At 44.6% G+C, this 288,358-nt stretch overlaps 2 protein-coding genes and 2 long non-coding RNA genes across 9 annotated transcripts; 2 read left to right on the forward strand and 2 right to left on the reverse strand.

Annotated features, from left to right (window-relative positions):
- Positions 1-552: 552 nt before the first annotated feature.
- On the forward strand, positions 553-51,935 carry MEGF9 (multiple EGF like domains 9). Its single transcript, XM_055819719.1, has 6 exons — positions 553-1,036; positions 28,209-28,410; positions 41,248-41,387; positions 44,946-45,089; positions 45,957-46,229; positions 50,174-51,935. Exons 1-6 carry the CDS (start codon positions 715-717, stop codon positions 50,626-50,628), a joined length of 1,536 nt encoding a protein of 511 aa, XP_055675694.1. The 5' UTR covers positions 553-714; the 3' UTR covers positions 50,629-51,935.
- A 6,718-nt stretch (positions 51,936-58,653) lies between these two features.
- CDK5RAP2 (CDK5 regulatory subunit associated protein 2) lies at positions 58,654-141,945 on the forward strand. Of its 6 annotated transcripts, XM_055809040.1 has the most exons (39): positions 58,655-58,829; positions 58,993-59,060; positions 61,049-61,116; positions 65,555-65,665; positions 67,106-67,182; positions 68,530-68,653; positions 71,058-71,209; positions 73,277-73,439; positions 74,858-74,911; positions 75,339-75,458; positions 76,075-76,167; positions 77,878-78,096; positions 83,714-83,884; positions 84,639-84,812; positions 91,233-91,330; positions 94,345-94,475; positions 96,080-96,195; positions 97,624-97,752; positions 102,401-102,496; positions 103,229-103,276; positions 103,911-104,098; positions 106,239-106,704; positions 109,905-110,172; positions 111,595-111,711; positions 113,900-114,500; positions 116,565-116,797; positions 119,517-119,565; positions 120,359-120,543; positions 121,669-121,794; positions 126,153-126,269; positions 128,148-128,337; positions 128,553-128,674; positions 130,058-130,306; positions 131,939-132,022; positions 132,148-132,407; positions 134,719-134,865; positions 136,854-136,992; positions 140,376-140,422; positions 141,300-141,945. In XM_055809040.1, the coding sequence occupies exons 1-39, from the start codon at positions 58,777-58,779 to the stop codon at positions 141,357-141,359; spliced, it is 5,913 nt and encodes a 1,970-aa protein (XP_055665015.1). In that variant the 5' UTR covers positions 58,655-58,776; the 3' UTR covers positions 141,360-141,945. The 6 variants fall into 6 exon arrangements, with proteins under 6 accessions (XP_055664970.1, XP_055665015.1, XP_055665174.1 ...); XM_055808995.1 differs by lacking the exons at positions 140,376-140,422; positions 141,300-141,945 and adding an exon at positions 139,523-140,369 and having other exon boundaries at positions 58,654-58,829; XM_055809258.1 differs by lacking the exons at positions 58,655-58,829; positions 58,993-59,060 and adding an exon at positions 59,510-59,528.
- On the reverse strand, positions 120,467-127,232 carry LOC129784839 (uncharacterized). Its single transcript, XR_008747975.1, has 3 exons — positions 126,725-127,232; positions 126,496-126,617; positions 120,467-120,570 (listed from the first exon to the last, which is right to left on the reverse strand). It is a non-coding gene; the product is annotated as an uncharacterized LOC129784839 (long non-coding RNA).
- Positions 141,946-142,829: 884 nt separating the features above from the next.
- Positions 142,830-146,695, reverse strand: LOC114010466 (uncharacterized). Its single transcript, XR_003551890.2, has 3 exons — positions 146,541-146,695; positions 143,910-144,063; positions 142,830-143,518 (listed from the first exon to the last, which is right to left on the reverse strand). It is a non-coding gene; the product is annotated as an uncharacterized LOC114010466 (long non-coding RNA).
- Positions 146,696-288,358: the final 141,663 nt, after the last annotated feature.

The following is a 288,358-nucleotide window of genomic DNA, read 5'->3' on the forward strand; positions in this document are numbered from 1 at the left end:
GGGGGCTGCCGGGGGGGTCGCGCCGCGGGGCGGTGACACCCCCCGACCTGCCGGGCCCCTGCACAGACTGCACCGGTGCGGGGAGGGAGCGTGACAGCCCCCTTTGTGTCCCGCTGCGCATCCCGGCGCCTTCCTCATTGTTTTGTGAAACTGGAGGGGGGGAGCGGAGGGGGGGGGCTTTAATATTTAAAATAAAAATAATAAAAATCATGAAAATAGAGAAATATTGAAAACGAGTGAGCAGGGCGGCAGCGGGCGCAGACAGACGAGGCGGCGCGGGTGCCCCTGCCTGCTTCCCCCGCGCTGCCGGGGCGCTGGGGGGCTCGGGGGAGCTGCCCCCCGCCCGCACAATGCCGCACCGCCCCGCCCCGCCGCCAGGGGCCGCCCCCACCGCGCCCCGCCCCGCCCCCCATCCCCGCGCCGCCCCGCCCCCGCCGGGCGCCGATTGGCCGCGCCGCGCCCCGAGAGTTACAAAGTTGCCGTCAGGTGGGGCGGGCGCGGCGCTGATTGGCCGCGGCGGGCGCAGGGCGGGGCGGGCGCGGCGCTGTCAGCCGGGGCGCGGCGGGAGCCGCCTGCGGGGCGCTCGGGGCGGCAGCGGCGCGGCATGGCCGGCTGAGGGGGCGGGAGCCGCCGCCGCCCGGCGCCGCTGCCCGGCCGCTCTAGCAGGGTGACGGAGCGCCGCGGTGGCTGAGGGACGGGAGCGGGGATGAATGAATGAATGGCGGAGCGCCGCGCCGCAGCATGAGGCGCCGGCCGAGGACCGCGCCCGGGCTCGCCCTGTTCTGCCTCGCCGCCCTCTTGGCCGCCGCCGCCGGGCTGCCCCCCAGCGCCGCGCCGCCCCCCGAGCCCGGCAGCGGCAGCGGCGGCCCCGCCGAGGGCGGCCCCGGCCCGGCGCCGCCCGCCCGGCCCCGCGGCTCCGCCGCGCCCGCCCGGGGCAGCCCCCCGCCGCCGCCCCCGGAGGAGGAGGAGGAGGCGGCGGCGGCGGTGGCGGCGGAGGAAGAGGAGGAGACGGCGGCCGCGGGTAGCGGCCCCACAGGTGAGAGGCCCACGCGTGTCCGGGACGGGGGTGGGGACGGGTGGGCAGCGGGGCCACGGGCTCTGGCGGGGGGCGGGACGGGTCTGCCCGCCCCCCCACCCCCCGCCGGGCGGACAATGGCAAGGAGAGGGGCACAGGGGGCGGCGGCTCCTCAGGACCCCCGAGCTGGACAGGGACCCCCCGCGGCATCCCACGCCGCGGGCCGGGGCCGGGTGGGCTGTGCGGGGGTGCCCAGGCCGTGCCCGCTCCGGGCCGGTGGCCTCACAGGCGTTACCGGCGGTTTTGGGGAGCAGCGGGGGGGCGGTGCTGGCCCTGGCCCCCCAGAGCATCCTTCAGCCAGCAGCCGCCCCCGGCGCTGGGTGCTGTCCACGGAGCAGTGACAGCCGCGGCCCTCCTGTCACCGTTGCATCGAGCATCCCGGGCGGTACCCGAGTGGTACCCGGCTCTGCAGGCACCGCAGCATCCCCCGCATCCCACCTCCGCGGGCCGGCAGCAGAAGGGGGCTGCTGCTGCCTGGGTGCTGCTGGAGCCCACGCCGGGACCTGCCCGTGACAGTGGGGTCGCAGCTCAGTGGGTGCTGGGGGACGCCCCCGCCAGCATGGAACCCCATGGGCATGCGGGAGCTGAGAGGAGCTCCGGGCTGTCTCTGCTCTGGGGTCCGTGCTCCCGGGCACAGCCTGCTCCAGGCCCGCTCCTGCCCCTGTTGTGGTCGGGGGGTTGTGCGGAGTTGAGGGGAGCGCTATGGCTGTGGGAATAAAGGGGATTGTTGAGGAAAAGCATGAGACGGTGAGGGATGGCCGGGGGGGCTGTGCTTCCAGGTGCAGCTCTTGCTGGCTGTAGCGCTGAGTGATGGAGCTGGTCACTGGCTGCACTGGGAGGTGAAAACACTGATGGTCTCCAAAGCGGAGACTCCGGTTTACTTATAGGTTAAGCAGACAACTGCTGGAGTCCATGGATGGAGCTTTGCCCACTTATTTTACCGGAGAACTCTGCTTCACTTGACTTTTCCGAAGCTTTATATTCAGAGACGTGCAAATGCTAGAGCGCCGATTCTTTCCTTTTTTTTTTGTATTTATTTTTTCTCCTGTCTGGAAGATGTTTGGTTTAAATGTGTTGAGCTTCCTCTGGAGTGAAAGGGATATATTCTGCTGTTCTGGTAGCTTTAGCAGTCTGAAGAAGTAGATTAATCAACCTGTTGTATTTGGCTAGAAATATAATCAGCTGAAGATCTGGAGTCTCTTGTTTTCAGACTTCAGTTCCTTTTTTTTTTTCCATTGAGGTTTCTGTCTTTACTTTCTCCGGAAGAGACAGAATGGTTTAAGATTAGGAATTGCTGATAAAGACAGGAGGGGTTGAGTTTTCTTAAAGCGAAAGCAATTTTCTGTCGGGCTGTGGTCGGATGCCCTCAGCTTGGCAGCTCAGTGGGCACGTGCAGCACGGTGTGACCCCTGGGCGCCGAGCAGGGGACACATGTACCCGCCCCCAGTTGCGTCCAGCACCTCTTTCCCTGTCTGACCTTGTGTGTTGTGGTTCTTTCTGTCTGTGTCAGAAAGCATCACCTTGCCCATCATGGGCTCCTGTGGTTTTACCAAGAGCATCCCCCTGGTACGGGCCAAGTGACAAGTGTCATGTGAGGGTATTGCAGGGCACGAGGTGACTGGTTCAGCCATGGCTTTGGGATGCTCTCAGATGCCTGTGCGTGATGCTCACATAACGTGATCTTTATACCTTCTGCCGCAGGAGGTGTCAGGGATGTGAGCTGAGAGGTTTTTGTCAAATCCCAGCGCTGCTGCCATCCCCCTGTGGGCTGTCCTCACCTCTACATTCCAGATCTCGCTTGGGAAATGGCAGCACTGACGATGAGAACTCCTCCTCACCGTCTCTGGGTGTGCTGAGTTTTTATTGCAGAGGCCAGCATCACCCTTTGAAGTTTTAAAGTGCTAATTATTAATGGCTACAGCCGCTTGATCTCAAAATTGCTCTCCGGTGCCTTTACGCTGTGGTGGTGGCCAGGGTAGGAATGCATGGGCAGGTTCTGCCTTCCCAAACGGAGGAATTAGTAATTCGTTAGCATGGCAGGTTGAGATTGACCCTGGCTGATGGAGGATTGGTGGCACGTTTGTGGGTCGGGTGGGTTTTGGGGCACCGGGGGTGTGTGTGTGAGGCGGCAGCAGGGGGAGGTGCTGGGCTGGGTAGCATCCCCCTGTGTGATGCAGGAGCTTGGGTGGGTGGTACGGCTGTGGCCTGCGTGGGAGCTGGTCTCTAGGTTTTGGGGGGGCTTTTCTGTGCTGCCCTGCCTGCCCGTGTTGCTGGAGTCCTGTGCAGAGGTTTGCTTTCAAAGTGTGTGGGGTACCGAAGGCACAGCAAAGCCAGTGGGCACCACGGGTTCAGCCAAAACCTGCCTTTTGCTTTAATGCAAGCATGTTTTCAGTGTTACTTTTTCAATTCAATAGGTAATTAATCCATTATATGCTTTACTGCATGAAACAAATGGGCCTCATCTCATGCACATTATTAGAAAGGGTTCCTTTAGTTCTGATGGCGTTCTTACTGGTAAGAAATTGATGTGAGAGTCCTTGCATTCAGCATTTGTTCAGTGCTACCAAGATTTAAAATCTGCAATGCATTTTTCTCATTCTGATTTAAGAAGCACTTCAGCTATCACCCAGCTGCCTGCTTGCTCCACTCTCGTTCTCTTCCCTTTCCTGGTTTCACGATGTTTATTTTTCTTTCCAAGCCTGTGATCATGTTAAAATCCCGGATTTTGTTTTTAAGAGAAGTAAATTGCTAATCCTCATGTTTGTGGAGACAAGCTTAGAAGTATCCCCTGCCTTATCACCAAAGCCTCTAACACCCGCCGTGGAGACTCTGCCTCTCCCTTTTATACGCAATAGTCTGTTTTAAAGCAAAAGCTGGGGCTTTGCTGGGGCAGCCGACTTGGGGACGCTGCTGGAGCAGACGCGGCTGCTGTGGCCGGTAGAGTCCGGGTTGGATTTTCCCTGCTGAAGGAACAAAACTCCTCTATTCCACCCATTTCTGCCTGGCCGTGTGGAACAGCGTGGGGCTCCTTGAAGGACACTTTGTTCTGACTCCGCCAGCCCCACGCATGGCGGGTGGGTGGGCTGCAGAGCCCCGACCTCCCTGCGTGCTGCAGCGGGGTGGGCAGCAGGGCTGCACCCAGACCCCGCGGACGGGCTTCTTTGGAGTGTATGAAGTGTTTCGGCACTTGAAAGCCGTTGCCCCTCTCCTGCCTGCAGTGCCCGTTGTGCTCCACCCGCCTTCCTGGGTCCCCAGCCTGTCCCTGGCTCTGGCTCCTCACCTGTGCACCTCCCGGGAGGGGACAACCAGCCTCTTCTGCTGCTGCCGCAGGGCAGGAAGCGCAGGTGGCCCGGCGGCTCAAGCAGTTAGCCACAGGAAGGTGGCCATGCCGCTGCGGAAATGAGCCACGGCTGAGTCAGAGCGTGCAGTGATGCTGCTGGGTCCCCAGCCTCCGGCACGGGGCCATCTCTCACTGGGATGCTCCCAGCCCAGGTGGAGGAGCCCCGGCAGGTGGTGGCTGGCATTAGCTGGTGGGTTTTGCTTGTGAAGAGGAGCCTGGCAATTCCCTGGGGGCAGTGAGGGGCACCCTGGCTAATTGGCTGGGCGAGGGGAGGCAGCGGGGTGAGGAGCAGACCTGGTTGTGAGTGCTGGCTTCACTTCATCCCCCAGCTGGGAAGGCGAAGGGTTTTGCTTTTGCACAGGGTGCGTTGGAGAAAGGTCCGTGCACCCTGTGCGTGCAAGAGGCACTGTGGGGGCAGGTCCCGCGGGGGGTCCCTAGAGCTCCATCAGTATTGTCGTAGGGAAAGACTTTGGTCCAAGCCACGGAACCATCAACAGCCAGATGCTGCCACGCTGGGGCTGTGCTCTTTGAGGGGCTGGGAGCTCTCAAATCCCCAGCACAACAGAAATGGCCAAGTTGCCAAAGGCAGTTTCAGGACATCTTGCCAGTGCTGGCCCCTTCTGCAGCTCTGGTGATTCCTTCACTCTTCCCATCCAGCCACAGCACCCTTCGGTGGAGGTCTTCCCACCCAAGTTTGCCCTGTGATCAGCGTGACACTTTCAGGGGTGCATGTAAATGTTCAGTGCCCGTGCAGCTGGTTGGGTTTCCAAGGCTGGGGCTGAGCAGTAGGTGAGACTAAATGTTTGCAGTGGCCTTTGGCAGCCTTAAGAATCTCCATCTCCTCAGGTGCAAGCGCAGGTCCTGCCCTTGGGCGCTGGGCTCGTACGCAGGTACCTGCCCCCATGCCCTGCTCTGCCTCTGACCCGACGGGGGGGAGCCAGGGCTGTCCTGCTGCTCATCGCTTGGGAAGGCAGCTTAAGCTTTCCTTGTTGGAGGGCTCAGGGTTGTGTTCAATGTGGTTACTGAGATAGCTTGCTTTCAATATGTCGGCAGGATTTAATTATTTTTTTTTAAAGAAATGGAAATTAAGTTACAGGCGTGAAGGCTGAGAATAAGGAAGATGGTCTTGTTACTTGGGATCAGTACGGGAGCAGCTGGGGCAGAGTGCTTTTTTTTCAATCAAGTAATAAATTGTGGGGTTTGCATCTTTGAGCTTGAAATAAAAGGATGTTGCCCACAGCAGAAAATGTCACTCCCTTGCCTTCCTCCCTGCCTCCACGCTCCCATCTGAGTCATTCTTGAATCAGATGCATCCAACTGTCCTGACTCAAGATTTTGAGATTTTTGGACTTAGCGATGCTCATGAAAATCAGGATATTTCTGGGAAGATATACAGAGCATCCGAGGTCTCATTTCTTAGCTTTCCTCTGCAGGGAACAGTGCTGGGATTTTGCTTTCTTCCTTTGAAATGATAGCAAACATCACATCACTAAGCCGCCACTTGGAAAATACCATATGTAAAACAGGACCGCTACTGTGGGGTGTGTTGAAGTTATTTATCTGGCTGCTCTTGGTGGTAATACCCAAACAGCAGCCTGTGGGGAGGCGAAGCTGCTGAAACGCTGAATGAAGTGGTTTGCCTGAAGCTGTGCGGTGGGCACGATGTGTCCTGGCCCCATCTGCCGATGCCAGTGGTCCTTGGAAGCGCCGCAGGGGTGGCTGCGGTCCCAGGGCTGGGGCAGCACCCAGCAGTGGGGGTGCCGGCATGTGGCCGGGGGGAGCCGTGTGACACAGGCTGGGGTTTGCCCGGGGTACAGATGTGGTGCCTCTGCAAACAGCTGGGAGATGGAAGGGTGGGCTTCCTGGCCAGGGGCTGCTTTGGCCCCGGAGCATCCTTAGTGCTGCCTGCAGGTGCCTGAAGGGCAGGTGCCCGGTGACAGGACAAGGGGCAACGGGCACAAACTGCAGCACAGGAGGTTCCATCTCAGTATGAGGAAAAAAACATCAAAAATTTCCTCAATATGAGGAAAAATGGGCTATGCCGAGGTGTAACCTCAGGGGGAGAAAAACCCCATCCCAGAGGGGACCGTGGTCCTCGTGCTGCTCCAGTGCAGCCCTAGAGATGGCTGCAGCACCTTGGGGGTGTACCCGGACGGGTGGTGGGGAGGGTGGGTACCCCACCTGTCCCTGAGGCCGTCCCCATGGGTGAGCGCCATGAGGACAGGGACGTGCAGGGCTTCCCGTGGCTGCGGGCAGGGAAGCACAGAACAAGCCGTCCCCGAGGAACAGAGGCCCCGGACACGAGTCTGCTGAAGTCAGGGGAAAGATTTCAGAGGTTTTTTGACAAGAGCCTGTGGCCTATAAATACACAGGGCTAAGTCATTGTGCCGCTGCTAATGCTTGCGGAGCTAACGCCAGCTGACTGTCAGGAAGCGCTGCTGCAGATCCGAGGTGCTGGCTGGTGCTTCCAAGAAGCAGCCAAGATCCCAGCAGTGGTGTGATGCATCTGCTATCACTAGAAATAAACTCGTGCCTGTGCTGGGTGCTGAAGGCAGGAATTTCTTTTGCAGCCGTCTGGCTGGAAGTGAAGGCTCCTGTACCTCTGACAAGCATAAAATAAAAGAACAAAAAGACCAAAAAAGAAGTGAAGGAGCTGGATTGCTGTGCAAGCAGCTAGACAGCACCTGAGACTCTGCTGAGCTCTTAAATGAGGTTGCAGAAGGGGCTTGGACTTGCTTCAGAGGTGCTGGAAACCCACTGGCTCCGCTGCCCCGGCTCATGCTGCGTGGCTGCGCTCACCAGGGCTGCCTTGTGCAGCGAGGCATCGCGGGCTGCGAGCAGGGGGGGTGGGGGGGCACAGTCTGGCACTTTATAATTGGTTGGGGATATTAATGTGTTTTATGAGCTACAGGCTAGATTGCAATCTAGCCATCTGCCCTGCCTTGGGGGGTCGTGTGTTTCCACCACCCCAGGAGAACAGAACCAGTTGCAATTCAGTCTCATTAAACTGGCTGAAAACCAGGATTTCTGGTTCACAGGAAATTATTTGCTTTTTTTTAATTTGACTTTTGGGTTGGTCAGACTGAACTGAAATAGTTGTTCTTGCTTTGCTTCTGCTTCCAGTAAGCTTGAGGGTCCTGCGCCTTGTGGCTGCCCCATCAGAGCGATGTCCTTGCTGGGCTTGGAGCTAAACCCGTCCCCAGCATGGAGCTGGGGCTGACGGGTCCCTGCCGGGGGAAACTCTTCCGAAACTCCGACAGGGCTTGTCTGGAAGGGTCTTTTATTGGCTTAAAGCTTGTCAGTCTGGAAGCATTTTGAACAAGACATTCTGGACTTGGAATAATTGAACCTCATTTGTTTGGAAGGGACTTTTCCCCCCTAATTCAGTCAGAAGCTTCCCGACAGTGCCGGTCCTGGCTCCTCCGCCACCGCCTCTCCTGGAGGAGCCGTGGAGGATGTCACCTCTTTTTGTGGGGTCACTTGCTCCCCCCATGGCTCCCCTCCCTGCTTCTTCACAGCCAGGGATGCTGGGAAAGTGGTCCAGCTTCTCCTACATCCCAGCCCGCTGGGGTCCCGCAGCTGAGCGGTGCGGGGCAGCCTGGCTGTCTCCCTTTGTTTTCATCATCTATTTCATAAAGGCACGGAATACGGGGGGATGCTTGGCTCACGTGGTCTCTCTGGATTGCGCCTAGCTGCCTGCGAAGAATAGGCCGTCTAAACACGCTGCCGGAGCGTTAATCGGCTGGGGATGGTTTGAGCTGCCCAAAGCGGCTCTTTTGTTGGAGGCTGAATTCCTCCTTTGGCTGATGCTCCATCCGGATCTTCCCATGCAAAATTCCTATCGCCCTTCGTCACACAAAATGCAGCAGGGTTGGGATGCTGGACAGCCTGCCAGCCCTCGTGTTTGGCAATAGCTTTGCTCAACCTCCTTCAGGACTGTCATTCCCCCTTTCTGGAAAATATTTTTGGGGTCTTTGCTCACCCTTCATACGCACACAGGTCCTATTTCAGTAAGTGGGGAGCTTCCCCAGAGCTATGTGGACTGATGTGAAGCCTTAGTTTGGCTTTGTGCTGCTTAAAGTATGATATTTTTTTTTTTCCTGAACACCTGCTGTATGAATTAAAATTTGCCTTGTAAATGTAACCGATTCAGAGTCTGAGCATGAGAGATGGGCGTTTGCTTATTGCCTGGAAAAAGAAAAAAGCAAAACCTCGAAGGTTTTTCTCTCCAGGCAGCTCGGCCTTGAAACCAGAGAGAATCCCAAGTCATGCTCTTTACTATTTTGAATTTGGTTGCCCCTTGTCCTTATAAATAAGCCACCAGAAACATGACAAGGCAAGCATCTCTGCTATTTATAGCTCGTACTGTTCCACATGCCTGTTTTAAAAATCAGCCAGCTAAATGGCTCTGCAGCCTTTCAGCGAAAGGCTTAATGCCCCAGGCGCCCTCCCGGCGTGGATAGATGTGTGTATGGGCTGCTGGAGCGGAGCCCTCGCCCTGCGCGGGCAGGATGGTTTCTTCAGCAGGGATATTTCTCCCAGGCAAGGGGAGCCCACCCGATGCTGCCTGACTCTGGGGAATGGGCTGGTTCAGCCTAGAGCCCCCCTGGTTTGCCCCCGAGCCAGCCATTTGTCCCCCAGCCCTGGCGTGGGACTGGTGCCACTGGGGATGCTCCCAGCCGGGCTGGTCCTCCCACACTTCCGCCGCACCTTGGCTTTTCAGGGGGTTCAGCACTAGACTAGATAGATGTTGATATTCCCCAAGCTTTTTTTCTAAAAAAATAAAATAAATTTTGAAGCTGTGTTAACCCTTTACTTATTTTCTTTGTGGCATCACCTCTGTGTAATTAAGAGGCTGCCAGTAGCCTTTACCTGTTTAACTGGTCATGCCACTTCTCAGATGAATCTTTCTTCCTGGCAGATCATACGGCCAGTTTTCAGGCAGCTTTACTCTATTTTGACTGACTGGCTGACGGTATTACTGATAGTGCTGCTTGGGCTTCTTTGATCCTGTATTATTTATGGAAATGATGGCATATAACTCTGTGTAGCTGATTAATGCTGCATGTATTTTTAATGTGCTAGTTCTACTGTTTGATCTGTGCTAAATGATTATTCTCTGATGTGTTCCTGGGTTCGTTTTGGTTCCTTATGAAAAGGATAGTGAAATGGGCTGTTTGTTTTGTTGTCTTTTATTTTTTTTCCCAGTGGTATCATCTTGTGCTGGCTTTTAAGCTTTCACAGATCGTTTTCCCAAGCATGGCTCTGCCGCTATCACGTGGGGCATTTACACTTCATTGCTATTAATTTGAGAGTTTCATTGGTGATATTACTCTAAATTCATGGCTCCGTGTGCAGTAGTTTGAAGTTTCGGGAAGATACAAGGTGGCAAAACAGCCGTTTAGGTCACGCACAATCCTTCAACTGCTGAACCCCAGCTTGGCTGTGACTCGGGTCCAGCAACACCTGAATGAGAAAGAAACCCATCTAAATTGGAGGGGGTATAATTAATATTTTTCTGTGGCCTGTCACAGGATGGTTGGGACTGGTTGATATTAAGAAAATGATGTTAATTGCCAGGGAGGTGTGTGCTCTACCCGCAGCTTCCTCCTGGGTGGCGTGAACTGTGGCTGTGGCTGGGGAGGGACCGGTGGGCGAAGGCGATGTTTCATCTCGGGAAATACCCACTGCATCCCGTGGTGCAGCCCGTGGCATGCACGGCATGTGCAGTGCTCCTGGTGCTGCCACTGGGGAGGGAGCCTGATGTCCTTCATCCCTCCTCCAAAATCCTTCCCCATCACTAGACAGCGGGGTGGAGACCAGGAGGTCATTCCAGGAGGACCATCTGTGAGCTGGAGGATCAGCATTTCCCCTCCCCAGGGGCAAAGTGGATTTTTTAAAATTTTTTTTTATTATTTTTTTTCCCCCTGCCTTTTAGAACACCTGCTGGTTTTCATGGTACAGGCAAGGGCTGTCTCCTAAGCCCCTGCCGGCACCCAGCGCCTGGCCAGACACCTTCTCCCTGGGCGCACCGTGCTCCAGCAGTAGCAGGTTTGCGAGGAAGCTTTCACGAATGGTGCTGTAAAGATGCAAAGCAATGCTAGCTGAAAACCTTTACAGGAAGGCTTTTTTCCCCTCCTCTGAACAGGGCTTTCTGTCAAAATCAGCAAAATGCGCATCCTTCTGCAAAGATCCATTTTCCTTTAATGGGCTTTTCCATTGAAAACAGTTTAAACTTGACATTTTGTTCCTTCCCTCCAAATATTTCAAAGGTCCTTGGTCTATGAAAAAACTTCAATAATTCTGTTTTCCTCCTGCCCTCTATTTCAACAGAGATATATAAATATATATATATATATAAATACACATATTATAATATATATCATTTTAGTATATATATATTTATGGTATGTGTGTACTTTTTTACACTCTAGGCTATAACTCTTGCCTCTTGTAACCAGCATCAAAACAAATGTTCTAGCCTGTTTTTTCTGGTGTTCTTCCCCTGCCCCAGAATGGAGCCGTGCCAGCCTGAGCATTGCAAGGAACTGGTGGTTTGGGGGAAAATCAGGTGGGATGCAGTGCATCAGGCACCTAGGGAGCAGGCAGGATTTTTGGATATGGCTCCTACATGCTGATAGCTTCCCTGAAACACATCTTGATTGCAGAGGCATGAGTAATGGGGCAGAGGCGTCCCCACCTTCGCCGTGCCGGGTGTTTATGTGCTTGGCTGGATGGGGAAAGAGGGCATGGTGCCTTGCGCGACACCCGGGCAGAGGCTGCAGGGGGCATCTCCGGGCGCCCCTTCCTACCCCGGACCGCAGCCTGAGGGGTGTGTGGAGCTGGGCTGGGATGCAGTTGGGACCCCAGGATATCCAGAGAAGGTGGACAGTCTGCTCCAGGTTGTTCAGCAAACCAAAAGAGTTATTGGAATCGGAGTGGAGCACGCCAACCTGTCGGCTCTTGCCTGGGCTGGGTGTTTGCTTGCTTTGTGCCAGCACTGGAGATGTCTTCGCTGGAGCCTTCCCAGCTCACGCTCTGCCCTTCTCTGCTGTGGCCAGTTGGGTTTCTTCCCAGTCCCAGAGCTTGAGGAAGGATCGGGGGGGTTTTGCCTTGGTTTTAAGCTCCATGGGTGACCTGGACACAAGCGCAGCCCCCCCATAGCCCAGCACTCCCCTCTCCACGGAAGACGGCATGGTGTCACGGTCTGCCTTGCAGGGTTTTCCAGCAACACCCCGGCTCCCGGGCAGGCCCGGGGGTCCCCCCGTTTGGGGCAGGGGAGCCGCTGGGCGCGTGGCATTGCTGTGTCTTGCAGAGCATCCCCTCCGCTGTGGGGCCAGCTGGCGCGGGGAGCAGATGGGGAGGTGGAGCCGGGCTGCTCGGCCGGGTTTCAGGCTACGATAAAGCGAAGTGACGTAGAAAACTAAATACCTGTTATCGGAGAAAAGCAAACAGAGCCTCCACCTGCCTGCAGCCTTTCTCCCTTCAAGGGCAGGCTGCACGCCTGGCATGTAGCTCCCTATAAAAGATGTTTTATTATTAATGTGCTTGCTTTGGCTTGGCTGTGTGGTTGAGAAATCCAAGTTTGACTCCAGATAATGAATGACGAACATTTGTCTGGACTTAACTATTTTATTCTGAGCATTTTTTTTTCCTCCTGGAAGTTTACAGTAAGTTGTCGACAGCGTGCCCGCTGACATGGATTAGTGCTGACGCCTCGCAGTTGGATCTTCCCATCCTCTTCACATCTTGGTTGTTTCTTTTCTAGGGAGGCTTTTGTGCATGTCTAATCCATTTAAAATGAAAAGTAAACAAGAAATGGACTGATCTCTGTAGGGGCAGTCTGGTACAAGGACAGTGCTGGCTTCCCTGCAGAAGGCACGAGCCTAGGGGTGGGATGGGGGGAGTGACGGTCCTGCTGTGCCCAGCACCCCAGTTTGGTGTCACCAATTTTTGGTTTACAGACCCCTTAAAAGCTTTCCAGCAGGTGTGTAGATGGTGAGATCAAGCTTATGGGCTGGGGAATCGATGCCTGCTTCTCCCTGCTCCACCACCCATCGCTTTGTGACCCCTCTTGGGGACCTTCCTCGTGTCCCCTGTCAGGTACATGCGTGAGTGAGATGGCGCTCGCCTCAGCGCTGGTCCCGTTCCCACCTGTGTGGTGTGATGCCAGGTACACACCGAACGGTGTGCGGCGTGGGGCACGGGGAGCGAAGCCCCCGCTTGTGCTGGGGTTGTCGGGCACCTGCCGCTCCCTGCGCTCGGGGGGACTGTGGGTGCCTCTTTGCAGGTGGGGCTGGGTGCTCTTTGCGCAGGGTTTCTCTTTGGCAGCAGAGCTGGGGGAATAGGAGGCATCGCTCCAGCTCCTGCGCTGCCAAACCAGGCATTACAAAGCCCCCAAAACCCGGGAAATGGTGGGCATAGACATGCCAAGAAGCCTCTCCTAGTGGACCTGCTGGCTGCGGAGGGAGCTCTGTGGCTTTGAGCATCGGTTTGACTTGGGGTCAGGCTTGTTTTTGCCTCTGCTGTGCTGCCTCTGCCGAGGTGATGCTGTCCCGGCCGCGAGTGGTGCGGTGCTCTGACCCTGCACGGCGGTGGTTGGGTTCAGCATCTTGGCTCAGACTTGGGTTTAACTTGGTGGCTAAGCTGTGGGTGAGAAGAGAGAGCTGCACAGGGTGCCTGGAAGCCTTGTGCCTGGCTGCCTCCAGCCTTCCTGTCACGCTTTTAAGGGTTTTGCCTATTTGAAGAGGATTTGGCTGTTGTGTGGGGCAGGGCTGTTACCTGCTGCACTCCACCGGGTGGCCGGTATTTGTTGTGGAGGTTTTGGAGAACTGGTTTAGACTTTAAGCCACCGTTTGTTCGTGGCTGCTGAACTTGTGCTGTTTAATGGAAACATTTTCCTTTTGAAGGTGAGTTATTGCTGGAAATAAATCCAGGCAATATCTCGTGGCTGAGGCAGGAGCCAGGACCGGACGGAGCTGCAGCGTCCGTCAGTGTGGGCAGCAGCGCGGTGACTAAAGAGGGAGAAATGAAAAGCCAACGTGCAGCCCTGGCTGAAGTCAGTAACCTGCTGCGGGGCTGGGGGGGGTTAAAGCAAAGGTGAGCGGGAGGGGGGGTGGCAGCTGCCCAGAAAACCCCCTGTGGGTGGGCTCTGCCCCGGCTCTGTGTGCGTGGGGGGGAGTTACGTGCCGTCGCTGCAGTTGGTGGGGAAGGGTTTAGGGTAGAGCTGAGATGCACCCAGATGTCCTGTGCCACTCTCTGCTCCTGCTCAGCAGGTCTCCCACTGATGACAGCAGATCTGCTGCAGTTCCCTGGTTCCAGTGATAAGCGACGACTTCCTCCGCCCAGGTGTCTTTCCATGACGTGCCCTGGCCCGTATCAGTTCCCTCTTTGAAAGCTCAACTTCTCCTTCGTGGATTTGCCAGCAAATTTTGTCTCGTTGTGCTATCTGCAACCCGGTTCAGCTGGTGCTGGGTGAAAGCAAATTGAAACAAGTTCTCAGAGTGGGAATTGAAGTCACTGGGTGCGAGCTGGAGATAAACGCGTCACTGTGTCCCATGCGAAGTGCAGCAGGGCAAGCACAAGGCTGCATTAGAAAATAAGGGAATAAAACTTAGAGCAGGAAACCTCTTTCTAGCTTGGAAGGCATTTTCCTTGCTCTGTCCCAGCAGCTCTCCCTGCTTGCAGCACGCTGTAACTTACAACTCCCTGTCTGGCAGGAGTTACGGTAACTCCAAGTTAGCCCGTAGCACTATGTCATCATAACCTGGAAACAAGACCCAAACGGCAAAACCTGCCCGAAACCAGTTGTGATTACTCATGCTTCGTGCTATCCCTCTGCCCCGCTGGAGTTTCTGCTATGGTAATTCCCCTTGTTAAGCAAGGAGACAAAACACCTATTAAACTTGGAACCAAGCTCGGAAGCGATGAGGGAACCGGGACTCGCTGGCTTCAGACTATGGAAAGGGTTTTCTTCTCTTCAAGCCCCCTCTCCTTTCCCCTGCGCAGCCTTTAAAGTGAATGGCAGAGGAAGAAAGGTATTTTGCTGTTTGTGATGAAAAAAGTCTGCCTTTAAATATGCTTGTTTAGAGTATGGGAAAATAAAATAGGTGTATTGGGAATGAATCCTGTGATGCTTGGGCTTTACTTCACCTCCAAGCTTGAAAATGCAATGAGCCGAGATGGACTGGGGTCTTAGCTCAGGCCCTGTAAAGCTTCTTTTTATTAACATTTTCAGTGAGCATTTATTAGCTCTGTGGCTTGCAGAAGCCTTTGGTAATGGGTCTGTCCCTTTGCTCCTCCAGCGGAGGAGCTGGATCTTAAAAGGAGCTGCCCAGGGCACCTGCTGCCGTCACTGGCGAGAGTTTTCATTCCAGATTTTCTCCACAGGCTTAAATACAAAGTAGCCTGAAACCCTCCAAAGCAAGTCTGCCGCCTCTTTCTCCTTAAGAAAAGCAAAAAAAGTTGTAAAGATGCCTCATGCTGCCTGCACACAGGGCTGCGTGCAGTGGGCCCCCTGCCCCGTGTCTGCAGAGAGCATCACCTCGTGCTGAAAAGCTGAGGAGGCGTGCGCGGCCCCTTTGGCAATGTTGTCGTGAAGGGATTGCAAGGGGGCTGCAGCTCCCCTCGTCGCCGGCTTCTGTTCATATTAACTGCCCTGGGCAGGGGGGCTCGCCCATGCATTACCCAGTGACACGGGGGGGGAGACAAGTCTGCCCGGTCCTGTGGTCCGTGGGGTGCATTGGAGGAGCAGGTCCTGCCCCGAGGTGGGGCTCAGGGTCTGACCTTGCCGCTTCTCTTGCACTTGGTCCATCGTCCTCTGCTTGTGGATGTCCCAGCTCCCTTGGAATGCCCCTCGTCTTGGGAGATAACTAGAGCATGTGAAAAACCCTCCTGTTGGCTCCGAGAGTGGCTCGGGCATGAGACGTGCGCTGCCTCGAAGGGTGAGGACCGTCCCCAGAGGCTGTGTGCCCCAGAGCTGCCCGGTGGCCTGGCAGCTGCCCTGGGAACATTTGCTGTGCCCAGGAGATGCACAGTGGTCCTCTGCCCCCCACCGCGCCGGGGAGCCTGCGCTTCCTGGCATTTCTGTATGGAATTATGGATTGGTTGTACACCTGTGCTGTTGCTGGTGGTGTCTCCGCACTCTTCTTCTGTCTTGCCTCCTGGTGTACAAGTGACTGCTTCAAGAGGGCAGGAAGGAAAGCATGGCTTCTTACCACATCCACCCTGCGCCGGGCCGAGCTTGGGTAACTGCCCCACATCATGGTGAGGGGAAGCTGCAGCTCCTGTACGCTGACGGAACTCCCACTTACACCATGGTTACACCTGGTGTAATGAAATTGGGTTATGTCTTCACTACCAAAAAAAAGGATGCATTTTGCAGTGAGATCGGCCATGTGTGTTTTCCACCTCACCAGGAAACCTCCCAAGAGGTCCAAGCTCAGGAGCTTGTACCGTGATGGACGTGCGTGAAGGGATGCAGGCTGGCATAGTCACCGGCAGCTCCCTGCCCGGCACAGGTTTCAGCCGCAGCAGCTGATGGCGCCGAGGCAGCTGTGTTAGCAGCTATTCTATGATTTCTGTGCTAAGTGAAAAATGGCTTTAGAGCAGCCTGAACTTGGCCATTCCCCTTTCTTCTGAAAGGCAGCATGAGCCCACCCGTGGACCTGGGGCAGCGGTGGCCTGGGACACCAAACCCTGCTTGCCTGCACCCCAAAAGCTCTTGGGGTGGGTGGTTCAGCGGGTGCTCAGCACTGAGCTGGGTTTGGGGTGGTCTGGAAGGAGGAGGTTGGAGGTTGCATCTGTTCCTGCCAAAGCTGAATCTGACCCTGAGGAGTTAATTGTGGTGACTGAGAAGTGGAGTTACTGCATCTGCGGCACTGTCAGCCCGCAAGGTCCGCAGGGGAAAAGGCTCTGGAAGGCTGCACGCCTTGCAGCAGTGTATTTTGTTTTTAAGTAACTTAATTGTGTCAGACAAACGTGCATGCAGGAGGCAGCTCCTGTGGTGGGGCAGACTGGTTCCTTGCAAGCTGGACAAAGTCCCTGCTTTGCAGCCGGTGCAGCTTCCCTGGGAGCAGAGCCCGGGCAGCCCGGCATGGGATGAACAAGCAACAACCCCAGTTTGTGTAAAAAAGCTCTCGGATAAGGAGGGGGAGGCCAGCCCCGGCTTTGGTCGTGGTGCAGATGTAGATCGCTGCTCAGATGTTCAAAACTCGTGTATTTTGGGTCCTGCATGGCTACCTGTGTGAAGGTTTGCCTTCATGGATGGCACTTGGCAGTAAGAAGGTCCCCTCCTCTACTGGAGTCATCTAGAGCAAGGACAGCGGTGGTGGTGTAAGGAGCTACCACTGCCTCTTCTCCATCCTCTGCTGGGGGGCCCTGCCTCACTGCAGGATGCCTGTTCGGTGCTTGGGGTAGCTGCGGCCACCATCCTGGCTGGCAGCTGATGGATGGGAACTCGTTAAGATGCTTTTAATGAGGTGGAGCCCTTGGGAGCCTCGGCTGAGGACACCCGAGTGCTTTGCGCTGGTTTGTACCAGCATCCACAAGCAGCTGCGTCGGTGACAACCAATGAATGCCAGGAGGCAGCGGCTGGAGGGTGAAGCTCTCCTGCACAGCCTGGCACCGGTGCCGTCAGGGCCCCAGCAGCCAGCGTGGTGGGCGCCGGGGCTGCGTGGCGTGCCAGGCGCTGGGCTGAGCCTTCCGCAGTGCTTGGCCGGCCAGCGGGCAGGCGGCTCCAGGCAGGGTTGTCTTCGCAGGGGTGGAAGATGGGTGTCGCAGCACTGCTTTCCCTTTCATCCCTCCCACCAGCTGGCTGGCTTTTGCTTTTGCATTTTATATCCTGCTCTTTGCTTTTATATTCTGTCATCGTTAGCTTTGCTGTGTTCAGCTGCTCTATTCCCTGCCACTTGCCTTCCAGCAGCACCAGTTGCAATGCTGGAGGAGCCACCCAGTAGCCCCAGCGTAGCACCCTGTTGCTGTTACCCCTTTGTAGCAGTGTGTGTGTCGGGTGCCGCTTGGGGCCCTGCAGACTCAGTGAGCTGGGTCTACTAGTCCCTAGGAAAAGGGGTGGAGGGGAGCTCTGAAGCTCCACACCTGGCTGTTACTGCTGGGGAGCCTGGGCAAGGTGTTAGGGGCGTGCTGATGCTGTCGGGGTGCAAGCTGCTCAGGAGAGACATCTGCAGCAGCTTATCTAGGGAGCAGCAGGAGGAGGAGGAGGAGGGTGACGGTGCAGGCAGTGCTGGCTGTTGGAGCATCTGCTCGCAGCCAGGCAGCCGCAGGGGCAGGTGTGCCGCTGCCCACCAGCTGTCCGGCCACAGCGGAGCGAGTGGGTGCTCCCGCGTGCATCAGGAGCAGAAAGACTTTGCAACAAGTCTGAGCAGCAGTCCCGACTGTTATTTAACAAGGGGTTTTGCCGTGCCCTCCCTGAGGTGGCACCTGGAGGAGCCTGCAGCTTGTTGCTGAGCGAGGGGGATGCACGAGTCCCTTTGCTTCACTTCGCTTGGGGTGGCGCGGTGTTCCCCCCCAGGATGTCACAGCATGTCAGCACATCCCGGGGCTGTACGGAGGCATCTTGTGAAAGGTTTGGACATTCAGTGCAGAGAAGCATCTAAAAATTTCTGGCTTTTGAAAACTGAGGAGGGAATCGGGTACGTCCCTGGGGCCAGGGCGACCCTCCTCCTGCACAGCTCTGAGCCTGGGCTGCTGTCACCTGCCCGTTTGTCTCGGCGTGGGCGCCGTGTGGGGCTCTAACTGATTTATACCTGTGTTGAGGGAAAGGAGAAAGATCAGTTCTTTAAATATGGAAAGTTTCAGGCTTAACAAGGCCCTTACTAGCCTTCTGTTTAAAGATCTATAGTCACAGTAGTGTCTTGGCTTGGGCATTGCTGCTCTACGTGAAATGCAAATGTAGCTGGGCAGTTTCCCCCTTCTCTTGCTCCAGCTACATCTGGGCCAAAACTTACGGAGCGAGGGACTTGTCCCGGGCAGGGCGGTTGATCCCTGGGCTCCCCGGCGGAGCAGGGTCCGTGACCAGGAGGGCTTGGCTCCCCCATTTCTCTGGGCTGTAGAAGCAGGAGTAAATGCCCCGAAGCAAGGAGCGGTGTCGCTGCCACCTCCGGGTGGGTGGCTGTGGTGGCCTGGGAGATGCTCCCCTGGATGCCCTTGCAGAGCCCTGGCTTCCCAGACCGCTGAGTGGCGAGGGCAGAGCTTCCCCATCGTAGCTGCCCAATGCACCCCAGCCCTGCCCAGCAGGGTCCCCCCGGGGGGTCCTGCATTGTGGCTGTGCTTCTGCAATAGGAAAGCAGCAGCAGCGAAGGCAAAGGGACCCGGGGTTTCACGTATGTGTAAGCCTGTGCAGGAGCCTGGAGCTGGGCTGGAGGAGCCAGCCCGAGCTACAACCCACCACCTTCCCTCGCCCGGGCAAGTACCAGCCCTGGTGCATGCGGGGAGCTGTGCCGGGGGGGGGGGGGAGGGGGGGGGCGCGACAGAAGGGGGCTTCATCCGAGCTCACCCTCCAGCTCACCTCCTAACCTCCGCTTTCTTGTTCGTTGTTCATGCAACGCAACTTTATAGCCCAAACACAAACGGTTGAAAGGACGATTCTTGCACAGGGTTTTTCTCCATAGCGCCTTTAAAGCTCTTCTATAAATCAATGCGTTCGTTCATTAGCTGCAATTACCCAAAGCACTGAGCAAAGTTTGTGATTTTAATTACTTTTTGCAGGGATCTGAGGGCACGGAGTCTTCAACAGATGATTATATTTTATATTATTCATGCAGCTTTTTTTAATCCCTCTCTCTGCTAGGACATGGTTGATAGATACTAAAATTGAAGTCTGCTAATAAATTCCCAGCCCTGTCCCATGTGAGGTGTCTTGATCTCTGAACGAAAGCATTTTGCTGACAAAACGATTAAATTTCCTGAGAGGTGCCGCAGAAAGTATGGCCGTAAGGAGGGTCTGAGCTGCCAGGGCTGCTGTGTGCTGTTGCAGAGGTTTTTGCCAAAGTTAGATTTCACCCTGTTTATCTCTAAAGCCCGAGCTGGGCTGGCTGTGTCACACGCTGGGTGGTAAAAAATACGGAGATTTTCAAACAGAAATGTGGAATATTTATATGGTTGCAGATGTTTGTGGAAATATTAGTGGGAAAATCTAACCAGCTAAAGCAAAATGCAAACAAAACTATTTTCAAATTAATTAAAAGGCTTGGGTCCATTTTTTAACTGTTGAGATTTTAATCCTCAAGCATTTATTTGGTCTATTTGAAGTTACCGTAGCTTCTTGTATGATAAACATTTTAAGGTCAATTCTTCATTGAACACGGTCTGCTTAGTAAGAGACCCGGAGGGTTTGCATGTGTATGGAAATTTATTGTGGTATCGGGGTAATTCTTTAGCTGCAGCTGTGTAATCCCTCCTGTGCAGCCTGCTGCATTATAACCTGGTTCTTAATAACTCCTGGACCACTCCTGCTTCTCCTGACATCTTCTGGCCTCAGCGATGGGAGCTCCTCAGGGGCTTTGCCTGGCTGTCAGCCCTGGTGATGCCATGAGCTGGGGATCTCCCAGTGCAGGAGGAAGATGAGGTTAATGAGAATCCATATCTTGCTGTTGGGGTTTTTTTGCTTATGTTTACAGGGTTTGATCCGTCTCAAGACAGCTTTACACCTGTGAGTCTGACTTCTTTGATGCATGTTTACTGGAGAATGAGCTGGTTCAAAGCTCACTGCGCAGGTTGCTCACTCATTTAGCTTCAAAAAGGAAGGGAAAGCAATGAACTTGGATTGCACGGAGGAGCTTTCAGGAACTTCTCAGAAACCAAATGCCTGTATGTTTGATTGCAGGTGCAGGGAAGGAATAAAAATAACTAATCCCAGGGAGTAAGCAGCCTTTGCATTTGTTTAAGAGAGTCCCGGCTGTGGGTTAGCTGAAGGAGCAGAGCAGTCGTGTTGCTCGTGGCTGGCAAACTGAAGTGGGGAGTGATGCTGCGTCTTTTTGAAAACGCAGAGGGGTGACACGGTCAGGGCTGAGCTGGAGTTTGGCCAAAACCCCAAGTCTGCCTGCTTCATGCAGATGAAGAGTGGTTGTGTGGCTGCTGGCGACCCCGAGAGCTGGGACCTTGGCTTTGTACTTCTTTCCAAGTGATGAGAGAGATTTAATCTGGTTTAATTTTCCTCAATAAATATGTTTAATCTTTTAATGATATTACAAGTGTTGTATAAGCATTGAGAAATCATTGTTTTTTTCCCCCCTCTTGACCCATACAATCCTTTTATGGAACAACACAAGTGTGTAAAGCTCTTAACAGCATTAATGTGAACGATGCTGTTCTCTTCGCCGGCAGCATGCCTGACGCTGCGGTGCCCCAAGCTTGATGGAGTCCGTAAGTACCTTGGATCTGATGCACTCGGTAATAAAGCGAATGCAAAATAACAGAAGACACTTTTATATGTATATAATTTTGTTGGGGGTAGGCAGAGGTTCTCTTCCTATCACTCTGGTGTTGCATTGTAGCCTCAAGTGAGAGTGAAGCACAGGTCTGAGCCCCTTAATGCATCTTCGTGATGCGAGAGTTGAGTGTTATTTTATGCCAAGTGCCATCTAGATGCGAATGAATCCTAGGACTTGGCAGCACACCTCTGTTTAAGAAGTTACAGTGCATCAGCTCATCTCTGATCCTGTTCTCGCAGGAGCTCGTAGCCCGCGGCGGCGGCTCCTCGGCTCCCTGTGGGGGAGCTCAGCCAGCCTGTCCCCCCTCGTGCCACAAGCCGTGGGCTGAACCAGGGTAACAGCTCCCGCACGCACGGCATCACCTCGCTTGCACCCCAGTGCCCCAGTGAGGAGTGATGGAGTTGAAAGCAAAAGCCAGTCTGGGCCAAGCGCAACCACACTGAGACGGTGGCGTCAGAGACGTGGAAGGGACGGGCTGGAGCTGGCGGGGTTTCACAAGGGCTGGGAGAAATGGGACCTTCTCTTTCAGCAGACAGCAGCCTGCGGCGAGGCTCACAGGTGCTCTCATCCTGCATCCTGTGCTGGGATGGTGCTGTCCTGACCTTCGTCCCATCACTGGGGGAGGTTTAGAGCACCGGTGGATTGTACCGAGGGGTTGAAACCTCTCGTCGGGGGGTAAGAGAAAGAGCCTGTTGAGAGGCAAGGGGGAAGGAGCAGTGGTGCAGCACAGCTGTGCCTTTGCCTGTAATAAGAAAGAATTCCCAGTGGAAATAGCCATGTCTAACTCTTTAAGGGGGATTTGTGTGTTTGGGGGGAGGGCTGGAGCTGCAGCCATCCCTGAGCAGTGGAAACGAGGAAAGAGTAAGAATTGTCAGGCTGGGTCAGAGCAAAGCTTCACCTGCCCGAGGCTTCTTCCAAGAAGAAGATGCCAAGGCAACAGGGCACAGTCCTGACATTTTGCAGCCAGCGTTTTGGGGACTTTCCCATCAGGATGCTTCTTCAGCTCTGTTTAACAGCTACCAGCAAGCCTGTCCTCTGTGAGCTTATCCAGCCCTCCTTTGAAGCCATAGTAGGTATTTCTGGCTCCAGAACATCCCCTGACAATGAGTTCCACAATTTAATTACAAGGGGAAAGGAAACGGCCTTGGATAGATTTTTAAACCTGCTGCCTGATCCCTTCATTCCTGTGTTGTCAGAAATGGTGCCTGGAGAGGGATTGAGAAGGGGAAATGAGGGAGAAGGGAGAGGAGGTGGAGCTTGAATTTTTGGAATAAAGTATGGGAGTGGGAGGAAACTGCAGAATTAATACCAAAGCGGAGTCTTTCCAGGGACGGGATGCTGTCGCAGGCAGTGAGTACACGAGCTTCACCCTTGCTGTGCAGATGGATGGGATACTGAGTTGGTGCTGCTTTAATGTTTGGGAGGTCAGTGGTGTGGAGTGAGGTTACGTTGGTATAAACCCAGTGTAACCATGCTACAAGCATTTGCAATCAAGGAGTGAGTGCCTTCAGCCTTGGAGTGGCTGGGCTTGCGGTGGCTCACCCTGAGCCGTGGGTAATGGAGGGAGGAGGTGAGGACACCTGGCTTTGCCTCTACCAGCAAATGGCCGGCGATGCCCCAGCCTGGCATCATTACTGCTGTTTTAAATCCGGCAGGATGGCTGTCGGGGCGCTGGGGAGGTGGGGTACCCGCGGCGCTGTGTGTTTGCATGGTTCATGCCAGGCTGTTGGCTTCAGCCCTGCAGCACCGCGCTGGGACCGCACCTCTGGCTGCCGGGGCAGCACGAGCACCCAGACACCCAGCAGTACCTCCAGGTTATGTGTGTGTATATATTTATTTTCCTTCGTCACGTCCAGAGAATAGAAAATGGCTGCCTCCCTGGGGATGTTTTTGAAGCAGGACAATAAATAGCATCCCTGGACTTCACAGCTTGCTCTTTCCGCTGCATGTTCTTCTAACAAAACATGTGCATCTTGGATTTTCCGTATTGGGTGCCAGTGAGCAGCTGACATTGATCGGGATTTGCGCTGTTTCGGGATGTCCCCAGCAGATATAGTTTCATATAGACATCTTTGTGTGTTTCGTAGTGTTTTCTTCTTTTTCTGTTTGTAAATAGTTCACCCATGTTTAAATTATTCATTCATTAAGTGGCTTGGATGGGAGAAGGAATCATGCTTAAGATACATGCAAAGATCTTAAAACACTGCAGGTCTGAAAGGATGTAAAATAATTTTTCCACCAGAACGAGCCCTATGTGAGCACTGGGAGGGAATGGGAGAGGAAGGGATGTGTTGTCACGCCAGCCCTGGCTCGGGCTGGGATGTCGCTGGGGTTCGCAGGATCGGGCTCTGCATCGGGGTGGGATGTGGAGGATGAGACCCCTGCTGGGGGCAGGCTGGGGGGCTGGTGCTGAGCACTGTGGGGCTGGGGCTGGCAGCTGCGCTCCCGGGGCTCTTCAGGCCTGGCAGGCGCGTGGTTGTGTTGGTGCAGCTCGCAGCCACGGCAAGTACCCAGTGCAGTGACAAACAGAAATAACTGTCCTCCAGTTTGTTAGTAACCTCTGACTTTGGCATAATAATTAATCAATTCAGGGGTGCAGCTAATTGAAATTGCATATTAAATCTGTCTCTCCCATACAGCAGCATGTCCCTTGCTGTAGCAAACTGTAAACCTCTTCTTTTGCACCACTTGCCTCTGAATGTGAAAAGCGAAGTTTAAAGTGCTGCTCGTGAGGGGAGCGGGGTTTGGGTTGGGGTTTTTGTTGTTTTGGTTTTGTTTTTTTTTGCTTGAAGGAGTAACGTGGCAGTGGTATGCGCTGTCATAGTGCCTCTGTTCTGGGATCTCAAAACATTATCAGGCTGTTGATTAATTAAAGCCTGTCAACAGCTTCGCCAGCGAGGGTGGTGGTTGTTAGCAGTGATGCCCAAGTGCACGGTGCTCTCTGGGGCAGGAGGGAGACTGCGATGCTTTAGAAATGGGAAAATGAGGCAGAAACGGGCAGGGTTCAGGAGCCTTGGAGGGGGTGGACACCCTGCGGATGGGGAAGCTGAGGCAGAGTGAGGGCGAGCAACTATAGCAAGCTGGGGAGAGCTGTGAGCTGGAGCTCGGACCAGTGCCCTGTCCCTGAGAGGTCTGTGCGCTCGGCTGCCGGTGCTATCCCAGCCTCAGCACGGTACCTCCAGCCGCGGCTGCACAGCCCAGTGCGGCGCGGCTCTGGGGTTCATCCACCCTGTTTGTTCCTTTGTGTTTGCAAAAGCTCTGGGTAAGGTGTTTTTGAAGGTTACCTTCAAAAGCAAAACATTTGCTTGAGAAAACTGAATAAAGGCTCCAAAAACCCAGGCTCTGGCCAGGAGCCAGGATAATGTTCCCTAATCTTCTTCTGTGGCGCTCATCATCTTTGCTGTGTTCCCAGAGCCTAAGAGACGTTCATTATTGCTCTTCCTTTTCTGGATTATTCTCACCTTCTTGAACCCGGCTGCCATGGGGACAACAAAGTGCCTTTTAAATTAAGCCCGGGGTTTTCATAGTCTGGTACATCATCGTGTCAGACCTTGACGCTGCGCTAGGCAATGGATTTTAATGCTGCTGTCTGCTTCCCCTCTGCACCGCCCCCCCCCCCCCCCCGAGGGGCTTTAGGGCATTTCTGGGTTGCAGTAGCCAGGCGGGCGCACGAGCCCAGCTGGCTGCAATACGGGTGCTTTGGGGGTGGGTAGGGGGGACCACGTGTGATGCTGCTCCCTGCGGTGGGTCGCCGTCCCTCCCCACATATCTCCGGGGTGGTTTGGGGGAGGCAAGGCCAGTGAGGAAACCACTCTTTTGGGTGATTTCTTCTGTGCTTGCCCTGTTGTGCCTCATCGCACATTTGGGGGGCGATTTTGCAGCTTCCCGGCAGCTTCCGCAGCAGACGGGCTCAGCTCCGCGCCCCCCGGCAGCAGAACCAGCCTCCCCCGGTGCTGCCAAGGCAGCTGGAGCCGGCACTCCACCAGCCTGTGAACAAAAAGCTGCTTTTTGCCTGTGTTATTTTGGATTATTGCAGCATTTCTCTCTCTCCCAGGGAACCGGCGTATGCAGAGCTGGCAGTGTCTGCGTCGCTGCTGAGTTCAGCTGCTGAGGCTGAGTCGCCTCCGGGTTTTGACCCAACTTTGTGCAATTTTGATGGGCAAAGACCTGTGGGGGGAAAAAAAAAGGCATCGGGAAGTGTCTATGTGTGTGTTTTTGGAAAGCTTACGTCTTTCCAAAAGCATCTCAGTGCATGAAGAGCCCTGCTGTTGGAAGGAAAAGCCAGTTTGGTAGCTGGTGCCGTTGCCAAGATCAACCCAAAGTCAGCTGCTTCTTCCAGCAAGGCTGTTAGTGTTTGCATCCCTCAGATAAGGCAGCGGGGCCCAGCCGGATCCTGCCTTTGCCCCCCGCTGCTGCCTGGGGCAGGGGGGGGGCTTCTGTAGTAGTGGTGACATTCCCAAGGGGCTGCACCGTGGTCTGGCAACGGATGGACCCTTTTGATGGATGGTTGAGGTCCCTTGATAAAAAGAGCAAAAGAAATGTGAGGCTTTTGCCAATATACGCAGCTCCTCTTCTCTGACTTCTGGGTTTTCTTATTTTTGCCATGGCTGGTTTTCTGGGCGGCTGATACGCTGTCAGCGCCCGTTCTCCCCCTTCCTGTCAGTATAATACACTTGGGGACAGCCCTCCTTTTTCCCCTAGTGCGAGCATGGCCACAAAACCAAGTTCATAAAGGGGCTACAGCACAGCCCTGTCTCACTAAGGGCCTTTCGGGCTCTCGCAGTGGACGAGGCTAGCTGTTTTTTACAGCAGCGTGCCCAGGTACCGGCTGTGCCCCCGTGTCCTTTTGGGCTCCGGCGGCTCCCAGCAAGCCACGTCCATTGGTGCTGGCTTGCATCGTGTACGGGCGGTCCCCATCGGCATGGAGGAACTCTTCCCATCACATGCACGGTGGCAGGGTGGCAGCATTTGGGTGGGAATTTGACTTGTAGCACCCGTCGCTTTCCAGCCAAAACAGCCGAGTGCTCAGCTGGTGCTGCGGGAGCATTGGCATGGCCTGGGCGTGCGGCCGGGGGCGGCTCTGCCTGCGATGCTCCTGCAGCGCCGAGGGGGTCTCCATGCGGAGCAGCTCGGCGCTGCTGTGCTGGCCCTGCCCTCTCAGCACCCCACATCACCGTTAGAATTGCTACAACGCTGCTCCTCTTTTTCTAGTCAATTCTAGCAGGTCTAACGGCACTGCGTGTAATGGGCTTTGAAAGGTGAGTTTGTTTTGATGCATGTTTGACAAACTCCAGAGTGCTTTTGCTCACCAAGTTTTCGCAGCTCCCCTTGGCTGGGAGAAGCCCAAGTGCCCCAATAATGAGGTTCCGCTTGGGTAATTGAGAGGGGAATTTAGTTCGTTACATGAAGTGGCTGCTGAAGTGGATAATCGCAGATCTTGAGGTGTTTGTCCTATTTGCTAGTTTAGATTGAAGAAAATTTAGGTGTGATTTCATAGGTGTATAAGTACAAAATGGCTTCTGTGGGGATGCTGTGCATGTGCTGGTAGAGTAACAAAGCTGCGTTTGTGTGTTGGAAGGAAACAGATGAAAATTAAAAGCGCGGGGGGCTATGAGCAGCGCGGTGGTGCAGCCTGGAGAGGTCCCACAGCTTCTGCATTTCCCTTTTCGGGGAGAGGGGCACCCTTCCTCCCACTTGGCTGGGAGCATCCCTTGAGATGGCAACCTGTTGTTGTGGTTTTGTGTTCATTTAACGTGTTTGGCCAGCTGCTGGTTAAGCTGCCTTCCCATCCCGTGGCCCCCCCGGCGAGCGTGCCTGGGGCGAGGGCTGCTCCCCAGGAAGGGCCAACACTGCGGAGCCTTTACAGGGCCGCGGTGATGCAGGAGACCTTATGGTTTGTGTTTCCAAAGGTACTCTGAGGTCTTCAGTGTGGTCCGATTCCAGCAGGTTACTGATGTATTCATAAATAATTTATTCCGTCCCTGGGTTTTAAGTGTGGCTCAATCCAGGCACCTGCCAGGGGCCTTTCCATGGGCTTGGGGCACAAGGGTGCAGTAGGGATGTTAAATAATCTGAATACTCGTGCTGACATGGAGCATTAGTCTTCTTGACATGGTTCGAGCTTTAAGTCAAGTTTTCTTGGGATGGGGGCCTGGCCTCTCCCCTCTCCATGAAGCGCACTGAACACTGGCATTTCTTAGGGAATAACAAATACCAGTGGTTGTGTAAAGCCCCCGATGCTTTATGCACTATTTGTGCAAATAATCCTTGTTTATAATTCACTCTTGGCAGGAAAAGACTTTAAATTATTAAGGCACTAAATATTTTGCAATGAAGGAACGGAGATAAAGCTCTTGGCGAAACAAATTGCTGGGGAGAGGTTGTTCTCTTCAGTGTGTTTGGTGCTTTAAAGTATTACGAGAAATAATGTGCGGGGGGACTGGGAATTCATCATTTGATCAAAAGATTTGCTTCTCTTAAAAAAGCGGCTGCTGGGTGGATGCTTTCCATAACCCCTGTAAATAAGGAGTGTCCCCAAAGCGCATGTGGGGGTCCCCTGAGCCGCCCCTTCTCACTGTGGGGTGGCCTGTTGTGGCTGAGGTGGTGAAGGGCAGCAGCTGGGAGGTCTCCATCCTGCTCCCAGCTCCAGCACCCTGGTTTTTAACACCGTTTTCCCATGCTCAGCACTCCCCCGAGGGCGGATTTTCAGGGGAGCTTGGGTGGCTGCAGTGGGGACCCCTGCCCTGGGCCCAAGCACCCAGAGCTCTCCTGGCCCCCGGCTGGGGCACCTGGATCTGCTCTTTGGGGGTGGGAGATGCTGGTGCCAGTTCCTCGTGTCGTAGTGTGAACGTCAAGGTCATCCCACTGGTGAATTGGGGGTGTTCCACTGGGGTGAAGTGGAGGCTCTTCTAGTTAAGTGATTTTGGCCACCTGCTGCTGATTTTATGCTGGTATTACAACAGCCAGTACTTGTCAGCTCCTGGGGTCAGGTACCAGACAGCCGTGAGTGTGCGCACGTGTGTGCGCGTGCATATACATCCAGCCCTTCTATACAGCTACATATATATGTATTTAAGTAGTTATAATCTCCTAGCTCTTTTTGAGAGAGATTTGAAACACGAACCATGGGGGTTCGAACCACAGGGTGCTCCCAGCATTTATTTATTTATTTATTTTTAACATCTCAACATTTTAAAGCAAATACCATCCTTACGGTGACGATGATTCCACCCTGGGGTGAGCTGGCGGAGGGCAGCCGTGGCGGCAGTGACGCTGGCCCTGCTGGGGCTCTTGCTGGGCGACGTGCCCCCCGCACAGCGGTTTCAGCTTCTCTTTCCCCTTGCAGGAGACCTGTGCAACTGCAGCGCCGTGGGGAGCGCCAGCGCGGCCGAATGCAACGGCACGACGGGGCAGTGCCCCTGCCTCGAAGGCTACGCGGGGCTGCGGTGCGAGAGCTGCGCCCATGGGTTCTACCTGGAGCCAAGGAGCCAGCGGTGCCATCCCTGCGGCTGCAGCCCCGCCGGCTCCAGCAGTGCCCAGTGTGACCAGTGAGTAAGGCACCGTTTGGCTGGGCCTGCCGGGGGGGGGGGGGCTGCGTGCGCGGCTTTGGAGTCTGGGGGTGTTTTGGGATTTGGGGTGTGGATCAAGCAAGGATGGATCTTGTCACCTGGTGCTAGTATTTAAAAAAAAAAAAAAAAAAAAAAACCAAAAACCAAAAAAACCAAAAACAAAAACGCAGGAAGGAAGCTGGCCTTATAAAAATTCATGAAGCATATTCTTCCTCTCAAGACCTGGATTATAAAAATACCCGTAGCTGTGGCAAAAGCCCCGGCAGCCCGCAGGGGAGTTAACTCGCATTTCTGAGTTGTAGGAAGCAGAACCTCTCCCTCAATGGCTTGTGCATCCATCAGTCCCTATCAGGCGGGACTGCCTTGAGCCAGGAAGGGGAGCGGAGGCTGGGGTGGAGCACAGGGGCTTCGGAGAGGTTTATTTTCTAAAGGGATATCCATTACACCAGTGGCGGGCGAAGCTCTGTGCTCTGCCGTTGCTGAGCATCTGAGGGAAGCAGCAGCCCAGCTGCAGTGTCGGCTCCTGCCTTGCCTGGCGTTTAACCCTGCCGCCTCCTCTCCTTTGCTGTGTTCAGAAAGTTGCCGTAGCTGATGCTTCGAGCTCTTGTATAATGAATGGGTTCCTCTTCATTTCACCTTACCCACCCTGGCATCTTGCCTTTTAAAAGCCAGCACGCAATTTATTTATTTTTTCCCCAGCCAGCGATCCATCAGTTGTTAAGAGATCTGTTGCTGAGCCGGGGGTCTCTGCTTCTGCAAAGAACAGCCCGAGCTGCAGCCTGGCCATTGGGTGCCCCGCTTGTGGGTCCCCTGCCCCTGCTCCTTGGGGGAGACCCCTAACAAATCACCCTGCAGCGACTTCCAGCCTTCCCGGGCTCCCATCACCTGCTGCCGCAAGAAATCGGCAGCGAAGACGATCCCAGAGCCCCCAGCCCTCTCCAGGGCACTGCAAGGGACACAAGACCTGTGCACGGGTGCAATGGGCTTCTGCTGCACCCATTGCCTTGCGCTGGCATCAGCCTTGTTGTCTTTTAGGGTTTGGTCCTAAACCTAGGCTCAGCGTGTGCTGAACACCTGCACGTTCCTGCCAGGGCTGGGGCTGAGTCAGAATCGAAACGTTCTGCAGAGACTTGCTGTTTGTAATTATTTTATACATTTACTTTGTTTCCAAACACTGCTGACGTCCTTCCTTTTTGTTTCACTGCTGCATTTTCTGCTTGCATAAGCTCTGAAAAATCAAAACGTAAAAGTAATGCTCCAGTTGACTAGAGTGACCTTCTTACTAAAAAAGGTGATTCTTGGGGGTGGAAAGCGTAGTGTTTCACTTGGTTTTTTAAGTGGTTGTTTTAGATATGGCAAGATGTGCCTGGAAGCATAAAGCTTTGCCACAGATTAGAAAATTGGAATTTGCTCAGTTCTAATGTAAAGGCAAATTGGGCAGAAAGGCAGATGCTTGTATTTGAGGGCTGGGAGAGGAGGGAGGTACTGCTGGAGCAACTGGGTTAACTGGGAGGGAGTGTTCTCGCCCCGACTCTGAGTCACCAGGCAGCGGGCAAAGCATGGAGTGGGTGACGTCTCCCCATGTCTCACTGCATGGAGTGAGCCAAGTAATGCCCTTGGGAACCTCAGGTGAGATGCTCTGAGTCGGAAAGGAGGATGAGCTGGAATTCGAGCACGTACTGAACCATCACACCCAACCCCAACACGTATGGGCCCAGAAATGGCAGTGGACCTCCCTGCCTTCTCCCCTTCAGCATCGTTTTACAGCCCTGAGGGGTGTGGGAGATGTGGATCCTCAGCCATTTAGAACAGGGCAAAATGTGGAGGAAGCCTTGGGGAGGAGGATGATGTTAACAGAGATCACTCTGTGTTTCTGTTCCCTGCTCAGCGGGGCTTGCTGCAGATGGAGATCACCTCTGGGTGTTTAAAAAGAGGAAAATTAGGTCAGTTGTCTGTGTTGTAGGGCTGGGGGTGTCAGTATGGCTGCAAGATGGGCAGCCTCGTGCATAGCGATGTGGTTGGGAAAATGAAGCAGGATGCAAAATCCAGCTGGGCAAATGCACCCATCGTGTCTGTGGTGCTAAGGCAGGGCGGCCGCAGGCGGCAGCGGTGCAGGGCCAGGCACAACTGCTGCTGCCCTGGGGCTGGGATGGATGGGGGGAGGCATCTGGGATGGGGTACCAGCATGCATCCCTGCAGTGGGGTCTGTCCTGGCGGGTGGGGCAGCCTTTTCTGCATGGCCAGGAGATGTGTGTGTGAGCCCAAAATTAGATTTTTTTTGCTCTTATGCTGGAAGCGCTGGGTCCAGAGACAGAGGTTTGGTGTGTACCTGCGGCTGAGTCTCTGGAGGAGTGGTGCATGTCCCTCCATGCCTCTGGGCAATCCCTGTTTGGGATGAGGCACACAAACATTGCCCAACACCAGCAACCGGCTTCTGTTTTGTTGACGCTAAAAATACAGTATCTATTTATTTATTTATTTAAGCACCAGCCCAACTCTAACTTGCACAAGTTAATTCCGGTGCAGTGGCTTAAGAAAAAAGGGACCGCTGTTCGGATCAGCCTCTGAGTAAAACAGGAGGTAATTTTGGACTCTGACCCTTTCTGCCAGAGGCTGGTTGGAGAGGCAGGCTGCCTGAGGCTGAGCGCTCGGGGCACACAAAACATGCCTGATAGGTTTCAATCAGCTTGCCCAGGCTTTTGTAAAACTGCCTTTTAAAGCACCACCATATGATGATGATGATTATTATTTCTAGGCATGCTCTATGTCCGGCCAGATGGCACACCCACGTACACTGTTTATTAAGTAGACCTCAAATGCAGACCATCAAATAAAAATAAAAAAAAAAACCTTTCCCCAGGCAGGCAGTTGATTTTGGGAGTGAACATTGACCTGACATGCTGTCGCTATGAATGGGCTCCATGGCTGCTAATCAAAGCTCTGTTTTGGTGGTGTTTTAAATTTGATTATCTGGGGAGATCTACACAGATCCCCCTCTGGGATGGCAGATGATTTCAGTGCTTTGGTTTGGGTGATTTTTTTGTTAGATGAAAAGCTGTGTGTAGTTGAAGCCGGAGCTTGCTGTGGCGCTGGATGCGATCCTGGGCTGCTCGGAGAGGGCTGACACATCTTGGAGAGGGGGAGTGTGTTGTCCCTGTTGCGGTAACGCCTAGAAACCTCAGATAAAACCACATTTCACTGGGTTGGATGCTGTGTAGATACTTGCTAAAGATAGCTGTGTCCTGGAAGTGTTCATAGTCCATAGAGGAAGGGTGGAGAAGGAGCTGAAGTTTCAATGGCCATGGTCAAGGTCACAGAGTAGTGGAGGATGAGGCTGGTGACTCATGTGGGTGCCCAGGCTGAGCTGGAGGGACTGCGCTGCCACTGCAAAGCCCCAGGGACGGTGCCTGGGCCGGGAGGGTGCAGGTGGTGGCCCCAGCACATGGCCACGTGGCCCCAGCCAGGGGCTGCCCCCCACAAGCTGCATCTCTCACCATCTTTTGGGCACCTTGAGTTCAAAGCTGTGTTGTCTGTCTGTCATCCGAGGAAGGAAGAACATCCCCATCTGGTGGGAGAGGCAAAGGTGAAGGTGATGCTGCTGGAGAAGGTCACCGCGTCCAGGCTGGCCAGCCCACACCTCCCAGGCTTGCACCCCTGTGCGTTTATTTTTCTTTTTTCTTTATGTGAGCAGAGTCCTGTGCCTGGACTCTGATCTCCTGCTGCCGAAGGCTGGGCAAGGAGCCAAGCCAGAGTGAAGGCAGTCCAGGGGGGTGGTGGTCTCCAGCCCCATCAGCTGGGACAGCGGTGGGAGCGCTGGGGCTCCTCGCAGTGTTTCTGCAGTGCCTAGCACACTCCTGCCCTCCATGTCCTGCCCTGTGGCTTGGCCCAAAAAGCCACTTGTGTCCCCAGGTGACCCGTGGCACAGGGAGCTGGCACAGCAGCTGCTCCCCACGGCAGCCCTGGGATGCGCTGCGGCTCGGCGCGGGCAGGGGGTTGGGGTTGGGGAAGCCTTTCCCTGCTGCAGGGCTTCAGTCGTGCACCGGCATGAGGGGCTGTGCGGGCGCAGCTGTTTAAATGCAGGCGGAAATAATTTTCCTGTGCAAACCTGTCCTCTGGCTGAGTCATTTAAAGGAGCAGGACTGCAGTCGGGAAGAGGCCAGCCTGGGAGAGGCAGTGTGTGGTACCCTCCTGGCGAGCAGGAGGTTCCAGATGACTCTGCATTTTTATTTATGTATGCATTTTTACCTTGCTAGCAGCAGTGGCTGTCCGCACACTGCAAACACAGGTGACACCTGGCCAAGGGCCAGCCCCGTGCGAGCCAGCGCCCCGGGGCCCGGCGGCTCGTCTGCTGTGCCCTGTGCCCAGTGCGGGGCGGGAGAGCTGGCGCTGCCCCCATTTACCTCTTGCGAGGCCCTTGTCCCAGGCTTTCCGAGCCCACCACGTAGGCTTTTGTGGCTTTTCTCCAAAGCGCGGCCCTGCAGCCGCAGGGGCAGCTTGTTTAGCCCACCAGCAACTGTCCCCACGTGGGTGCTTTTGTACCCCGCGCTGTGGGATGCGAAGGTGCTGTGAGACACCGCTGCCCAGCTGAAGGGTTCAGCCCTCGATTCCCCTGTTCCCTGGGAGGTTTTGTGTTTTAAACGAACTCGCCCTGGTTCTAGGGAAGGCAGGGTGATGCACCCTTCGGCTTGTGCTGCACCGTGACGTGCGTCAGTGAACGAGAGCAGAGCTGTGGGTGCTGTGGCGTGTTTAAGGATTGCAGTATGGTTTAGCTAAACCGGGGTTAGCCATCTAAACCTGGCTAGGTTTTTCCAGTTCCCTTAAAAAGCTCTAAACACACATAATATGCTATCATTGTCCCTAGTGAAAACAGATGCATGTTAAATTGGGGTCTGTGAATCGGTTTAAGCTGCTCCCTCTGTCTGTGCCTCAGTTTCCCCACAGGCAGGAGTGCAATGGGAAGCAGCAGCTCTGACGCGCTGCTTGGGGGTGATGCTCGCTGTGGTTCGTGGCTGGTGCTGTAACACGCTGCCCAAGCGTGCAGCGCTCAGCTCCTTTGCGAACTGAGCAGTGTTTGCTCGCGGCGGGCTGGGGAGGTGGCTCTGCAGTGTGCGGTCCTGGCTGTGCACGGTTCATGCGGCAGGCTCAGCGTAAGGCATGTTAGAGAGACCTCCTGTCACTTGTTTCAGTTTTTTAAAAAAAATTAAAAAATACAAAGCATGCATATAAATGCCAAAGTGTTAATTCAGAGATGTTTTGCCTCCTCGAAGGGTTCTCATTTTATGTTCATATTAAAACGAACAAAAACAGAGCGTCCCTGATTTACGCATGGCTGTCCCCCGGAGCAGGGGTGCTGCGAGGCTGAAAGGGGGGTGCTGTTAGCTGGGCACTCTCCATCCCTCTGTGCTGCCTTTGTGGTGGGTTTCTCTTTGGAGAGACTGATCTATGTGACCCTTACTCATGTGGATTTGCAAGAGCATTGCTGGTGAGAGTAAGGTCAGCAGCACTGGACAGTGTTCTTTGTTAAGGTCTTTGAATGAGGGCTGGGGTTTCTGGAGGAGCGTGGGGAGCTGGGCAGGGGTTGCTGCACGCCACGTTCACAGAGCTGGTGTGATGTGGCAAGGCGCAGAGACCACGGAGGGAAAAGTGATAAGGAACATCGGCCCTGATGGCAGTGGGAAGGACCCGGGTGGGTCGCAGGCAAGGTGCACCTTGGGCATCATGCAGTGTGAAGCCATGTGGGGCAGAATTTGGGGGTTTTTTTGGTTAAGTCAGAAAATGCAAAAGAGCTGATGAAATTCAAGGTTTTTGTGGAGCTTCACCAGCCTGCGCAGAAAGGGTGCTCGTGGCCATGGTCTGAGATGAGAGACCTCATGTTCCCAGGGTCTCTGCCCGTCCTAACCACAGGAGGTTATCTGGGGGAAGGCAGTGGAGTTCTCATTTTGCATAGAGAAATATCTTCATTTTTTGTCTTTAGTGGTGTGTCATCACACTTCTGAAATGTCTTTTCTTTGCGTGGGAACTCTATTTCCATTCTACTGTGTTTTAGCAGTCCAGTAAACCACATTGGGCACCGCTCCTCTTTGGAGATAAGACCTTGGGAGCCCAACTCCTCAATGACTTATTTAAAAAAAACCAAAACCAAACAAAACCCAAACAGAACCACCCCACTTTTTCTCTGTTTTAGAAAGACTGCTCTCCCTTTCATAGATTTGCTGAGCACAAACGGTGGCTCATTATCTCCCAGTAATGCCTTGTCAGCATCCCTCTGCGGAGAAGAGATTTTTTTTTTTTAGTGGAAATTGTTACATGTGGACACCATAAAAGCGGAAGAATACCCTGTTAGAGCATATTTTTCTGTGTGCTTTAATTATCTAAGTCTCTCTCCTAGTACAGACTTCTATCCTTCTATCCAGTCGGTTCTCCTCTCTTCCCCCACAAGCAGGTAGAAACTGCACCTGCACCTGTTTTTATTCGGTTGCAGACAGGGATGGGGAGTGAGTGACTGGACACAGCAGCAGGGAAAGGTGGATGGTTATCATCTCTCCTACAGTAATTGTGGCTTCTCAGAAATCCTGTCATTTTGTTCATTTTCCAGCAGGCTTTGCTGTTCCAGTGTTGTCTGTTGCAGACTTGATGCTCTGGTAAACATTGACCACCCTCAAAACCAATACTGGCTCAACTTTTTAAGCTCTTGTGGCTAAATTCTGGTTTGGGGGAGGTGGTGCCCAGCCTGGCTTCAGGCAGTGCTTGCTGCCCGTGCCTTTTTCTGCTGCTGAGAGGAGGCATCAGTAGAGATGTGGGGGATGGAGGGACGATGTTGGCCAAAGCTGATGTGTCCAACGGGGACCAGCCCTGTCTCCCTGCATTCCCCACTGATGCATCCTACGCTGTGTTAAGGTTGCCTGTCCCGTCCCCATATTGCCGTGATCTCCAGGGGATGCTCTGGGAAGCTGGGACACACTATTTGGGGTTCAGACTGTGTAGTTAGTTAGGCTTTTGCTGCTTCTCCTCATGCCAAACCATAGAGGACTCCATCCAACCTTCCAAGGCCATGGTGGGCTTCCCATTGCTTCCTCCCTCCCTGGGCACCAGGGTCCTGGGGGGTGGTGCTGGAGGGCACCCCGAGGAGACAGCACAGCCCCGGACTGGAGATCCCCGGCTTTCCCAGCAGCAGGGGGCATCCTTGGTGGGGGAGACGGGGCTGCGGAGGCGGCAGTGACCAGACAAGGTGGCCCTTTGACATTTACAGAATGGCCTTTCAGAGCTGTGAAGTGTCCCCGCTCCGTCAAGGGCTGCCATATAAACAGATGCCGTCCCCCAGCACAAAGCGAGGAATGCGGCGCACAATGGCCCAATGTTTGCCGCAATAAAGCCCCGCTTCTTCTGCCCTCCACAAAGGCAGCTCTGAGCAGGGCGGCAGGCGCGGGGCTCGGCCGCGGTCGCACTAACCCTTCCACCATTCCCTAAAAGCGTTTTGGCTGCCAGTGGCTTTGGTTTGAGCCGAGGGAGTGGGGAGGTGAGACCCAACGTGAAGCTTCTGGCTGCTCTCTGCTTCCCCACGTGCTGGTATTCAAAGGAACTGACCTAAAGGAAAATCAACACGTGGGTTACGAGGGTTCTCGGTTTGCTTGGGGTGGCTGTTAACAGCGCTGGTTTTCCATGGAAGTGTCTTGGAGGGTTTAGCTTTCAAATGTTAGCTTTTCTACGTTGCCCAGAGAAATGTGAGAGAGATTTCTCTCCTGGCTGCTGTCAGACATCACAGAAAATCAGCACAAAACGAGCCAGGCTCACTGGAGAAACGCACCATTTTTAGCGGTATCTCTTCTGAATCTTCCTAATCTTGCACAGCATCCTTTTGTCTTATTCCATCAAAGTGTGATAAAGCCTTTTCATGAGGGTTGTTTTACAGATGCTTGTAGTTCAGCAGTGTGGTTTTCCTCATTCATAGGGAGCACTGCCGCTGCTGTTAATGGCACACGCTGCCGGCGTGCCACCGGGCGCTGCTGGGGTGAGGGATGGGCATATCTGCAACCAGAGGTTCGCAAGGCAGCGCCTGGGAGGGACGGGGCAGCAGGCGATGCTGGAGGTGCCACCAGCTCGGGGTGGGGGCTGCCTGTAGCCCTTGTGTTCCTCTTTCTCAGGGCAGCCTGGCCCCTCACCGGCTCTTCTGGGGATGGTGCTGGCAGGTGATGTGGCCCTGGGAGGTGCTGTGGTGCGGGGGGTGCATATACATGTGCTCTGTGCTTCACGATGAAAACGGTAAATCTGTTTGGCAAACCTCTCCAAAGCCAGCCACTCCAAAGTGTGTGTGTGGGGGGTTTGCATGGCTCATCCACATGGTATGCCTGGGTTTGAGACCCATGGGTGCTCCTGCCTTCTCTGACTGCCCCAAAATCCTACCAGGCTCATGTATTTTAGAAAATCCAGGCACAGAAGCTTGGTGCTGTACTGTTTTGGCTGGCTCTGACATGGTCAGGCCGTCCCTGGGCTCTCAACAGCAGCTGGGCATCCAGGTTTTTCTGGCATCTGGGAAAACATTCAAAACTAATTTCTCCCTTCCCTCCTCCTTGGGGGAAAAAAAAAAAAAGAAAAAAGAAAAAAAAAAGGAAAAAAAAGAAAATAAACGATTAGAGCTTGCTAAGGGTTTTCTGTTACACCATTAAACCATGCACAGCATGTCTCCGATCAGCCCTTGAGGCTATGGTCCTCGTCTTCCCATCCATCTTGTGTCTGTCACGTCCCTGCTAACTTCAGGATGTTTCTGTGGAGGAGGAGTGGAGACCCATTACAGACACAACTGCACATTGCGATCTGCCTCAGATCACAGATATTGTAATGCTTTTTTTTTTTTCTTTCCTTGTGGTGAGGCCGTGAGTTCCCATGCTGCCCTGTGCTGCGTGGTGCAAGGTTGGGGATTGCCCAGCCTCCCTGGTGGAGCCCGTCCCGTCAGCGCGTCCTTCCCCCGCCATCAGACCTGGCCGAAAATCATCTGCAGGATGCTCTGCGGCTTCAGGCCAGGCAGGAGACAGGATTTTGGAGGTGTTACATGTTCTCCACGCTCAGCTTCTAGGATACTTCCAAGCGGAGTCAAAGCTATCTGCAGTCACCCTCTTTAACAGGAGCCAGAGCAATACATGGAGCTGGGGGGGTCACTGTGGTGTCCCCTGAACTTCTGTAGCTGTGGAGCTGTGGTCCTGTAACACCCCACCGTGGGGAACGTTTTGTTGCCACTAGTGGCCTGGGTTACTTGGCGAGTGATGGGATCTCCTGTGTCCTGTGGCTGTTTGCCCTTGAGTGGAGTGGCAGGGGGCTTGGTGGGGCCAGAAATTAAATCAGACTGGATTTTGAGGACATATTTTGGGGTGTAGGCTGTTCCCTCTGCCCAGTATTTTGCTTTTACTTACCACTCCCTCCCCAGTGCCTGCTGGCACGCTGCTACCCTGGGTGGCCGCATCCTGCCAGTGGGTGCTGTGCTGCCCCAGGCTGCCACCCCGCAGGCACCAAGACAGCAGCTTCCAAGGCATAACATGAAGCCCCAGGGCTGAGGGTGATGAGATGCACGAGCTCCTGCCTTGGGGGGGTCCCAAACCTGGCATGTAGCCCTCACCCCCACAGGGTCCGATTGCCTGGGGTTGGATCCGAGCCTTGCACGTGGTCTGCCCCTGTCCTGGCTGGCTGGCCATCACTGCCTGCTCCTTCTGCCAGGATCTCTTGTGCTGGTGATGTTTTTAATCATTAGGAAATGTATATAAAGTTGATGGATGATGTGATGGTGATATATATTACCTACATGGTCTTTAAAGTAAGTATATTAATGAAAACTTAGTAGAAACCAAGGCTAGCAGGAGACTTTTTGTTACTGGAACTCTCTTTTTATCCCAACACATCCTTCCATTGATTCTTTTGAGGGCTAAAAATTGGCTGGCTGCAGTGGAGTTAATAATCATCTGAAATGGAGTTGAGCAATTGATGTTGCTGCATCAAAATGTTTCCCTCTTCCCTTCCCCCTCCTTCCCCCCCACTTCCCCCCAAAAAGAAATTCCTGGCTGATACTCAAAATCCAGTTCAGTTCTCACCGTGCAAGTATTAAACTGTGGGTCTTTTCTTTCAAGTTTCTGGATTCTTATGGGCACAATCGGTCTGTTAACAGGAGGCTGGGGGTTTGGTTTTTTTTTTTGTGGTTTTAATGCATTTATGTCATTGACCTTTGCTTTAAAAAGTGTCTGACAGTCTTTACTGGACTGGATCTATAAAAAGGAGTGTTGTAAGGGGGCTTTATTGTATGGAAGCAATGACCACAGGCAAAGCTTTATATTTGCTGAGTGATTTAATTCTTGCACATGCAGAACTTGGCTCGGTGCCATGTGTAACATGTTGAGAAAAGGTCTCCTTGAGAGGCATTAAAACCAAACTTTCCAAAACCATCTTTTTTTTTTTTTTTTTTTTTTTTTTTAAATAGCTTGCTTTCCTGTTATTTTTAAGCTAACGAGTAAAACCAAGGGACGCTGCCCCAAAATGCTGCATTGAGCTCTAGCAGAGTCGTTGGGGAAATAAGCCTCCTTTCAAGAACTGGAGTGGGAGTCTGGGTGGAAGGGTGCCAGCCGGGGGAAGAGGCGGCTGTCACTGAGATAAAGGCTTGATCGAGGGACAAGAGAGAGTAAAAGGGAGCGCCCTGGGCTCCAGGAGGAAGCCTGGGAGGCTGAGGATTATACAGCTCTAGTGCTGGGTCCCGTGAAGCCCTACTCATAGCACACATCCCCAGAAGATGAGTTTTCAGGCTAAATATTGGATCCCCCACAAATTAATTGCTTCTCCCTGCTTGGCTCTGCCAGTCCCCTGCTCGCTTATAAGAATATCTGTCTAGTAGTGGTCAGAAGCAAATAAAAACAAACTGTTTTTTGTTTGCTTTTATTTTAAACACTGTGACAACATTTGGATTAATGTGAGGTCTTGCAAAAAGCTCTTTAAAAGTCAAACATACTGAGCTGCTTAACAGCATCCCTTTGAATTCTGCATCTGCCTGCTGCAATTCCAGATAATGGTCTGGAGAGCAAGGAAACATCCTATTTCTTTTTCCTTCTTGTAATCAGTCCATTAAATATGCCTAAAGTTTCATTTTCTGGAACTACTTAATTGTGCAGCCACTTGGGCAGAGTTCCGTATTTTGGTGTGCCTTTGAGTATTTCCTCTTCCTTTGGCAAACAGACGAACAACAGAAATACTAAATTATGTTAATTTCTAACAGAAGCAATGTCTTCCCCCAAACATTGCAATCTACTGCATTTTAATTAAAAACAACACATCAACGGTGCATCAAGCCATTTGGAGCCTCAGCTTCTATTAGTTTTAATCAGCAGATTTTTCTAGGGGCTTTTAGGAGCAAATTGTGCATTTCTCACTCTTCCCCAGGAGGAGCGAGGGAGAACAATAGGTTATCTTTGTGCAGGCACACCAAACCCTGAAATGGTGAATTAAAAAAGTGTATGAGTAGGGTGGGGGCTATACAAGGGAGAGCCAAGAGGAGGGCGCATCCAGTGGTGTGCTGGGGGTGCTCCGTGGATGGCACTGGCTTTGTCCACTGCAGCTGCAAATAAACCCCTCTCCTGGAGGGAACCGAATGACGTTTATTTGGCTTGCTGTCCTGGCCTCCCCGTGCAGCACACAGGGCTGAGGTTTCCTGCAGGTCACCCCAGGGCTGTTGGAGATGCGGAGGGGCACTTCTGTGCTCCCCATCCTCGGCTGGGGCGGTTGTGGTTCCCAGGTGTGTGGGCGGGATGAGCCATAGCCAGCAGTCACCGTGTCGGCGGGGTGATGGGAAAGAACATTTCATCCATTCCTGTGATGTCTCTGAGAGCTGAGCCTCAATGCTGCTAGTATATAAAGTCACTTATGAAAGCAATAGGTTTGAAGCCTCTACATGGAGAGACTGGCATGCAGAGCCAGAGGAATGAGGGTAACCTTTGCTTTTTATAGCCTCTTGGTATTTGCTCATGCCAGCTCACAGCAATGCCCTCTGTTTTAACTGTGCAGAACTCCACCCTCCGTGCAGCCAGAGAGGGTGCCCGGGTAAACAGGCTCCTGCCTGGGATTCGCTCTAGTGGGAACTGCCGGGAAGGGAAAACCCTCTCTTGTCTTGCCCTGGAGAAGTCGACTGGGGAGAGGAGCTTGTCCGGTGGCCCTGAGAATGCTGTGTGGAAGGGATAAATAGGACTGTGGAGGAGAAGCTGAGGGAGGGCAGGAGGCTGACGCCTGCCTGGGCTGAAACCCCAGCGAGACACCTGAGCTGCTGCGCTGGCTCTCAGGGGAGCTGGGAAAGCAGGTGGTGAGCAGGGAATTGTCCGCTCGCCCCAAAATCCAGGAGGTGCCGCTTGGCACCAATGCAGAAGGGAGATGATTATCCACGTGGGTGCTCTTTTGTGGTTCAGGTGTGGTGATCACGGGTGTCCCAGTGTCCTGCAGGACCCAGGGCCAGTGCAGGTGCTTGATGAAGCTTGGGCCGGAGCGGGGCTGTCGGAGCATCAGCTGGGGGCTGACGCATGGGCATGGCTTTGGGCCAAGGCTTTCCAGAATGAGCGATGAATTCTAGTGCCCAGCTGGAAATTGCTGTCAGGGCAACTGGTTTTGCAGAGATTCAGCCTTCCCAGAACTCCCCATCACTTCTTGGAAATTGTTGCCCATGGGTTTCATGTCCTGGTTCCAGCAGGCATTCCTGCACAGAGTTCCCCACTCTGGAAAGGGAGCCCAAAACACTGACCACAGGTTTGTCCTTTGGATGCCTCCCAGCACATCCACATTTCACTGTTTCTGTCTGTGCAGCTTTGGGAAATGCCAGTGTAAAGTCGGTGTCACGGACCTGAAGTGTGACCGGTGCAGCGATGGATACTACCGGTTTAACGAAACCACCTGCGAGCCATGCCAGTGCAACAACCACTCCAAAACCTGTGACAGCTTAACAGGTAACTATCCTCTTGCGACCATGGTGGACAGACTTCACCTGTCTCCTCTGTCTCTGGATTTTGCCATTTTTGGTCAGCAGACCTCTGCTCCCATCCTCTTCATCTGCATCTTTATGCCTTGAGTACCCAGGATCTTTACCTTAAAATGCAGGGTGAGGTTGGAGCTAGTCCTTTTCTCCAGGAAGGCCATCAAGGCTGCGTTATGTACCTCATGCTGCAGTGCAGAGCCTTCATTCTGCAGCCTCTGTCAGAAATCAGTGCTCTGTTGTTCTCTGCACTAGCACAAATACACAACATGGGCTTTTAAGGAGCTTTTCTTTAACTGTTGTTTACCTGGAAACATATAGTACTGGTACTGACATAAGGTGACTGTTATGGCAACAGATAACACGATTAGTGCTAGAAAAAACTGTCACCACCTAATTAATATTGCCCACTTTTTATAAATTTACCTCGTTCGTTTTCCTTGATCGTTTCTTTGACTGTCTCTCACTCATACAGATGTTGCTGGAGTGCAAATGTTGAGACACCTGTGTTTGAATAGCTTATGGGAGGGCAGTGGGGAATGTAATTGCTTTCCCATCTCCACCAAAAGGAGTGATCCCGGAGGAGCTATGTTCTGTGACTGCCTGCGCAATCCCCACTTTAGCAACAAAACTCACACTTCAAATCCCAAATTCTCATCAAAACTTCCAAGATGGGATGCAGTTCTGCAATATTTATCCAGGAGCTTAGAAAGGAGTAATAATTTAAAAAATGTTGCAGCATTTTTGCATAGCTGTCAGGGAGGCAGAGCTCATCCAATAAGGTGTTTCTGGGCAATTTCTGCACCATTGTCCGTTTCCTCATGGCCTGTGTGTTTGCAGGGGAGGAACGGGCAGGCGCAGTGCTGGCGGTGCCCAGCTGATGCCCTGCTCCTGCTTGGCGTTCGGGGGGAGCGGCAGGTGCTAGGTCTGCACTCCCTGGGGGTGAATTACTGCAATTGTTCCTATACTGGACTTCATGTGCTTATGTCCTACCGATATTGAAGCATGTAAGATTGTACCTAAAGCTGTGTGCACATCAGCTGTGTTACTGATTTGGAGCTGGGTGTGTGGGTTTTGTGAGGGAGTGAGATAATCTGCTCTCCCTTTTTCTCCCTCAATGTTCCCCCTACTCTTGATTTAAAAAAACAAAACAAAACAAACCAAACCCCAGCACAGATCTTGCCTCCAGGACGGGGCTGTGCAGGCATCCCTTCTGCTGAGGCTGTCCAGCTCTGACCACAGCATTGCAAAGAAAAACCCTCTCTTTCGTTAATGACCTATTGTTGATTTGACAAAAATCCATTTTTAAAATTTTCCTCCATCTGCTCTATTTGCTGCTGGGGGTGGAGGAACCCAACAAAACCAGAACAGAGAACAGTCGATTAAAAATTAGATCTGACGTCTAATAAGTAACACAGCACACTCAGCCTGCTCTAGAGACTGCACTTTGTGTGACCTCCCCAGCTTTACATCAACTGTGTGTAGTCTTTGTCAAATTTTCGAGGTTTCTTTCGCATGAATTCTGTACTTGGGGCTCCCTCTGCCGGCTCCGCTGCCAGCGCCGCAAGCCTCGCTGGGTTTGCTCTGGCCAGGAGGAAGATTTAAAATTACTGGGCTGGAAATTGGGCAGCCAGAGCTCCCCAGGCGCCAGCGCTTCCTTCGACACGAGCCTTGTGCCCCGTGTTGTGTCTGTGCAATGAGTTTGGTTGCTTCTTCCCAGCTGGGGTGCTGTGTGGTCTAATCCTTCCTGAGGGCATTATCAGGATGGGAAGTGCTATTAATTATTAAGGCTTTCCACAGTGATACCTGATTGCAAGCCCATGCGTGCTTTGCACGGCTGAGCAACTTGCTGACTCATCGGAAACACAGCCATTTTGCAGGGTCCGTGTCGATAAATGTGAGTAATTTCAGCCGGTGGGAAAGACATTGGTCCTGCAATGACCGAGCCTGTACAGAAAACGCAGGTGTGATCCCAGATTTATGCCCCCACTAATGCCTGCAGAGCACAGTTCAAGGCACCCTTGCTGCTGATCAGGCAAATTAACCTTCCACAAGCTGGTCAGTCCCAGGCAGACAGTTCTTTTTAGTGCTGAAGCAGCTGATTGAGGTTTGCAACTGGAGAAGCCAAGCCCAGCAGATCATTTTCTGCTTTAACCCTGACATCTCTCCCACAAAAGCCACTGGCTCGTGTCTGACAAGCTGTTGGGTGAAGAGCAAACAGTGTGTGGGAGCTGACGCCGAGCAAGTGTCCTTAGTCACCGGGGTGCCGCCAGCCCCACTGTGCGGGTGAATCAACCGCTTCCCAACAGTGGGAGCTGCTGCCAGGGTTTGCTTCCTGCCCTTGGCACGAGGGTCAGCTGCAAGGACACGCCAGGCTGGCTCGGGGATGCTTGGCTGCGGAGTCACCGCTGTGGAGAGAAGAGTAGGAGCCGTGCAGCGTGCAGGGCTTGCAAGGGAGCCAAACCCTTCCCATGTTAATAAGAAAATCTGCTGTGTTTTTTTTAACAGTCAGCATTAACGTAACTCAGGATTTTTTCTGTAGTTAATGTTGGTATGAGATTTTTAACATAGCCCTGCAGCACTGCTAGATTAGCTCAGTGAATCTCCTGTCTGTGCTCATATGTGCAGTGAATAAACTGCTCTGTGCCGCCCTGGTTTGTGAGGTGGTGGTGGTTGCCTTTTCAGAGTCTTGTACACGGGATTTAATCATATCAGCTTCCCTCAGGTCACTGCCGCCTCGATGAGGAGCCTGCTGAATTAGAGGATGTTCCTGTTGATGAATGGGCTTTTGATGGAGGCTGTGTTTTTATAGCTAGGGAGATTTTTCTTTCTCCGGTCACAACAGTATCAAAATGTAATTTAGAGGGCCATTAGGACACAGCCTTTGCTAAGGCACAGCACGTCGATTTTCTGATTCAGGGGCTTGCCCAGGAAGGGGAGGTGGCTCCTGCAAACCCCCAGTTCTCCTCTGGTTCTCTGGGAAGGTCAGTAATTGCTGCTGCCGGGTGCCTGTGACGGGATAGAGAAGCTGAGCTGTCCTGGGGGGCTGAAGTCATCTGCCCCCAGAGCAGGACGGTGGCACTACCTTCCCCTGACCACCAGCGCTCGGTGTGGGAAGAGGCTGCACATAGAGAAGGGCAAAGGCATAAACTGGGGGGACCCCTTGTGGGAGTGGGGGATTTGAAGCATCAAGATTCCATCTCTGCAGCACAAATGCAAACTGAAACTCCTTTCCTTGGGGACCATTTAATATTGATGGCATGTGCTTACCTGCACTGACCTTTTAGAGCGAGGAGCTGCAGGCCTCTCTGCTGGGGCCACCTACTTTTTCATGTTATGTGTATATGTGTGTGGAGGGGGGGAACGACCATCAGCAGGTTATGAGAGGCCAGGATCATGTTTTGGCCAGAGGGCATCCAGAATCACCTGTGAGCTCTGATAATTGAGAGCACTCCACATGGATTCTTGCTCCAAATATTCTGCTCCAGTTCCTGCCACGGAATGGTTGCTTGTGCTCCTGTCCCTTCCCCAGGCACCTGCTTGCATTGCCAGGAAAACACCGAGGGAAACCACTGCGAGCTCTGCAAGGAGGGCTTCTACAGAAGCGCCCACCCTGCCCACACCTGCCATCGCTGCCCATGCTCCACCGTGGCATCGACTGGCACCTGCCGAATACGTAAGGCTTTTGTTTTGGTCTAATTCCTCAGATAATGAATGCAGCTCTTTTCAATTAAATTGCCGCTCGGAGCGCATCAGCCTAGCGAGGCATTTTATAGCCCATGAATCTCATGTTTGTGAGAACTGGGGCACCTTGCTGGAAGCGGCACCTGCCACGCTGCACCCTTGGTGCTTGTGTTGCCTCTTGTGAGAGCAGCTGTGCAGTGGAGGGCATCAGAAGTGTGTGGCTACAGGCTGCAGCATGCTCTGAAGCACCTGCAACGTGTGTCAGAGAGAAACTGCTGAGCTTGTGGCAGGCAGGAGAGGTACAGGAGACGCCCACCAGTGCCATGTCCATACCTCTGTGAGCCCTCTTCTGAACATCTCCACAGGACTCCAAGCAGAGATTCCCCAATCTTCCTGTTCTATTTTCATGTAACCGAGAGAAGTCATAGTTGTAATAGACATATATAAGACTTTTTTTGATATTTCCTTAATCAGTTTTGCAATCAAGCCACCTCTGGCTTTATGTAGGCCAGAAAGTTCCTGTGGGTTGCAGGCATCCCTGATACAGTTCCAGCTGTTTTCTGAAATCGGCTGTTTGAGACGGAAATGTTCAGTTTGCTTGGCAACTGCTGAGTGTGCTCTGTGATGCTGGTACAACGCATCAGAAATGCCCAAACCATTTTTTTCTCCAAGGAACAGTGAAGCTGCTGGAGCTCAAAAGTGGTATTTTCAGTGTAAAAATTGAGATTTATTAATGCTCAGTGTCTGCTGGGTTTTGTCATAATGACTCGTGGTCAGGTCCCACAGAACAAATCCCACAGTGGGTGTTTCTCTGCAGGGGGCTGTGGCACATACCTGGTTTGCTTTCTGTATTCTTTAGAGCCTGGTGAATCTGCCCCAAGGTGTGACAAATGCAAAACTGGGTACATTGGCCTGAACTGCAACCAGTGCGACAACGGCTACTACAATTCTGACAGCATCTGTGTAAGGTGTAAATGCAATGGGAATGTGGACCCAGCGCGGTCCCCCCGCATGTGCAAGCCCGACAGCGGGGAGTGCATCGACTGCCTGTACCACACTGCTGGGTTTCACTGCGAGGAGTGTGAGGACGGCTATGTCCGAGACCCCGAGGGGACCAACTGCACCAAGAAAGGTAAAACAAACTCTCCTCAAATCAGTGTCAAAGCTGTGCGGCTCGGGTGGGCACAAGCTGCCTGACAGCTGGGGAAGGAATGCTGGTAGTTGTTCAGATTGATTCAGATTCACCTGGCCTGTGGTACAGGGAAGAAACCCAGACCTTTAGAACACGTTGGTACCTGCTGGCCTTGAAATCTGTGGTTTAGAGTTAACTCTGTAACCACCCCGATTCCCAGAGTGTGGCAGGCACCTCCAGTGAACAGGCTGGCAAACCCCCCCGCTGTCTGCAGTGTATTTAAATGTAGGTTTTCAGATTTCCATTGCTTGATATACCTGATCTCTAAGTGCCCAGTGAATGGTCCATATTGACTAGTCCATTCAATAGCTCTGTCTAGTTCTTCTAGTTTTCCAGTTGCTTAGAAAGGGTGTTTATAATAAATTTTGTCACTCCTCACACTCTGCAAACAGTAGCTATTTGGATCAAGTTTAGATACTTTTTTTTTTCTTTTTTCTCTTCCTAAATGGAGAAGCCAAAGCTCAGAGAGGTGAGATCCAAACTTGCAGAGCGAGTCCAACACCAGAATTTACTGGTATGTGCTCTGGTGGTCTCTTGTCAGTCTTAAATCCACATCCAAGATGCTGCATACAGTATCTCAGACACAAACTAGCTCTGGTATTTAGGGAGGCTACTGTGCAGCATGAGAGAAAATGGTTCTTAAGTTGCTTCTTCAGTGGTGATCAGGTGGTTGGTCCACAAGGTGGATCTCCAGCTCCATGCATGGAAGCATTACCGGTGTTATGTATTAGATAAGAGAACCCAGATTTCAGGAAAGTGTCTGGATCAAAATTCATCCTTGTCACCAACAGAGATTTAATTCAGATCTTCCAGTAGGAGTTCATGTGGTTTTCACTCCCATGCTGGGAGATGTAATCACGGAGTCCTCCTCTGTGCAGGGAGGTGATCAATACAAACAAGTTGAATACTCATTAGCTGTAACAGTATCATTACAGGGCTGGAAATGACACTTTTGCATCAGGTCATCCATTATCTCCCCCTGCACAGCTCTGTCTTTGTGCAAAGAGCTGCATGACCTTGCTCCATTAAAATCCATGTGTATGGCTTTGCTTGCATACTGGCAGTTTTCACCATTCAGTTTTATTTTAATGGCATTATTAAAGCTGATTCCTGATATGGGGACAGACTGGCCCCTTTCAGAGGGACTGGGTCATGCTCTTCTAGCTTTGTTTTTTCCTTGACACCTGGTTTTTTTCCCTTTCTTATTAAGCAATTAAGAAGGCATACATTTTTTTTAAAGCAAGTTGTATAAAAATTGACACGTTGAGGTACTGTGCATTAAGGAGTTTTAGGTTAAGATTTTCATAAACCACTAGTGCATTCGAGTGGCCTAGTTTTGAGTGGCTTCTAGAGTGAAATCATCACCCAGACTCTATTTAAGTGGTCGCAGTTGGAATAATACAGCATGTTTTGTACAGCCTGGGCAAAGCTAAACCCAACCTTGCATATCCACAGGGGCGGTTCAGAGTCTCACACCTGACCAAGATTTTGATGCTTTCAAGGCTGATGGAGAGAACATTTAAAGGGCATGTGGGATGACCAAAGTCAGTGGGTTTGACCCCTGGGTGGATGGTGTTGCTGCTGCGATGATGAGGCACAGCAGCAAGGACTTAGTGATGCAGCGTGGCCCTGTGCCACCCAGCCGAGCATCGCCACCTTCGCCGAGAGCTGGCGTGTGGGCTGCTGGCACGGCCCCGGCTCCTGCCGGTGCTCGTTCATTGCAGGAGGTAGCAGAAGCTTTGCAGAGACTGCATTTCAATCAAGCAGCTGGATATGACACTCACGTCAAAGCTGCCAAAGCAGCCCATTCACTGAACAGCTGCTGCTCTCAAGGAGCTGCTTTAGGACATCTGGAGGGCTGGCACGGCCCTGGTGAGCGGAAACAGGCATCGCTGTGTTGCAGCCCAAAGGTGACAGCCCGCGGTCACAGCACGGCCCTCTTTCACCATGATGTTAGCGCCAGTTGTAGGAAATGTTTTCACCCATGTCTCACTTGCCAGCACTTAGCTGATGCTGACTCACAAATAAAGCCCAGAAAAGTCCTGTTTCCTCGCTAGTGAATCAGCCATTGTTTCGATCCTGGGTTTTTTCTAATTATAGCTGCTTGGCAGGGTTTGCTAAGAATTGAGTGTTGATGAAGGAATTTGGAAAGAATGACTGAATTCCTCGTGCCCTTCTCCCAGAGCTGTATCCAGGAACTCTTGCTCCTGTCATTTTGCTTCCTCCTGCCTGTTACCCCATAGAGAAATGCCTTCTGGCATTCAGCATCCTCAGTATTCTTATCACCCTAAGGCAGGACCTGCAGAGAGTAGAGGAGCTGCTGCAGGAAGGGGACTCTGAGCAGGAGCCTAAATTAGGTGTGTGATCCCCCCTCCAAGGGTTTCTTTCTCCATTACCTGAACTGGGAACATGAGAGCCCAGAGTTAACTCCCGGGACTTCCCTGAGGGCTCGTGGCAGGAGACATGCTGAATATTTCCAGCTCCTGTTGCTATTGGAGATGCAACTTAGTGCACAATTAGTCCTTTGGAAGTGACTCTCCTCCTCAGTCATAATTAGTAGACGTTCTCTTCAGGAGAGCTGGATCAATACAGCACAGCACCTTCAGCTGTAATTGCTGCAGCTGTAAGTGGTTTAAAATGAAGTTGCATTTCTGGCAGCAGAAAGAGAAATTGAAGGGAGTGGGGAAGTGGGTGCAGAGTCGGGTGGAGCAATAGGTATAGAGAACGTGTTGGTTGAGGCTTCAGCTTCTGGAGGCTTCCTGCTGCCTGGATTTGAGAATCTAAAGTTGATGAGGTTATTCCTCTGAAGAAAACACTTTATTATTTTACATTTGGGAGACTAATACTCAGGTCTTATGGTGCTTTTTGAGGCCTATAGCTCAACTGGTTTGAAGGTGGCATAATGAATTTGCATCCCACTTTCAAGATCTCCAGTGTTCCCCTGTCACTGACTCCTAGGTCTGTGAAGGGCGTTATCCCATGTCTGCTGGAAGCAAGGCAGGTCCTTGGCTATTTTGTGCCTGGGAACAGGCTGCAGAAGAAGACGGAGCTTGTGGCACAGTTTAGTAGTTGCCATGTTCTCATCCTTCATATGTAGACAAAACAGGATCCAATCTGGTTTCTGCTTTGTTTGAAGGCTTCAAACAACATCTACAGATTATTTTTTTTTTTTCCTTGTGATTTGGTTACCTTCTGCTTCCGGTTGTGCAGGCTGGGGGTTTCCGTGAGACTTGTGTATGACTTCTTCATTCAAAAGCAGAACTGGGATTATTTTGCCCTTTTACATAAAGTGGTGTAAATACTGAAACCTGTTGCTAAACACTATGATGGCAGAATACTTATGGTTCATTTTTTCATTTTTTATCATCTTTTACAGGTAAAGCAGGAATAATAATATTGTGAACATGTCCCTACATCTAGCATACTAACTGTAACAGGTTTAACTCCTGGAGTTGCTGTGTCCTCCCAGCCTTATTGTGCAGCCCACGCAGACAACAAGCAAAACTCTGCCTTCGTTAGGGTCCAAGTCCAAACTCTTGCTCAGCTTGATAGAGCCGCGTTTTCATGGGCTGGACGTGAGCTAGGCTGGGTGGCTTGCTTTCATCACGAGCTCACGCAGCTGATGCCGAGTCTTGGCTACTGTGTGTATCCATCACCAGATTTTTCATAGGAATGCTGCACTCAGTGAGCACTTAGCAGACAGAATTACTTACAAAAACTAAACCCAACTTTGGCTAATCATTTTTGTAAACTATTTTGAAAAAATACCAGCTTTAACAGTGTAGACTTAATTGCCATAATAGCTGTGATATGTCAAATCTCTTGTGTTTGTGTTTGATTCAAGATTAACGTATTTTATTGATGTTTTTTAATTTGTTTTGTAGAAGCCACTCTTGGCCCAGAAACAAGGGAGTTTACAACTTCTGCTCCAAATGCCAGCAAGGCAACATCATTTTCAACGGCAGTGATAAACAGTACGTTGTCACCAACAACTATACACACTATATTTCCTATGAGCTCCTCTGACAATAGTACCTCTGCTTTTGCAGATGTTTCATGGACTCAGTTTAACATAATTATTTTGACAGTTATCATAATTGTTGTGGTCCTACTAATGGGCTTTGTGGGTGCTGTCTACATGTACCGTGAGTATCAAAACAGAAAACTTAATGCTCCTTTTTGGACCATTGAACTCAAAGAGGACAACATCAGTTTTAGCAGCTACCACGACAGCATACCCAACGCTGATGTTTCAGGGCTGTTGGAAGATGATGGGAATGAAGTTGCACCAAATGGACAGCTAACGCTGACGACTCCCATGCATAATTATAAAGCTTAGAAGAAGTGATCCAGCTATTCCCGAGTAGGCTTTAAAAAGTTACAGAGCTTGTTGAAGGGGTATCAGGATCCATGCCAAGGCTCCACACAGGAATTTGCTCTTCAGGTACTCTTACGCTGGGCATGCTGTAGCTTGCAGGTGAACAGAAAAAAAGCGTAGTACATCCAAATTTCAGGTAATACGGTGAAATGCATTCAGTGTCCTATCCTCCATAAAGATCCATAGAATTCACTGTTGTTACAGACCTGATTATGCTGATCTGAAAATATTTTTTTTGTGAAGAGGTGGTGGGGTGGAGAAAGCAGTACCCCATGATTAATCAGAAGCCACTTGATTTTCAGCCAGCCTAACACTTATGTCTGCATCCTTCAGTTTGAAAAGTAGCTAATGAATTAACAGTGGATTTTCAGGAAATAGACATTTGTGAAGGCTAATGTATTAGTTCCTGATATAAACTGGTTTGAAAAGGAGGAGAAAAAAGGGAAATAACTGTTCACTGTAATACCAAAAGGCAAGTAGAGGAGTGAGTTGCACACTTGGAAAAAAGTCACCGTTACTAGTTTCCACTAATCAGGGAAACGGGAAAATGTAATGAAAAATATTTGACTTAGGGAAGAGACTAAGCTTTTCCTTTTCTGAGTATTTATACAGGGTGATGATGCTATTAAAACATAGCAATCCATTTTTTTTTTCTAGGAGGAGTTAATGAACTTGTATAGTTTCTGTGCAAGGGAAGACGACAAGACATCTCAGGGTTGCCGTGTAAAAATAAAAGCTAGGCTTAATACCCTACCCTGATAGAAATGGTGTGTTCTGTATATAAAATGTAATATATCTTCTTGGAATTGTATTTGTAATTATTTGTAAAAAAGACAACCAACCGACCAACCAAAAAAACCCCAACAACAAAACCATGAACCCCCCTAACCTCCCCTATTCCCCAAGTCATATTTTAACACCTAGATTTTAATTGTACAGCGGTTAGTGGCGTTGTTTAAAAAGAAAAAAAAAAAAAGAGGATTGTTTAAAATACTGTAAATTAGATGGCAATATTGTTGGAGCTGGGACTCTGGCAAACACTGACTGCTTAAAGCTTTTCTTCTAGTGTCACTGAATAACTTTCTTTTTTAGAGAAAATGTGAGTGCTCCCTACTTGCATCTGTCAAATTTTCCCATTTCTTTAAATATAGAGTGAATTCCAGTGTCACCATGACTAGGGCCTAGTAGGTGTCCAAAAATCGGATGTACCATTCTGTTACTTGCTTTTAAGTCTTTATACAAAAAGCAAATACACTGTCATGAATGCATTGAGAGCCTGATCACAATAGCTGAGCTTTTCCAAAGTGGCTGCTCATCACGTTAGCAGATCTCATTTCCATCTCTCCCGTGCTGACATAGTGATGGGGGAGACTTGCTGGAAGGCTGAGCGCAGCCTATGGAAGGCAAAAGCAGAAATCTCCTGGATTTGGGTGGAAATGGCTTTCAACCAACAAGCTTGCAGGAGACGATCTGCGCTTCTTGGCTTAAAAGCTAAAAGTGCATGGATGCTTTCAGGAAATGTATGTAGCACAAGGTGGTGGTAGGGAATCAGCAGTCAAAAAAACACCTGCAGGTTTCACAGATTCCCTCGATTTTTGTGGGAGGCTGGCGGACAGTTAGCAGAGGGAGGACAACTAATGGGCAGCACAGCACAGGGAGGTTGCACCAGAGAGTTCCTCGCTTGGTACCCACAGTGTGCCTGCATGCCTTGAGGCAGGCACTGTCCCCTCCCTGTGTGGGGGAGCTGCCAGGTCTGACCCGTGAAAATCAATACCATTACATTTAACAGGGTGTGAAACAAATATTTCACCTAACTCATGACCAACCTCAGAACTAAAGCTGCATTTCTGTGTGCGTTGGTGCTTTGCAAGCGATGGATGCTGAGGATAAATGAAGTACCTGCTAAAGGTCAGCAGGAGCTGACTGATGCATCCTCAGAGCCAGGCAAAAGTAAATATTTCTCAAGATAAGAAATGATAGGAAGAATGAGGTGATTATTTATTCGCTTTCTGGTGCTTCATGGAGGCTTTTCTTATCATTGAAGACTTTGGGAGAGGGGGGAATAGGTGTTTTAAACACATGCACAAAGATGCCACTTCTGCCTCAGAAACTTGCTGCCTGATTTAAAGATGAGGCACAGCAAGTAAGGAGGAAAACAGTTGAGGATGACCAAGGGAAATGGTGAGGGCAGAATGTGATACTGGTTATGGGCCTGAGCCGATGGAAAAGTTCCTGGTGCCTCCTGTGGGCCTGGATGAGGTCCCATAGTTTAGGTAATAAATTTGGTTGATGTCATTCAGAGCAATGTTAACTTTTATAAAATGGGGAGGACTGGAAGAGAACATCTGGATATTGCTAATCCTGGAGTTACTCATCGAACTTTCAAAGAGCAGACTGGTGACAAAATAGAAAACTTCCTAAAAATTCTAATTATTTAGCAGTGCTGATTTAGTGATACACTTGCACTTGGTCACTTAGCAGTGTGGGGAAAGGTAATTTACGAAGCATTAGCTTCTGGGACTAATGCTGGCAGGCAAAGTGAAGGACAGATTGTTCACTTTAATGTTTCCAAAATATTTTAGTAGATCTTTCCATCTTTGCTACAAAAACACCTCTTCCTCAAATTTTGGTATGACTGTAGTCTACTTTGTAAAAGGAATAGGCTTTTATTTTTTTCTCTCACTGTAGAAATAATGACCATCTGCAAAACCAGGGCGTGTTCGGATGCTGAGCTCTCCTAGTCCTTGCCTACCACAGCACAGGAGGTGTTTGCATCTGGGCTGCTTCTGACCTCCAAATTAAATGCTTTGTGTTTGAGCCTCAGGTTTGAAAGGAGGAGGTCATGCTGCCTTACAGTTGGTCTGTGAGGGAGGGTGGTACAGCCGTGCTGTTGTCTGTGGCTCCCACATCTGGGTGAAGGGTTCTAGACAGCCCCCACAGATGTGACAGGAGGCTGGGTTGGGCAGGGGGGACCTGGCTGCCCAGGTTCAGACAGCAGAAAAAGCACAGGATGCTCTTTAGCGAGGACTGGAGCACAGCAAGGATGTGGCACAGGGACAGTGCTTGTCAGATGGCAGAATGACTCGGCAGGAAAATGCCAGCCATCTCCAGCCAACCAGACCCTGGGCGTAGAGGAACAACATTTATGAAAGGAGATTGATGCCTCTGCAAAGAAAGAATGAACAGCTTTGTGTTTGACTTTGGTGATGTGAGATTAGATCCTCCTCGCTCTCTCCATCAATCACGCAGCTTGTCCCCTGGGTGCCACAGGAGGTGAGGAAGAAGCTGAGCCAGATGTATCTCCAGTCAGCTTCGGCTGGCATTGTATTTTGAGGGGGTGCAGAGCTAAGACACCTGTGCCAGGGTACTAAAGGCCACCAGGACCCACCGACCTGCCATGTGTTATAACTTGCCATGAAGCTTCCCAGATGTTGAAGTTTGCTCAGGCCACACTGGGATATGGGCAGGTAGACCAGAAATGGATTTGGAGGGCTGCGCTGAGGCCCGACCTAGGAGTCAGCAAGATAAGGGGAAGGCATCTAGGCAACTTCTAGGGCCGACGTGGCAATAGAGATCCACGCAGCATTCCTGAAGGGCCACCATGCATCACCTTTTAGCTGGGCATGCTGCTGTCTGGCTGCAGTGGTGTGGCTGTCACGGAGAAAGGCAGTCGACGGCATGGTACGGTAGCTGTAGAGAATAGAGAAGGTACGATAAGGCAGGTGAGGGCTGGGTGGATGTGGGAAACCAGCTCTCAAGGTGTGACCCTCAGGGTTGTGAGGGCCCTGTGGACCCAGCTGGTCTGGATGGGGTGCGTTCAGTTCCACAGTCAAGTGACCAAAGGCAAGAGGCTATAGTGGAGCAGATAAAGGGCAAAAAGCAATGATGTGTCAAAGGCATGGGGCAACCTGGATGGGTCACAACTTAGGAGAGAGCATTTGATAAGCACAGGGTGCAACAGACATGCAAAAAAGTGATTGGGTTAATGTGAATAGATAATCTTAAATCTTACGAACCACTGTAGCTAGAAATAACTGCGTGGAGCGCCAGCCCTGGGGAGTTGTCGGGAGATGTCATCCATTGGAATGATAATTCCCTTGGACCAGGCTGAGCAAACTTAGCACGCTGGAAGCCATTTATGAAAGAGGAGGGGCTATATTCAGCATCCTCCAGGTATCCTGGGCCAGTTAACCACTGCTATGGGGCATCTTTATCTTAAATGTTACATGCAATGTAAATGTGGCAGAAAGTTTGCACAGTCTCCTTTAAATAAAGGATATAAAAATATGTTTCTCTTTAAAGTGAAATTTTAAAATGAGCTCCCACAGGACTCTGCTCTTGATGTGTCAGAGGAATGGATTAAAATAAGAAAAATGTGGGCCTTAAAAGTTGTACTTGCTCCCAACTGAAACCCATCAGTCTTACTACACATCCAAATAAGACGTCTCCTAAGCATATGCTATGCTTACAAATGCATTTCTAAAAAAAAAAAAGTTATGATTTGAATATATGTCAGAATTTATACAGAAGAATGTTATTTAAAATGAATAAAAATAAATGTATATAATTTGTATCTATGCCACTTGGATCTTTGCATTTGTTTTTTGTTCATTAAAGTTCAGCAGGAGTCTTTCCACCGATAGTGACCAGAGCTGGATTGAAACCTACAGGAATGAATCTGATCTCATCCCAGTAATGACATTTATTCTAAGAGAATTATTCCTTCATAATACCCCTGTATGTGAGATCAGAACCATGGCACAAAAATGTTTTTTAACATCAGATATTCATAAGTACAGTTGACATTGTGTCAGATAAACCATCTAAAAAATGAGCCCTAGGATCTCATGTCTGCCTATTAACCATTCCAGCTTTCAGCTGCTTACGTTAATGTGTTTGGTAGCTAGAAAGTCAATGTGTATTTCCCCATTATTGTCTGTAATACTCACTTAGACATATTTTATCAGAGATGTATGCAGTCACTAAAAATGAAACCTACAAAGCAAAGCTAGAAATTGGAAGAGGATATTGTATCAGATTTTTCTTCATGACCACAATGGATCTTTCAAAGGAAATTTATGTTACCAGATACTCTGAAATCCACATCTGTGGTGTCAGTAGTTTTGAGCAGTTCTGGTAGTGTCTGCAAAAGGAGCTATGGAGAACTTGCATTTCTGTCTCACTTGTCAGTGTTAGGGAATTGATTTTTTTGGTGTAGAAGAAAATATAAATGCTAAAGGCTAGTCTTTTCTGCTGAATGCTATGTCTAACTCTTTGGTCCTTATTAAGTAAAGAACTTGAAGAGAGGTAAGTCAGCATAAATTAAGCGAGCACTTTAAATGTTTATTCAAATGTTTTACTGAGCCAGAGCTATGTAAGGGCCACACTGGTGATATTCCAGGGAGTTCATTGAGACCTGATTTGCATTAGCAGAACAGTTTGATTGTGTATGACTTGGCTTAGGAGGAATTTTGCTCTGAACAGTAACAGGGGGAGGAATAACTGAATTCTGAACCAGATCCCCAGAGAAGGGACTTGAAAACAGGATGGCTGGCGGTGACATCCGTTCTGCTTGTGCCACCATTGCACTTCAGCCACAGTGCTCTGAGCAGCAGGCTTTCACCCTGCTCCATGGGCATTTGTGGTCAGCTCATCCCTACCATTACACTCACCAGAGGCATTGCTTTCCTAGACCCCCTTTAGTGCTTTGTTTCTGAGGTGGTAAGGATCTCAGGCTGCCTTGTAAGGTAGGAAAGTGTAGTTCCAATACAGCTTCCTGGTTTGAGGATTTAGCATAATCTCCCCAAATGTACTGCTAATTAAGACAAGGTTAAACAACATTAAGCAGATTATCAGAAGACAAGTTGTTAGCTGCTTCTGAACAACACATTTCTCAGCCCCTTCTGCCCCTCGCAGCTTCTTGGTGACTGACATGTTGGGCAGTGCAGTAACCCAGGGGAACTTTCCATCATGTCTGTGTGTATATACATGTATATGTATCTATACGCTTTTTTCCATCAGACAACCATTTCATGAAGTGATAAAACTTAACAAGGAGGGCCCAGCTGATTTCCTTTTGCAAGATAGTATGCTGGGACATGAACCATGACTCTGCAGGCAGAGGTGCTGTGCCAGCACATAGCATGCAAGCAGTGCACGGTTTGCACTGTACTTGTGGCTGATGGATGCTGATTTAATGGCATGCATCAAATATGTAACACCTTCCTGTGACCTTAAACACGAGCAAATTGGTATCATCCTTTCAGTAAGCGGTCTCATTCATTTAATGAAGATCTCCTCTGTAAACAAGTGAAGCCACATTTCGGACTGGCTGAGCAGATCCTAGTGCCATATGGCAAACCCGATTTTACAAACTTAACTTCAGCTTGGCAGAAGGTGAGGCCACTGCAAAAGGGGACCCAGTCATATAAGGTGACAAATGTCTCTCAAGGGCCATGGGGGAGTCGAAGGGACCAAACATCTCTCAGGGTCATCAGACCTCAAATGCAAAGCATGAGGCATGTCCAGTTGGATAGGATAAGAGATTAAGAGCTTTGTTGTGCTAAGTAGTGTCTGGCATTTCCTGGCAGTTTGGAGCACTAACAGATGCACCATCATGGACTTGTACACATTAAATTGAAAGACACATTAGGGCTGGGAAGCCCACCATGACTATACACATCCAAGGGTTGCAATGGCCACTGCCATTTTTTCTGTGATGAACTTTGATCTGTGCTGAACAGCAAATAGAGCTGGTGCAGGTACATGGAGAAAATGGAGCCAACAGGGCACCATGATGATTTGGATGAATAAACCCACAGCTGCCCATGGCCCCTGGTCAGCCCTTATCCATGGCCTATTTCCTGGGTAGGTGAGAAGCTCCTTGAGACAGCCCAGATGACAGCAAGGGGCACCTGACACACTAGGTGCTGAGGAGGATCCAAACCTAACGCCAAAGCACGTGGCTACCTACTCCCGTGGACAAGAGCCAGGCCAGCGCCTCGGCATGGGGCCTCCTCGTGGGACAGGTAATGCTGACAGTTAAGTGCTCACACTGTGCCCCAGCTGGGGCTGTAAATAGTGCAGGGAAGTATTCCAATCCCACACACAGGTTTCCAATAAGGAATTAAAAAAGGGAGCAAAGAGAGTGAGGAGCAAGGCAAGGTTTGGAGCTCCCTGCTCCCTCCACGGCTGCCCCAGGGGCCGTGGTGCTGGGGGGGGGGGGGGGGGGGAAGGGAATGATGGCAGTATTTAATTCAGCTTAGCATTTCCAGCCCTGAATCCTTCAACATAATTGTATTTTCTTCCTGAAAAAGCGGGAGAGCTGCAATGCTCAGCTTTACAAAAAAACCCCAATTGTTTCAGAATCAGCCTGCCTCAGTGCAGGGCAGCTGGTGACAGCTGGCTTCCCAGGTCACCACCTCTGCCAGTTACAACGAACAGTGACTAGAATTTGAAACTGAAGCGTAGTTATTTCTCTCCCCACGTCTGATGGCGGTTTGGCGCCATGGAGGACATGGAAACAATTAGCGGCAGGGGCACTGCGAGGGGCCCGGCACACCCCTGAAGAAGCCGCTTCCACACGCGTCTTTCTTGGAGCTGGGCCCGGAGGCACCGGGGGGCCACTCGTCACCGCCCGGCCGCGCCTGCAGCACTGCTCCCGCCCAGGCGCTCCAGGCACATCGCCCCACACGCCAAGGGCGAGCACGACTTCCCTCACTAAAGATCGCGGCGTCTCGCCGCCTATTTTCCTTTGAAAAAAGATGGCGGCTAGTGGACGTCACTGTTGCTTCCCTCACTCAAGATGGCGCCCGACGGCCTTCTCCCCCTTGCCCTGTTGGCAGTCTCCACCATACCCCGCCCCGCTCTGCCCTCAGCCAATATGGTGCCTGCCCACCCGATTCAGCCACCGCCCGCAATAAATATGGCGGCTTCCCTTCCATTTCCATTGCGCCCGCCCCGTACGCTCTTCCGCGGTGGCTTCAGCGGCTTCACCTCCGTCGACGCAAAGATGGCGGAAGCGATTGCGCCCGTTTGAATTCCAGCGAAGCCGCCAAAGCCGCGCACAAAGGCGCTGCGGCTCTGGCTGCCGGCGGGACCGGCCGCGCCATGGACTCGTTGTCGGGGGAGGACCTGACGCTGCCGGTGGTGTTCGAGGGCAGGTAGGCGGGCGGGGGCTGGCCTCACGGCAGGCGTCGGGCTTGCCGCCCCCGCGGGTGCATGTGGCGGGGCTGGGCCTGTCGGCCCCGGGCGGGTGCTAGGCGGCAGTGGCACCCCCTCGGCTTTCGGCTGCTCAGCGGTGTCCTTCTCCTCCTTCTTCCTCAGCGTCAGAGTCTCCCAGCTGCCGGACATCTCCCGCGGGGACCCCCAGCCCGGCCTGGCCGGAGGCGACGGTAAGGCTGGATCGCGGGCGGGAGCTCCCCGCGGCTCTGCCGGGGGCACGGGGCTTCGTGCGGCCCCCAAAACCTAAGGGGAAACGCCTCACGCCTGAGGCAAAAAGCCAGGAGATGTCTTTAAGGGATGCAACTTTTTGTAAGCGACTGTCTCTTTAAGGCTATGAAACGCCAGCCGCCGCCGCCGCAGTTGCTGTGGCCGCGTTGCCTGCGGCCGGTGTGGCGCCGAGCCTTACGTAAGGTGCTCAGCCGTCCTGTGGAGCGTGTATTTAACGTGCCTGGAATATCCCGCCGGGCCGCGCTGCGCCTCCGGGGCCTGCTGAGCCGCAGGGAAGTTGCCTGCTTGGAGCATCAGGTTTTCCAGCCCAGCTGCTGCCGCCCAGGGACCCCCTCTGGGCCCAGCGGTTTCCCGGTCAGGCTGCGGGGTGGCCTCCTGCCTGTGCCCTGCTGAGCAGGAGCCAGCATTCAGTACGTTTTTCTATACGTTGGCCATGAAATCATAGAACCCCTTAGGCTGGAAAAGACATTTAAGGTCATCGAGTCTAACTGTTAACTGTCAAGCCCACCACTAAACAGTGTCCCCCAGTGCCACACCTACACACCTTTCAGATAGTCCAGGGGATGGTGGCCCCACCGCCTCCCTGGGCAGCCTGTGCCAGTGCCTGACCACCTTGTCAGTGAAGACTTTTCCCAGTATCTGATCTAAACCTCCCCTGGCACAACTTGAGGTCATTTCGTCTCATCCTGTTGCTTACTGGGAGAAGAGACCGACCCCCACCTTGCTGCAACCTCCTGTCATGCAGGTGTAGAGAGCGGTAAGGGCTCCCCTGAGCCTCCTTTTCCTCAGGCTAAACACCCCCACTTCTCTCGGGAGACTTGCTTGAAACGCTTATTTTAAAGCAAAATGGCTGAGTAGTACTATTTTGAAACTTTCTGTCTGTGGTGTTAACTGTTGCGTGTTCTGTTATGTAAATTTGAGGTGTATGCTTTTGATGTCTCTTTATGCATGCATGTATCCAGCAACGTAACTTGGCCGACCTCATTGTATAGGTGAGGTAGGTAACTGAAACTATGGCAAATTGGATGGTTTACCAGGAAGAGCTATTTGCTCATGAAAAGAAGCAAATCTAAGAAACTTGTAAATGTGGCAAAGTAATGTTACTGTATTCTGCATGTGCTCCAGGAGAACTGTCCTGTGAGATTAATTAGAATGTCAAGATTTGAAAACCACTGGCTGGTATTCTTTGGGCTATTTTCAAGACTCCTCATAGTTGCCTCACAACTTTGGAAGTACTTTAAATAAAATATTTTCTTCTAGTTAGTGTGAGTCCTCAGGTAACTCTTTATATTAAAGATGATGCAAGTGCTGAATGTTTTATACAATGTCATTATTCTAATTAAAAGTTTACTCGCGGATTTGAGTGGAAACAAGTTTTGTGGTGCTGTTAAATGTGGCTGATACAGAACGTGTGTGCAAACAGAAGTTTAGGTACATATAGATTCAGGAGGGACTACAGTTTAGCAATACAGATACTGGCCGTTTCCTCTGTGGTTTCACTGAGTCTAAGGTGGAGGCCTGTCCTGTGACCAGTTAGATACTGAAAGATTTGAACTGCTTTCTAGTAGTTTTAAAAGGACTTGATTCTGGTATGGGAGTCTTCTGTATAGTTGCTGTGAGGACTTGTTCTTGAAAGTGCACCTCACGTAGCTTAATTTCAGTGTACGTCTTGATTTAAATGGGTGATGTTGGAATTTGAGAGCTTTATGCGATAGACAACTTAGGGTGACCAGGAAGAAATCTAGATACTAACAACATGGTAGCAGTAACGTATAACATAAACAAGGGGCAAAAAAATTGCTTCCTTCACTTCCCAAAAGGTGTTGTACTTTTATTGTGTTTAGATGGTGTAGGCCTTTGCTGTTTTCAAATTGAAGCCTAGCTTAGAGATTCAGCTGTCTGAACTTGTTCTGTCTTCCTGAATGTCTAGTGTTACCAGATGTGGCAGAAGATACAGTCTCACCAACTAGAGCTCGGACCATGAAGGACTATGAAAATGTAAGCAGACTTTTAATATAAGACTTGGCAACGGATTTATGGCCAAGATATTTCTGACATGCTGGCTAAAGTGTTGACTCTCTGGGTCAGGTTCTTAGTTTGTGTCAATCAACAACAGATCTGTTGGAGATGTGACCAGCTGGCTGTGCTTTGGACCTCCGTTTCTTCAGTATTGCTTTAAAAACAAGAGGCAAAAATTTTTTGAGACTAGCCAACTGCTGCTCTTTAGTTGTGAAACAAAAATGGGCACCCTCTGCTCAAAAGTTCACGCAAACACCATAAACATGGGAACATGATTTGCAAGTCTGCAGTTGATTTATTTTAGTGAAGCATCAAGTTTATTTTCATTTAGGCTAGTACAGGATTTGGCCTTTTATTTCATTGCCTGCCGTATAATACCTTTTAACTTCATAATTATGTCTGAGCGTGCTTGGAATACTTTTGTTGAAAAGGTCTAGTAGCATTGTGACAATGCATTTAATAGAATGTAAAGGAAAACATTAGATTTTTAAAAATATGATAATTGTGTTGTTTATTTAAATTGAATAAGCCAATTGTTTATAATTGCTGAATGATGATTTCATTGGGGTATAGCTGTGTTGCAGGACAACTCCCCTGTAAAAAGTTTTAAGTCATTTAACTCAAGTCCTTGTGATTGCTTTCTCTTCTACAGTTTCTTCACACAATCAAAAAATCTGAGATGACTGCTACTGATAAAGGCGGTGGCTTGCTATTTTCAGTTCAAGTGTCTGCAGTTTTTAATGTGCTTCTGTAGCTGCTGCTACTGTTTGTAGCATTGCTGTGTTTGAGTGTTTCATCTAAACTCTTTTGAGTTTCTTGTGGCCTTATATCCCTCTGAGGAGAAAGCTGTGCTCTTTGCTCAGAATTTAAAGCTTGTTTTGGAAAGCCTTTGAAGGATTTTTTTTTTTTAACAATCTATTTCACTTTCTCTTTTGTTTTTGTGTATTGGCTGTCTTGGCATTAGTATGTGCTTGAAATCTTTTACTGTGATAGGTGCCAAAGATCTCAGTCTGGAATATACTTTCTGCAAGTGGTTTATTATCTGCAGTGTTTGTTTGAAAAGGGGAAAAAGTTGCAGTATTTGTTGTTTTTTGTTGGTTGTTCTGTGTAATGTAAAGGAGAAAGGGTCTCTCCACAGGTTTCTGGCTTCCTGGTATGTACAGACTTCTTAAGTTAAACTGAGTTGTAAAACTTCTTGTAGGCTTTTGTGGACATTTACTTTCTGTCCTTTTACTATATACCGAGCATCCAGTAGTAGCTGTCGTTAAGGTGTGCTTTTGGACTGACATGGTAAGGCTGTTATCCCACCTTAAACCAAATCGGAATTAACAGGTAAAGTTCCTGCTATCTCCTGCCTGGTGATGGTTTGTGTGTGTAATTTTTTTATTTGTATCTATCTGCTTGAATTTGCTGATTTTGAAGCTATATTATTTATACAGGCTATGAGAAGGAAGTGATTAAAAGAGTGGGCTCCTTGTCTTGCACCTCAGAGAGAACCAGGCGGATGTAATGGGCTAAAGGGTGGATCCATGTAGATAAGGTCCTTTGATGTTTAGACCTGGAGAAGATGCTGAGCTAGATTAATATTAGAGGTGTATTATTTTTTTGGTGGTGTTTATAGTCTGTCCCACTTTCTTGCAATATGGTGGGGAACCACCTTGTGATAGAAAATGTGATTACATGGGCAAAGTGAAAGGCATCTCTAATTAAGGGCCACATTATGGTTTATTAGATGTTCATGAATAGAAAGGCTGATTGGTATCAAGTTAGGGAACTAACTAATAACATGTGTGGGTTTTTTCTTGTCTCCCCAAACACACTTAGAGCTTTGCTGTCTTGTAAAATGGCCTCTGCTGGCAAAAACTGTGCTGCATTGTGAAACTGCAGCCTCTGCTGACAGATGCCATTTTGCATAAAAGTGGCTCTATGCAGACTTGGAAAGGAGCTGAACAGAGCTAGGCAGGTGTTATTTGCCACTCTGCTCTCTGTGGTGTGGAATATTCTGTGTAGAGTGTATTGCATTGTCGTTTTTTCAACAATTGTCTGCTATTTCTCTTCCTTCATTCCTTTTTTAAATACAGAAATCAAAATGCATAAGGGATTAAGACAGAGTCTTTAAATGTGTAGGTCTAGAGCATTGCCATTAAAATCCTTTTGCAGTGTGAACTTGTTCACATTTTATACATTGCTTTTTATTAAGCTATAACTTTTTAATTGTAGTCTGCGTGAATTAACTTTCCTGTGAGAAACTGAATGTCAGAGACAACATTTGTTTCACTTCTTGGTTTATGATTGCATAATTTTTGTTTGCCTTTTGAAAGAAGTACCCTTAAGCTCTTTGGTTTAATTCTATTGCCACTGAAATACATAAGAGTAGAATTAAGGTATGCCGTGTTCTTCACAAATTGTTTTTCCTTTTGACTCGGAAACGTATTGTATGTTTGAAGACTAAACCAGAAGTTCAGCTGATACAATTTCAGAGTGTCTTTGGCGCTTGAACTTTTTCTGAATGAATGGAGACTGTTAGGAATGATCTACTGACAGCTTAAACACCCCAGCCCCCCACCCCCTCCACCCCAAAAAACCCAACCAAACCTGACAAGAAAAGACCCTACAAACCAAACCAAACACTACAAGGTCTGCTCTCACTAGTTGAAGATTAGTGCTAAACTTGCCAGCAAGACATGCAAGATCTAGCACAGTTCTGTAGCCCTGCTTTGTTTAAGAAATTTTTAATTTGTTTGATTACTCTGAATAAGGATTTCAGTTTTGAGCAATGTTCTGCATTGGGATCTGTGACTTGAAGTTCAAAGTTGCATTGTTTTTGAGTTTACATCTATTTGAATGCTGCAAAAGAGACGTTCCAGTTACTCGAGACACCTCATGAGAGTCTTGAGGTGTCATGCTTTAAGCAGCTACAACTTGCATAGTTCAAGTTTATATCCACTACTGTTTGTGATCATCCAATTGGAACTGTAGGGAAACAAAGATAAAGTTAAATATATGTGTTGTTACTGCTTCTAAAGACAGGCTTCTTCAGGATGTGTGAATGGGCCACAAAGTTTATGTAGTCAAGCGTATTTTCAGTTGCTTGGGTGATATTTACTTGTGTGAATAATGACGAGGCACCTTGCTGGGGAAAGATTATTAAACTGAAGAATTGTTTGCAGATGCAGGTTCTGAGTGCAGTTGCAGAAAATAATCTTGGGTTTCACAAGCCAAATATTTGAAGAATTGTATCGCTAATAATTTTTACAAATGGTACTATACTGTTCTGGAAAAGTGTACATAAATATTTTATTAGTAGCTCTATAACATATTAGACTTCCTTTTGCTGAAAGCCTCTGGCACGGGACAGTCTTATTTGAATGAATGTTTTATGCTTAGCCTCTTAAAAAAATTTAGAGTCTCTTTTCTTTAATGAAACCATCAACTATGTTACTGCTTCTACTAGGAAGGTTAAAAATCATAAGCAATTTTTTTTCCCAAAGAATTACACTATGAAATATGGGATGGGATAAAGGTTTTATTGGTGTTTGATTGGGCTCACATGCCTTGTGTGCTTGTGGCTTTTCTTCCCGTGAATAAGGCTACTATCCCAAGCTTTTGCAAAGGAAATACTTCTGTTTCAACATGACATCTCATGCTTTGTTCAAGTTCTGTTCTGTAGAAGAAAGAACTACTTAATATTTTTAGATTGAAAAAACTCTTTTGGTTTCTTTTTGTGTAAAGTCAGACAATGTTTTAGGACTTAAGGAATATTCTAAAGAGCACTGTCTGCACAACAGCATGTATTATATATATTTTTTAAAAAAATGTTATAATTGTTATTTGCCTAAGTGCTAGTGTCTCAGAGTTTTGCAGGGCTAAAAATAAACACAAGCTAAACTATAACATCTTACCCAAACACACAAAGTTTGTGGGTACCAATGTGTCTATATATCTTAAACCCAAAACAAAACAGAAAAGCAAACCCCAAAACATTCAGAAGGGGTAAGCTGGGGTGGGATTTCTTCTTGTTCAGGTGAGGAATGGAGATGGTGGAAAAAAATACAGATGGGGTGGGTTGGTGGGAGAAAAATATGTTCTGTGATATGTGCTGAAGCTGTAGAAGGTAGAAATCTGTTGGAGCACTTGGAGTATTTTCTGCTCACTGGGTGACACTCTCTTGGAGTGATGGGTGTTTCATTTTGACTTGGGTGTCATACACTTTTATCAACACTTCCACAATTCGAATATGTATATATGTGTGTGTGTATATCACCCACACATATGTATGCGTTCAACTCTGTCCAGTGGGTTGAATTCTAATCTTGCACTGTGGCGAGCAAACCCAAATCATACCAGTTCTTAGTCTTTATTTTACTTGGTTTGAAACACATGACATAACTTGCTCATTTTCTTTCTTAATTCACAGCAAATCACTGACCTGAAAAAAGAGAACTTCAACCTGAAGCTTCGTATATACTTTCTGGAGGAGCGAATGCAGCAGAAGTTTGATGGTCCCACAGAAGAAATATACAAAATCGTATGCATTTAGAATAATCTAATAGAACTAGATATCTTTTTGAAGAGTTTGTTTTGTGGGGAGATTGTTTTACCTAACTTTTCAGTTGTCTTTTCTTGTTGGAAATTTTGTTAACTCTTTTATTACAGAAAAGGATTAGGCCAAAATAACTAAATCAAAATGACCATTATAAGTTGTGGAAAAATTTGTTTCAAATGTGTGTGTGTGTAATGAAGGGACAGACTAAGAAATGTTATGTGTTTCCAGTAGTAAGTGGTTGTGAAAATTTGATAGTTGTGCTACTGAAGTCATATACTGCATGGGGAATAAAAGAAGCAGTATGCTTCTCCTGGATTTGGTGTGTAGTTATTCTGCTTTTTACTACCTGGCAGCTCAGTTTGCCCCTCTATTCTTTCCTGGGTTTAGCAGATGTCAGTACAGCTGCTTGAAGGTTGTTGGGGCTCTCCAGCTCGGAGTTGCTTCCTGTGAAGCATGTAGGTGAAGTTGTATTAGGGTTGTGTATAGCTTCCACTTCTACTGCTGTAAATTGAAAGAGTGTGTATTTGTATAGGATTCAGGAAACCTGTTAGGTTCCTTTGTTGGTTTGTAGAAGAAACCGGTACCTTTCTAAGTTGAAAGAAGGATTTCAGTTGAGTGGCATGTCTTGCATCTTTATGATCTTTATTAGGTCATGGTTGCGGCCGGTGGTAACAATTTCTTAGACCCTTTGGTGGTGCCTGCATTCTAGAAGGGAAAAGGAGTCATTTTGGTTACACAGTAGCATGTTATTTAAAACAGATGCTTCCATCAGGTCTCTTTTCTGTAATAATATGGAAACTTAAGTCTCCCTTGATGCTTGTTGCAGTAGTGCAGTACATGAATTAATGTTTAGCTATGTCATGGTTTCAGCTGAATATTTCTAATTGGTCTTCTGTCCTGGTCTCCTGCACAGGTGTTGGTCTTGTAATTGCTAATGTATTTAAATGGTATCTGTCAGCTTGCAGGCCAAGTGTCTTTTGTGCGATGTGTGCTTATGTCATGAGTAGTTTTCTCAGGCTATAACAAAATGATTTTAAGATTATTAAAAGCATCAATAGTTGATGGAATCAGTTTTTTAAAAGAAAAAGAAAAGTATGTCATAGCTCAAAGAAAAACCATGCATGGAAGCCCTAGAAACTCCCAAGTTTATGTGCAGTACTCCCTGTTACAGTAAAGTGTGTGTGCACGTGTGTGTAGGGGATGTGTATTGCTTGGATACAATGGTCCTAAATGTGTTTCAGATTTTTGAAAGTCTTGAACCTTGCATAATATGTCTGTTGAGTTAAAATGTCTCTATGCTATTCTTAGCCCAATGATACTTTATATTAGGTGGTCCAAATAAAAGTATCTACACATTGCTAATAACTTTTGGGTTGGGTGACCTTTGCATTCTCTCCAGACACTTACATTCTTTTGTCCTAGAACATTGAGCTGAAAGTTGAGATAGAAAGTCTGAAGCATGATCTGCAGGAGAGAGAGAAACTACTCATCAAAGCCTCGTAAGTACCAACATATTTCTTAATGTCTGTTACTTAGGATTTCAAAGATTTTGCTTCTATTTTTTTTTCCTAATGTTTTAGGAATGTCACGATCCCAAAGTAGTATTTTAAGGGCATTATCTAGAAATTGCTTCATTCATTACAGAAATGGTATGTATGCACAATGATGTTAATGTACTTGCACTGTCCAGTGTAACTTTGATATTATCCTTCAATCTTCTGTATTTTTCAGGTAAATAAATTACTGTAATTGGGAATGGTTTAGCATTCCTATTGTAGAAGTTTAGTTAAGAGCTTAATTGTCTCAAGAGGTGAAGAGGTGGACTTTTTTTTTACAGCACTGGATTGAGATGATGTGGCACAAAACATTTCTTGGTAGGGCTGAAGAAGCAGTTCAGAATGAACCTAGACTGAATCTTGTGTTTTTCATGATATAAAAATGAATATACTTTAAATTTCTGCTTTCCTGTTAGAACCTCTTTTCTAAATCACTGTTACTTATTTTGAAATTACATAGTGCTACATTGTTTTATGGTATGGGCAAGATGGAGTATGCTTTGCGGAGGGAATGGAATGACTGTAGGGCTGGCAGTAGCCTGTTAAACTGCTTCCTTTTAGGTGTCTGGTTCAGAACTAACCCAGGCTGGCAATGAATGACAGTTACTGACTGCTACATGGCCTCAGTTTCAATGGCATTTTGTGTGGCATACACACATGGCACTGAATTGTTACCAGTTAGCCTTCTCTCAGTAATTCAGAGGCCTAGGTTCAGGTAGATTCTGAGAACCAGATTAATTTTTGTTTGGTCTCTCCAGGTAGCCATCATAGAGTATTGCTGGACTTTGAATGGACCCTTGTGCAAGTTCATAATACAAAGCAAAATCTGGGGGGAAATCATAAACAATGGTCATCCTTTGTTTAGTAAGGAAACGCTAGCTGTTCTTTTCTTACAAGGTATTGACAATTACTGAAAAGGCAATGGGAGAGATCTCAGCAGTTGCGTATCTTCATTTTGTTCTCCACTGTTGCTTTCTTTAGAAAATACAACTCTACCAAAGGCTTGATACTATATTTGGAAGCTTTAAAAATATGAAGGCTATATTACACTTTTTCATCATACGTATGATGTGCTTGCTTATCCGCTGTGACAAGGCTTTGTGGAACTCTCAGACTATACCACTGCAATTGCTATATAGTGTGTAGATGTTCTTATTTAACCTTAAAGTGACAAGCAGGTACAGATAATGTGGAAGACACTTGTTTGTACTTAATCTGTCAGCTACTAGCACTTTTAGTTTTTGCACTTTGATATGCAATGGGATTTCTGTCTATATTATGGTCTTTCAGTAAGGCAGTTGAAAGCCTGGCCCAGGGTGGTGATGCTGAAATACAGAGGGTAAAAGAAGAGGCACAAAAGAAGATGCAAGAAATGGAAGAAATCCTGACTGGCAGAATTAACTTTCTGGAAGAGGTGAGTGGCTGAAACTGAAGGAATAGTTAGAAATCAGTACTGTCTTTGTACTGTTGTCTGAGATTTGATACTGTGGTCTACCTGTATCTACCTGATGCTTACATGTGAAAATTGTAGAAAACAATTTTCAAACTTGTTTAACCTTTCCTGAAAAGTAGCCAGTACAAAACCAGAAAAAAATCCCAAAACACAACCCCCCAAAAACCAATGGAAAGGAAGGTGTTTTTAGCTGCTTTTGAAGTGTCAAATATGAGGGTAGCAGTTCTTCAGGAAATTTGTACCTGTTGGTGCTGTTTAGGTACATTCAGAACAAACCTTTGATTCCTGAATTCCAGTGTGAGGAGGCTACATTTTCGGAACTGCAGTGTTTGTTTAGAGGAAGAGGGGCTGGATTTTGAATGCTTTTACTGATAAGGTCTCAGCTTCATAAGTAGCTGAAACCACTCTGTGAGTGCTTCTGTCATTTCCATCTTTATATGGGACCTCAGTATTGTGGTATAAATCTGAGATTCTGTGGCTTTCTGTGTCTCCACTCGAGTGTGTTCATTACAGGCTGAGAGAGGTCACCTCCTTCTGGGCAGGTGAACCAGTGGGCACTTCCCTCCCTTCTGCCTGCATGCCTTATGCTCTGTGGTTAGACTGACCTTTATCTGCCAAGTATTGTTGGCTTCTGCTGTCACTATATCACCTTTTTATGTAACGTTCTTCTGTTCCACAGGGTTATTCTTAACAATCTTTTTTTTTAATGCCTTGCTGTTTGTGGTTGAGACAGTTTATTCCTGTATTTATTGTTGAGCCATTGCTGATACCTTTACAGGGGAATTGTTTCACGTTCTCCTCATTTTGTAGTGTAAAGGCAAAAACATAAATTTCTTTGTATGAATAACATGCTTCCTCAGAAGCAAGAAATTCAGTTTCTTGTAAAGAACAAATTTGATATTGAATGGTCTGTGCTGGAAATGCTTGTGTCAGATTCTAGAGATACATAAGCTGATGATTGTTTAGCATTGTTGACTGCATACACTTACCTGGAGGTGTGGGATTTTGTAGCTGTGTTTGTGAGGGGGATAAACATCTGGTGCTCTTCCTGTAAGTAAATAGAAACAGCACAGGTGTGTATATTCCAATATTTGCTTTCCCATCCCTAAAGAGTGAATTGGTCATAGAAAGTATTGGTAGCAATCTCCCCATGGTATTTTCTATCAGGATGATTTAGCAGTATTCACAAAGCAGTGAGCTCCTTCAGGAGGGAGGAGGGGGGTAATCTCCATGACCTTTTTTCAGTTTAGTGGAACTGAATTTCTCAAAGTGTTCTTCGTGCTATTGGATTGGTAGGGAAGTTCTGAAATCACTTGCTCTGTACCAAAACAGCCAGTCAGACTGGTGTTTCCCAGATCTCACAGGCAGAAGGGTAAATATTCTAATCTACTGGTGATACAGCATTTTCTGTAGCCTGAAGACAGTGTTGGCCTCTGCTAATTTTATTATTCTGATGAATGTAAACACTGCAGAGTAGTAGTAGTCACTCGTTTACATAGCACTGTTATAATTGTATAGATCCAGGTAATGTTAACAACAATTAATTTCCTTCACAGTTTTTGAATGAAAGATGAATGCTGGCAGAACTGCTCTTCAGGTCAGGAGTTGAGTGGAGAAGGACCTTTTCCTCACCCTCCCCCAAAGAGATGTGCTTTTTAGTATAGACTGGGAGGAGAGAGGGGAATTAATTGTTATACTGCAAGGATGCTTTTATTTTGTAGAAATAAAAATTCAGTGAGCACAGCAGGGAGGCTTACAACATAAAAATAAAGATCTGAAACAAATCTGATATAGTGTATGACAGATGTAGCTTTTTTATCTTGGTGTTCCCCATCTTCATGAGTTGAGTCTCATAGAGGAAGTTGCCTGTAATTGCTGGGCGTTGTCTCTGTTTCTGTTGCTGTTCAAGGGAAAAATATCTGGTTCATACTTCATCAATTCTTGCAAAATATTACAAATTATGTTGGGAAGAGTTCCAGTTACAACAAGCCTGTGAATATTAATTTCATCTCTGAATAAAAAAGCCTTTTAACCTATTCAATTTAAGACAGTGGGACAAAGCCAAATTATCATAGCTAAGGCTAAAGCCATAGCATGGGGGCACTTTCATTTCCAGTTCTGCTGTTGCTTAGGGTATTTGTTTTATTTCTTTGAAACTGTCCTCCTTTATGCACCACAGAAAATGGATTAATCTTGAAAATGCGGACACAGAGTTTGGAAGCATCTGCAAAGCGCTTGAACTACTTGGTAAAAGTTGCTAAATTAAGCATACCAACATATGTTTGTTAGAAGAAACTTCAATACATGAAAAATGTTGTGAGTATTTTGTTCTTATAGGCATCAGGATTGTGTGTTTTAATTGCAGAATCTTAAAGCTGTCCAAGATGAAGTGGAAAAAGCCACTGCAATGACAGAGAGGGAGAAAGCTCTGAGAATAGCTGCTGAGCAGAAACTTTCTTCAATTATGAATGGCCCTGGAAAGGATGTGGATATGATTACAGAAGCTGAGAAAGACAGGTCAGAACTCTTGGCAGTGATGTTTCGAACTACTGGAATTCTTTATTGTTGAAGTGTGAAGAGCTGGAATGGATAGAGGTCTTAACAGTTTGATCCTACCCTCAGGTACATGAGAGCATTACTGGCCGTCTTACCTATTCAGCTCTTAAATGAATAGCAACACAGCAACCAATTTATGTGCTCCATGATAGCAAAATCATCTTTAAAAGTTGTCTGAAAAGTATGCATGTGACATGAGCACATCCTACCTTACAGCATCTGTAACTTTGCTGTTTTACCCCCTGCTTGCTGCTGTCTCGAACCATTGCTGAATAGAGCTGGTCTCTGCCATCTGTGTTCACTTACTGCTTTCATGGCATCTACGTGCTCTTCAGTCCCAGTGACGTATCTCTTGAGGTTGGTAAATCTAATGGGAAGAGAAACTGTGTTTTGACTTCATGGTTTTGATTGTGCTTTGCAAAGCACTGGCTTTGCTTTTTTTGGCAGGTAATGGGAAAGGTGTGTGGGTTGTTCAGTAACTAGGTGGGGAAAATGTATAAACTCAAATCTTAATACTTTGGGGTGCGCTTTTTTTTTCCCTGATATGTAGGGTAAAATACACGCCTGGCAAGCCTTCTAGTAAAGCATAGTTAGTTTGGGGATGTGAGTCTGGAGAGGAGATCAAAAGATTGTTATGATTCCTTATGCTTTGGATTATCCTTTCCTGTCCATCTGTGACTGAACCCTGCAGGCAGCTACGCTGTAACTGCATAATTGCCAGCCTGGTAACAGAAAGTTCTGTTGGCTGGAGGCTTTCATCTCATGGGTTTTGTGTTATGGTAGGACCAAAGCAAGGTTTACAGTGTTTTCCAGACAGTTTTTGTAAAAGCATACAGATTGAAAACTGCAAATCTGAAATCTACAGTGGCATAAAATTAGGAAACTGTGTTAATAAGTTTTGCTACAGCACTTTATGTGCCATGATAGTAATTATAACCTGGCTCTCGTGTTCTCTCTCTCCTTTCCCCTTTCCCGTTTCTCTTTCCTGCCTTCCTCTTTCTGTTAGTCATCTGTTAGTTAGAACACAGTTGCTCTCCTGAGTGACTTGAGCTGGGAAGGAGTTATAAAACCAGTTTCTTTCAGAGGTACTTTAGCAGTCACCTCTATAGCTTGTGTGAAAAGAGTTCCTAAAGTGCTGAAACAAATTGTCAGGATTGGACCACTGAAGGGAAAGCTGTGTGGAGTGTGATGAAGAATGTCTTCCCCCCTCCCTGCTTCTTTGCCCTTCCTCTTGGGATCCAGTGTTAGCAGGATCTTCTATAATTACATGCTGGTAGATCAGTGTAAGTGTTCACAGGACCAGAAAAACATAGTGCTAATGGAAGAAGAAAGTAATATTTGATTTACTTTAAGAAGTCAAATAATGTGCAATGTTTTAAACTTGTCTGGGAGTAGCACATCTGGAATTTATAGTGTATTAAAAAATACTTTTGCCATCTAGGCTACAAAATACTAAGAGAATCACAGCTGGCATCTTATGCCAGAAATTCTTCATATATAACACTTACGTATGTCAGAAAACTCAAGCGCTGTTTTTTTTTTTTATCAGTTGGAATACTGAAAGTGTCAAGATGTGTATTGACCAAGTGCTGACCCAACTTTTTGCTTGTGTGAAATGGGAACCAGCTGAGGTACAAATATAAATGAAACTAGGTACTTGAGGGACACTTAGTGATGGCACGCTATAGTGTTATACGTGCTAAGAAGTGGAATAGATTGATAAGCTTTTTGTGTGTGCTGTGAAGGACAAAATATTGAGGTTTAAGTGCTGACATTTGAAATGGTACTGGAGGAAAATAAGAATGAGCACTTTGCAGATAGCTCAATGCTGTTTGTTGTTTGCTTTAAAGATACAACACCTTTTCTGGTTTCTCTGGAGGGAGAAGTGGTTGTGAAAGTGTTCCCCTAAATTTTACAGTTATTGCCTGGAGTCTTCACCTAGGAAAGTTGTCTGCAACATTTACTACAATGACTGGAGAACTGGTGGTAGATGATGCAAGATTAATATTAAAAATCTTATAATTTTAGACTTATAGAGCAACTGAATCTGTCATTGAAAAGTAAAGAAGCTATAATCCAACACCTTGAAGAGGAAAAGTCTCAGAGTGGATCTTATGATGGGAACTTATCAGCAGAAAAAATCAGAGAACTTACCATTGCTTTGAGGCATGAAAAAGATAGTGAGATAGAGGTGAGGAAACTGACTGAACAGTTGTATGTATAAATCTCATGTGGCGTAGGATTGTAAAGGTTTTGTGCATGACAGTTATGTGAGTGACAAGCCAATGTTTTAAAAATATTTTTCTCCACATTTATTCCTTCTCTCCCTCTCTCCTCCATTTCTTAACATTCATTGGTTTTATTGTGGCTTGGTGGTCAATATTCATCCTTATTATCCATGCTTACCATTCATTCAATGAGAGGTTGTGTTTCTCCTTGACTTTATGCCTGTATTACATATATATATATACTTCAGTACAGCAATTGCATAATCTCTATAAGAAATGCTAGGTGTTAACAGATCCCTCGATAGTTGACATAACTTCTGTAGAAGTTAAGAATGAGACTTGAGAGTTTGTTTTTGGGAAGTATTTTTACTGTCAAAGTCTGGAGAAAAAGCTAGAGTAAGGAAGGTAGACATAAAAAAATACCGCATGAAGTAAAGTGCAAGTATACCCTTTGGCTTTACAAAAGGTGCTAAGGGTGAGTCTTTTATGTCACTTGGTTCTTAAATAGGAAGACGGATACCTGAAAGTTGAAATATAGAAACAGGTCTTAAGGCTTGTCTTCCCCCCTAAATTAAAGCTGGCAGAACTAAGAGAGTAATTATAGAAGCTGGCATACTTCTGAGAAATTTTCTTCCCTTTTTGTTTTGGAACTGAATATTGTTCAAGTACCTACACATTTCTTTTGTTTTTGTCAAGAATAGACAAGAGAACCTTCTGTGATTGGACTGAGTGGAATTAAAAGTTTTCAGTTCTGCATGGTCTTGCAATTGAATCTGTATGTGTCAGGAAAAATCACCCTGGTTTCACAATAGTACTTGTGTGTTAAGGTTAAAACAGGGTCATCTTTATTCATTTCATAGGAGGTGGACAGGACAGACTGTAGGATCGTTGCAAGATGGAGTATTGGAGAAAAAAATATCTGATGAATAACTTTGCACAAGTCTGTTTCTATATATGATTACTGATTAAAAAAAAAATCTGTAACCTCCCCAAGACAAAGTGCTAATTAAAGCATCTTTCTGACATAGATAAATGTCGTATAAAAATGCATTTTTATTAACTCAGCAAGTACAGTTGTCCTGTCTCATGGAAAAACATGTTGTATGGGATAGCTTTTTTGTTTGTTCATTTTTCTTTTTTTTTTTTTTTTTTTCTTCCCCTTCTTAATTTGGACAGGCTCATACTGTGCCTGGATAGATTTGCAGAGTTCCAGGAAGTAACTGGTTCAATATATTCCTGCCAAAAGGCATATGCTAAGTTGTTTCTTTCCCCGTCTCCTGCAAGGTTTTTAAGCTTATTTTGCTTCACTTTAATGTTTAATGAGTTACATTTGTGTTTAGAATGAATTTACTTGAACGTAACAGCTGTTTTGTTTTTATAGGCTATTAGAATGGAGCTTAATAATGAGAGAAATTCCTTTGAAAAAAATATTCAGGTGAGTTCTAGTTTTGTTTCCGTTTCCTTGACTGCTTACAGTACATGTAGGGAACCCTTCTGTTACGCATTCGTAGATACAGAGAGGCCTTGACTCCAAAAGTAGCAAGGCAAGTCCTCTGGTAAATACTCTCTTATGTTAGATAACAGGAAGCCTCGCTTTGTTTTTGAAGCAATTTTCAGTAAGGCTCGTAAAGGCACACTCATCCTATATTGAAGCTGGTGCTCATGGCTAGCCCATGAGATTATGCTTCTTATACTATATTCCAGACACATCTTTAAGATGATGACTTGCATTTTGGGTCTATATTTTATGTTAGTAATCTAAGTAATAAGACGCAAGAACTCTGAGAGATTGTGCTTATGAATGTGCAGTTACAGTATCTCTTAGTGGGAAGTTAATGCAACTTTCGCATAATCTAATTTAGTCACTTCAAGAAGAGCTACAAGAGCGAGAAAATGAGCTTGCTGCTGAAAAGAAGAATGGTTTGAAAAGGGATAAAACTATTCAAGGGCTAACTGTTGCATTAAAAGCAAAGGAAAAAGAGGTATGATGATTATGATCTTGCTTGTTTGTTAACTGTTATTGGGAGGGGAATGTGTGTGTTGTGTATGTGGCAGGGGTTGACTGATGTCACTGTAACCATTAGGAGGCTTCTGGTGGGTCCTTCATCACTGCTGTCATATCTGTAAGCAGTTCTGTTTATCTAGAGTTGGGGGTTTTGAACTGGAGGAGAGAGGAACAAGGTACTTTAACTGATACTTTCTCCCTTAAGAACTTTGAGGGGAAAATGTTTTCAGTTGCACACTGATGGTTTTTTTTTTTTGTCAGTTCTGAGCACCACTTTAAAAGGTATGAGAAGTGTTGTATGTTGTTGAGTAAGTGGAGCTGTTGTAAGACACCAAAAATAGAAGAGGTCAATGTCAGCTCAAACCCAGATTTTGTGGAAGAATGTGAAATATTTAACTTGAGTGACAGGCAGTCTAGTGAGTGTTGTATGAGAATAAGAATTTCTTGATAGAAATTCTATTATGATATATTTGGTGTTTTCTTTAAAGTACTTGTTTTGTGTAGTTGGATGATGAGATGGGGTAGTTATTATTGAATCACCATCCCTTGGAAATAACTCTTTCTACATAGTATTCATTTTACTTTACTTAAAGAATGAGGAGCTTGGTTCTGAAATTGAAGATCTAAGAGCTTCATTGGCTAAGGCAAGAGAGGCAACTCACAAAGCACACATCCAAAAATTCAAGGTAAGAAGTGAGCAATTAGTGTGGTTTCCCCTATCTGTGCTCCCCCTTCCCCATAATTCCACATAGTGGTAGTGCTTTATGTCTTTCTAAGTAGAGGAATGGAAAGCAGTTGAAAATATTGTTGAAAATGTTTAATTTTTCTTACTTCAACAAAATTCCTAAATCAAATTATTTAAATGATAGCTTTAAGTAATCTGACATTTTTTTTCTTGTTTCTTGAGGTTTTTCTTCTATAACAATGGAGGATTATTAAGGGAGAAATGTGTAAAAGTAAAGTGAGTTAAAAATAAAGACACAAATAGTTGTGGAGCTACGATGATATCTACCTTTCTTTGACCTAAGAATGTTTTGGTTTTTCTTCCAAAAGTATGGTAGCAGCACAGGCTTGGTGTTAGCAGAGTTGAGCTGGATATGAGACATTTGTTTGGATTTATTTGTGTAATAAATGAAAGTGAAACCACTATTTATAAAATAGTGGAATGTTGATTGTGAAAATGTGATTTAGTCATGCCTTCGTGTGTGGAGGAGAGAGGACTTTATGATGGTAACATGCATTATAAAGGTCTTAAAATGTAAAATGGGAGAAAGTAAGAATTTGATACTAAAATAGATGATGTCTTGTCATTATTTCAAACTCATCTAAAACTAAGTCTGGTAAAACTAATACTGATCAGAGGCAGTGATGAATCTTCCATTATGATGCTTGTTCATCCACTTGGTCTCTTAGCTCAGCAGGAATGGAAGAGGTTGATACACTTGCCTCCGACGTACATGCAGCTGAAACTTCTGTAACAAACTCTACTGGTTTTTGGTTATGGAGTCTAATAGAGTAGTAATGTTTAGTTCTCACAGAGCACCTCCATTTCTTCAAAAGCCATTTATTTCACTTAAGCCTAAATTTTAAGTGTGCTCTATTGAGAAAAGTATATCCTATTTCTTCTTTAGGTCATTTTGGCCTGTGTGTGAATCTGTGGCTTATGTTTGCTTTTTCATACTGTGAAAGTCCTGCTTTTAAATATTACTCTAATTGTAACCCTTTCATTTTAATAAAAGCTTGATTATTTTTGAAAAGGTCAAGGTTTAAAAAGTGTGCAACTAATCCCTCCTGTCCACAGAATCCATATTGCATGGTGGGTGACAGAGCAAGCCCTTCTCCTCATTACTCTGCTACTTAGCTACAAACTTGAGTTGAAGGCAGTTCTGTGTGAGTAGATCATGCTGCATAGCCCACTACTCCTTTCATCTGTTGTGAACTTGAAGGCCAGTTGTAACAGTATGTGATGGGGAAGAACACAAATCAGACTTGGTATTTCATATAAAAAATATGCCTGTGACTTGGTAACTACTTGACCTACTCTGGATTCAGACTGACACAAAAGTAGAATATAGTAAGAGCTCTGGGAACCAATAATAATACTACTATGATCTCATTTGCACTATGGACTCCTTTGCAGTCTAACTTTTTGTCTAATTCTTGGGCATCTAAGACTGTTACCCTGCACTGGATGTCATTGAAAGTTGTGTTACATTACACTGAAAATTCTCAGCTAATGTTCTCCCTGTTGCAAGTAACTTGTGACTTCACTGTAATTTTGCACATTTTGAAGTACTGGAAAGAAGTGCGGGGGACTGGGTTTGGATGCAACAGCAATAAAGACTTCCAGTCCCTACAAAATACGCTTATAGAACTTGAACGCTGCTTTGTTTCAGGGTGCTGCGGATTATCAAGCTCTCTTGATGGAAAAAGAGACCCTCTTAGCAGAGCTGCGTTCAGAAAACCTTACAAAGGATGCTGAGAATCGTAAACTACAAAGGAGGATTAAAAGGACCGATCAAGAGCTAAATGATTTGAATTTAGAAAGAGAGAAAATGGAGAAGGAGCTGGATGAAGCACAACTACAGAAGAGCAGAAGTGACAAAACCATTAATGTTATTATCGCTTCTTTATTTCATTAAGTTTAACAATAGTTTAGCACTTCTAGCATGTCCTTCTCTAACAAATTTAGTTTTTTAATTAAAATAACTTTTGGAAAGGTAAATACATTTGCCTAAAGCCAGTGTTCAAAATGATGTGGACAAGACAATTGAGGAAAATTCTGGCACGTGGTCTGCACAGAAAAATATTTTAGAAGAAATATAATTTTGATACTTACTTAGGTCCTAGAAAGAATCATTAACCTTTATAAGTAATGGTTACTGTTGGTTTCAGTTTTTCTGATGAGAGAACCTAAACATGCACAACAATGTACGTTTTATATTTCTGCTGTATTTGTCTTGTTACAGGTCTATACAGTATCTTAAATTGCATTAATTATACTTTTTTCTAAGTTCTAATGCGGAACAGGAGTAAGTAGACAGTTGTTGCAACGTTAAGCCAAACTTCAGCTTGCTTTTAGCTGTCATAGCAGGGTCACTGTAAAGGCTGTAAATTTAATACTTTCTGCTTGTAAAATTACCAAAGCACAGCATTAGTTGATCACAAATTAACATAAAAATGATATGCTGTATCTGTTCATTAATTTTGCTTGCTTCATACTCTGTTTAGGGTTTTTTACCTTGCTGTAGGTGTTTTGATAAGCACTTCTGCTCCCAGCATACACAGCTCATGCAACAAAGTGAATGATTAGGTTTCTTCTTTTTCTTTTTTCCTTTGAAAAAAAGATGCACCTTCTGCTGAGTGTTTGTCATAAAACATAATTCTCAACGTATGTATGTCTTGTCATACGGATTTTTCTGAAGTCGTCTTACCATTGCATTAGGGCAGTATTTGCATAACAGGAGTCTTGCCTGCATGCAGAGTCTGGTCCTTTTTCATTAGGGATTAGCCTCCTGCTATATTAAATTACATAAAAGACTAAATGAGCTTGTCTTTATTCAGTGGATGTTTTAGTTCAATTATTAAATAAGGATCTTAATAAAGCAGGTGTACATGGGCAATGCTGCTCCTGCAATATTGCTGAAAACCAGGAGAGGGCTGTCTTTACCTACAAACAAATAAGTTCTCCCCTTCTGCCCTCAATTTAACTTGCATTTTTAGTTGATTGTCAACTGTGGTTAGACTGCCATCACAAAGTCTCTATCTTTGGTGTGCTTTGAAATTTCTTCAGGGTGTTGAGGTTAAGGAGAGAAAACACAGATTGCTCCTGTCAGTAAAACAGCCACAAAGAACGTATTTTATTGATTTAAAGTGTTTCATAGTGAACTGTCTTCTCTATTCAGAAGTTTTTTCATCTTTCAGGGGAGCTAGAATATAATTCTGTGTAGGAAAGACAAGAAAAATAGGACTGAGTAGGGAGTTGCCAGGGTATTCAAAGTTACTTGTATTACAGAAGCCTATTTGACTCCATTATGTCCAAGTTTTTCATGTAAATGACTAGGTCCTTGGGGAAAAGCATTCCTGCCAAAAGATGAGCAGTCTTATAAAAATTATATCCCTAACCTATTTCCTACTCCTTGCAGAACAGCTGCTTCAATTTCAGAGTTGCTAGTACATTTGGATATAGCAACATCGCCTGTGAAATGTTGCCCATTAAGTAGTAGATATGTGGGAGTAAAAAATATGCTGTGATATTTTGCTCTTTGACAAATAGAAAATCACTTCAGTGATCTGTTACAAACTTTTTATGAGACAACCTTAAAAATTCTTTTCTATTTATGCTCCAAGATACCTATTTATCAGTGGGTCTATTTTGTTAGAATAAAACCAGCAAGAATATGTGTAAACTGTAGAAAATGCCCTAAACATCAGTAATGTACTGCTGTCTTAGCTCTTAACTTGGTTACGGGGAAATTTTCAAATGCTTTTCATAAACTAATTGGGATAATCCAAATTCTTGCATATATCAGTTTTCTAAAAAACCTTCGAGATCCAGGAAAAGTACTTCTGCCCTGTTGTAAACCCAGTTTATCTGGATGTGATCTGGGCATTGCTGTCCTGGCATGGAAGAAGGTTAAACTAATTAAGACTGCTACATGTGAGCTGATTGTCCACGTTGCAGACTGTTCCTAGTATTAGGAGTCTTCTGGGGCAATATGTGTAGATGTTCTTGAACAATGTCCCTGCCTCTAGGGTGGGCAGGTGCCCTGGCGTTTTACTAAGTCAGCTTTAAAAGCAAGAACTCTTTCAGTTCTGTACTTTCCAGAAGCTGCTGTTAAGCAGTAGTTCAGCATCATTTTAAGCTCTTTGAAACAAGAATCTGGAAGCATATATTCTTACATACAACTGACAAGGAATAAACATCAACTCTTCCTTAAGATTGCTTGTGTCCACCATGGTACTGTGTCTATTAACAGATTCAGTGCTGCTTGATCGAAGAGTTTGTTCAAATTTACATGATTAAACACTTCAAGTATCCATTCTCTCTCCAGACCTAATGTAGACAATTAGAGTCTATTTACTAGGTATTCATATTTGATCAGTTGGTTGGGGAAATGCAGAGTAACTCATTACACATAATTTATTATTTAGTTTTTCTACCTGTAGTTTAGCCTAAGAGGGAGGTTTTGGAGCTTCACAACTTAATTATTCACCTACCTGTTTCCTGTCTGACAGGGAGGGGGAGGCATCTGCTCTGGTCTTCTATATTGTAGTGTTTCACATTCATTTTTCTTAGTTCAGCTGTCATTAATCATAGGAAAGTCTCTTGGGGAAAAAGGTTGGCAGAGGGAATTGCAAAGTTTATGCTCTGAGAGCTGTAGGGTACTATATTATCCTTGCAACTCGATGTATAGAAACCAATAGATTTTCTCCCAGACAATTTGAGTGGTCAATGAGTTCAAGCAAGCTGCTATAGTGATGGATAGTTTTGTGTTTTACAGAATTCTAGCTCATGCAAAGAAGATAATTTTCAGTCTCAACTCTAGCTTGTTTTGGGAAGGATTTAGGGAACCCTGCAGGCAGAAATAGTAGAGGCAGGGTATCTGCAAATTGCAAGTCTCTTGCAGGCTTTTTTTCTTTTTTCACAATTGTATGCCTTGTCAGTCCACCCCTTTCCATAAACCCAGCTGTAACATATTTTTTGCTGCTTTAAAGGCTGAGGCATGGTTTCTGTACCTGACAAGTCAAGACAACTGAGATTAGATAACAGGGGGTGTAGCACTGTTATTGCGGCAGCATCTTTTCTATCTGTGCGTGCCTGTAATCTTCTTAAAGCCGTTTATGGTTTTCATAAAGAGAAGCCACAGAGTATTGGTCACTTGAAGTTATAGGACAGGTCACAAATGTTCTTTTGAGGTTTAGTTATCTAAACTGCTAGCTATCTGGCAGGTCACATATTCACTTAAAGCCTCTCAGTGATGTGATGATATAAAACCAATATAAGAATAGAGAGCTGGGGAGTGAACTTTGCAATGCAGTGAAAATCGTAACACTGCAGGTGATCCTTTGCTTCCACTTTGCATGTTGTATATGAATGGGCTTAAAGTGACCCACTTGAAGAGCTCCATAACTCGAAGCCAAAAGACTTTGCAGTTATCAGACCTTACACTCCTGAAAGAGCTGTGCTACACTGCAGTTTCTATTTCTTCCTAATTATTAACTATAAATATAAACATATTTGAGAACTTGTGTATATAGGCAAAACTTGGACCTGATTCTGCAGTTCTTCAGTGTTCTTAGTCAAGCAAGTAGTTCTTTTGGTCCTGAAAAAAATGTGTTTTATTAGTTTGCAGAACTGAAGGTCTAAACTTAATCATTCTTTGAAACTGAGTAACATTTGAGGGTTTTGGGGAGCTATTAGGGATTTCTTAGCAGAATCCTGGTAATGAAGCTAAAATTAAGCAAGTAAACCAAAAGGCATTGTAAATGACAATTTGTATTTAATGTGCAAAATAAACAGAAGTAAAACACTGAAGCAGTAAAATGATGTTAAGGATTTGATGTGAACCTGCATGAAGCAAGGTAATTAAGTCAAGGAAAGGACATAAAACAGTTTGTAAAGAGATTGCAATTAAAGTGTCACTAGTACTATTTCTTTGTACTTAGAATAAGAAACAACTATTGAATTTTAAATCCCAGTGGAGGTAAATGTAAAGTTTATAGGTGACTACCATATGTGTAAAACTATTTAAAGGGCTTATGATACTTCACAAATGGCCCTTTTTGGGAATAAATGGAAAACATTTGTTTTAAGATGTAGGCTGTGTTACCCGGTTCTTTAGGTCTGAGGAGAAGTTTAGATAGTATAAAGTCTTCTGTAAGTTTTAATTGTTTCATTTTAGATGGCAGTTCCTTTGTTACACTTTTTTACTTCTCTTTTTCCACACAATCCATGCAGTAAATGCTCTGGATCTTCTTGCAGAGTAAAAGCTTATAAAATGAGGCTAGTGTATATGCAGACTATGCCTCCTTCGGTTGGTGGTATTGAAACTTCTGACAAATCAGCAGAAAGGTTTGAAGTGACACAAAAGTGGTGGTGGGAAAGAAGGTGGAAGGACAGAGAAGCCACGTCATGGATTTTTCTACTGCCCTGTGTTCTTGCTTTTTTTCCAGTCTGTAACTGGGAAGTGACTATTAATTACATGTTAATAATTTCATACCTATTTCCATCGATTTAGTGATGGTCCCAGTTCGTAGCAAGATGTAAGGAATAGGAATCGTTTGATGCTATTGCTGGGAACCCAAGGCTATATCAGGTGGTCAGACTTTGAAACCCCATAGATAGCTACATTTTCCAATGGTGGATTTAATGAAGTGGAACAAGATCTGTAGGAATGCAGAGGAAAAATCTGTAATTGTTGTGTGCATTAAGTGTGTGACCTGCAGACTAGGAGATACTGGTTTACGTTGCAGTAGTCCATGTTGGTCATAAGAAATCTTGGAGTCCTTGGACTTGCTACTGCATGAGGCTATTGAAAGAGATTGTTCCTGTGTTTTAGAAGCAAAATGGACAAGAAGTATATGTTTCTCTGATGGAGAACTAAGATGTGGAGGTGATGCAACTAATGTTAGAGCTGTAGGAAGTAACGAATAGAGCCAGAATCAAGATTGAGTTCTGTTCATGACTTCTAATCATGAGACTGACCTGATTGGCCATTTGAAGTTTGTGCTTTTGTCAAAAGAAAATGTTTTAACATTTCTGACCTTTTGTTTGATGCAAAAGTAACTAATAAGACAACGTTAGTGCAAGAATTTTCATGGTGTGATGAGAAAAAGAGCAAATAACAAACTGAATCACCCGTAACCAATTTTCTCCTATTTCTAGCAAGGGAGTAAATTGACTCAGAAGTGAGTGCTCATTCTGACAGCGACAGCGTCTACATGCATGATATTCCAACTGTTTTGGAGTCCAGTCGTTCTCTATGAAAAGCATTTAAACAGTAACAACCTAGATTTTTAGAAGGCAATGCTGACACCTCATCTAAAAGTTTTCTTTCTTTGTGTTCATTGATGCCAAGAGAAAGATACTGGCTTAAATACATTCTCCAGACTATTCAGTGATACGAGTAATTTAAAGCGAGGGAGAGTTAAGCTAATAATGTGGGTTGTTAGTCTGAAAGTTTTATTAAAGTTGACTTGCTAAATATTCAGTTTTGGTCTTTTTTCCAGGACCTTAGAAATCAACTAGAGAAATTACATGGTGAAATGACCGAGAAAGAAAAAGCAGTTGAACATCATTATAATATTCTTTTGAGTGAAAGCAATCAGAAGTTTCAGAGCCAAGAACTAGTTATCAAACGACTAACAGACAATGTCAATCAAAAGGATCTGCAGGTTCAGGTGAGTAGACTTCAGGTGAAGTGAAAAATGGAAAATTATAATTCGATTTTGTATGAGGTATTATTACAAAATCTCATTTGTGTTTAGAACTACTGTTGATTTTGATGATAATCCTTCACTTTTTATAATACTGTGTTTGCAGAACAGACATATAATTATAGTGTGTGAGACATTCAAGATTTCTTGTTAGGGTTTTATGAAGTGTGTGGACAGAGGGAGACGACAGGTTTACTAATACTTCTGTAGAATTTTCACTGTTGTGGTAAGATACTTTAAAAGCTCTGAAGTGCTTATGATTTTCAGTTTATTGTACAGAAACCAGAAGCTGAGGAATAGGTATAGGTACTGAAATATTTTATCTTCTTTTTTTGGATCCCATTCAAAATGACTTATATGAGAAGGGAGCTGCCTGAATGTTAACAGACCCCTGCTCAGTTTTTTTACACCTGGAGGTATAACCCTGAAAAGTACTGATGGTATTCAACCAAAGACTGTTAGGTGAGGTTGCTCTATACCTGGAGACCAAGGTGCATGCCTTGGCTTATTTTTTAATAGTTAAAAGACTGGATAGCTGGGAAAGCTTCTGTTCCGTCTTTTTTTTGCTTCTGTTATGTTAAAGTGAGCTCTTTTGTGAGGTATGTAAAGAACATGTGCTGGATCATCCTTGGATATTCTCCTGCATTTTATTTGTCTGTTTTGCAATATAAAACCAGAGTAATTTTTTAAAAACTGTTTCATTATTTTCTTTTGTTAGAAACTTGATGGAACAGTTAAAGAAAAGGATGCAGAATTGCAGGAGCTCCTGAATAAGTACAAGAACCTTCTAAGAGCCAATGAAGAACTTGAACTGAAAAATGAGGGCTTAGTAAAGGAAAGATGTGCTGCACAGTCTCAACAGTCAATCATCGAGATAGTCAGGGAGTTAGAGGTGAGTTTTTCATAACTCTGATCATTTGCAGATAAATACCTCCACTTCAGAGTGAAGAGAATTTTGGCTTTGGCTCAAAGTGTGTGGACTCATACATGTCATAATTCACCCACATAGCAAGGGCTTGTTTTTCCTTCATAATAGTACCATGTCAAAATGTTCTGTATCATTAAAAGATAACAGTCTATTTATTAATAATACTGTCCTATGATTTGTATGATTGCAGTGGTATAGATCTGGCATCGTAAGAGTTTATAGTATTGTGCTCTGATACTTTTATATGGTGTCGCTAAACTCTTTACTCTCAGAAAGTGTGTAAAATGTTTTGCCTGCTGTAAAGAGGTAAGAGTTCTGTGGTAATTAGGGCAGATGCGTTTCCCTGAGTGGAGGGTGTCTGTGCTTCTGAAGAGAGGTGCAGAGGAGGGTTTGTGTGCTTCTGATAGGTAAGGGGAAAGATCGCATAGATCTAGTGACCACAGGAGATAACTAGAGTGTGAGGATAAAAAATATAGGTAGGAGTGAAGATATGTCTAGGGCAAGAGGAAAACTACTTTAAAGCAAGGAAGAAAGGAAGTGGTACTGTATGTGCGTGTGTATGTACATATGTATTAAAAAGGGTGGACGACACTACGTGCGCATTATCTTACCTGATGCTACAAATTGAAAAGACTTGTTAGTACCTGCAATCAGAAGTCAAAATTCAAAGTCTTAAGATAAGTCTTAGTTCCTTCCCCCTTTACCACCCACTTCCATTCTAGCAAAAAAAAGTCAGGTATTGTTAAGAAATTTTTGCATCACTTGCTGACTATCAGTGCATTTTTTATTATTGTGTACAGATTATTAAACAAGTAAGCTGCTTTTGAAGATAATATTTCTTGTCTTTTTTTTGCGCTGTTTTCAGCCTAGTCTGTTAAGGTTTGCAAAAGCATCAGGCAAAGTAAAAAGGGTTAGATTAGTACATACTAGTGATGGAGAAAGCTATTTCGTTTCTTTAATAATGTATCAGTCATTAGTGAGGTTTTCTCAAGGAAATTTAAAGTAAAGTGAGCCAACGGCAAAGGAAAAATAAGTGCTATGTCTTGCGTCACATTCTGAAAACACTGGCGAGGACATGCTTAATATGTTAGGGGCACTGTTATTAAACAAGGTCGATGCAAGGATGTGTTGAGTCATAGGTTATATGACAAGCTCAAAGTAAAGGAGCTGCATCACTGCCCAGGGTACCAGTGCCGAGTATGTCAAAGTACATATGAATATACATGCAGAGAAAATAAAGTCTGTGAAAGGTTGAGTAGAAATTCTACCTCTGTAAAACAAACTGCAGTGCACACATGTAACTTCTGTCACAAAGGGACCCAAGAGTGATGGAAAATGATACAGAACTAATGAAAATCAAACACTAACTCGTCGCTGTACGCCCCGCTTCTGATGCCGGTGTATAACCAGGAGAGAGGACAGTGACAGGCGAAGCCGTGCATGGTAATGACCCAGTACCCACCTTCTAATCACAGTCTATTCTCTAGTGCTGGTTCACTTAGTGATTGTGAACAATACCTAATCACAACCCATTGTCCTCTCAGCTCAACCTCTGAGTAAGATAGCTCCTGAAAGAGCCTAGTTCGGCATATTAATCATAAGTTTTTGAACAGAGATTATCCAGAGCTCTGCTCTCATTGGCTGCCGTGGACTCTTTGATGACTTTACAGTGCTGCACCAACTCTCAACAAACGCACAGCTGGATCCTCCCCACCAGAGAGAACAGAAACCAAACTCTTCTAGCCTCGCTGATCTTTAAAGTTGAAGAAACTGAACTGAGAGATGCAGAACTTTAGAACTTTCTCTCTTTCATCATACCTCTTTATTTTAATGTAATGATAAATTTTAAAGCAACCAACATCCAAAGCTCTGCTGGGTGCCTTGGCCAGGCCAGGGAAGATAAATTACAGTTTCTAATTAGAGTTTGGATTCTTGAGCCACTGTCATGGGCTAGAGAGAGAGAGAGTGTGAGGGCACTGATAATCAGGGTAGTCATGCAACTGCTTACTCTGGTATCTATGAAGTTTTAGAATGAAATACGTTTTACAGCCAAGGAATTTAGAAATGCAACAGAGTCAATGTAATTTTTTGGAAACTTTAGTTGGTTTTGTGCTTACTGTGCATACTCCTGTACTGACAAAGCTTTTTTTGTGGGAGCATTTGTTAGGTAAGTATATTTCTAACACAGATTTTTAGACTTTTGTGATTCGTTTTATTACTGAGAAAAACAGCAAAATTGAGAAAAGTGGCTATTGCTTAGTCCTTGAGCTGTGCTTCTGGGTTCTGTTGTGTTGGATGTGTAATCTTGCACACAGTGTCTGCTGCACTAAGGGGACACAGTGACAGGAGTTTTAATTCTGAAGTAATTTCTCTCAATGTAAAAAAAAATTCTTTGGTTTGCTGTTATGTAGCCTCTCTGTGGTGTCAGGTTTTGGGTGGGGGAGGTTATATACCACTTGAGGTGAAGTAGGAAATGGTTAGCTGATACACTGCAAGGAGATCTGGTGTTTCTGCAGACACAAGTCACTTCCTAATTCCTGTATGATCCACACATTATTTGACTCTGGTTATAATTACTCCTGTATTTAGGGAGTTAATACTATGCAATCAGGGAACTGAAGAATACTGTGTGCATACAGTTGTGATGTAATTTGCTGCAGCTGAGAAATTATAGTCGATGCATGGAAGTTCCTGTAGGCAGAGCACTGCAGTTGGTGGGTGTTGTGAGAATGGGAATTAGAGTAATTGTTGCAGTGCTGCAGATATGTCTTAGCTGCTGAAATGGATGCAGTGTGCACATTGTTGCTGAGTTGTCGGGATGTAGTTGACTTTTTTTTTTAATACAAATGTCCTGTCTATTAAATAGTGATCAGTGCATTGTAGTTGTTGCTTTCAGTCTCTTGAAGTTGATGTTGTGGACACATAAACAGGGTGATAGTTCAATTTCTGATTTGATGAGATTAGCTTATAGCTGAAAACAACAATCTTTTTGGCAATATCTATGTCTTCACACACTTTAAACACGATGCTTTACCTGTGACACTGAGCATGGCCTAGCAATGGGAATGGATGTGGCTGGTGTGTCTCACCATTTCTATATTAGCAGAAATTTCATCGTAAAGGAGTCAACCTGATGGAGTGATATTTGGCGATCTGTGTATAGTCCAGTAGTCTTGCCTCACATATTGCCAAGGGAGGCCATAAGTTCCTTGGAGCCAACAGCTTCGTGACATTTTCTGCGGTAGAGATGACATCTTCTAAAAGTCACCAACAAAGTCTTTTCCTGTAGTAATTTTTGTCTTTAGATACATGACTCAATGGCCTGTAACAATTTTAATCTTATTAGTGATTGTTTCATTTACAGTAGGCCATACATAAAGTTTACTGCGGTCTTAGAAGAAATTACCTAATTCTGGAACTGGTGGATGGATGGATGAACCAGTGATGAAGTGCAGGTTATGGCCTTCTCTCAGTCATTCATCCTCCAACCTTCAGAGATTTTGAAATGATCCTGATGGTTGTAAGCAAGAGAGTATTCAGTGAGGCAACTGGATATTCTTGTGATGTTGCCAATAAGTTATTTATTGTGGAGGTATAAACCTTTTACTTTCATGGCTTACAATCTGAGAAACCTTTAATGAAAATAAGTTATGTTTTCCACCACTGCTGCTTAGCAATAGTATTTCAGACTTAAATATAGACTTTAATGTATTAGATTGCCTCCTTTCATGGGAATATAAATCTTTCACTGCAATATGGTCCTGGATGTCTTGCAGCTATCTCCTCTAACACATTTTCCCTCACACCATGTGTCAAGAGGTTTAATGTTTCATTAACTCCCACAGCATTACGGTCTATTTAAGTTACAGAGCTGCCTTATGTTTTGTGTACCGTTGGGGAGTTGATTGGAATAATTCACTCCTACGCTTTATTTAGAAATGACAGTAATATTGAAAAAAAAAAAAAAGTTCATGCTGTATCTTCTTGCCCTTATTATTCATGGAAGATTGTGAAAAATCAAGAACACTCCTCCATGATTTTGCTAACCTCTACCCAGCTAGTTGAATTTGTAATTTAATAATTTGTGTATAGTCTGTGACATTTGGAATTAAGAAACAGCTCATGTCTCCTGTTATGCTGGAAAAAAAGAGAGCTGGGAGGATTTCATGAGCTTACTGAGATTTTCATGCAAATGTAGAACTAAATTAACATGTGAATTCTAAAAGAAGCATAGGAAACCAGAGCATGGTTCTGTGTATAATATTGCTTTGTTAATACAGCAGTCATAGACCTTGAACAATTGTTGACAACTGTTATCTAATTTGTGTACTGTAAACTCTTCAGAGTGACGTTACTTTGCCAGTGCTTCAAAAAGAGCTTTTAATTAGGGTATAGTTTTGTAGTGTCTTCAGTAATAATTGCAAGGCTTTATCAGACATATGGAAGAGTTCACTAGAACTTTTAACAGACTGTTAACCAACTAAATTAAGTCAAAAGATTTATTTCTTCCTGTTGCTTTCTACGTCATTGATCAGTGTCATTGTGATCAAACTTTTTCCGAGTTAAATTGCAATCTGTGTATTTTATGTTTAGTGACTCTTCTTGAAAGGCTGAGATTCCAACACATTGATAAGACTCCTTAATTCAGACTGTAAGATGGACTTTCTTACTTGGGGCTTTTTTGTGAGATTTTTTTATTAATGGACTCTGATGCCTTTGTGTTTCTCAATACTCGGTCAGCAGAAGCCACTGCTGTGTGTTTCTCCTCTGCTCATCTAGATAATAAACTTGATAAGCAGCCCAGTATTTTGCGTTTCACATACAGAGTAGTATTTAATGTATAAATTGCACTAGAACCTGGAAACATTTGTTGGAATACAGGTGCCTTTAGGAATGATGGTAGCTCAACATGATGCACGTGTACAAAGGCAAGGTCACTGCTTCAAAAATCTGTACGATAGGTGGTAGAAGCTACTCTGTCTGCAGTAGGATCTAACATGCAGATTACCTTAACGGGAGTAATTTCATCAAAACTTGATTACACTTGCAAAATATTATTTAACATATTTGCTAGCATACTGTGAAGTATGAGTGTAAATAATTAAAAGTAAACAACACTTGTCCTTGCTTTTGTACTGTTTACTTTGCAGAATACTGAATTTTTCAAATTAACAGAGTCTTTTTATCATTAGTGGGAATTAACGAGATTCTACTGTAGCTGAATTTTTGTTGCTATCCCTTCCTTAGGAATTGCAATTGGAGTAATAACAGCTGCTTAAAACTCCTGGGTGTACATTTCTTCCTTGTTAATGATCTGTTCACTAATGATTTAGTATCTCATGAGAGTTCCCTTAGCTGAGATTCCCCCTTAGCTGTGGCATTTTTGTTCTTCCTTTCAGTTTTCAGTCGAAAAACAAAATTGAGAGAAGCAACAAGGCTTACTATTGTTCTCAAACAGAGGCAGAATATATGTGCCTGACATTAATACTTCTAAATTTGCTATAGATATCCCAGTTGTTTTCTCTTCTAGAGATGGCTGATATCTTAGATATTTTTATGTAATAAGGGCAAGCAAGTAGTCCTTTAAATAGCTGCATTTTTTGCCTCCTGCTGAAAAAGCGGCTGTATGGTTGTTCTGGAGTGAAAAAAGTCTTGAGAAATTAGTGGATCCTTACTGAGAATGTAGCATAAGAGCCTGGATTTATGCTGATAATAATAGTATACTCTCTGTGAGCAAGACTGCAAGCAAACGATTTTCTTTGCATGAGTAAAGCAGCAGCTTGTAGTGACCCAGCTGATTGTGCAGAAAGCTGACTGGACGAGTGTGCATCTGCCATGGCCGTCCTTTATTTGTGGGCTTGATATGGTCCTTTTTGTTCAGAATGGAACAGAATTTACAGAAACCCCTTCTCCAAAGAAAGGTAGTTTTGTCCAGAAGATAGAGAGGACTATTAGGACAATGTTCTAAACTGTGCGCTTGGAGCTTGGGTTTTGCCCACTTTCCCTTCCCTCCCTCCGTCCTCTGCCACAGCTGCCTGCCAGGTTTTTCCTGGCTTATTGAGTTGTAAACTTTGGAAGTGAGGATACTTGGGTTGAGGGGAAAGCTTTTCAGACTGTGATAAAAATGATGAACCACGGGTTAGGTATGTGACTGACAGCAGGTAAACAGTGAAGCGATGTTTGCCTCCTTTAATAATAGCTGGGTCTAAGTATGGTGAATAGTTTCCTGATCCATGTCGGGCTTTGGAGGTGGGCAGTCCCGTTCAGCAAATTTAGATTTCTGTTTCTTTCACATCGTCTTCAGGACACAGTTATACATGTAACTGTAGACATGCAGACTTAAAAACTACATTGTAATCTTATTATGTTCTTGTTTTAATTTAGGAAAATAAAGAAGCTGAATATGAAAAGCTGATCCTTGCTTTAAAAAAAGAACAAAGTATTTATTCAACGCTGGTGAAGACGTTCAAAGAATCAGATAGGTAAGTATTTTTTCTCTTTTGGCAGATAATCTAAACTCAAAGGGCAGGAATCAGAAGTTGTGAAAAATGGTGCGGCTTAACTTGAGTGATGATTATTTTATACCAGCCAGTTGTTCATAAGGCATGAACTGGGTGTAGTAGTCTCCTTAAAGGAGAAATATTTTTATAAGTGAGGTTATATTATCTAAATTACTTAAATGTTTCTCAAAATATTTTTGTTTGGATTGGAATCTCAGATGAGCCAGACTTCCCTTTAGGTACCAAAGTAAGCAGCTAGATTTTCAGGAGTTAGGTGTCCTGTGCTGGAATGTAGACGAAAAATCAAACCATAGTGAACTTTTGGGCGTTGGATGATTTGCCGTGGGTTAGTCCTAAAACCACAGATAATGGCTATCTTAAAAGTGACACTGAGAATTCTGGTGATTACATAAGCCAATAAGATTTTGGGGAAGGTTAAACAAAACAGAATAATTGATGTTTGCATAGTATGTTTTCAATGTAAAGCATTCAGGAGCATGGCAGGAGCAAATGTTTTTTAACCTTTTAAAATCAAAGAACACAACAGTTTAGAAAGAAATCAGTGGCTTGCTTTGTATCTTGTTATTGCTTGGCAGTTGAGAAGGAGATGTTATGATAAACTAAAGAAAAGTCTTAGCCTGTAGGTAAAATAAATTTAAATGTTTTATAAAAAAATTACTGTTATAATTACAAATGTCTTAATTAGGTATTGACAGCATTTGGGAGCTAGCTCCTGACTCTTCCTGCCTGAAGGCAATGGCTTATACTGCCAACTTTGTGGGAATGTGTGTTTGTATTTTGCAGTTGGTTTATAGACACCACTATAGTTTGGCAACTGTAAAGTGAATAGCACTAGGGTAGGTGAGCCCAGGTATTTGAATTAAGCACATTAGTGGTAATGCCATCTTGTGCTTGGCCACAGCTCAGGAGGTGTTTAGAAATAGTGGTAGAAGTCAGATTATGGGGATTATCTCTGGGAAAAGGCCAACGTCTTTTGTGACTTTGCTGTTGAACTATCACCAAATGAAGAAGCCAGTTTTTTTAAATATTTCATATGGAGGGTATGACCTGACATTGAAACACGTTCTGTGGGTAAGGTGATTGTCAATGCTCTGCATAATAATGACTACAAAGTAACATAGCTCTGATACTGTTTTTTCTTAAAATATCTTTCAAATGAGGAAAATTGTAACTGTAGTTATAATCAGTAGGGTAATAGGAGTTTTGCAATTAATTTCTGCAGGATCAGGATGGTTAGTTCTGTTTTCTTGATAGGGAGTTACAGGATGCAGACAGCAGTGAATGTTACGCAGTGATTCGAAGAGGATGCACAGTGAATTAACAGTAGAGTTGGATGTTGGAGGCAGGTGGTCTTAGTTCCCCTCCTCATAATTTTGTGGGCTGAGATGTGCTGTAAATCTCATCAAGGAAGGTTTGAACCCCCAAAGTTCTGGGGAGCAGAGAAACAAGCCCTGTGGATAAATTCAGCTTCCTCATTTGTGTAATTGCCATCAGCAGTGACATGGATTTTAGGCAAACATCTGTTTCCTTGCTGACATCTTCTTTTAGGCATTATATATTTTAAGCAACCTGGATGTTTATTTTTCAGAATAAGCTACCGGATGTCAGGACCAAGACATTTCTTGTCTCTCCAAGCAGAGAATCAATGCTTTTTCTTATAAAACCTTTAACTCATGAGAAGGAAAAAATGTGCTCACTTAGCTTCTACTAATGTGTTGGTTTGTTTTTATTCTTAATTTTTTTACTGAGCATTTAAGAGAGCTCTCTCTTCAAAGATACTCTTGAACAAGGGAGAATTGGTTGAAGCAGTAGTTTCTTGTGCAGGAAACACTTGACAACAGTACGCTTGTCAGCTGACAGACTGGGAGTCTTTTCAGACACGCTGCCTTTTAATTAATATGTTTCTACAATATGCTGTTATTCTCATGCAAGTATAATGTACTGTATGTAGCTGTATAGTCTCCTGTAAGAGGGACTTAAATTTTTTTTAAAGATTTCTGAATTTTCTGGCATTTAGTGCAATCGATTTGGGAATTCTACAGCAGTGTAATTTATCTCAGAACACTGAGGTTCTGAGTGACGTGAATATGGAAATAAATAAAGCAATCGGTTCAGTAACACCTTGTTATTTGCTATTAAATCCAATTTATTTAATTTTATTACAATTTCAGTTCTTAGTGTACTTTTTACGGATTGATCAGAACTGTCCTGTTGATGTTGAAGGGTGTGGGGAAGATCTAGCAAGGGACAGCTGGAGGTGCTGACACCGTGAGGCCTTGAGGGGCAGGGATTGATGCTAAAGTAAAAGCTTCAGTGCCACCTCGGAAGAAAGCTGCTTAAAGAATTAATTCACCCTGACAAATTAAAATTTGTAAGTTTTGGCATTTACACACCCCATTGAGATAATCGAGACAATTTAGACCTTAAAAGGTCTTTTTACAGACTGTCGGATAAATGGAGAAATAAAACAGTTAATTGTGTCTGAATCATACTTTCAATGAAACACAATTTAATTTTTTTTTTTAAGTGGAGCATTAGATTATGTAGTATAGTTCTGTAGCAAGGGAACAAAGTTTCCATGGTCACTGTACAATGGAGTACGCAGAGCCATCAGTATTATGTGATAATGATATTTTTCTGGCATACTTTTCAGAAGTTAGTAATTCTGATTTTCCTTAAAAAACATTACAGAGAAGTTGGCTGGTAGAATGTATCTGTCATGTTTAAGCTGATTTACAAGCAGCACAGCTCGAAACAGCAAGTAAAGGCTGTATATGTAAACGGTTAGTCTTGTCTTTCTCTGTAGGGATTTGTTTGTGCTTATGCATCAAAATGATGTAACTGTGTGATGAAAAATGGTGATGGCTAATGTGAGATGGGCTCTTGGTGGAAGCCCGGATGTCTAAAAGATGCTGAGGTACGCAATATAATGTTTTGATTTGAATCTTGAAGGTTGTTTTTTCTTCTTTTTTTAGTATTAATAGCTTGCAAATGGAGCTAAACAACATTTTCATGTTGCGAAAACAACTAGAAGAAGGCATTTTAGGTAATCGGAATCTACAGAAGGTCTTAGAAGATCAGATTAAGGACATTAAAAAACGACAAGGTCTGTATGCGTGTGTAGCCCATCCCTTTTCTTGATCTTGCACAAAAGAAAACTGGTTTTATTACAGTCAGTTTGCTGTGGTGGAGAAGAAACTTTTGAGAGTAGAAAAAGGTGTGAAAAGACTTCTTTTCAGCTTTCTGCACTGAAAATTATTCAGGGGATTGGTAACAGAATGTCTGTGAGCAATCAGGAGGGCATATACAGAGGGACAGCTTTTCTTTTTCCATGCAGCAAATGTTAGTAATTCAGTGGCAATTCTACTGCAGTGATCATTTCAAGCTGCCTACAATTTTGTACCCATAGAATTTACTGTTTTCTGCAGAAGTCAGAGATTCCTGGCTTTGAATAAATCTGTGGCCATGGGATCACTTTTTGACAATGGAGTGTAATTATTTCACAATACTTTGGTAAAGAGCTTGTGTCTCAGGAAATGGCTAGACTCTTCCTAACAGAAGAAATATTTGCAGGGAAAGAAAGAAATAGCCAGAGGTTTTGTTATTTTGTAATTCAGAAATAGAAGAGCTTTTAAATATAACTTATCCTCTAGCTTTTTTATTGTACTTCTTTGGAGCTGTTTCTAGTATGTACTTAGATATAGAAAAGAATAACGTAAGTGGACATTGTTAAATATAGTTTATTGCATATATACAGATCTCTCTGGTTTATTCCATAGGGGATATATAAATAATGATAAAGCCTTTTCACTTACCCCTTTCAACCTAGATTTTCAATGTTAGCACCACTCCCTTGACAGCTATGATAAGTGACAAAAGGTAAGCTTCTGCCATTTCAGAGTTTCCAACCTCAAAAGCACAGAGATGGTGAACAGCCGGGGTAGACCAATGGGTCTTGTGGATATTCCTGGGTTGTCAAGAGCAGTTGTGTTGAGGGTGAGGCTGCTAGGGATGAAGGTTCTGAGAATTAGTGATTATTTGTGAAACTTTGGCTCCTTGCAGCAGCCACGAGATCAGTGTCAGAGCTGGGAGTAGGATTTGAATGACTCTTTCTCCTACTTTAGATAGGGAGAAAGCATATATCATGAGAAGTATTTATAGAATTAACTATCACCTATATTGTAAATGAACAGGTGTTTGTTGAAACATAACAAATCATCCCTGCAGTTATAGAGGAAATGAATAAGTAGCTATCTTCAATTCAATTAATGCAATCTTTTGACCCCAAAGCAAGATAAATTCAATAACTTTGTCTAACCTGGCTTTTCGCTTTGAGATCTTGAGCTCATGTTCATAAAAATTTAGTTAAAACATAATAACTATTCCTGCCTTACTTATCCTTCCTAAAAATTATATCTAATTGTAATGCTAAATATGCAAATTACAATTCAGAATTGCATTCACAACTCATGCTGATAATCACAGAAAATACAGCCACAGAGAATACAGCATGTCAGAAGCACAAAGAAATACGAGGACAGAATGTGTTCAAATAAACAGAAAGCTTATTTTTGGGGGTGAAACATTTTAACTGGCCTCCCACAGACTTACTAATAGGTTCTTACTCAAAAAGTCCTGTCTTTGCATTTTATGCTGTGTTTTCCTGCAAATAGTTTCTGAAATAATTCCTGTCCTTGGTTATTTTGACAGATGAAACACTATCTTTCTGTGGAGATCAAACATCTTATATGAGTATCTGTTTAGGAGAGCAAGATCATTTAAGCCTGCAGGTAGACCATCTGTCTCTTGAAGAACTTAAGAAAAAGGTATTGATCTTTTTTATTATTTACTGTTTCTAATGGCTTAATTCTGCTTTGTTTATGGTTTCTGTATTTCTCACAAAAAGGTTTATTTAGGTGTAGTTGAGTAGTTCTGAAAGGATTTGAAGTTCTCGCCTCTGTGGTTTGAGATCCACCTTTTATGAACTATTTAGTCTTTGTTACACTTCATTGAGCTTCAGAATCAGCTGAAACATAGCTTGCTGCAAAGGTTTTATGATAGACACCTGGATTCAGGTTTCAGACTCAATGCCATATTTAAGTCATCGTGAAGTATACCCAACTCCAAAGAAAAGTTTTTGCATTAAGTATCATATGACATGTATTTCCGGCACCTGTATTAATCTTGATGATGGCAGTGGTGTCTATAATTTATGTGCCTGTATAGCACACTCCATCTCAGGACTTGCAAATCTTCTGGTAAATATAGCATGTTTTGAAATAGCCTTGAGGTAAGTTAATGTTGTCTCCGTTCTTCGTAAGGAGAACTGAAATTCACAGAGATTAAATGTGCAGACCATTGTCATACAGTAAATCAGCACTGGATACTTGTTCTTCTGACTCCTTATCCTGCGCAGTGACCTGTGATCCATGCACCAGTTTTTAATAAGGAATTATTTTGAAAATGGTCATTTGGGACTGAACATAAGTGGATTTTTATATTTCTCATGGCCAGCTGAATTGTAGGCAGGTGTTCACAATCTGGAGGTGGGTAGTCTGAAGGAAAAAAAGTTTGCCTTACACTGAACGGGTGTCAATAAAAAAAGCCCCAGATTGTGTTCCAGTCCCATTCTGGGGTTGTACCACTTTTATCTTGGAACGTATTCCCTTCAGTAGGTTCAGGGACACTCGTTAGCAAAAGACGTTTATAAATCATTTCTCACTTGAAAAAGGGGTTTTATGCCTTCACTTTCTGCAAACATTACCTTCTTGATACACTACGTGGGTCTGTGATAGTAATGTCTGTTCAAGAGTTTTGAACGTGATTGTCCATTCAGATTTTGTATTTGTGAGACTACTCAGAAAGATAGTGGCTTATAAAGAGTGTTTGAGATAGGAGAAGAGGTTGTTTCTGAATGCTGCTATTTCCCTGCAATGCTGGTTTCCCTTGAACTAAAATGTTTCTTAAATCAGCCTGTTGGTGTGAGGTGCCCTCAGGTTTTTTGTTGCTACTGAGTTGTGAAACTTGATAGCTCAACTTAATAGCATGGCTGGAAACTACAGTCTTGCAGTTTAAGAGTTCTTGAACACTAACTCACAAATATATAATCATGTTTTTGATTGCCTCATGAACAGATGCAGAAAACCAGGTTTTCCAACTCTGCTGTTTAGATTTAGCTGGAGATTTATATAGCATCATTTGTTTTCATACTAGTATGGATGTTACCAGTTTTACTTCTTCCTTTGTTTTTTTAGGTTACTGACCTTCTCTTGATGGTTAAGGATCTGCAGTCAATCAATCAAGAACTTAAGAAAAAACAGCTTGGACTTTGTACGACAGATTCTCAAGGGAAGGAAGCACTAAAAATATTAAACCACAGTGAGGTAGGTTTTCTGTATTAAAGTAGTGAATCTGACTCTTACATCTAATATACCTTGTGGAGCCATTTACATTAGTGCAGAATGAGTGTAAAACCCTCGGGGCTTAGGTTGCTAATTCCTTCTAATAACTTTTTAAATTAATGATGTAAACAACTTTAAGATGTTAGCACAACACAGAATCAGCTCAATGCAAGTGTTCAGTGATGTGTCAAGTTGATTTTAAGGAAACAACATACATGTTAAAATATTAATTGGGTCTGTGATCTATTTGTTTTGTCAATTGAAAAGGGAGGAAATAGTTAATTTTACAAAGAATGCAATATCTTATATAACAGTTATTATAGGAAGTGTGCTTGTCTCCTGTTCAAGAGTCATTGTCACACTGTTTCTAATTCTGTAGGAGCTTAGTTTGTATCTCTGCATCTGCAAAACAGCCAGGGTTCACTGTAGCCAAAAAAGAGAGAATAGCACTTCAGGTCACTTAAATGCATGGCTGTTCCTTCATGCAGAATATAGAGGTATATGAAGAAGTGGCCAGCCTTGTGGTAGATTGTGAGAGGTGCGAGGAAGTAGTTGTTGCTGGGTGTTTATTGTTTTGCCCAAAGCTAAGGCTGTTTTTAGCTGTGGGAAGAAGAGTTCTTGGCAAAATACTTCCACTGAGAAGGATTTTGGGTGCTGTGTCCCCACGTATCTTACTATGTGTGGATGATGAAGGACGTTCAGGAGGCTCTGGTAGATTATAGTGAACCTTCTAGCTTGTTATAAAGTATTACATGAAATGTTGCTGTAGTACTTTTCTTTATATTCTGTTGTGGTTTTTGCTTTCAGTTACATTGTTGTTGTGCACAACATACTGAATAGGAAGGAAAAAATGTACAAGGGATAATGATGCCGCTAGTATTTTGTGTCTTGTATTTCTGAATTAAACTCAAGAGAACAGAAAATTAGGAATAGTTCGAAACAGTTATGTGTGGATTGTCTAATTTGAGGTCCGGGACTGAGTTTTCTGCAGGACAGTTTATTCCTCAACACCCTGGAAAAAGGGTCATGTCTTTTACCATATGTGCTGCACATGCACAGGGAGAAGTAATCAAAGGTCATGAAATATTCTTGCTTATTCAGTTTTAGGGCATACTCATGGTATCTTTAATTGAAATATGTTTTAAATTATAGATTGACCTTTAAGGGTGCCATAGCTTTTATTAAAATAATGAATATACATGTTACTGTAATAGGTTTGCATGAAAAGCGTGTGGGCAATCTGTTTCCGAGTGTGTGCAGTTTCTATAGATTAATATTTTAGTCACCCTGCAGAGGGTGCTGCACCCCCACTGATGCTGTAGTTGTACCAAAGGAATTAATGTCCTGTGCTAAGATCATCGTGACAAGATACTGTGTGATTCTGCATTTGTCTTGGCATGAAAAGTGCATACAGGAATACTTAAGCCGTCTTTGTGAAAATAGATGTAGAATGACAGAGAGTGAAGCTTGTAAAATATAAATAGACCTCAACATTCTGGTAAAGGATATAGGAATGTAAAATATGATATATTAACCTGTGCTAGAATGATAATACTATGGAGCTCAAAAGTGAAAGGATGCAAAATTGAAATTTTTTAGTTTAAAAGGTACCATTTTATCAATCTTGACAATAAATGGCAACCGGGATTTCAGGTTATGGTTTGTGACATCAATGTGTTTTGCATATTAATAACCATTGTAAAAAAATGCAAAGTTCTATTTCTTGTGTGTATTTTGGGCTAGAATTTGTTGGCAGGTAGTGCTGAGATGACACTGACATATGTGCTATAAGAAGAATTTGGACAGACACAGGAAGATGTAGCCTTCTCAGGTTCTTAAAACATATACATCCTTCTTTTCCTTCACAAAGCCGGAGCACAGATCCGATGAGTCTGCGTGCTGGTGCCTCTGCAGGGCATCTCCCAGTGGTCTGACAGGCCCTAGTACTCTATTTCTTGGCTTCATGTTTGTGTTGGGAGGGAGGCAGAGGAGAGAAAAAGGTTGTTTTTGTCCTGTCCTCTGAACATCTGCTTTCTCTGAGAGAAGCAGTCTCAGTGATTTCAGCCTTCAGGGCTCCAGGGATCTTTGCAAACCAAGCATATCAGTGGTTCATTTAGGAAAAACATTCTCAAGGTTTTCAGTCTCCAAGGAAATACTTTAAACAGGCAGCTTATTCTTGGTAGACTTTTTTTTCTGGCCTTAAGACACTTATTTTCTTTTTAATATTTTGTTGAACATTAGTTTGTATTCCTTGGAGCACAGAAAGTTTCTTTTCAGCCTCTCAGATACAGGACCATAGGACCAGGCTCAAACTGCAGTCATTTGTTGTAATAGTGTGCTATATCCTGTTGGTCTTATGTCGTAGTTTCTAAGAATCTAGACTTCTAAGAATCATCACTTACCAAAAAAAATATTGGCCTGGGAAAAGCATATACTAAAAATGTTGAGTCATAACAGGTAGTTGCATTGAGTGGATAAATTATGTGTGCAAGTGTATTTTGAATAGACAAATTCAGGGTTTGTCCTGAATCTACACATGGAAGATTAAAGCTTAACAGTTTTTTTATTTTTGTAATAGTTAGTGTTATCGGACTTTTGGCATCCCATGATTACAATGGAAAGATCATTTTAAAATGCATGCCCACGCTATATACCACAATTTTGTCTGTGTCTTCCTTCGGTTTTCAGATTGTCTTTACGTTGTGTTGTCCTAGAAAACCAAGTCTGAGTGAGAAATACAAAAATAATTCAAATGTGACTTGGAAGTTAGTTTTCAATATAGATTTCTAATAGTAAAAGGCAAATACATTAATATGCTGCACCATCCAGTTTCTGCCTTTAAAATTCATATTTAAAACCATTAGAGCTGCTTATACTGCTAGGGTTTGGAAGATAAAAAGGTTTTTCTCATTTATTTCACATATATATACACACACACACGCACACATGCACCCATCTTCTATGCATACTTAATTTAAAAAAATCAAAACCCACACATGCATTCAAGTCCCAGTGTTCTTAGGAAGCAAAAATAATGCTCCTTGCAGAATCCTGTTTGTCTGCGGCTGGGCTGACATGCTGTGAGCCAAGACTTTCCAGCATGTGATACTGGGGAAGCAGGTTTCTCTTTTCATGCCGTAAGTTTCAGCACTGTGCTGTATATCCATCGAAGCTATAAATATCACATCCATGACCCCTAGACACCAGTTTCTTTCATTCCAGTCCATCATCTGAGTCTCTGTACCTATAATCCCAATTTTCTGTAACTATGCTCAAGATTCATCTTTTCTTGTCTTAAGGTAATTTTTCTTTAGGCCAAGTCACACCAAAATATAACTGTTATACACACCGTGCTGTATTATTGCCACAGGGGCTTTAAGGCTAAAATTTTTATCCCATGCAGGTTTGGATCCTCTGTGTCAGTGCTGTATCCTACCTACAGTTTAGCTGTAGCATCGTTGATATTTACTGATGCTTTTGCACATTTCCACTATTTAATGAGATGTTAGCAGCAAAGGTCTTAAATAACTGTCTTTTTCTATTAGATTGGGAAATGTGACTATGAACCAAGATGATAGAAATGTCCAGTCTGGTCTTCTCTCAGGGGAGTGGTGGAGCATGGTAACTGCAGGTCACTCGTGGTGGATCCCAAAATGGGACGTAGGACCAGCCTTGTACTCGGGTTGTCTGACAGGCTGTACCAGAACGTGGCTACTGAATATAATAATTCTTTGTAAATAAGCAGTTTTATGATGATCAACATTAAACTGACATAGGCAAGGCTAAATTCTGTCCTCGCCTCCAGAGCAAGCTGAGTAAAGGAGGTGAGTTGTAAGCAAAGAGAAGACGTTCCCTGTGAACCATGTATAAATGAAGCTCGCGCAGTTGTGGTCGTTGCTGCTGCTGAGAGAGGAGCAACGTGCACACCTCGTCCCTTGCCCACGGGTCTGTTGCTGGGATGTAACATCCAGCAAACCAAAGGGATTCTGGTCTTACTGTCAGTAATGCTGGTGACAGGACTTCCTCCTCCTCCTCCTTGCTCAGGAAGTATTAGTGATGGGAGGTGGATTAGGTTCTGTGGAAAATTGGGAGAAAAAGATGATTTGGCACCGTTTGCTACAAATGGGCAAATCTAGGCAAGACACAGCAGATTGTAACCTTCAGTGTTACAGTAAATCTTTTTAGTGTACAGCAAGCTACATGTGCTTTGTTTTGAAAGCATCTATTTCTTGGATGCTGGAGAAGAGCCTAAATTGTGTAGCAAATGAAAATAAATTCTGGAAATTGGAAAATAGAATAGGCACAATGAGAACATGACTGAAGATACAGAGGTCCTTTGCCGGAAAAGGTTGTGATTTTTACATTTTTTGTAAATTCTGAGGAGAAAGGGTTAAATAAAAATGAAGGAATGTGTAAGATACAGTTTCACTGTATTTAATATGAGTAATTCCTGGGTTTTAGATTAATTTTCTTTGATCTTGTTTAAGAAATCTAATTCTGTGTTTGTTACTTTGTATTACAGGCTTTTTTTATTTTTCTTTTAAGACATGTCACTGACTTATTTATGCATGTTTCATATCACAGTATTTTTTTTGTGCTACATTTTCATGTCATTCCATACTTTGTGTAGTGTCTTGAAATAACAGAGGAGCCTGTGATGCAGATGGAAGATGGTGACAATGACAGGAAGATGCAGAACAGTCAATTTTCTGAGAGGGTCAGTCAGGTAGGACTCTGCTCTGGGTGCATTATGTTACAATACTTTCTTCTCTGCATGCCTTTAAAAGTTTATATTTTCTTAGAACACAAAGTCTTTTACAAACAAAATATACTTTTCTTGGTATCTGATTTCGCTTTCAACTAATAGTTATCCTGAAGAGTTTCTGAAAGCTTATTCCTGTATTTTTCTGCTGCTAGGGTTTTGCAGTGAAGATAGCTTTCGTTCTGGTCCTTGTTTTCTCTTGTTCAAGGACTCATAATCTGCCTTAATAGAGATGACATAAAGTCCCTTGGAACTATGTTTCTTTACACACACACACACACGCCCCCCCCCCCCCCCCCCCCAATCTTCAGCTTTGATTGCAGCCAGGCCTATAGTACAAATTGTCTCAGATCAACTCACTGCTATGATTGAGGAAAAAATGCTGTATATTCAGGGTTGAAATACTTGATGTGTTGGTAGCTTGTTACCTGTGTTTTCATATGTACAGGAATCTGCTGTCCTTTTCCTCTATCATTCAAAAGCAATGTAATATAAAGCGTCATGGAATCATAACATAATTCACATTGCAAGGGACCTAGAGGATCATAGAGTGCAATTAAAGTTGAACCTTTCTGGTTTAAAAATTATAACTTCCTCAAATATGACACAAAAAGGGGCATTTTGGTTAGTAATGTTGAAGAATAATGATGTTCTGTTCTTCAAAATTTGTAATTTCTGTGTTTCTCTGTTTACTAGGTATGCCTTCAAGTTTCCTTGGATTTTCCTTGTGAGGTGGATAAACAGGTAAGTGATGTATTGTAAAGGTACTCCTGACTTTTAAACATCTGAACCCCTCGCTGCTGATGTCTGCTGATGGAAATTGTGTCCAAATGGGCCTAGTCTGAACTCTCATGTAATTGATACGGAAGACTTCCATTGATATAAATGGGGGTTGAATTACTGGAGAGGTCCCCTATGGAAATTTCCTAGGACACTTCTATAGTGTTGCATACAAAAAGTTGGCAGTTTGTAAATACTTCAGGTTGCATCCTGTCCTGGCCATCAGGGCTTGCGTCTGGGGATCCCAGGACAGAATTTTGTACTGTAAAGACAGATGATTCAAAGGTGAACTAATAAAAAGTTACCTGCAATCTGCAGGCAACGTTCCAGAAGTTTCATAGCTCTTCATAGATAAAGACCTTCAGGGAAATCTACTTACTACTTACTAAACAACTGATCACTATGAATTAATCATATGAAATAGATGTTAATTAGTTTTTCTATTAATAAATAGCAAGTGAAATGTCTGTGGATGCTTCTTAATGTAGATAAAGAGCATCAGGAATTACAAAACCTGATTACAAAAAGATTACAGCCCTGAATTTAATAGAACATTGCATACCTGTGTAATAAGAAAATGTGTGCAATTTTTTAACAGGTAACTCCAGCAGGCCATTCAGAGAGTTTCTGCAAAGACAGACATTACAGGAGTCCAAATAACTCTCAGTTTGAACACGATACAACTGGCAAACTCTTTGGCAGAATAGGAATGAGTGAACATGAAACAGAAGAGAACTTGCTCACATCTCTTTTAAGAGAAAATAGAACATCTGTACTGGAATCTACGTAAGTATGAGGGATGTGCGCTGCTTTTGACAGTATTTCTATTTGAGAAGAGAATAAAGTAATTTTGCTAAAGTGAATTTAGATAATGGCACTGTCTAATTTACCTGAGAGATTGGCAAGGCGCCTTCAGAGCCATTTTAGTCTATCATGCAATTAAGTAATTAGGAAACATACTATCAGTAGAAATCCTTACGAAAAACCCATTACAAGAAAAAAACCTCTCCAAAGTTACTGATATACGAAGCTTTACTATAGGGACTGGTTGTTTTCAGGATGGAATCTAGCAGTGTTAAAGGGATCAGATGGTAACAGGTGGTACTTTTATCTGAGAGCACAGGCCGGTGAAAGGCAGTGTGGTGAAGGGGATGGCACTGTACTGCTTTAAAAATTGTAAGTTTACGGAAATGAGGATGGAGGAATTGGAGGTACAATGACTGTTTTACAGGGTTAATTTTGAATGGACATTGCTGTGTGCTTTGCAGCCTTTGTCGTTTCATCTGAACTGCTCGGGCAGAGGTTTGCTCTCTGTCAGCCGCTCTGGGAATCTGGGCCCATGTCCTGCAGCTAGCTGGTTATTCCACTGTAACCACTCCTAGGACTGTGCTGAGATGAACCATGTTTTAAGTACTGAGGTCACTTGCTATGCAGGAGAAAATATATGTGTGTGTGTGTGTGTTGCATTATGGTTTGATCAGTTCCCATCTGAAATGCTCATGTCCATAGCAACTGGACAATACCAAGCAATAGGCTGTATAGAAAAACTACCCCCTGACTAGTTTTGCTTTCCTCCAATTTCATGCTTACACCACTTAATCTCCTGGTTGAAAACTGAATTAGAGCTTTGGTGGGGATCCTTCTCATTTTCCTTTCCTAGTTCTCTCCATGCTCTAATGACTATGCACGTTACTGCGTGACATTTTGCAGCGCCTGCCTGAGCTGTTCTGCCAGCCAGCCGCAGTGCTTTCCGGAGAGTAATGGGATTGACCTTCCATATCCATTCTGCTCGGCCGTGGTGGGCGCAGAATATCCTGTGGGGTTCCACATGTCAGATCCTGGGTTTGGTCTTCAGGCGTGTCCTGCACTTGACTTTACTCAAGCAATTCTTTATTTTTACATTATTACTGTTTAAAACTCTGCAACAGGCTTAAATGGTCTTAGTTGTCAAAGCACTAGTTAATGGTAAATGAGGAGATGCTACTCCATTAGAAGACTAATAGGTAACATTGTTTTATTTGTTAACTTTACACAGAAGTCTGCTGATGACTGATTCTTTACCACTCTAGTGTGTCATCTTTTCTATGTTCACATACAAATGACCAGATTGACTGGTGATGAGCCTGTACGTTGCACAACTGAATTCTCACTAATGACATTAGATGCCAGAGAAAGATATAAAAAGCCTAGTTAGCTTCTACCATTTCAAACGCTAGCCATACAAATGCAGTTGTTTTAAATGCTGGTTTTTATGTTTAGTGGCACAAACAGCTCTCTATTGGACGCATGAAATCGTCTGTAGAATTTGAGGGCTTGCTTAGGCTTTAAATGTCTCTTATTTGGCTTCAGTTTCTCTTAAAACATTGCTTTCCAAACTATTGTCCATGGACCATGAGGTATCTGTGGGGCAGTTTGATGGTCTGTATTGAGCTGTTTTTGCAGGCTTTTGGCTGCTTTCTTAGGTTCCATCTTTCCTGTTATATTAGAAATAGATTAAGGGATAGATTTTCAGAAAAGCTCGACATCTAGCATCTCCTGTATTTTTGGCAGAATTTTCTTCTTAAGGTAGTTAAATTGGAGTGTAAACTCTTTTGAATATCGATTCATATTTCTTATACTGCTGTGGTAGGTAAGCAATCGATTTATGTACCAGATGCTAAGTACCTGTTCATGAATGGGGAGAGGGGTGGTAGAGCGTATATGGTCATAAACGGGAGAAAAGCACTGATGAGGTAACTTCCCATATAACTCATGTTGTGAAAAGGCTTCAGAAATTCTGTTTGTTAGTGAGTGATTCATTAGCAAGTAAAACGGAATCCCCTGGGAATTTCAAATATGTCAAGATACTGCAAAAGAGTTTCTTAGAAGGTGTTCTTGTTTGCTTAAATAAAAATCAAAATTCATGCCTTCTCTTTCCCGAGTACAGCAGACAAGAACAAATGAAAATTGTAAATGAACTGTTAGATCATCTGAACACAACTGACGAAGAATGTTCAAGTGAAGATATAGAGAAAAAGGATGAAAAAGATCTTAGGCAAATGATTATTCAACTAAGAGCTGAACTCAAGCACTTCAAGCAGGTCAATAAATTCTTAAAGCAGCAAGTAGAATTGAAATCAACTTTTGATGGGAAAGAGAAGCCTTATCCAGATGCAATGCCACAGATTAATAAGGATATTGAGTTGTTGAAAGTGGAATTGAAAGATGCAGCTACACAAACAATGACTTTAGAGAGTAATGTCATGAGAGTCAAACATGAAGGCAAAACAGGAGCCTCAGAAGAAAACCCAGAATATTCAAGATTAAATGCAGAAAGAGAACATCAGCAAGAAAACATGTGTAAGAAGGGTGAAAAGCAAGAAAGACTTCTCTTTACAAGGAGAACAAATGAAGTAAGTTTATTTAAGATTCTCTTTTTGATACTTAGGGAATAGATGTATAAAAGGGAAAAATATGTTTCATTTCTAATACTAAATCTTGCTTTTGTGTAATTTTTAAAATTAGAAAAAGAGATGTAAGCCAAATTATTTTAGATAATTGTTCTTAATGTTCAGAGCTTTTCATCACATACTTCAGTGTGCTTTAGAACGTTAATTAATTGAATTTCAATCCTCACTGGGACCAGATACTAGTAAATATAGCTTTTGGAAAAAGAGAGAGTTCGTAGCATAATGGCTTGGTTCTGTACTACCTTGCATCTCTGCATAGATGTTCGTAATGTGCGGACCCGGAGCATTCTGAACTGATAGCTTATTAAGTTTGAATGGCAAATGCAGTCTAGAAAATTGAAGGCTTACATAATGTCTGAGAGCATGCTGGTGAAGAGTTAATGGTAGATTTCAACAAACTCAACTCTTAATTTTAGTGTTGTATTAACATCTTATCATTGTGTCTTGCTTTTGGACAAGTGTGACCAGTAGTACTCTATAAAACTGTGGGGGCAGTTCTTCATATTTGTTTGGAGCCTAGGTGCGGTCTGCTCTGTGAGTACAGATGTAACTTGCTTGTGCCAGGTAAGTTTTCAAGCCTTTTGTATGCAGGCAGTCTGTGATCCCAAACAAAGAGGTGGGAAAAGTGTCTACTAAAGAGTTCACGTGTATTGTTTCAGTAGCTGTTACAGAAGTAAAGTTGAAAACTCTTTGAAGATCTTAGCGGAGCAGACAAAAGAGAGAATTGCTTTTGATTTTGTGGACTGCTAATAGAGAATGTTGTAGCACCTTCTGCAAAGAATGGTATCCATGACTTCAGTGATCAAGAGATTTCTGTGAGCTAGCAACTGGGAACAGTTCATTTTTATTCTGGCCTGTTCTTGTTGGGTTCATTGTTCTGAAGGGGCTTGTAAACCAAGAGATGTTGATAGGACTTTGTTCTGTACAAGTGTAAGTGTCTCAGTATAGTTCGAGATTTTAAGGAAAAGATTCTGGTATGCACAGTTGGTCCGTGGCAGACACCCTAGAAAATTCATGCCAGTTTTAAGCAGTAGATTATGATACTCCTGAAACATCAAAACCTAACTCACAAAAGTTATGTCTTGTTTCACCAAATGATTTACACGTAATCAAAACCTATCTCAGTATCTTCAGGTGCATTCTTGGTCTTTTAAGGTTTCATTCCTGCAAGTAAATTTTCTACCTTTAAAAAAAAAAATGTTTGGGGAGGAAAGAGGGTAATAATAGAAATGCTCTTGGGCCGTTTTTAATGTTCTTAGTCTATTTGGTCTTTGGTCATTCATGGTTGGCAGGTTGGCTGCAGCGATAGCTGTCCCTGCATCTTTGGGATGCCTTGGCTAGTCTGGACAAGAAGGAGTGGATGAGCTTTGCCATCGGTTCGTGTCGGCGCTGTTCAGGGCAGTGCTCCAGAGACACACATGCGAAGAGATGAGGGCAGGTGGAAGTCAGTCTTAGAGTAAGGGTGGGTAGCAGAGGGAGAAGGGGTTTGGGGACCTAGCTGGTCTCTTAGTGAAGATTTGCTTTTGATGCCTTGCTTAAGAACACTAACGATGTCTTTGAGCTGCTGGTCTGTCTTCTCGGGAATGAAGGACGGTCTGTGAAGGCAGCGAGTAAAGGCTTCTCTACCCCCCACAGGGAACAGCTAGAGTTCTTTCTGCAATTCTCTTTTTTCTCAAGTTCCTGTTTTCACTGAGTTTTGAAATACTGTTTTGATTCATCATTTTCCAGATTCCTCTCCAGTTTAATCAGTCGCAACCTCAATGCAATCCCTGAGTCAGTTGCTTTAAAAGCTTTGTTTGGACTAATGCAGTGTCTCTTTTGCTTCTGAATGGCTTTTGTAAATAATTTCATGTAGCCAGCTGAACTGGACTTTGGGTAATCTGGGTGACGTATATGTCTGTACAACAACCCTGAGACAGCTGGAAATTGCTTGACGTTATTAGTGCAGTTTAGTAAAACTAGCAGGAAGTTCATCCTGCCCGGATTTATTTTTCAGTCTCCAAATGATATTGTAGTCATGTATGTACAAAAAGAATTGAGTATGTCATTAGGAAAATGGAACTTGCTTTTTATTATTTTAAATTGTGTAAAGACTATAATTGCTAAGAAATGAATGTGGAAAGGTATTTCAGAATACATTGGGTGGTAAAAGAAATTACGGGATTTACGCCATTGGTGAAGCAAATGAACAGCAAAAAACTATACTAAATCTATCTGAAAATTCCATTATTGATTTTTATTATTATTACACACAATTCCATAACTCTCATCAACATATAGCATGTTTTTATCTTTTTGGAGATAGCACTATTTTATGCTCTGTGGTTTAAGCAAGGACACGTTCATTTTATGCAGAGACTTCAAAAGGTGAGAGGCTAAAATGTAATGACTTAAGAAATTTAACTTTTCCCCCAATCTCCAGTGATGGAATGTCTGTTACAGTAGGAAATGGGAATCCTGCAGAAGCAATGTGTGAAGAAGCTATTTTTGTTCGTAAAGAATTTCTCTGGCAGAATAGATTTCCTCTGTGGCAGATGCAAACCTATGTTGATTTTCTCAGTGGCAGGAAAGTGGGCTGGTATGTAGTAGGGCCTGTTGGGTGGAGACAAAAAGAAGAAAGGAAAATATGTTCAGGAATTTGTGAAAAATTAGGAGTATCCTCAATTAACAACAACAAAAAAAGGATTTAAGGTTTAAGGGAAACAGTTACTGGGCTGTCAGACATTTATGATATAGACAAGGAGAGTGGGAAGTAGCAGTTAGAGAGAGGTCAGTTTGGTTGAGAAAGTATTTTCCTAGGGCATAAACAAATTCAAAGTTAACTCATATGCCTACTGATTAAAAGCCTTTGCTAGTCAATGGTGTATTTGATGTCTTGCTTCATGAACTGGAAGTCATTCGCTGTGTGGCTGTGGTTGCGTAAGTAGCAGGTACTTACAGGAAATCGAACCAGTGGGATAGGGTTTTTTCTCTCTGAATGTTTGTTTTTCATGTTGCAAGGGTGTTGCGATCTTATTTTCAAAACTAACATGACAGCTGACTGCTCTGACAAGAAAATTTCCTGGAATGTTTGTTTATGTTTCCGTTACTTGACTGTTACATGTGAGCTACTGCCTTCCCATTTTGTTCCACGCCTTTTTCAGACTGATTCTGCTTACCTGCCCAAGAAGTCCCGTCTGCCCGTTCTCTTAAGATCAGCCAAACCATTAGGAAACGTGCCTTTGAACTCCTCTGTGCAGAAGTCAGATTCAAAACTACAGTGTTGTACCAGGGCGCCTTGTGAGGGTCTGAAAGCACGTGAAGAACAAAACAATCAATCTCAGCCACAGACAAATGGAGAGTTATTATTGAACCAGTCTGTAACTGCAAACCTTCAGGAAGAGCCTGCACAGGAAAGCACATCAGTGAGAGGTAAATAAAGAGCAGACATAATGACTTGTAATTCTGCTTAAAATACCAGCTTCTTTTCTTGTAGTAAAAAGTAAAACCAGATCATTTTTACATATGTACAATGCTGCTTAATCTTAAGATTTTTGTGGGTAGTCAAATATGTATAGACCTTGAAAACCACCTTTTTTTTCTTTTATCTTTGTTGCTAGAATTTTAAACAGCTTCATATAGAATAGAAAGTACTGTGTATACATCACGTAAAGATTATAATAAATGAGAGTTTCACAGGGTGCCCACACATACACATATATATGTCAATGTTTAGGTGAATGAAAAATTTCCTTTATAGGATGCCAAGTCTAATGAAACTGTCTGTAATGGAGACAGGAGAGTATAAAACTACTGTATTTGTTTATGCTGCATAAATAAGTTTTTCCAATATTCCACTGATCTGTCAAGTCATCTGTGTCTGTTTCCAGTGTGGCTGGGTTAATTTAAAGTCACTTGTTGACAAAGTATCTGGATCGGGAAAGTATGACAAATTGTAAGGCAGAGAACAATGGGTATTATATAAAGTTTTGGAGTGGTAAGAGAAATAAAAATGCGCTTAGCAGTATAGATTAAAAATTGAATAGAGATGTAGAGGATAGGTGAGGGAGAGATGAAGTGTAAATATAAGAAATAAGATTCAATCAAGTAGCAAGTGAGCCACTGTCAAGCACAGAGGTTGCAGAGACTTTGTTGTTAATGGTAACGTTATTGTGGTAGGGGATAGATATGGCACAACTTTACTGGAAATACTTTAAGGTGATGGGACCACAGCAATTAATTCGGTAGGTGCAAAAATCCATGAAGAATTCTGAGAAGGGCAGTACTTTTGAACTGGATCCTGAAATTAATCAGAGCCTGTTAGGACTGCAGTCCTGTGATTGCCTTTCTGCGCTGATTTCTTTACCCTGGGTAACAATTATTTTGCACGCTTAGTAATTCTGGGACTTGATGCAGTGGGAGATTGCAGGAGATTAGTTTATGATCAATGCTCATATTGGCAAAACTTTTTAGCCTTTTCTCTAAGCTTAATGTAAAACATTTAAAAATGCACTAAAAATCGATTAACTGTTACGTTACAAAGGGAACTTGCAAATGTCTGTCTTCATTTGCTGGTAGGAAGCTTTTGCAATTCACGTTCTTAGTACTTAGCCTTATAATTTTAAAGACACGTGCAAATGCTCTCTCATATGACCAGTAGTGTTTGTATTACATTTTCAATAGTAGTTCTTCCTTAGATAATTTTCCCGTTTCAAATTCTAAGAGGGCCAGATTTGGGTTTGTGGGTGTGGGGTTTTTTGGGGTTTTTTTTGTTTATTTTTGGCTTAACTATCCCCACTTAATTTTTTTTCAGCCACTTACTGATAATCTGTTTTACCTTCCCCCACTATTCAGTTGACTCATTGCTCAAATTGGATAATAGGGAGGTCCAGGTGGAATTGCAAGGTGTTGATCTGGATACAGGGGGCAAGAATGAATATGCGATGGACAGAGATCAGCAAAACTATCAAGGTATAGCATTTATATGGTGTAGTATAAAAAAAAAAGAAGAAATTTTAAAACTCTAGTTCCTTCTGAAATGTGCAAAATTGTAAATTACTGCAGGTAATTGTCTCCCTTGCCATTTTTTGTGGGTTTTAAATCTAATTTTCTTAGCTCGTATGGATTAATTGCTCTAAGAATTCAAGCTGGTCTTTTATAAGGGTTATGCTTTCAGAAGGGCCACAGGGATTTATGAGTCCGCTTTCCAGTAAAAATAATGAGTTGTATGCCTAACTCTGATCTCTGTTGCTAATGTCCTCACTTCTGAACTCTTCTCTGAATTAAATGTTTGTTACTTACTGCTTCTGCATCTAGTTCTGAACTATTGGAATGAAGCAACTGAATGATAGAATTTTGCTTATCTGAATTATCTGAAGGCATTCAACTAGGTTGAAACCTAATGGAATCGTTTAATGAAAATGTAAATAGGCTTAACACTGTGTATTACGTGTTTCTGTATCATCCATTAGTCTTCTTCAGGAGGGCTTGAATAACCTGGTTAGCATGTTGTGTATAGAGTACAGAGGATGTGACCAATTTTGTAATCCTTTGTCACATCATTAATTTTATTTGGATAAGTAGCTTCGTTGAAGCCAGTGAGTTGGTTAGCAGGATCGTGCTCTGTGTGTGCCCTTTGTGTGCGCGGACACATATATATGCACAGAGAGCTGGCTAGTTGTCCTTTCATTAAAGGGCAGTGTCTCATTAAAACCATAACCAGTATTCTAATCAGAAATATTTCTTCCCTAACATCTGGTTTTATTTCCTCTTTTTGTTATCTGGAACATTTGCATGAAATCAGGATTGCAGATTTTAAGAGTTCATCTAGTATCTGTTTTTTTTCCATCTCAGTCTGCAACCTTCTTTGACATCTGTGTTACTGCAGCAGCCAACTGGTAGAGGAGGAGCAGAAGCTGATGAACTTAAGTGTTGCCTTCCCTTATTCAGTGTGTCTTCTTGAATTCATACACGGACATTTTCTTGGAAGCATTTCTGTCCTGTGATTCTGTCACCTTTTGAATGACATACATAATGGTGTGCAGCAGGCTGTGTACTGCAGAGAACATCATGTAGCCTTAATTTCAAATATGTTGATATCCCAGCGTTGCAGCTTCATTTTTCTCCAGCTCTTGGGTTATATTTGGTTTTATTCTCTTGTGCTTGGGCTTGAGTTGGGCCTTCATATACAGCTCCTCCACCCCCTGCTGCCCCCCAAAATTTTGTGCTAATTTAGAGCTTGAACCTGGGCATCCGAATTCTCCATGGAAACCAATTTGAAAGTATTAAGACCTGTGCAAGATCAATCATTAACTCCCAGAAGGGAGGTTCTAATTCATAGCGATCTTTTGCAGAACTAATAGAAGGAGAAAATTTAATTTAGTGGTAACCAGAAAATAACTGTTTTCCCAGGTGCTTACACATACAGCCCTCAACGTACCCAGAACTATAAACATAGAATATACATAGGACTATATAGCTTTTATTGGTCTGATGAATCTGGGGTGATTAGCATTACTTGTGAATTGCAAAGTCAACTAAGGGATGTGATGTGCATGCCAAGTGAGTGTCAGTAAAACCTTTAACACTGAACAGTTTTATGGATTTTGTTTAGAACACATGTTAAAAAGAAGCCATTAAAGCCCCTTTTTTCAAATTTTACTATTTTGTTGGTAATCTTTTTAAAATTCCACTGACTTTATGTTCCAGTTGGTTTTGTATAGATTCTTGAAGTGAGGAGAAAAAGAAGGTTTAATTAGAAGTTTTAGGAAGAACAATTTAAAGTCATAGAGTCTACTTTTAAATCTCAGTGCCTTATGTTTGAGGTTATCTTTGGGGCTGGATAGGTCTGGGCTTCGTCGGTGGTGATTCAGGACTCCATATGGCAAAAGTAATTTTCAGTCATTTGGGAAGTGAGTGTATTTTGAGTATTGTTTATTTGAAAGGTGATAAGGGTTTTGAAATATCTGATGTGCAAGTTGTATTAATGGGCAAATCATAGAAAGAGGTCAAAAGTTCAAAACTAATATTGTATAGTTGTAATTATTCTGCGTTTTTATTCTGTTATTATAGAAGTAAATGAATTCATTCTAGTGCTGTTAAGAACAGAATGTCAGATAAAGAAATATTAATATTCACATGCAAACCTCCTGTTTTTCAGAAATGCAAAATCATCATAACATTAGCAACATGAATATCCAGCGTTCATTAAAAGAGATAGATGGAGAGTTTTTTTCCATGGAACATGAGGACATTGACTCAGCCACTGCATATTCAGGTTCCAAGTGCCTGCGTTCTCTCAAATTGAGTGTAACAAATACAGATGCACTTGATGACTGTGAAGTCATAGATGATATAGAAGAACTGAAACAAAAAATTAAGAATATGCAGTCTGAGCTTGAGAAGTACAAAATGTTAGTGTTTCGTTTACAGACCTCTGACCAGCTTTTATCAAGTGGTATTTCCAATCTAGTTTTGAGTGACACAGCCTTGCCTGTGGAAGGACACGTTACACAAGTGCAAGATACAACTATGCAAGAAATCAAGACATTTTCTAGTGCCCATCAGCTGATGGATTATGAGATCCACACTGAAAATAGGAATTCAGAGTCTTCAAAAGCACCTGATACCTGGACAGCTGAAAACCTTAAGGAACTACTATCAGCAAATGAGGCAGAACTTGAAAAAGAGCAGATTGCAAATATGCATCTTGATGAAGTGTATGATCTTCAGAACAAACTGAGAGAAGCATCACCATCCAAGTGAGTAAAGCTGTTACTGTTTCAGGTTCCTTTTTGTAAACAGCAATACCAATAACACAGGAAAGTAATATGAAGATAATTTTATTCACACATATACAACAGGAGTGTGTTGTTAGAGTAAAGGCTAAATTTCGCTAACATTAACATAAAGCAACGGAAACATTTAGTTAAAAGATGCCTTGAAGTACTAAACAATATTTCTCTTACAACATAACTGCTCCTGTTAAGCTCCTATCACTGTAATGATTCTGTGCCAGGCACCTGCATGTCTCCCTGCGCGTTGGGTCCACAACTCTCTTTGCTCCAAGACATCCTCTCTTGAGCAAAGTGAGATGTCCTCAGGTTACTCTTTGATTACAGAGGTCAGCCGTCCTCAAAGAATTACAGTTTTACATGACTCAGATTTTTTTCAGGTGACAAGTGTAAGAAAATGAAACATCGTATTTTGAATGGAAATGTTTCCGTGGGCAGTTAGCTGGCAGATTCATACTAGCCCTTCTGTTTGTGTGACCAGACTGTGTAAAACAAAAATTTTACACTCTAGCTGTAATTTATTTTCAGTTGAGTGCTGTAATGCCTTCCTTTGAATGATGTAAAAGTATATAGAATATACTTAATATATTTATGTATATTTTATTTATATATATATATATATATATATATATATATATAAATTTATGCATGAAATTTTCTAGCATAAGCTGGAAAATCATTTATGGGAGACTGGAAAGTATCCGTCTTGGGTTTTGTATGGTAAGAAGGTCGGCATTTTGGCTAGCATATCTACAAATCAGAGACATAGAATGGGGTCCCATAAGACCAAAACTTTTCAGCACCCGTCCCCCCCTTTTTTTTTTTCCTCCTGTACTATTGTCATTATCCTGAGGGCCTACAGAATGGCAGAAGTATAACAAAAGTATTCAGCCTTTTGGCTTTCTTCAGAATGCTTGAGTAGAAATGTTTGGAGACACTGAGCAACCACCAACATGGACTATTGTATATCTTTTAGTATTACTATCATAAAATACAATTGTCCTACACAGTACATACAAATTTACATACCCTGAAAATATACCTCATCCATTTTACAAAGGAAGATCTAACTGTAAGTTAAGGGATGAGACAGTATGGATCGCTGTAAAGTTTTTATGGCCACTGTCTAGGACACCTGCATGAGTCACAAGTGACAGACCCAAAAATGAGTTATGCATCTCTTCCTATACAAATGACAATAAAAATTCTATAACAACTCACAACATCATAGATTTTGTTTATGCCCCATATTTTGTTTGATTCCCTGCATCTTTTCAGATCCTCTCCCTTTTTCTCTCCACTAATGTATGAGCCTGTAGAAAGAAGTTCGTAATGCAGACAGTTGGTGGTATAAAAGAGATGTTGTATCTGCAAGTGCAGAATAAATTAAATTGATCTGAGTTGAAATTTATATCTTGGCTTGTGGAGTACAAGAGTTTGGACACTACAGTGGTTGTCATGGCCATGTCTCTGGTAATAAACATGCAGAGATGTGCAGAATTTTCAGACTCTGTGAAAGCATCAGCTCAGAAAGTTCAATGTTGTGCTCCTGGTGGGAAATACATACAGTTTCAGAAGAAGGGATAGCTCTATCTGTTCTTCCATAGTGAATGAAACTCCAGCCTGCCCCACTCCTCCCCACAAAAAAACCCAGCAAAATATGAGCCAGTCAAGAAAAATATGTGTATTCTTAAAAATTCTGATGTGTTTACTCTTACTTACTTTAATTTGGCATCTTTGCATACCATCGGGTTATTTCCAAGAGGACAAACAAGTTGTCACCTTATTTTTTGCCCATCTTATAAATGAAGCAGTTAAGCGAAGGATAATAACCCACAAATTATGTCCATAAATACAAAACTCAACAGTTAGAGAAAATATATTTCTCATTGTGGCTGTAAAAACACGTTAAAATGAAATTGAGGGACATAAAATTATAGCTTAGGAATATAAGTTTAATTCACTTTTAATTTACATTTAAATGTTATTTATGGTCAGAAAATTACTTTAAAGATAATTTCATTTTCTCAGATATGATTCATTAGTTCATCCACAAGCCCAAGAACTCTCCTTTCAAAGCCAACAAATTAAAGAGATCCGCAGTGGTTGTGTCGCTTACCACCACCATCTGACAAGCCTTATTAAAGCTTTTGAGGAACTGCTTCAAGCCAGTGATGTAGATTATTATGTTGCTGAAGGCTTCCGTGAACAACTGAATCAAACGGTACTATTGTTTGAGAAACTAGAAAGGAAATCCCTGTATGGTAAGTAGCAGTATTTTGTGCTTATTGTCTAAGATATATTAATGTTCTCAAAATTTGAAGGTTTTGTTGTTGGTTGGTGGTTTTTTTCCTTTTTAGTGAAAAGGAAACCTTAATTCCTCTTAGTTGCTTTTAAATGATTTATAGGGAAGACTGTCTTGGAAGGTAAAATTTTAGTGCCCCAGCAAGACTGGATTTTACTTTTGTAGTTGTCCTCTGTATTGACACCTTCTGTTTTGAGTTGTTTGTCTTAGCACATGCATATTTTAACTGTTCAAAATATAGTGGTCATAGCTTAGTTACAAGTTGGTTTCAGGAAGCAGCCCAGCTGACTTTGTTGTGCCTGAGCACCAGGTATCTCCATTGAAGGGCTCTCATGGGCATGGTTCACAGTTGGTTTTTAACACAATATATGTTTATACTAAAATAAAAAGTTACAGGTTCCTGAAGCTTGTCCCCCTAAAGCGCAGTTGCTTGCAGGACGGGTAAATGCAGTGCAGAGATCTGCTCTGTGCTTTTAGAGTAAAAGAAGAAATTATATAATAGTCCATCTAATCAATTTTCTATGGCCAGAGCCTTTAAAGGAACTGCAAGGAATCCTGCATTGGACTATTGGAAGATAATACCATGGTGATTTGCACATTATTGATATTCCTGTAGAAATAACACGTGTTAAATTGTATGCAGGTGTAAAATCCTCTGTCACTGGATACACCAAGAAAAAGAGCCATAGACTTTATGGAGAAACCCACACAAGTGGTGCACATAGAAAATTAAAACAGGGGGGAGAAAGGTAAAATCTGTTTGGTTAGAAGGCAGATAATTCCTTTCAGAATTTTGAGTAGCTCATGAATTTAAGAGGCTGTGGTATTGCAAATCAGTGTGTGTTTGAGGGTTTCTTTAGGGCATAATAGTAGAACAAGAGCCTCCTGAGCAGGGAACTCGAAGTTGGCCAGAGAAGTGTTGTCCTGGTGGTAGAGAAAGCCAAGTGCTGAATGGAGTGTATACCCAGGGAAAAACATTGTAATGTGTATGGTAAGCAAAGCCCTTTAATTATCAGTGAGGTAATAACTGCCATATTGTCTGAAAAAATGGGAACTTACAGACCTAAAAATACTCTTGTCCTTGGTTTATCCCAGTTTCCCTACCTATTGTTTGGCAAGTCATTACGTAGGAAAGGCAAAGCCTTAAACATCTAGAAGTGGGACCGTATCAGGAGATGTATTACTCTGATCTTTTCTAATTATTTTCCTGAGAGACCTGTATCTTGCTGCCACGTAGTCTAGCTGGTTAAGAAGAGCTCACTCTCTTTCATAGTAGCAACCGTGTTTTGTAAAATGAGCATCAAAATCGACAGTTGTCACCTGAAGGCAGTGTATATCAGGCATATGGCCTTCAGTCCATAGTCTGAAGAAAGTTAGTAGCAAAGTGATGGGAAAGGGATGCTAAGATGAGTGAAATTCAGCAAGAAAGAGCTTTTCCTGTTGTTGCAAGTGTTGCTCTTTCTGACCCAAACAACTATCAATACTTCCACAGATGTCAGCTGCAAAACTGCCGTCTTCAGCAAAACGCTTGAGGTGGCCTCAGATAGGGACCCTGACCCTCATGTCTTCCTGAAATTGGCTCTAAGTGATCACTTTGTTCAGAAACATTCAGGACCCAGCCATACAGTGATCTGTATTCTGCCTTTCATTAAAGATAGTGGCAGCATGTTGCAGTTTCGATTGCTCATATAAAGGAATTGTATATGAGAAAAAGGTATTACGGCTAGTGTGTCATAGCAGTGTAATAAAAGATTGAGTGTATTCAATGATTTCAGTGGCTACAGAGATTCCTTGCATTACAAATGAGAAGACTGTGTAGTGAATAAACATTAAATGCCTTTAAACCAACAGATGGTATCCTATATACTATGAAAAGTCACTGACAACAGAGACAATTCAATATATCTAACACAATGGTGTTGCACTGAATCACACATTAAAATAAAATGATGTTTGTAGGGTTATAAAGAACATCCAGTGTACTAAGAATTGACTGTAAAGAAGAAGCATAAACAACCGTCTGTCTCTGCATTTCCATCCTGACCTTCAGTTCATTCCCCTGAAATTTCAGCTGTGCAACTCTTGCCTGCCACTTTTGCTTAATTGCACAAGAATTTTAAAATATGGTGAGCCAAGGTGACACCACGGAACTCTTTATTTCCTTATTCAAATTAGTGCCTGAGTCCAGGTCTCTTGCACTGAATTGTGCTTGTGCTCACACGCTATACCACTGAGAATATTGCAGGCAGTATCTTGTGTATGCCCCTTTATTAAGGATAACTGGTTAGCCTGACTCTGCGTGGACAAAATCCAAGTGCGATGGAATTGTTTTAAAATAATTTTTATTGAAGAAGTAATGGCATGTACCTCTAATCCTTTTGCCATATAACACAGTATTTTACATCTGTACGCTAACTAAAACACCAAAGCTGTAAAATCCGGCATCTGTGGTACCTAGTAATTTTTTTTGCACTCAGAGAAAGCTATTGCTTTGTTCCTGGGCTATAAATAGTTTTACTCATGTACAGCATTTGACACTAACACACAGTGTGTTGAGTTTCTGTTGACTTCTCTAATTTCTCTTTGATTTACCATTCTGTATTTAAATAGTTTAAGATGGAGGGGGAAAATGTATAATTCTCAATGTCTGCTTTTAATCGGTTATTTCTGCTTTGCAGGAGAATCAATAGGTACGGAAGTTACTATACTTAATGAATTAGCTCAAAGGTAAGAGTGCGATTGCATGTTTATCAAATGTAGGGTTGTTTGATAAGTTGATAAGGATGCTCCATGTTTTGTAGCACTACTTCCACCATTTTGCTTTTGGGGAGGGCTTTGCTTATGTTGCCTGTTTCATTAATACCCATTTTGTTAATAAAATATTCACAGAAAACAAATGAAGGGTTTTTTCCCCGCTTCTCCTCAAACAGCTGAGATACTGAGAGGCAGCGTGATGCTGCCCGGATTGTGCCTTTCATGAACAAATAAAACATGTGCCATAATACACTGTTGTGTAATGTTCAGATATTATCCTAATTGCAGCTGCTAGGGGGGATAGTCAGCTGCCTTTCTGCTTCTGTGACCTTGGGGGCTGGCTCAGCATCACTGGAGTACAGTGCTGTTGGAGTTCATTCTCAAAACACCCTTATGCTGAAGGTGAAGAGAGCAGGTGTTGTTATGCTGCATGTGTTGGTTTTATGCCAGCCTGGGATTCTTCTGCACTACAGAAATGCTCAGCTGCCTGTTCGCGGCAGCCTGAGGTCCCCTTAACGCGGAGGTGACTGCCTGGCACTGGAACACCACACTAGGCTGGGGTCCATTGATCATTCCTGCTGACTTCAGTGAGGTCTGCATTTCAGTCGTGATATATACCTCTGATGTGTAGTCGTTTGTCATGTTCTGTCGCATAAATTCCCTCGCTTTGCCTGTGTCCTGTAAATTTGACACCATGCTCTCTGTTCATGCTTCCAAAGTGATACAATAATTTTTATATTTCAAAATGTTTTGTTTGGCACAAAAGGGATAATGAGAAGAACACCACAATGTACCAGCAACTGAAGGATGACTCACCTGTACCATCTGCTCTTCATAGCTTGTCTGACTTTGATTTGTCAGAAAAGTCATCTCCTGGATCACCTGAGCACAGGCATGACCTAGAGGGACAGCATGGCACACTGGCGCTTCTGCCAAACAAGTTTCCCCCAGGTAATTTTTTTTCCCACTGAAGATTCGCTAGATATTGGGAAAATGTGATAAATAAGACACAAGGGAACTAATTAAGAAATAATGAAGAATGTTTGTCTGCTTCAGCTTTCCAGTATCTTGCATAATCATTGCAATTTCAGTAATAAGCCATACAGAGATGACAACGATTTGAGCTACCTCCTGTTTGAAACAAAATTAACTATGATATTTTGTGTCTTTGTTGTTTTAGACTATCATCTTTTACAGTACTCCAGACAGTCTTTAAATAGACAAGTTATAAGGAGAAAACAGACAATTGTCAAGAGATTATTACATTGAAAAAGAGAGATTTTCTAATTTTATAAAAGCCAGTGTTGTGTTTTCTTGAGAATTGTAAGTGCTGCATAATTAATAAGTGGTGTCATGTTTGACCTGGATAGTTTCGCTAAGCACAAGTGATGCTTGCGGTACTTTGTTATAGGCAGTGATGAAAATTTAATAGCTGAGATAGCACGTACTGTTCAGGAGAAAAATATTGCAGAGTAAACCAGGAGTGTATGACATGGATAAACTGACAAATAAGATAGTGACAGTTAGAACAGATAAGTTCCTGAGCAAAGCTGAAACTTACAGCCAATGGAAGAAAAATTGTAGAATGGCAAAGCAAGAAGGAAAAGGTACGGTAATGAAACTTGATAGAACAGATTTATTTATTATGGTGCGCATTGTGTAAGTCAAAGTCAAATTTATGTCTGAGGTGCTTTGGTAAGCTTCATATTGTTATACGGAAAAATGTATACTATTGGTGCGTCAAGCCTGAGTGTGGAGCTGCATTGCAGAACTTTGGATTCATTTCCCAGTATGGGGAATGTTTTGACTAGATAAAATTGTTATCTACTACAGTTTGTAGGAAGAAGAAATGTAAAGAGCATTAAAACTGGACCATTGTTTTAAGGAAAAATGTAGAGTTGGAGTTTTCACTAAATGCACGGTTTGCAGATTATATGGAAGAGAGACTGTTGGGGGATCAGCTATTTAATGTCTGCCATTTTGAGCAGCTTTGTATTATTTTTTAGTATTAACAGGCATTAGATTTGACAGGAGTACATATTCTTTAAATAACAAGTGGTCTCTTGGTTTATTTAGAGTTATTAATGGAGCATCTGCAAGAAATTAGAATTCTGAGACAACATTTAGAATACTCCATAAAAACTAATGAGAGACTGAGGAAGCAGCTTGAGAGACAAGTAACAGACAAGGAACTAGATCAAGGTAAGAATCTATTTCATGAAAAATTAAATCCACCTTTCATGCTTAAAGCCTGAGGGATCAAATGCTGCTGGAAATGTTTTGTATGCTTTTTTGAATAACCCCCACCCCTTTACAGTTGGAAAATGATGTGCCTTTCTCTGAGTAGTGCTGCATCTTGAGCTCCAGCAGCAGCCATGGCTTTTCCATGCTGCCTGTAGAGTGGCATAAATACAGATCGAATGTGCCTCTGCCCTGAGTCCATGGCTTGGAGCGTGTCCAGTACCGATGCACAAATCTTTTATGGGCTACAGGTACATCACATGGCCTCAAACCTACAGTTGCACACATTGCTAAAAGAACAGGACTATCAGGTAGTTTTACAACATTTGATGATGCCATGGTTGAATTTCATACAGAGAACTGAAACACCCTTCTAGTTCTATTATCAGCAAACAGCCTGCTTTTTTTTTTTTTGCTTTTTTTTTTTTTCTTCTTTTTTTCTTCCCCCTTCTGCCTTTGGGATATCATTATTGTTGTAATGGTCTTGGATTTTAGGATGTCATCTTCTTTGAATTCTTTGCCAAGTCCAGCCAGGGGCAGCTGCAGGAGACAAAGCCCATTTTATCAACTTCATTTCACTGGGCCTAGGCCCAGTATGAATATAGGAGGTGCTTTGCTCTAAATTACATTGCTGCTATTGATCCAAAGTAGGGATTTTGTGGAATTAGCTTTCCTGTGCCTACTCTGTGTATACCTAGGGTGGTCAGTACAGCACCACGGCTAACTGGGCTGTTAGAGACGCCTTCTCTGGAATTTTGTGACTGCTTTAAAGCCAGCTTCTGTTTGCACACAGGGACAAAACATCTGTAAGGCAGAGCCTAGGCCATGGTGTTCAGCTTGTCATTTCAGTCGATTGGTGTGACAAATGTGTTCTGGACAAAATGACATTGTAAGTTTTTAATGAGAAATACCTGACAGAAACTGATGGAAATTTTAACATAGAGGTGGTTTTCATTCTAAACTCTAATATAAAGCAGTGGATGAAAAATACTAAAAATAGGTATGCAAATTCAGAGTCACTGTGCTCTGCCTCTAGTGTTCAGCATCTTTGAAAGCCAAGCTCTGTGGTAGGTTTAAGACTTTTCAGAAGAAGGTAGCCAGGCTTTCACTGAGGGTGCTTTTGTAGCACCTGTTCAAGCACACCATACCAGGCATACTTTCCTACACTTTGTTCTTGCTCTCCTTCCCACATTTCCCCCCATAGGACAGTTGATTAATATACAATATTACTCAGACTGGAAGCAGGCAATAAATACATACATGCTTTCCTTTTACTCAGTTTCACTAATATTGACATTGGATTCATTATGTTTTACATCATCCCCATGATCCATTTCTGTTGTTTAAATGGAGACTACCTGCAAATGGCAGCTTGCTTTCAGGAATAATTTACAGTGATGGAAAGGTGTATAAAAAGCATCCATTTCATTCATGAAGTATTTACGTTGCTGGAAAGGCATGCTGTTCTTGTGAAATAACCACACTGAAACACTTCCAACTCTTTTACAGCTTCATAAAGATTCTGGCAAGGGCATCCATTAATGCAGTGAAAGTATATTTTCTTTATAAACTGTCTTATGCCTTCCATCTGTCTTCTTGTTGTCTTAGCACATCTAGCAATGCATGGAGGAGAAATTTGGAAAAGAAAGGAAAAAAGCAGCTACCTGTTAGAACAGCTTCTTTTTGTTACTGTGTTCTTTCAGTGCTTCCTGTTTCCCTGTCGTGTTAATCAGATATGCATATTCTCTCTTCTCGTAACAATACTACTTTTTTTCCTGATAGATGGGCTTTTTTTGACTTGCAGTATAAAAAGAAGTTCTTAAGTGAAGCTGAAGCGGATTTTAGCTTTGGGACGTAATAATATGAAACAACTTTTTTACTTTCAACTTATTATCCTTAGTTTGTTTTCCTTTAAAAAACAAAACCAAGTAGTAACATACTTAATTGTTGATGAGAGCCTGTTAAATCCATCTGATATTGTGTTGGTTGTTCAACCGAAGTTAATGCGTAGAATTATTCTTGTCTGATAAATATTATATGGAAGTAGATACACGCTTATGCCCACTGTTTTTGCCATGCTATTTTTAATATTCAGATTCTCTGAGTATTTAAATGCCTTTGGGCTTCTAGTATTCTATAAATGACTCAAGTGCTGGTAATGACTATGTCGTTACTAGAGAGCTGAGGTTTGCAGTGCAAGTAGAACTAAAATAATTTCTTCAATCATTTCAAATGTTAGGCTTCAAAATAAAATCACGGGTTTAATTTTGAGTTTCCTAGGTTTCAAATGTTATTAACAGCAGTTAACATTAAAAGTGGGTTTGGTTGGCTTTTTTTAACCCATAAGTAACTAACTACTCAGACTTATCTTCAGCATTGGTATGCCTTTATTTTGCTTTACCTGGGAATGAATATTTCCCTCCTCTTGGGTGTGATTTTCAATAGTGCCTGTCTTTCAGCCAGCGTTTCCTTTGAAACCTTCAAGGTACACTTCCTTAGCACTCCCTCTTTCAGCACAAAACATAATGGAAACTCAAGTGTATCGCAATTGTAGGCCCTGATGCTCCACTTTACTCTAGTTAGATGGACCTTTGCATGTGTGGAGAGCGTAATTGATGTCAGCAGGGCTCTGCACAGAAGTAGTAGTCTCAGTAGTGGGTCAAATTGCAGGATTGTGGCCTTATTACCACTGGCTCTCCATTATCCCTTATTATGTAAGATAACTAATAGTTATATTCTAAAGCCTTTCAGTAGAACTGTGATAGCATAACTTTCAAATAGGATGAAGCTGGGTGATGGGCAATAAATTAAATTAGAATCAAGATGAGACCATCAAGCCTTGCCACTTCAAGTTGAATAGCTTTGTTAAAATCTGAAAGGAAAAAGGCTTTTGAGTTCACATAGCTGCCTCAACTCTTTAACATATAGATAGTAAAATGCCATTAGTGCCAGGCTTCTAGAGCCTTTGAGTCTTTCAGTAACGACAAGAGGTGCATATCATGGCACACTACATCCCAGTTAGGTAGTGGGTAAAAGCTTCAATTGGGATTACAATAAAATGAGATTACTCAGGGGAAGTGCAGCACATCAAGTTGAATTGAACTGCCAGAGCTGAAAGGTATCCTCCTCATACATTCCACTAATTTTTTTGCCAGCTAGTTATTTCTCTATTAAGCAAATAGTTGACACTCATGTAGTTACCTCAAGTTGTACAGCATAGGAGATACTGGGATAACCAATCAACTGAAAAATACTTTTAATAGTAATGTTAATTCCGGTGGGTCCTGAATTGTTTTACTGACTATAAGCAGGTTCTAAAGGGCGATAGCAATTACTTGACTTGCATTTCAGAGGCAGCCACCCTGAGAGTGGAATGTGGCACTTTTCAGACCGTACTGTAACATTTCACATCGCTGTGGGAGGAATAGCATAAATACAGTACATTATGAGGATTACCTAGGCTGGAATTTGACTGACTGGGTACAGGATTTAACACCTATATTCATACAACTAGCACAATAAAAATCCTCACGGTAGGATTCATCACCCTTAAGTTTCTAAATGTTAGACCTCTAAATCTGTGCCGGTTGCCCAGAGCTTCTCATGGAGGCACAGGAGAGAAGTACGTCTCTTCGGAGGATAGGGCATCTCATCTGCAGGGAGGTGTGTAGAGGGTACATCGGATGAGTCGCTCTCTGGAGGTGCCTGGTTGATCAACACTGGCTCAGTTATCTTAAGTTTTAGATACCTGAATTTAAGAGGGATGAATCTTCATCCCTGTGATCCCAAATGGGTTCTCAGTTTGTAATCAGAGCCTAAGACAGTGACTCCAGCCTTATGCTCTAGGCTGGCGTGGCAGCAAATCTGTTCGCTATAGACTGTTTACGTTCCTTCCTACATTGACCACCGTGGATTAGCTGGTAGAATGTAGTGGTCCTCTGCAGTGCTGTCACTGAATACAACAGAGTATGCACAGGGAAAGACGGAAATATATGGTAAACCTTCCTACAGTTTGCATTATTTTCAAAGAATAGCAATGTCACAAAATACTCCTGTTGGTATTGGCTGATAGGTAATTTTGCAATTTTGGTAATAGTCGCCCAGCAATGAGAGGTACTTGTGATTCAGGGCTTTGCATTACTTGGCATTAACCTGAACTGCCTTTTATTCTGTAGGGATAACCTTCAAAACATATAGGGGAGAAATATCTTTCAGAACATGTTTTTCCTGCTATTTTTTAAATTGTTCTTGTCTGGAAAGTTTAATCTTTAATGACCTAGAGATGACTCATAAATCATCTTTTATGTATATATTTATAGGTTCTGCAAACATTTTTATCCATGGCTCAGAGCAGCATAATTCCCTGACTTCTGAAATACATTTCCTGAGGAAGCAAAATCAAGTTCTGAATGCAATGCTAGCAAAAGGATCGAGAGGTAAAAATGTGAAACTGTGCTTTACAGAAGTGTGCTGCAATTTGTTCCAGATCAGAAAACAATAAAATATTAACAGTCCACTCATTAAACTGACTTAACCATTCTTCCCACCACTGAAATTCCATGCTCAACTATAAGCATTCAAACTGGGGTTAACTATGATAAAGGAGTAGCAGTAGTGCTCTTTCTTTCTGTTTATTTGTAGCATTTTCCATTTGATACTCACTTTCATTACTCCATTCTTCTTTTTGCACACCTTTCTTTTTACACATTCTTTTTCCTCTTCCCCCTGTGCCTTTTATTACTATTTCTCTTCCTCCTTTTTCTCCATGCTTCCATTCTGAAGCCCTTTAAAAGAGAAAGAGAGAGAGAGAGAGAAAGCCATAGAATAGCGTTATTGTTGAAAATGAAGCCATTCGGTACGGAAGAGTTGCAAAGGGAAGCAAACTACTTACACTTAGGTTCCGAAGGCTGCTACAGAGGCTTGACTGGACAGGCCAAGTCACCTTTCTGGAAGCACTTTAGAAGAGAACAGAACTGAGGGATTCCATTTGGAAGTATTTGTAATCTCAGATTAATTTTAAACTTCTCTCATTTTCAGACCTGTGAACAGAGACGATTAAAGTCTTCCCTCTTCTTTCCCCCCAAGAAAACCAGCAACTTGCCAACTAGGTTCTTAAAAGCAGCTTAAGCCACAATTAGGTTGTAGGTCTCCATTTTTTCAGATTCTTTGTGTAAAAGAACTGGTGCTTCTACCAGAGTCAGGTATTCTCTCATCTGTTCTGGTGCATCTTGGTGCTTGTCAGTTTGTTCAGGTTCTACTATTTTAATTAATATATCCCTGCTTTTGTTTGTTTCCACGGTTGATGATATGATCTGATAATGCCAGCGTTTCTTTTTTATCAGAACCATGATGAACAGGGTGTTGTCTCCCTTGTGTTTTAAAATAATGTTGGTATCTCTGGAGTTTGTGAGCTTCTTTTCCTTTTATTCCTGGATGCACTAGAGAAAGAAAAGGCTCCTAGGTACCTCCTGCATGTTTTGGTCTTAGGTGCTTTCTGTCTCTAGTCTTAGCTTAGCCCTTCAGTAGTGAAAGGCTGGTGATGCACATTTCTAAGAGCACGTGGACATGACCATTTTCATATGCTTTCAACAAGACTATTGAAGATGAGGGAGTGATTTTCTAACTGTTGGGAGATGAAACGATTCCTCCCTGCTGTTTCTTTGCTAAGATTGCCACCTTCTTTTCCAATGCTAAACACAGGTCACAAAAAACTTGGGGTCCCGATAAGCCTCTGTGATTGCAGCTCTCAAAATGTTCAGTTGCCTCTATCAGCAATTCTTGTTAGAACCAGTTTGGGGAAGTAGCTTGTGCCAAGGAAAGGAGGACTGATATGATACATTGGGTGGATGAATAGGGCTGGGAAGGAGAGGACAGGGGGATTTCTGTGAGGCAAAGACGAACATGGATGCAACATGCCCTAGAACAATCCTGCTAAGTTCTTTTCTTCTTAAAGAGAAGTCAAATCCATTATTTTATGAGGATTGGCAAAGTCAGTGTGCCTGCTTTGGGATCGTGCTGCCACTAGTTGTTGAATACTATCCTTCTGACCAAATTCCAAGAGGTGTTGGGGCATTTGGCACATAAGGCTGTACACAGGTTTTTGTTGAGCCTTTGTGAGTCCTGGGAGTTAAATGTTGCACATTACAGTAAATGCATCTAGCAAAATTAATTAGAAAATTGAAATACTGTGATCCTAAAACTCACAAGAGCAGCTGTTATTTTCTGACAGTCTCTGAAAAAGCTGGTTTTGTTAAAAAGCGTACCTTTAGTAGATCATGGGCATTGCCGATACCTTGTGTCTCTTCTTGTTTCAGATAAGCAAAAGGAAAATGAAAAGTTAAGAGAATCTCTTTCTAAAAAGAATGCAATCATTGAGCATCTTCATGAGGATTATGAATGCATCAAGAAAGAAAATGAAAGGTTGCAAAAACAAATTGGCCAAAAGGAAGATGAAATCAGATATCTGACATGTCAAATTTACAGCAGTCGTAATGAATTAAACAGGTATTGATTCTGTCCACATTTAGATGTTCATTTAGAGAAGAAATTGTCAGTGTGACAAGCACGTGTTTAGCTGTAGCCATTAACATTAATGAGGTGCATAGATAGATTCAAAATGCAAGAGAAGAATTATGGAGGAAAGGGGAATGGATTTTAGATTTTGAAACAAAATACAGTAATTTAACATTTAACTTAGCTGTTTTATTCGGACTTAACAGGCTACAAACAGAAATTAATGTAAAGGAACATCAGGTCTCTGAGAATGAGAAGTTACTGCAGTCACTCCGAACTGAGATCAAGGTTTATGAAAAGCTGGAAGAAGCAAGAAGGAAGAGGACAGGTATAAGTGCACAATTGTTTCTACACCCTTAGCCCTTGAAACCCTTCTCTCTGAATATGATCTCGTCAAGGGACAGTAGGGCTAGGTTGCTGTTTGTTTCTACTTGTGTCTACTATGCAAAGTAGAGTTGACAACTTGATGATCAAATGCTGCTTTTTACTTAGCAGTGTAACTGCGAAGTTGAGATGTGTGATATGTTCTGACTAGTCACACTCAGGTTCCCTTTATCTTTTCAGCTAAGCTAAAAACAAATATTGGAGATTCAGTGGCTCAGGCTGGATAAGCTTTGTGGGGATCTTAGATATTTACTTGTCATCTAAATACATGCTGCTGCATCCTCACAGGTGGTGCTTACTTAGGTAGCTTGTGCTGTCTCTTGTCTGAGTACGAGGGTAGTGTCTTCTCCCTAGGGCTGGGGAGAAGTGCTGGCACTGCTTTCTGAATGAGACATTTAATAATTTCCTTTCTGCATTTCTGTCGCTAAAGGTGAGGAGTAGGAATGAGACAGAAGAATTATTCCTACCCCTTTTAAGGAAGCTTACCACCACATAGCTGTTGGTATGGTTGGGCAAAAGAGTGGAATGCTGTTCATTGCTGCAAACCCATTACAGGATCCAGCAAATTTCCCACGGGAAGTTCTTGTAAAAGTTGATTATTTTTTCTTCCTGCTACTTTAAGTAATATGCCCTACCATCACTGTATTTCATGCCTAGCTGCAGCAGAAGAGTCCTGTTGGCATAAGGTTTAAGCCAAAGTTGGCTCAGGGATGGAAGTAAGTCTCCTTGCAGAACTGGTAATGTAATGAGAGAGCAGCAACACCCTCCTCGTGCAGTTGAACCCCTTCCTGCTCTGGAGAACAGTTTGATTTCAGCTTGAAGGAATAAATGGGATTGTTTGTGTACTGACCTTCTTTTATAAGAAGACGAACACAGCTCTTGTTTTTTTCAGGTTCAGATTTGGTCCTCTGGTTGCCAGGTGATCTCTATTTTCTTTTTTTTCTGTGTATAAAATTAACTCCCAGTTCTACTCCATCCCTCCTCCGCACTCCGAGATTACCCATGCCTTTTTCTTTCCCCAGACTGTGCATTAATGCACTTCGAATTTTGTAAATCCTATTCATTCTCCTTTTATTGTACTTTTTTTGCTTTTGGCATGAGACTTATTAGCTTTTATGGACAAAGTGAAAAATAATTTTTGACTCTTTAAGAGGGCAGAAGCAATTAAGACATGTTTTTTTTGTCAAACCATTATCTTAATGCTGTTTGTAGTTAATTCTTAATATTGAGGATAACACTGGCTATAATTTACTTGCTCAGCATTCTGGTAATGGCTAATATTATTTTAATTGCTAAAGATGTTGTGTTTCTTTTGAAATTGTCTCAGATCCCAGATGTGATGCATCAGACGAATTCCGAAAAGATCAGAATAATCCACTTGACTTACATGAACTATTGACTGAAATACAGAGTTTGCGAGTGCAGCTTGAAAGAAGCATAGAGACAAACAAGTCTTTGCATGAAAAATTAGAGGAACAGCTTGCAAAAGAAAAGACAGAGGAAGTGGGATCAGTGCCAGCTGTAAATATCAACTGTCTTTTCAAACAAGAATCTCAGCATCATGCAGGACTGAATGGTACTGTGCCGTACGTGCTTTTGTTATGCTGCAGAACCTGTGCCTTGTTCTTTACAGATGCTCTTAAAGCCTTATACAACATCAGCTGTATGTTTGGGAGCTGCCTTTCAGATCCCTTTCCTGTTAGAGCTATTAGTGCATGGGGAGGCGGAATGCACACTGCACTGTCATATAGCCTCCAGCTGCCACTCCCTTCGCATGCAGGAAAAGCATCTGCAGACGGTCCCTGGGGTGGAAGGGTACCTACATTAAATTGCCATAGGTTCTCTTTTTAATACAGAGCTATATAGCATTTGCTAAGCGTGAGTACGTTTTACTCGAATGATCAATAAGTGCACTAAATGGTCTTTGTATAAATTAGTTGTCCCCTTTTTGCCCTTGAAGAATATTTTACCTTTATTTCAATCACCGTTAAGTGATGCTGTTTTAGCAAATCAAGGAGAATATAGTGTTTACACCCGGGGTTAGATTATTGTCCCAGTATAGATGTACATGGGATACAGAGGACACTGGAACGTCTTCCTTACTGCTAAAGTACTCTGCATAGTGACAGCTTTCTGTACTTCCAGTATCAGGCCACTCTTCTACTGCCTGTGCAGGTATGCATTTTGTTCTGGGAACCAGTAGTAACGGGGCTTTGTAGGTCCATATGCTTCACCTGAACATGCCTACCTCTGTTGTGCGCACCACACAGAGCAAGCAGCACCAGCCAGAGGATTAGTGTGAGAGCCTGTGAGACATAACAGGGGGTTTTACCACCGCATTTCTTTTGTGGGTCCATCATGTCCAATCGGAATCACACTTCAGATGCAATACATAATGAGCATAGCTCTGCGCTACTCTGTACAAGTAAGAAAGATGCTGAATGTAGCAAATAACTTTTACAGGTTGGTACTGTTCTCTGTGCACTTTATACTTCAACAGTAAATGACAGTTGTGTGCTCCTTAGGGCCAGTCATGATCGAGTGAGTGTGGAACAGCTCTTGTGGGGAAGCTGTGCCACCAGTATCCCCAAATTGCATTTATTCCTGGTTAGTTTCTAGATAGAATCCTAGATGTTACTTTTGACCTGCATCAGGTAGTGTAGGTAGGAGCTGGAGAAGCTCGTTCTTTCTTCTAAGAAAATGGTGAGTAGAGTTATAATAGCCTGGCATGATACGGACCAGAAAAACTCCTTGGAATGTCAACAGCTGAATTTATTACCTTTTGAGATGTATTGTGATTAGTCTTTAATCATAGGTATGTAGGGACTTTGGAAGGTCTGAAGAGGGGGAGTATAGATAAGATCTTTAGCGTGGTGTATGGCTGTGGAGAGCATCATACGTTCTGTGGAGTTAACGGGAAGCCTATGTTTGTTAAATAAAATGTCTTCATTGAAAGTATTGTAGACTTCCTGACTATGACTTATTTTTGAAGATACCTGAAACTCTGGGTAGATGCTAAAAAGATAAATGTAGGTAAATACTGGAAGATACATGGTGTGGTACTAGAAAATTAGCTGTGTTTCCCTGCTTCCACAGTCCAAGTGGAGCATCAGCAAGAAAAAGGAACAGAAGTAGAGCTAGGAAGTTTTTTTAATGCCCGTTGCCTTCTAATGATATACTCTTCCTTGTCCTGTCTTAATATATACAGAAAATCTTTGCAAATGCCCTGCTGCCAGCAGAAACAATTGTGAGCTGCAGAAGCATGGACATTGCATTTCGCTGCTGAAAACAGGTACATCCCAAAGTATCTTAAACGTGCATGTTATCAGTGTCCCAGACTTGCTACTTAAGAGAAGTCTAGTGTCAATTAGTACTACATATAAAGATAAAAAAAAATAAACTATTTTTCTGTCCCAGGTACGCACTTGGCCTCTAAAGACGATTTGGACAGCACTTCACACTGCAGTAGCACTTCATCGTCCAGTACAGCATGTACCCCTCGCCTTGTACCTGGACATCGCATGTGGGCAGACAAAAATGGGCGCCACGTTCTGGGCTTGATTGAAGATTATAATGCCCTACGGAAACAGATTGCAGAAGGGCAACAAGTTTTAGCAGAAATGGAGGTTTCTTTACACGAGGTCACTGGTACGAAACTGCAGGAGCCTGGAATAAAGGTAAATAGTGAAAGCTGTTAAAGGATGGTGAATTTTACCTAGAGGTGCAAAACGTATGGGTTGCAAAAGCACAGAACTAGGTTAATGGTGCAGCAGGCACCATTAACTGAATAACTCTGCCAGGACATCTCAGCCTTGACAGTCCGAGTCTCATCTAGATGCAGGCACCTATTTGTGATTCTGGGTTAATGAGGCTACGGATAAATTAGTTAATTCTGGTCCTTTAATAAGCAATCGTACTTATACTTGCAACTTGAAATGAGGTGAAACTACTTGCTTTTACTGTGGAAGTTGGTGGTTGTTATACTGGAAATGATAGAAAAGGTAAACAAAAACAACAACAAAAAGAACCCAGATAAAACTCTCAAATGCTTTAGGAAGGGCTTAAACCAGGGGTATGTATCAGTAGCCTAAGGATAAAAATAATTAAGGAGATTTTCCTGTAATGAAGGTTTGGAATAAACCCAGGAAATATGAGACAAATGAAAGAAACCTGATACACAGCTGATGAAGTTCTCACTTGGTCGTATTCAGCCCTTTAGTAACATCAGGTTAGAACTGTACATTAATGATTGATGTATGCTAATGAGGGTTATTTCATACTAGGAAAGCTTTTTTATGTTTTTCCACTTCCTGGTAGTAGTTGAACACTTTAGCTATATCAGTAGCTAGTTTAGAAACTTAAATATCTCATTAATGATCAAATACTGTCTTCTAAGACAGTGCTTCATCTTTTCTGCTTCATGTGTGACACAGTGATACCAAGTCATGGTGCTGTTGCTATAGTCTTAATAATTAAACCAATAAAATGTTTGCCTTGTATTGAATAGTGTCAGTCCTTTTCCTCTAGAATCAGGAGAACAACTAGTGTTTCCTTATGGTAATTTTTTCTTATTTAATATTGATGATTTCTGGATACAGTTAATGATAGCATACTTGGGGTGGATTGAGTAAGACAAATCTATCTACCAGCTCCAACAAAAGGGAAGGAACCATATATGTGTCCATGGCAGCTTGTAAGGAAGTAAAAAAAACTTAAATCACAACAGGAAAGCCATGGATCAAGCATTTAAAACAACATACTAGTGGTAAAAATAATGAAACACTGGAATCAAGGGTGCTTAGAAATGCTGTTACTGGAGGCGCTTTTAAGAACAGATTATGTAAATGTAAAAATTACATTTATTGCTTTCCTGCCTTGGAGTGGGAAAGTAAACTAGGTGACTAATGAAGGTCCTTTTCACCTCTATGATTTTATGATAATATAAATGTTGTAAAAAACATGTTCACTGCTCTTCAAAAACCAGAAGTTCTTAACTACTAAGTAAATTCACGCTACTTATGTTTCTAGTTATAATTAGTAAAGCTATTGAAGATGCAGTCATCAACAATTCTGAAATTCTTTTTGTGGTATCACATGTGTGCTCACACAGTAAAATGATGTCTGAATGACACTTAAGACTCTCTGAAGTATCATATATTTTCAAATGACCTAGTTAAGATACTGATAATGACTGAAAAAGTAATCTCTCTGTAAGTTTTTAACTTGTTTTGTTGGTGTAAAGATAAAAGCCGTAAGTTTCAAAATTTGCAGTTTCCTATCAAGCTTTACATCACTGAAGTTTCAGACTACTTAGCAAATGGGATATTTTATGTGACAGGAGGATTCTGGTTAGATAACAATGCTGAATAAGTATTCAAATGATGCGCTGCATGGGGCAAGAGCTGTGAATGCTTTTCTTTCATTACCCTTCCCCCTTCTGTATCGCCATTGCTTTGGTAATTCATTTGCTCCCCTTGCATTCTTTGCCTCCTTTATTTCACATTTATGCAATTTCTTCAATTTGGTTTTCTCATCTGTCAGCAGAGGAAAACATTTTATGTGTGTCCTGATAGTTATTTTAGCATTAAATGGAACAGTTTAAAGGGTCTGCTAAGGAAGAAACATCTATATTGCTTCAATTGATGTCTGTAATCATTTGACTTTCAAATAACATGACACAAAATGCAAATGGAGAACGAAGAGAGTTGCCAGCTATTACCATGTGGCATAGCAAATCTAGTAAATATAATCTATTATTAATCATGGTTATTGATTAGGATAAATCCCCTCCCTCTCTGAAATTCTCACATAATGCATAATTCAGCAGTCTTTGTAAACTAACAAATTAGCTTCTGTGGCGCACACAATAGCTGTGTACGTCATCTTAAATATGAAATCATACCAGCTGGATTTAAGCCATTAATTAAGATTATATTTTCGTAATGTTTTAAGCATAAAAAATAACATGTCTCTAATCCTATGGTACAGGTACTGGACCAGGCATCGCTGCATAGCTTTTCTGCAAATGTTCACACGGTACAGCAGATTTTAGAGGAGGCTGCACGTTTACTGAAACTTCTCTGGAGGGTTTCCCTTCCACTGAAAGCTGTACACGGTACTGCTCATGGCACTCAGGTACTATTATGTTTCATTTTGGGGTTTTGAGGTTTGTTTTTTTGGCCTTTTCTGAACTGCTGTAATGTATCGAGGAAGATGCACCAGTTAGGAAAGTGTCATTTGGGAAAATCTTTTGAAAATCATGGACCCAGGATGCCCAGTCTCTGGACACATGGATTTAGTCAGCTCTCATCACCGAAGGCTGAGGCTGAACGTGTGCTGGCTCTCTATCCTGATCGTATTGTATACCGAAGTGTTTATTTACAAAATACTTTATATTAAAGATGTAATCTGCAACCCTGTTACATGATAGTCAGGAAACCTAGGCAGGTGGCAAACGCTCCGTTTCAACAAGAAAAGGTTTGGACTCCCTGTTACAGAACAAAATTCAATTTGATTATGTATATACTGGTAACAACAGAAACTTCAGCAACTTTGATGTAATCTGAGCTACATTTTTCTTTTACGTTTTTTGATGCCTAAGCTGTAAAATAGGATGCTTTTTTAAAAGTGTGACAAAATGCCAAGACAAGTTTTATAACATTTTCACTAAAAAGGATTGCACTATGCAAATGAATGAAAGTAAACTGAATGAGGAATGAATTATCCATACTGTCATAATACACCACTCAGTAATGAAACTGTTTCAAACAATCTAAAGTGTTTTCACTGAGGTTTTTGTGTGTGTTTCTTAAGGGAAGCAGGATATTGCTAAAACCCTCTCCCAAACTTTAGGAAAGTAAACATTTTACATAAAATTTTCATAACATTTTTTAATGTTATTTTCTAGCATCCTTAAATGTGTAAAATCACAGAAGCAGTAAGAATGAACTGTGTCGTCTAATTTATTCACTGATGTTTCAGCTCCATATTTGGGATGTCTTGACAAATGTGTATACTTACATTTTTATCCTTATGTGTATAATCTATACACACAGCTATATGTTGGCCTGGATTGCAGTATCTGAACATATCTCACACCCCACCCCCCCCGAGGGCTTTCAGTATGTGGGTGATGCATCTAATGCTTTACTGTCACGCTGATCTAAACCTTCCTGATCTGGATCAGTCACTTCTGAAAATCAGACCTTAATGTGTGTGGGATCTGAGTTCCCAGGACTGCACCTAATTACAGCCTAACAGAATCGATTCTGGAGTTTCTTCTCTTCTTCTCCGACATTCTGAGATCTTCAGGATATTAGATTGCTTCTGATGTCTTAAATGCAGTATTTGAAAGGATGTCTCTTGAAGCTTGATTCTAAAAGATACTGAGCATTCACTGCCTTCTCTGCAGCCCCACAGGAGTTGTGAGTAATCAGTTCTTCTGAAGAGCTAAATGCCAGGGGCGAATTCCAGAAGATACTATTATTTAACAAGTGGCACAACAAGAGAAAAAATATGTACAAGCTTAAGTTTGCATGAGGATCCAGATCAGTGATACTATCAGACTATGTCAGTACTACTCATAGTCCTGTTTTACAAGATACTAACCGTAACTTGGTTGGAATTGGTGTTGAAAACTGAACCTTAAATAATGATACTGCCAAATAATTTTGCAATAAAACTGTCTTGGTCATTTGTACAATGCCTTTTAGCCCTCTTATAAAGGCAGCATGAACCATTAATGGAATACTGGAGAAGGAGGCTGGAGGTTCTGAACCTGGCAGAAGGATACCTGCTGATCCCACAGCACTGGCCTGCCTTATATTTTCTAGTTGAGGGGAATGGAAGTTTAAAACCAAAAATAAGCACTGGTGTTAAGAATTTTCTCAGACTAGCATAAAAATTAATTGCACTAAAAGCCAGCTATGCATTGTCTCTTGGCAGATGTCATGGAATCGTGTGTCATCAGGGATGTGAATATGGAAGGAGAGGCACTCAATGTTGTTTCACTTGAGTTGTTCATACTCTAAGGAAACTTGAGGTGTCTTGTACAAAAGTATTTAGTAATTCACGGTGTACAAACCACTTATATAATACTTTAATATTTTCTTCTCTCAAATTAGGATGAAGGAATGAAAGCAGAAATACTTAGATTACGTAAGAAACTGTCTGAGCAAGAGAAGAAGTTACATAGCACAGTGAAACGCTTGCACTCCACAAACCAGCTGAAGGAAAACATGGAGAAAGTCATCATTGACCAGTGTAAGTGTATGCTTTATTATAGGTTCTTATTTTATTTTTGTTGTCTGTGCCTATCTCTAAAATTGGAGAAGAAACAAAATTAATATAGGTGCTCATTCTTCTGCAATTGCTCTGACTGGTGCTTTCCTGTGCCCTGTCAGTTTTTAGTGACAAAACAATTCATGAGGTTCTGACTGTACAGAACTGATGGCACCTCATTCAAATGGGAAGAAGTTGCCCAACTGCAAAAGACTGCACAGAGTATCATGAGAAGCAGTTTGTGATTTTACACAACCCACAGATAATGTGTCAGTCTATGCAGCTGCCACTAATTGCTGCTGATTTCTTGAGTTATTCCATTTCAGATAATGCCATTCCCAAGTTGTACTATCCTACAGCAGTGCCAGACAGAGGCAAAGTTACTGTTGCTGTAGACCATTCCAGCCAAAGTTTTTGACGTTGTCCTTGTCAAAATGGCGATTTTGCCTCAGTCTTGATAAATGTGGAATTAGGCTTTTAGAGTTTCTGAGGTGTCTGTCTGTTGCATGTGTCACACTAGATAGCTGAATGCTGGGAAAAGGCAACGCAGCAGCAAAGGAGATTTGTCAGTGTTCTACACCAGACTGAGAAGTGCAAGAGAACAGAAGGCTCAGAACAAGGGAAACAGAAGCTTACTATGAGTCATTTTGTAAAGAAAAATTAGGATGTGCTGTGAAATGATATTTTACCCTTAGCAGCTGTATCTAGAAAATATCTGGAAACAGGAAGACAAGTGGGATATGGACTGTTTTGTAGCTGTGTTAAGCCAGGTGTCTGAAGAGGTGCATCTCTTCTGCTTTAGAGTTTAATCACTCATCAGAAGAGATTTGAATGGAGCTAACCTCTTTTCTACCTTCATGCTATGGTAATATGTGTATTGCAGGAGGAGGGTTTAATTTTCTTCTTAAAAAAAATAATTATCCTTCTCTTAGGAGGTGGGACTAAGTGACTCATTAGTCTGTGCTGGAATGGCACTTGTGTTATCAGTTATCTAGACTGTAAAATGTTACACATCATACAAAGTTATGAAAATGGCCACAATACTGTAAGTGACTCAAGTCATTTAAATGCAGTGTAGAGGAATAAATGTTATTTTGCTCCATAGCCTGTAGCTTTTCTAAGGTACATGTCTCTTCTGCCTGCAGATTATTATTTTTTTTGTTTAAAGCATTTGTGGGCTGGATTTTGGTCACTTCTTCCAGAATTTTTGTATTAACTGATGTACAAGTTACTTATTTTAAATCCAAAACTATGTTTTGTTCAGGTTTTACAGTTAAATAGCTCAGTTTGGGGTTGTCATATAAGAATCAAAGCTATTCTGTTCTGTCTGTCCAAATTCTGTCCCTGGGGCAGATGTGCTAGTTTAGTTTGGTCAGTTCCTGGTTCCAGTGACAGCGCAGACGTGCTGGGTAGTTTCAGTAGGGCTGGGCAGGGTATATATCAACAGAGATTTTACCCTTATGGCCACACGTTACCCCTGCACACAGCCACTTCACCCGCCCATACGTTCAGAAAGAAATGGCACATCTCCCCCTTACTTTGCTCGCTCCTTTTCAGGGCATTAAGCCTCATCCAAACTAGGTCCTAATAGAACGAAGCCTGCATTTTCTGAGATCTCCTTAATGCAAAGTGCTGCCTGGCTAGCAGCAGCTTTGATGTTAGTGTCATAGCCTCTAAATTATTTTCATGTACTGAATTTAATATTTTTGATTTAGAAAAATCTAGTTTGCCAGGTGAAATGAATTTACTAGCAGAGTTCTTTATGAGCAGAGAGCACTCTGCTGCACAGAAAAACCGAGATACGATTTTCTGTAAGTTTCATTGATTATGGAGATTATGGATGTCAAGTTACCTTTGCCTTAAAGAGCAATTTCAGAAATGTTTCTAAATTGTGTCTGTACACAAATTCCTGACCAAGCATAAAACAAAACTGGTGGATCATCTGAAGCTGCTGGACTTTGTTAGGTTGTTTACGGTTATTTTTGATATTTCTTCTTTTCTCCTTTTGCTAGTAAGAAAGCAAAGGCATCACAGCAGGTGACCTTGCCTGCCTTCATTCTCCAAACATCCTGTTAGCTGGCCACTCCACTGAGGATATGCAGGTTCCCTCTGTTATTTAGTTGAGCATTCCTAAATATAGTTGGAGGCAGAGACTGGAACATTATTGCGGCTCAGAGTCTTCTGTGTGCTTTCTCTGGCAAGAGAACTCACTGCTTATAAACCTCATCTGAACCTCTGAACATGTAACAATGCAGTGCCAAATTGCAGTAATCTGCCAAGGGTATAATTATCTCATGACAGCTATACCCTTGGAGTTGTTGGGTTCTTATTATTGTAATGAAAAATCTTTATTATGGCTAAATTGTGTATTTTTGAGACTGGAATATTAAATTGGTACTTGTGAATGGTATTTTTCAGCAGATATGGAGCTGACATAGATTAGAGAATCACATATTTAACCTGACATTTCTAAATATCAGTTTTGTTTAGAAGCATCCCGTCCTCCTCACAGGTCTTGCGCTGTCCCCACAGAGGCAGACTAGCTGGATGAATAGAGAAAACTTGGAACCCTTCAGAGCGAGCCACTGGCATGATTTCCCCTACGCGTATATCGGTTGCTTTGTCCTTGAACTGCTGGAGGATTTGGCTGACTTCTTTTGCCATCTGTCCTCTTCCCAGCCCATCATCCCCCATAACCTCTCCACTGTGCAGTTTTTCTCCCCCTCCTGCTAACTGCTCCCCCCAGCACAAGTAGGCTGCCTAATAGATCAAATTATAGTTAGATCATGCACCATCTCCCCTTAAAAATTAACAGAAAGTCTTCCTTTGATGACTTAGGTCAAGGGAACCAGGTCATCAGTATCGCAGGGCACTGTTTGTATCGGTGATGTTAAATGCAGTGATGAGCTGTGCTTGTTTTCAGTAGCATTCTTGGTATGGTGGGAAAAACTTTAAAAACACTTCCCTGATGTTTAGATTTGAAAAGCAGACGGTGTGCTAGATGGAACATGGGCTGCAGGTAGGAAGTGGCATTCAGGTGGTGACACTGCTTGGGACCTGCCCTGTGGTCCTGAGTGCCCCCCAGCCCCCTGTGCTGTCTGCTTGTCCAGCATCGCCCCTTAACCTTCTGGTGGTGCAGCTGGAGGTTTGTACATCAGCCTGAGTTTCTGAACAGGGAGTAACCATTTCGCATTTTGGTGAGTAAGAAAGTTGAAGTGGTGGGGGGAGCTGTGTGAGATTGCCTGGTCTCTGCCCATCACACAGATGTGAGTTCATACATTTTTTAATATTTGGTCATAAGACTTGAATACAGGGAATATAGAAAGACTGTGCAGTATTGTTTGTAATCTCCTGTTTGTTTCCAGTGGTTTTAACTCATGATGTCTTGAAGAAGGCTAGAGGAAACCTGGAAGTAAGTAAAATTCTTGCTTGCTTTTAATTCTTTGGTATATACTCATTAGAAATACGCATTGCTGTGTCAGTAGTACTTTGCAGAATTAGTCTTATTTGCTTTAGATTTGCTACCTAATCAAGTCTGGGTGACAGCATTTTACTATGATAAACATTCTGCAATGTTTGATGTTTGAATTAGAGTTTTATGACTGACCACGTAAACAGCTAAACCCTCTCCTCTCTGATGCTTTCCCTAGATTAATATACATGTCTGTCTTCTTCTTCCAGGAGTTTATTTTCAGCACATCACAATCCAATAACCTGTCTACTGAAAAAGTTCACAGAAGTCACCCTTATTTAAAGCCTGTGTATGTGTTAATAACTGGTGGTGCTTTTTTAAAAAAATATAGACCCAACAGGCAAAGCTTTTGCAAACAGCCTTTTGCTAATGCAGTGTATTAAATTAGTTTGAGTGTTCAAGTAATCACTGTTTGGATTTGATTTCTCCCAGAAGGTTCAGACTTCAGTCCCAGAAGGATGTAATGCACCTCTTGACTCCTAAATCCCATCCTTCTCACACACTCCCCTCTGAATGACATTTCTCAGCCCCCTCCTTAAATTTTCCTCTAACCTTTTCCGTGAATCTCTTCTCCCTTATCCTCATCAGCAGTGTCTTCTTGAACACTTCCCTGTGCAGCGGCTGTACTGTTGTCTCAGCCCTACCTGAGTTAGAAAGTGATGACATAAACCAGTCTTTCTGCTTACAGAAGTCTTACCGCTTTAATTTGAAGATCTGCTGAACACAGAAGCTCCTATTTGCAGCATTATGGCCCAGGGACAAATTGTGTGCATTTGAAGTACTGTAAAATAGTAATAATTATTGCTTTTCTAACCAGGTCCCACCAGCTGAGAATCAAAAATCACCTTTCTGTACCAGCAAAAAAAGGATTCTCTGAAGGAGAAGGTTCCACTTACAAAGACTGGTCCTGTGATTGTTGTTTGCTTCTTTATGCCTTACTATTTATTGATGTAAAAATGTTCAGCTCTTTTAATGGCATCAGCCTTTGACCAAAAAAAAACAGACAAAAAAAGACATCTTTTGGTAAATAACTTATTTAACATTTTCTGTAATGTAATGATGGTTTTTAATATTTATTACAGAAGCAAGGTACTGGAGGTATTGAAGAAAAGCCAGTTGTTTTTTTTAAAGTTGGCTAATTTGAAATTTTATATTTGTACTTGTTATGTTATAAAACTATTTGTTGTTATAGTCAAACAGGTCTTGAAAGCGTGATCCACTTTCCCACCTGTTTCTCTACCGCTAAAAGAATGTAGGTTAAAAAAAATATATTGTTGTCAGTTGTCATTGTTTTGTAGCCATCTGAGAAACGTTCAATATTTTAAAGCATTTTAAACATATCTGGAAGGTTCTTCTGGAAGCTGCCTAACGCTGAGCTTTCTTATTGCTCTGCTAAAAACTGAGATGATGTTATGTCTGAAAATGTTACTTAAAAAGCAGACAATTAAAATGAAAAATAATCACTAATGTGTTTGTGTTAGTTCGTTTAAACCACCAGACTTTGAGCTCATACTAAACAAAGAAGCCTCCTCATTACCATGCTCATTTCCCGGAGTTCTGCCCGAGGAATCCAGCCCTTACGGCAGCGTCTGTAAGGTATGGCAGAAGCGCTGGTCTGGCAAGGTGGGAGTGCTGGGAACGTGCATTCAGGGAGCTGTGATCAGAGGGTGTCCTCCTGCTGACAGAACGTCCCTGTCACCCCCTGCCTCCTCGAGACCTGTACAGAGAGGACGGAAGGCCACATGAGGGACACAGCCAAACAGTTTTGAAAATAAGTCTTTTACTAGGGATTTTTATGTCCCACATCGGTATGTATAGTAGCGATATTTTGGCAGGGCCAGAGAACTGCAGCATTAAACATGCCTGGTTGTGCTCTGCTCGTCCTGCCTGCTGCCTTTTCAATGTTCCCTCTGGTTTGAGCTGCCCGAGCAGCCAGTTTCAGAGCAGAGCTGACTGCTTGCAGTGGCAAAGTGAACTGGGAAAAGAGTTTAGTTGAAGTTACGGTCTTGGTAGGGTAAAGTGATTTTTTTGGTTACAAAAGTAGGCTTTATGGTGCAATCATGACTTGATTGAACTAAATAAATTTCACACACTGTGTGATTTTTTTTTATGTTTTCCAAGTTTGTGATGTCCCCATTATGCAAGATAACTTGCCTCCGTCATGTAAGAAGGTTAGCACCAGGCCTGGGAAATCTCTGCACAGGACTGGGGTTATATTGGGTCCTTGGCTATTGCACCCCAGAACATAACCGATGTGTACGAGGCTTCCACAGAAGATGAGTTTGTGCTCACTGGAACACGGCTGTGGCGACAGCCTGCGGTTACAGCTCTGAGCTGGCCAGGTAGTTCTGCCTGGTCTGGTAGGTCATGCACAGCACACAGAGGCTCAGACAAGTCAGAATCGGTCCCCTCCTCCCCCTGAAGCTTTGGTTTGCTTGGAGTAGTTTCCCAGCAGTTTGATGATACTCAGCTAACTCTGAATACCACAAAGATGCTTTAAATCCCATTGCTTCTAAATTGCAGATTCATATTAAATGGTCAGAGCTGTTGCATCCTCCCGTTGGGCAGGCCTACACGCCTAAGTTCTGGGCGGTTACCAGTGTGATAGCTTGGTGCCACACAGGTCACATCGGCACTGGTTAGCGGGATGGCTGGTCATATACCATACTCCCACAAGCCATTGTGCATGTGAGCTTGTAATAAAGAGAAACAACATAAAGCCATGTGCTTTCAGGGTGGCCGTTCCGGTAGTCCCTGGTATGACCTGCTTTTTGCAAGCTCACAGCAATGGACCTTCTCTAAAGTACAAAAATGGATTTAATGGGGAGGTTCCACAGCCTGCCTGGAGGTGTCGTGCTCTGAGAAACGTTCTGTGCCTTGGAGATCCCAACCGGCAGTCCTTACCTGAGCCAGCCTGAGCCTCTGCCTCAAGTCTTGGCTGCTGAGTACTTGCACTCCTGGTCCATCAAGGGAAATGACAACTCAATAGCAAAACGGTGTCTTTAGCTGGCAGCAGGGGGAGGCAAACTCATTTGTCTGGATTAGAGGAAAGATGCCAGAAAAACTGGAAAAGTTAAAAATAAACTTTGCAAATTGAAAAAGGGGGAGGTAAGGGAAGAGCATGCAGTCAAACTTGTTCTTCAGTCTCTTCACACGTTATTGTCCTCACAGCTCACTAAAAACGTCAAGTTAATTTTACTAAGTAGCTAAATTATAGACACTCAGATGTAATCAGAATCTGCTATACATTTCAACTTTCAAAATTAATCATCCTACATTTTTGAGTTATAACACCTGAAGGAAACAGCTGTACATCTATATATAGTACACCCATGCTCCTGGTCGTCTTGCAGCCTCCCCCCCGATATGTACTTAAATAAATAAATAAATAAAAATCTTTCCTTTCCTGAGATGATTTGCCACTTACTTCTTGCTAGCCCCTGCTGTGCCCTCCTGGAGCGCTTCTCCTGACCCCTTTTTCCTTCTGATCGGCTCCGATGGCTGCATCGAGTTCACAGCAGAGCGTGCGCCTGCGCTGGGCAGGGAAGGGGACATCACACCCACTGCTGACAGTGGGTTAACTAGGGGGAAAAATGTAGCATATCATTTTTACCTCTTTAAAAACAGATGATCCTACGAGATCAAAGTATTTCATCTTAATGAGACGTGCCTCAAACACACACAATTTATTGGGCTGGTTTAAAAATAATTAAAAAAAAACCCGCAAAAAAAGCTTACCAGATGGAGGGCTATAGAAGACAAAGCTTATGGAGTGTTAAACTTTGTTCCCATTAAACAAAATTAAATTTTCCTTTAAAAATAATTATGCAGGAGAAAAATAAGCAGCATAAGCAAATGGAATTAAAAGAGGAGCTCATTTGCTTAGTGAGTTCCTGCCTGTACTTTCATTATATGTGCAAGGTGAATTGAAACATTGCTGAGAGAGTGGTTCAGGAGTGAGCGTTTGAGTACATGAAGGGAGGCTTGTGGGTCTGTTGGCTCTACCTGTGACCTTGAACCTTTCCGCTCTGTTCCCAGGCTTGCAGACCAGTTGAGGCTAGGAAAAGAAGAAAGAAAAATAAATAAAAAGGAAAGGAAAGAAAAATAAAAAGGAAAGGGCACGGCTGGGAGGCTGCGGTCACAGCTTAAGAACAGCGTTGTAATTACCTCTGCCAAAGAGAACAAATAGAAATAATATTCAAAAATCACAGGTGGTTGGTTGTATTAAAAATAAATCAATGCTAATGCATTCAAGCGTTTAAAAACAAAAGCGCAGCAGATCCGTGTGGTGTTTTAATCTTGACAAAAGCTGCCAGTTCCATTTTTTGCAAGGGAGCCGGTGAGGTTTTGCGGGATGCCGGGGCACAGGGAGGGGACCGGGGCTCCTGGCAGGGGACAGAGGTGCCGGTGGAGGGGGCAGAGCACTCGCCACAGCTGTGCCCCGAAAGGCTGAGCAGAGGGGAACACGCCCTCTTTACATTTTGGGTTTATTTTGAACACTCCTGAACCTAGACGGAAAGCAAATCCTGTCATCACTTCGAAATTCAACAGAAATGACAATATGGGAAGAAAAACATAAAAAGAAAGTGACAACACTCTTTGGAATTCTGTTGACACCAAAAATCCCAATTTACAAGCAGCCAAAGCCTGACCCCTGGTCACCTGCAGACAGGAGCTGCTGGAAGCGGTGGGTGCCCAGAGCTTTTCCAGCCTGGAAGCAGGCGCAGGGCTTTGCTGTGAGCGAGACGGAGGGTGAACCACTGTGGTGCAAACCAGTACTGAGGCCCTTTGGTGCCCCAGCAACCACGTCTAGGTGGCCGTGCACAGGGACCCGTACCTCCAGGCGTGGGGGCTGCTGCTGGCAGAGGCCGTTTGGCCTCTGGATGTTGCAGACACGCTGGACAGGCTGAGACCCTCCAGCAGGAGCCTTCCCGTGCCCGCAGTGCGCTCCGCAAAACCCGGCACGCCGGTCTCGATTGCGGGTCTGTAACAACTTGGAAAAAAGCCGTTTGAATAGCCCAGGTACACACTCCCCATTTCTACGCCCTGCTTTCCCTTCCCGACCTGGTCCATCCCTGGAGGCGTTTAAAACCCGCTTAGCAGCGGCGCTCGGGGTTAGCGGTGGGCTTGGCAGTGCTGGGTGAGTGGTTGGGCTTGATGATGCTAAAGGTCTTTTCCAAGCTACGTGAGGTGATCCCTCCCTTGGCTACCCTGGTCCGTTTCTGGGCCTTTCCGGGACAGCCACTAGATGGCAAAAGCACGTTGTGCCGGCCGGGAACCGGCCGCAGCTTCGGGAGCCGCTGTGGGACGAAGCTGCGGAGCCCGCAGGTACCTGCGGCCGCGGATCCCCCAGGCTCCTGCTCCTGCCTGGGAACCTGCGATAAACCCAGGCACACCTTGCCTGGTCCGGCCTGGGCTCGGTGGTGCGAATGACATTAAAAAGCTGAGCACTGGACTCCGTGCTTACCGACTTACCAGTCACCCCCCACCCCACCCCACCCCCAGACCAACAAAACCCCAACCAAAACCCAACGCAATCCCAAAGAGTCCCAAACTGCCCTGCATTGAGTCGTAGTGACCCAGAGGCCACCGGCGTTACCACCAAGGTGCTGTTACCGGCACGTCTGGTGCTTGCTGATGTTTTGGTGCTGCCCTTTGCAGTGCTGCACCCCTCCAGGCCCCCCACCCCCCCATGGCCCCTTCAACAGGCTTTGCCTTCCAGGGCACACGGCGCTCAAGGGTGCCCGATGCTCGGCTGGGTGCTGCAGGCAGCTCAGCACCAAAACACTGACCCCTGCTGCAACTGCAGCCCCGCTGGGTGGGCGCCCAGCCCCTCGCCCTCCGGGTGAAGCAAGGGCAGACCAAAGCCCGGCTGCCCCTACAAAGGCATTTTTCTCCACCGCAGGCTCGGCAGCAGACCACCAGGGTCACCCACCAGGCTGCAGGGGGGAGCCCCGGCGAGGGGCAGCGGGCTGCCGCGCCTGCCACCCAGCACCACGTCATTCGGATTTAGCCGGGATGAAGTGTGCGTGCACAGGGAAGGGGCTCGGTCGCTTACATGGTGCAGCTGTAGCATCCATCTGCAGAAAACACCCCTTGCAGGGAGGGCAGGCTGTGTCCTCCAGCTTCTCCGTGCTGCCAAGGTGGGGCAAGCCAACGCTGCTACCCAGCTGGGGGCACCAAGGAATCAAGGAAGATTTCAAGTCACTTTAGTGGCCCATTCCCACCTTTCTATCCCCCTACCCACCATCCTCCCACACATTAAAATCTGTATTTTGCACAGCTCACTCCTGGCTCCAGAGAAGCAGCACCAAACCTGGCTCCGGGCATCAGTGCAGACTTGCAACACATCTTTGCAAACCAGCAAATTGAAAGCGCTAAATGAACCAACACGCATGCCGTTTTCCTACCTATCTGCCCAGGAATCCACTCTGACAAGTTCCCAACACCACCAGATTGCCCCTCGCACACCGGCACAGGCAGCCCTGGGCTCCCCCCACCCACCTGCGGGCTGTGGGACCCGCTGCCACCCCTGCCCCGTCCTGGCTTCAGACCTGCTGCTCCGCACTCGGCAACCACATTGTCTTTATCATTATTTTTTTATTTTCATTGACCCTCCTGCAAAAAAGCTCTGGGTGCCTATTTTTTTTAATGTGTTTACTGTGTCATTTCTTTAGAAAGATACTTGTTACAATATTTTTTTTTCCCTCTGTCCCCCCAGCCCCATTGGAGGAATCTGCTTGGGTAATTTGTTGAAGCGGGTTGCTGGGGCATACATTATGCATGAGATGCAATCTTTATTTTTGCACTCCACTGTGTGCATTCTGAAACAGGAATGGCATCGCGTGCCTGCACACAAAATGAACATTAGCAGCTCAGGAAAAAAAAAAAAAAGAAAGAAAAAAAGAAAATGCCCATTTATTTAAAGGAAGGCAAAAAAAAACCCCTCCGCTCTTTCAAGCTGTTCTAGCTGGGATTGCTCAGAGCAGCTAAGCAGCAAGAGCAGTCAAGTTGTTCACACTTACACCCCAGTATTGAGTACACTGGCTCAGAGCTGCCACGTTTGGTGCGACCGAGCCCGGGGGGGCTCACCCCACAGCCCCAAACACACCCGCAGCAATGGGGCTCGGGTGGCATGTACCCCCTCCCAGAGAAGGCTCGCTCTCTATATCACTGATGGTATTAGATGTATAGATACACACGTATGTGCACGTACACTGGCATTTTTGAGCCCATGCTTCCTTGCTGCTAGCGATAAATGAAGCCTGCAGTCGCCACCCCTGCTGACACATTCCGTGCTGCAGCAGCTTTCGGAGTGTGTCACGGGGCCAGACCTGGGCAAAACCCCAAAGGCCACGTTCACCACGGCTTTCAGTCTCTTTGCCAGACCTGCCTCTCCCCAGCACCCCCCCTCCCCCCACCTCCTTTTACCTTCTCCTGCCCAGGGGCTGGGGGCCCATCTCCTTGGCCAGTTACACTGGGAGCAGATGGTTTGCTGTGCAGTGAGGGTACGGTAGGAGCCGGTGACACTGGAAGGTCAAATGACTGAGGAGACAACGCTGCTGGGCGTTGTGGGAGAAACCTTCGGGTTAAAGATAGAAAGATGCAGAAAGTTCATAGGCCACCACAACCACCCAGCCCCCTGCGCCACGGTATGTCATGCTTGGAGATCACCTACTATTATTTAGTGCAGTAAGATGTGTAGCTTTTTTAAAAGTCCATTAAAACCCAGCTGCAACACTGGTGTCCTCACCAACCTCCACTGCAGCGCAGCCCTCAGCACCTCCATCACCTCTTTCGCCCAGCAGCCATGGTGGGCAGGGGGCTTCCCCTCCAGCCCCCCGGTGGGCTACGGCCAGCGCTGGGGCACCCTGCGCCGGGAGGGGGGCGAAGCCTCCTGCTCTGCCACTCATGGGCACGGCAGCTGGAAACGGCTGGAGGAGAAAACGAAGGACAAGAAACCAGGTCTGTTAATCCCAAGAAGAGCATGAGAACTGGAAGAGAATCAGAAAGTGGCCCCTGAGAAGGAATAAAGGAAAAAAAAAAGATGTCAGAGAATGAATAAGAGGGAGAGAAAGAGGACATGTGGAAAGGAAAAAGGAACCAGATAAAATGGGGACCAAGATATAAAGCCAATTATTTTTGATTCTTTGGCTTAGGGGCTAATTTATTACAGCAGTAAATCATGCTTAGGATAGGTAATACAGCGGTCAGAGCCTGGACGTTATTTAGACAGTGTAATCATTATATTAATGCTCAGAAAAGTGGAAAATTTTAACTGCCTATAGGCCATGTCTTACTCTTTACAGTCTCCCCTTCTGCTCAGCAAAAGAAACGTGGCACGTTCCCAGAGCCACGGGGCTTTGTGTGGGGGCAGAAAGGTTTCGTGGGGAGGCACAGGGTTGGGTTTCCTTCTCTTGACATCCCACCCCCGAGCTGGGCTCAGGCTGAGATGCCATATTTTCCTCTCTCCCTGCCCCTGCATGCTGGTGCTGGGGACGTGCCCACCCACCATTAACCCCAGCAGCTGCTTGGGCAGATATAAAGATGTTAAAAAAGAAAGAAATATATGTGTATATGCTAGCTGGTGTATGCCCCATGCATCCCGGTGAAGGGGAAGGTGGGGATATGAGAGCTTCAGCCGTGACTTCTGGGGTGGAGACCAGCTGTATAAATTAACTAGGTGAGCCTGAGCCCTTCATCACACCTCCACAGCATATCTTTGTTGACAGGAAAAAATCTTTACGCTATATAAAGATGCTGTATATATAGAAATAAACTTTCTAGGGGTTAGAAGAGGCCAGGTGGTTCATCACAGACACCAGGAAGCGTGGGAGCAGCCCCATCCCTGCAGCCTCCTCCACCCGCTCATGGCGCAGCAGGGGGAAGCGCATCGAAGCAGCAGTTCGTTAAGGGTTCGTTAAGATATCTGTGCTGCACAGGGCTGGAGCGACTCAGAGAAATCACACCCTGACATTTTGCCTGGCTCTGCATCCATCTTGAGGGTGCCATGCCCATCCCACACCCCCCTCCTGCCCCGGCTGCAGCCTGGCCTGGCACAAGCACCCCACAGCTCCTGCAGGATGCGGCCAGGGCATGGGCAGGTATCCCAGAGCTCAGCTCTGAGCCATGGTAGCCTTCAAGGCAGCAAGTGATGTTGGCAGCCTTGAAAAATGATGTCAAAGATGTGAAAAACCAACCTGCTTTGCCTCAAGTCGTCAGAGCAAATTATGCATTCTCCAGCAGTCATGTAATATGAAATTAAATAACTCCATTGTGCGCCCATCTTGCTTGAGAGGCGAGTTAGCCGCTTCCCCCGAGCATAATTTGAGCCCATTTGCTTGTGATTTCCCTTCAGTGTCACTTGCCGTGACATCCACATTGTGATCCCAAGGTACTACTTGGCAAACGGGTACCACAGCATCCCCTCGCAGCTAAACGTCAAACTCACTGTCCCGCAGCCCTCCCCATGTCCTCCTGCCCTCAAGGCATGAAAAAAGACGGAGAAAGAGATTGCAGCATCCCACCAACCCATACCAGTCTTGCCTATGGTACACACTGGTGCTCTGACAGTCTCCACCAGTATTCTGCTTGCCTGGAGCCATGGCAGGATATTTTTTTTTTTTGTAGACAGGAATATATTTAAAAAATGTGTTTACTTACATCCCGTAAAAGCACAATAAACTTATCTCCAGACACTGCATTAGAGAAATGCTGTGATTTTAAAAGTTACTTTGTTCTAAAACTCCTCCAGGCAGAAAAGATAATAAAAAATAGCAATCCACCAGTGGTTAAGGAAGAAAAAGAACCATGCAGTTATAATTTCATTCAACGGCCTATCCCTAACAAAGCAACACAGAAAATGCACATGTGGGATAATAAGTTAAAATATCTTGGCGAAAGCTATTAAGTTATAACAATGGTAAATAAGGGTTGATGGGGACAGCGGAGGTGTTTTAAAGCGCGGTTTGTGTTACTGAGTCCACCAGATGTCACATTGGCACTTAAAAGCCTAAGGTGGTTTGAAATGCAGTACAGATTGTCTCGCGTTTGATCTTCTAAACCTGTCTCCATCCATCATCGTCAGCAACTGTCAAGATAGCAGGGGACAAGGCTTGATTGGAGCCTGATTGTTTTTTGTTGGTGTAAAGGCAGAGATGCATATGGTCCAGAAACCTGACATTTTTACCTCTTCTGTTGGAAAAGTGTGACTTTAAGCAGAAATGGGGCTAACTTCCACCCCCAAACCAATTTGTGTGATTGAATTCAGCCTGCAGAACAGGAAGGATTTTGTGTTTATGTCTGCTTGAATGCAGGCTTGCATGCACCCGCTCTCTGATTGTTTTTAGTTACATCTGATGATAATGCAGAAGGAAAGATCAATATGAAGCGAGTTGGCCTGGCAGCCTCCGCAACAGTGTGGAATTTACACCGGGACTTGACATCGGGAAACTGGGAAACAGCACGGGAATTTTATGCACCTGGAGAAGCTATGACCTGCTCCCTACAGACCCTCAAGGTCTCTTGCATTGTGCTGGTTTTCCTTCCGGGCTCCACTTTTCAGGAGCGATGTTGCAGCTCCTGCCGGCATTGCCAGCAATGCGCTACCTGCCGACACGGCCCCGTGAGACCCGGCAGCAGCAGCCGCGGCGAGGCAGGAGCGGGGTCTCACCAGCCACCTCCACTGCATGCAGAGCCAAACCCTGGAACTTTTGTCATCTAACCCCTCCTCTGCCCTTCAGCAGTGGGCTGGGCCACCCTACGCCGCAGGCAGTGGCCACCTTGCCATGGCACGGCCTGCGCCCTTGCCACAGCCCCTCTGCCAGAGCCTGCAGCCTGCTTGGCTTGGTACTTCTACAGAAGCCACACGCTTTGCTCCAACGCAGAGAGCAGAGCCACCACCCCTTGGAAGCGAGGAAGGCCGTATTGCAGCCTGGGGGAACCGGCACGTCACACTGCACCAGCTGCGGGCGGGGGGACCCGCTGAGCCCCTGTGCTCGCACCCGCTGCCGCGTGGCCGTGGCAGCCTCCCGGGCCCTTGGCTCAGCTCCATCCCCAGGGAGCCCCACCAGCTCCTGGGCGATCTGGCACACCAGTGGTGGCAGCAGGATTTGGCTCAAGGCACCACAGTAATATGGTGCCGATTAAAGTTTTTATTAGCACGAGCATGGGGGGGGTGGGGGTTGCATTGCTCACAACTGCCAGTAAAACACTTACACCACACTACTAACCAGCCTATATATGTTACATCACTCTTCTGTAAAATACTTCATAAAGTGTTCTAAATTTTTCTGTCGTCTTTTTTCCTTGTACCTCTTGGCTATAAACCCAGGCTGGGTTTAACAGCTGAAAGCTTGGCTGAACAGAGCTTGCCAGGAGGGGGAAGCCACCTTCACTTTTTCACTTATTCCATGGTCTTAAAAAATTTTTTAGCTGTGAAAGCATGAAATGGAGTAAAATTACGCAATGTGATCTCCTATGTAAAAATATGCAATCCACAGTGATCCTGCAATTCCTCATGAGGTAAAAGTCTAGGCGGACTATGGCCGGTGTTTTGGTAAGCCTTCGCCTTCACTGATTTCACACAGCGAGGCAGAGGATGCCCTTGGAAAACTTGGATTTTGAGTCTATTTCTACTGAAGACTCCAAAGGACTGATCCGAACACGCGTGCATGCAGAAACAGGAGGGCTCCCCTCCAGCAGCGATGGGAACTATTTAAAAAGCATCAGGGAAATAGACCAAAAGAACCACCCCTGAAAAGAAGCCAAATGCTGAGGCACACACAACCCAGCGGACCTCATCTTCATCAGATGAGCACTACATTTTTGTAGAATCTAGGAACGAAAACCCCAAAACCCAACCTAAGGTCAGTCAAAGCAATCTGGCTTGTTCCGGAGAGCCAATGAAAGAATTAACATTAGGATAAAATATGTTGTCTTTAGCATAAACCACAGCCAGGATGTTTTTCTGTTGACATGTGAAAAAAAAATCAGCATGTGGTCACTCCAAAACTGTCCAAAAAAGGGAAGCCTGACAGCGCTGGCAACGAGGATAATGCAGCTGTGCAACAGGCAGCCCCTGTTATTCCCAGGACCACCTCTATGGCGGTGGTGACATTAACACCTGCCCTGCCCCCCCAGCCCCCACTTTGCCTGCAGGCGTTGGGTTGACGGAGGGCCGAGGAGGGACACAGACCTCCCCACAAAGCTTTTGAACATGCGGGTCAAGGACTAGAGTCAAACAGGCTCAGTGCTCGGGTGAGGTTTCTGGTCAGGACAGGCACACGGGCACCAACCACGCCCACGGCACGGCCAGGGCTGCCCTGAGCATCATGTGCTGAGGCAAGTGATGAGGTGTCTTGCACCAAGCCTGTGCCCCTCAACATCTGCATCCTCCCTGGTCGTCTTGCCCAAAGTTGAGTCATATCTTTTCCAAAGAGCCAATTTCAAAACACTTCCTTGTTCTAACCTTAGACTACTGCTCCTAGTGTGTTGCTTTAACTATTTTATTATTTAATTTTTTTTGTCCCTTCAGGAACTGACACAGTTGAGAGAGCAGAGAAATTGAACTGTGCAGGATTGCCTTCTGCATTGATAGACTCAGATTCTTATTCACACAAAGACTTAAGGAAAAAAAAAAAATCATTAGTATCTCTCTTTGCTCAGAAATCTGTATTCCATTAACTCTGGCATAAGGCACAATGCAAACCAAAAGAAAGAGAAACTCACACCAGTGGGTAGCTAGAAAAGAGAGGCAGGGTAAATTAGCATACTCAGTGTGCAAAGCGAACAGAGGACTTTGACTCATACAAAATGATTCTGACGGGAGGAACAGTCAATCCCTCCTCAGAGCTGCAATAAAAGCCTATGGCCAAGAGGGTCCATGCGAATTTGGTAGCAGAGATAAGACAGAGCCAAACTCCAGTGAGCATCACTTTCTTGCAATTGATTAGCTGCTCTGCTTGAAGCTGGAAAACGTGCACCACACTTGGAAAAGAGGAGTTGAGAGCACCCTGACAGAAAACCACCACACACTGACATCTGAAGAGATGCTGGTAAACAAGAAAGTGACAATAATCCCATTATGCAGCGACAAAAAGTTTGTATCTGTCCCTCGGAGGAAAGACCTCAGCGCAAAGCAGAGGAGGGTCTGCCCAGACCTGGCGGGATGGCAGCTCCCAGGCAGCCCCAGTTAGGGGGGCTGGAAAGCTCAGCACCAGGAGGGGCTGCAGGAGCCACCCCGAGGCATGAGCGTGACAAACCCTGCTCAGTGGCAATTATCAACTTCCCTGGCACCAGCTCCCGAGAGCTGCCGGGCATCATGCCCAGCCGTGGGCACGCAGCACCCCTGCGATGGGGGAGTTAAGCCGTGGCTCTCCAGCTCCTCCAGACATGGCACGAGCAGTGTGCAAAATCCTTCATGCAGCAAGTGGAGCGCAGCGCTTCCCAGGGAGGACTTTTGGCAGAGCTGAATGGACGCCCCCTCCTAGTTCCATCCAGGAACGAGAGCCTGTGCCCTCCGGATGCTGAGGATGAGCGCGATCAGAGAATAACGGGCAGGCAGGTGGCAAACTGGGACAATCGCTGATGATTTGGCTGTGCACAGCTACCGGTCGTGCACACAGCCAGCCCACCCGAAAGCCTGCAGCAGCAAAGGGCCCCCTCTGCCCCTCGCATTTCTCCACCTGCTAGTCGGTGTTGGTACAAGCATTCGCGCAGAGGAGGACAGTGCTTATCTTCACATGGCTCCGCATGGTGCTTGGCGCGCCAGGAGCTCAGCGTCGCTCAGGTCTCTGGCACGGCCAGTGGATAATGACAAGTTCTCCTGCTGCAGCAGTGGGTGGGAGGTAAAGCTAGGACCACAGGCAGGTCTTGGTCCCTCCTCACCAGACCAGCGACTTGTGGGCCCCAGCTGACGTTTACCTTACCAAATACTCCTTATTTTCTCAACATGATGCTCTAGGCTGAAAGTATCACCCTGTAGCACCAACACTAACCAAGGACCATCTCCCATGGATTTGTGTCTTAGGGCAAACTGCAAGATCCGATTGAAGCTTTTCCTACAGCTAGGACATTCATAAATACCTCTCCCACACAGACACATTGGGATCTAACAAGCGGCTGAGCATGTGGGCCTGCGCTTTCTGCAGCTGAGGCATGAATACTACACCTTTCCGTGGCATCACTCTGTTTCCACAAGCATCGACGGAGTATAGCGATATGCGATGTTCACAGGCACTCAGGAAGGTGGAGGTTGCAGCAGTAGGGAGGGGGAGAAAAGGGAAGTGTAAGGAGCTGGAAGAGCATCATGGGGGACCCTGTGCTGGATTCTAGTCTTAAGTAATTTTTGAAGCTAAGGCAAGGTACCGGTTTGCAGAAGTGCACCATGATTTGTTCACATACATTAATGAAAACGCATTTGGAACATCTCTACCAAACAGAGTTGAAATCCAGAAAAGCAAGTAAGATGTGAGTACAGTGGAGACTTATCATGTCAGCCTGTTTCCTAATGACATCTGGCTGTAGAAGATATTTAAAAACAAAAAAAGTATTCCCCCAGGGTGTTGCAGAGTACACCTTCCCTGTTAACAAGTTCCCTTCCTGCGCAGCATGTAAAGCTTATAGTACTTCAGTGAAGCTGTGCAGAGGGGTGAATCTCACCAGAAGAGAAAGGAGGAGGGAAATACTGCAAATCCCAGAAAGACTCTCGCAGCCCCAGCAGCCCTTGTGGGAGCCCTGTCAGAGACCAGCCAGGATGTAAGATGGGCACGCAAGCCAAATGGCACAGTTTCTAGTGGTCCACACAGGCAGAGGTGATTATGTGATGCATACATGGATCTTTCCAGCTGGAGGTATTTTAAACACATAGGAAATAATGTCAGAATCATAGGACTGCAATCTTTAAATTATATTCAAAAAAGATGCTCAAAGCATATATCATTGAATTATGAACAGCTTTGGCAGCTTTATTGATGATGCTGAATCTGGTTGACAGATGCATTTACACTGCATAAGCATTTGAGATGCTAGAGTAATTGCTTATTAGTCTTGTTGTGAGGCAAAACACCAGATTGAAATAAATAGGAGCTCATGAACACAGAATTTTTCTGCCTCTCTGATTATTTTTTCAAGCTAACCATCTGCTAAGCATCTGGGATTCTTAGAATCCAAGATCCATACCACACACAGGTGGGAATTAAAAAATACAAATAGAAGGAGCTTAAGAACCCAAACAAACTATAATATAAAATTGTCCAAAATGACTAAGGAGTTTCTTTCTTAACTTGCATACAAATTTAAGAAGCCAGGTTCTCACCGGATGCCCTACATGGCGAGCAGATGACAGCCAGGCAATTCCCGGCCAGTGCTCCTTGGCGCATGCCAGGGCCAAGCAGCGGCTGGCAGCATACCCCCGGGGGGGCACGGAGGGGCTGCAGGGAGGCAGCTGGGCAGGGTACCCAGCAGCAGCAGTCCCCACGAATGAGACTTACTAGGAGAACCCAAAATCCCCTGAGGTCACCAGGAAGACTTCCAGGACTCTAGGGCTTTGCTTGCAAGAATTTTGGTAGACATTGTAAGACTTCAGGTTATGTCTCTGTCCCTTGCCGATATATTTTTAAACCTTCTACCAAGCTTTATGCATGTTTGACGGGAAAAAAGTAAAAAAAATTAAAACCCAAACAAAATTCCTCCCATACTGAGGGAGAGGCTGGAGTGTCTGCTCAATTCTTTGCTCAGGCTGGTCCTCTCGTCCATCACCCATTGCGATGGAGACCCAGCCTTTTACACCAGCTGCCGTTCCCTGGCCCCCAGGCCTTGGACACCCCCTGCCCCTGTCCTTGCCGTGGCTCCCCATCAGCACTGCTGCCCAGCAGAGAACAGGAACGCCGGCAGCCGAGCACTTGCCCCTCACAGCCTTCCCTGTCGGGCTGGAAGACGCAGGCGAGGAACCACTTGGGCCATGGGGGCTGCAGCATCAGCTGAGGCGTTCCAGTCACCACCACAAACATAATGATCTGAAATATTAAACTCAAGCAGGACAAATTCAGGAGTCAGAATGAAGTTTGCCTCCCGGTTTATTGCAGCCTGTGGGATGGCAGCTTTGATAAGAACATAAAATTGATATTTGGATTTTCCCCAGCTGCCATTGCACTTGATGCTGAGAACACGAGTTAATAAAAACAGCCAGTTAAATAACTGTCAAACTCTAGCAAATACCCATAAAGCAAATGTTCTTTTAAAAAAGCAAATTAGACACACATTTTTCTCCATGAAGAAGTGCAATTAGAGAAGCTTTATAACTAATATTTGTTTTTGGTTCTAAAATACTGAGGATCTTTCCTAACACAGCACAGTAAAAGGTTTCAATTAATCTCCTTTGAACACACACATTCAGGTGTTTGAAAAGGAAAAAGAAGAAAGAATGATTTGAGCATCATGATCTGTCATCTCCAAGAAGCTGTAAACAGTATCTTAGAGAGCAGAGTTTGTGTGACAAATTTGAGATTAGGCGGATTCCGATCTAAAAATTAAATTGCTTATCAGAGAAATAATATTAGAGTAAAATAAATTAGAATCTCTACTGAAGACTCTAAAAGTAATTTTTAAAATTAATTAGAATCAAAAAGATGGATCTCAAAGGATAGGACAACTCTAATTTAGACAGACGGTAATTAATTTCTTATTTCAGAAATTCATTAACAGGCTGTAAGAGCAAATCATTCCTTTGCTGGAGTTAAGCTCCAGAGGGAAAGATTCATCTGGAAAGGGGAGACGAGAAGTCCCCCGCCACCGGCAGGCAGGGACGGCGCCCGGGTGCAGGTGGGGGCAGCAGCTGGCTGAGGGGGGTGGCAGTGATTTACCCTGGGTGGGGACGAGTGCCGGGACCCCCGGGCGAGCAGGGTTTGGGCCTGCAGCTCCTGGCGGGGTGGGAAGGGGCTGCAAGCGCAGGGGCTAGGCTGAACCACGGCCCCTGCGAGGATTTGAGGGTGGAGCAAATAACTAACACACAAAACGTGGCTCATTTCTGATGAACAGCAACACCCTGGCTGGGCAGCTGCTTCCCCGATCTTGTTCCAGCCTTCCCCGAGCTCAGACAGCCCGGCCCGACCTGCCGCGGCCCCTCAGGCCCCAGTGCAGACACCAGAATCCGGAGATTTGGGGGAGTTTTGCCATAAGACTTCACCTTGTGGAGCAGGGAACCGAGCTCGGAGGGGGCATCGCCACCCTCCTCCTCTGCTCACACCGAAAGTGACGGACACTTTTCACAGCTCTGCAGAAGAGCCACCCCCACTCAGCCACAGTGCAACGGCTGTGGTGGAAATACCCTGCACGCCTGCCCAGGCTGAGCACGCTTACCCTGCCGATGGTTGATGGCTGCCAGCCCAGTCCCCTGCCAGTCTCCCTGGAGCGGTTCCACCACCGCCGCTCCGAATCCTTGGGAGAGGCCGAAGCACAGCGTTGGTCCGTGCCAGCAAGCACACTCTGCTAGCTGGCGCCTGGATCCCTTTGATAACTAGTTCAGCTTGGAGCTTATCCTCTGAGCTGGAGCGTTTGTTGAGGGGAGGATAAGCAACGCATGAATCCGTTGCCTGTACCCAACTGGAGAGAAGCCCAAACCTAAAGCCTTAGCTGAAAAACCTGAGCTCTGGATCTGAGGAGCATCCTGCTGACCTTCCCAGCTGCAGCCCAAGCCCTGGCTCTGCAGCGTGGTGGGAGGCAGATCCAGGAATATGAATTTAACCCTCCAGCCCGAACCCTCCGGGTGCCACGCGGCGGCTGCGGCCCCGGCTGCTTGGCCCACCCGCAGAAGGATGCGGCGGACCTTGGTGCAGGGCAGCATCCCCATGGCCTGTGCGGTGAGTGGATGGGCAGCTGTCACGCTCTCATCCAGGCACCCGAGAAAGGAGATAGAAATCAACGGGATTAGCCAGCACCAGCTGCAAAATAACCTCCCTCTGTACCATGGGCCTCAGGCCCTAATGGGAGAAATGCTTCCCGAGGGAGCGGGACAGGTCGCCTGCAGCTGGACTTCACCACCCGGCACCAAGGAGCCCCACCGCACGACATGTGCAGCAAAGCATGCTTTTGGTACAAGACCCTGTGTTTTGCTCGTGCTTCTCTGCCACAGGCCTAAGGGGCAGTTTGCTCCCCCTGGCCACGGTTCGTTTAACCCCAGGTTTGTTTTTGCAGGGGCAGGGGGGGCTGAACCCAGCTTCCCTGCTGCACTCGTGCCTGTAGTTTCCTTTCCCCACGTCACCAGTCGGCCTAAACCGACTTCGGTGGACAATACAGCTGCTTCCAGCTGCAGAGCACTCAGCTCAGCACTGTGCCCCAGAGTCTAGAAAATAAAGACAATTAGTGGTTACCTCTGAAAAAATTAATTTAAGTGACAGACTGTGAAGCTGCCAAGAGCTAACAAGCATATGAAAACTGACTTTAAAAAAAAAAAAGATTATAGTGGTAGCAGTCTATTTTTCTTTTTTTCCTTTCAGAGAGCCATTGCTCCCTTAACAGTCCTTGCTCAAACTGAAAAAAAAAAAAAAAAAAAAAAAAAGAAAGAGAGGAATACTAGAGTTACTAGGTTAAACAGCTGATTAAAAAGGAAGGTAAAGTAAGGCTCTCTCTTCTCTCATGGTTTTTCTCTGAAGTTTTCTGGGATGCTTTAGCTGGAGGCAGTCACATTGGCACAGACCGGCAGGGGGGAAGATTGACACAAAGCACTAAAAAGAAGTTTTGGGCATAGGTGGCACAGCCTCATCTGCATTGCATACATGTTTAAAGAAGGTTCACCTGCTGGATAGCTTTTTTTCCTTTCCCTCAGTAGTGTTAGCAGGTTAAAAAAGCAGTATGAGCTTCCTCACAAGCCTTCTCTCATTCCTGCCTTTCGAGAGCCACAGCTACAGGAATTGGGCTGCTTTAACCCTAGACATGCTTCTGGGTGAGGTCACTCCGAGGAGAGGGGAGTTGGCCTGGCCCGCAGGTCTCTGCTGGGATCCTCACAAGCCCAGGCTGCTGCTGCTGTGACCAGGGTCCTCTCACAGCTCCTGGGAGGAGAGGAGACCCATGGAAGGTGCTGGGTTTGGCAGAGGTGGGTGCAACAGCCGGTGCGACTCCTTGGTGGAGAGTCATAGAAGAGCTGAGAGGAATTAGATACCTGCTCTTGTTAAGTGTCCCTGGGACTGCATAGCCAATATCCTCAGTTTCTTTGAGGAGGGGAAAAAAAAAAAAAAAAAAAAAAATCAATCAATAAATATTTAATCCAAATTACTGCTTTTAGCCACTGCCAGCAGTTCCTATTTCACTGCTATGTGCAAGACAGGAGGGAAGAGCAGTTTGCTGCTCTGAGCCTGTGAAGGCGCTTTGATGGGGCTTTGCTCCAGCTGTGCCTTGACACAGAAGCAGGAGCCGCAGCCAAGCAGTCCTGCCAGCCCTGCACCCCGCCCAGCCTGCACAGGGTGCCCTTGCCCGCATTTGGGGATGCCGCCCGGTGAGGGCAGCACGGCAGGCAGGCTACCTCCCAGGGCCCGCTGCTGGCCCATGGCTGCTCCCGCACCCGGCAAGCGCCAGGACTGATGCAGGGAGCAGCGGCTGCAGCAGGAGGGCTAGTGCCAGATGTTCCAGATGTCGCATGCCACTGGCGCAGGTGCTGCCTTAGAGGTCACCCCTCCAGTGACTGCAGAAAGCCGTTTTACCTACCACACACTGCCAGCCTCCAGCTGCAGTAGCCTATTTTAGACTTGACTTGTGCCACAGATTTAATGTTTAGATACATTTGACTTTTAACCTCCTCCAGTGCCCACCCAGCCCCTGCGGCACCTCACGCACTGAGCAATGTCGGGGTTTGCCACGGCACTCTCCTCCTCCTGCCTCCGGCTGCTTCCCTCCATTTCTTCCCAAGGAGCACTTGAACGTGGTGTTGCGGGCAGCTGCCTTCACAGCTCAGCAAATCGGATGTTCTGCCTGCCGCCACATTGTCTCTTTCATTTACTGTGTGAAAAATGCCTGGAAATTGTCATCATAACCCAAAGATATTAAATTTACATCAACCCAATGATGAGAGCATGGCTAAGGAAACGTAACATTGCCTCCAGAGTGAGGAAGGGACAGACATCCCTCTGCATGCATGGCGCGGGTCTGGATTTCTGCTTTTCCTCCTGCCTCATCGCCGTTGTCCAGGCTGAGCACCGACAGCTCGATTCCCCCTGGAGAAAAGACCCTGGGGTCTGGCCGGAGCAGGAGGTGGCAGAAGGGATGCTGCTGGAAATGCCTCCATTGCAAATATCTTTCAAGCCCTGCATGCCCTGAGGCCGAAGGCACTGTCCCCTGGCCAGCACCCTGCCATGTGTCAGTGACCAAAGGCACAGCTGGCACCTGCCACCACGTTTGCTTTCCTATAGCCGTGACCCACTGGCTGGTTCCCCACCCACAGCCTGTGGGGAAACACCTGCCCCAGCCCCGAGCTGCAGGTCACTGCCCACTGCAGCCACATACGTTCCAGAGCTGTTGCACATCACGAGCCACCTTGTTCCCTTCACAAATCCCCAAGTAGCTGCTCAGCTGCCTCCTAATCAGCAGGTGGCCTCTGGATCACCAGCAATCGATACCAAAAAGCATTTCCACTTCAGCATAAGCTCCTTATCTCACCAAAGAGCGCACTCAACATCTCTTATCCCATTACCGAATACGAAGAATTCCCATTCTTCCACCTACCAGAAAAATATTTTTTTGGATCTGCTTACAGCTTTGTTACCCAAATATCTGCCTCCCACCCAGCTTTCCCTGATTGACAATAAACATGGAAATCCATTCCCTTCTCACAAGAGGGACAGGGGAACTTCTATCCTTGCCCAATAAATAGTAATAAGCTTCTTATCCTCTTGCCAATAACGGAGAGCATTGCAAATCCTGTATCACACGCACTAGGGTTAGGGTTGTTTGCATTACGTGAAGAGATTTTATAAAGTGGCAAATAGAAGATGTATCATTTTTGTTCTTTTATCTGAAACTTCCTTCCAGGAGGGAAGGCAGAGTTGTTTAGAAGTACATTTAATTGGGTATTATTCAGTATCAGGTTGAGGCAAGTTCTCCTGTCTCCCACAAAGAACTTCTACACTAATTTGTTCCTACTTGTGGATGAAAGGTCATTGTGCTGACTAGGAAGTTAAGTAAACAAAATTAGCATCTGATTTAAGAGACTTCTAATTCCCTCTGGTGTAAATTAGTGTAAAAATTAGCAAGACTTTCAGTTGCTTCTGTTTTCTGCATTTGAAATGCATCAGTTCCCTGAATTTAATGGTGTGGAGGCTTATTATTTCTTTCTTTATGCAATTGCATACATATGGATGGTGAGATGGAAGGGACCGAGCATCTCAGCCTCAGAAGCGAAGGTCGTTCAAGGTTAGAAGAAGCAGGACAGAAGAGCTCACAGCAGCACTGACAACCGGGTACTGAAAGAGTAACAACTCTACTCACAGATGGGAAAACATTTCAGAAATGCAACGTGGACTTCAGCTGTGAAATTCAGTGCTGTGCGATAGGCTGGGGCAAAGCAAACCCACCTTTCCTGCAAAGGCTTACGGGGCGCTTCATTCAGAGGTTTGATTTTATGGTTTGGGTTTTTTAAATTGAAATAAGAAGTAGTCTTTCAGGTGTTCATCTCACATTCAAATCAGTGAGTACTTTCCAGAGATATGGGGGGGGGGGGGGGGGGGGGGGGAGGGGAACCCCAAAACCAGCCACTGCTTGGGGTTAAGGTAGAGAATGCTGACAAATATGTACAGAAACAGGCTCTTGATAAGTTGCTCATTAAAACCCTTTAAACTTCTTCCAAATCATCTATTATTGATTATTGCTGTCCACTCTAATAAATAACCTGATGTTGCTGCAGCTTTTCCTGATGAGCTTAACTTTGTACTGCATTCTTGCAAAGAACTCCATACAGAGACAGAGGGCTGAAATACATAAACACGTTAGAAAATAACCTCAAAGAAGGAAGGCAATAGAGACCTGTTTTTCTGTCCTGCTGTGTAGAACAGCCTTCCAAAGAGGCCATCGTCCCTGGGGAGGGAGGAGGAGCTGAGCCAGCAGTAGAGGAGCACCTGATCCCTGGTATCTTCCAACATAAGTGTGGGAGAGATTTTTTGAATCGCCACTTCATTGGTTTAAAGAATGTTCCCAGCATGTCATACATCACATTTCAGCAGCAGATAGGAGGCATGAAGGTACCTATTAAATTGGAAGGATGGAAAGAAAGCCCAGAAGTGGATTTTTTTGGGAATGCTTCTGGCAGAACCTTCAGCTACTCCGTAACAAAGCCAGGAGCTGGACCTTTGGATGTTCCAGAGCTGTGGGACATCTCTCCCAAGACATTCTTGCTTGGAAAAGGCATATCAACCATGCAAAACCAGGATTGTCTACAGATATTGGCAAGAGGTGCTGGAGGTTTGCTACATCTGCCCACCTGCACCTGACCCTCTGCCAAGACCCACTGCGGCCCCAGTGCCCAGACCCTATAGAAGAGTTTCTCCTCCAGAGCTATACTGGCTGCAGCCCTGCCCAGGAATGATGCTCCATCCCCGCAGAGCCATGAGCTTCCCCAAGGACAAACATTATGCAAATGAAACAAACCTGGGACCCCCACTCAGTCCCGTGGAGGTGCAGGTACACTCTCTCCAGTGAGGCCCTCCTACTGTAGTATTTTTAATCTTACATGCTACTAATTTGGATGTTGATTTTTCCACTGTGCAGTTCAAACATATTTCCACTTTAATTGGTAAAACTCAGTCCCCAGACCCCCAAAGAGAGGTGCAGTGTTTTCAACCAAGCTCATCATTTTGGGTCTGCAATTGCTTGTTAAACCAAAAGATGTAGAACTGAGAGCAATATGTTAAGCTTAATAACATGAATATTAATTCCCTGAAGAGTTAGTGAATACATCTCTTCTACCAGCTAGAGTAAAGGTAACAGTCCTCTAGCCCCGTAAGAGAAGGGCAGGCACTGAAGTAATAGTTTGCATTTCTTACTGACTCAGTTTGGAACGGGAGCAGAAGCACTGGCTTCCTAGTTAAGAGGAGAGCAGCTATTGCCGTTACTGTGGATGGCTTGCTCCAGGAGAGGCGTGAGACCTCCCAGGTTCAGCTAGTCAGGCGGGGGGGGGGGAGCACCACCGATCCCTAACTTCAGAGCAGAGTGGGGAGACAGCCCATGTGCTGGAATGAGGGTATTCCCACCGTCAGAGCTGTCAGAAATCAGACAGCTACTGGCAAAACCTTGGGGCTGAGCGCCCAGGTCTGGTTTGTGTGCCACCAGGTCCTTTTCTGTCCCAGCAAAAGGAATCCTGGGCTTCTTCCTTGCACCAGGACACTCCCAGGAAAGCCACACTGTGAGCTTTCTCCTCTGACCACAGAGACAGCATTGTGTGAGAATACCAATTTTTCCCAGTCTTGTTATGCATGTGATAAAAATGCCAGCCTCCTCATAGGCTTAAATAATGAAGGCTTCATTTCTGGATACAATTGGGTGTAGAGATAGAATAAGCACAGAAGTATTTATCTTCCAAAAGAGATCTCTGGAAACACCTGGGCCCCAAGCCAAGGGGCTCAGGCAGCCCCAGGCACAGGCTGAACAGGGCAACTGCCTTGAGAGAATGGTGCCCGAGGTCCCCCCCAGTCACCCCTGAAGGGCACGGCTTCCCACGGGATGTCCTGCGTCCACCAGCACCACACAAATCATTTCAGGTGCTAGAAGATGCAGTTTAAAACAAACCCAGATTTGCCTTCTCCCATGGGGACAGCAGGAACCCCTCAGCTGGCTCTGGAGTAGCTGAAATATTTTCTCCTGTTGCCTAGATCATGTCTGGATCTAGCAGCCCCCTCTAATAGAGCTGGTCAAGGTGGATCAAGGCCAGACCCGAGCCAGGACTTCTTGTAGCCATTTTCCTCGCTAGAGCAGTTCATCAGCCAAAAGTAGCGCTACAGGGGGGGGCAGGAGTTCAGAGCCTGTAGCAAAAGGGACCTCTTACAAAAAGGTCAGTAGAGCTTGCAGGGAAGAGAGTTTGTGACTGCTGCGGCCACAACATTTTACAAAAACAGAGATTAAAACCACAGCTAAAACGTGGAGTAGAAAAGCCATTAAGCATATGTTGGGTACAAGCTAATAAACATGTAAACAACAACAACTGCTAGTTAACCACAGGCGAGAACTTTCTACAAGCCGCAGGTATGAGGCACAAATTGACAATAATCAGGCTTAATGGGTTTGGTTTACAGGCTCACTGGTTTGCATGTTTTATTCTTTTCTGCAATATTAGCCAGTAAAATAAAGTCTCTCTGTACTTGCAAACCTGTTGGGGTGGGAGAGTCCCAGATGTTGGAAGAGCCACAGTCAATAGAGATCCCCCGGGACTGGGAACTGTTGTTCTGTTACGATGCTGAGGCCTCGGGCAGAGCACAAGGAGCGCAGTATCAAGGGTGAAATCTGGATCCAAACCAGAAGTGATAACTAACAGACATCCTTAAGTTCAAGGGAATAAGCTCAAACTTTGATTTCCATTCAGACAGCAAGCCCTTTGCACTGGAAAAATGCAAGAGGTTCCATACAGAGGGATGTTTAAAACACAGCAACTGCATTCTCAGTGTAGAAGTTGATGCTCTGCTTTGAATGAAGCAGAGATAGAAACAAATGAAACCCATCTGGTGAAAAACACGGCAAGGTTTTAGCTCAGACTTTGGAAGAGGCTGCCCAGACCAAGACAAGCTCTAGCCGAGATCTCCAGAGCAGATGTGTGTATTTGCAGCTTTCCTCCAGGTTCACACCCAGATCAGCCAGCACAGCTCTACCCGCTCCCGAGGGGGAACAAAATCCTCATTCCCCTCCCCGTGCGCCCAGCAGAACTGCTTTCCAGGGAAGGACCCGGTATCGCTGTGGGGGCACACACACATGCACAGCTCTTGGCCATCACTACACAGGGGAGGCGCCCCGCCGCCTGCGGCACAGGGAAGCTGGCATTCGCTGCCATCAAAGCTTGGGGAAGGCACCGTAAGAACAGGAGTCAATGTCACAGGCATCGTTACTGCCCTGAGACAGTTCCATAGCACCACGGGTTTAGCCTGCGTTTTGCAAGCACGATCAGAGACTTCGTCTGACCCAGAGAGGCTCTAGTCAATCACGGGCAGAGCACACAAGCAAACCAAAGTACGGGCACAAGAGCAGGAGGGAAAGGGACTCGGGAGGAGAGAGAATAGGGAGTACTGGGTACTCAGCAAGCCCGACTGAGTGAAAGCTTTCACATTATTTACTTGCTTCATCAGTGTCTGTCGCACAGCATTGCTAACTGGGAGCACGTGAATACCTTCGACCCGGTGATGAGGAAGCAGAAAGCAATGACGTGACTCACCCGTTTCCATGATCCCAGGGCAGGTTTTGGGCAGGTTCTTGCTCCAGGCCACCCACAACACCCACGACAGGGGGGAGACTTGCCACAGGCAGCCTCTCACCCCCAGCAGAACAACTTTCCCCACTTTCCCCCGCAGCTGATTTGCCCTTTGCTTCCTGATTGGCCCCAAGAACCTCACTCCCAGTGTGTGGGGAATTAATTACATCCTCCTTAAAGACTCGTGATTAACATTTCCATCACATGCTAACGAGACACTTCCTGGCTTCAATCTGCTTGCTTTCATTATAGCTTTCTGGAGACAAACTTTATACATTTATGAGAAACATTAAATGCACAATCGTCTAACTACGATTTATAGCCGTCCTGGCTCTGTGGAGTTTGCATAAAGACTCTGTATATTTTAGTATGAATCCTGGAATGGGCTCCTTAGAGCTACAGCTCCATCCACAGCTGTTTCTCAGGTCACTTTGGAGGTTGCCATCACTGTAAAAAACAGCAACTGAGCCCAGAAACGTCGATTAATAAAGCAAACCTGAGCCTGCAGCAAACGGAGGGGAATGTCCACCTCAAAGAACTTCAGCAAAGCGATACCTCCAGGACTGCCAGCAAAACCACGCAGTGATCCCGCTGGTAAATGTACCCCCCAGAGAGAGACATTACTGGGGGGTGGGGGAGTTAGGATTGTCATTTTGGGCAACAGACTAAAAAAATGAGAGAGAGAAATAAGAAACCAAGATGACTGAGCAATACATACAAAGATGGGAATAAAGGTGGGCACCTGGAATATTTCTTGCATTTAATCAAGGAAAGGGTTCCAAGGTTTGAATAAAATGGCTTGACTCCTATAGAGGGTTTTGCAGTTATACTCACTGTAATGCTTATGAGCCCTTGCATTTAGCACATCGATTCAGCATCCAGAGTCTCACTCCCATACATAATACAATAAATACACAAGAAGCTTATTGTAATAAATACAACACCACTGCAAATGAAATAGTAATTAGAAGCATAATTCAGACAGGTTTTAGTTAATACCTATTTACTAGGAGGTGCTAATCTCACAAATAAATATCCTATGTATACAAAACATACTTCCATGCTCCCAATTTCCCTCTGTCAAAAAACGTTCACCTGATAATTGGAATTTTAAAAATTGCCCCATTTTTTGGAGTATGTTGGCAGCAGCTATGCCAGCTTTTGGAAACTAAACGCTGCTGAGTTGAACAGTTTAGCACCTCACTTGTGAAAGCTGTTGTGAGCAAAGCAGCGCATCCCCCTCACCCTGCTCCAGCCGGGTGGGGATCCATCACACCAATACTCCCACTAATGGCAGTCCCTATGGCTAAAAAATGCTGGCAAACCTGTTTCATCCCTCCCTGGCTGATTCCCAGCGTGTGCTCTCCCCCAGCCAGCACATTAGTTGCCTGCAAGGCCAGGGAACCAGGGAAGGTGCAGGGGGACTTGCAGGCTGGAGGGGACCAGGGTGACACCAGGCCAGCACATCCCTGCCTGCGGGGTGGATGGGCAGCTGGGGGAACAGGGGCTCCTCTGCTCCTTCCCTGCACTGAGACCCTTGCCAGCGTGCTGCATTTCTGCTGCGGCTCTGGGGCGGCTCAACCTTCATGCCGGAGCTTTGTTGAGCATCTAAGAATTATTCACAAATGTGGAGGAACAGGCAGTAGAGGGGTAAATTGTTTGTTCATACTGGAGTGGAGCCCAGAGATGCCCAGCAGTGCTCAGGGCTCGCCGCTCCCACCGCTGCAGACACGCAGAGCCCAGGGCAGCGCCGCTCTGTCCTGCACCCAGGCTGGGCAAAGGCAAGAAACAGATGTTCACTTGCCTCCACTTGCAGAAGGCGAAGGGAATTGAGCCTGGGAGACTTGCCTAGCTACACAGATAGCCTGTGGCAGGCAGGGAAGCAGCTCTTCCAAGTCCCAGCACAGTATTCACACCTCCAAATTATTCAAGTCCTCAGTGAAGCAGTGCTGAGCCAACAAAAACGAGTTGCAACCCTTCTCCAGGACTTGACCCTTGTTCTCCAGTGAAAAGATTAAAATGAGTAATGAAAGTTTAACTTTTTCTTACCCTTGGCACATGGCTGCAGTGGCTCTGGAGCCCTGCCCTAGCTGGGGTGGGCACGCGGGGGCTGCTGTGGCCAGAGGAAGGCTGAGCTTGCAGAGGTGCCTCCTCTCCAGTGGGGAGAGGAGAGGAGACCCTAGGAGAGCTCACCAAAGCTCCCAGCCGATGCAGCTCCGACCCCTCCAGGGAGCAGTCTGCTCAGGGAAAAAGTCCGTCGGTCCTATCTCCCACTCCCAATACCTGGAAATCCCCCAGGACACTCAGGCTGGAGGCAGAGCAGGCTGTGCTGCAGAGAAAGTCTTCAGACTCATGGACATGGTTGCACCAGCAATTGTCACCGCTGCTCAAGCTGGACCCAGAAGTGTCTGTCAGCCCCTGATGAAGTAAAGCACAAACTGCCATCAGCTGTGACAGCCCAGGGACTGATCTGGCCCTGAGGAGACAGCAAGGGGGGAGAAGTGGAGAGCATTAGCCTACACAGACTATAACTCTGCAGCCCCAGGCTGTGCATCCATTGCTGTCTTTCCTCCTTCCATTGCCAGGATCGTGTGCAGTAAGGAATTTCACCCTGCAGGGCTGCCAGCCTTTTAATCCAAGCGGTTCATTTTCTCCTTGGAATTCATCTTCTGGACCAGGACGCACCAACTACGAGCCTGCATTTGTGATAAAGACTGCGAGACATAAATATTTTACGCTGGTAATGAGATATTTAGCATTGATATACAGCTCAAAGCCCAGTGCAATTCCAGCTTTGTTAATTATAATGAACTATTGTAGGACTCGACTTCATCTGCTCCTTGTAAATCTTGCAATGCTGGTGTGATATGCTGGTGGCTTCTTTCCAGGGTGAGGCTGGAGCTCAGCCTGGTGCATGTTTAATCAGATGTTCAGGCCCACTGTGAGAGCGCTGTGATGGTGTGGGCGGTTGTGCGATGCTGTTGCCTGGCTCCCTTTTGCAGTTGAAGATACAGTCCTGTGCGTAGGGCTGGAGTATGGCTCTGTTGTAAATCCACCGTTTTTCTCCTTATAGGTCTCAAGCAGGGACTGAGGCTGCTGACCACGAGGACTGTCTTCTGCTGCCTGAGCTGCCGTGACTAGTAGGAGTGAGCCAGCTTTGCTCCTGCAGACCTCTGGAAGAGGATACGGACCTTAGCCATCGTTACCTGAAGTCCTTTGGACACCTCCTGTCAGCTGCTCGCTCTTCATGGGGTGATGAAGTGTTACGGTCTCGTCACTCTTCCCAAAGCCTATGAGGAACAGCAACTGTGTTCCCATCCCTGAGCCCTGCACCTGGCACATCCCAGCTCAGTTTTGGGGAGCTTAAAGCTCACACTCACTGACAATGTGTAAATAGTGCAGATGTACCACGTGGTGGGGTAAAGAATGGACGTTCAAAGCAAAGCTCACCTAACTCTGCCTGGATTTAGGCTGATACCAGGCCAAGGCTAGGAGGCAAGAGCATCTCCCCTCGCTGCGAAGGGACTGTCCTCCCACATTCTCCTGTCATTGCCTACCGAGGGGGATGGGTCTGGTAAGACACAATGCTTCTCACACTGAGTAACATCCCTGAAGGGGGGGTAACTGTTGTATACCCCCCTTCTTCCTTCCCAAAATGCCTGGGAATACCCAACAGTTCCTTTGCTTCTCCCTCTGCTTCCCAGTGGTCCAGCCTGGGCCATCACCTGGCAGGAGCTGCTCTGCTCCCCCGGGCAAAACGGCTGCAGAGCTCCTTCTGCTGAGCCGCATTGAGCCTTTCGAGCTGTGTTTGTGTGCCCAGAGTCACCCAGGGGTGGGCCTTTTGCCCTGAAACCTGCAGGACATGGGAGGTGTGGAGGACAACACACTTTTCAGTTGATTTGATGCTGCAGAATCACATACCTCTGTCCAAAGAGGCGAGCCAGCATGGATCAGGCTCTGAATAAATCCTGCCTCTGCTGAAGCGCCTGGAAATGGAAGATATCAATGGCAGGAACAGCATCAAGTTAAAAATGTGATGGAGTGTGAAGCTGGCGTTGGGAACTGCCATAGAGGAATGGCAAGGTTCTGCCTTTATTTAGAATTAGTGGATACTTGAAAAAGTAGCTTAACATTTTGTCAGATGCTAAGCATAAATCTGGATAATAATTCACGCTACACTAGACTCTTTATAACAGTAGTTTGCTAAAACAAATTGAATTCAAACCTATATTCATTTACTAACTTAATGCATGGCATATCTGTGAGTAATTTTACATAGTCCAAAAAAATTCTAGGCACAGGCTTAGCTGGAAAAGGGCCAGCAAATCTAAAATTAATGTACATTAAAGCATAACTGGTGCTCTAAGTGCGTTTGTTATATGCAACAATAACTGCCTTAAGCCTTTTTTTTTTTTTTTCTGAGAAAGAGATTATTGTGTAATAGCTAAAGAAGTTTAGATCTGAAAATCCTGGGGTAGAATGACAAATCAGAGCTTCTTCTATTTCAAACTGAGGTTGTGTAAATTTGGGAGGAGGGAAAAACCCAAGCAATTTAGCACTTAGAAGATGCAGTGTTATTAATGGAAAAACTTAAAGAAAAAGTTTGCCTTCTGCTTTTTTAAATGGTTTCTGGGGGTGGAGGGAATGAAACTTGCTTTTGCTTTTGAAGATGTGCTGAAACATCTCCACTCCCTCCCCGTATCTCCCTTGCTTGAAAGCATGTGGTACTTAGGGACATGGTTTAGTGGTGGACTTGGCAGTACTAGGTTTGCAGTTGGACTCAATGATCTTAAAAGTCTTTTCTGACCTAAACAATTCTGTGACTTAAGAAAATGATTATGTGACTTATGAAAGGAAAAAAAAACCAAACCAAATTATTCCACTTCTACACATTGCATTCCAAAACAGAAGGGATTCAATTTTTTTTTTTTTCTTCTTTTGAGGGGTAGTAGGGAAAAAAGTGCTAAGTTCTGCAAAAGTGAGGACCCACTTCTACACCACCTCTGCACAAAAATAATCATTGCAGTCCTACAAACCCAAATCCAGACAAGGTTTGACAGCCATCCGTTTGCTTAGCAAGCAAAAGCGTGACCCTCAATGTGACCTGCTGCACAGACAGGACCATTTGGACAAGAGCAGTGTGATTTATCAGGGCCACCTAGAGCATGAAGGATGGAAGACACTCAGCAATATCTTGTGTTTTATGTTACTACCTCCTACGAAGATTCATATTTCAGAAAGCAGGAGCAGTCACTGCACACCATCCAAAGGCTGCCTTACATTTCACCTCTGTGTCATCCCCTCCAGTGCACATTAATATTAATTTCTTCTTCCTCTCCCATCCCAACAATTGTTTACTTTGCAAAGTATTTACTGTGACACTTCAGCTGAAGGCAATGTGTATAAGCCCCACTCCTGCTGTACAAGAATTAATTTTTAGCATTCTTAATTTATTACCAATTAATTTCTTCTAAATTATAGGAGAGGCGACCTGCTGTAGATAACTGTTTCTTTCTAATGCCTTCCTAGAAAATCTCTCATTAATGAGCCCATTAATTTAATGGTGGCAGGGGCAAATCATCCAGAGAGAACCTTTCAGTTGCAATCTGTATGTCCCGCCTCAGATTCTTGAGAACATGGTAGGAAGAAAGCTGGCTTTGTTTGCAATAAATGCTGGAATAAAATATGCCTGTATATGTATGTATGCAAATAGCCTGATCTAACATCATTAAACCTCTTAAGGAAATATGAAGTTTTGAAGCCATTTCCCACTTTAGAGCTCAGGCAATGACTGGAGCATCTGCATTAAATGTTTAATGTTCAGCGGAAGTGCAAATCACCATTTAATTAACTTCTTCCATAAAATATGATAGTTTAGTGGAGTGAACACAGATGAATTATCATTATTCAGGAGGATGCTGAATGTGTTGGTGAATACCAGACTTTGCAAAGCTGACAACAGTGGATCAGGGGGTTCCTGGTATCTAAAACAGAGTGGGTTTTTTTTTTTAAGGGACCATTTATTTTTCATGAAATTGCATTTTTCCACCAGACCCAGGCACGTGAATGCACAATTTAAGGCAAAATAACTACTGCCAACAGCTGGCAAAAAAATAACTTCCTTGAGCAACCATTCATTAGCTTCTGAGCTGAAGCCTCTGCAAAGCCACTGTTTGATGCTAAAAATCAGTGTCACTGTAATTGTCTCATGAGGGGAGGTCAGTGTTTGTAGAGATCATTCTATACAGGTCACTGCAGTACGATGTGGGACAAGCCATCCTTGCCTTCCCTCTGAAGGGCACTGGGGCAGCCTCTCCAAGAGGGACCTGCTGGAGAAGGAGCACTAGAAGCCACTAGACAGAAGGCTGAGCATAATGCCCTCTTGATGCCTGCAAAAAATTGTGTTGCTGCATCAGGCAGAGCATACACTGCAAACTCCCATCCTCTGTGTAGAATCCATGGACAAACTCTTTGGGTGGTGGTGAGCCTTGATATTCAAAAGGAAACGAGGAGCTTTGCTGCTGGATGTTTTGGTGCTGGTGCACTAGCAGTCTCCTGTGAGAGCTGAGCTGTCCCAGCCTGTGCTCAGGCTTCGTGGAGGGTCAGAGATGGTTCCTGCCCTCGGAGGCACTGTAAAGACCCCCTGGCATTGCTTTGCTGGAAGTGCCCCTGCTCCTACATGTTCGCTAAAGCTAAAGAGTGTTCAACAGTCTCACTGATTTCTTGCTCAAACTTGAGGTTTGTGCACTTCTGTTCATCCCCCAAGCAATCTGGAAAGGATTAGCCACTTTGAATGGATTAATTTAATCTGATTATTGCCATCTAGCACTATGCCACTCATCTATGCTCCTCTATAATCCATGGAGATTAGAACAAGTCCATTGAACACTTATCTTAGACCTATCTCATGGTGAGTCACCCCCTTGAAGTATCTTTCCCTTTCTCTGTTGATTATAGATGGAGTCTAGCTGCTCATTTTTTGTGGAAGAGTTATTTGTGGGTTGGGGTTTTTTTTGTTGTTTTTTTGGTTTTTTTTAAATACTACTGTATACTGCCAAAGAGCCAGGCCAGGCAGGGTTAGCCCTTACTGCCGAGGAGTTGAGGAGTGGAGCACCTTTCCCATGGCACGTCCGTTTACAAGGCAGTACAAGCATGAGCTTGTACAGAGAGTGCCCTGCGGAATAATGCTCAAAACTGGGGGAAAAAACCTGTGTGAAGATGACCTGAGGCACTTCTGGATAGTTTGAGAAATGAAGAGTAATGAAGCCAAATGTTTCAAAGTTGGAGTTCTTCCATTTTATTTTCACTCTTCCACTAACAATGATGCTGCACTTCATCTCTCTGGTTCTGATCTAACGGTGCTTCTGCTTGCCGAAATCTTGTTTTCCCTTTTGATAGATGTTTCCTTGAAACAACCCTTCTCAATATAACAACACATTCCATTTGAGCAGTCACTAAAACTGTCTTAACATCTCCACTCTTCACTTGAAGAAAAACCCCAGCCCCAGCGAGGTGATTCTCTGCTTACATAGAGGTAAATACATCTGTATCAAAACCAGCTTAATTTAATGTCACTTCAGCAATCATTTAACTCGGGTTGGCTCTCAGAAACTATCTCCTTTGCCTTGTATACTTGCCATTAGCTTCCGATTGATAACTCCCTAATCTGTAGCAATCCTGTGCTTTTTCTCCCTGCTCCTGTTGCCAGCCCTCCCCGGTCCCTTCTCCTGCTCTTGGTGGTGCCCACCGTGGCGGAGTCACAGTTTACAGCTGAGAAACGCCACTGATCCTGCAAGGTAATTCTTTATCGGGTGTGCTGCTGACATGCTCCCACATGCACACACAGCTTCTTGCTGGCCGATATGTCACTGAGTTGCCCTTTGCCATCTTTAGCTGGGTCAGGTCTGAAGTCAGAGATGGTTCCTGTTGCAAAAAGACAGGCAGCTGGCATACATGGCAGTACAAAATGCTGGTTTGTTTTTTTTTTTTCAGTTTGGAGACAAGGACAGATGGAAACACAGTTCTACCTCCAGAAAATAAAGCATTACAAGTGTGTTTTGCAGTGCTTAGGGATGAGTGTCCAAGAGAATCCCAGATGAATTTTCTAGAGGCACGCAGGGCACAAGGACAGGAGCTGCTTGCAAAAGGGATTTACGAGACCCAGCGTGCCAACCCAGCTTCCTGCTGCCCAAAGTGCCAGAATTCAGCCAAGTGCAAGTCAAGGATATCACGACACCGCAAGTCCACCCTGATCGTGACCATGAGAACAAGGGATGTGAATTTGCTACAAACATGGAGCAGAACAGCATGTTTTTCAGTAGCCACCAGCTTCAGAGAAGCTCTGAAGATACCATGAAAGCAGTCGCCTGGAAAAAGCATGAGAGTATTTATGCAGGTGGCAGTTTATCAATCGATCATCGCTTTCATCAACAGCTTTTCATTCCTTGTTCCCATCAATAGGGACATCTCTGAAGGTTCGTTCCGATCAGGACAGACTAATTGGTACTAGAAAGTTCAGTGTTTGAAGATTGTATGATTAGGGAAATGTACAAATTCAATTTCTTTCAACCAGATTCAATTCTAATCTAATCAGAGAGATAGAAAACTCCAGTGTAATAATGACAAAGAAAATGACTTTGTTTCAGGCCGTTTAAATGTCCCTTACTGCAAACGCTCCAACAGAAGAGGCTGTGTTTAGAGTCAGAGGCAGGGTATTTGCTCTGAATTCAACAGCAAATGGGCCATTTTTTGTGTCTAAATTAACATTCTCTTTTGAGAGAGAGAGAGAGAAACCATCTAAGTCAAATGAGCATTTGTGACATCTAATAAGGCAATTATATCTAAAGGCTAGGGGCTTGAGATAGAATAGACTGGCTAATGTTGTCTCAGGAAAGTCTCTCGATATGCTTCTCTGCAGGCTTCCGATGACCTTGAACAGAGTAAAATTGGTAGTGGAGAGCATCTTCCATCAGCACTATTTAAGTCAAACCCAGATCTGAACAAAAGCAGGTTATTATGTGTTCCTGGGTAGGTATTTCAAAAGAACCCAAAGGCCTGAGGAGCACTGTTGGCTCACAGGCTCTGAAGTGCCTGACAGATGGCCAGCCACCCCGGAGTGGCTGCCTGACCTCTTGGCTTGGCACTGGCTGTGTCAGAGGTGGCTTTTATACCTTGACCTGAGATCTGAGCTGTGCTGCTAAACTGCTGCAGACATCTGAGCTAGCAGCTGGTTTAAAATGGGCTTAGGTCTATCTACATAAGTTCTGTTTGCTCCTTTGACTTTCTTGATAACTCAGTCCTAACACCAAACAGGTCAAGAAGTTCCAAGGTGGGCATTCAAAGCATACCGAACTTTTTGGAAATGTTACTGCTGGTATTACAGTAATGCCTGGAGCTTCTGCACAGGGATCAGGGGTCTTGGAGCCACACAAACATGAGGATCTATCTGGAGGTAAAATTTCACAAAAGAAACCTGTTTGGTCTAGCTGTTCTCCAGGCAAGAAATTCCCACCCAGCACCATGTCAGCAGGGCAGCATCTATGTTGAGAGCTGTTGGAATGTCTCACCAGGTACTTGTGCTTGACTCAACAACAATAAAAATCAAGGAGGGGCCAGATTAGAAGATCACGTTTGAGGGACTCAAGACTTAAGTGACTCAAAATTGGCTGATGAATCAGTGGCACTGCTGGAAATAAGCTCCAGGAGCCATGGCTGTAGCACTGCTCCTTCTTTGATGTGACATCTCTTACTGTTAGAGCTGTAAAGTTCCTTTTGCTGGCATCAGAAACAGCAGCTCATTTCCTCGTGGCACATTCAGCCCAAATGGGCTGGTACCGCTTCAGAGCAGTCTCATCACCGCACACCTTGGCGTCGGCTGGAAATGCTGCCACGCTCATAACGATATGCATTGTCTTGCGCCGGTGTGCAGCCACGGTCAGCAGAGCATTTCTTTCTCTTTATACATTTTTAAATAGAATTTTCAGCTTGTGAGAGGTTCTTGATTGACAGGCCTGGAGACTGAAATCCCTAATTTAGCAGGAAAACAGGGGCAGAATGGTTACAATATGAGCTTTAGTTCTGTTCTAGTGTTTGTTGGGCCTCAAATTTGTGCTGAATGGACCAATGTTAAGTATAAGAGAAGTTTTCCTTTAATTCCTAGCTATTCCACTTGCCAGAAGGGTGGCTAATAGGGAGCTTTCTGTTTCTATGGGTGACACAGGTTTGTTTTCAATCTAGTTGTTATATCAGCTGAGGCTTTAGTGACAAGCATCTGTTCTTGTACTTTCTTTTTCCAGCTGTTAAAAACCCCTGGCCAACAATAGTGACTCAGCTGTGAGCAGTTCAGTGCTTTTTCTCTGCTCCTACAAAACAAAGCCTGCTGCCTGCTTCTCTCACTCTAGCTTTGCTCACGGCAGATGCTCAACAAGCACGAAGGCTGGGGAGCCTCAACAGGGAAGGTCATTTTGCTCAGACCGTTGCAAGGATGAAGGGATGAAGCCATCGTGCCTGTGTGATGATAGCCAGGTTGAAGTGTTTAGGTGACTCAGTCAATGAGAACCTTGTCCTTGCATAAAAATGTCCTTTTGGCAATTAGCAGCTAGACTCTAAAACTGACAAAAGGGGACAAAACCAAGAATTCAGACATTTCAGAGAAACCGCCCCAGATTTATCCTATGTCACCACAGAGTCCATGTAGGCATGTGTGATTATAAGTGACAATGACCGATAGACCAACACCAGGCAGCCCCCACGTAAGGTGCTGTGCAAGCACACAGAAGTGTTGTCCTGGTCATTAGCAACCTCCATTTGAACTCAAAACCTTGGCAAAAAAGGCTGTCCCTGGGTGGCCTTGTTCCTTGTTCGATGACCCACAGTTTAATCCTGCAGACCCTCACGAGCCTGTCTCAGTCTGTGAATCCCACCGGCCTGTGGGTACCACGCTCAGCATCTGAGACCCTTTGGTACCTTGAAAGAGCCTGAGTCCTTCCTAAAGTCGTCCAGAAATGAGCCTCCAGCTGTGTGAGATTTTTAGCAGCTTCAGTTTGTGGTAAAGGAGCGAATGCTGTTCCCATTGAATTGAACAGGACATTTCTTTTAAAATATCCTGATTCAGTGCCATGAAACAGCACCTTCCAATCAGAGAGCAATTTAAATCAATAAATATTACCATCATTTAATGACACTAAAAAATAATTTCAGAAGAGGAGGTGAACCAACACTAGCAGTCTTTTAAATTTAATGACCTACGGATGAAACCAGATAATATGTGCTTTTGACGTAACCATCTCTGGTTTATTCCATTCAATTATTTGTTAATAAACACAGGCACCGCTATTGTAATTTAATACTCCCAAATTACAGATGAAGGTAGGGGCTACCTGTCTTTTGTGTCATTAAATTATCGAGTTTTGTTTATATTCCCCCAATAATACCATTTTCAGGAGAGGTTTTCATAAGCTTCATTTGCATGTTGATTTTTTATAGTAATTATCAGTAAAAGGTCAAATATTTGCCTTATCTATATAATTCAATTTTAGAAATGCCTTTGGGATTCAAATTAACTCCCTTGTAATATCTTCATTGAGAAAGAAGATTAATTATGCTTACAAGAAACCTAATTTGGCTTATCAGACCTTTAATGTTACAGGGATCGTTAATGCATTTAAATTTAGGATTAGTAGAGTGATCTGGTTCCATTATTTTGGTGACTTTAATATTTGTCATTATTTTTATGCATACAGTTTCTTTTCCCTAAAGTGAAATTATAATGTCTATTATAAAGGAAATAAACATTATATATTGACCTTAGTAATTATGCTTCTGGTTTTTAAGAGTGCATAAAAAGATGTATTTGTGACTCACATATAAATTCAGCATTCACACATTAAGCGGACTCTGGGTGGTGACTGCCGACCTCCAGCCCAGGAGGACTGGGGGGTGCCAGCAGGGCAGGGAGCAGGCTCTGTGTAGTACCGCAGCAGGGACCCCTGGGAGGGAGAACTGAGCCCCAGCCCCCCGCACCCCTCCGTCCCCCCCGCACCCATCCCCCCCCCGCACCCATCCCTCCCCCGCACCCATCCGTTCCCCGCACCCATCCGTCCCCCCCCCCCCCCCGCCTGCATCTCAGGGAGCAGCGCTGGTGCTCCTGGGCTGCTGGGAGCACCCGGAGGATGCTCGGCTCTGGTGTGGCGGCTCTCGCACTAGTCTGGGAGTTGCACTGGCGGTGCTGGGAGCAGAATTAGAGAACCAGGGAGTGCTTTTGAGAACACTGGCTGCAGGCCTAGGTTCTTTCTGCCTGCTTAAAAGTACCCCAAACCCACCTCATTTCCTCCACTGTTTTTCACCCCTCCAGAAATGCTGTGTGCACAGCCCACAAATCTCATTTTGTGGCTGGCTGCAGGCATCAACTGGCTGCATGGGGGAGAACTGGGAGCACTCCAAAGCTGATACTGCTGTATAAACCTCTGACTGTATTAATAAACACATATCAGTGCTCTTCTACCTGTCTTCTTTCTGCCTTAGCTCTGTTGTGGTTGTTGGCATGGGATATGATTATTCATGCCATGCTGATGGCCGGGATTTTGGGTTATTTATGCCGGGCTAATTGCTGTGGTATCGCAGTGTTCATGCTAAGCTAATCACCATGGTATTGGATTATTTATACTGAGCTCACTGCTGTGGTATTTGGTTATTTATGTTGAGCTCATTGCTAGTGTATTGTGTTATTCATGCCATGCTCGTAGCTGTGGTATCGGGTTATTTATCTTGTGCTTATCCCTGTGATATCTGATTATACTGATAAAACCAGTTGCTGCTTTTGGTAGGCTACTCCACTGTCTGATCTAGTATCAGAAAGGAAAATCATCCCTTCTCTGCTCTTCAGACCAGGTTCACGTTAATGTGTTCTTTTGGTTGACTCTCTGAAACCTCCTGGCAGCGTAACTCCACCAGAGAAATTGGATGGAGTCTCTAGGTGGCTGCACAAGCAGCGGAGATGCGTTAGTGCCGTCAGGGCTGCCCGGTCTTGTACCAGCTCCATCTCTGACCTGGCATTTCTAAGGCAGCATGGTGGAGGTTATGAGCTTGGTCTCACTGGTGCTGGGACAAAGAGCTCTGACCACTTTCTTGAGTCCTGCATCAGGTTTGCCTTTGTTCTGCAGGATTCCTGCAAGCCGTTCTCCTCTTAGAAATTTATGTATATGCTATGTAAAGTATATGCTATGTATTTTGGCAATTTACTTGCTGCCAGCTCCAAATCCATGGCATTGTTGGCTTCTGCAGTTGGTTTACTCATTTGGTAGAGTCCAATGAGTAAACAAACCACTCCTGGAGCTTGCTGGTGAGGCTTTTGGCGACTCGTATGGTGCATAGCACAGAATCAGACCTGTTACCCTTGTAGGGCTTGAATCTGATAGTTGCTAAGAATTGGGATAATTTCAAGTAGCAGGACATCTACATGCAACTGAGGTATGTGATGCATTAACACCTTCAGTACTGGAAAAGAAAATATGGTCAGAACTTTTCACTCCCTCATTTACCAGGTGTCTTACATCCCATACTGCCTACTTAGATTGCATACTAGAGACAAGATATTTAATCTGAGTGAGTCCAGCTGTAACGTGCACATTGTCACATGAATTTGCAGTGCCTGAGTGTCCAATGCAGCTGGGGGACAGATGCTTATACCCTTTTAGGGCCAGATCTACCATGTTCTCAGCCTTCAGACACCCTATTCCTTGAGTAATGATTGCATTTTTGTAATGTAAGTGTTGATCCTTTGGAAGCCTCTCTGAGAGTGACCAAATAGTTACATGCTGGTGTAAGTAGGGGCATCTGACATGGTCATTTTTCTCCCCCAGCTCTGCAAACGCAGCAGTAAGAGGGAATACATTGTCATTTGCAGTTCCAGGAACAAGGGATGCTCTCTTGGCAAAAGGACTTTTATTTGCTTGTGGGACTGCAACTGTAGTGGGGCTGCTGCCGAGCAGCCATTGTTTGGGCCTGGCTGATGCCTTTAGATGCACCCACAGGTGAGTGCTGGCCCAAACCACCTCATCTAACCTCTGCCACCGACAGCACCAAAACACTCCTGGAAGGCGCTGCTCTCCGCCGTGCTGTCCTCGCCTTGGCTTGATCAGTCTCAGCTGGATGCCTGACTTTGGGAAGAGATGAATTTCATCCCTGATCGATGTGTCCAAGGTCAGACAGAAGGATTCAAACCCTGCTACTCTCAGTCTCCCCCCAGACCCCTACATTTCTGTCCATTGCTCCAGCCTGAGCTGCAACTGCTGTTCCTCTATTTACACACAAATAAAAATGATCAGCGTAGTGGTGCCAGCTTTTCTTTAAATTGTTTCCAGGATTTTTTTGTGCATCAGTGACTCAGTACTATCTATGTTTCAATACTGCAAACTTTAAAGGTGATTAATACATCACAAAAAATAAATCATTGCAAGAAATAAGCACTGATGCTAGCTTAGGAGAAAATCTTTTAAAGTGGTTTTGTTTTGCTAACAGAATGCTGCTATGTATTATTCATTACAGCATCTGAGATTTAATTATTATTAGTGCTACTGATGATTGCTAGAAAAATAAACTGTAGCAGAAGGTGTCCGTCATTGTGTGAAGGGCATATATATGTTGTATAACTTAGTATACCTATTTGCATTAATCTCATTAGTTGCTCACAATGCAACTCCTGAAACTCTCCTTGCTGGGGAACAGGCAGAGCGCAGCAGCGAAGGGACATGTCTGCCCTGCCTGCCCTGCCTGCCTTGCCCTTTGTGCCCGGCCCCCACGCACCTTCCTGGACTTTGTGTTGGATAACGTGGGTGAGATAATTCATTCCATCTCTGCCTTCCTGCCTACACTTGGTTTGTACCTGGCGTTCCTCTTGTGGGACTGCTGGACCACCTTCAGCCCACCCCGGCAGCCCTTCCCATCCCATACAATGCTGCCTGTGGGACTGAGGCATTTGCAGCAGGAGGGTGAGGGCATTCTGTCAGGAACAGCCCTGACACCTGCCCGCTGGCTTGAGGCAGATGTAGGAAAGCTGATGGAGAGAGTTAGAGAGGAAATCTCAAATCAGCAACAAGCAGTGCCTTTCAGCGTGTTCTAAACTAGAGGCACAACCTCACAGGCAGAGCATGCAGAGGCTCTGCCATGCCACGCTCTCCCCCAGCCTCAGACATTGAGATTCACAGACGATGGGAATTTTCCTCACTCAACTTCAGCAGAACATGATCCAACGTAAGTCAGTTCAGCCCTGCATAGTACACCACTCGTTATCACACCAGCCACACAAACAGCGTCTTGCATCGTTCCCTGGGATTAAACAGCACAGGGATGCAGATGCTTGTGCCAGGAGCTGTGGTGCTGGGGGCGGGGGTAGCGCACCTTTCGCCCCTCCCTGCTGTGGTGCACTTCTGCCACCACCATTCTCACTCACCTCAAGCCCTCTATGAAGCTTGAAGCTGCTCTGCTGGCACCTAATTTACCCAGTGACTTGAAAGTCTCATTAACTGCCTGCTAGATCTTGCCTGCTCTCTCTCAGAGGTGCTGGAACTACGTGTGATCTCTGTGCAAGGGTTTGGACAAAATCCTGCAGGTACAGAGCCTTTCTGTTTAGTAGCTGACACCCCTGGCTCCACGCTGGGGGTTCTCATTAGAGTCCAGAGAGAGGAGAAGAACGTGAGTTCTTTAGACTTAAACTCGATCTCTGCCCTTTCTGGCTTCCATGACCTCGTTAAAGCCCTTGATCTTTTGAAGATTCCACTTCTTCATCTGCTCCACAGGAGCGAGGGAGCCAGTCATGCCAGGCTGAGTGCACTGGAGCTTGTGAGCTACTTGGGCAGGGGCAGGGTGCAGGATCGAATAAAGGTGGGGACAGTGTGACCATGTCCTTCGATTGTCTGCAGGCACACAGGGCAGCACTACGATGGATCAAGTCTCTGGGCTTGCCGTTTCCTACTACATAGCATTTCTTGCTTGGCCCTCTTAAGCCTCCTAGACGTCTCAAGAGACTTGGTCTCTCAGCTGGTCCCATGCCTGTGTGAGATCTGTTGCCTCCTCTTTAATCCCCGTTTCTTCTCCCTTCCTAAAAACACCCCTTTCTAGGTGAACAAAATGAAGGCTGGAAAAACAGCCAGGAGGCTGTAATGAATCGGGACATAGGCTGTGAAACACGTCCCCCACCATGGGCAGGTAGATGATAATGGGTCCAAGCACGTGCAGTCTCTAACCACAGAGGCTGAACAATATTCAGTGAAATCTAGAGGTCTACAAGGCTCTAAAGAAGGGAAGTGTGTTCTAGTAACTTGCTTTTCCACTCCAGCTCCTATTGTCAGCTGAATGCATTAACTGCATGGAAGCACATCAAAAGAGAAAAAGCAAGAGCTGAATCTTTCAGAAAAGACAACAAAAAAGCTATCGCAGGACAGCAAGGCTGAATTGAACCAGGTATCCACTGAGGAGGTGGGGTATGGAAAGGGTGCGATGTCCTTGATTTGCAAGAGACAACTGGAGCACAAAGACACAGATTGAAATCTCAGCCAGTTCAGTGTACCTCATACAAAGCAGACACAAAGTTTGATACTATTTTATGTGATTATAGAGATGAAGCCTCTATGTATCCTGTCTCCTACATGTAGATATGGAGGACACTGACCGTCCTTCTCCTGCGTTGGCTCAAATATTTGGATCCAGTTTTCCCCTCTCTATATTTTATGTAGGTTGCTGCCCTGCCTGCTTTTTTTAGCCTCCCCCATGGCAGCGTAAAGTCTTGACTGGATTTTACATTACACTTATGCACGCAAAGCAACTGCTGTCCTCAGCAAAGACTGAATGAAGATCTCAGGGTTCGGCCCAGCCTTTCTAACCTGCCTCTGGGACCCTTTACAGCAAGAGGCAGCAGATAAACGCAGGATGGTTGGCTGAGTGGAGCACAGGCGGGTGGGTTGCTACAGGTCATAACTCAGCACTTCGCTATTGCAGCGAGTAGCCCACTCTGTCCTTGGAGCCACAACGCCGAACGCTTTTATTGGGACTTGCGTGTTTAAAGGCTGGAGCTAATCTCATAAAATGGACGTGTAAAGTGCTGGATATTTACACTTGGATTGTTGAAAGCATATGGTCATGGGGCCACAGAGGGTGTTTCTCCAATTCTAACACAGAAATATGCATTACATCTAAATTGACACTGAAAACTGACTTGAGCCTGGTATTAGAGAAGATTAAATTAACCCCCAGCAATAGTGCCATATTACAAAAATGGTTAGATCTTAATAAATTGAAAATGATAACAGCGGCAAAAGCTGTACATTTTCCCTCATGTTCCTTTATTGCTGTAACACTTCTTTCCAGTTTGTTGCTTCCGTGGGTTTTATTAGCACATTTCAGTGGAGTTGATTTGCTCTGAAGTGATAAAAGCGGACTGTAATCAGAAAGCTTTATGTTATCTGCAGCAAACAATGGTAAATGCCACCTGAGAAGGGCTCTGTTCAATGCCTTCATTACTGTGATTAGTCTAAGACGCCAGAAGATAGCAACAAACTTCAAACTTGCTGATAACAGACTTTGTTAAGAACACAATAAACATTGAACACCCTGTACTTCAACCTGGTAAAGAGACAACTGCACTCCAAGTGCACCCAGGGCTGATCGATACAGGCAGCCCTGGCAGTATGCGCTGTGTAACAAGGTCTTCTCCTCTGCCCTCACAGGGAATCCACCCAGGGCAGTAAAAGCTGCGTTCCACGGCAGAAAGAAGAGATGCTGTGATTCAGCAACGCACTTGCTTCAATGCAACTGAAGCATGTGCATGGAGCACAGCACGGCTGCCTGCCCTCCCTGCCGCACAGGGTGGAAAGGGATTTAGCAGTTGCAGGAACCTAATTCTGATCCTCTGCAAGACAGGGGATGTCGCTCCTGGCCATTGCCTTTGAAATCAAGCATGATGTGCAACTGTGCCATACTAATAAATGTTTCTTCTTCCTTTGTACAATTTTTTTTTAAATTTTATTTTTAATGTCCACATTGATACAGAAAGGTTTTCTGGTGGTTTTTGGAATTTTTTTGGTGTATTTCTTATTGTTTGTTTTTTTGGTTTGGTTTGGGTTGGGTTTTTTGGCTGCAAGCCACAATCATTCCAGGTAGAAGTGTTGCTATAGTGGTTTATGGCAAGTGTGGTTTGGCTCTGGAGGAAAACAGCAACCACCAAAAGAAAAAGCTTTCTGGATGATGGGCAACCAGAGTTACAGGACCCCCCCGGTGCTGCGTGCCTGGAGGGAGGGCACCTGGGCTCCAGCATCGCCAGTGTGGAAGCCGAGGCTTAGCTGGGGAGCCCTGCTGCCGACGGGAAAGGTAACAGAAGCCAGCTGGGCTATGACTTTGCTTGGCACTGCAAAAGCATTTCAGAATAAAAATACTCTAATTTCCAGCAAGAAAAAATTGATTTGGGGCCTGATTTGTAAATACAAAATTAATATTTCCATAGCGCAGATAAATCTCATTGAAATCCCCCTTAGAAAAACAACGGTCAAAGCTTTTTGGAGAAAAGTCAGTTCCGACAGACATGTTCTGCTCAGGCTTGGCTGCAAGCTGCTAACAAGTGTTTGCCTCAGCCCAGGAGCCAGCACCGGGCTCTCCAGCCCGTGCCGCCTGCGTGGTGGAGCTTGGGCACTTGCTGCAGGTAGGCAGGGGGCTGTGCTTATGTGTTAAGAATGGCACGTTCCCCTTATTGAAATACACTTGCTCCCTAGCTCTGTTGACAAATGCAAAAGGCAGAAATCTTAAATAGATCCGGGAAGAGCAATCCTGCTGCCAAAAGGTTAGTTTTGAAGTGTTTGACATTTTCTACCAGAGCTGAGCAAATCATTTATCTGATTAATTTAGTTTCCTCTCTGTTCACAAGTTGTCCAGTAGCTGTTGCTGGGATTTGCTCAAATTCATTTGTTATCTGAAGTTCCTGCCCTGCTCTGCAGCTTGTTCTTAGCAGTAAAAAAAATCCAAGCTGTGTTGCCTGGGCTTGGTTGGGTATGCATGGAGGGGTGTTGTTTTACCTTGCTGATCAGCTGATCTAATTCTTTGAATTAGATTTCTGCTGTGAATGCAAGAGAAATTTGTTTCCTACAAATAGTCTTTGCTGTTTGCCTATGGGTCGCTGCAGCTGTGGGCACTTTGCGGGTGCCCAGAGCCGCTGTTAAGGCTGCAGAGGGCTTTGGCAGCCCAGTCCCACCCAAGCAGCGCAGACCGCAGGGACACCTTCGCTAGCTCGGCAGCAACACCGAAACTCCAACGAGCCATTTCTTAAAAAAAGTCCCTTCCTGGATTCGAAGACTGTGAACTGATGGAGAACACAGTATATTCTATTACCCGATCTGACAGCGGCAACCAGGGCCCTGGAAATAATCATATTTTGGATTTTAAAATACTAAAGCAGATGGAGAAATACTTAAATAAAAAAAAAATCACATGCCTTTTGAGAGGGAGAATATATTTCTCTATCTTAGTCTTCTGCCACATTTTCACAACATAAATGTCCTACTAATTGACAGGTTAAATTTCTACCCCAAAAATAGTTTTCCATAATGAACTAAAAAGTAATGCCACGTGACAGGAGGAATTACAGCAATATACTTGTGTGCATATGACATCAAAGTGGGAATAATGGATCCAGGGTTTGCATAATTGAGATGTTATATACTGGGGCTGGAGGGCTCATCTCATTGTTCAACACTCAGCAAATAATTTTATAAAATTACATCCATATTTTTCTGCTTTGTAAGAATAATTTGAGTAACTTTGTTTATCCTTTCAGTAGCTCTTGGCACGTCTTGCTGATCTATGCATTCCCACAGACTTGGAGCCCGAGCGTTTGGGTGTAGGGGGGTGTAGGCTGAATTGCTCTGTAATAGAGGCAGAAAGGAGTGGGAATTTCTGGTCTGTGGAAAATTCTGACATTTTGAAATAAGTAACTATCACAAAGCGTGATGAACAGTCACACTCATGAAGTTTTCTGCCAACAGTTTTGTCAGGAGTCTTGGTTCAGTGCCATCAAGACATGTTTTTTCAATAATGTCCAATCACTTTAGTTTGGTAATGCTAAACCAAAATGAACAAAGTCCAAGTGAAAGCTGCGGACCTTTTAATTAAGATATGATAGATTATATAAACCTGCTACACTTACTGCATTGCAATGAGCATGCAAGCAGAAGCTAAAAGAGTGGCAACAGATTAAAACCAGAAATGCTGTCCCTTCTAAGAAGTGAGTAGAAATCAAGACGATGCCCCGGCGTGTCTGGGGCTGCATGTGCTGCCAGTGGGAGAAGCAACGCCTGGGACACGGTCATACTCGGCACTTGGCTCTCCTAAAACCCATGCTGGCGCTCCGAACAGAAAGGTTGCCTCTACCTTACATGGCAGCATTGCGTGGAGGTAAATTTTACCCCAAGTGACACTGTTTATGCATTTCTAGCTTCAGTCAGAAATTGTGGATCCCTGGAGCTTCACAGAGAACCATTGTTAGAAGGTAAATTAAATCTTTTTCTTCCTTTTTTTGTCTTCCTTTTTTTAAAGATCCCATGTCTTTGCTTCACTAACTGACATTTTTCAAGCATTCCCAAGGAAATAATACACCACAGGCATTAAAACTTGGCAGCTTCCAAAGATGTTCACAAGTACCTCCCTTTTACAACATTCAATGGGACTTCATCCAGCCACGGGGCCTTTCCAGTGCAGCTGGTTGCACGCCCAGAGTGAAAGAGGAGGTGTTTTGGGATGCTTTAGCCATATGGGGAGGATTTATGTGAAAAGTCGCAGCTGGACTGACCTTATTGCAATAACAAAAACTGCCTGTTGAACAAAAAAATCCCGGTAAGCATGCAGTATATTACATATGCAGTGTCTCTCCATCTGCTACGCATTACTCTTCTGCTCTGTGATATTATTAATATTGAGAAATCTCATACGAAATTTTTTATTGCTTGTGTAATACCAGTGGGGGAAAAAAATCCCTTGAAGACTGTTAGAAGTGGATCAGAGTCTTTGGCAAAACCAAAATCACTATGTGTTTAGATAGTTTGGCACGTATCTTAATTTGTATCCACAAAAGGTTATAGAGTGGAGTGGCACTTGTACCTGTTGGAATTGCTTGACACCTCTCATTACAAAACCACTGTTGTCAGCTGATTATAATTTTGCTGAATTTCAGAAAAATCTGGGCTGAAATTTTCTTCGCTGTCAGTGTTCCTGAGACAGGCTTGTACCTGATTGCTTTGCTTTAAAATTACTGAAAATACACTTCCTATATCTAAACTAAGGAAATATACCTCCACTTCTGCCACCAGAGCAAGGAAATTCGGGGGTTTCCTTGTGTGTGTGGACTTCTGTGTCAGGCATACGTGCACCTCGGGGGGGCCGTACGCTAACAGTGGGGCAGACCCCCAGAGCCCAAGCCACAGAGCGGGGTCCCACCGCAACAGGCAGCATCTCAACACAACGCAGTGGCACTTGCTTCAGCTGAATGATGGCCTAAGCAGGGCATGCAAAATGAGCAGGATTTTTAAAAACGCGTGTGTCCTGGGAGCCCAAGTGCTAGGTTACGTGACTCTGAGTCAAAACAAGATCTTGTTGGTGTGGTGGGGTGTGAGATAGTGAGTGATACGCTGCCTCTGCCTCTTATTTCTCATCACACCTAGGGTATGTAGGAGGGTACAGAGCAAATACCATGAAGAACCTGGGAGGCTGTTTAGGAAATCAAACTCTTCAATGCAATTTTAATTTAAAATTTGGCCTAAGTTTAAAGAATGGTTGGAATGAAGGACTTATAGGTTAAATAAAGTTAAACAACCCAAACTGTTTTGTTTCACTTCATTTGAATATTTTGGGTGGAAATATTTTTATCTTGCTTTACAAAAAAGCAACAATGAAAAAAAAAACATCCCAGAGCACTGCCTTCCTTTCTCTTGTTCTCCTTTCTCCTTTCAGGTCCCCTTGCCTGTCTGACTCCCCCCTGCTCGTTTCTAGAGTGGCTTTATCAATCTCTTCCTCTTGTCTTTGAAGTCCTCATTGCCTCCTTGTTGAGCGCACTTTGAACAATAGTTCTCTAATTGCTCTTCAGAGAAAACTTGTGAACAACCTGGAAGGGCCCTCTAGCTGTTTCAGGGGAAAGGGACTTTTTTTTCAGAAAAGGTTGTCTTTTAAAACTGAAGCTGAACTGTTTTTCTAATATTCAGACTGGGAGCTATTTGTGTCAGCGACAGCCTTTTTATTCTGCGGACGTACAGCTCCTAGCACAACAAACGCGGAGACGCTGCGGCTAGAGATTGCCAGAGAAAAAGATGCCACATTTTCCTTCACTTGATCTTGGGATTGTTAAATTAAGGCACTCTGGAGAGTATCTTGGGCATACTACATAGTTCTTTTTCTTTGATCAGGACATCAAAGGACACAAAGTCAAGTGGCGCTGCTCTAATATCTGATCGGGGCAATCAATCATTCACACGGAGATTGAGAAGTGCCACTCTGTTGTTTGATCACCTTTGTCTGACCTTGAAAAACTCCTACTCAGTGCTGAGAGAAAATGTCACATAGCAGCTATCATTAGAGTTTCTTGATTAGGTGACCAAACCAAAAAAGAAGAGGTTTTCTCACAGGAAAACTGAAATTAACCATCTTTAAAAATTCTCTGCAATGGAAAAGTGGAGGAAAAATTGCTCCTCAGTCAATTAAAAACCCCTCAAGCTGATTGATTTTGGGAAGCTCTATTTAATACCTGCATATTCAAGTTTAAATTTGATGAGGCTAGACTTAGACTGGGAACGTTACTCCAGACAAATCCCCTTACAGTATTTTAATATATTTATCCTAAGTATACAGTAATCTGCAATAAATTCCCTAATCCCCATACGAATTTGATGGCCTCATAAAGCTCTGAAACAAGGCAAGTTTTGGCTTCAGAGGGCTGTGAAGAAGCCTCTGCCATTGGAGTGTTTCTTCAAATTCCACTGGAGGTCAGTGCAGCATTGCGGTTCTGCTCGGAGCAAGATGTCCTTTTCGCTCTGATCTAGTGCTACAGCTGAACACAAACCCCTGTAGAGCTGTTTTTAAACTAGATTTGTATAGTAATAAATATGGGCTTAAGAACTGTGTTTTGTGGTTATATTTGGAACATCCTAGCAGGGATGTGAGAATCTAAACTCGTTTGGGTGTTATTATTTTTTTTTTCTTTTCCTTTTTTGTTGTTGTTGTGGCGGTTGTTTTTCAAGAGCTTAGGGTGGGTTTTTTTCTTGCGAAGTAAAATTACTTGGCCTACAACAGCAGCAGATTTTGTGACAAGTTTTCATAGCTCCAGAGAAAAACATATCTTCCAGTTCCTAGCCCACTAAAGGAGCAGAGATAAGTGCGGTCCAGCAATGCCCCATGTGCTGGGGGGCTCCAGACCACACCATCTTTTATACTGATATTAATGTGAACTTGCTCGAATTGATTCTTTCCTCTCTTTGCCTCCCTTATCTTTCTCCCCTTTCCGGTTGTAGGGCATCCCCACTGTGCTCACTTCTCTTAGCTGCGGCTTGCGTAGGAAGGGGCAGAGATACCCGAGTGAGCGCCCAGTCACCCCCTGGGGGTTATGGCCCTTAGCACTGGTGGGGTGAAACAACCCAAAAAGGTGCTGGCAAACCCCAGCTAAGTGATTTAAAGTTATCTGCAGCAGTGACTGGGGCTGCAGGTGAGCCCGCCGAACCGGCGGCATGTCCAGCTTTCTGGGTGCAAGCATGGGGTGCCATGCACACCGTGGGTCTCATGCCTCCCTGCGCAGCTGCAGAACAACAGGTCCTTGAGCCCACAGCCCTGTCTGCTGGGCACGATGGACAGACCCTCTAAAATAAAAGAGCAGAGAAGAGCAAAGAAGGGAAATCTGGGTCCCAGACACTACTAGAAATGTTTTGTCCAAATGCTTGATGCATGTGGGATGCATTGCAGAAGCAAGGGTAGCAACACCAAGTAGATGCCATCACAGTAAAGGCAACTGTTAGCTGGGACTGTGGGGTGCCAGCGGTATAACCCACAGCAGCCAGCGAGCCAAGGCACAGCCCACGGGCTTGCTGCAAACACAGCACACAGAGTGCAGAATGTTTCTGCCCTTGGGGTCCTCAGGCAGGTCCCCAGTCCCAGGTTCCACTGTGTCTGTTCCAGGCACTATGTGTCTGTTCCAGGCACTATGTTCCCGCCCATTGGTTTATTTTTCAGTGCTATTGGCCAGAGAGCTCATTAGGAGAAGGGGTTGCTAACATCAGCTCTCCCCCCACCCTCTGTTAAAAGGAATGCTTCAAATCTTTGGGTTTGCATCCTTCCTTCCCTCCCTGAAGGGAGATGGAGGTAGAAGCTTGCTCTGGCTGAACTGGTCATAAAGGACACCATGCCCAGGATTTTTAGGTTTCAGTTTAATCCAGGGTACAGTTAGCTGAGTCAAAGCCATGTTGGCAGAGCGCTAGATTAGACAGGCTCAGCCTTCTTTATACACTGAAACACAGATATTTCAAACCATGCTGTTTAGACCATGGAGGATTTCTTGTGTTGGAGCAATCTCATAAAAGAAACGCTGACAGCTGTATCTACTGGTTAATTTAAAACCCAGCTGGAACAAGGCCTGGGCAAAATATTATTGGGAAGTGGCTCTCATTCACTGTTGTTCCATTACTGAAGCAACAAGTTTTACCACGGGCTGCCCGCCTTGTGTCCTTGTACCCTGACTTAATTTCCCTCTTGGTTCCTGCAGTAATATACTTCTGCTCCAGAACACCGTATCACTGCTCCCCCTCCTGCTCCAAGCCTGCTCTGCTTGGCCCATTTTGCACACCCAGACCCTTGTGGTCCCTCACGCCTGCCTTCTGGAGGGCTGTGCTGTGCGTCAGGAAGGTTTCTTCTACTCCGCTTTGGCTGGTGATTTTGCAGCTCCTCCATCCCCGTCCTCCCAGCTCTCGGCAGGCTGCAAACAGGCGTGCTGGGCTGTGCTGCCGCCTCGCTGGCGCTTTCCTGCCCGGCCAGTGAGGCTTGGCTGGCTCTGCTCACTTTGCAGCTGGGTTTAGGGCTCTTTGGGGAACGATCCAGTGGGTCGCCAACCCATTCTTTACCCTTCCATTCGCTGTCTGCCTGGAACCATCCCTATCTACCGGTGTCATAGTTCCCCCCAAATAAAGGAACCCTGGGCAATGGAAGCAGATCATCTCTCCTAGTCTTACAGGTCTCTGCAACAGCTGATTAACGTAACAGTGTTTTCTGTTCTAAATCCTGTGATTCCTATGTCTTTCTCATGCTTTCATTCAGCATAAAGCTCCTTATAGGCCAGAATTAGGAAAGCTGGAAGCTTTTGCTTTGTGTTCAGAATTAGCGAGTCTTTCTCCGAAGTAATTTTGTACAATATATGTTTTATGTTTCTCTACCTCTTTCCATGACTTATTTTATGCTAATAGTTCCCTAAGTATTATTAATTACATTTTTTTAAGTAAGAGAAAGTTCTTGAAAGTTAATTAAAAGTTGCACACAGTAATTGTGCAAAAGTAGCTTTTCCATTCCAGAAATTAAACCTTTATAATTAAAATCCAATATTCATTTAAAGATTCAAATGGGGTGTTTATTACTCATTTATTATTATTTATTTTTTTGCCACTTTGGAAGTGCAATTGCTCCAGCAGAGGGAAATCAATCCAGTCCCAGTTCTGAGTGCCCCCTCCCTCCTGTCTCCTCTCTGGGAAGTGGGACATTTCCATCACCCCGGCTATGTCACCCTGCTGGGGGAAGCAATTGAATCCTGAGTGGAGGAACAGGGACACGTGCTTGCACATATCTTGATCTCCTCCCCTAACAGCCTGTCACTTGTTTTTTTTCCCCCCAGGATGTACAAAATTTGTTGCCTTGTTATGTCAAGGATGGAATATAGATTTCAGAAGCTATCAGCATCTCATATTTGCCAGCAAGAGGCTACTTACTGTACATTCAAATAACACCGAGGTTGCAAATCAAAACAGATACCAGCTCGGCAGAGCCAAAGTCAAAGAATCATTCAGAGGAGGGTTTGTATACTGTGTAAATCCTGAGTGCCTCCATCCACCAAAGTGTACCTGCCAGGGGCATGTCTGCGGGGCTCCGGGTGGTCCCCATGTCCCCAGTGCTCTGAACGGATTGGGGGGAAGCAGCTGCACTAAAGCCAGACAACCCTGACGGCTGAGGCTGCGCTCCCAGTGCTGAAGCGTTCAAAGGGACATGCGAGAAGATGGGTCAAGATTTCCAGAGGTGGCTTCTGTTTAGCTGTCAAACTCTAGACACCAGGGAAGGCACACGATTTTCCCTACTTTGCATTTCTTGGGCACCACACCTGCTCAAGGAAGCCCAGTTGGCTGTGTGCGCTTAGGCATATCTTTAGAGTCTCTCAAAAAACCAAGTGTAAAATCGCATCACAAAAATCCAAGAGGCCCAAGCCTGGTCAACCCCCATTAATTAATGGGGACTAATTACTGTCTCCCTCTTTTGCCTCTAGAAGTGGCCCAATCTCAGTGCCAAAGTCACCCCTTCATGTGCCAAGCAGGGTGTGAACGAGCTGGCATAAGAGTTCCTTGTGTGTTTGGGAGTCCAGTGATAAGTAGATATACATGATTATCAAAGCAATTAATCATTGTGCTGAGCTAATGTCAACCATTTCTCTTAGAATGGCTTTTACCTCTGTGAAATGCATAGCACGCCAATAAAACAAGAGCGTGCTGTACTGTAATAACCAGCATATCATTAATAATTATCAATAACGAATGCATAATCAACACAGAACTTCTCGTGATATGTTTATGAAGTGGCTGGTCCCTTCATGCCCCTCCTTTGGCTGCTATGCTATTATAAGCTGTTTTTACTGACAACTGTTTTGGGGGTAGCAGAGATGTAAGAAGGAAGAAACTCTGTTTAAGAGCTAAAAGGAGTCACTAGGATTACCCTAAACATTTTAAAAACTGGAAAGATTGAGGTCAAACGCAAAAAGAAAGGTTTTAACAGCAGAAAGTATGCTGTGAGCAAACAGAATGAACTCCAGTAATACAAGCATCACCAACAGAAATAATCAAGAATAAACAAAATCCTTGCTGAATTAGCACAGAAGGAGTTCTCATTTGTCCTTGGGCTGAATGATACAACACAACTTTTCTAATGATATTATTATTACAATGCACTGGAGCAGCACACTGAGTCCCTCATCAAGATAAGGGCCGTTACTGTGGCAGCTTTCTAGGACGGGATGAGAGAGCGCTACGAGACCCAACTTAAAGAGCTTACGGTCAGAACAGAAAAGGCTTCGGGGGTGGGGGTGGTGGTGTCAGCGCGGGGAAGCTCAAGATTACAGCTCCGGGAAAATGGGGTGCATCACTGTGAGCATCATCCCCACCGTCCTCCTCCTCCTGGGCATGCACACAGCCCCGGGGTGACCCTTGGCACTGTCCCAGTGCAGCACAGGAGGTACCGGTGTCTGCGGCAGGCTTGGGGAAATGCTGGCTCTCACCTTTGCCCGGGGAAATGGCCCTCCTCCCACTTTAGCTCTGTAAGGTGGTGGTTGGAAATGGGCTGAAACAGGGCAAAATAGGGCAATTGCGAAGGCTGGGTAGTGCAGCCCTGCGTTTTAGCCCGGATCAGGTCCTCCAGCTCAATCGCTGCAGCACAAACCCAGATACATAGCCTGGGACTTGCTGCAGCCAACTTCCAGGGCTGCATTTAGCTGAAGAGCTGTCTCCAGAAACACCTCCCGAGTGGCAACTCATTCCAGAATGAGTCTGCAGAAGTACTTGAGGTCTAGGCACCAATTTTTGAACATCACATATAGGTCTGTTGAATCCCAGCCTTAAAATCCTTCCCGGTGTGATTTTGGAGAAGCCACTTCAGAGCCCCAGACCTCAGTGTGTCTCACTGAGGCTGATATTTCTAATTTTTGAAAGAGAATAATCATTCCTGAATATTAACCACTGAGTAGCAAGGACTCTGATAAAGACAATTACAGAAATAAACCACCAGTTGATAACCAAACGCAAAAAAAAAAAAAAAAAAGAAAAAAAAAAGAAAGAAATTATTATTCCCCCTGCATTATCTGTGTGCTCTGCACCAGTACATTTTAAGGTAATCTCAGCTGAAAAGATAAAGACATAGCCATCCTTATAAACAAGGATATTTAATTCAATAGATAGAAAGCTCTAAAGGGTTCCAGCTTTGCCGAAGCACTGAGACACTGAGAATTGAAAGAGGTGGAGAGAATTAATTAGACTTCTGATATTATCCTGGTAAATAAAAGTAATAAGCGAAGCTCTGAAAAGGAAGACCCGATTCGTATTCAAACATTTACAGAATAAACAGCTGCTGATTCTCCTATCTAGCCCAGTCCTTATCCTTTAAGGCTGCAATAAGTGACCTCTTAATCCCAGGCAAAAGACTGCATGAGCATCTGGAATTGAAAAGGAAAGCATATTTCCTTCACTATTCCAATTTCCACTCAATTTCAGTATAAAGTTTTTTGTGTCTTTTTTTTTTTTTTTTTCGGTTCCTACAGCAATGTGCGTTTGATGATGAGATTTTGTGCATCTGAACACTTTTGCAGTCTCCCTTTTTTTTTTTCTTTTCTCCCCCCCCAAACAGGAGTACTGCAGTCCTTCAGCTTGGTTATATCTCCATTGTACTGGCCATGCTCTTAAAGCACTTATAGCAATAATTTCTTGGCATGATGGACAGACTCAGCAATAACCTGATCCCGCAATGCACTGAATAAACACTTTAGCATTTAGTACATGGACACTAATGTGCTGGGAAGTAATTGCTTAGAGGTTCCCAGCCTCAATATAATAATGCAGGGATTGCATTTATACAGCATAGGAAAAAAAATTGTTATTGGCCAAACTTCCTCTCTCCCATTTTGATTAGCGCAGTAGGAGAGAGATGAAGGTAAACTCGAGGTGATCCTGGGTTACCAGATCCTTTGAGCACTGGGGGCTGCATTCGGATGCGGCTATGCTTAAGTGGAGAAATTCTACTGACTTCAGCCCATTTACTCTGACTTTACACCAGTGTTTCTGAGAGAAGGGCTTGGCCATTAATATCCTCCTTCACAACAGTAATGCTGAAACGAGTGAAAGATTAAAAAGCCTATGCTAGCTTGAAAAAAAAAAAAAAAGTAGTATCTTCTACAGTAAATACATAAACATGCAGGCAGCAATTCCCCGGGTGAGCTGAGCTTAAAAAAAGCTCAGCGGAGTTAGCAGAAGTAGAATGAACTGTGTAGAAGCACCAAAGTTTTGCATTTCCACTTATGCGAATAATTACTCTAGCCCTCATCAACATTTCTCTGCTTAAATAGCATTTATAAATTAAAGATGCCTAAACTTTAAATGGAAACTAATTTAGGTATTTTCTTTATTATTAAAAACTTTTTCCCTGGACACTTCGGGCTCATAAATGATTATGAAACAGTTTTGCTATTATTTTTTTTCCTTTGCCTTTCCCCCTTCCTAAGCACCGTGAATGACTCCTTAATGGCATGCAGAGTGTGGTTACCTCTAGGATAGAGAAATGCTGCTTGAAAACATTTTTTTTTTTAAAATATTTGATTTTAGAGCTACCAAAAAAAATCTTCAGAGGACCAAAATAAAATAAAAGGAACAGCTTTCCCAATGTATTATTAATACCAATAAATGGGAGCTGGCGGATTTAAAAGCCAAGATGTAATGCATTTTCCTGGAGCAGTGAGCCTTTAAACAAGTTCGAGTTATTGAGATTGTGTAGTAAAAACTGGTAAAATGAAATATCTTTTCAGATAGGATAATAAAGACAGGCTATATTAACATACCCTTCCTGGGAAACACTAGCGCAGAAGAAACATTAGCTGCTGTTCTTTATAGACTTGGTTGTGGGAAGGTTGGCAAGTGACCTGCGAATGGGATTTTTAACTCCTTGTTGGGGTCTGGGAAGATCTGGATGAAAAGGGCAGTGGGGGGAGGCATGTGGTGCCTCCGGCTGCGACGCTCCCCCTCTGCCTGCTGAGCCGGCGCCTGGCACCAAGCGGGCCTTCGCACCCGACCTTCACGGGGCTTCCGCGCGTCGGAGCCACCCACCCACCGCTCGGGATGGGGCGAGCACCTCAGGGGAACAGAGGGAAGGGGATCCCAAGGGTATAGCCTACACCGGGATCCTTTGCTGCCTCACTGTTCCCTGGGCCACGACCATGCTCCTGTGCCCTGCCCCAGGGCAGAAGCCCAGCCTGGCACTGTGTCTTTCCAGGGAAACTGAGGCAAGAGGATCAGGGCACTGGGACATACCAAAGACTTTGAATTAAAATCCTGTCAAAGGACTAAAGCACCCAAGGAGTGCTAGGGGAATTTACACCAAGCCTGCACAGGGAATGGTGAAAGGATGAAGGAGGATGGTGTGGAGTGAGGAGAGAAGATGCCAGTGGAGGGACGAGGGATGGGCAAGGGTCCGATGCCAGTGGTGGACCGCAGCTGTCAGTCATGGCAGCATGGCTTGTTTTGCACTTAATATATCTGCCTTGTCACACATCAAAACGCAAGCTCTCCTGTGGCCAGCGGCCCCTAGTATCTTGGCAATCTGTTACTCTCAGTGTTGTCAGTTCAAACATCATCTATCTCTAAGAACGCCTTTTAACTCCTGCAACCCCCCCAGTATTTTCATGACTCCGACTGCAGTAAGGACTGAAGATCTGGTGAGTCAGTCTGTGCTTTCCATACTCTTCTTAATTGTCCCACTGTTCTCACGGCCCCTGCACTAAATTATTCTCCTGTTATGTACGTGTAAGTCCAGTATTTTTTCCAGGCAGCTTGTCCTGTTTTCATCACCTCTTTCCTGCTGCAATCCATATTCCTGCTGGCCTCGCTAGGGAATTGGATGCAGGTTAGTTGTTGGAGGAGAGGGCATCTGATCTCTTCTAGCTGAAAATGACTGTCTCCCTCCTTTGGCTGCATATCAACCTCAGCTCACCAGGTAAAGCTCAACATCGAACTTCAGCAGACAGGTTTGGCAAGACGTACCCACCCAGCATCACTGTGGAAGTCAGATGCCTGGCTCGTGCTGAAACGCAACTGCTTTAAGCACTTGTGAAAACCTCATCTGTGATTGCACAGGCAGCCTTCCTGCTGGGTCTGAGAAAATGAAATCCGTACTTTTGACTGTAAAGACTCTTCTTTATAAGTTTTCTCATTTTACTTTTTTAATATAAATTATTATTATTTTTAAGCTCCTTTAAAGAAAACTAGTGTCCTTCTGCTAGTCTGTGGTGTAACTCTGCCTCCGCCTTGGTGGGTGCAGTGCCGCTGCACTTGGTGGTGCTGCTTAAGGTCGGCCGCAACGGCAGCAGCCAGCCAGGGTCAGGGTGCTGTTTGCTTGGAGCAGCCCCCCTGTGCTCCCCAACCTGTGCCACAGCTAAGGGCACACCGGCATGATACATCTGTAACTGCTTGGGGAAAAGCATTTTAAAGGTAAAGAAAGAGATTTAAGGAAGGGAAAAAAATGAGCAGAGATAAGGCTGAGACATTTTCAAAAAGATGGAGTATACATCTTAGAGAAAATCTAAAAGCAGATCATTACCCCAAAAATACTAGCTGTAAGCAACAGTTTGCAGTGCAGAAGGAATATTTGTCCACCAATGTTTTGATATCTTTCTATTTCCTCTTGTTCGCTTCCACCGAGGGGTAGTAGCACTCAGAGCTTAGAAACGGGTGTTTGGAGGTGGCTGTGGGATGCTGGTGTCTGCTCCTAATCCCACCCTGGCTGCGTGATGCTTGCCGAGCACCCACCCCACCGCGCCTCGGGGAGTGGGCAGTGCTGTGCTGGGGGCTGCACACCCCGAAACAGAGAGAGTGCTTGAGCCAGGGGGGTTCTATACACGTGGGGATTAATTTGGATAACTGAGGACCAACTGCTGGGGATCAAGACTCAAGGTCCCTTTGAGCATCTCCTCTCCAACGGCGGGTGCCCTGAACAGGGTGCTCACAAAGTGCTCCCCCCCCTGCTGCAACCTTCCAGCTTCCACGGTGTCACTGCTCAGGGGCCTCCTTGACCCAGAAAAGGTATTCTGTGTTTAAAAGCAAGAGATGGGCTGTAAATTTAAATTCTGTGGCATCTTTTCTTTTGCAGTTGGCATGCCTTACTCCTGTTCAGTTTAGCTCTTTTTCAAGCAGATTAAACTAAACTGGTACACAGCACTCTTATTATAGAATAAGTGCTCACAGAGAGAGCTATTCAGGAATAATTATTCTGGTTTAAACATTTCTGAATAATTCTATGCACAGGCGAGTTCTGAACAGAGAGACAGCGGGTTGATGTGGCATGCAGATGGAGGAGCGCAAGGAGCCGTAATATGCTGTATGAGTATTTGTGCTGGAGTCCCTGTCCGAAATGTTAACGCATCCAGTCAGGAACAGAAACCCTCCAGGTGATCAATATATCCCGTGAAAACTAACATGATCATGGTGAAGCCTGACCATTAAATACGCCCAGCTAACTCCTGAATGAGGCACATCGCAGAGCTTACTCCCCCAAATAATTTAGCAAATAGGTTTGAATAATGAACGCAATCCAGAAAAATCACCATCTGCTTATGGACAATTTGCACACAGAAAAAAAGTAGCAGCTTTCTTTTAATAAACGATCTGTTATGAATTATTCACGCGGCTCTTATTAACATTAGGATTCCTAATTTCTCCAGGCAGCCCTAGCTTAACGACACTTTATGATTCCTCTGCATTTTCCATCCAAGACCTTCCGAGCACTCTTCAGACCTTCCAGAGGTAACCCCACAGCCTCCTTGGAGGGAGACCGTGCCTCCGCTTGGCAGGGGGTGAAACGGAGACACGTCTAATAACGTGTTGTTCTGCAGCTTTCACTCACTGGTATCAGTGTGCATGTCAGCTTCTGCCATTTCCATTTGCAATCGTTCTGGGCCCTGCTTTCACACTGACGCAAAAGAACGCTGCAGGTGAGTGAAAGTGGCGATTTAAAGCATGCTCGAGCGTCGCAGGGACACAAGATTTGTCCTTATTATCCCATTTGGTAGCGGATTGCTTCAGCTTTAACTGCAAAACGATTGCTGTAATGTCTAAGGTCCAAATATTCAAAGGTATTTTGGTACTAGAGAACACAAAAATAGGTGCCTAAATTGCCATGGCAATGTATGTCACTAATATAGTTGAAAATAAATGCAGGGGAAAATACAATTTTTCCAATTTTTATGGATATAAACCACGTGTATCTACCTACGTTCTTTTTACCACCACTTCACTAGAAATGTAGAAGTCTCTATTTGTGACAAATTGTCTCTTTTTACAAATCTTTTACTAAAGCAACAGTACCTTTTTAGTGACAGTGTTCCCAACAATGGAAGCTGAACATTTGTGGTCTGGAATTACACGGTATGAGTTATGAGTCAGCATTACTCACTTATTATGGAAAGGTGATGGTTCCTGTATTGCTATTTGAGCAGAGAGATTTACACCATAGCAAAAGCCTAATGTGTAGAGAACATCGAGGTTAAAATCAGCCTTAATTCTAGCTATATGGAAATTAAATGTTAGGGTTTTTCATTATAGACAAGTTGTGCTAAAAATGAATCCTCATTAACAGAATGCTATGATATACAGTTACATCTTCCTTGCTGGCCAGAATGTACTGTCTCTGAATGTAGCTTAATTTCATATGGCATTTTCCTGCTCACTCTTCCTCCTTCACAGTTCAAGAATAGGAATAGCTCTTACGGCTGAAGGACAGAAGCTGTTTCTCATTAAAGTATCGGAGTTTAGAGAAAACAACCCAATTCATCTACTCTTCCTACATGTCACTAAACACACCCGGCGTGAAGCATCTCGGATGCCTGGCAGGTGACGTCCTCAGCCACCTTCAGAGCCAAGCCTGCCGATTACCTCGCCTCAGACCCTGGTGCCACAGCCCTTCCATGTTGCCTTCTCATTTCCAAATCAAACACATCTTAACCTCTGACTTGGCCGAGTAAATACTGAGCTTTCCACGGGGAAATAAAAATCAAAGCCTCGCCATACTTCAAGAAATATTGGCAGCTGGTAAAAAGGCAGGCACACTCTTGGTTTTGTAGCTCAAGGAGAGAGAGGGTCAGAAAACTTTATAACCTGGGTGTGCACCAAGCCACAGTGTACCTGCGGTGGCAGCCTGGTGTCTGGCTGGGAGTGTCACAGCCTTCTAATACAAGGCTGGCAGGGAAGTCGAGATGATAAGTTCTGTGAGATAGGATGGAGCCTGAAAATTACGATTTGTAACTACCAAAGACCCATCCCAGTAATACTTTATTTGGAAACAGCACTTCGTACCTCTTGGCAAATCTGGGACTCTGTCCTTGCTGGGGACCTTGGGCACAGTTGTGATGCTAGCTAAATGAATGGTACTAATAAAGTAACAAAAGCCTCCCCAGAAGAGACAGCGTTTAAAAACCAAAGCAGTTCAGGTGTAAGTCTTTTTCCCCTGGGTTACTGAGGCAGATGTCACTAGGAGATTGCATTCCAGCCTTACCTGGAAATCGTAACTATATAGAATCACACTCCTTCCCCCCAGACTTACAACAAGAAAGAGGGCAGAATGCAGCTGTCAAGGACGGTAACTCTTTTATATTGTCATCATCTCTGTGGATATTTGATACCACGTATGAAACTTGGGCAAGGGACCAGCTGCATGGCTGCTGCTGCTTTTGCCTCGTGCTGAGATTTTTAGCAGGTGGAGGTGGAGAGCCTCTGTGTCCTCATCTGTACAGCTGGACTAATGCACACAGCAAGTGTCGCCAGGAGGGTAGAGGTTGAATTCAACACTTCAGCACCCATCAGCATTTCTAGGGGTGAGCCTCTGCAGCCCTGGCCACAGGGCTTAGCTTGATGTACCCGGGCAGATGCCTGTCTGTAGCACTGGACTCACTCTCCCTGCCTTCCCATTTTGCTGGGATCTCCCAGTGCCCCGATGCTGGGAGCAGCTGCTGTCCCTGCTACCGCACTGCCTCCCTCAGTACCGCTGCAGGATGCTCTAGCTGGGGCTGTCTCCCACCCCAGCCCCAGGACTGGCACCCGGAGTGATTTAGATGAGTGGCCTGACCGAAGCAGTGCCCGGTGAGGAAGGAACACTCCGAGCAGTGTTCCTCTGCTTCTGCACCCAGATCCAAAGGTGATCTGATGTACCCCCTCCTCAGACGCTGCTCAGTGTGAGGCAGTGGCATGGTCCCAGTGTTTCCACATCCTTGTGCTTGTCGCTGTGAGCTGACTTACAAGTGAAGGAGAAGAAATCTTCCCTGGCTTCCCCTCCCCAGCTTCTCCACTCTGTGTCCTGGTGGCATCCGAGTTGCCTGGCTGAGTCCCGTATGAGTCTCTCCTCCTTGCTGAACTGCCGTGGTAAATCAGGATTAAACTACAGTCTCTGCTGCATCATAAAACCTTTAGCTCTTTAGCACCAGTTGAGAGGCAATACCGCTCTCAGCCTCATCAGGAATGGTTTTCTTTTACAAATGTTCACTGACCGTAACTGTCCCCATCGACTCTCTTCCCTACCCTCACTCACTGCATCCAGCCAGCATTGTACTCTGAGGACAAGTGATGGTAGAAGGAAGTGGTTTTTTTCTTTAAAAAAAAGAAAAGAAGAAAAAAAAAGGAAAATACACAACAGTCCATAAATCTAGTTCTCCTGCCTGATCATTGCTTCCCTCCATCTCCCTCTGGCATTGTCGGAAAGTGGCTCTTGGAACAACCTCTTAAAAATGTATCGGCAAGAAGAAGGGAAATTGTTCTCAGTGACAACAATACTGTACACATATTTGTATATTTATTCTGAAGATCAAATTGATAACAACAGGTCCCTTCATGCCTGCTGATTTATCTGCTGAACAGGTATCTATGCCGTATGCACCGCATGGCTATAACTGTCATGGCTGATACAGGGATAAGATGAATAACCTCTGCAGATTTCAGGTACAAGTAGGAAAATGTAATCATAACTCACTTTAGAACCAAGTGATACATATTTATACTTTGCCTATCACAGGCTAGCAAGCCTTTCCCTTTTATTTTGCATTCATGGACCTGTGATGCACATCAATCTTTTTTTCAGTTTGTTAATATTGTTGTCACTCAACTGAAATTTATCGTCACATGACTTATGATTGGGAGACAGTTTCATCTGAGGAACATTCTCTTAATTTACTGTATTCAGATTTCCTCTCCTGGCTTGACTCCACATCACAAAGACCAACACTTTGCTTGGTTCAAACATGTTCTTTTTCCCTTTCAAACTAAAAGCAGTAGATGTCATAACTATATACTGAACAAGAACAGAAGTTGAAGTAGCAAAATAAAATGGGTATAAACTGTTAGTTGGTTTACTACAGGACTTAATGGATGGGCTCAAATTCCCATGGCTGATTTCTCTGGGGAGACCTGGTCTTGAAGGACCCTTTTTGGACTGTGGTGGTCTTCCCCATAGCAAGAAGTGTGGAAATGACCGAGCGCAGCAGCCCCGTGCAAAGGCAGTGACAAAAGCAGCTTTAACTACTTTGGGCCATTTTTTAGGGCTTTAAAGGACTCCTGCACTTCCAGTCTTACCACGCTCCCTCTGGACTTTGTGCATGAGCAAAGCAGCAGCCTGGGGGCCAGCTCTGCCCGTGGGATGACAGGTGCACCCGGTCGGGGAAGGGTAGACCTGGCCGCTGCAGAGAAGTCTCCACCGTCAAACTTCACTGAAGGCAAAATATAACTTTTCTTTCTTTCAATCTTTTTTTAGAGATCATAAATATTTATGAAGAGCCTGTCAGTCATTTTTAGGGTTTCTGACTGAGTGTGTCACAAGAGAAGGGCTTTTATGAGGATTTATAGTAAATTGCAGTAAATTGTATTCCTGTCAGGGAGCACAGAGGAGTTACACCGTGTCAGGGAAAGCAAGCAATCTCTGCAGTATGGCAGCAACGCTATAGGGTGAATCTGTCCCTGCCCCAGGGGTCATGGTGAAGCCTGTGAGCTTTCCAGGCGTCACCTCAGCCCTCAAACTTCAGTGAGGCATGGTCAGGAGAAACTCCCAGAAATCACAACAAACCGTCCTCATCTAGCAGGCTGAATATTTTACATGATTTCTCTGTGGCAAGGTACTACCTCTACAGAAAACATACTTCATCCAGCTCTAATGCTCCTTTAACTGTGTCCCAGCAGGAAACCAGTCCTGAATTCTCACACCAGCAGGATTTTGGGACTTTAAGGGATGTAAAAGTGGGCCTGAGACATCAGTGCAAGAATAAGCATTAGAGAGACTTTTCCTGCAATAAAGCAAATCAGACAGGGCCAGAGCATGTTACAGGAGTGCATTACTGTAACTAATAATGTCACTAAAGTGAGAGCAGGAGCCAGAGGCTGCTGTAGCCCCATGCTTCATCAAACCATGCTGCAACATGCTTGTCACACACAAGTCCTTTGTCCTAAAAAAAAAAAAATAATCGAGGTTTTAACAATAATTCCTGAAAGGCTACACCCAGTACAGTCCTTGCACAGAATCTGTTTTCCCATCGCCTTGTCACTTCCAGAAAACAAAAGCAGGACAGCAGCATCACTTGCCCCTGGTATTGTAACCAAAGACCTTCTCTCCCCCAAACTACATCCCAGTTGTACTAAAGCATAAACTGTCCCTTAGCCCCGGACGCAGTGCCTCAATCCTAGCAACTTTCAAACAAATGAGAAAGTAAAGTACAACATTTTTTAAACCTGCCACAATTTCATCTGATTTTGCTGCTCATCTTTAGGACTCCAAAAGATTAAAGGAAAAACTGATGGCACCCCAACACTGGGGCAAATCCTCCATGGATCACAGCACATTAACCTGAAAGCGCTAGTTTGCATTATCCTACCAGCTCCAGAGCCATGCTATTATTGTTTGGCTGATTCCATCACTTTATATTTTGCTCATTAAAGTGGGGGAAGAATGTCAAGATCACATTTTGCCCAACAAGAAAGAAGTGTGAACATGGGAAGTACTTTTGCATTAATTGAATCAAGGATGACATTGTGAGCAGCTTTGAGCCCCATAAATCTAGACAGGCTCTTGTCAGATAAAGTATCAATGTGCTTTATCAAACTTTGTCCATAGATTTATAGAGTGCTCAGACCACAGATCCGTAGTTCCTCAATGTAATCACTTCGGCATTTTCTAGCTAGGCTACCAACCTCAATGTGAAATAATGGAATTTATTGACAGAGAAGCAGGCACTGCAATTTTGCTCTTGTTTAGAAAAATTGCCCATCAATGAAGTGTCGGTGGAGAAAGACAAAAGATACTACAGTAAAAGGATGATCTCCTGACTCCTGCTGAATTGGTAGATGAGCCATTAGCTTCCGTGGAGGGAAAGGGGTGGCCACTCTTCCACTCTGCTTTTTGCTTACAAGTTGTACTGCTCCAAGACAAAAAAATAAATAAAATCAAATGCCAAAACTTAGGCTTGTTCCAACCTTTTGTGACTGAATTTACAGTCACAGGTTGCAAGTCAGAAGCCTGGGTTTTGTCAGGGTTGCTTTGGTTAAGCTATCACAACATTTAACCTCCTAATAATACAGGTCTGTCTGCACAGCTCCTGCTCACACCTCGCTGTCTTAAAACATGTAACTACCACTGATGGCATTAGGTAAATGGGTATTATTCTTCCTCTCAACATTAGGGGATACAGAGCGTAGGAGTTTGGGAAGGACTGTTGAAACAAGGCTGAACAGAATATCTCTTTTTGCACTGCTCTAAGTCCCCTGATGTCTTGTTTGGTTTCAGGAAGGAAACAGGAATCTTGCCAGGAATTCTTAAACAAAACCGGATTTACATTTCCTGCAGAGAGTGGGAATGCATGTTCATGGGGGCATCAATTTATAATGCACTGTGTGTCTTGAAGCATCCTTCCAGAGATGGCTGCTTGAGCTGGTGCATGGTCTAATGCTTGGTGAGCAGGACTTCTGGGTCTTGCTGTGATAAAAGGGACTGCAATATGGGACTGCGAGTGTTTCTCCAATTGCCTTCAGATCACCTTGATTTCCACAATTAGTATGACCTTTCTCTGTATTGACTGTCCTCTCAGAGTGCTCAAAATATCTTAAAAATCTTTCATAAAAAAAAATAATATCTATTTTCCACCTGCCAACACCTGAAAATATTTTATGATTGAATGATGGTTAGAGCCTAAGCCAGATGATGACCCCCCCTGGAACACACCTATGCTTCTGTTGGAAAGTCCTAATCATGTCATCAGCAGATAACGATGCAAGTTGTCTCCCACTGTGTTCTACTAATCCTGCTTCCCCCAGCAAACTTTGATGCCTATTACTGCTCCAACTGGTATTGCAAGGTGCTCAAACAGAGACAAGGACTACAGGCTCTGCTGCTGTATGGCCACCTTGGGACTCCAGACAGGAATCTTGCTCCTTTATTTCTAGAAACACAGAGATGATGCACACGAACTGAAAGGCGTACCTGGTATGTAGACACATCTCATCCCTTGTTTCTCCCTTGGCATTGACTGCAAGACAGTGTCGCTTGCTCATTAAATGCCACTTCGTTCTGCTCCCAAAACACTTTGTGGGAGACACAGAGGTGGGAGTGAGTTCATTTTTCTGTGCTGCAGCAGCTCAGGCCCCAAATGAAATCGGGGCTCTCTTGCTCTAGGCAAGATATACACACTTAGAAATACTGCCTGGCCTCAAGCACGCAGTGTTGAAGCAAATGAAGGAAAGGTGGAAGGGGAAGCAGAAATCCTGAAGAATGAAGTGACTTGCCTCAGGCTGCAGAGAAGGTCAGTGGCAGAGGCAGAGCCCAAGGAGCTTTCTAAATGCTATTGCTGCTAGCAGGGACCTTGACCTGAGAGATAATCAGAAATGAAGCATAAGCAGTCTCAAGCCTGTGTCTCTGGGCTAGGATGAATTCCTTACTTTGATGTGACATTTTAAATTGCGCAAAACTCCTGGCCTTCTCACCGTGCCTTGGTGACCCTTAGGGAACAAAAGGGGATATGCAGTAAAGGGCAGCCCAAGCAGCGGAGACAGGCTAAGAAATATAATACTAGAACAAAGCATCATGATTTCCTAGCATCAGCAAAACACCAAATTCCATCCCAGCCACATGCAAGTGTTCGGTCACAGACGATAAATAGCAATGAGGACCGTTGCGTAATGCTGCCATGTAGTGGGACAGGTACATAACACAGAGGGAACTAATTTCAGACAGAAAGCTCCTGTTGGAAGAGAATGACTGGCTTGTAACATACCCCTGCTACATGGACATTTCCCAGTTGTGAGGCCATTTGGAAGCACGCCTTTCAAATCTTGCCCTGGGACCGTAGGATGTCATGCTTAAAAAGACATTGTGCAGCCAGGGATGGGAGCACTGCTCGACATCTCACAAGGAAAGCCTGTTCTCACAAGATTTCCAGTCAAACTGAATAAACCCACGGCTCAGAGAACTTACACACAACCAAACTCCCTGTATGTAAGGACAAGGCACTTCCTACATCCCACCTGAAGCTGATTCAGAGGTAGCGTCCTCTTGTGACCCTGCTGCCAGCTGGGCTGCCGTGCCCTAGTTCTGCCCTAAGGAGATGGACAGACATTCCCCAGCAGTTAGAGTAGTTAAAAACAGTTATGGACTTCCTGAGGTGAGGTGTTATATCTGACTGTACAAGCACTCTCTCTGTGTCCCTGCATGACACTAGAGGAAGTCCCACAGACAACCACCACCCTTCCAGTGAAGCAGTGGCAGCATCCAGCTACAGAGGCAGTAACACCTTAAACACACTCAGCCAATGCCTTGTGATAGTCTGGCAGCACCGTAATTTCCAGAGCGCTTCTTTAAAGCAACATTTTTGTCTCTACTTACTATTAGTCAACTTATTCTCCTGCCTCAGCATCACCTGTAAACCTAAACCTCCTTCCAGCCCAAGGAAGGAATTCATGTCGCTGAGTCCTCGTGGGCTCTCAGCACAGCCCCGCAGGCAATACAACGGCCCGAGGCAGCCGTCATGACGAGACTCCTGAGTGACAGCATGTTCAACAGCTTAAAAAGCTATTTGCCATTTGAACATACTATCTGTGCTTTCCCTGCTCCGACTATTCTGGCTCCTTGTGCCCAGCCCGGCAGCAGGGTAAGCCGAATATGCTGTGCTCTGGCTTGAAAAAAAATTGGCAGCAAATGACTGCAAGTGCAATCAAGTGGTGTGACTCGCTATTCCTGCCCAACCAATGTGTGCCTGACTCGAGGGGAAAGGTGCGGGTGAACCTCTGAAAAAGGTACGGCTGTTAGTTCCTACAGGGAAATCCACCCACACATTCAGATTTTATTCTGGTCAAAATGCGTTTGCTTCATCTCACCTCAACCTGGTCAGAGTGAACCAAAAACCTATTTCTACTTCTGCATCTCCTATAACCTTGCTGAGTGTCATTATGTAACTTTAGTATAATTTTGCCTCTCTTTTTCTCCATTAAATATATGGGGAAAGACACTAAAGACTGTGCTGGTGATGCTGGAGTGTGTAGCGTCACACTGTGCAGTCTACAAATGAAATGTAGTCATGATGATATTTAGCAAATGAAACAAGAAGAGAAGATGCATGCTGGGGAGAGGCACAGAGAGAAACATCATAGAACAAATTAACAAACGTCTGACAAGGCAATGAGGTGTCTAGAGTTTGTTACCAGACAGGAGATTGCAATATGGATCAAGAGAGTGGTGCGTTAACGATGCTCTCTCTTGGTTTTTGAGGCCTGCATTACTCTTGTCAAAGAAACCAGATAGTAGCGAAAAGGCAGCCAAGTCCCAAGAAAAGCAGAGTGAATTCTTTCTGAGATGTTGCTATCCCAGGACAGCAAAAAACCTGCAAAGGTGGGCAAGTACCAAAGGAGAAACTGTGCTGTGTACCTTTACTAGAACGAAGTTCCTTAAAATAAGGAATGGCCAATTCATTAGCTCAAAATTTACTAAAAAAAATTGTGCAATAGGAGTTCATTTTGTAGGTTAGCTACAGTGCATAACTGCTTCTCGCACTTAATGGCTTTAATGCGCAGTATCCAAAACACGTATTGCAACGAGGTATTACAGAACATGAGCCCTGCTTCCAGGCACACACACAAATGCACTCAAACATGCAGCAGCTTCCTTCTGCTTTGTCATGACCCTGAGTTAATTCTCATGTTAAAGGTGCACTTCTTTATAACTAGCCTAGGCTCTTAGATTTGCACCTAGCTGACTAGGACTTACAATGGGCTTCCTAGCCCTCCTCTGTGCCTGATATTACCTTCTGGGTCTGTCCACCACTGTGCCCAGAGGACTGCAGATATCCAGAACGCCTCTTGCCTGGCTCCGTTTCAGCACGGATTGGGATTAAGCATGATCCAAACAAAACAAGACTGGCGCAGGGTTCACTGGTTGTGATGGTACGGAGAGGTTTGCTTTGGAAGGCAGCTGGTGCTGGAATGCGATCCAAAAGCTGAGATCCCTTCTGACTTAATTTGTAGGTTTGTGACAGTAGACAGTAGAGAAGAGTTGTTAATGCACCCTTGACAGCTTTGTTGATAATCGACGTATAGTCCTTGGAAATTAAATAATGAGGATCAGTGATGTCTCGTATTTATTTTTAAGGGTATGAAAGGACATTACTCATAATTTGGTAGAGAAGCAGAGTGATTTCTATAATCAGAGACATGAGTAGAAACAACTTGATCCCGTGATGGGGTAGGAAACCTCCAGAGCTCAATCGGGATAATATCTCTCCTCTAACAAGGAAAAGCGGCAGTTCTGCAGGATAGCTGTGATAGGCATCTCGGAGCTGAACTTTGCTGGAAAGAAGCTGCACAGTACACTACAGTGATGACCAGACCCGAAGCATTAACACATTGGCCAGTGAAAAGCCCTGGGTGCCCTCTCATGGAAGTTCTAGATCAATATGGTATTGGCAGACAAGTACGTAAACTGGTGCCCTTGAAAGGAAAAATGGGGCAGAGCGCTCTGAGTGATCTGATCTCTGGTATGAAAGAATCTCTGAGCCTGACACAGCTCCTCTAACCCGCTAGACTCTAAGTCAAACTAATACAAGAGCATCTTCTGACAAGACCATTCCCCTCTCCTGTATTATGTGACTCTGGGAGAAATTTTACCTTGTCACCAATTAACCATCCAAAATCCAGAGAATAAAGATGTAGAGAATTTTTTTTTTGTCTGTCTGTGAGGATCTGTCCTGCCACTGCATGCTATACATATCTCTGGTATTCTCAAGAGAAATAATAGGCTCACGTTATTTGTTTTAATCTCCGTGACATTGTGGCATTGTAGATGAAACACCCACACATGCCAGTGAAAAGGCTCAGGAGAAAGAAGAGTTTGTGAGGTAGGGAAGGAAGACTGATAATCTCGACTGAAACAGGGGAACAGGTAAAATTCAGAAGGGCAAGTTGCAAATTAACCAATATTTTAAAAGGGAGGTTAATTAGTGAAAGTTAGACTGACACTTTCGTACTAAGTCACAAGGTGTTCTTAGCGTTGTACTATCTTACATGGTGCACATCAAGTAGATTTGATCTCCTAATCAGTAGACACATAGGGATTAAAGCAGAGCTATTTCCATTATTTTTTTTTTTTTTTTAAAGAAAGAAAGAAAAAAGGACATGACTATCAGGGGGATTGGATGGCTCAGGGGTCTGTTAATAGGATAGAGCGTTGTTCACATTTCAAGGTCTTTGGTCTGATTACAGACCAGGTCAATAGGGAGAATGAAAGCCATTGCATTTAATGGCTGGTTAGTGATGGATGTGAAATGAATTGATGGTCTCAATCCAGTTCAGAGCAGACTTCACGAAAATACTTTAACCTGTCTTGCATTTTTTTTTTAAATAGAAATGCAGAGATCTGAGGAAAGAAAAAACTGAGATTAAAGTACCCAACTAGGACATCTTTTGTCCATTCCCACCTCTGCTCTGCAATATCGCCCAGCTGCGGCAAATCACCTGGTTTCTCACAGGTTCAGTTCTCTCTACGTAAAACAGAGATGACATTTGACTGCCTTTTATTAAGGCATAAAGCTAAACACCTGAACGTTGCGGCCAGGGTATGGCAGGCTTGGGTACCCCTTAAGTGCCAGGGGGACCCATGTCTCATGTGCCCCTCTGCTTTCAGGGACCACCCCTTTGCCTGGAGGTCAGGCAGCAGAACAATACTCCTAGATGCTTCCTCAGAAAGCCTCAGTCCTCAAGGCCATTAATCAGTTACCTTTCTCAAGCACTAAATTCATTTAAGGGAGGGAAAAATAAAAAGTAGAGCAAAGAAAGAACTAGGTTTCATAATATGGGAAGACTGTGACTGGGAGTCTGCCTTTGAAGCACCTACATGAGAATCTAATCAAGGCATTTGCTATAAAGAGAAAATCGATCACAGAACATTTTTAACATTTAAAACATGTCTCTGTTTGGACAGCTGAGACATCCCATTACTGTGAATGACACCGCCAGATCAAGGGTCTACACAATTTGAAAGAGCTGTAAATCATTCCCAGACCTTCAGGCACACAAACATTTACAGAATTGCTTTAAATTATTTGTAAATAATGGGCCAAATCCATCCCTGGGTGCGGAGTGGCTATCTGCCATGGGTGTCTATGAGAACAGCACTGCCTTACTCCAAGGCTGAGCTGAGTGGGTGGATACACGGGCCAGGTGCTGGTGTGGTGCAGGGGGAGTTGGAAGATGACAAGGTGACACCTGCCTTACACCCTGCACACCCACTCAGCAGAGCACGAACTGATGGGCAGCGGGAGCTGTACAAATATACGTCCAAAAGTCACAGATGTAAATGCAAGTAGGGGCAGTGAGCAGCTTTTGTGTATTTTTTACACCCTTGTGAGACACTTATCTTGTCCAAAGCTTTGATGAGCCAAACACAAAGATAACAGAGAAGGGAATAATTTACAGGCTGATGAATGAGGGTGAGTACGAGGGCACAGAAGAGTTGGATTCCACTAACACAGGTGGCCTCTTCATTCACTGAATGCCAGCCTTCAGTCACACTGGAAGCAGCTGGTGCCCCCCATGCTCTCCAGTAGCTGGTTGACACCTACTAGGTTGATATGGTTTAAATGATCATGATCATTAAAAAAACCCCACTACGTCTTGGCTACTGCTGCTCTCACAGCACTTTCTCTGAGGGGTCACTGTCATTAACTATTTCACACACGGGGCGCAACAAGCTGGTGTGCCTTGAACAACATCATCCAGCAGGACTTATGGGGAGTAAACCCAGGTCTCCTGAATACTTTGCTGGTTGGGACACCCTTCCTCAGTCTCTTCTGGAATAAAAGCATTAATTGGGGGCTAAATTACCTATTTTTGCAGGTGAAGGGTTCAGGATCTCAGGAGATGCCTACTCAGCTTGTGCAGAAAACCCCAAGTCAATGGCAGTGTGCTCTGCAAACTGGGATGCACCAGCACTGAGGGCCTCACTCCTGGGTCTCTGGGGCGAGGAAAAAAAGGCTGCAGCTTGGAAAGAGCTGGGACATGAGGCAAAGCCCGTAGTTTCTGAAGACACGGTCTGTGACATCCAAACACACTCAACGGGAACCAATGGTGAGACTCCACAGCCTGGCCCTGGCATCCTTGACCATATCTTGATGTTTCAAATTACAGCTTTTAATAACAGGATGTTTTAACATGAGCCAGGATGGGATCAGTGGGGTTACCAGGACGTTAGAGTGGTGTTAGGGAAGCAGCCCTCCTGCCTGGCTCATTACTGCTCCTGGAAGTCGGTCTCTTCAGACTCAACGAGAGTCACATAAGCAGTAAGTTAATGGGCTGCTGTTACTGCTGCCTCTCATGTCCAGGTCTGTTAATCTCAACAGAAACTGTCCTAAGGAAAGCCCTATTAAGGAGGATTTTAATAAGGGGCTGATTTGTAAACACATATGACCCCGGCCTCATTTGTAACGTAAGGAACACATGCGCTCTCGCCTCTTGCCTGTCTGCTAAACTTTAAAAAGGCCATTTGCTGCGATGCATTGCCCTCAGAAATCTCAATGGATTTTCCTAGAACATTTCCTACAGACTTTCCGTTGAAACTAAACGGTACTATCCATGCTGGATTACTCTATAAAATCTACCTAGAATTTCCTGCTGATGCATATAGAATACTTGCAAGCAGAAAGGAGAATAAAGCATCCCTGTTCCCCCTCCGCTTTCCTGTGGTTGCTGCCAAGGATGGAGGCAGCTTTCCCTCTGTGGGGAGCCTGTGGAGTTTCTCTGACTCAGAGACACCTCAGAACATCTGTAAAGAGCATTTATTGATTTGTATTTGCACATTTGGTAAAGCAAACTCCAGAATGGATATTATATAATGAAAAATCTTTTTTTCTTTTTTCTTTTGTACAAATATTAAGGGCCAGATTCTAGGCTGAGTGACATCCCAAGCAATCCTATTGGAGGAGGTATAAACCAGAAGAAAATCTGGCCTGCTGTATTTACCTTCTGGTTGAGATCAATACAAAATATCAAATCTCTCTCTCTCTGCTTTTTTATTTTATCCCCACCCCCTCAAGTGCAGAGGCTAAACCTCACATGATAAACTAAACACATGGATTTGGCACTGAAAAATCCAGAACTTGAAATGTTGATAGGTGGCCCCAGTCTGGCATACAAAAGCTCTTCCCACACCAAAACATTAGCTTAGAATAGTATCCTCAGTTGAAAGGCCCAGGATTACACAGACCAGACAAAAAAAGCCTTAGAACCAGTCTGCCCCTGTGCCAGCAAGCAGAGGGATAACCTGCACTGGTACTGTATGGGCTGCTCCTGTCTGTTGGGCAGGTGAAGAATTCTTCTTCATGACAGCACTGACCATCGGTTATTAAAGGACCAACCTACTTTGCAATAGGCTGTCTGAACACTAACACATAAAATACAACCCGCAGTATCTCAGCTTTTGGTCCAAAGAAATACTAGTGGATGCTTACAATTAGCATTATGTTCGTTTGAGAATTGATAAATAAAGTAGAAAAGATGTGTCTCTTTCAGTAGTTCCAAAAGAGAAATACAACATCGTCGTGGGATGGATAAAGTTTTGGGAGGCTGCAGTGCTGGTGCTTTTTCGGCACCTACTACATTCAGCTGGGGCTAAGAGCCTGAAACCCAGGGACGGGTGTCCAGGTGTTTCCCTGGTGGGTGCCTGGCTGCATGGCTCCAGGAGATGCTCCCACGGCACCTGCGTGGCTCACAGGGTGGACAAGCTGCTCTGCTGATGGGCTCCATAGTGCTTTCTCCCCAAGACCTTTCATTCTCACTGCACCCGTGACTAGCACAAATGTGGCAATAGAGGACAGAGAAAACAACCTGCCGGCACAGCTCGCCCCACCTGGAATTCACTCTCTCCTTTCCTAGCAGGGGCACCAGCACCTCCCCTACCAGGCTGCTGATGTGCTCCCATCCCGACCAGACCAGGAGCCTTTGGGAGAGGTGACAAGCGACACTTGTGCTGAAGCATGCATGGAGTGAGGCACGTGGCTCGGCTCCCCTTTGCCAGGCACAAAACCTTACAGCCATGGCAGCCTGCTTCCAGCCGTGCCCCTTTGCAGGGATTCCCCTGAGGGAAGAGCTTTGTGACTGCAAATTGCTGGATGTACGTACAAGAGCAAAGTTAATATGCTCTGCATGCTCAGTAAAACCAGAGCTCTCCGGGAGAGCTGAGCAGGCAGCACATATGTGGTTTTCAGGGAGAAATTGCCCTTTTCTGATCTGTCCAGAAGCAAATGGCTTGCCCTGTAATAAAGGCTGGGCTCCTCTGATTTATGGTAAAGACCCATCTTAGTTATAAAGCTCCAGCTCAGAGTTCTCCTAACAATCAGAGAACACTGCAGTTATTTTTAATTTGTGCCTAGGGAAATAGTTTTTTTTTTGGGGGGGAGAAGAAAATAAATACTTGTTTAAAGAAATCCTGTTGCAGTAATGGTGAAAAACAAACATGGCTCAGTTCTGTCCAGGGGAACTGTGCTATGTGTTTCTTGCCGCAGGGGATCGGGTTGTCAATGCACAGCTTGATAAGTTTGTTAGTATTAGTGCTACACACATTTACGCTGATGGAAAAATCTTACTTGCCCTGGTGCAAGAATCTATGCAGCAGATGACCTTATTGAATTTCCAAACATGTGGGAAACAGCCATTCCTGCGGGCTGCTGCTTTCAGCCTGGCAGAGGAACAGTCGTCAGAGCTGGAGCAGTGTACATGAACTACACAGCTCAGTTGAAGTCAAAAGAGGGATGCTACCACAAACAAGCATCTGACTTCATTTGCAAAGCCAGCAAGTTGGCCCTTTCTGTTCACACAATCTGAACGGCATATGCTTCAAGAACTGATGAACCACAGATCAGATCAGCCTAACTCCTTCCCTTCAAGAGCCCCAGCCCAGAGCATGTTAGGGCTGTGCAACACTCCTGAAAGACCCACGGCCGTGTCACATGAGCGGTGGAGGTGAAGGCTGGTGGGGGGGTGATGTTTCCTTGGTGGGTGATGTGGGAAGAAGTGTTGTTTACAGCAGAGCCTCTGAGCAGATGGTTGGTGGTAGGGTATAAAGTGACTCTGAGTGTTCACAAAGGGAAATGGGATCATATGGCGAAGCTGTAATCGTTATTAATTATCTGTTACCAGATTAGAGGTACATTAGTGACCTGCACCACTTATCCAGTGCACTAAACCACGCAAAGGTTCTCATAACATAATAAGGTTAAAACAATAATGAAATGGTACAAGAACATGACACACCATAGCACAGCATGGCGTGAGTGGGGCTCGGGGAAGAGCCCTGCAGCCGAGTGACGTGGGTGCCCATGGAAGTGAGTCGGGTTATGTTACGGAGATGGGGAGCGGGTACCGTACGAATAATTGCTCACAAACATACCTGGCATTTTCCTCAGGTGATACTCAGGGTTATGTGAATAAAACCGGAGTTAATCAAACTCCCCTGAATGCTCCCATTAATTTCTGTGGCTGAACTCAAGCTGCAGAACTCACTAAAGGAGGAGGTCGTCAGAGCAGAGCGCGAGCTAGGATAAAACGAGAGGGACTGGCTCTGGACGGAACCTTGATCACTACAGCGGCTTAAGAAGGTTTTTGTCACTCTCTCTCTGTGTCCCTTGCTAAGGATTTGCTGAAAGAGCCAATGGAGAAAAGTAGCAGCCTGACCATTAATGCCAGGTTCCATAGTGCAGGTTTGCAGCTATAGGAAGCAACGTCAGCCCCATGGCTCAGCAAGGGCTGCCTCGGGGCTTGCCTGCCTTTTTCCAGAAACACCACCTTCCCCTTCCTCAGCATCACTTGGAAGGAAGCTGTCGATCAATGGCCTAAGTGTTTTGTTATTAGCACCGCTGGGCTCCTGCCATCACCCACGAACCTGGGCTGCACACGAAAAAGCTCAGTTCTTCTCTGAAGAGCTGATGTTTGGTGGAGCATCTCTGCCGAGATCTCCTTGCGCTCTGAATTGCCTCGCTGGTGCTGTCCTTCCCTTGGAGGAGGAGGAGAGTGGAGTGGAAAGCCCCAGAGCTGTTTGCAAACAGCCCAGACACATCAATGAACGTCTCCAACAAAGTCTCCCAGTGCCAGAAAGGAGCAACCCGCTGCACAGTCTCTCTTACTGACATGTGCAGTACGATGTGCACAGTCATAGGTGTCCAGGGGAGAAAGCATTTCCAAAAAGTTCATTTATAGCCCCAGACAGCTGGCACCAGCTTCATGTCAAAAGACAGTTTGGTCTTAGCCAAAGGTTAGGATGCCATTGGAGGAAAAAGAGACTTTTTTTTTTTTTTTTTAAAGTCTTAACCTTGTCTCAAGCCAAAATTAAAAAAAAAAAAAAAAGAAAAAGAAAATCAATAAATCTTAAATTGTATTCAGCTGGGACAGATGGCAAAGATATTAAATATTTTGGCATTTGGCCAAGCACACATTTAATGCAAAAACTGATGCCAGTGAAATAACCTTTTCTCCTTTTAAAAACCCTCTCCAAGTTGACTATTATCCACTAAAAAAAGAAAAATAAAAAGGGGGGCAGAAAGGAGACCTAGCTCAGAAATGCATTAACAGATCACTCTGTGTAACAACCCAGCAGAGTTTATGGCACAAAACATGAACCTTATTTAGAAAGCATTTGATTGGGGTTGATAATACACAGTATCGCCAGGGACCAGTGCAGTCTGCTCTGCTGCCTGTGGCTGAACTGTCTTCCATCTAGTGCTGATTTACTGTACAATTAAGACAATGTCTATGAGATCTAAAGCAAGTACCTACTTCCAGGGGGATACTCCTAGATCTAGTTATTATCATGCCAGCACATGAAGTATCTCTTTCCAAATAAGCACCCAAGCCCTGGTGATAGTCTCCTGACAAAAGGCACAATCCTGCAAAGTGCTGAGGATGCTCAGTTCCCTCTGAATTCACTAGAGGATGAAGGTGCTTATTGCGTTATGGAAGATGTTCAAAGGCTAACACTCAGAGCTCAGCATCTTCAGGATCTGGTCCAAAGCACGTTTCCATTCAGAATTGAGAGCAAGTGATTTTTTTTCTTTTTTCTTCTTTTCTGATGAGTAAATCAAACAAATGGTCTAAGAGTTATTACTCCCCTGAATATTTTTTGTGCTTTTGAAAGATTCTGCTGGCAAACTGATTGCTCTGGAATATTTATTTAATTTACTTACTTATTTTTTAAATTTATACTGCATGTTCATTCACTATTCTCTAGGTATGCACATAAGGAAAATATATACATGTCTTTTTTGAAATATACCACGTCACAGATGAAGACAGACAAGAACAATGGTAATGTGGAAAGTACGCTGAGAGGGAAGGCTGAGGCACAGCACAGCAGCTCTGGGGTCTTCTCATTGCTTGGCAGGAGGGTCAGTATAAAAAGACCTGCCATTACAGATGGAGAAACTGAGGCATAGAGCACGGCTGCAACCCACCCACCACCTCTGAGCATTTGGAGCAGTGTTCAGAGCACAGTCAAGTGCTCCCTGGTCCAAAGTGATGTCCTAGGATCCAGGCCTTTGTTTCCCACCCCCCCAATTAGAGGCTGTGATTAGGCCCTTCGAAACTTCCCTATGGGCAGCCAAGGAATTGTCTGCTTTTCCCAGGGCTCCATGGATAAACTGCTCTAGAAAACCAAACTATCAATTGATTTTGCATCTCTTATAAAAGATTAAGTGCAAATTAAAATGGTAGCAAAAATATTTGCTCTGTAGCATGATTAAATACACAGATGTTTTAACTGCATGTTTGTGCCAATCATTATTTGCCAAAAAAAAGAAAAAAAAAAAGCAAGTAAGCGAGTCTGGATATCTAAACCCTCCAACCCTCCTCCCCCAAACAAAAAAAGAACCCTCAAAAAACAGCCTTCAAAGCCAACTGCATTTAATTCTCTAGTAAATTTTCTTTTTTTCCCAGATAAAATTAGCAACGCATTTATTGATTTCTGTGTAGCTGGAAATGCATAGGTAGAGCTAAAAGAAGGGTAAATAAAACATGATGGACTCTCAGGGTTAGACAAAAGAAAGTGCTTATAAATGCAGAAGTCCACGAGCAGAACAGAAACTGTGACGGGCTCAGGAAAGGGGCCAGGAAGCCGGCTGCGGGCTGTAAGCTGTTATTTGTGTCGAAAATCTCCAGGAATTGACTGAGTATGGGCTTTCTTAAGCAAGACCTTTTGCCAAGATCTATACGGTTATAATCGTCCCATATTATTTATATTGCAGGAATTTCCATAAGTATTATCCTGCTTTGTCTCTGCAAACAGAGGAACTGGGGCAGGTGCGCACGGACAGTTTAAGCAAATTGGTGAGCAGGGGTGACATGATGTAATGCTGTTAGTTTAAGTGATATTTGATCAATAGCATTCATGACAACAGCCGAGTTTGTTTGTCCTTAATGCCAGGAGGTATTTTACCACTTCAGTAGTTTTAAAACTAGGGGACTGAGTCCAGGGAAATCGATGTGAAAGTGAAATTCTTCTGAGTTCATAGTGGAGCTTACAAAAGGTGGGATGGAAAGTGGTCGAAAGCTCAACGAGGGCTGGGACTCCTGGAATCCACTGCACGATCACCGATTCTTTCCACATGTGACAGGGGACAGGTCACCTCTCTCTCCTCTTATCCTCAGTTTATCCACTTTCAAAGATGATTAAAGAAATTAGATGACCAACACCATTGCAGTTGCATCAGGCTGTTCATATGTAGGGTGAGATTCAATATCTGAAGTAGTTAGACCCCAGACATGTAGGGATTTAAAGCAGGGACCTACCCAAACATGTGGGGATCTATCACCAACACATACCAAAAGCAACAACTACAACACATTACAAATCAAGCCTTAAAACTGTATAAATATTTAAGTATGCATATATATGTATATTTAAAAAGATAAAGTATCTTCATCAAAACTGACATAAGGAGAGCGCTGACTGTAGCACATAGTTCTCACGGATCAATGTTGCCTTGACCTTTGTGTGTCATGTTTTTGATGCTGTTACATTTTTTTGCAGAATCAGACAAGCTCATACTTCTGCAAAGGAAATTTACTGTATCTCAGTGATACAGACTGCACAGCATTTAACCTTCCCAGCCTGAGTTTAAATGGGGTTGTGCACGCACGTGCGTTTCTGCGTTGCTGGGCTATATGGATAATTTCTACTTCATCAACTAGTCACATGAGAACGGAGGGGACTGCAGAGTCAGTGTACAAAGGACCATAGAAGCCATAATGCATAGAAATTTGGTAAACGAAGTGTTGAAAACATAACCTTAAATTCATATAATGAAATGAAACCCACTATTCTTACATTAAACAAGAAGACCAGGAGCTGGAATATGTGATCTGTTGGCTTGGTTGCTGCTGCAGGAGGTAAGAACACAGGACCGTGCACTGCACTCTCGGGAGACAAAGCTACATGTGTCACCTCTCTGCCTTCCCCTGGCTACATCTTCTATACCGCCAGAAGCTCCTTGGGACACAGACGGTGCCCAGACAGGGCTACATGAAGGACGCATTGAGATGAGTCCAGTTTTGGGCCGCCAGTGGCTGCTGCTATGCAAGCAATGGTTAACACTGTGAATAAGGCAACAAACTTGGGCAGCAAGCTGAAACAGGAAGCGGTCCGATCCTGTGTTTACAGCCTGACTCTGCTGCAGGTCCAGAGTGGGTGATGCTTGTGCACAACGCCTGTCCAGATGCCTCAGTTTCCACATCTGCAACAAGGAGATAACTATTCCAACCAGTGTGCCTTAAATACTTTGAGATGTAAGTAGTAAGAGCTTTGTGATGTAAAATTTGTACGGCAGACTGCAGTATTATTCACCAACTAGACATAATCAGAAAGAAGGATGACTCAGATATGGCTCTCATTGCTTTACAGCAATAAAAAAATATCTTCCACAATAAATTTTAAGAATTAGTTTGTGTCGTTTCTGAGTTACTGGAAAAGTAACTTTGCTTGTTCTGTTCTTATAAATAAAATGCCATCGTATTATCACAAACAGCATGAAACATGATGTTCAGCAGAGACAACCCATAGTGAGGGCTCTTTTTCTGCTCACAGACTTGGCTGTGTGGTCCTGCCGCGATTCACCTGTGAATTGAACCATCTGCAATTAACTCAGTCCTGCCAGTAACCAATAGTTATTAAATTCACCCATCAAAAGCATTTCCTTATGTAGAGCATCAAGTGTTTAATCTCAGACCTGAACAACAGCACCAGAAGGTTTTATTTATCAAATCAAGTCACACTGTGTAAGTGTCAAAAGAAAGATTTAAAAATAAGGTTTTAAGACTATTGGGAGAAATTGGAACGTTCCAGGTACAAATAGAGAAACACAGTCTGTCTGTCACATGGCTAGCAGCAGAGAGAAATGTAATCTACAGCAACAGCACTGCTCCCTCTTTATTTTCACTTTGCTCAAAGGGCACTTTTTACCTGCAGTTGCCAGCCCGGTGGGTGGCAGCTGTAACATGGGCTCAGAAGTCAGACCCCCAAATAATCCATTCTGCCCCAATCCCACCCTGATGGACCTGGGCTTGCTGAAGAGGTGCCAGGTGACTCCACCTGGCCCAAAGCAATTTACATCCAGGTAAGGAGGAATAACATTAAAAAAAAAAAAAAAAAAAAGTAGTAATGTCCCTGTAATGGGATGCGCATGTGCCAGGGCTGGGCTGCCACGACCCAGGCTGTCCCACATGGGACCTCCCGCACTGTGGTCACACTGGAGGGACTGTCCCGTGAGTCCAGGTGGCCCGCGGTGCTGCCCCAAAGCTGGCACCCTGCCTGTGGCATTGCAAAGGCTGATTGGCTCTGCTCCTGGCAGTGTAAATATGTTCATGTATTCCCTCTATTTTATTTATTCATTATTTCCTCTCTTTTCATAGGAAAGAGAGTCACACCACCAAAGATCAACATAAGGTGCTGGGACTGATTTTATCACCAGCCCGGATTTTAAAGAAGCCATCCTCCGCCATGCTGGGCAACCCTGCAGACCCTTCGATAAAACGTGATGGGAGAGGCTGTTGGTTGCCTGCAGTCTCGGGGCTCATGCCAGCTCTCCCCGTTGCTCAACAGCAGAGGTTGTTGCAGGTTCAGCTTCCTCCAAAGGCCAGAGCAGGTTACGTTTTGTCCTTAAAGTTGAGCGTGACTTCTAAGTTGAAACTACTATTTGGTTTGTAAGGACAGAAATAGGACTGTGGATATTAACTGCTAGCAAATAATTGTCTGATACAATAAAGTAGAACATCACCTGCTCTCTCTGCAAACTTTCCTTCTTTCCTGGTGCCACTGAAAATCGTCTTTTCTCCCCTATTTCTGACAATGCAGCAGAGAAGACTAAAGATTTGCTGCTGTAGGGTGGATACCAGGATCCATTTACACCTTCTGTGGGGAACAGGGTGCTAGAGGCTACAGATCAATTTGAATTAGCAGACCCTTTAATTCCAAATTTCCAATTTATTTGCTGTGCAATCAGGGCAAGAACATAAGGGGAATTAAATAAAAATCAAGGTCTCTACTCAACAGTATTTGGTAGTAGATTACCTGTGGTAATGTGCATAATTTTCAATTCCTTATCTGTCTTCCCCAGACAGGTGACCCAGAGTTATTAGCACTGTTTATAACATTAAGCGCTGGGCTGGGATTATAGTCCAAGTGGCTGCACAGCACTGTATGTGAAATTCAGCTCTCCCGAGCACCCGCTAATCAAGTTCACTTGGGCTGATCTTCCATCTCCAGTTCTAGCTAATCTAGGATTTGATAAAAAAAAAAACAGAGGGGAAAAAAAAAAAAGCAGGTAGCCTTCTCCAACTCCTTCATAGCTTAATCCACGTATGCAAAGACCATCAAAAGCAAGCACACACCGTGAGGGAAGGGGAAATATCACCCTGAGACAGGCAGAGCCAGGGCAGGCAGTGAGACAGCACAAACTCATTTCACCACTACCGTGTAAAATGTTTTTAGTGACACGGCACTAAACTAGGGGAGGAAAAAACATGCAAATGCTCCTGAGTGGAGGAAAAATGTTCTCTTCAAGCAGAGCAGAGCAGCAAGACGTGTCAGCATGTGCCATTTTGTGCGTCTGGTTTATCGGTTGGAGGTCAGGCAAAACAGATAAATAGTGCTTATCAGCAGAGATTCATTAATGTCTTTTCACTGCTGCCACAGATGCTCTCCAGTGCTCAGGGTTGTCCCCATGTTGTGCAGGAGGCAAATATTTGCAGTGCCGGATGAGAGTGGTTTGCTTTTTACTGGAGCAGGCTGTGGCACGCTTGAAGATGTGTTCCTGACCCCTGGTCTGGTCCCGCTAGTCCCCGGGGGTGGAGCAGAGAGGGAAGGAAAGAGCCATTTTATCTGCTGCATCCCACATGAGTGTAGGATGTGCCTAAATACCTGCAGAGGCTCTGTGTCAAGAATGAGGACCATACTGGAGGACTCCTGGCTCCTAATTTAGGCAGATAAATGCCGTCCTTTCTCTCCTTTTACAATAAAGTACATCACCTTTGGACATGAAACAGCCCAGATGGTTTCTAGCCCCCTGGAGCTATGACTTGGTTGGCAGAGAGCTCCCTGTTGGGTACCACAGAAAGCAGTTTGAGCAGCTCCAGCCCTGCATCCCCGATCCCTCGGCGGTGGAGCCGAGTCTGCACCACCCAGCCCACCCTGCACTGTCTTCCTGGCCTGGGATAGCCACCATTGGGTTTGTTAAGATTAAATCCCCCAAGTAGCATCTATCTTCCCACTATTTCATACATAGATTAATTTAAAATAGAATAAATAGAACACTACTTTTACTATAGTAATATACCAACATATAAAACATATAAACATGTAAAAACAATAACAACAGGGCAATTATATGTTTATTTGAGAAAAAAAAAAGTTCTGTATTTAATAATCAATGAAATGTCAACTAACATACTATGTTTCCAGAAAGCCTGGGGTATTCTGGTTCAGGGCTATCAGCTGATGGCTGAACTCTGGTGTCCTCCACCCACGTTGGGAGGTCTCGTTCTCTTCCAGAAATCTATCTGAACCTAACAAAGTTACTCAAGATGTAAGCTGCTTCTTAGAGCAACGATACCAGAATATTAACACAAAGCCTGCTACTTGGAACCACTGATACCAGCAGGTGTACTTAAAGAGAAGTGTTTAATCAAAGATCTAATGAAAAGAAATGAGGTGTGAGAGTCTGACCCCTTGGTACAGAAAATAAGTTGATTTGAATGCTGATAGCTGGTCAAGAAGTGCTCTGTGCAGGGAACTGGCTTGGCAAGCAGACGTGCTCCCTTCGCCCGCTTCCTGTTCCCACTGGGTAGCAAAAGCCACCTGTGCCACCTCCTACCCTGGGAAGGCAGGCACTGAGGAGCAAAAGGTGGCCAAAAACAAAAGAAGAAAAGACTGCAGGAGATCTGAATGAGAGCAGAGCAGTCTCAAAGCCAGCTGGGGAGTGCAGTGGCAGAGCGCTGTGAGCTGGGATCACACGTGGTCCCGAGGCAGTGGGACACTGCCTTGGGGACATGGCTTGATCTTCTGCAACAGTGGGCTCTGCAGCCAGGGAGGTCTATCCCTCCTTGGTGTTGACCCCTGCAGCACCAACTGATGCCAAGTGCACATGTGGATGATCTTTGTGCTGTGTGGGAGCTCCTGTCACCTCCAGCATGAGCCCTGTCCCTGGTAAGGAATAACGCCGAGGAGAGATCTGCATCCTGAGCTGGCTCGTGTCTTCATCCTGGAATAATCAAGCTCCTTTTGCAGCCCTTGAAATGCTGCCTTGGGTTCACGCTGAACCCCAGACATGGCTGAGGAAAGAAGATGAGATTGTAGTTTTTTCTGCGTAGATATCGGCTCATTGCAGATGTAACTGGTAAAGCACCCACAACTCTCACAGCCAGTCTCTTAGCAATATAAAGAGCCTGTGCCTCGATGGAGATGGCTGCAGTTATACCAAGGATGGCTGCACTCTAGGTGCTTTGGTCTTAACTAGTCGAAATGAGTTATATACCACACTGCATACATGAACTCCTTCATAACCGATATAGAAAAGAAACTAACAAAAGTCTCATGTGCCGCTTCCTCTGGAGTAGCTGCTGCCTGAACAGCCCAACATCTCTCCCCTGGCCTGAGCTCTTGTTTCCACAGCCAGGGACAAAGAGATGAGGAGGTGTTTGCCCATGTGTCCACCAGCAACGTGCACAACAGAGCACAAATCCGGGCTGTGGCTGCAGCCACCTTGTAGCTCAGTTATTCTTCAACAGCAGTTTGTAAAAAAAAATAAAATAAAAAATTACTAATACTAAATTTGTAACACTAATTAAAACTATATCTAAAGCACAGTCTGGGCTTCTTCCCTTTCCCTGCATGATTGCCCTCTCCAACACAAACAGAAATGCCAGTGCTGTCTGGGAAACAAACGCTTCCAGCAGCGCTGGGAGGCATTGCCCAGCTCATGGAGCAGAGCTTGCAGAGGCTCCTTGGGAAGGAGGGGGCCACGGGTGGGACCATGAGCTCTTTGCAGCAGAGCAGAGGGGATGGGGGAGAGGGGCAGGGCTGCTTGTGCCCACTGCTCCCCTCCAAACGCAGCAGCTCCTCCCTGCGTGGGGGAGACGAGAGCTGTGCTGCTTCCTCAGTGGTGCCTGATGCGTTTTGGCAGCAGCTCCTCACCCCCAGGTGCACAAGGCAGGACAGGTGAACTGGGCACGGATGTGCCAAGGGGATGGATGTTGGCTAAACAAAGATGTGCAACGCTCAGCTGACGATGGACACGTATGAAAGAGAATCCCTCCTCCCTTCCTTGCTTCTGAAGTTAAACAAATAAAACCCTATTCTTGCCCTAGGCATGTTTCTGCTGGATGTTCAGATGAAACCTTCTCAGTGATTCACTTAACAGTTGTGAGTATGATAATAGCAATAATAAAAAAACCCCAAACAACCAACACACAAGAAAACCACAGGGTTTTGCAAGACCTCATAGCTGGTTGCTCTGAATATCCGAAATACCATCACACTTTCTTGCTCCGTTTGTAGGGATAGGTGAGTTGGAAAGAAATGGCTTATTTCACTCCTATTCTCTTACTTCTTTGACATTGTTTTGATTAGAAAAGAGAAGCTATTGGCACTGGGTGTAATAGCTTTTATACCTCTCCTCAGTGTCAGTATTAGATGCAGAATTCTTCTCGCCTACCAGCAAAAATTACTCTAACTCACTGAAAAGAAAAAAAAAGCCATTTTGGTAGAAATATTGCTCACTTGGAAGTTATTTTTTATGGATATTGAAAAAGTCTTCATCTATGCTGCAATCCCCCAACCTACAAAGAATTCCAGTTTGAAACTGCCAGAAAACAGCTAGTCTACAGTCAATGTGGTATATCTAGTTTCTCCCTGAAGAATTGAGATGTTCACATTTCTTAAAAAATAAATTATAGCTATAAGCATTATGGTTCCAAAAGAAGTCACAGAAGTGTGACGGAGGAGCCTGCAGAGCACCCTGGGACAGCGGCGACAGGCTGCAAAGTCCTGTTGTGTTCATCCTGGGGAGCGGTGCAGATGATGGAGGTAATGCCGAAGTCCCTGCTCTCTGTCCCCTCACCAGCCCCGCAGGACAGAGCTCTTGTGGCTCTGCAGCTAAGCGGCTGTTGAGCCATGTGTGTCCCAGAAACTGGTAGGGGGCCTGGGAAGATGAGGAATCATTATATGGAACTTGGCCACTAGATAAATGTGAGGAACCACGTACTTCATAGGGCACCGATTAAGAAAATGCAAGATGTTAGTCCAGCTGCTACCTTTACCATTCCTGTGAGGTAGGAGGTGGCCTGCGATGAACTCTGGCTAACTCACCCGAAATGTGGCCCACTGATCCCTGAGCAGGAGCAAATTTGATGTCGTAGCGGACAGAGTTTCAAGGTTTGCAGTTCTGTGGTTGACGCCAAGACTGTGCCATCTGCGGCACAAAAAGCCCAGGACAACTCACACATCAGATCTGACACGTTTCAGCCTTGTCCCAGGAGACAGCTCTTCGTGCATCCACGGCACACGCTTGTTATTTATCACATCGCACTTGGCAAACGTGCTACCTGTTGCCCTGTGTATGCTGATTCTAATGTGCTGTGTGTTTCATCTGCTCAGGTGCACATTTTGAGCTTTCCGGGGCTGACATTTTCATAGCTGCATCGGAACCACCAGAGCTGGCAGGATACATTTCATTCTTCGTAAAATGTAAACGCTGACACCTTCCTAGTCTGGTCTGCGAGTGATGCGGTCACAGCTGTGAAGCAGATGAATGAAGCCTGCATATTCACCAAGGTGTGTGCTCATTTTCCCAGCGTGGTCTCTCTCCCTGTGTGTCGTTCTGAAAGCGACAAGAATCGCTGCCTCCTTTGGGCTGTCAGTTTAAAATCTCACTCAGGTAGGTTCTCAAACACAGGTGACAAAAGGGAGCCCCGTTCTGAGCTGACACAGCTCGGCAGCACCTGACAGAGCTGCTGCACTGGTGAGAGTGCAGATCAGAGGCAATCAAAGCCTTGCAGTGCTTCAAGGCATTCAGATTTACCAACGATGGCAATGGGGAAAAGTCCTAAAAATAATGGTGTGGAAAGGGCCGTGTTACCTTGTTATACTGTATGCCGGGAACAGACTAGTTTTAAAAGCAATTTGCATATTTTAGCTTCTCCACTCTTAGAATAGCAAATTAACAGTTCATTTTACGACTCTACCAATCAACACCTATAGCCCATTAAATTTAACAACAAACTTGCCTTATGAAGGAGGTTGCAGCTGAGTCTTTCAACAAACCCTCCTTAGCACTTACTCTTCCCCCTAAATTGTGTGCTTCTTTGTTTTATAAACTAGCATTTCTATTTTCTCATTAGCAAGCATAACACTAAATTAATTCCAGGTGTTAATTTACACATGCGGTGCTCAGTTCAAAACTCAGCTCTGCTGGTGTCGATGGAGACTAACCTTAGAGCATCTTTAGTTCTCCACAAGTCCAGAGCAACCCTCTGCTGCTCTCGGCTGCTTCGGTGCAAGTCTCAGCTAGATCTGCCCTGCACCCTGCTGCTCAGGGAGGGGGGGGGGGGAAGCCAGAGCAGCTCCACTTAACCCCATTCTGTCCCCAGTTAGTGCAGTGTAATCTGAGAGCAAATTCACAAAACGATAAAAAAATAATAAATTACTCAAGGTATACGTTGGGTGTAACCGGAGGCAAAAATTGGCACAAGAACTGAAAATATGCAAAAGCTTATTTTAAAGGTTCATTTTCAGCACCAGCTTCTGAATACGGGGGTCATTTCAGTAAACAGACCAACATGCTGCTAATTGAAGGGAATACCATACTACGTGGCTTCATTTGCAAAGCTATTTGGAATGAACTATCAATATTTTATAAATACGTTAAGGTGGTAATAAAAGATGCATGATGTAGTGTGTAGGGAGGAAGCCCTTCTGAAAGGAAATGAAGAAATTATAGATAACCTTGACATGTCAAAGTTATGCAGTTGGAATTGTTAAGGAGAAAGGTTTTTAAGATGTTTCAAGGTAGGAAAGTGATAAGAATTCTTTAAAGGAACAATGTCACTTTGTTGAGGCTTAAAATCTGGGTTCACTGGTACGAAAATGTTTATAGCATCTCTTGGATGAGCACATTTCACCCGTGAAGTTTTGACAGGCATGTTTTCACTGTACTCCCCATTTCATCCAGACATAACTAATAACTCTTGTGCTTCTTGCAAAATCATCCAAAAGTACTTGGGCAAAATTCTGCTTATCCCAAAGATGGGACAGAGTGACAGTAATGGGGTAGCACGGCATGCACTCGTACTGATGGGTAGTAGGGAAAACTCTGGTTTACGGTGGGTTTTTTTGAGAATAAAAGTGGGAAAGAGTATAATTTCTGTGGGGCAGGGTAGATTTACACTGGGTTCTCATGAACTACAAGGAAATACAGTTTAGGCTCTGTGGCTTTCACATCTGAATACTTGCCCCAACCTATTTCTATGATAAGCGCTGTGGTTACAAAGGCTACACAAAGCTTCGTCTGCTACAAAGCCCTTTACAGCTGTAACCTCCACCCTTAACCTCCTGAGACTGGAAAGAAAGTCTGAATCACTTCCAAAAATTACAGGTCAAAAGGTCGTACTGGAGCTTGACTTAAGAGAAGCTGCAGAATAAAGCCTGTGACTGCCCGGGCATCCTCGTGCAAAGGGGAGAGGGGGGCAGAGGTGGGTTTGGGGAGGTGGCAGAGGTCTGGCTATCAGCTGGGAGCTGGTACGTATCTCCAGGTACCTGTGGGAGGTCTCTCACAGCCGTGTGTAGGTCTGCACATGTATGCAGAGCTACAAAGGCATGTTGGGACCATGCCACGACCGTGTTGCTGGGGTGACACCTGGGACCGGCTCCCTGCTGCTCTCCAGGACAAGTGGAGGTGGGCGGGTCCCATGAAGGAGGAAACAGATTTGGAGGCTGCTAAACACAGAGATGCTTTAGCACATTTTTTTTAAGATTTCTGGTTGGTGGGCGATTGTAGGAGGGAAGGTACCCTGCCTGGCCCATGTCTCTGTGCCCAAGATGGACCAGCCGGCAGAGGGCCTCTTGCTCTGGCTGTTCACCTGCCCTCCCGCTCCCCGGCGCTGCCTTTGAAGTTTAGATCCTACACTGCAGTTTTCCACAGCAAGAGGCTCAATAATAATAAACTTGTCCTTTACCAAAATGATGCAAAGCGTGCTCTTTTTCCACCCACAGAGCAAGCGTGGATTTACTTGAACACGCGCCTAGCCACACAAACTCCAAACTAGCAAATCCAGCCTGGATGGGGATTAGAACTTGGAAGCACGTCACTGTTTCCCTGAATTTTGACTCTTACTGCCAAAGATTTCTGTAAACAGCTTCAGCTTTTATCCTTCTATCCTTTGAACATACATCACAGCGTGCTTGACCTGTACGTTTCTAAGAGGGGGGGCTGTGCTTGCCGAGAGCCTTTGCTGGCACAAGCACACACAGCTGGATCGGAGCCAAACTGTGCTGGATTTTCTGACTGGAAGAGCAACGTCGTTTGTTGAATGTCATGTACACGTATGTGTATCAGGCAAAGCACAGAGACATGCTTCCTCCTTGGTCTAATTAACGATGTCTCCTGGCCCAGGGAAACGCTAGAAGCTGGCATCCCTGCTATCCTGGCCAGGCTCGTTTAGAAGTAAATCAGGGATCCCTCTAACACCTTCCTTACTAAAAGGAGCTAAATCCTGGAGTGTAGTTCCTGTCCTCTCCCCCTTAAATGCATTATTCTTAAAAAGGAGATTAAATCTGGTGCAGTATCATTTACAGCCAGCCAAAACACCATGACAGGCAGCACCCTAGATTAAAATAGCTATTCATAATGTCAGAACCACAGTGGAGAAAAAATGGATGAAAACTGATACTATTTATTTTGTGTAATAAGATTTGACAGTGTTTTCCCCCCCCAAAAAAAATATTTCCTGCATTTTTTTCAGGAAAAAGAAAATTCCTATCAAAACACCTTCAATATTTAATCACAAAAAAATTTGAACAGATATGTTTCCTTCTTTAAGAAAAATAAAATAATTAAAAAAAACCCCAAAAGCATTTTTAACCTGTTCCAGCACAGACAAAAAATGATCTTCTCCTATGCAAAAACGTAGGCTCCTACCACACGAATAAAATGCTGTAAGCATTACGGAACAAATGATGCAAACAAGCACAATTAAGTAACTTTGTATCAAGCAGTGGGGGGCCTATGGTAAACACACACCAGTCAATTTGTAACTGTCCTCACATTTAAATGTTTTACAGGTCTTTAAGCCCCCAGTTTTAATTTAAACAAATACACATTTCAGTGTATGTAGATAAATAAAATCAGAACAATAGCTCTCTGTATCTCACGTTTGGGCCCTGTCAGACTGTCTACACTAAATAGAAGAATTATTTACGTAGGTAAATAAGATATGGTTGGATTCCTTCTCTGTATGCAGATAACTCTATCCATCACTTATATTTTTTTAGTATTTTTTTTCTCAGTTCTGAGGTAAACAATCCTGAAGGAAAAATAATGGGAGGGACATTGACTGTACATTGTAATTTTGGGACTAAAATGATTGACATCTCTAAAAATGAGGGATGTGTCTGAAGTATGTTTCCCGTAATTATTTTTCAGCATCCTTAAGGCAGTTATTTCTGAATCTAAGCTGCAAGAATGAAATAGCAGCGTAAGACACCCTCCTCCATGAAGCTGGGATAATGCTGACCGGGTATTAAACTCATGCAAAATATACACTGACCAGAGAGATTAGAAATTGAGTCACTGAACCAGGAAAAGTGCTGAGGAGCAGAACAGGCAGATCTGAGCCAAAACCAAAACAAAATCCACAACAAAAAAAACCCCAAAAAACCAAACAAAAAAAAATCAGAGAAAAAAACTCCCAGAACTAAAATTCTCCAAAATTGTGCAAGACAGCTTTTGAATGTTTCAGAATTTGCCTGTCTATATATAAAGCCATAACGAGATCATTCGCATGTCTATACAAACACTGCAGTACATGAGCATTTCTTTCCTAGAGGCACTCATCAGCCAAGGTTTCCATCATGCTGGATACGGTATAAACATATATTTTATATGATTCTACTCCCCAAAAGCTTGTTTAATTCCAAGGCCAAATTTTCCCTTTCTGTAGTGCTTCGAGCAAAGTGCCGGGTTCCTTTGCAGCGCCTGCCTGCAGATTCCCATGCAATACCAGAATCACTCAGCTCTGGCACAACACACATTACTCTGAGCAGGGCACCCCCCAAACCCGCTCTACATTGGGAATGCGGAATGTTTAGGAGTATCTGAACAGTGATAAAATAGGAGAGAGACACTCTTGGGCCTGTTGAGTTTTTCCTTTTTGAAAGAGAAACTTGGGCAAATATTTCATTTTCTCTTTTCATGTCTCCCTGCAGCGCTGGCTGAATGCGTTGGGTGGGACATGAGAGCATTTGGGGCTGGGGCGAGGCAGGAGTCAGAGCAGAAACTAGATCCTTCAGCCTTTACTCCATCCATATGAAAAGCAGGACCAAAGAGGTGAGCGTGTTTTTTATCACACCATTGAACTGTATTTTTCAGGTGGAAAAAAAAAAAAAAAGATAGGAAAACATTCAGCCCTTTTTTTGGCATACTGCTTCTGCAGGGGACTTTTCCTAGAGTCCAGATTCTACTGCAGCTACAATCCCAATTATAGTAAGAGGTACTTGCAATACAGGTTATTTTGATGGACATAATACCCAAAACTAAGCTTTCTACCATCTGTTCGTCCCTAAAATTTGAAAGCAAAGAGAACATATTTCACCACTACGTCAGTGAAAAGTAAGATAAATGCTATTTAAATGCATGTACAGCATATGTTCTTTCTTCTATGCCACGTTCATCTGTAATGCTTTACTCATTTCTCTGGAGACACAAATCAGTGGGGAAAAAAGAAAAAAAAAAACAAACAGCCAACCTTCCCCCACAACCAGCCCCTCCACAGAACCAAGTTTTCTGAACACAGGTATGTTTGTGGGAGACGAGAGTGCTATGCAAACTGCATACAAGACTGGACGGTACAAATTATACTATTTATCCATTCCCCCCTCCAATCCTCTCCCCAGGTAGCTTCAATGACATGAGACAGGAGGATGTGGGGGGTTTGGGAACCACAAGAGGATAAACCTATGATGGGCTGGAAGGGTTTGTTATCTATACAAATGGACAGCGGGAAGTTTGCAATCCCAACAGACCCTTTGGCATGTCCACTGGTTGGTAACTGCAAAGTAGAAGGGAAATAAACATTTCAAGTTTCACTGCAGAGCCATCAAGCCTTTCAGCCCTGGTAATTTACTCATGTCCTGCAACACTGCCAGCTCAGGACCCACATGCAGACCCAGATTCATAGTGCTAATGGGCATCTGGTACCCAAGGCTGCCCTTGTCGTAGACAAAGCAGTAGGAGTTAAATACCTAAAACCCCCTTGAGGATGTTGGTTTTATATCTACCTGGTGCAACTTTACCTCTCTTTGCACCTAGCAGTGCCACCATGCTAGTTCTGATGCAGGCTGCTACCTGGGAAGGGTTTGAACTCAGAAGCATTTGCTCTGCCCTATTTCCGAGGCTTTTGCAGAACTCTCTTGCTTGCAGGAAGGAGCGTGCCTGGTATATGTGAACATTTGATGAGTCCCTGACTTGTGGTAGGCGTGTACTTGCACAGCAGATTTTCCTGTAGCAGAGCAACTATGGTACAATGGCAAAGCTGGGATGTGACCCTTGCATGGTATGTTGACTACTAAACTTTTCCCAGTCCTTCCCTCTTTCTACCAGGTAGGCACCTACTGCGGCTGTGGGCATGATCTCAAATCTGCAAGGAGCTCTGGAGGAGCACAACTGCTGTTAGCAGGGAACAGGAGAGGAGGAGCTCCATTGCAGCATGTTTAATAGATTTGTCTTTGAGAAAGTGCTCCCTTTCGGCTATATAGCTGTGGGTTTGTTGAAGCATTAGCATCCCAAATCACTTGTCAGTTTTGAAAATGTAGGTTGATAAGATGAAGGAATTTGCTTATTGCCTCTGTCGGGAAGCAAGAGTCTTTGCGTTCTGCCCATTATTTCCTAAAATCTGCAGGCTCATAATCTATATGCAACGGATTTGCCAGGAGTTTTAAAAGCAAGCCACCTCCTGGCTACATACAAAAGCTACAGAGAGATTTTTGCACATCATTTGGAGATGCTTCAGAAAATCTTCTTTGCTTCATTGAGGAATGCTTTGCTTTTTGTTCTTGGTGCTTTCTGACTTCCCAGTCTGCTGATCGTGTCAGAGACATGGCCACATCTGAAGTCCGGTTACTACTGGGTCAGCCTCAAAAGATGCACTTGGGAAGGGACCCTGAGCTCCAGCTGGCCAAGCCTGGTGAAACGTCCCTGTAATCCCCCCTGGACACTGGGCATTCATCGGGCTGGGCCTTTTTCAGCTGTTGGCTTGAATTGACAAATATGTTCTTAAGTGCACCAGATCAGCATTCTGTTAGTTTTAAAGGATTAGAAGGAAGAGAATACAGGGCAGATAAGGGCTTGCAAGGAAGAATTTGTTTTTTAAAAAAATAACTTTTCTTTAAAAAAACCCCTAACATGATTATATATTTCTAGCTCCACTTTCCATCTGTTCACCTTCCAAAGTGACATTTAAGGGAGGTGATTTTACGATGCTGGAGGCATCGCAGCACTGGATTGAGTGGATCACATTCCAGACTGACTCTAAAGCTACTCAAACCTTGCCTAAAGCTCAGCTCTTATTTATTTGTTTTCCTGCAACAGAGGTGCCTTGATCTCTGGAAATGCTGGCATCTGCCCTTTTCTTGTTTGCATCCCTTTCTGCTGAGAGCACTATCTGACTTTTTACAGCGTGTGACTTGGTGGCAGTGCCCAAACTCCACTTATGTGCCAGAAAGCACTTTGGATGAGGCAGAAGGTACCTTTGCCACAGTGTCTGGAGTTCAGGACCCACAGATCAACATGGTGGACGAGTCCCAGGGTTGCTCTTCTCTCCGGGACACACACAGAGTTGTGGTCCAGCAAAACAGTCAGGATTAACAACTAGAAAAGGACTGACCTGGGGACATGCCTGGGCTCCTGCACCATCTGATACACTGGCACCTTATGCCAAATGGGGGACAAGCACATTCACTTGCTCTGTAGCTCCAGCAGGAACGATTGAGCTGCAGTTGATATGACAGAGGCATAGCTTCTCAAAACCTCAAAATAACTGCAAACAGCGAGGCCAACATGTTCTTTTTTTTAATTTTTTGATTTTTTTCTTTTTTAATGTGGGAAGGTCCATCTGAGGTTTAAACTAAGGCATCACTAGGAATGAACGTCTGAGGAAGACAGAAGACTCACAGGCAATGTAAAAGATTATAAGAGAAGACACACCTGGATAAACTGATGCTCGGCGCAGGAAGAGAGGGAGAAATAGTCACGTGAGGACGTAGGCAGAAAGGGGACAAACATCTTTGCACTTAACACTCATAAGGGCTGAGGAACAGAAAGTTGTCCTTCCTCAGAGAGTGACCTAGCCTGACATCAAAGGAGAGGATTTAGCCAACAGACACTCCATCAGCAAACTGTGTCAATGCTACTTTGCTGTCTCTGTTTCCTCTTCAGGCAAAGCGGAGACTCGTTCTGCACCTTCCCTGGAAAGCGTTGGTGGCTGCAAGTGCAAAGCTCCCTGCAGGAGCCCGAGCTCTGAGTTTCCCTGTGTGCATGCATCCTAATCCTGCAGTTGCTTCTACAAAGGTTTGGTTTTATTGACTAATGACACAATTAGGGGAAAAAAGGAAGCAGCCGCCCACACTGCTTCTGTCTCTCTGTTCTTCTGTCTCCCACAGTGGCAGGGCTCTGGCAACATTTATAGGCCTGTAATTTCCTGGAAGTTTATATAGCATGAAAGTAGAAGAAGTGATAAAATATGCAGTTTAATTGCAAAAAAGCCATGTACTAATCTTACTAATGTGCTAGATTAAAACTGAAAATGTGTGAGGCTTCAAGGTGGTTACACAGATTTAAAGCAAATTTTCCTTCTAAGTGTCTCTATCCAAACTCATATTTTATGGTACTCTGGACCTTACAATTGACTTTTATTTGTTTTATTTTTATGAATGATATTCAACGTATAATATTGTCACAAGGGATTCTCTTACTCTGTGGATTCTTTTATCATGCAGGATTTCCATTAACTTCTCTCAGAATTGTTTGGTTACACTAGGCTGCTCTAGTGGCTGCCAGCTCCATTGTGTCACACTGGGCTGTGCTCATAGCTCAGGCTGGAGCGTTCCCTCTGCACAGGGGGTAGCGCATGGACTCTTCTTGTTGAAAGTCTGCTCAAATTCTGGTTTGAGAACTTGATACTAACTGGAAGACTTCTGTATTGCTCCTGAGAGGTGCTGGTGACACCATGCCACCATGATGACCCATGCCACAGGACATGATCCTTCTCCTGTGTGCAGTGTCAGCATTAGGGATCTTTAAGCCCTATTTCCTAGAGAAGGTTACAAAATGAGCTGTAAGCAAGCAGTCTCCAATAAGGCTCTACTAACTGAAGGGGCCATGGAAGTTCTCTAGTCCCAGAAGTGGTTCAGTACTGGGAACTCTGAACTGAGATGTTAGTGGACTGGTTATACCAAACTACATTTTTTCTAGAATAATAGTTGAACAGTTACTCTGGAAGAATAAAAAAGGACTGTGAGCAGTGTACTATAGCACTGCAGTATAGTTTCTTTAGGAATGAGCTGGTTGATCCTTCTTTGTTCACATCATCCTCTTAGTAACTCCAATGCAATTATTTCATGGAGTTTGGGATAAACAGCAGACTGATTGCTAACCTCTGGGATCATCTCGGAGTAAGTCTGTGATGAAGATAGCTAGGGTCCCCCACACAGCCACCGGCTGACAGGGTGAGGCAAGGGAGCGGGCCTTCCACAGGGCAATGAAGCTGAAGAATGGAGTTGGAGCACGTGTCCTACAAGCCATGTGCTAATCTCACTAATGTGCTAGATTAAAACTGTAAATGTGTGAGGCTTCAAGGTGGTTACACAGATTTAAAGCAAATTTTCCTTTCCACCCCAGAGGGAACTGGGGTGCTCAGCCTGGAGAGGAAGAAGCTTGGGGAGACCTCATCGCTTTCCACAACTGCCTGAAAGGAGGCCGTAGCGAGGTGGGGAGTTGGTCTTTTCTCCCAGGTAATAAGTGATAGGATGAGAGGACACAGCCTCAGGTTGCCCCAGGGAAGGTTTAGATTGGATATTAGGAAAACTTTCTTCACTCAAAGGGTTGTTGAGCACTGGAACAGGCTGTCCAGGGAAGAGGTCAAGTCACCATCCCTGGGGGTACTTTAAAGATGTGTAGAGATGGCACTGGGAGACATGGGTTAATGGTGGGCTTGGCAGTTCTGGGTTTATAGTTGGACTTGATGTTAAAGGGCTCTTCCAACCTAGACAATTCTCTGTGCCCCCTTGCCAGTCACTCAGGCAAAGCCTTCATGCACCAGCACATGGTGTGGCTGAGCTCCCAGGGCTAAACCTGTCCATCTATGGCCAGAAGGAAGCCTTTAAGGAACCCATGGCAGCTTCGGACCCAGAGCTCCTCAGAACAGCACAGCTGGGGACTGGATGACACCACTTAGATGCCTTATTCCAGGAATGAGGACAATTCATTTAAAAAAAACAAACAACAACCCAGGTATCCGACTTAACTGCCTAAAAATCCCCCCAAACTCTAGTAGAGCTTTTGGACCCCACAGGCTCCTCTGTTTGCAACTCACCTTGTGCTTCCACAGCTAGGACATGCTGAACTGTTAGGAGATTTGACTTTGGAACCTGGAAGTCCTCCACAGATCACTCACATTCACTATATACCAGTTATAATTCTAGGAAGGGAAAAGAATCTAAACATCATTTTGCAAATGTTAAGCTATTAAACTAGCAAATGATTTGAGACAAGAGTAAGTATATGGGGTCAGCTTCTCTTTCAAACACTTCTAGGGTACATTATGTGTAGCATGCTTCATGCAAATACCACGGCCTTGAGGTTTTTTTTCCTTGTGGCTTTGTTCATTCTCTCATTTCTGCAAGGAGGCAGGAGGAATAAATAGATGTTTTTATCACCACTTTTTTTGGTTTCAGAAAGTTCACATATTGCATTTTTGACATTATGTAAATTAAAACTCACCATGGCATTACCTGAAATAAACTATTATATCACTCCTTTCACGCTGCTCTAGTTAAGATACTGTCAGCACTTCCATTACTAGCCCTTATTTCAAGGAGTTTCAGACTTAGCTGGTAGAAAGGTGGGGATTTTTTTTTATTTTTTTATTTAAAATGGAAATTTATGACAAATTCCCAGCCTGGGGAAGAATTTCATTTTCTTCAGATTTGAACAAAAACTACTTTTCCATTTTATTGTTCAAATGCGATAAGAAGGATTAATCCTCCAAAAGTTTGAACATTAAGCAGAGGCTTTACAAAAGACAGTTCTCAAACGTGGAAAACTCAGCTGGGAAGTTTCAGTGGAGCTTAGATCCACTAAGCACTAAACAGAGGTTTAGATCTCAGAGCAGGGCACATGGTGCAGTGCAAAAGGGAGATCCACCCACGGCAATTAATTTCTCATAAGATTAGACCAACCGAAGTCTGGCTAAAGATCTGATCAGTGGGGCAGATCATCTCTGTGTTGGGAGTTCAGGTATTCCAGGAATCTGCTGGGTTTGCATTGATGTTTCCCTGTGTCTGCCTGCTTACAAACCCTGTGAGGCTGGCTGGGCTCCTCACACCACCCTGTGTTTGCTGTGCCCAAGCAGAGGTTTCATCTGGGACTTCTAGCAGAACCCTGAAGCGTCTGTTACTTGGCCTATGTATATGTATATACCCACACAAAGAATTATGCAATTATTTAGTATAAGCCTTCAATAATATAATAAAGCATACCTCAGACTAAAAGTTCAATTTTTCTTAGTCTGTACTTTCTGTACTTGTGTACATGCACATTCAGTACAAAGGTGATGACCTGTCTCCGGATACTGTTCAATTCCTCAGAAATGGCGTTTGGGTCACTAAGTTAAGGTGACAGCTCAGCCCAGGGCACATCCTTATTTCCAGGGAGAACTGCTGAAGGTCCCAATGCAAAAATTTCTAATGATCTGGTGTTCCCAATGGCCAGCCTGTAAAACCCAAGTCATGCTGCGCACAGTGTGGGTGGGCACTGTGTGACAGCTGAATTTGGGGTTGTAGCCCCAGGTCAACCTCTCACTTCTCTGGGCAATTCCCTTTCCAGTTCTGGTTTGTACTGTGTGACCCAGCCTCACCAAAACAGTGGAAGAATCAGCCCAGCTCTGGGGCTGGAGGACAAATATTGACTGTCTCTAGGAACAGGGGAGCACTGACACGCAGGGGTGCCACTTGCATGCTCAGGAGCAAGCACGCGCATCCCTGCTCCTCCTCACAGGCGGAACTTTACATACATCTTTTGGAAGATAGCTGTTTTCAGAAACAGTTGTGCAGAAAGGAGAATAAATTTGGTCTCTGTGTCGGGCAGAACAAGGAGTAATGGACTTAAATTACAGCCAGGGAGATTCAGACTAGACATTAAGATAAACTTGCTAGCAGCAAGTGTAGTTAAACACCAGAAAAGATGGCCCAGGAAGGGCGCAAAATCCCCGCTCTGGGAGGTTTTGAGTGCAGATTAGATGAGTGCCTGACAGGAGTGACAATTTTGAAGTTCCTCTGGGGCAGGGGATTATATCTTGATTTCCCTTCCAGCCCCATTTCCTACAGTGCTCTGGAAATCCTTTAGAAATAAGAATGAATACCCATTTTGATGGCTTACATTCTACCCTGCATTCCTCTGTGTAATCATTCAGTCTGGGACACCACGCTCCAGCCGATCCCCAGGATCGGTTTGGAAATGCCATTCGCTCTCCAAGCCCACCGCCCAGGCTGCTGCTCACACCCTCGTCTGGCAAACAGTGCACAGGGCAGGCTGCAGAGGGGTGCTTTCAGCAGCACCTGTCAGGCAACAGGCTTCACCATGACTGAGCACCAGGAGTCAGAGAGAAATTTTTTTAAAAATGAATAAAGCCTTTAGCAGGTGAAGCTGAGCCCCTTTCTGCTGGCTGCATCCAAGACCTCCGCCGAGCTGCTGCTAATGCTTCTGCCTTCCCTGGCAGCGAAGGGATGAGAGTCCAATTTGTGAGCCACAGGAAATTTCACAGGCAAAATGCAAACAGCCAATTTCAGGCTTTGTTTAGAAATATTTTCTGTGTTTCCTGCTGCTGCAAGAAACCAAGAAGGGGAAAAAACCCAAACAAGAATTCACTCAGCCTCTTCAGTGCCACTCATTTTTCCACCTCCAGTAAAGCAAAATTGAAGCTATAAAACTGGAGGGAGCCACAAGGTACAGAGGAAAAAGATAGTCTTCATCGACTGCCATTTTGCTCTGCAGCCCCCTCCTCTTCCTCACTCTGAAATCTTTGTGCCCTCTTTCCTTGCCTGTCCTGTTTCACCTCCTGCATTATTCAGCCCTGTCCTTCCCCTGACACTGAACTCCCCCTGATTTCAGACCCTTGCAGGACCAGGGATTGCCTCCCTCCCTGTACGGTTCATACTCCTGGGTCCCTGACTGGGCTTCTTCCTGCCTCCTTAGATTAACTAGAGCAAAATTAGGCTATATACCCCTTTTTCCAACCTAGGCTGGAATTACTAATTGAGTAATGGCGAAGACAGCCTTGACTTGTAAAATTTCCCAAGGTAGATTTCTGTGATCACATATTGCCTGGCTGAAAACACACAGAGATGGCCACAAAAAGCAAATATCATGGAGAACCGTATGTTTCATTTCAGCTGGGGCATCCCGCCATGTCTTTGGTTCTGTAGCTCACCTTTCAAACCCAAAGAAAAGGCAAACAGCATTTTCCTCTCCCGCTAGCAAGCGCCCATCTTCACACACACAGACGTTACAAGAAGGGAACCCAATGTTCAGAGCCTTGGCTACCATAGCCCCTACACCTTTGCACAGCCTATGCACAGATTTCCTGTTCAGTACATGGAGTCAGTTTTCCATAGTCATCTTTCCTAATTTTTTTTAGATCATTCATAACCATAATGCTGGCAAGTACAGGGACAGACAAAAGGGACTCAGATTTTATTTTATTTTTTTAAATACATGTAGGCACATATATATTTTTCATTTTTGGAAGTTTCCCTTAATCATATCTTGAATTAATGCAGGGCTTGTTCATTCGGAGCTCTCATTACCCTCTTAATTAACTGTGCACAGATGGAAAAAGTCGGAATTGCTTCACTCGAGTTGTTCTGCTAGTTTTAAAATGAGATGGCAGATGGAGGACAAGGCAGAAAGGGCTCAGCTCAGAGGTAGGAGACAAGTTTTCAAGCTGTCACAGAAACGTCAACAAACGCTCCATCTGTTTATGAGGTGTACCAGGCAGAGGCAGTTTTAAGTGCCATCCACAGACATGAGTTCAAAGAACTCCAAACAATTAGTAGCAAAATGAAAGTTGCAGTTTCAGTTTGAGATTTACCAGGACACTCTCAATTCGTATTGCTGACATTGGATTCGAGAGCAGCCAGCACACCACTTGCAGCAATGTTCTCAGCGTGGCAGCAGCCACGCTGAGCTCAGGACCCTCAGGGTGTGCATTGGCTTGCTAGGAGTAGTGCCTAAAGTTCTGCATACAAGCCTCAGAGAACGGAGAGATATTCCCAAAGGCCCTAAAGCAAGTCAGTCTCTTCAGACTGATAAATAACTCTCAGGGAAGAAGCTCTGGGTTTGTTCCCCATGTGCACAAGCCCACAGAAAGGAAGGTCCTCAGCTGAGGACCTCAAAATGCAAACACAGTCTTTGTAGAGTTTTGTCCGGTTTCAGCTTTCCAGAAGTTTTCTATAAATACATGCAGGATCCCTGGAACAGATCAGTGCTAGCCTTTGGGGAGTACAGGCAATCAAGCCTAACTGAAGCCACATACACAAGGTGATGCAGGTAAGAAAGAACAAACTTCTACCCTCTCTCCTTTCCTAGGACAGCCCTTCTTGAGCTGCTCCAAGGGGATATGAAATTGTTATCCTGTCAGAAATAACATGTACATGTTGATCTTGATGTGGGAGGGCACAGCCAGCACTGTTATTAGGTTTTTAGAGAAGTAGTAGCATAGCGTGAAATAACCACGTCAGGGCTACATGTAATACAGTAGCGTTGGATATTTAAATAACCCAGGGAGCCTGTGAGGAGCACATCTGTTTCCTAATACATTAGCCAACTCCTGTGAGCAGTGTACATCTGTACCTGGGCTTTGTTGGTTTGTGTATGGTTAGCAGGCATGGTTATTTGAAACGGAATTGTACCCGTGTGGTTTCCACATACTCAGAAACGCTAGAAGAAATACACACAAAAAAGCAGTTCTGCACAGCTTCTTGTGATATTTGTGATATACTTGCTAATTCTTTTTCCAGTAACTTGAGTTCTTTTTTGGCAACCCCATATGTTACAATGGTAGGAAGATCCAGAATCCCCTCTGTATACTCTCATTTCAAAACTGAAACCGTGGACTTCATTTTACTCAGCTTCAGAGGTATCTGGATCTGCCTCAGGTCCAATATGTCTCATAGTTGGTTTTTGTTTTTTAATATTAATGAACAGTTCCCAGACACAAACTAAAAATTAATCCTTGGACAAATGTTTATAAATGACATTCCCAGCAAAAGCTGCAATGAAGGTTTTCCATTTCCTCTTAATATGGTGCATATCTTTTTATTTATATGAAATCCCAGCTGCTTTTTCCTAGCTCATCTCTAGCCTCTCATCATGTGTCCATACCGTACAGTTAATTTCAGTTAATTTTGTTTAGACCCAGCTAGACATTTAGATCTTTTAGACCCAATTGGAAGGGAACATATGTGAACCATGAAATACTGTCCACGCTGAGGATGCATTGACTGCTGCCTACCAGCTGAGAGAGAGAGCTGAGGACCAGGCTGCCTGGTCCTGCCCATCGCTCTGCCAGAATTTGCTCTGCAGTTTCAGGCAATTACATGTTGCCTGTGTGCATGCACCTACACCAGCATTTGGGTTCAGACCAAAAGTGTGGTTTTGAATATGAAATCCCCATCTTTACTACACAAGCAGGCATGGTGCGCATGAACTGAATCGCTTTTGGCTGAAGCACGCTCCTAATGCTCCACATGCTTCTAATGCATGTTCACTAAGTGAGCAGTCAGACTTTAGGCTACCCTTGGTCTGGTCCCAGAGTAATTCCCTTTAGATGACTGTGGCACAGCCAGTTGCCCTTTGCATCAAGAGTTTTGTTCTCCGCAGGTGTTCTATAGGGCCATGCTACGTGCCAAGCACAGACACTGCCTCTGATCAGTGTTATTCAGTCCTTCCTTGTGGGACAGACACAGTATTGTTTCTAAGCATGCTTTGAGATAGAAGGGAAAATTTTAAATGTAAAATGATGTAGGATAGGAGGGATGCAGCTCCAGTCTCCTGTGGAGAAGCTGGGCAGCTGAGGAGGCATCTTATGCTGTATGACCTGGAGTGCAAGTGTTTTATCTGATTTTTGCTTGGGGACAGAAAGGGTAGAGTTAAACCTACATCTGATCTAAACCATTAAGGGGCTTTCAGGAGGGTGTGAAGATCCACATACCCAAGAGGAAACCATCATCTCCATTTTGCCTTCAGTGCTGTTCATACACTGTGTTCAGGCCCCTAAACACCATCAGCCCATCAAGTGATGCTCAGGCTGCAGAGTTAATGGCTACTGGGAACAGGAGCCTAGTGAACTACTGTTTTCTCAAGAGCAGACCACTGCAGGTGACACTAGGACTCCGCAGCTGCCCACTGTTCATCAGAGAGGAACCCAGAAATATCCAAGACCATGCCAGAAAAAGGATGTGAAAGTGATTTCCTTCAGACTGTTGCCCAGGAAGCTTAAAAGACTCAAACCTCACAAAGCTTTTTCTGTAGGAAAAAGGAAAAACCCCAACCACTCAAGGAGGAAGAAATAAAGGAGAAATTAGAATAACAGCAGAAGCTCATCTCTCTGCATGATCTCAGTCTGACCAGAGAGTACCCTTCCCAGGGGCTTCTTATCAGAGCCTCAGCTCCCTGAAGGTCACAGATCAGGGTAATTGCACTCTGATAAGCACAGTCCTTGCTCATTTGCAGTTAGATGCTGTGGTTTCTTGTTTTCTGCTCTGAATATTGGGACAGCATCACCGCCCCACAGCACTTGCAGTAATGTACTTTTCCAAACTGGCTGCAATTCAAAAACATGACATGTCATTCTGGCATGTACACCTGAAAAAGCACTTTAGGAATCTTAGGTTCTAAATAGGAGCTTGAGATGCCGGTGTTTAGGAGTCTGATACTATCAGAGGATTGTTGTGGACTCATCAGGTAAAATCCTACAGTCCAGGCCAAGGCAAAAGCTAGTGTCTGCTGTAACAGTCCTCTGGTATTGTGACGAACATCCTGAAGGATCAGCCATGGAAACACCAGCAATGATGGGAAAAGGAAAGGATATGTTCATCTCTTGGGAACCTTGCAGTAAGCTGAGAGATTAATCAGTCCAGGATTCTTAATCCTGGGCTGCTCATATTTTTAGTAGCTTCCTATGAGGCTTAAAAATCACTGCACAGAAGCAAGTCACACAATAGCACATACTATAGAGTCTGCTACATCCTCCATACATACAGGACAGTCCCACATGAGTCCTATACCTGCCAGTCCTCCTGCCTCTTAGAGCACTTGAGCGCAGAGGTTGAGGCAAAGGACAGAATCCCTTCCTGAGCCATTACCAGTCCTCAAATTCACCACATATTCCCCATGAAGATACTATCTGCAGAAGCCCGTTAAGAAGCTGATACAAATAGACCTGCTCTCAGACAGACCACCCCTGGAGCCCTTCTGCAGCCTGGCTGGGCTGGAGGTTGCCACAGGGAAGAGTCCCCGCAGCACTGGCACTGCTGGGTTATGCATTTATTTAATGAGTGAGCAGAGAACAGTTTCAGGATATTTCCTTCCCCACACCTTTATTCTTTTTTTTCTCTTTTCTGGAAGAGGTACTTAAATCATCCCAATGAATAATAAGGATGCTCGCCAACCCAATTTAAGGCAATTTCCATTTCAGTCCCAATATCATCCTCAAACATACTTTTCCCTTTATCAGTGGAATGGCCTGTTCTGCACAGCACCTTAAATAGAAAGTGCTATGCTAGCTAAATGCTGCCTTTCAACTATTACAATAAATATCTGACAGTGAAGAAAATAAGAAAAGAGGCAGGCGGGGACCGATCTGCCTTGTCATATGCTAGCAACTTGGCACTGAAAGCTTTGTCAGTCCATTAGCTGCTGTTAATTTCAGTGTTCTTCATGGCAAAGGTGGCCATAATTGGTGGAGCTGCTGGAAATATCACATAAATGGGGTGATTCACACTCAGAACTGTCACTGTAATAAAATCCCATTTAGAAAATGTCCCCTTCACCCAAGGAAAAAAGCAAGCTTCAGAGCCTGCCCTCCCCCTATTTTTCTCTTGTAAGAATGCATGACCCATCAGCATCAGACAGGAGCACAGATCTGTCCATCTTTGAAGTCTGGTCATAATTTGAAGGGGACATCAAGTCTGATGGCCTATAATCAGTTCAGACACAACAGCTTTTATTTTCTTTATTTATTTTAGTGGGACTTTTCAGACTGGACAGAAGCCAAGGAAACAAAGATAAATATAAAATGAGCATAAAATTCTTGCTATTACCAGTATCATTAGTGTGTGTGTGCGCGCTTGAGGAAGTGATAGATAGGAAAAGAAATAAGCAGAGCTGACCTGGGGAGATGCAGCACACCAGGAATCACGTCATTTTACTCAGCGGTGCTCCCTCCTATTCAGACCTCTGAACTAGGCTATGAACCCCATCTTTTCACCCATGAGAGAACACCTTCACTAAAGGCTGAAGCAGCCCTTTTAAACATATGGAAGTCATATAAGGCACTAACAAAGTCTGAGGAGTGATTTTTAATTTTCATTTTAGTCCAAGACTCATATGGAAAAAGTCCTAATTACTTACTTTTGGACAAATCTTAGATCTGTTTAGGTATCATGAATGCCAGCTAGTTTTGTTGAAGCTAGCAGAGTTTGCAAAGCAGCTGGATTGCCTTCAGAATGTTGGAAGCGAGATCTCTGCCATTGAATCCCATTGAGAAAGCATGGGGTAAACACAGGGATGGGATAGGATGTCCCGTGGGCCAACATGCAACGCTATATTCATTCCCCAAAGCCTAGAAACTGCCTGCTATACTTGAGGGTTGCCTTCTCTGGAGTTCTGCCCAGAGCTTCAGCCCTAGCAGCAAAGCCTCTGCTACTTTGCTGTTATGACAGTCCATACTGAATTAAGATTTGAAAGGTTTAGTTCAAATACCCCAGCTGTTACCTACCAGCTGAGGCTGAGCTTTGTGTGAGGTACTCTCAGGAGCCCTTCCATGCTTACAACCAAGATTCCGGGGAAAAAAACCCAACAACACAAACCACCACTGAAGCGGGATATCCATCCCTTCTGGTCTACACTGAATATCATGACTGCTGGGCAGAAATATGTAGGTGGTTGGTTGGTCACTCATTTAATGTGCATACCAATTCACAAGACCTATAGCTCATTAATAAATTTCCACTACTCAGAAGGAACAAGAAGCATAAGTATCTCCAAATATTTTCACGGAATCAAGTAAAAGTCTTCAGCATGCCAGAAGGACTAATCCCAAGCCGGCACCAAGCACGTGGGTGAGGGCCCAGGTACATGCCCAACTCCTGACCTCACACATGCCCAATTTTGCCCAGAAGCACAGTACAAAAACCAGCAGAAAATCAGAGCGTGCTGCTGGGAGGTATCTAGGCCTTCTTAAAAGACTAACAAGGAGGATTTGTGGTCAAGAGTTTGGTGTTTCCCCTTCTGACTGGGCTGCTTAGGTAAGGCTTGTCATTGAAAGGGCTGGATTTAGAGTGTTTTGCAGCTGTGCTTCCTAAAATATTTACTCAGTGTCCACTGGAGCAGTTTGCAAAGCCATCAGCAATCACTCTAATCTTCCTGAGCAGCCTGAGTGAGCAGTGAAATGAAAGACTTCAGTAAAGTCTTCAAATAGCTGGTGAGATTAATCTTGTCAAGTGTAAACACTTTTTGACTCAGCAATGGCTTGGGGTGGGGAATGGGAGGCTGGTCTCCTTTTCTGACAGACCCACAAATGCCAGTTTTCCCCAATTATCACAGAAGAAAAGAAGCACACTCTCTGGATGATATGGGAGGAAAACCTGTGATGTTAGGGAGAAACCTAGCCTGCAGAGCAGAGATGTTAAGAGATGCAGTGCGTTTGTTAGCTCTCTAATCCAGCAGATATTACTTCAGTAACGAAAAGCTATCCTGAAAAACAAAGCCTGCAGGATAAGGCCCCTACAATCCCCCTTCAGGCTTCTACCCCCTCTCAGCAAGGTTTTTTTTGCTGGGGATATGCACGGACAATTGTATTTTCTTGGTTAGAGCAGAAAACAATTGATGAAGAAAGTCCTGCCCTTTGCCCACATGCTTCCAGCTAAGGGTAAACCTGTAACATTGATAATTGTACTCCATCTTTTAACCCTTTAACAAGATCAGTCTTGTTACAGCCTTGCCAGTCTCCCAAGTGCCTGGAGCTCATCTTCAAGCCAGGACCAGGACTAATTGCTAACAGCACCAAGTCCGGAGACATGAGTAACTTCAAGACAAGCATGTCAGTTCAGCAAGGCACTTCAGCGCCCAAAACCAGATCTCATCGACTTCAGCAGACCTGAAGCATGCGTTACCAGTTTATGGATGTGCAGAAGCACTTTGGCACACAGCAGTATTGTGATCAGGGGAATATCATGTCACCCAAAGAACTCTATAAAACTGATGCTTGGGGGCCTCCCTCCTCCCCTTGCAGCTTAGTAGGACACAGTAAATTAAGACAGTCCGAGTGATACGGAGGAATACAAAGCACTCTGGTGAATCTCTACGGCAGCCCACGCCTCTCAGCGTTGCCTACACCAGGCAATAAGTACCTCAGCATCTTTCATAAGCAATATCCTGAACTGGGGCCTTAAGCACAGCCCGAACAGTTGGTGCCAACTATTGTGATAGCTGGAACGAGCCAAGGAAAGCAGGAATCTGGCTAGAAACCAAGCACAGGTTCTGAAGATTAAGATATTTTAGCTAATGAGGAGGTGTAGCAGAGAGAACGACTGAAAGATACAGAAGCAGAAGAGAAATAAAAAGCAGTGGGATGGCAGTCTTCACAGGAACTCACAACAGGGCAAACAGTGATAGAGTTATTGTGTTCTATTGGAAAGGGCCACAGCAGGACCAGACAGTAAAGGAAAAGCTGTCCTTTGTAGCATCGTTGACCTCCCTTCCATGAAATATCCTCCTTTCTGCCAAGGTGCCTGTGGCTGTAACACTGTAGTCCATTTGTGTATCCTTTGCAAATCATTATGTCTTTATGAAGACCTGAGTCAAATAAGAAGTTTCACACTAAGAATAATCTCATTTCTCTCCAGGACGAAATAACATAATGAAACACAACTAGGTCCCACGTCTCTTTGTGTCAGTAGTGTTAGTAGTGTTACAACTTTTTTTTTTTAACTTGTTCTAAAGTATTTATCACTTTATTATACCCTCTTCCTTTGCAAGAGGTAATTATCATCACAAGCAATCTCCCTGCAGTGTCACTGGTAGTTTGTACTACTTTCCACTCTTCTTAACAGTACACACAAAACCAATTCCCCAAACACTTAGTAATTGAACCAGCCTTATCCAAAGGTGTTTTCTCCTTTTGACAACCTCCAAAGATAAGATATAACCTCCGAGTTTTATTCACACAGACACCCCCCCCCCCCCCCCCCCCAGTTTTAAAAGTGAACGCTATTCAGGGCTCCTGGAAAGTACCAGATTAAGAGAAGAGTGATGTACGATGCACTATAGAACAGGTAACAGTATAAAACCTTTATGTTCTCTACACCCCTCCCTCCCCCCAGCACAGTATGCAATAATCCACAGCAGGTTTTTAAATAGTTTGAGTTTTCTACTGGCTTTCACTGCCTTTTACAGTATTTCTGCAACAGAAGACAAGCATGGCTTCAGGATCTAGGTAAGTAGAAGGAACAGAATATTACAGAGTAATTGAAGTTGGAAAGACCTCTGCAGGTCACTTGCTGCAACCCCAACTCAAAGCAAGGACAACTTCAAAGTTACATTAGATAAGCTGGTAACAGTGATTATTCAGGACCCATGTGGTCTGTCTGTAGAAAAACAGCTCAGCCTAGCTTGCTGTAATCCTGCCTTTACCCTTACTCAAGTCAGACTACCTCATCATCCCAGAGGACTACATCTTCTCTCTAAGGCAAAGACACTTGCTCAACTCCAAAAGAACACCATTTATTGCATTTCCCAAAGGACTCTAAGTTTAGACAATCCTTTCAGAGGAAAAAAAAAGTAAAAAGAAAGTAAGAAAAGGACGAAGAATCTCTCAACCAAAGACAGCAGGCAGAGCCAGACTAGAACCAAGAATTCATACAACTCCTCCCAATTTGCCAGCAGCTGAGCACACATTCTTCTCTCCCAGCAATACCCAGCTCCATAAAACCAGCAATACTGCATCAGAGAGAGTCTTTCCACTGACCAGCAAGCTTTCCAGATGAACAAACATTATAATTGTGTTTTACCTGGCAACAGATTTTGCTCTCCATCAGCTCAGGGCAGACTAGACTCAGGTACTCCCAGGTGAGAAGGTCTGCAGTCAACTGTAAGGCTCCCCTTTAGAGGTGGCAGGGCTTGGTGCCTCCCCTTTATAGGAAAGAGGCTAATCTAATTAGCACCTGAAAACAGCAGAAATGAGGTCACTTGCTTCCTGTGTAAAGCTTAATTTTGTATAATTTATTTTTACATTTTCTAATTGAATGAATATTAATTAACTGGAGTTTAATGCAGAAGATGAAGACATTAAACTCTCATTAACAAACACTGAATCCTATTCATCCCCAAACACTTCACATCTGCAGCATTAAGTTATCAAAGAAAAAAAATCTGCTATGATTTATGTCGTTTTCCGGTAGGAAAAGGGAGGCAATGAATCTGCTTTATCAACCAATTATCCGCAAGGTGACACATGGCTCTGGAGGCACCCAGAGATGGGACATTGATTCCGGTGAGGTACTACCACACCAAAGCTGTGTTGTTTCCCTGCATGCCGTGGCACCAGTGATGCTCCGAATGGCCGGGAGCGCAGAGCCAGCAAGCGAACCTGAGCAGCGTGTGGCATTGCAGGAAGCTCCCCGAGATGGGCCTCAGGGAGACGGAAACAACAGCGTTTCAGGACCGCTGTGATGATGCCAAAGGCAATGGACCTCACTAGTGGAGCCCAGCAAAATAAACCTCTCTGAGCTTAGCCTGTGTTACCTGAACCTGAGGCTTTACTTGTTACGGCCTCAACCACGTGTAGTGGTTAATGCCACGAAGCTGCAAGCCCCTTGGTGGAGAGTCCATGTTTTAGGCACAGGCTACTTCTCCTCCAGCATGAGCTGGAAGGCAAAGAGCAGTAACTCTCTTCCCACTTACAGAAGGTTCCCCGACCTGTTCCATCAGCTGCAGCTCATGGAGGGATGATGGCCAGCTCCGGCGGAGTTACTGGTCAGGGAAATGAGGAAGGAGCCCAGGCTGTTAGCAAAGACTCCTGCAGCTCCATCCGTAACCACCCTATTTTCCCACAACAGGAGATGTGTCAGATTCTTCACTGGCTCAATTTACTTTAAATATAAACACTGGGAGATGTCACTCTGCTTCAGAAAGTGGAGCATAGCTGGAATGTACTAAAAGTGTCCCAAAAAGTTATTCAGTGGTTTTAAAGTGTTTCTTTCTTGTCATGTCATTTATAATTTAATTAGTGGCAAGTTGTCAAGCAACAACTGTAATCTATAGACTTATGCACTGGAGAAAAACAGCTAACATTCTTAAAGCAGCAGAGCTTGCTCCCCCCGAGCTTGCTGCTGGTGGAGTTGCCACCTGCTGATAGTTCCTGGAATGTCACCTGTTCCTTTAAGTATATTTATAAAAATGAAACAGAACGTCTTTAACATCTTTAAAACTTCTTCTTTTTTTTATATATTTTTTATTCTATGATCTATTTCAGCAAGTTTTACATTTCAATATTTTTTTCATTTTGCCAATAGAAATCTTTTCTGAATGTGAAACCTGAGTTTATATCTGAAAGTAAATGTTACATGGAAAGTGGCAACAAAATTCAACTATAAATTGTGAAAATAGCCTGGAAAACTAAGTCTGAGAACCAGAGGTGACAGTGGAGACACCGAAACCCTCAGAGAGAAAACCAGCTAAAATGGTGAAGTCTGTATCATATCAACAAGAATTCGATCCACCAGAGGAGAGGCAAGGCAAGGAAACCTAGAAAGCTGGTAGAAAACAAAGCAAAGGAAGGGCAGCCACAATGCCCTGCCAACATCAGTTGAAGCAGAAAACTGAACTGTTGATAACAAACAGGAAACTAACACCCCGAGAATAACCTACTGTGATACCCAGGAACCTGAAAATGCAAAATTCCTTTACTCTGCTCCTGTGGAAAGGACAAAACAGACCAGCGCTTTAACTGCAGTTCTACTGACATATCTGTTGTCAAACCCAAGCAGCTGAGACATACAAGCAGCAAGAACTGATGGTGGGAGCAATGAGGACAGAGCAGGGATGTGGAGCTGAGTGGTGGTGGGACCAAAGCCAGCCAGACCCCAGAGTGACCGAACAGCACCTTTTCCTTAGTGTGGACACACCAAGAAAGCCAAAGGGGCTTTCAAACACCAAAGTTACATTTTATTTGTACCCAACCTGGAATGGAGCGAGAGCTTAAAGTAGTTGGCAGTGAGCTTCCTTAGGGCTAACTCTCACTGTTAGGAGCGTCTTCAGTTGCAGCTAACTCCACTCACGCCACTCCTCTCACTGAGTCCCTGCAGCATTCCAGCCCCTCTCACACATGGCACACTCTGTCACCCTTACAGACGGCACAGCCTTCACATAAAAAAAAATAATATTAAGATTAGCATTAAACTCAGAAAAAGTTATCCCTCCTTGTTCTAAAGAAAACATTCCGACCAACTAAAAACATTTTGTCTGTGACATTTCATTGAAACGGAACTGAGAAAAGACACCAGAGGACCTCGCCTGTTACAGAATATATTTATTTCCCTCCAAAGGGAGATTCCTATGAAAGAGAATTGCCAGTGCCTGCCCAGCTCCCTGTCTGTACTCAGTTCTGTGATATGACACAAAACAGTGGTTCTACCCCGCTTCTTGCAGTGATATAGTCTCCTTAGTTTTAATGAAATATGAATAGCCTAAAAAGTGTATGTTAGCACTGGCATTACATTCCCTGCTCCTAAAAGTCACATCAAAGTGATGCGCACTTGGACTTGCCATCTCCTGTCTAGATGCAAGCACAGGCTATTTGCTTCCGTGTTTCAGGATTTTACAGGACACCTCAAGGATGCTGCTACTGAACTGAAAGGCAGTGAGGAAAATAAAATAAGGATGTTCTCTGCTGTAGTTTCACAAAGGCAATTGTATGATTCAAGGACTTGCTGAAGATCAGCTGCTATAAAAAAGACCTGCCAGAAAAAAGCTAACTAAACTCCCATAGTTAAATGGACAATTTGCCACCTACAAAGCTACCAGCTTGCTCTGGACTTCTGGTGATAAAAGTGCAAGCTTACGATAAGAGATACATGTTTGTACTCTTCATGAGATGGATGATGCTCCACGAGCCATTGTCGAGTAGGTTTATATGTCTGTAGAGGGAAGCACGGTGCAGAGCGCAGCCAGTGGAGGAGCCACCAAACCCCTCAGGACTGGTGGGCAGACTGGAAAGATACAGCAACGTTTGCTGTGTGCACCCAAGGGGTGCCCAGCTGGGCTCTGGTGGTGGGTGAGGAGTGATAGATATGTCACCCACCTTTCAGTGAGAGCAGATGGAGGTGTGCTGGGGCTGGGGCTGGGGCTGGAGAGGAATTAAATGGGAGGCTTAAACAGTGAAATGAGGTTGTAGCTGTTAAGCGCCATGGGCTCATACTCCTGTGTGCTCTGGAAAGGTTTGTACCGCTACAAACGAATGTGAGGTTGGGGTAGGACGTTTCTGTTCTGATTCGGTTAGCTGTGTGCCCTGCTGGTGCAAATAGCGGTGCGATCCATTGGGCAACTGAGCATCTGAGCCTACAGGTCTCTGGTTTTCACAGGTACCTTGGAAGAAATTTTCAGAAATGGCTGATGGAAACCAGAATGCGGCTCTGTTTGAGAGGCTGATGGATAAGCACCTCAGCAGGCTTCCAGCAGGGCTGATGGCAGCCCTCAGGGCATGTTTTAGAGGAGAATGAGCAGGAAGACTCCCTGGAGGGCGCAGAAATAACAGGGGTTGTAAGGTGTTTAACAAAGTCTCTGAAAGAAGAATCGCAGGGACAGAAGGAGGGACATGGCCAGAGCAGAATCCTTTTCTTTCTCTGCAGGATTAGGGAGGAGAGCTGTGACAAAGGGGTGTTGGGTGTGACTCCCTGCTGTACCCCCCCCTGCCACTGCCACCCAACTTCCCCTTTGCCTTGGGCAGCCCAGGGCAGGTTATTTGGTGTGGCAGGGGTGGACCTGCATTACAGAAAATGATCACCAGTATTTCTGCGAATAGAAGGATATTTTTGCCATCCTGGGAGATGGAAAGCAGCTTTGTGGTTGGTTAAAGCAGGCCTGAAAGAAGCCCAGCTGCGAGGTGTGAGCTGGTCAGCAGAGGCGAAAGATGCGTTCAACAGAGGAGAAAGCTGCTGTAAGTGTGGTAGCCACCACCCACCATGAGGACTGAAAACAGCCAAACTAAAGCTTAGAGATACCTGGCAGATGCATCTGGAGGTGACCAGGGGATGAACACAAGGCAATGTTAACATACAAGCTGAAAAGCTGATGGAAGTGAGCACAGGACATGGTACCTGGTGTCAGTGCTGCGCCAAATGTGGAATTATTGTAAGAGAAGGAGAGTTTTGGTTTTTTTTATGGCAAGTATCATTCTGGGGGAATATTTTTGGCTTCTTTTTTTAAAAGACAAATCCAACGTGATTTTTTGAAACTTCTGCACTTGAATTTTCAGAAGATGAAAAGCATTTCTTAAAATCAAAATTCAATTCAAAAGACAGGGCAAAAGTCTGTTTCATTTTTTCACGGTACACTTTTTTAGCAGAAAGAGGGTGAATTTTGAAAAATTGTTAACCATCTCTGAAATACTAAAAAAAAAAAAGAATTAACAACACATCTGTTAATCGTGACACCTTGAATATTTTCTTATCTTATTTTGGTTTTATGTTACATCTTTTTTCCTCTAAATTTCATCTGCTTTTTCTGCCTAGGTTGTAAACTCTTCACAGCAGGACTGTTTTCTTATAATGCATTTGTCCAGCACCTCACATGTTGTGAACACTAATGCAATGTGAATAATATATGGTACTCCTCTCCTGAGCAAAAGATAAAACTCAGAAGCAAAAGCAGATGATGATGGCTTTGTGACAGTGAAACACAAATTCAAGGCAAACCTCACTGCAGCATGAGGTCTCCATTGTGGCTCATGAAAGTAAACGCCAAATGGTCTTACTGTAACGGAGATGATCTCTAAATCATTTCAGGCTATGCAATTGCTACACATAACGCTTCTAAAAAACCCCCAAACAATGAAAACTCTTCTCCATCTAAAAGTGTAGTGCAAAGTTTTATTTGAGATAGCTCCTGCCAAGAATAGCAGAGCGCAGCCTGCGTGCAACATCTGCTCACATAGACTGAGAGCAAAAACATCTGGCAACAGTAGCTCACACCCCCACCTGCTTTGCCTATGTTATTTATCTAAAAAGGTGGAAACAACATGGGTCTTGTAGAGAAAGTTTATTCTCTAAGGCACCACATTCTGAAGCAAGGAAAACTTCACCCGTGTGGGTTTTTCTCTGTTACTGTCTCACAACACACACCCAGCTCCTTGTGTCTTTTCCACTTGCCTTCATGGTTGCTCTTGTCTGATGTCTTCTCCACCATCAGCAACAAGTCTGGGTCCCAAAACCACTGTCATCATGTAAGAGAGCAAAGTGCCTTCACGTGTCAGAAGAGATATTGCTTCATCTTCCTCTGACCAGAAAGCAGCCTTCCTTCTGTTCCTAGTAAATTCATGTCCTGCTTTCCTGCTTATCGCTTCCTGTTTAAAGGGGGATGCAGGCAAGACAGACTCAAAACTGCTGTGGAAGACTGTTGCAGAAGGCAATGACAGCTGTAGACATGATAGAATTTTTAACAAAAGATGGAGAGGAAACAGATATCCTAACACAGCAGTGAGCCCTATCATTTAGCAAGGATAAATGACTCCAAGATACCTTAAATTTGTCCTGTTGTCTAATTCTGGAAGAAAACGGATGACAGCCATTCTAGAATCAGTGTTTGGAAATATACAACAAAAGGAAAGAGCTTTATTAACACTGGAAATGTACTCTTAGCTTGGATTTCCTTTTCAACACCCAGCTTGTTCATCTCACAGCTCAATGAACTGTTAACATCACATATTTCTTCGGTTCCCGCAGCAAGTCCAGTTACTTCAGTTTCACTAACTGCAGACAGATGAGATTCAGCCTTCCCAGGGAGACAGGGAGAGGGGGAGAGCGATGCAGAGCGGGAGGGAGGGAATGAGAGACTCGTGCTCAATAGATAGCTGGGAACACTGACGAGTTGCAAGCTGGTCTTACTGAGGTGTTATTGAGCCGAATGATGCAGCTTTTCCACTCTTTGTGCATAACATGAATCTGACTTTCTGCATTAATGTGTTTTTAAACTGAGCCAACCCCTTAGCATTCAATAAGGTTGCAAAGCATTGCATAAATGGCTAAAACGGGGAATACTGCTGTGTTTTATGTTCTGAACCAGGCATATTCCCCTGTCCTTTAATAGCACAATCCAGGTGGCCCTTCCAGGGAAAGGCCAGGAAATCTCCTTGGCCAGTTGTGCATAAGTACAATGGGCTTCCTGTAATAAAAATGTCAGGCTCCCCAAGTTAAAATTAAGTCAATATTCTGTAAATAAACAATAAAGGTACAGCTGTAAATAAAAAGTTCACAGTTGAAGTGAAGGGAATGATTTGTTTAATCCTGGAAGAACCCCCAGTGAAACTCATCTAATTGAAGGAGGCCTGTGGGAACTCATGAAGAACGGACCACGGGAGAAAGAACATAACGCAATACAACTAGTGGGGGTTTAGGCCACAAGGGCGTTGCGACCCTGAAACCTGTGGTTATGCAGTAGCAGGATGAAGATCCGGTTACAACCGATACTTTTAGCAAGCATGAAACTGAGGCGTGTAGTGGAAGAGTACCAAAGCAGAACTTGTAACCCTAAGAAACGAAGTGAACAGGGTAAGAAAGAACAGCAAATAAGGAATTTAGCTTTTGCAATATGTAATCACTTTTGTAATATGTAACCAATGAGCTTTGTGCACGATTATCTTAGAATATGTATGCAGCCTTATAAAAGAAGCATGTTAAGAACAATAAAACAGATCTGATTTCCACCTGACCAGGTCTCCTTCTCTCAATCGCAGCATTGAAGTAAAGGAAAGATGCAAGAGCGAACACTGACATTGTCTGCATTTCCAAATGATTTTATTTTGCCTTTACCCTCCATCCTTTGCCACAATGCCCTTTGTTGTATGTGTGTTGGAGCAATGAGAACATGGAGAAATTAGACAACTCACCCATGCAGTCAGGTAGAATGGGGAGAGAAAGACAGGTGTGCTAAAGTGTAGCCTTGTGCCTTTTTCATATCCACCCTTGTCTGGGGTGGTTCCGATAGCTCCAGATCCGGTGGAAATCAGTTTAGCTCCAAAGACGCCAGCTGTGGATTCAGTCTCTGGCCTCGTTTCTCAGGCAGAAAGGAAATCTGAAGAGCAGAAGGAGAGAAAAAGGAGCAAGAGCCTGGGCTTCCTTCTGCTAGCAGTAATATAGATTGCTCAGTACAAAGTTAAATTAGTTTAACAAGAGATGCTTGCTGAACACAAATGTGTGATGCAGAATGTTTGAGCTGACCTTGAAGGGGTTTCGCAGGTGAAGCCAGCCTCTGGCTCTGATCCTTTCTTCTAACCCTCCCTGATTTTCTATCAAAAATTCTGTCTTGTCCACCCTAATCTGGTAGTGTAATGTGTAAGAAAATGTGAATGAACTTTTATTTTCAAGTGATAGCTTTGGTCATGACCCACTGAACTTTCTTCTCATTGCCAACACTGTCTGCCTTTTGCTTTTGCAGCCCGATCCCATGCTTTTTATGTCACGAAGCTGGGAAAGTGGTGGCTAATCTTCTCTTTTCGATCACTGAATTGAAAGGAAACGCTGCTAACATGCTGCCCCTCTGTTACAGTGTCATTTGACTGCAGTTTCATGCAGAAGATGGAATTCAGCATCATGTGGGAATTGCAAAAGATAATATTTTTTCCTAAACATTAGTTCCTCACACATTTCCCTCAGGAAGAGAGAGAAAAAGAAAGAGACACTTAGTATTCAGGAGTGAAAAAAAGATGAGATCTAATGAATTCTTTTTCCTCTCAGGGATTAGAGAACAATTCAACATTTCTGATTAAGGACAAGAGAAAGACAGCTATGTGCAATGCCATAGCTGTTTGTGCTGCCCTTCTAACACAGCAGCATTCAACATGCTGGAGGATAATCAAGAGAATAACAACAGTACCAGCAGGCAAGAGTTTGGGACTTGTCATCTTACTTAGCTACATGCAGTTAGGTCTCAGTAAAGATGACTTGCTAAAAATCTAACTAACGTATCAAGGCTCATTGGGTTTCGCTAAGCTCCTACCTCTGTAATCACCATTTACCAAATTAGAACAGGGGGAAAATGAGCCACTTCATCTCTGTGTCATATAATGAACTTTTTTTGTGTGTACCAGAGAGGGCGATTGCCGCTAGGTATAATTATTATAATAAAGATCAGTAAAAACTCAAGTTAAAAAGGAATTGGAGTTATTGAGCCCACCAGTGCGATTCAAATGGAACCGGTCCCTGTATCTCACACAGATTAATTCAATCCACTGATCTCAGCCACTGTAACAGCCCATGGAAACCAAAGGAATGATCCTGTCCAATGTTTGCTCATCTGTCTAATGTAATTCAGATTATTGATTCTATTTGATGTGAAATCCACTGATTTCACTCAATGTAATCAAATCAATTAATCCCATCAAATCCAGTCCAATCCATGAGTATGATCTAGCACATCTGACAGTGATCAGCCAGCATACAGAGAACAAGACAGGCATAAAGACGAATAATAAAAATCAATAGTTTTATAAATGACATCTACAGTGCACTAGGTATTTTGCAAACAACTGTAAAAAGCAAGGAGGTTGATATTCAGTCCATATACATTTTGCAGATATGCCAAAATTAGAAAAGTTGGGCTGATTTGTACCATATTTATGTTCGGAGGGATGTGTATTTCCAAGTGCTGGGATATAGTTGGTTAGGGTCACTCAAAATGGCCTTTGGGATAAATTTTGAGAATGATGATTCTATGGTTTATAAAGGACTTTGAGATGCATGTATGAAAAGCACTGTGTGAAGGTATTATCAAAGATCTCTTGCCCTTTAATGCTGATGAACATTTTCCTCACCAGCTTAATAGGAAATATTCTGAAAATGTTTCTAATTGAGAATGGAACATTTCACAGATGAGGAAAAAACTGTTCTTTTTAACAGAGTTAAGGAGTTCTTCGGAATAGGGTTTTTGTCTCCTAATTGATGAGAGGAAGGCAATCAAAGTTAAACAGGAGATCTACCACTTCCCTGCCCACTGCTTGCTGAGCAGACAAGACTCTTAAACACAAGCACCATAAACAATAATAATAACAACAACAAAAAAAAAAAACCACAGAGGAGACTTTTAAAGGTGGCAAGGTCAGGTAGGTGTACTTTTCTTATTGCAAACTGATATGGCCTAAGTCCCTAGCTCCACACACTCCTTAAAAAAATATCCTCCTATATAAAACAGATACTCCACATAAGAAGAACGAGACACAGAAGAGAACAGAAAGGCCATGGTATAAAACAGTCACGATTCCATTAAAGGCTTGTTCTTTTGCCCCTTTCGGAGTGTCTTTCCTTTAACTCTGTAATTAATAACATTATGTGCTAATAAAAGATCGAGTATGTGGCAGCTGTACTCCAGCCTCTAATCTACTCAGAAAGTATTGATGCTGCTGCTCCTGGTGTTCCATCTGCTTCTCTAATGTTTGTTCCATGCTACATTGCTGGAGATATTTGAGGTTAACATCTAAGATGACCTACAAGAACACAGGAAAAAAGAAACCCAGCCTTGTGTGAAGCACAAGAATGGTCCAGCTATGTGATTCTTTGCTCATTTGGACACTAGCACTGGGATGCAAGCAAGGTCCAGGTGAGAGACTCCTGACAGATAGAAAATACAATGAAGACTGCATGATTCAAATTTTGTCACCTGTTTGCAATGACTCCATTCAGTAACCCCAGGCTTGATAGACCTACTGTTGTTTTCTTTCAGATCCAGGACTCCCAAGAAACCTTGTCCTTCAGTTCCTTCATGTGTCCTTCAGTTTTCTGTTTGCCCATGTGGACAAGCAGCCTTTTTGCTCATATTTTTTTAATTATGTTTTATAATAAGGTCAAGGAATTATGCATTCTGGCCTTGATGGGAAGAGTGGCTCAGCCTCATTGTTGTAAATTGTTGTGAATTAGGGTGATACCAATGCTAATTGTCTTTTCCTTGCTTCACTGACTCTTTAAATAATTGCCCTCCTCCTTGGTCAGTATTTTCATTGCACCTCTGAGAAATTTGCACCTCAACTCTTATCAGTCTCCTTCCACCCAACCAATGTAAAGTACATTGTGGCCACTAAATCCAATTAATCCTTCCAGCACTCCCCAGTGAATGAAATTAGTTACATTTTACAGATGGGCAGTCAGGGGTGCAGGCAGCTTTCCCAGCAATGTCTGCATTATCTCTCCTCTACTGAAAACCTGACGTGCCTCATGAATAGTTGGGTCTTCAGAGGTACTGAGTGCCTTCAGCTGCAGCGAAAGTCAGGGTGAGGAGCAGAATTGGAGCATCTTGGCAAAAACAAATGCTCTGGTTACACCCAATGCCGATCTGAGTTTAAGCAGCTCTTTCTGTCTAGTTTTTTGTGAGGGCTGATAGGATGCATCCATGCTCCACTTTCAAACACATGCCAGTAACACCCATCTGCAAGGGCTAGCTCAAAAAAATAAACACAAAAGATCCCATTTACCTATGACTCCATTTTTGTAATAATGTTACTTTATCATTTTCCACAGGATTGCACATCCTTTGCAAGATGAGTGGAAGATGAGGTGTTGGGCTTTCATTCAAACGATAGGCTTTGCTACTTCAGATCCTGAATACTGGATGTAATACCTATTTGCGAATGAGCTGAAGGATTTTTTTCCCTTAAAAAATAAAAGTTAGTCCCCATGAACTGCAGACAACTTTCTCAGCTTCCATGTCTTGAGTATATCCAAGTTTGATTTTTTAAAAATTCTCCCAAGTGATTAGAAGCCATTGTGGGCTAATCAACCAAGAAATTTAAACATAAAGTTTGCTGAAATCTCTCCTTAAAGTACAGCTAAAGCATATTTCAATTTTATTACTCTGAAATATTTACATCTATTTTAAATACAAAGAGCCAGATTCTCTGCTGGCACAAATCAGCATAGTGTTACTGCCTTTATTATGACATGCAACTTGAGGGCTTGGCCATCTATTTTATGATCTATCTCTTTTATAATGATGCTCTCTATTTTGTACAAATCTTCCAGTGGATGAAAGGCATGGTAGATGGCTTAATACATCCCATGAACTACCCAGTGAGGTTTTCAGATCCCCTGGGTATGTTATTATGTTATGATTACTTTTATGTTTGGAAAGCTAAGTGAACTAAACGCATGAACTCAAGAAAGGGGGAACCTTGGCTTTTGAGATAGTTAACCTACTGGAACTCATTCCAGTCTTACTGAATCAAATACAACTTTTTAATGGATAAATGCTCACAGTGTACATAACAGCTTCTGCTGTACAGCATGCAAAAAAAAAGAAAAAGGTGCTTTTGATACATTTGTGACAGCTTTACTTCAAACAAGGAATGCTCTGTATCATCCAATACAGTTTCTAATTCAACCATACACTGAACATGTTGATAGAACAATTTTATGGGAATGTTTGTGTGCGGAAATAGGTCTATCCAAGATAACTGGCAAAAGAATTTGACTGGGCTTGTGAAAGGTAGAAAAGTGTTGGTATAGCTGATACATTTCCCACCGCATGGGCTTTATCAGCCTTAGTCAGAGGCAATTAAAAAAAAAAAAAAAAAGGAAAAGAAAAAAAGAGGTAAAGGACTAGCAAGAGTGCCTTTAAGGTCTCCATCTTCCTATGCATAGGTTCAGGAAATCACCACATCACTGCGAAGGGGCTGTGCTCTAGGTGGATGCACTTGCAGCAATGCTCAGGGTTGTTAGAAATGCCCCAGCACACAAAGAGTTTCCAGGCTTTGAAGAGGTTTTGTTTAGGTTGTCACTCATTGCAAGATACACCACTAACCAATGAAGATTTTAGGGGACTGCAGGGCATGCATAATTTATTTTTAGACAAAACCCAAAGAGAACAGTAAGAGGACAGATGACAGCTCTTTTATGGAATTAGCATGGATTTGTTCGGTTGTTATTGAAACATCGCATAAATTCTTGATCTTGGCTAGACGCTTGGCTTCAGGCACATGGGATACAGGAACACAGGACTGCACATGTTACAATCCACAAAACATTTTCTGGTATTTGGAAACTAAATCCTATAGTTCAAAAGGCCAAAAGCCACAAAACCTTCAATTTGCCAGAGGAAGACAAGCAGACAAGACCGAGGGAATCAGCAGTCTCTTAGTTTTCTGCCACAAAAGGAGGGAATGAGTTATTGCTTTTGCTTCAAAAGGGGTAATTCTCATGTTTTAAGTTAAATCTGCAATTAAATACTGTGCTGGCCTGACCTTTGCTTTCCATCACCCCAAATGGACAGTTGCTCACTGATCTGTTGTTAGGATCAACGTACAATTTAAAGAGCAAACAAGACAAGCAAAATAGGGCAGGGAGGCCAGAGGAGCGTGGTCACAAGCACCACTGCCCTCGGCACACGGCGTGAACTGCAGTGGAAGAGCCACCTTCTGCTGGGACACCCAGCACAGAGCGCTGGCTGCCTTCACATCCATTTGCCTTGATGTGGGTTCCCCAAAGCAACAAGTGGTGGAGCTTGTGGAGAAATGACAGCGAGACAACTGGGGGTGGATTACAACTGTGAACAGCAAGGGCTTTTCATTCTTTTCATCTTGCCAGACATGCTGTCCCTATTAAAAGCTAATGTTTGAAAATCATCTGTTTCTCTTAACCTCTATTTGTATTCAGTGAATGGAGCAGTAAATGTAACTAGTGCAGTGGCTGTGAGGGATGAACTCCTACCGGCTTGGTCAGTATGAAGTCCATGTGCTAATCGCTTACAAGCCACCTGCAATCCAATGCATCCATTTAAATAGGATTCGTTGTCCTGTCTGTTCAAGTGCTCCACATCTCAGGCTATCTCCTTGGTAATCCTTTTTAGATTAGTGTCAGAGCCCCAGATGAAATCCTTGCTCATTCTCTTGCCATGTTTACCAGGCTGATTTCCAACACTGTTTCATATGGATTAGGCAGAGCAACTTAGTGCTCATATGTTTTTCAGTGCATCTCAGTACCTCATGAAATTACATTATAGATTCATTGTATAAATAGAAGACTGAACACAATTACAGTCCAAAAGCCCCAAAGCAAAGGACTAGAATCTGAAAGTAGATGTGACCAGATCTTGCTGTGTGCAAATATCTTATAATAAATTGGTCACAAACTTGTTTATTTAATCTCTGTTTTCTAAGTTTCCTTTTTTTTTTTTCCCCAGAAAAATAACATTTCTTCACACTTTGTCAGAAAGACAAAGGTGGGCAGATGCACATTGCCATAATTGCCAGGTCAAATCAAGGATGGCAGCGGCTCAACCCAACTAGGAAAAACAAATTGCATAAAGACTGCTTGAAGAGAACTGTCTGTTGTTTTTCAAGGTCACGGCATTTTAATCGTAGCTGTTATCACCACTTCCCTTGTAGAATCATAGAAAAAAATTGGGTTGAAGGGACTTCTGGAGGTCATCTGATCCAACCCCCAGCTCAAAGCAGGGCCAATTGTGGAGTCAGATCCATCCACAGGAGGATTAAACTGGCTGAAGTGCTACATGACACTAGGAGAATCATCACTGCAGAGAGTCACTGAGCTTTTTATTGCTAGAAAATAAAAAGGTTTGTGAAGGAAATGAATAATGTTGGGGGCTGCGTGCTCGAGGACACAGGAGGTGACACTACTGATGGAAAACTGGGTTTTATGTAAATGCTGGACTGCGCTGACAGACCCATAGTTCTAAACTACTAATTGATATTTGAAATTTTGCTGCTGAAGATCATTGTGCTTCCAGTTGCTAGAAACACAGGCCTTTCCTGTTGATGAATATAGCTCCCTGAGTGGAGATTAGTAGAGACAGCTATCATTGGGCCTGTAGGTGAATGGATTACCCTTGATTTAATAAGAAGTAACAGGCCATTATTTCTAAAACTACAGGATGGAAAATGACATCTGGATTCTCGATGTAAACATTATTCATCATGTCGGATGCTTTGCTATTCTTGCCAGTATACTGTGCTCCGGCGAGGCTGTTATTTCTAGGGCTAATGAATGGTGAGTAGAGCGTGGATTTATTCAGACTTATCTGTTGCATCTAAGCTCTTGTGTTCCTTGATACAGCGGTGTATTGGCCCTGTCAGTTGGCCCAGTCAAGTGCAATCCGTTGCTGGGGCTCTGGCTGGGGTGCTGGGCCAGGCCCTCAGCGGGTGTCAGATGGCCCAGGGCCATGGATGGCAACAGAGCTGTGCAATCTGCAGGCTGCGAGTTTTCACATCATGTACTGGCTTCTTGTGAGCAGTCTGGAGGGGCAGTCGCTGCACATCCCCATCAAGAAATATTAGGATCAAAAGCCAAACAAGATGAGAAGAGAGAAGCTGCCAAGCTGGAGTTCAGTGTCACAGGTGTGATGAACAAGGACTAAATGACTTTTGCTAATGCATGCGATGGGTTTTCAGGCTCGTATCACAAAATCCACCTCTGCTTTTTGGAAGAAAAGGGTTGGAAGGTACATCCATAAATCCCATCAGTGTTTGTTTACACTGATCACCCAGTGAACCCATTGTGCTGAACGTTTTGAGTTATTTCTGTACAGCCTGACAGCTGGAAGGCCTCAAGATGGTAGATCACAGTATATGGGACTTTCAGCACATTTTTCTGGCCTCACATAATGGTAAATTAAATTGGGGTAAACCCTTTCACTTCTACAGGAGATGGAAGTCTTCAGGACCTGTCTAAACTTGAGTGGTTTAAGAAATCTCAAAGGAGCAACAATGCTGGTTGACTTTTCTGCTCTGTCAAAGGAAAAAAAATCCTCTTTATTAAAATTGAATTGTTGTTACAAATAATTTTATCCTTACTTTCCTTACTAACATGCAAAAAAATAAATGAACCATTGAATTGATACAATTATATCTCCTCCTGAGTGGCAAATTCAGGAAGGAGAAAGAGAAAAGAGGGGGTCAAGGAAAGAAAAACACATAGACAGCAGTGGCAAAATGGGAAGTGAAAATATTTTCCAGGAATTTTCCAACAGTAATTAAAAATAACTAATAAAGAAAACTAACTTTTCTTATGTTTCTTCAGTTGCAATTTTTGAACAGCACAGAGAAAATTTTTGAAACTGGACATATTACTAAATGAAATGCTGAAAAGGATCCTGAAAGTTACATTCTGCAGGGATATCTACTTGCTGCCGTGGCTAACCCTACCAGAACCAGTTAAATCAGTCACTTTAGTAAAATTTGGTTTGTGCTGTGTTAAATTTTGTGCATGCTGGACGTTTGTGTATTCAGGCTTTAACGCTGGTGAGAATGGAGGTGTTGATACAAGATCTCTATCCACTCATCCCTCATTGCCTCAGCAGATGAGAAGTGTTGAGTGTTGGATATAATTTCCCACAAGCTCTGCCGGCGAGGGTAGATCAGAAATTACAGGTGGTTCAGAAGCCTTTTGTAGTGCTGCTTGTAGAAGGTGTGCTCTGCATATTAGACCACTGCAATTCCAGATAAAGGCCACAAATGTTTCCATTACACACAAACACCTCCTTGAACACCGAAATGCCACCAGACTGCAATCATTTATAACAGCACAAGCTTGTTCCCTTCCCCCCCCGCCTAAGTATTACTGTCAGTGTATAGTAATGAATTCATTGATTTTACCATTTTTTATCAAAACAGTTGTTTCAGAGATAAATGTCCTTCATTTGCAGTTATTAAATCTGCTGCGTCTAGGACAGCTCTTGGAATAATTGTCCAGTGTGCACAGAAAAAGAAAACATCCATGTCTTTCCCTTTTCTGGGACTGTTAATTGGAGGCCAGGTGGTCTGATGTGAGAACGACCTACTGAGTCATTCTGGAGTCATGGACCATGCTGCATCCCTTCATCCCTTTTCTCCTACTTCTGGATGTGAGCAAATGGGGAAAATGTTGCATTTCCACGCAAGGAGCAAAGCCAGCCCCTTCCCCCCTGCTGCTCTTGGCATTTCCCTTTTTAATTAGCTGGATATCAAGTTCTTCCTAGTCTAGAAAAACAGACTGATGGTGGTAAGTGGCTGTCCCTGGTGGACAGGGAAATGTTGTAATGGACACAGCCTGTGCCCCACGATGATGTGGCAATGGTACTTTGTGAGCTGCTCTGGGACTGATGCATCCTTGTCTTTTGCTACCCAAAGAAGCTTGCTCCTGCATTTCTGTACTCAAGGCTGCCTGTTTGTGGCTGAGACACAAAAAAGAGAAAAGCTGTCGCCTTGCAAAATTGCAGAAGGTATGTTTCTCTGGAGACCCGGGCTGTCCCTTTACTGAAGGAGTCCCCAGAAGCCAGCACTTTTGAGATCCTGATCCTTTACTTCTGAACTCTGTTCAAGCTGCAAGTCACGCTTTCCCCTAATCCAATGTCTGTCCACTAAAACCCCCTCCAGTTTTCATTTGAAGGTTTCCTATAAGATCCAGTGAAAAAGCCAGCCAGGTGATAACGGGCTGAAGCTGGAGCACTGTGCCTGCCTGCTTTCACGGTGCTGGGGCAGTGGAACACGGTGCTGCTCTGCCACTTTCTGGCACTAGTTCAGACCATTTGGGACCATGGAGGCACTTAACTCCAGCTGCTGAGTTAGGACTACTGGTGGAGCCTGGTCTTTCTCTTGGTTCTGGAGACAGCCCCAGAGAAGGTACCTCTCTCTGAACCACCCTCCAGAGCCCTTTTCTCTTTCTGTGCCTATGCAAGGAGCCGAGGACAGCTGGGTCCGCAGTTTAGGCATCTCAGTGAGGTGGCGTCAACCCAGACTCTGTTAGACTAAGTGCCATTGTGTTCTGCACTACTTTTGCTTATTCCAGTTCATCTCTTGCAAGAGCTGAGAGGGTTACTGGACAGACAAAGGCAGATGCTAACCTCAAACTGACACTTAAGCATCACCCAGACTCAGGAGTGACTCCTCACAATCACAGTGGGGGTCTGCCTAGTCTGCAGCTGCTTTGCTGTGCGATGTAGGCAGGAGGCTTAGCTTGTCAGGAGAATGTTTACTACCCTGAGGCTCAATTCATGCTTTCTGAAGTCCCTGGAAAGGTGACATTAGAACAGAGCAACATTTCTAGCAGGAAAAGTGAAGGTGGAATAAGTAGGGTGAGAAACGGCGTTGGGTTCACCTGTTGTTAAGAAATGTTGAAGGTGTGGTGTGGTAGGAGGATATGTTCTGCTGGTTGATTTTGTACCCAGGGTCCTTCTTTTAGTTACAGAGTCTGAAAGGTAAGAACTTAAACTCACCTGAGAAAAGATAACACGTACCAGTCCAGAGTAATCTCACGGGACTGCAGAAAAAAATCTGGATCTTTGAACAGAGTGAGGACATTTTGGCCAAAAGGCCAGAGCACAGATACAAAATTCTGCTGCTGATTCCAGGTTCAAATACAGTTCATTTTGACACTGCCTTAAAAAACTGCAGACACATAGGAGCCCATGGCAGTGCCAAGGGGCAGGAGTCCGGGCATAAGATCCCTTCGGCTGGGGAGGGGGGGAACAGGAGAAAAGAGCTGCCTGAAGACTGACAGTGACAAGTGCATAGTGACTGAGCGAAACGTCTCTTCTGAGTGAGACCCAGTTCCACGTTGTTAACCTCTTGCTATTGTTGAACAGTTGGAAGCTGAATGTTGCAAATTAAAATTACTTCCTTGACTAGCCAGAACAATCCTTCATCTCTTCAAGGCTCTGATCCCTTCCACTGGAGAGGCAGTGAGCTCTTTTTAATAAGGCTGGGAACATGACAAAATATGGTCCCAGAGCTAAGCAAATTGCTGCGGGTGCTCTGAAGGCCCTGTTTCCCCCAACACTGCCACCCCTGCACAATGCAGCCATTCACCCAGCGCATTCGCTTTGCCGAGCTGAAAGGATGGAAACAGTCAAAGGCTGAGAGAGGCTCTGATGCAGCGCCTGTGCTGACCTCTTTAAGGGATGAATATATCCCAGGGAACAAGTCCCTTACCGCTGCTCATTGCTAGCCTTTCTCTACCTTTCAAGGCTATCAAGGCATTTGTGTCTCTCGTCCCCACAAGTGCAGCTTGCAAGCTAGAAGGCTGCTGTTCAGTTTGGATCTTGTCTAGAGCTGGACCACAACCATTACAGACCTGCAGTGAGGCAGTGGTACCGGCTGTTCTTGCCACAAATGGAAATGGCGATGAAGTCAGCTGCCAAGCCTGATGCCGAAATGAAAAGGCTGTTGAAAACAAAGCAGCGGTCTTCTGCCTAAAAGGCTGAATGTGTGCGCACAGGAGCCTGAGACCAGTCCCATCAGTGAGAAACAGCAAGAGTATGAGACAGGAGCAGAAGACCATAAGTAGTATCCTCAGTTGCTTTGGCTTTGTCAGAGCAGAGTAGACCTCCTCAATACACCCGTGAAGCACAGACTGCTCAGGGTCAGAGGGATCTTTCCAAGATGAGGAGTGAGACCAAAAGCTATGCAAGGAAAGAGGGACAGGGACACTAGGAGAACAAGGAGAGTGAAAACCCAGATTGAGCTTCATTCCTCTGTGATTCCCTTCCTGCTGGCCAACCTTTAAAGTTTCTACCTGTTACACCTGAGAAATGTACTGCGTGCACCAGCCCTAGGGAAGACCTGCCTAGGGCCTGATCCTGCTTGATTGATGGAGCACAGCTAGTGCTTCCAGGGAGGTGAATGAAAGGATGGTCCACCTGGAAGGATCTGGGAATGGCAGACCTGAAGTCTTTAGTCAGCTTGTGGCCTTTTGTGTTAGTCAAATCTCATCTCTGTGGTGCCATTTTTCCTTATACCTTTCATCTGTCCTGTCTCATCTGTTTATCAGTCCCAGGCTGTCCCTTGCTGTGTGCCTTTCATTAATTTGGTTGGATCTCAGCTGTGGTCAAGGCTTGGACACCCTTTGGTATTTGGCCTGGGGAGCTTCACTCCCCCAAACTGTTTCCCCTACTATGGGGCTTCTGAGTGAAATACCCGGCCTGGTTAAACACTGTAGGCTTCTCTCCAAGTAAATGTGTGGAGACAGCAAGGCTGATGTTACCATTTGGCTTAGGGTCAGCGCATCATTCCCAGGTCACTGCATCTCTCAAAGATAAAAGATTGCTTCTGATAGCTAATAAAGTCCCTCCTTCAGATAAAGTGTGGGCCACGCATACAGGCTGGCCGTCAGGCCACCAACAGCCTCAGATGGCAACAACCACAGAGCCCTATCCCCATCCAAATCATTGTCATTCCCCATTCCTCTTGCTGTTTCAAGGAAGTCAGGATCTGACAACACGGGATAACATCCCCCTGATGATGCTCAGAGCTGATACCAAGGTATGCAGGAATTGTAATGCACATCTACACAAGCAATAAATAAATAAATAAATGCACACTGATGCCTGTGCAAGGAAAATTCCGCATATTCATCCCCCTGTTTCCTTTATCATTTATTCTGTAACAGCTGTTTAATTAATTGCTTGAGCGATTTCCTAATACATCTTATTTACATACAAAATTACAGAATAATGGTTTGCCTTTGAGTTGAGTGAGAATTTAATGTCTGCTTGTGATGCCTCATGGAATATGGTTACTCAACAAGAAATAAAAGTTCTGGTGGGTTTTGGCTGGGTTTTTTTTTTTTCTTCTTTTTCTTTTTCTTTTTCTTTTTCTTTTTCTTTTTCTTTTTCTTTTTCTCTTTTTCTTTTTCTTTTTTTTCTTTTTCTTTTTTTCTTTTTCTTTTTCTTAAAACAAAATAATATTCTTTTCCTCCACAGGCATTGTTGTTTTTACAGGCATCACTGAATGACACCAGAATATAGCAGCAAGGAGAAGAAGTATTCTTTCTGAAGGTTACTCAAATCCTTGAGGAAAAAAAAATAATAAAAAATAATGTAACTGAATAGGATGGCTTCTACTGAAAAAGAAGAAGTCACCTAGCGTCAGTAGAAACAATACAACTTTATCTCTGCTGTTCAGGTTTATTCCCTGGCTGGCAAAGCTCGTCCTGGAAGAACGAGGCTGTGTAACCGGGAAGTGTCCCGCTCTGGTGGGCTTTTCACTAAAGGACGCCCCTTTTGCCTTCTGACACAGAAACCTTTTCATTGGATCACAAGAGCATCAGGCAACCGTGTCGCTGCTGCTGATAAGCTTGTGTCAACTGATGTTTTTCTTTCATGAACCTGATCGCATTCAGTCAGCAGCTGCACCCATGGACACAGATCCGTAAGCTGAAAATTCCCTCCCAGAGAAACACTGGACAAGCACATCCCCAATTAGCATTTTGGTTTGGATTTTCTTTACTACCCAAAGTTTAACTTTCATCTCAGCTCACTTGGGGCACGTGATGTGCCTAGATGAAGGAACTAATTCACTGTGTTTTCTTGTTTAGTCAATGAAAGAGACAGACACCCTGAGGAGGCAGCTCCCCAGTGTCTCAGTTGCCCTCTGGATGTGTCACCTTCTCTTTGTTGACCACAGTGGGGATCTTGAACACTTATGTTTCCAACTTAGATGCCTAGAAGTGGAGTCTTTTGAAGACCCTCACGCTGACTAGCAGCACAGCACATCTAACACATCTGGCCTGGGCTCTGCTCAGTGCCTGGGGCCATGTCTTAGCATGGCGCTACTTACATTGCGAGTCATGAGTCAAGTTACGGTCTGGCTGCACCAGAAAGTTTGGGAATGTAGGCAAAATTAGGAGCTAGTCTGCACAGTGGAAAACCATCCCCAATACAGTGTTTCATGGGACACTTCCCATAGGGTTGCTGCTGGAACCCAGCCCACGAGCCCAAGGCAACAGTTGGTCTTTTGGGTCAGGTTTCTGTTGAATCCCAGGCAACAGCAGGGAAGGGCAGGACCCCCGGGCTTGGGTCCTGGGGGAGAGGGGGGGTGGCTTGGCCAAGGGGCTGTGCTTGGTAATCAGCCCGATAGTGCGATGCAAGTACATATTTAAGCACTTTGCTGAACTTGGTCCTTAAGTAGTGGAAATCAATGGCTCATACATAGAAACTGCCACTCAGCATGGCCTTATGTGCTTTCCTAGAGACTCACATTTTTGGACTCTAGAAGAAGAAAAACCTTCTATTCACTGTCAGATCTCACAGTTGAACTCTTATTGCTCTCTACTCAAAATGTCTCACGATACCTTTGTGGTTGCTAATGACCCAGTACTAGTATTTTAAAAGTTCTTGTATACACCATGGCTGTGAGATTCTTTTTCTCACTACTCTTAGGGCAGCTGCTATTAAATTCATATCAAGAACTATTGCACTTTTTACTAAGTGTAAAAAGGGAAAAATATTACTGTTCATTTGCGTTACTCTTTCTTTCTAACTATATTCACTTAATGAGGTATTCGCTTGCAACACAGTCTGTTATATATTCTGTGTTTTATAAAGTATCTCCTGGGAAAAATAACCCAGGAAACACAATTTTTCGGCACCATCTCCTTTTATTAAGAATAATGAAAAGGAAACAAGAGTCATTCCAGCAGTCAAAGATCCTTCTACTCTTTCTTATTGGTCTTTTTATGATAACTGGGTCTCTCAGCACATAGTCTGAGCTGCCTGAATTTGTGTGTTTACATTTCTCCTTTTAGTTATTGTGCATGTATCAATGTAGAGACAACATATAACGGACATATAGGGCATCTAACTCCTGTATCCACACACAGAGAGAACAGAGATCTGTCAAAAATACTGGGCAGGATAATCTCAACAGTGAGGTCTAGCTTCATACCCAATTTTCAAAGCTTGAATGGAGAGTTTGATTATTTTACTTGCTTTGTATGTCAGTTCTCCCCCAGATTCACAATATAACAAAAGCTACTGCAGCCTGGTCTCTCTGTGGGCTGCAGCAGTCATGGTTTGGGCTACTGGAACTAATTGCTCGTGTGTAGGAACATATCCCAAAGGCCCACTCCTGCACCCTTTTAAAGTGGATTTTGTATCTTCATTATTTTGGTTACAACACCTCCTAGGACTACTAACGGCAGGAGAAATCAAGACAGCCCATCTCTGAATTGTGTTTGATACAGTCCCAAGCTGGAGTAATACTCTTCCCTATGTCTATCTCAACATGATGAAAAAATATTTTAGTGCTTATGAAACGCCAAATGGCCAGCGTCTGCCGCTAGCAGATCCTGTTTCAAGCCATTGGGTACCTATCTTATATTAAAGCTGTAATTTATACACTTGGCTGGTCCTCAGGCTTGTTTTTAAAGCATCAGTCATTCCTGAGTAGTCATAGGTGATTCAGACTTACTCTGCAGGTTCTTCTGCCAGATATTGATCCCGAAGCCATTAATTATCAATTACAAAAGGTTTATTTCTCACAACATCCATGACTGAAAGATCTGCGTATTTATTTTGCCTAGTGATTTATTGATGCATCATTATACATTTCATGAAAAAACTGCATTCTATACATGGAAATGGGGAGAAAAGCCTCCAAAAACTCCACTTCAATTAGAAGAGAGCACTCAAAGAGCAATAACACAATATTTCTTTGGTCTACCTCAAATACAAAGACTGAACTTCCAGTCCACCCACATCCACTGGGAAACTATCTTGCAGCTAAAGCATAAATCACCACACTGGTTATAAAACCTCCAGTGTTGCAGATGTTCCCTACCAGGGTTTGCATTAATGAAGGGACTAGAGGTGACATCTGCCATACTCATGTGCTAAGGAATGGCTTGGAAGATGCAATGTCCTCTATGAGGAGATAGATGGAGTTATCAAACAGATCATGTCATCAAGTGACTTCCCCTTTTTCCCTGAAAAGATTCATTCCTAATACTCCAATATTCTCTAAAAATTGTCACACTGATGGTGCATGAAAGTGAAAACTAGTGTCTGGGTTAAGGTGAAAAGATGATTTCTTATTCCATCTTTTTCAGTATATTTACCAAAGCTTATATATATATTTTTTTTTAATAAATGTTGTTGCAATGGGGCTTAATAGCTTGAAGGCTTCTTGTAGCCAAAGGCCTGACCCTTGTCTTCTTGTTTAGTATAATGTAGTGACAGGGGAAAGGTTAATATCTTTCATTGCCCATAAACACCACTTGCATAAAAAGCTAATGCATCATGTCTTCCAGCACAACGCTTTCTCTGCTGGACCGTACTGTGGCCACTGACTGTGCTCCTCTGCACTGGCTGTTAAACATGTTGCTAAACATTTGTGGTAACAGGCCTTCAAATTATATATATATATATATTATATATATATATATATATATATAAAAAAAAAGAGGACACAATTATTGAAATCCAAGTAACTGTAATACGGTAGATGTAGCAATCCCTCAATGTCCATTCTTCTTATTTGCATCATTAATTGATGCCTGATTCAAAATCATTGTGAAGCTGAAAAGAAGTTACAACAGAAAAACAAAACCTGGTGCGGTAGGAGAGCTAGGACTTTATAAATCACAGTGAAAGCTTAAGCAGATTCCAATCTGCAAACCAGAAATCATTCCTCTTAATAAATAGAGAGAAATGAGGATGCCTAAACATAGACCTTACCCAGTACAAAAGGTTCAAATAAAGAGGTCGATAGACCTCTGTAACAAGGAAAAGGATGGAAATTCACTGTATGCCAAACTGGCATGGAAGTCTGAACCGTGACAATAACATACACTCCACCACGACCCTGGAGAACCTACTGAAGCAATGAATTATCTGGAGAGGACAGCATCTTGTTTAATGGAAACCTGGGTTAGTGCTCTTGCCCATGCTGCTGCCATGGACTGGCTGGGGCTCTTTCCAGCACACAGGTTTGCTTCAGACTTGGACCTTAAGATGGAAGTCCTCAGCTGCCTCACCACAGTTCCTTAGGTGAGACAGCAGTGATGGTGATAGGAAAGTACTCATCTCAAATTGAAATTTAGGCTTTTGTGCTACACTTCAGCAGCCTTTTCCTTTACTGCCTCCTTCTGCAGCATCTCAGTGTCACCTTACATCTTCTCCTGAGTGAACCCCAGACCTTCCTCGCTGTGTTTTGGGAGAGCTAAGCCCTCTGCTATCAGAGGACTACCCAGCTCATGGGACCAAGACCTTCTCATCATGGACATTAGCATACAGGACTCACCACACTTGTGCAACATACTGGGCTTGATTGGTTTTGCACTAGCCGATGCTGACTTACAAAAGAACAACCGCAAGAAAAATATTTTTATAAACCTCTGGGTGGAATGTAAATATAATTTTAGGGTACAGTATATAAATGTAAATAGACATGTGAAGCCATCAAAAGGTTAATAATCGCAGTACAAAAATTCTTAGAAAAACTCTCCTACAGTTGAGCTGTTAGCAAAGCTATTAAATTTAATTGCAGTATAATTACATATCCATATACCTAGCTGATACCCAGCTATCAAGCACACACAGTGCAGGTTTAACCACACACACAGAGTACGTGGGGGTTTGCCTCAGGTGCTACAAGCATCCTGCAGCCAGATGTGCTTCTGCCTTCCCAGCCAGGCTTTATGTCCTTTACAAACATGCCCAGGAATAGATGTGGAGGTTCAGTCCAGGATGCATTAGTACAAAGAGGGTCAAGCTGGTTTGCAGAGCAAGGATGAGGGGCAAGATAAACTATATGCCTCTACAACAGCTGCGGTGGCACTATTTGCAGTGCATAAAGTTAATGCACCTCTCCGTCTCTGCAGGATCAGGGCCAAAGCAAACAGCACATTTCACCCTCCTGGACTGGTCAGACGTGCCTGAATTTTCCTGAGGGAAGCTGCTGCGTCCTGAAGCACTCCCTGCCCAAGGGCAATGAGCCCACAAACACAGCTGCTAGCCTCCAGACCCCCTCTCTCGAGGACGGGGTTGGCATGGCCAGCGCTCTGCCTGGCTCCGTGCGGCTGAGGGAGCTGCTCTGGGAGGGGGCACCAGGTGCCCGCTGCTGGTGGGATGTCCCTGCGAGAGCTGCAGCAGAGGAGGCATCTATGTGGGTAGGTGGGTGCACCTTCCTGGGATGCCCAAAGCCCAAAGAAGCAGGTGATGGCTGTAGGGCAGATGTTTTGGTGGATGAGGCTATTGCAGACCTGCCTATGTAACCCACCCAGAATCCAAATCAGGCTCCTGAGCTGGGGAGAGGAAACTCCTTTCCTTCTAAGAGCTACCTTCATCTGCCTTTGTGTTTCTTTGATCCAGATGAAAAGCAGGGGACCAAAATATCTCTGACTAAGGGTATTTTCATGATATTTCCAGCCCATACAGAAGTGCTAGCAGGAAGCAGTGGAAAGGTTGCAAAGAAACATATTTTCTGCACGAGTCTCACCTCTGCAGATGGTGAAAGCTTGGGGAATGTAACCACTGAGCCTGCTGGGTGCTCATTACAGTGTAAGGGTCACACAGGGGAGGTATCTAGTGTCTGTCCCTTGCTTTCCAGCCTTTGTCATTTGACAATGGGTCATGGTTAGATACCACTTTTAGGATGAGACGAAGAGGCTCCAACAGATCATCTAGACGACTTCATGATGCATCCAATCTCTTCACTTGTCTGAGATGTTTCTCTGGGATCATGGCAAGCTAGGCTTGCTATATGATGTCTGGACAGGTGAATATATGTGTGTGGACCTTATTAAATCGAACAAGAACAGCCGGTGAAATCCCTGCTGTGGTTGTGGATCTCTTACCATGGGCACAGTAGGTCAAACTCTCTGGCTCCTTCTGGGCATTCATTTTATGGTTTTAAACAAACAATTACATTTAAATAAAGGAAATGGCTGGAAGCAGTTACTTTGCTAGGAACTCACTGAGCTCATCAATTATTGAATACAAATACATGTGGAAATTGTGCCGAACTCCACTTTCCTTGGGGGACCTACCAGGAGAGCTTAGGCTTCTGCATTAAGTGGGAGCACGGGATTTGCCATATCTCCTGAGATCACCCATGCGTTTTGCATTGTTTCCTGCCTTTGGCAGCGGCCAGTCTGTGATGATTCAGAGGAAAATGACCTCTACCCCCAAGCCATTTTTCACTAGACTAATTGTGCAATGCATGGAAAGAAATTACTTCCCGATCCCTGTGGGAATCCACTAATGCCTTGAAACTCTGATGTCTTTTGCTTTGGCACAGTTTAAGGCTAACCGTACAGCAAAGCCTGTTGGCAGCTAAGAACACCCTCTGGCTTTCTGTTTTGGTTTGTTTTTGTTTTGGTTTTTTTGGTTTGGGTTTTTTTTTTGCATATGGATCATATTGCTACCAGGACCCACTGCTGGCTTCAGGTGTTGTTAGTATCCATTAAATCTTTCCCAACTTTTTCAGTCCCCCAGTTATTGCATTTGATCCTTAAGTGAAAGGATAAACCACTGCTGAGTATTATAAGCCATGCTGGGAACTCAATTGCTCCTTGGTCAATCTGACACTAGTCAAACAAATGAAAACTTAAAAAAAATAAAGTGAAAAGAAAAATTCAGCCCAGGGGTGTGCCCACAGTGGCCAAGGACAAAGCAATGTGCAGCTACAAAATGAAGTAAGAGAGGGATAGGTTTCCTCCATGCTGTTTGTTTGAATAAGCCTCTACTACAATAATATTGCAGAGAGTGGTGCTTTCATGGCAAAAAGCATTCGTGAGAGCACCAAAGAAGTAATACCAGGGGTTTCAGGCAAAAATGAGGGGTTCCCTGCTGCAAGGCAATGGTATTGATAAAACAAGATTTGGGTTGAATAAGAGCTGGGGGAAGGTTCCTGCTGCCTGTGTGGGACACACAACCAGATGTAGTAATTGCATAGTGAAACTTGTGTCCGCACATTCCTTGCCCCTCCTCTGCGTGAGGCAGAGGAAACCAACTACTGGAAGTTCAGATTTTCTCCATTTTGGCCCTAGAAGTCATCTAACCTGCTGGTTCTCCTTTTCTGTCTCACAAGCTGATTTTGTGATCACAGAGGCTTCCTTTTTTCCTTGCCCCACCTTTCCTTTAAGCTTAGTAAAAATGATATCTGAAGCAGCTTTTCTACTCAACGCCTGTCTGTTCAATTTGAAAGACCCATTCTGCAGCCTAAACCCCCATCCAAGGCCCTCAGATGTGGCATGTGGAAGTATTTAGCTTCTTTGTGACTCAGAGATTGAAAATGCCTTAAACCGATCATTTGCAGCTGATTATTCTTGAAATAACTAGCTGGCTACCCATCCCACAATTCTAGGTCTTGAAATGAATCTGATTTTTTTTTTTCTATCAGTGCTCCGGAGATTTGTGTGTTAGCTACAGATTTGCTAGATTTTAAACATCTTGCAAAGCCATGTCTTCAATTTGGATGGCAATATCAGCTCTGCTCTCTGAGAGCTCTTAATGCAGCCCTGCTTTCCACAAAGGGGATCAGGAGAGTTATGGACAGAAAAAGCTGGTGTGATCTGGATATTTTATGTAGATGTTGAGTCTGCAGGCACCTGGCTTCACAAAAGCAATTAGGATCCTACGTGTCATGGACTTCATTACACACATAAGCTTGTGTTCGCTGCAAATATATAGGAAAGTGTTCCATATTCTTGTCTTTATTTGTGAATTATTTTTGTGTGTATTTACCTTATGCTTATCTGTCAGCCTGTACAGCATGAAGAGACAGGTGCATGCACATTTTTTTCCAGAATACTGTTGCACATCAAAATATCAGGCTGAAAGGTGTGCGTGCACAATGGACCATGCGTGTACGCATGTCTTGTAAAACTGTACCACAGGCTGGCATGATTGCAAAGACTGTAAACATCTCTGTAGCCACATATATGCCTAGCTACATGCAGCTCAAGTGGGTTGACTATAAATCCTTCAAACCTTTGCCTTTTTCAGGGCTGGAATGGAGATCTATCGTGCTGAATGCCTGTAGCTGTAAGTGTGTTTCTGTGCTGCATATTTATTGACAGGGAGGCGTAAAGACCTGAATGCCAATGTGCACGTGTTGTGTTCTGCGTATTTGTATACAAACACAGCTAGCTTCTTTATGGAAACTGTATCTTAGTGTTGCAAAATAGGAAACAAGACAACTGTGGAGACAGCATGTATAGAAATTAGCCAAAAAGATTGATCCTATCCAAAGCCCACAGAAAGAGTGTTCAGCCCTTCACAACAGGCTATGGGAGGAGCTGGCACAACAGAGGGGACAGAGCTTTACCAATTAAGTCTCTATTTTTTTCAGGCAGTTGTTTTTTCAGGTGTTACAGCACTAAGTTATGAATCTGCCCCTGGGATCCTGACGATTCTGCAGTGTACATAAGTACTACACCTATAAGCACAGATTACTCCGACTCTTTAAAGTATGCAGGGGAATTCAAGGCATGGGTCTTTTGGGAAGGCAAAAACATATGGTGATCATATTAATGGTGGTCTTCTACTGTGAACCTGTACCTTCTGGGCAATGTAGTGTTGTTCTACAACATTCACTGTGTGATACATACTGAAAAGTCAAAGATCCGTTTATCATGCAGGTGTATACTTGATGTACTGGGAATATAGGTCATTCTGCATTCATATCTGGGTTTTTCTGTGTCTTCAGTTGATCAAGTACACAGGAGCCTGTGGTACAACTCAGAGAACAACAGCCTTCCAAGTCCAGATTGGCAATGCTATGAAAATGCTGTGGAATCCAGTGCCCACAATGTGCCCATGATTACAGCTGATGGGAGCAAAAATCACTAAGATGACTTCTGTGTCACAAACACTTCCTCTAGTCCTGCATAAATGATTGGTCAGAGAAGGGACTTTGACTAATTACTCTCAGCATGCTGGCATGCTTTCAGCTGAGCCAGATACTTGAGCCAAGCAGGATTTATCAGGTATGAACACTTTGTACTGTATTACAATACCCAGTCATTTGTGATTGGATTTGGAAGTAAAATAAGACCCAAATAATAATTGGTGTCGATGGCAAATGCACTGAACAATAAAGGGTGAAAATCATGAAAATCACCTTCACGTTGTAATGCACAACACTGCCCTTCATCTGCCCTTTTCCTCTCCCAAACTCCTTCTCCCTCTCTCTTTAACCCCACCTCCTCGTTCATGGATTAGGAGCACAATGAATCACGTGCAGCAAACAACAAGCAGAGCAAACAAGCAAACAAGGATTTGCAATGGAGCAGTGCTGCTTTACATTACCAGAGGACTTACTAGACCATAGTCCAGATTTACTCTCAGGCTACAAGTCTCTGAAATTCCCATTGCAGGGTTGAGTAGCCATGGACATTGGCTAACTAGGGGACAGTGTTGTCTTTGCAAAGCATGAACAGTTTTAGTGGAATTGCTGCTGAAAGTGTCTGTGCTGTTACGGCTGGTGGTGCTGAGTGTTCTTCTCAGCCCCACCTGAGCCACCTCTAACACTTAAATCTCGGTTATTTGTAAGATCTGTTTTTCCCTGTTCTTTGTCCTTTGTTCACGTCAATCTACCTCGGGTCTGGTTCTGCAGGAAGCTCTCAAGACCTGTCTCTTGGGGCATATCCTTAACCTGATCGTCAGGCACAGGATGCGACATCTCATCATCTCTTCTTCACAAAGTCTCCTTGGGATGCAGTCTGATATAATGTAAGGGGAATGTGCACACCCTTTGTCAAACTTTAAGAAGATAGTTCAGCTGGCTCAGCAAAGGGGGGGAAACTAATTGGAGGAGTCCACACAAATATGAGGACTTGAGAGAGCCTTAAATTTGTGGGTGGACTATTCCTTCCCTGTCACTATGAAAGATAGACCAGGGCATCTTCAAGACAGCCAAGCCTGTCTGCAACCTCTAAGGCACAGGTGCATTTTGGCTGATGCACAGACTGGTCATATTTTTAGTCTTGTTTTCCTTTATTTTATTAACTGGCTTGTCTTTTATCATTCCCAGCTCAATAATTATCTGTGGCTCAGTGAATGAGAAAACTGAGAGGACAAAAAATACGTACCTAGGTGTATGTGAGAGAGCTCTGGGGCCGCCAGGCAAAGGGTCTAGCAAAAAGTACTTTGCCTGCTACAGTGGACAGAGTCATAAATAGGGTGCATTTTTAGGCAAACAAATTGCTCTGCCAGTGCTTGGGTGCTGGGACAGACACGATTGGAAGATGTCTAGAGAAGCATAATGAAGCCATTCACTGGGCAATATTAAAGAGAGTGTGAAAATACATTTCAGAGAGCTCTGAGCCAGTGGATCTCTGCCAAGACAATAGCCTACACAGGGGTCTTTGGTAGTTGTCTGGGGAAATCAAAGTACTCACTGGCACCATGCACTGCTGCTTTTGCAGTCCTTCAGTATATATATCTGCCTTTTTTACCCCAGGCATGACTGTCACCCAGTGGTGGGTGAAATGATCTTACTGTGAGCTGTGGCTGCATTTCAGGACTGGGGCAGAGGTATAAATACCGGTACAGATTTAAGCAGGGTGGCTGTGAAATGCCTCCAAAAGACTGCAGCTCTCCCTGCCAAGTACCAGTGGGCTGCGCTCCCCTCTCCCCCCTGCCTGTCCTGCCAGGCGAGGGGGATGCAGAGGGGCATTCCTAGAGACCAGCCTAAAGCTTGCACTTCTCTGCAATCAACAGCTTTGTTTTACTGCTGAAGACCTGGGCATCCCTTTTCAAAGTGTGGACTCTTTTCTCTCTTTGCCTTGCCTTCTTTTCCTTTGTCTTATCTCTTCCCTTCCTTTCCCCCCCCTTTCTCCTTTCCCTTTCCCCTTTCCCTTTCCCCTTTCCCTTTCCCCTTTCCCTTTCCCTTTCCCCTTTCCCTTTCCCCTTTCCCTTTCTCCTTTCCCTTTCTCCTTTCCCTTTCCCTTTCCCTTTCCCTTTCCCTTTCCCTTTCCCTTTCCCTTTCCCTTTCCCTTTCTCACTTTCCCTTTTCTCTCCCCCTCCTCCCCCGCTAGGGATTCCATAGGTACAGGCAATTCAATTACAGGAGTTCAGTCAGAGGGCAAGGACATGCAATGAAGGGAATAAATAAATAAACAGTGGTCTATGAGCGGAGCTGAAGGAAGCCTAGAGATGAACTCAACCCCATTATTTGCTCTCCTTTGTGCTTTTTCCATCTGGATACAGAGGAACGGGGGCCAACAAGGCTGCTGGGGAAGTGGACAAGTGGGTTCTCAGGAAGCCACTTTTCCAACCTTGCACAGGAAATTTCAGGGTTATGGTGCAGGCATGTTGGTGCTTTTGGAGGTAGCTGAGCCCAGGAAGGCACGTCTGGTTGGGTGCTGAGGATGCTGAGCATGTGGGAAGCTGCAGCCAGCACACAAACATCAGAAACCATCAAAGCAGACCTTCACTGCTCTCTGGTCTCCTCTTTCCCAATTTCCTGACTTTGCCATGACAGGAAAAAAAAATAATCTTCCTTCTTCATCCTCCAAACAGTCAATAATAATGATATTCAGTTATCCTTAAGATTGCTTAGGAATCCACAGACAGGCACGCAATGCTCAGCACTAAGAAATCCAGGTTTTCAAAAAGACAGTGATTTCCACATAGACTGAATATCCTCCAGCAGAAGGTGTTGTGTAGCTGTGCTAGTTAATCCATGTTAATTAAATTGTTATCAACTCACTAAATATTTTTTAGAAAAATTCGGGTTTGGATCTGTAACTTTTTTTTTTTTTTTAAATAGAAAAATGCAGCTTCTGCAAAATAAGAAATTTCCATGTGAAAATGTTAACCTTATTAGTTTTTGTAATAAGGGAAGGAGAACTGCAATGGTTTGATTTGCTGTTTGGAAACAAGGGTCTTTCAGTTGGCTGAAACTGAGTGATGCTTTTTTAATGTTTTATTTATTACGTTTCTGGATCTGGTTCAACATTAAGCTGTATATTTCCCATGAAAATTGTGTCTTAGCCACCTCCTCTGCCCCACAGCACTGACCTTGCTGGCTGGGGCAGCTTCCCTGGTGCAGGGTGGTCTCCCCTTGCCTCGGGGTGGGTGACGCCTGCTCGGTGCCACATACCTGCCAGTGCACTTTGTGCCTTGTCTGGCAAAACATTGCCACAGCTCTTATCTGGGCACTGTGCAGTGCCACATTCACACTTGCTTCAATGAAAAGCTCTACATCATCTGCAGCTTAAAAAAAATCTGCAAAAGCCCCAAGCTTAGCTGAAAGGTTCAAGTTAGGCTTATTGTAAACTGCGTATCAAACTGAAATGCTAACCACGAGCATTTTATGGTTGCTAGTGCCTTCAAGACCTAGACCTGCGCTTGTAGAAACACCTGACTTTTTCTTTTTAATTGATAGACAATCTCAAGATTATACTGGTGGGTGAATCTTTTTTTAAAGCACAGAACCAGGCTGTGACTGGCTCAGTTCACCCTGATGTGATTACATCAATGCACTTCAAATGGCAAAACTGCATGCCACAGCTACTAAATTGTCCCTGGAAAGACATGACACCTTTTTTTGATAAGCCTTTATCAAACACAGTACAGGATCTGAAGTTAGTGTTGCTGGTATGGCTGCTTGCTGCTTTATATGTCACAATAAAACAATATCATAGGGGCTACACCTAAACTAAGTTCTCCCTACTCAGTGTCCTACTGGCTGGTCCATGGAGGTGTTTGGCCACTGGGAAACAAAGGAGAGAGTGATTTTTGTGGAAAGCAGGCCACCAAAGCAACAAAGTGATCCCAGATGGGCTGTAAAACAAGTGTGTTATTACTGTGTATAAATGAAGAGGTAGTGAGTGGTTTTGGAAAATTTATTTGTGTATAAATTAATAGGAAGTGAGTGACTTTGGAAAATTTATTTTCTGTGGCTTAAGCCTTCAATCGACCCATCATTCACTTTACAGCTGGCAGGAAAGGAAAAAAAAAATCCACTCTTTTTGGATAGATCGAAGCCTTCATGACAAAAAGGAGGCCAAATGCTGCTCTTTGCTATGTGGAGGCAAGTAGTGTACAAATCACCCTCATGTCGGTTTGGTCACCTGGATCTCATATCCATGTAAAAGAGAACAAAACGGACGGCTGCTGAGCTCCCTAATGCTGTCTCTGTTGCCTTTCTATCACCATTCAGCGCCACCTGCGTTGCCGTTCCGTCCCCTATTCCTTTTCTTGGCAGAATGGTTAGCTGGCTCTCAAACTAATTCACTTTATTTGCTTCAGTGATTGTACCTGGCATCCTCTCCTGTATCTTCGCTTGGGCTTTCCTTTCGTTCTCTTTTCCCCCTTACTTCCTGGGAGTATGTTCTCCTTGGTATTAAGGATGGATTTACTTCTGAGCAGGGAAAACTACAAAGTCATGAAAATCCTTTACAGTTCTAATTAGATTTGAGTAATGTATGTAGACAAAGGCAGCCTTACCTATACCAGTTCGTGCAGGATCTGGGAATCTGACTGCATTTTGTTTTATTACTCAGTGGAGAACTACAAAACCATTCTATTTAATTATGATCAGGGGCAATGTAAGCAATGAGCAACCTGCATGGTACAGTGCTGTGGGCATGTTGAGTATAAACAGAGGATTTGGGGATCAGCCAGTCCTCATGGCTTATTGTGCCTCAGGGTTTTTTTCTTTGACTTCAGACAAACCACTTAAATGTCTCTGCCTCTGCTTCTTCGCATGTGACAGGCAAGAAAAATGCATATGTGCCTTGTGTGGTAAAAAGGTATGAAGTATTTTAAATGGAGGCAAATTTTATTAGAAAACTTGTCACTGGTGCCTAGATACAAGGTTAAGGATGAAGGATGTAAAAGAAATAGGAGAAGGCAGCAGAGATGCCTCTGGTGGTCTCAGACCAGAGAATTCCCATGGGAGTGCCTGCAAGGCAGTTAATGCTGTGCCTCAGTTTCCCATCTCTCAACTGGGGACTGCTGGCAATGCTGCTTCTTCACTGTGTCCCTTTTTCCTTCTGGTTTCCAAGCCCTGCCTGCCTGTTTTGGTGTATGCAGAACCAAGACTAATGCTTTGATTGAACCCTGAAGCTTTGAAAAGTAAATGCCCTGCCATCCAGTAAGTTGTTTTTCTTCACCAATAAACAACTTTATCTGGTAATGGAAGAAAGCAGACAAGAACGTATCTGAAAGGAAGGGTGTTAATAGGTTAAAAGGAATCCTCCCACCTTTCCAGAAGTGAATGCACATTTATCTGAATTGCTTGATTGGAGCTGGTTATGTAAATGAATTGTTAATATCTACACACGCTTTATTCTGTTACAATGAAGTCACAAATCAAATTAGGACAAAGATTTCTCTTTAATTTCTGTGCTTTTCTTCTCCTTTTTTTCAATTACTGCACTTAATATAATTTTCATCTGGATCTGACAGCTTATTAACAAGCTTGAAACCCACAAATTAGCATTTTTTAAAGCCCACAATGAGAAGAAATGCAAACAGTCCATCAATAGATATGTTTCCTCCATATTTCTATAATCTAGGGACAGATATTTAACCCTTAGCCTCAGGTCTCTCCCCAGTCAAGCTTTGGGCAAATCCATCTCCTCTCTTTACAAAGTTGAGTGCTAACAACGTCTCACACGGGGGCAAGCTCATTGCCATGGTTGGCTTCTGTCGGCTTAAAGCAGATGCAGACATTTAAATAGATGGTGGGGAGAACTGGTGGGCATGGCTTCTGCAGACACAGTAGAAAATGACTATACCCCTCTCCCAATTTGACTGTATACAAAAAGTTAAAGAAAATAGTAAGAAAAAAAGGCTTGTGTTTGCAGCAGGTATTACCCATGCTTTCCAAAGACCAAAGCAATCCAAGAGAGTTCAAATGGGGAGATGTTGTGTGAGTGACTTCGGTGTAGTCTATGGAATGGATAACAACTCAAAGAATAATTTAGATGTAGAAGGCATGCTGAGAAATACAATTTCCATTGCAGCAAATCTTGGGGGAAAGAAATCAGTGTGATGCTGTTTGTTCCCTAACTGCAGAAAAGCTTTCAGAGGGGATAGCATCAATTGCCTGTGCAGTGATCTTGTACACTTTTGAAATGAGAACCTGCTCTCCTTTATGGAAGGGGATGTTGCAGTCGGACAAAGGGCCTCAGCAGATTAGATCAGACTTCTTCCCAGCTCTAAGTCTCTATTTCCTTGCTGATAAATTCTTCCAACACAGCATACCTCACTTTTTTCCTGTTCTCTTACTATCCTCGTGGGCATTTTCATTTGGATTTCTGTGGAATACATTTTGGAAATCCAGCTGATTCTTTAGTCATGTGAAATCAAGTATGCAAGAGAACTTGAGAAATAACTGGAATAAGAAAACTCCAGGTAGATTATTTGTGACCATGTCATACAGTCTGTTTTTCTAACTACTTCGAGAGCTCTGAAAAGCTCTATCCTTTCAAAAGATGTTTTATAAATACTTCACTGTTATAACCAAATTTTTGTTCTCTTAAATGAGAAACGCTATGGACGAGAGGCAAGTGTGTGGTTTCAGCTGTGAAGGGGCATTTTAGATGCAATTCAGGCAGTTTAAGTGCCCCCTGAGACCCAGCGTGTCGTGTTGCTTGCGGGCTGGCTTGTAGCCCCCATGGTGAGCAACCCAGGCAACGCTGCCAGTCTCTGCATGTGTCCGGGGGTCTGCCTGGGGTACGGGAGAGGGACTTAGTAACCCAGCACAGTAGGAAATACAGGGAGAGCTTTTGAAAGGGTACCCATTCTTGTGCTTCATTGTTTAAAGCAACTTCAGAGCTGAGAAGAGTCTCCTGAAGTTGCAGGTTCTCGTTCATTTATCTGCTCCAATTATTCTTGCATTTTTTTTTCTTACAAGCATACGATGGCAGTTTCTGAGAGGCAAAAAGCTAGACCGAGTAAGTGAGAATCCAGCTGTTCTTGTGTTCTTGTGCACCAGACATTTCCCTCCAGGAAAAAAAACTTAGAAAATGAAGTTCCCTCAGGAACTTAGGCTGCCCTTCCCAGCATCACACTATGGTTAGTCCTCAGTAACTCTACATGTCCTTTTCCTGAAGGAGCTGAAATGGTTTGCACGTTTCCATAATATATCAGCATTTTTTTTGTGCAAAAACTATTTTGCTGAGAACTACTTAAATTACTATCTAGTTGTAATTGCCTCGAGTGTCACTCCAAGCAAGCCCCACCCGGCTGTATCTCTGATACCGCTTTTACATGTTTCTTTGCAGGGCATAAAGAACATGGATCCTGTGTCCTTTAGCAGGTCTTTGTGGGAGACCTGGATCTTATCAATAATGTAATGTTAAGCACAGACTAATAGGTGACTGGGCCTGCAGTGAAGGACTCTTCACTGACAAGTCCCTGCGTGTGCGTGGCCAGAAGGCCAGTGGCCATACATGAGCAGGACAGCACACGTCTTGTCTTTTTTGCATGCTGCGTGAGCAGGAGCTTTGGGGTACGTTTAATGATTGCTTCCTCTACAAAAACAGCACAGAAAAAAGAACACGTCCCTCTTTCAGCAGTGAGTTTTTTACTTCACTTACTGACTTGCTCCCTTGAAATTCACACTCATCTTTATGTCGTGGGTGAAAAAAAAGCAATCTGCTCATGACTACTTTTGCACAGCATTTGCTTTGTGTGCATGGATAGGATTTTTTAGGATTACAGACTCAGTTTTCTTCCCTGTGTCCAGTTTAGAGAGACAACAAAGAATTTGGGTTGTGGTGGAAGAAATCTTTGGAGAGCAGTCCTGTGTTTGGCTCACCTTGTTTTGTACAGCTGCAAGATCCTGGAACAACTGGCATAATTAGACATGCAGTACTATTTGAGCAGCAGTACCTAGTCACAATGGAGCAATTAAGACAATTACTGTATGTTTTATGTAACAGGACAAATGGATCTCACTCTTAGAGTCTTTGAAAATCTCCTATAAAAGCTCTAATAATGCATTAATATATTAATCCTCCTAATCCTGTCAAACTACCCAAGTATTTCTGTGAAGGGGTTGACAGGAGATCTCAATACTAAGAGGAATAACAGCAACCACTCGCTGGAGTTGTTTTTTTAACCATTTGCCTATGTCAGGTGTTGCAAATCACTCTGGTTTAGTGGGTGAAGGGTGGGATAAGGGAGTGGAGAAATTTTGGAAAGCCTCTCTCAACCTCTGACTTGGAAAAGGTTCCCTGACTCGTGCACAGTGCCATTCCTATTGAACCCAGTGAAAATACAAGTTTCTCTTGAGCCACAAAACTAAGAGGAGAGGACGGTGGCCAGGAGTAAACTGGTGGAGTTTGGTGGTGTGGAATTCACCCAGCCAAGGAGCGGTGCCAGCCTCTGCCTGCAGCCCCTGCCTCATCACAGACACAACCTGCCACACCTGCCATCCAGATACTTGGGAGGCCTGAACTGAGACTGAACTCCGAGAGATGGGCCAAATATCCAATCAAGAAGGAAAAATAGAAGTAAATGCTAAGTTGAAAAAATATTTTGTAAAATAAAGGTACAGGTAGCACAGTTGCAGTACCATGGAGAAAGGAGAAGAGATGCAAAAGAAAACTGTGTTTCTGTTTACCTATGCTTAGATCAGATCCAGGAGATATCTCCGATCCTCCATCATCCAGCTGGCAAGCCATTTGCAATACCAACTTAATCACATGCCTATGTCTCCTGCTCTTAGTCAAAGCCCACGTTCTTAGGTTGCTGTCAGGGGAGAGGATGCTGATTTGGAAATATAAGTTTTGTTGCTTTTTTTTTTAAAAAAAAAATTCCTGCCTGATATTCCGTTCCAGCTGTGGTCTCTCCCCACATAGGTATCTTTGATTCCCAACATAACTTCAAATTAGTTTTAACCCTCCACCCACCAGACTACTGACTGCTTTAATGCTTTACTAACTCTGTAACAAGTTGTTAACCTATTGCAAGATAGCATACTCTTTTCTGCCTGGCATGGCAATGCTGAAATCGCAGCGTGAAACCTTTTACACATAGCCAACCTTGCATTTCATAGCAACCAAAATTTGACAATCACATTTATACAATAATATACATCTCACTGATACAAGTAGCCCATTAACAGCTCTTAATTGAGACTAGACTCAATGGCTAAGCAACCACTTTGAGAAGATAACAGGTGTGAGGTGAGTGACCCCTGCTCAGTCTTTGAGGGATTTCATAGTACCTGGATTTTCAAAACAGCCTAGGGAAATTAGACACAAAACAGCTATTGTATTTCACTGAGAATGGCATTCCTAGTCTGGCTTAGAAAAATACAGTTCTCAATTTTAATCTTCCTATATTTAGCTCACCAACTGAAAGCCAAGGCTAATGCTTCTTTTCCTAATTTAGAGGTTCACTGATCCCTTAAGGTCTGGGAATTATGTAGGTGCTCATTTAGTTGGGGCTAGTTAAGTGAAGTACTGTCTGAAAGCCCAGGACACATCTAAGCGAAGACTGTGCTGTCTATATTATCTCAAAAGTACAGGACAAAAGAAAACTGTCGAAGCCCAGCCCGTCTCGGCAGCAGAACCCACAGTTACGGGGTGCCCCTTTGTTCTAGAAGGCAGCTTGGTGGGAGACGCTGCCCTCATCCTCACCCGGACTGAGTTATCCTCATTTGCAACAGCTGAGTGTCTGTCCCTCTATGCCTAAGTATTTCGGATACTTACATGAAGCAGCCAGAGAATGAGAATAGAGGAGAGAGGTTATGCCCTTTTTCTTGTGAAAATTTTTGAAGGTTTTTTTTTTTTTTTTTTTTTTTCAACAAAACAGTGAGGTTTACGTTAAGGGGTGGTGTGAAATTGTTTCCAGAGAAATGCAAAGGAGGTTGAGAGTGCAGTGCTGGGGGTGTGGGGCAGACCCTGCCCATGTGAGAGGAGTCTGGAAAATCAGCAAGAGCAGGTGTTGCTTATGATCCTGAAATAAATTAGGAGTGAGTTGACTTGTTAGAGGATGAGGGTGTTAGGGTTATTTGTCTTTGAGCTGGCTACCCAGGGAGACTGCCCTGCTAGGCTGGCATCTGGGGGGTGGGGGCAGGAAAGGGAACATGGCAGCCCGATGCTCCCCAGAATCATGATCTTCTCCAGCAGGATGGCAGCAGTATGCCAGCAACTGGCAGCCACCTGTCTACTCACAAACATTCAATTAAGGTAAAAACTGTTCTCCAACTGGAGCTGCTTGGCCATGCAGTCGCAGCACAGGTCTCTGATAGCAGGCACTGTGCAATCCAGGTGATGAGTCAGCCAGGACACCGGAGGGTTTAAGAAGTTGGGGCTGGTGATTCGGTATTAACAAACCTCTCCCTGCCAGGGGAAGGTTGTAATGGCCAGACCGACCTTTGGCATATGTTAAAAATAAGTTTATGCAGCTTAATTTCTGTAAGACGCGGTGGGAGGGCTGGTGACCTCAGCTCCTTGTTCTGATAGCTGAATATGTTTACAAAAATTAAGGTTATCGATTACAGTGATTTTTTTCAATCAGCCTATTAATGCTCGTTTTATGTAACAGGACAAATAGATCACAGTGTAAAGTCTTTGAAAATCCCCTGTGAAAGCTGTAATAATGCTTTAATGTATTAATCCCCTTAATCCTGTCAGACTCCCAAAGAATTTCTGTAAAGGCTGACAGGAATTCTCAATACTAACAGCAGAACCAGCAGCAGACACGTTTCAATAGGTGGTTTTTAACTATTTGTCAGTCTTCTGGCTTTAAAATACGCCTCGGCTGAGGGTGAAAAGAACTGTGGTTTGTGAAGCACATGGGAAGATGTTAAGCAGTTTTGTGGGTTCCATTGCCCTTTAATTTACATCCCATTAAATCAGAGCTACTGCTGGATGTTGACAGGAAGGTGAGGATCAGCATTTTACACCCTCTTTTTCCGCATCTCCCTCCTTCGTGTGGTGCTTCGTGTGCTTGCGCTTTGCTCTTGTCATCTTTCTCTGGTCTTTGCCAAGCACTCGTGTACTCCAGCATGTTCTTGTGTGGGATGGTGATATACACCTTTGTCTCCTGGGCTTTAATTGCATCGCATGCTCCTGTGGGCTCAGCATGCTCTGCAAGCAGGCTGGGGATGCTGGCTCTTGGGGCTATGGGATATAAATGCTCTGCCTGAATGCCCATGTATCTCTTTGCTCAAGTGCTTGAATGCAGGAATAACTTTGAAAAGAGGAAAATCAGAGAGTGCCATGTTAGCAGCATAATGGCAGTGCTGCTTTGAAAGGTGGCACCTCCAATTTCAGGCGTGTTCTTAGCAGTCTATAATTTAGATGGAGCTGAAGCATTGAGTCTGTAGGACTTTGTTTTTCTTCCTTCAGTGTAAAATGTAATAACCAATAATGAATCCTTTAAAGTACAACATTATCTTTTCAGCACACATTTCCCCTGTACCTCTCCTAATTATTTGATTAAATATGTGCCTTAGCAGGTTTAGTGTTTACTGGAGTGATCAGGATGAATTAATTTTCCTTGTAGTGAACAAAAGATAGTGTGTTTGGAGATCCTGTGCAGTTACATGCCTTTGTGATATGGGAGGAAAAAACAAAACAATGACAGCTATGCAGGATCAGTACAGCCCATGTATTAGCTCCAAGTCAGCTTTTGATTTCATTTACAGCAGTGCAAAGGTATAGCAATTTCAGTAAATCGGCAC

This window comes from Falco peregrinus, chromosome 1 (assembly GCF_023634155.1).
Source record: "Falco peregrinus isolate bFalPer1 chromosome 1, bFalPer1.pri, whole genome shotgun sequence".
In the NCBI taxonomy this organism is placed as follows: domain Eukaryota; kingdom Metazoa; phylum Chordata; class Aves; order Falconiformes; family Falconidae; genus Falco; species Falco peregrinus.

Coding starts and splice junctions, on each gene's coding strand:
- MEGF9 (XM_055819719.1), top strand. CDS start 715: ATGAATGGCGGAGCGCCGCGCCGCAGCATGAGGCGCCGGCCGAGGACC. Junction 1,037..28,208: donor CGCGGGTAGCGGCCCCACAG/GTGAGAGGCCCA, acceptor TTCCCCTTGCAG/GAGACCTGTGCAACTGCAGC. Junction 28,411..41,247: donor AGCAGTGCCCAGTGTGACCA/GTGAGTAAGGCA, acceptor CTGTCTGTGCAG/CTTTGGGAAATGCCAGTGTA.
- CDK5RAP2 (XM_055808995.1), top strand. CDS start 58,777: ATGGACTCGTTGTCGGGGGAGGACCTGACGCTGCCGGTGGTGTTCGAG. Junction 59,061..61,048: donor CGGCCTGGCCGGAGGCGACG/GTAAGGCTGGAT, acceptor CTGAATGTCTAG/TGTTACCAGATGTGGCAGAA. Junction 126,270..128,147: donor GCTAGCAAAAGGATCGAGAG/GTAAAAATGTGA, acceptor TTCTTGTTTCAG/ATAAGCAAAAGGAAAATGAA.